Below are 219863 nucleotides of genomic sequence, written 5' to 3' on the forward strand. Positions count from 1 at the left end.
TGGGGATAATACAACACAGCTGGCTAAGATAATCATTGAAGCAGAATGATGGGTACATTTGGGAGTCATTATACTCTTCTGTCTACTTGTGTGTATATTAAAAATATTCCATAATAAAAAAGTTTTTAAAAAATAGCCTAAATTGCCATGTTGCTATTAAAGTGGGTCAAAAAGAGCACTACACACAGCCAGATATGTGGCATTCACACACAGATACATTTTTTCTCTCAGGGCCATCCCTAGGTGAAATTTTGAAGAGGACAACTGTTTTTCTTCCACACGTTTGGACCCATCTGCTGTTTCAGAAACCCCAAGCTTATTGCTCTCTTCCTCCTTCCTAAATCTGCTTTTGGGGAAAAACCTGATCATTTGAAAATGCCCCTTTCAGAGTGTGGTCTTTCCTAGGAACTTACTTTCTGCTTCATCATCAACTGGGCAAGGAGTGACATTGTTTCTGGCTTAGGGATTTCAGGCAAGGGGTGTTTGGCAGGTACAGCAATAGTGCCCAGCACCCCTGACATCACACCTGTAACGTAGTTTTGCTCCAAGCCCCAAAGTAATAGATTCCCTGCATTCTCTAAGGTGATGAGGAACACAGTCTGTGGTCTGCCCCATTCCTTAAAGGGAACTTTCCAACTCTTACCTCTTTAACCAGTAGTTGGGAAAGAATATAGCCTTGGTCACAGGGCCAGAGAGACTGCCATGACCCCATAACTCAGGTTGGTTCCCCACCACTCCCTGAGGTGGGGACAGAAGGTGGAGTCCTAACTCTGAGAAAGCTGAAGCAGCTACTCCCTGAGACTGCTGGAAGTTGCCATCAAGGTGTTCTGCCGCTATGGGCAGGTGGTTCTTATTTCCAGTTTTGTCTTTGTCTTCTCTGGCTCCTTGGCCTCCTTAGACAGTTGTAGATTATAAAAGGCAGAGAGTGGGCAAATACTTATTTCACACGAGTAGGGTGATGCCAAGGCCCAACCTAGCTCCATCCATAATAAGGGGCTGCTGCTGGCCCTTCCTCTCCCCTGGGATAGATCATAACTGGCTCTGCTTCTGTTCTGAGGACAGGAACTCCTAGGACATCTGCTCATACATTAGGTCAAATACATTTCCTGTTGATTCGATTAGTTCCTTCCAAGCAATGCATTTACAAAAGGAAGGGAGATTTTTGCAGGCATGTACTTGCAAAGGCAGCCAACCTCCTCCAGTCACACACACACATCTTCTCCCCATCCACCCACAAAGCGTCAGTCACATTTAGAGTTTGCACAAATGCACACCCTCCCTCATACACCACAATGCACACCCTCTCACCCACCTACACACCTCTTCCACAAAATCACACCTGCTCTCACACCCTTAAAGTATGTTCCTTTACTGTGCCCAGAGAGAGAGAGAAAGATGGGGGAGATGGGTAAGAAGAGTGGGTTGTGAGGGCTCAGGAAGGCAAGCACGCTGTGTAGGAGCTGGAAAGTCACAAGACCAGGACCCCATAGTCCTCTCTACCCTGCAGGTAGAAATACTAAGAATCGAGAGGAGTTCAGAAGCAGGGGTAGAGGAGGCAGGCACTCAGGGTGCCAGGCCCCACATGGACAATATGCTGCCACAGGGTGAGAGTGATGTGCCTCAGCCCTGCAGCTGAGGTAGGAAGTTTGTCAAGGCTGTGAGTGGAGAATGCAGAGGTATTCATGAAGTGTTCCAGAAGCCCATTTTGCCTGGTAGCAAAGGATGGTCCTTGGGCTGGGATTCTCATCAGAGTTCAGGAAATGGGTTTTGGGGGGAGGGTTGGGATAAGGGGTGAAAAGGAAGTGAAAGGCTGGGTTTGGACTCTGGGTTCAACACCTTCTAGGAGGGGTCTTCCCAGTGTCAGCCAGAGTCAACAATTTCCTTTCACTGGAAACTTGAAGTCCCCTCCAGAGAGGAGAGGTGGGGGAGAGGACCTTGAGAAATGACAAGTGCTCAAGTTCAGGGCTGCAGCTACCGCACTGCCGCAGTAGCCATGGCCCCAGTGAATCTGGCTTCAGCCCCAGACTGTTGTCTGCCTGCCCTGATCCGACTCAGCCTGAGCTCAGACGCTGTGGATTCTGAAATGGAGCAAGGCCTTTCCTTTAGGAAAGAGTCCTGAAGCTGACCCACAGCACCCCAGAAAATTGCCTGAGCTCTCAGTGAAACGGAGGCTCAGGCCCCTGCCATACAACTCTGACAGCGCTTCTCCCTGTGATGCCGCCTGGGGGCACTCCCAGCTGGGTCTGAGGCTGCCGTCCCGCACTGCTACTGTTGTTATCATTAGTATAATTAATAAACAAGCACTGATGGGGCCAAGAGGAAGAAGAGGCAGGTCCCTGCTGCTCAGGAGAATCCCTGAAAAGATCCAATGAGGCTGCAGGGAAGTGGAAGGTGGATTAGAGGGGGCACTGAGTGGCTTGTCCCTCCTCCCCAACCAGGACTTCTGGGAAGGGCCCTTTGGAGTAGGCTCCTGGGGACAGTAAAGGCAAGGGAAAGAGGAGGGGAACATTTGGTAGACTGGATTTGGAACTAGCTCTTTTTCTGTCTGACAGGATGTCTGTGGGCCCGGCCGTCCCCTTGATTACTGATTGTGGGGCAGGCCAAGCTCTGAGGCAATCATTCATTCATTTAACAGGCATCTGTCTACTTACTTATGGTGTGCCTACTGTGTGCAAGGTGGTCTACTAATAATAGCTAATGTTTTATTGGATATTGTGAAGACACAGCCAACTTTCACACCACATCCTGGGGCATGGAGGCAAGAAGCAGAGGAAGCAACTAGGGAGAACGACAGCCCCAAAAGATATGGGCCATTGGGCTTTGACCTGTGTAGTGTAGCAGTGGGGATAGCAGATAAAACCTGAGGATTACCAAGATCTCAGAAAACTCAAGACCCAAGGCCCAAGGTCTTGGAGATAAAGGAGTGGGAAATGGATTATGAAGATGGGCAATTTGGGCGAAAGGCTCATGAAAGAGGCAGGAAGGTGTGCTAGTATATCCTGTGGCGGGAGCACTGAGTCACGACAATTTCAGGGCGCCTCATGGTTGGGAGTATCTAGGGGATACTTTCTGTGTTGAGAAGAGGGTGCTGGGTTCTGTGATCAGTCTGGACAAAAGTTGGGGTGTGGTAGAGGCTTCTAGCAAGGTTTGGAGGGAAGGATCTGGAGTGCTGGGTTTGAAAAGATGCTGGAGTCCTTAGGGAAAGGAGGGGCGCGGCTGGGGTGCCCGTGCAGGGGACCGAGCCAGATCCTCGGATCCGGCCTTGGGGTAGCTGGGGCAGGGGGTGCCGGCCGGGGCTGCGGAGTTCTGTCGGGGGAGGTCGGCCGGAGGCCGGGCCGGCAGCGGCCGGGTTGGCGCTCGGAGCGAGCCGCCCGGGGCTCCGCGGGGGGGCGGTACGAGCTCCGGCTGCCGGCGGGCGGGCCGGGGAGGAGGCGGCGGCTCCGAGCAGAACATGAATCAGCGGCGGCGGCGACGGCGGCGACGGCTGTGGAAGGAGCGCGGTGGCCCAAGAGCGGCCCCGGGACCCCGCACGGCTGACGGCCGCCGCGGCGACTCGCAGCGGGGGCAGGTCTCAGAGTGCGGGCCGCAGCACCGCCCCTCGGGCCGGCCCCCGCCCCTCCCTCGGCCCTCCTCCCTCCTCCTCCTCCTCCTCCTCCTCGTCCTTCTCCCTCCACCTCCTCCACTCCCTCCTCCTCCTCCACTCCCTCCTCCCTGGTCGCTCGCGGGCCGGGCCCGGCATGGTGCGGGGTCGCCGCCGATGGCGCTGAGGCGGAGCATGGGGCGGTCAGGGCTCCCGCCGCTGCCGCTGCCGCCGCCACCGCCGTCGCCGCTGCTGCTGCTGCTGGCGGGTCTGACCGCTCTGCTGCTCCCCGAGCCCGCGGCCGCAGGTAGGGGCTGGCCCGGGGGGCGGCGGAAAGCGAGGGGCTGCGGAAGGGCGCGGCCGGGGTCGGAGCCCGGGGACGGCAGCCGAGCGAGCCCCGCGGCTGGGCGGGCCGGAGAATTGGGCGGGGGGCTCCAAGCTGGAAGGCCGAGGCTTGGGCGGGGGGAGGGGGCTCAGCGGTGCGTTCGCCGCGGGATCTTGGGTCGCGGGCCCCACCCCCAACTTTCTCGCGTCCGGGCTCGTCTGGCGGGGTTGTAAGGAAAGGAGCGGGGCTGCGGGCCGAGTGGTCAGCGGGGGGTGTTTGGGATTGGCGTTTCCCGCCTCGACATTCCTAGCTGTTTGCTCTCCCCTCCCAGTCCTGGGGACCACATCTGCCCGCCCCACACAAACGAAGGTCCCACTCTGAAGCCACAGGGGCTGGGACTGAGCACCCACCGGCACCCCTACATCATGTAGATACAGGGGCTTCGAGAGTGCCCAGTCACAGAAAACACCTGGGCTTACTCTAGTCGCGGTGCCTTCTCCGAGCTTCCTGAAACTGGGCGTGTTGGAGAGGATGGTCTGGGGCAGGGTTGCTAGTCTTTGCTCAGCCTTGTGTTTCCACATAGCCATGAGGCATTTGCCAATGGCAGGAGTGCTTCTTCCAGCACCGGAATCCCTAAGTTCACACTACACACCCCTGGGACTGCTGGGCATGTATGGGGTGTAAGGCTACCCCTCCTTGCCCTGTGACTGGTCCTGAAAGGGTGAAGGGAGTAGGAAGAGACACAGGGCAGAGCAGCAGCCACCCAGCAGGCACCTTCTTTTCAGATAGCACTCCCTGCCATATCAGCATCTCAGGGAAGGAAAGGAAAGGGAAGGGAAAGAGTGACAAGTATTTCCAAGCAGAAGGGTGTATGTATCTTAGGATCAGAGCACTTAGGATTTGCCTAGCGTCACACAGCAAAGGGCAGGAAGAAGCAGAACTGGATTTCAGCTATGTTGATAGTTCACCTGCTGCTCTCTGAGGGTGTGTGTGTGTTCAGAGGGTAGTGCCCCTGTTGGTGTGAGAGTAGCTCAGGGGTTTCGGGCTCCCTGTTCAGGGCCCCTCCCCTCCCTTCTACCTCCTACCTTCCTAGCGCCTGCCCCTGCACCCATTCAGGTATTAATAGAGCGGCCGGCTGCCAGGAAGGCTGCCATGTGTTTTCTGACGTGGTTTTGCAGCCATATGTTCTCCACTTCAGGGGAGCACCCCCTCCTTCCCTTCCTCAGCCTCCTTACATTTGCCGGGGTAGGGTGCAGGGGGATGCCAGCAGCAGTGCAGGGCCTGGGCTGACACCTTGGGTGGAGAGCTGGCTGCCTGTTGCACTGACTGGGTGCAGCAGTGATTCCCAGGGCAGTACCTACCCCAGGTGTATGAAAGCGCCCCACTGTTGGAGCCTGGCTTGCTTTCTTTTTGGTGGTTGGGCCTGACTTAACATTGCCCAGCAGGGAGGTATGGGGAAGAAGTCACTTCCTTACAGCTGGGAGGAACTTGGCAGTGGCAGAAATGGTGCCTGGAGAGCTTGTCATGCTCCTTCCCCCAGCCCGGGTCCAGGCTACCTTCCCTCCCACACTGTCCTCCCTCTGCTTCCTTGGCCATTGGCTGAGAATGAGCCCCCTGACACAGAACCTAGTTTCTGGAATAGGATGGGGGATATTTCTAGAGACAGGGTCCCTCTCAAGCAGAATGACACATTCTCCTTCCCACCTCTCAGGCCTGAAGCTGATGGGAGCCCCAGTGAAGCTGACAGTGTCTCAGGGGCAGCCGGTGAAGCTCAACTGCAGCGTGGAGGGGATGGAGGAGCCTGAGATACAGTGGGTGAAGGACGGGGCTGTGGTCCAGAGCGTGGATCAGGTGTACATCCCAGTCAGTGAGCAGCACTGGATTGGCTTCCTCAGGTGCAGGACTGTGGGGGAAGGTGTGGGATGCCAGCCTGGGGACACGTTGTGCTCTTTCCATGGGGTTTAGGAGCTGGGGTCAATGCTGATGCCCAGAGGTCTGTGGGTTTTTTATTCGGCAACCTGTGGAGACTTCCAGAAGTGGGGGCAGGCTGAACCCATTGAATCTGCTTGGCAGAGCTGCCCCCCTTGATCCTGGGAGACCTGGTATCCTGTTTCCACAGCCTGAAGTCAGTGGAGCGCTCTGATGCGGGCCGGTACTGGTGCCAGGTGGAGGATGGGGGCGAAACCGAGACCTCCCAGCCAGTGTGGCTCACGGTAGAAGGTGAGGAGGCAGAGCCACGTGGGCGTGTTGGCCTGGAGCAGATGCTGTCTGCTAGTGACCACCCTATGCCCAAGAAATCTCAGTGGAAGCTGGGCTGCCCCACTGCCCTCTGGGACCTGATTGCGCCAGACTCCAGGCCTGGCGCAGCCATGGAACACCATACCCACTGGAGTCTGGGTATTTGAGAGCCAAAGGGGCAGCTAAGACCCATAATCTGTGGGGTGCAGTCAAGTTTCAGTTGTCTGACAAACAAGCCTCAAGCACCCATCTGGGGCTGGACCCTGTTCTGCCAAGTGGCCAGGCCAGGAGGGGGAGGGATGGGGGAGGGGAGGAAGGATCCGCAGCTGCAGGAGCTCAAAGCTGTTCAACCCCGGAAAACAAAGTGACTAAGAAAGTAACAAAGGGCTCTGAATGGGATCTGAGGCCTGCCAGAACTCTGCTAAAGCTCCTGCCCACTCCCCCTCCCTTAATGCCCCTCCCCCAGCTCCCCACCCTCTGCCTCTTCCCTTGCTTTGAGAAGGGCTGTTAGAGCAGGTCTGAAAAGGGAGAATCTGTCAGGCCCAAGGGTACAGCATAAAGGATATCCCTGAGGGGGCCAAAGAAGAGAAGCTTCCCCACTCAAGCTAGATGTCTGTTCTGCAGTGGACCCAATCATAAGGGCCTGTGGGACCTTCCACATAGAGGGCTTCAGATGGTAGCAGACTTGTGGCTTGGGCAGTCGGAAGCTGAGAGGTGGCAAGGCTCACTCCCCAACCGCCTTTTTCCCCCTAGGTGTGCCATTTTTCACTGTGGAGCCAAAAGATCTGGCAGTGCCACCCAATGCCCCTTTCCAACTGTTTTGTGAGGCCGTGGGTCCCCCAGAACCTGTTACCATTGTCTGGTGGAGAGGAGGCACGAAGGTTGGGGGACCTGCTCCCTCTCCTTCCGTTTTAAATGTAACAGGTGAGCAGCCTCAGGAGGGGCTTTGAGCAGGGGTGGTGAGGCTGACAGAGTTCAAATATGCTTAAATCACCGAGCCCGCGGTCGTGAGTGTCCAGAGTGCCTGGGTATGTGAGCTGCACCCACCATTACTAAGCTCATTAGTCAGGTGTGCTAGGCTGGCCAGGTGGGCTGATTAGTGGTGATCCTGCTGTGTGTGCCTAAGGAGATGCTGGAGCAGTCTAGGCCGTGCACAGCTGGCCCTGGGAGATGAATGTGTGAGACCAGGGGCACCCATCCCCCCCACCCCTCCCAAGGAAAGAAGCCAGGAACCAGCCCATGCAGAGCTAAGAGGAGTGTCTGGCAGACTTGCCTAGAAGTAGAGTCTCAGGATGCAGAGTGGGGAATGGCAGGGGGAAGGAAAAGGGGGAGGGGGAAGCCAGCACAAAGATACAGGGGCCTCCTCTTCTAATGGCTTTTTGCAGAAATCTCCACACCTTTCCCAAACAACTGTATCTGTCCACACCTCCACACAGTTAGACCAGAAGCAGCCACGCCTGCCCACCCACCTGGACCCCAGGATCCTCAGGCACATACCTTACACACTTGTGAGACTTGCTAATCTGTGAAACAAAGTTAATGTTTCTGGTCAAGGCTTGAACTGGCCGAAAAAGATAGGAGTCTGAGCTTAGTCTCATGTACTGTAAGGTGGGAGGGACAGACTCTGATCTGCCAAGTCTCTTAGGAATACGCATCTTCAAAGGAGGTGGACTGCAGGATCTGATCCTGTTCAGGAGGCGCTGGTTTGGAGCAGATGAGAAGGGAGGTTGGATTCAGTTCTCTCCAGATGTGTGTGGTTTTGGGACCGTCAGGCAGCCATCTTGAGAATAAGCACTCACTGAACTCCCACTCCACACGGCACACTGTGCTAGGCACCACTGGAGATCAAGGGAGTACAAAGGAAATAGAAGCCATTGGTCCAGCCCCCCAGGAATTAGTATAACTGGGGAGACAAGATACATGCGTAAGGAGCAGAGAACTATTGAAAGGCAGCGACTCTGCAAATAGAACAATAATATGGCACAGAGCAAATAGAGAAGGACCCTGGAATGTGCAGTAAAGGAGTGACCAGAAAAGGGAGGCAGCTTTGTACTGTCCACAGGAGATGAGATTGTGGTGGGAGGGGAAGTATAACATTTCTCAAGTGCTTTACTGTGTGCTGTGCACTTTACATATGTTGCATCAGTTGGTTCTCACAATTCTCCCATTTGGGAGATGAGAAAACAGAGCCCCAGCCCTGGGATTTATATCCAGGTCCACACTGTGGAACCTTTCCTTTGGTTGGATATTGTAGGATATTCAGACCCAGAGCCTGACTATCCCCAATCCCAGACTGAGTGGGACTTGATGCTGGGGGGCGGTGCTGACTGAGGTTTTCTGGCCCCAGGGGTGACCCAGAGCACTGTGTTCTCCTGTGAAGCTCACAACATAAAAGGCCTGGCCTCTTCTCGCCCAGCCACTGTTCGTCTTCAAGGTAGGAGGACCCTGGGAGGTGAGGGGCGGTAAGGCAGGGGCGTTCTCAGCAGGCTCTGGGTGAAGTTAGAATCGTTTGGTGTTCCAGCTCGCCTGGGTCCTGCTGGGATCTGAGGGATGAGGGGTTAATTGGCATGGCTCCATTCCTAGTGGGAGCACCTGAGACCCTGCCATGGCTGAGATGAGAATAGAAACCTGACGTCACAGTAGATTTCCCATCACGAAGCAGAGTCCTTGGGAGGGAAGGAGGGAGGGAGCCAGCAGGAGATGGTCAAGGCTCAGGCCCAATCTTGCTTCTGCCAGCCCCTGTGGAGGGAATGGGGGTGGGGAAAACAGCCTAGCAGGATGATAGAGGAGACCCAAAGGGCTGCAGTGCACAGCAGGCAGGGTGGAAAGGGGAAGAGAGCTGGTGTGTGCAGGAATGGGCTGTGGCCGCAGGGTCAGCTGCCTCTCACTGGTATCTCCCAAGGCTGAGGTGCCATGTTCCCCGCCCCCCGCCCAGACACACATTATCTTACCCTATTCCTTGGTCAGACAGGGCCCCCGATTCAGGGAGCAGTAACCTCTCTCCACAGCCTAGGCACTCTCTCGGGTATGAGCAGCTGTTCGCTGCCAGTTGCTTGACTTATGTATTACTGTGGTCCTGGGAGTGCTGAGTAGCCATCTTAAGTTTTTTTACAGGGGAACTCTAGGGAGGAACTCGAGGCTCGACTCCCATGCTTTCTCCCTCTTTTTCTATCCTTCCTGGGCACTGACTCTAAGTCCCCATCCACAGCACTGCCTGCAGCCCCCTTCAACATCACAGTGACGAAGCTCTCCAGCAGCAATGCTAGTGTGGCCTGGACGCCAGGTGCCGATGGCCAAGCCCTGCTCCAATCCTGTACGGTCCAGGTAGGCTGAGAGGGCGGACAGGCTCTCCTGGCTGTGCTCCTTCTGGCTGCCTCGGTGGCACTTTGTTGACAATGGTATCACATTTACCTAGTCTTGCCCATGGGGCTTGGTCTGCAGCTCTATTCAGGTGACATTCCCTTACCAGGAAACAGCCCTGTCCACTGCCCCTTATCATAGGGTGCTCTAGCAATCAAGTGACGGCAGATCGGCTCAACCTGTGCATTCTTCAGGCTGGAAAACAGATGACTAGAGCAGATTGGGGATACCTGGAAGAGTTTTTCTTATGTGGGTGAAAACCCAAACCTTTGACTTATCTGATACCTGCATTCTTGTGTCCCAACCTCTGACCCATGCCAGAGAGAACAGGGGGACCAGAAGAGGTCCTAGGCCCCAGAGGGTGGGAAAGCTGGGTAAGATGATACTAAAAATGAGGCAATTCAGGCTTGTTCATTTTGTCTGTTCACTCAAAAGGTATTTAAAGAGCACCCTTGACATGGTTCTAGGCAGTTCTCTTGGGCAACAAAGACCCCTGCTCTCAGCTCCACCCTTTAGAGGACCCCATTCTGGCCCTCCTTTGGTTGCACCCCTTGCCTTGGGCAGGGAATCCATAGGGCCAAGGGAATATGCCTATCCAGCTCACCAGGACACACCCCTCTTCCCTTAACCTGAGTCTGGGCCTATATGGGCCTCTCCCTGGTCCATCCTCCCAAGGACGGATCATACTAAGGTATGTGTACTTCTAAGCTCAAAGGGCAGCCATTTGAGGGGGAGTGGGTATGCAGGCAGCACTGTCCACAGCCATGCACGTGATATCCCTCATGTTGCAGAACTTTGGCTGGAGGCTGGCTCTTCTTGTGCCGCCACATTCTGGCTTGGGACTCCAAGGATTTGGAGAATTATAAATGCAAACCCGATCTTCCAGGTTGTTTTGTAGCTTTGTTTGTCAATACATAAAGATAGAAATATTTTACTTAATAGTCTGTTCACTGATTTTTAACGTTTAAATATTTAGTCATATGGTACACTGGATCTCCGTTTATACTCTTGCCCTGGGTCCCCAAAATTTAAGGAACAGGCCTGGTTCATGGTGCCCATAGGCTCCCAGTTACTTTGCTCTGAGAGTTTGCATTGGCATGTAAACAGTTACAAAGAGTGGTATCCACTCTAACATAATTATGCATCAAACACAAAGTGGCATCGGGCTTCCCTGGTGGCACAGTGGTTGAGAGTCTGCCTGCTGATGCAGGGGACATGGGTTCATGCCTTGATCCGGGAAGATCCCACATGCCGCGGAGCGGCTGGGCCCGTGAGCCATGGCCGCTGAGCCTGCACGTCCGGAGCCTGTGCTCTGCAACGGGAGAGGCCACAACAGTGAGAAGCCCGCGTACCGCAAAAAAACAAAAAACAAAAAAACACAAAGGGACATGGATTTTCTTTAGTATTTGAGAAAGGCTTTCACAGAGAGAGTGGTATTTGCGTTGAATCTTAAAGGATGAGTTGGACTTTGCTAGGAAGGTTATTCTCAGCTAAGGGAACAGCGTTTGCAAAGACATGGAGGCGTGGAACCTGGTGTGGTGGCGGGTGGGAAGGGGTGGGTTGCAAGTGTCTGCTGGTAGACATTTTTTTTTTTTTTTTTTGTGGTACGCGGGCTTCTCACTGTTGTGGCCTCTCCTGTTGCGGAGCACAGGCTCCGGACGCACAGGCTTAGTGGCCATGGCTCATGGGCCCAGCCACTCCGCGGCATGTGGGATCTTCCTGGACCGGGGCACGAACCCGTGTCCCCTGCATCGGCAGGCAGATTCTCAACCACTGCACCACCAGGGAAGCCCTGATAGACATTTTTAATTGAAGTATAGTTGATTTACAATGTTGTGTTAATTTCTGCTGTATAGCAAAGTGACTCAGTTATATATATTTTTTTCATATTCTTTTCCATTATGATTTATCACAGGATGCTGAATATAGTTCTCTGTGCTATACAGTAGGATTTTGTTGTTTATCCATCCTATATAATACAAGTTTGCATCTGCTAATCCCAAACTCCCAATCCTTCCCTCCTCCTCCACCCTCCCCCTTGGCAACCACAAGTCTGTTCTCTGTCTGTGAATCTGTTTGTTTTGTAGGTATGTTCATTTGTGTCATATTTTAGATTCCATATATAAATGATACATATGGTATTTGTCTTTCTTTTCCTGACTTACTTCATTTAGTATGATAATCTCTAGGTCCATCCATGTTGCTGCAAATGGCATTATTTCATTCTTTTTTATGGCTGAGTAATATTCCACTGTATATGTGTGTGTGTGTGTATATATATATATGTATATATATATATATATATATATATATATATATATATATATATATATATACCACATCTTTTTTATTCATTCATCTGTCAGTGGACATTTAGGTTGTTTCCATGTCTTGGCTATTCTGCTGATAGACTTGAAGAGGCATTAACTCAAGTCCCCCAACCATCCCCCTACCTGTCCCATCTCCCATCTCATCTCACATGCCTAAGAAACCTCCCTGCCTTACATCATTAGTTTCCTTTATTTTAAAAAATATTTATTTATTTATTTTTGGCTGCACTGGGTCTTCGTTGCTACACGGGGGTTTTCTCTAGTTGTGTCGAGTGGGGGCTACTCTTTGTTGTGGTGCGTGGGTTTCTCATTGCAGTGGCTTGTCTTGTTGCGGAGCATGGGCTCTAGGTGCATGGGCTTCAGTAGTTGTGGCACGCGGGCTCAGTAGTGTGGCACGTGGGCTCTAGAGCACAGGCTCAGTAGTTGTGGCTCATGGGCTTAGCTGCTCCATGGCATGTGGGATCTTCCTGGAGCAGGGTTTGAACCCGTGTCCCCTGCATTGGCAGGCGGATTCTTAACCACTGTGCCACCAGGGAAGCCCTAATTTTCTTTTTTTAAAAATAAATTTTATTTATTTATTTTTGGCTGCGTTGGGTCTTTGTTGCTGCACGTGGGCTTTCTCCAGTTGTGGTGAGCAGGGGCTACTGTTTGTTGCGGTGCGCAGGCTTCTCATTGTGGTGGCTTCTCTTGTTGTGGAGCATGGGCTCTAGGGCGTGCGGGCTCAGTAGTTGTGGCACGTGGGCTCAGCAGTTGTGGTTCATGGGCTTAGTTGCTCTGCGGCATGTGGGATCTTCTGGGACCAGGGATCGAACCCATGTCCCCTGCATTGGCAGGCAGATTCTTAACCACTGCACCACCAGAGAAGTCCCACATAATTAATTTTCTGTTTTTCTGTAGGTGACTCAGGCCCCAGGAAGCTGGGAGGTCCTGGCTGTTGTGGTCCCTGTGCCACCTTTTACCTGCCTGCTCCGGGATCTGGCACCTGCCACCAACTATAGCCTCAGGGTTCGCTGTGCCAATGCCTTGGGGCCTTCTCCATATGCTGACTGGGTGCCCTTTCGGACAAAGGGTCTAGGTAAGGGACTTACAGAGCAGAGTACCTGGGCATGGATGAATGGGGCCGGGGGCTGGTGTAGTAGGGGTAGTGTTGGCTCCAGTTCTGAATGGCGTTGATTGAGAGAGGGCTACCTGAGAGGGAGGATCATGCATCAGTCTGCAAACACTTTACTGAGGTCCTGCTGCTACCTGGAGATAAATCCAGTCCCCCTCCCATTCAGCTCTAGTTCTAGTGGGTGGGGCAGACAAACAAAGTGGGAAAGATCAGATAATATGGTGGTGAAGAGTGCCCCAGGGTGCTCCAGGAATACCCCCATACAGAGATCTGAGGTCTGAATGATAAGGAAAGAGCCATATTTGGGGGAAATCACTGCAGGAAAAGGGTACAAAGTACAATGACCCTATGGCACAAACTTGCTTGGAGTTCCTAGCTATTGCAAGGAGGCTGGCAGGGTTGTGAGAGGAGAGTGAAGGATATTGCTGAGGCGGTAACCAAGGTAATGAAGAGCAATACCCTGCCTAACTGGGATGGTACGGGTCCTGCCATTACCCATCCGTACTCCCCAGGACGATGGGTGAGAGCAGTCAGATCTGGGAAGCAGACTCTTCCCCCACGTGTTGTTCTCTGAGCTATTTGGTTCTTTGGAGTTGGTTCCAAAGACCTGCATGGGATAGTGGTGGTGGGTAGGGCAGGGCTTTTAGCAACCTTCTTTTTTTGGGAACAGCCCCAGCCATTGCTCCCCAGAACCTCCATGCCATCCACACAGACTCAGGCCTCATCCTGGAGTGGGAAGAAGTGATCCCTGAAGGTCCTTTAGAAGGCCCTCTGGGACCCTATAAACTGTCCTGGGTTCAAGACAACGGAACCCAGGTAAGGAAAGCTTCTGCTTACTACTAGAGTCAGCCCTCAGGGCTCTGAGGCCTTCTGAGCTTCAGAATGGCTGTCCTTGGTGAGCCTGGGGGCCTTGGTGGGCCAGTTACCATCCTAGGGAGTCTACCTGTCCTGCCCTCCCCTGCAGGCTGCACTCTTCATTGGATTATGTCTCCTGTTAAGATTGCCTCCAGTGTCCACTTTGAAAGGAAAGCAGGAAGCACATTCCTGCAAAAACCGGGGGAGGACACAGATAAAGCCTTCTTATCCTCCCCTACCCCCCAGTTCCCGCCCATCCCCCATGTCTGCATTCTCGGACTGAGCCTTGTTTGTGTTCAGGAGAGGCCTCTGCAGCCTGCAGCAGGAATGTGATGACTCCCAGCAGGTTGTGTTCCTGCAGCCCCTGAACCCACAGTGTCCCTAATCTCCCATGTTCCTAGCGAGACCTTTTTCTGACTTCAGGCCCCAGCTGGAGGCCTTTTACTTAGGCTCAGTGTACGATGGGGGTTTTTCCTGGCTGCAGGGTGAGCTGACAGTGGAGGGGACCAGGGCCAACCTGACGGGCTGGGATCCCCAGAAGGACCTGATTGTGCGTGTGTGTGTCTCCAGTGCAGTTGGCTGTGGGCCCTGGAGTCAGCCGCTGGTGGTCTCTTCTCATGACCATGCAGGTAAGACCTGCAAGACCTGTAAGGGGAAGGGGGCAGGGGATGGAGGCTTTCAAGGGCAACCTACACTGATGGGAGGAGGCTGGCAGTGCCTCCTCTCTTTGTTGTTGTTGTTTTTTTTTTTTTTTTTTTTTTTTTTTTGCGGTATGCGGGCCTCTCACAGTGTGGCCTCTCCCGTTGCGGAGCACAGGCTCCGGACGCGCAGGCTCAGCGGCCATGGCTCACGGGCCCAGCCGCTCCGCGGCATGTGGGTGCCTGGTGCCTGGTGCCTCCCCTCTTAATAGGCCCAAAGACTCGGAGTCAAGCACTTGAGGCCAGGGTTGTATCTCATTCTCCTCCCCCTGCCCTACAACTAGCATAGAAATCCCTGGTTGTGCTGTAGGTCCCAACAGTCAGGGCCTGTCACTGACAGAGTGGGAACTCTTGGGTCTTCCTTTGGAGCCTCTTTCCACTCTGGACCCTGACTGAGTGAGAGGAGCCTCTTGACCAGGCCAGATGGCCATCACTGGAAAATTCTAAAGGGCCTCCTTGGTGTCCTGCTAGCTCGAGCTGCTTACTGTCCCCGTCTTCCACAGGCCAGCAGGGTGCTTCCCACAGCCGCACATCCTGGGTGCCTGTGGTCCTGGGTGTGCTGACAGCCCTGGTGACAGCTGCTGCCCTGGCCCTCATCCTGCTTCGAAAGAGACGGAAGGAGACACGGTTTGGGTAAGGGGGGGCACAGAGGCGAGAGGCAGGTGGTAACTGAAGACCTTGGAGCTGACTCCAAGTCCTGGGTTTCCCTTTAGGCAAGGCTTTGACAGTGTCATGGCCCGGGGGGAGCCGGCAGTTCATTTCCGGGCAGCACGATCCTTCAATCGGGAAAGGCCCGAGCGCATCGAGGCCACACGTGAGTGAGTGGTGGGGAGCCATAGGAGGAAAAATGGGTTATCTTGGACCCCTATCTGCATTCCTCTTACTAATTTGACCAATAGGTCTGAACCTTGATGAGTCCTAAGCACACCGTGGAAAAGACACAGACGTATCCTCATGGAAATCACCGGCCCAGCTGTGGGAGAGCTCACCTAAGCTCATCTCTGCTTTGAGGGTGGGAGTCTGGGGTGCAGGAGGCAGGCTGGGTTTTGGATCTGGAACCAGAGAGGTCCCTCCCCTTTCTTACCACCCGCCTCCCCACAGTGGACAGCTTGGGCATCAGTGATGAGCTGAAGGACAAACTGGAGGATGTGCTCATCCCAGAGCAGCAGTTCACCCTGGGCCGGATGTTGGGCAAAGGTGTGTGAGGCGGTGCAGGGATTGGCGTGAGTTACCATGTCCTGGGGTGTTTGGTTGCTCCCGTCACTCTGAGGGTGTGGATTTAGGTCAGCTCCTGTGAACAGCATATGCTTGTAGACTCCTGGGTTTAGGATGTTTGGGGGAGTGGAGGCTAGGGACGAGGAGGGATGAGGTGTCATCACACCCAGCCCAGCATACTTTGCTTTGCTATGAACAAGGGAGCCTCTTTCAATGGCCCCAGAGTCTAATGATTTTGTGTCCCTGTGAAGGGGTCCCCTGGGAGGGCTCTGGGCTGGGGACAGGAGGCCAAGGGGACTTACCATCATTTGGATTGGTTCCCAGGAGAGTTTGGTTCAGTGAGGGAGGCCCAGTTGAAGCAGGAGGATGGCTCCTTTGTGAAAGTGGCTGTAAAGATGCTGAAAGGTGAGTGGAGAACAGTACTAGAGTGGAGTAAGGGTGTCACTTGAGAGGGTGAAAGGGGTGGGTGATCCTGAAGCAGGCTCTGCTAGGCCCCTAGACTTTGCAAGGCAAGTTAGCATTAAGTGGGATGCTGTCTGTACCATGTCAATAATTCACAGGCATAAACCCACACTCATTGGTGCCCCAGCCTTTGTCCCCTGTGTCAGCAGTGACTGTCCTCTGGTTTCACTTGGGGTGATTAAAGCTGTGGTTGGTTGAGCCGTTTGACTCTCCAAACCAAAGAGAAGGCATGAGCGAGTGGAGAAATTGTTGGATAGCACCAGCCCGTGGGAGTTTCTCCTGCTCATGGCCGGACTGTTTCCTGGGCCCACTGGGGGCACATTTTCCTCACTCCCTCCCTCCTTTCCTCCCAGCTGACATAATTGCCTCAAGCGACATTGAAGAGTTCCTCAGGGAAGCGGCTTGCATGAAGGAGTTTGACCACCCACACGTGGCCAAGCTTGTTGGTGAGCCCCTTCTTGGGGGAAGTAAATGTAAAATAGGGCTAAAACTATGCTCCCCCAAGGTGCGAGGGCAGTCTGTGGGAGAGAAGTTCGGACTTCGCCTGGTGAGTAAGCAGACACCAAAAGAGCAAGGAGTGGCCTGGCTGAAATCTGATCAGGCTCTAGGTAAGGAGTTCAGTTTGCAGACCCTGTTCCATGAAGGCTGCTCATATAAACAGAGGAGGAGGACAGAGAAGATGCTCCAGAGATTGGGGGGGCAGCCAGAGTCCCTCCTGGGTAGTCAGCAGGCCAGTGTGGAACTTAATGAGGAAAGAGGTAGCAGAACCAGGGCTAGAGGTAGAACCCAGCAGGTGGAGTCTCATACAGGTGCCTGAACTGTCCCTTGACCTTTATGTGCCCCACTGACTCTCCCTTGTCCCCAGGGGTGAGCCTCCGGAGCAGGGCCAAAGGCCGTCTCCCCATTCCCATGGTCATCCTGCCTTTCATGAAGCACGGGGACCTGCACGCCTTCCTGCTGGCCTCCCGGATTGGGGAGAACCCCTTTGTGAGTGCCTGGGGTGGGAGCAGCTAGGAGTTGGAAAGGGACAAAGACCCTGGGAGAGAGGTTGGCTTGGTGGATAGGGCCAATTGAGTTGGTTGGGAGAAGGTGGGCTCCAAGTTTGACTTTTTTTGCTAACAGGCTTCCTTCTCCTTCACAAATCCCTGCTGGGAATTTAGGCTGGGCAAGGCCCCTTCCTGAGAGAAGAGTCCCGTGGAGCCCCAGACTGGGGGAGTCTTGACTTTTGGGTGCTCTCCTTCAGATTTGCCAAAGCTTCCTTGCACTGGGAAGCCCCTTCATCCCCTTCCTTTCAGTGATTCTGAGGACAGTCTTTAGGCTTTCTGGCCAGGGAATCCCATTCATCCTGCCCTGGCTGGGTCTAGCCTGAGCTCGCCCTGTCTGCCCACCAGAACCTGCCCCTGCAGACCCTGGTTCGGTTCATGGTGGACATTGCCTGTGGCATGGAGTACCTGAGCTCCCGGAACTTTATCCACCGAGACCTGGCTGCTCGGAACTGCATGTATGTGAATTCTGGAGGGCTCGGGGTTGGGAGGCAGGAAGCAGTGCCAGGAAGAGCTAGCTAATGGTCAGCTCCCACCTGGGACAGTATCTGCTACGTGAGGGGACGGCTTGAGAACAAAGATGCCCTGGATTTAGGCTGCCAGCCTGGCGGAAGGCTGACCCCATCCTCCGACACTCCTCACAGGCTGGCAGAAGACATGACGGTGTGCGTGGCCGACTTTGGACTCTCCCGGAAGATCTATAGTGGGGACTACTATCGTCAGGGCTGTGCCTCCAAACTGCCCGTCAAGTGGCTGGCCCTGGAGAGCCTGGCTGACAACTTGTATACTGTGCACAGTGACGTGGTGAGCAGGGCGGCACAGTGAGACTTGACGGTAACACAGTAGTGCGGACTAGTGCGTGGGTGGACCTTTAGCACTGCCCTCTGGGCTTCGGCTGCCCCATTATGAGGCCCCGGAGCCCCAAGATATGCTTGCCTCGGGATCTGCCTGGCTCAGGACGCCTAGTGACATCTCCCCTCCAACCTCGATTCTGTCCCAGTGGGCCTTCGGGGTGACCATGTGGGAGATCATGACTCGTGGGCAGACGCCGTATGCTGGCATTGAGAACGCTGAGATTTACAACTACCTCATCGGCGGGAACCGCCTGAAACAGCCTCCGGAGTGTATGGAGGACGTGTGAGTGCCCCAGGAAGGGGATTCTGGGAGGAAACAGGTATTTGGGGTTTTAGCTCATGGCTGCCACAACAGCTGCTGGCTCATTGGGAGCTCCGATCCGCAACTGAACTTTTATTTTTTTTCTTTTTTTTGTGGAAATGTCCTCATCATTAGAGGGAAGTCTGACCTCTACCCCAAACTTCCTCTTTCGTCTGCTGCTCCTATTTTCTTTCTCTCCCCCTTTATCATCCCATGTTTCTTGCTCCAGCCTTTCCCTATCACTCTGTTTTCTCCAGTTTCCAGGGAGAACCAGGAATCCCACCCAAGGGCAGAAGGTGCAGGGTTGAGCAACGGTGCAGGGTTCCCTGTCACCTCTTCCCCACCCCCACTCCTTCCCTAAGGCTGAGCTCTCCCTCCCCCTTAGGGAGTGCTGCACAGGGGCAGGAACAAAACTGCTGCTCCATCACATTCCTTGCTTGACAGGGAGGGGGTGCTGGGGGCGGGAGATTGGGTTCCTTTCTTGTCTTGGCCTCCTCTCTGAGGGAGTGGAGAGACCTAAGATAACAAACTGAGATCCTGGGAGAAGGGTACTGCCTCCTCTCCTTTCTGGAAGCCCGGATCCCTTTGGAGTGGGGCAGGGTGGTGATACACCCACTGAACAGGGGAGAGTCATGAGCCCCTTATGACTAGAAGACAGTATCATTAACATTAGCTTGGTTCTTTACAGGCATTCTTTCAGGTAATCCTCCTCTAACCCTATGAGGAAAAGACTATTATTATTCCCATTTTGTAGATGAGGAACTAGGATTAAAGAGGTTGAGTAACATGACCCAGGTCACACAGCGATTAAGTGAATGAGTTGGGACTTGAATCTAGATCTGTGTGATTTTAGAATGTGCCTATTAACCATGAACCCGACTATGATTTGTCTATTCTAGTATTATTCTCCCACTCCATGCAAGCCAGAGTTTCCCTGGGCCTCCGGAGGACCTTTTCACTAGTATAAGTCCTAGTGAGGGAGGGAGTCCACAAACCTATTTCCTGCTCTGGGGTTGGACCTCCAGAGGTCCAAGAATGGAGACAGGCAGAGGAAGGCTCAGCCTGAATGGTGGGGTCCTCCTTCTCTAGGGCAGTGGCTTTGAAGTGCCCTGAGGTTGGACTGTGGGAGAGAGGGCAATTTGAGTACATGAACCAGGCCCTACGTCTCAGCAGAGCTCAGGGCATGTCAGGGGCGGGAAGGTCAGGTCTCCCGGTGGCTGTAGCCTGCCTGGGCCTCTGGAGCCACAGAGGTTCTGCTGGGCAGTGGGGACCAGGCCTTGGCTTAGTTGTCATCTGGGGCTAGAGTTAGTGTTGTCAATAGAGGGTGGGCAAGCGCTGGCCTCCCACCAGGCAGCCTGGTGGACAGGCGCCAGTTGGCTCCCGGCACATCCTTGACAGTGTATCCCAGCCTGGTCACATACCCATGGCCTGGACCATTCCCACGACCTGTTCAGTGTCTGGCATGATTCCCCCCATCGTTGGAGGCCCCTATTAGGAGGGCTGGAGTCGGGGGAGTGTTTGGGGCTTTTATCGTGGGCACAGGCAAGAAAGTCAGGCATTTGCTATGACTAGATCTGGTCTCAACCCTTTCCTGTTATTTATTTACTTACTTATTTTTCCTCAGCATGAGGCATTCCCTGGGAACAGGGGATAAGACCTCAAGGAATCTGCAAAGCTCCTGAAATTGTACGTAAAAAGTGTCCCTGCCAGGGGAAAAGGGCTGGAAGCTTTTCTCAGATTCTCGAAGGTGAGAATCCTCATGAACAATGACGATTTAAGAACCCCTGAACGGGTGAGGATTTAGGACAAAGGGTGGATTCCCAAATCACCCCTGTAAAATAACCCTGACTCCAGGCTGTGTTCCACAAGACAAAAACACTCCTACTACCCCTTCCCCAAATAGCATAAGAGGGACTCTGGACCCGACCCACCTAGCTTCATCACTTTCTACCTGTGTGACCTTAGTCAAGGTTCTTAACCTCTCTGTGCCTCAGGTTGAACATTGGTAAAATAGGGATCACTTATTTCACAGTATTGCGAGAATTAATAATAAATGTAAAATGCTTAGAAGAGTGCCAGATACATAGTAAGCCCTATACATTAGAGTGTTCAATTACATTTTCTTTTCTTTAAAAAAAAATTTTTTTTTAAATTTTTGGCTGCACTGCTCAGATTGTGGGATCTCAATTCCCTGACCAGGGATTGAACTGGGGCCACAGCAGTGAAAGCCCGGAATCTTAACCACTAGGCCACCAGAGAACTCCCTCAATCACATTTTTCTAAATCCTGGTTTCATATGATTAAAGGGCCTCTGCTTTTGAGAGAAGGACCCTCCTTCCCCTTTCTCTGGCTCCTCACTACGTCCCCTCACCCTTCTCTCTGCCCCAGGTATGAGCTCATGTACCAGTGCTGGAGCGCCGACCCCAAGCAGCGCCCGAGCTTCACATGTCTACGAATGGAGCTGGAGAATGTCCTGGGCCGCCTGTCTGTGCTATCCGCCAGCCAGGACCCCTTGTATATCAACCTTGAGGGAGCCCAGGAGCCTGCTGAGGGAGGCAACCTGGAGCTGCCTGGCGGGGACCCGGCCAGCAGCGGGGCTGGGGATGGCAGTGGCCTGGGGGCCGTGGGGGGCACCCCCAGTGACTGTCGGTACATCCTCAGCCCCGGGGGGCTGGCTGAGCGGCCTGGGCAGGAGGAACAGCAGCCAGACAGCCCCGTCAATGAGTCCCAGAGGCTGCTACTGCTGCAGCAAGGGCTACTACCCCACAGTAGCTGTTAGCCCACAGGCAGAGGGCATCTGGGGCCATGCGGCTGGCTCTGCTGGCCGCTGTGCTGGCTGACTAAGCCCTGTCTGACCCCAGCCCAGGCAGCAAGTTGTGGAGGCTCCTGTGGTAGTCCTCCCAAGCTGTGCTGAAAGGCTGGACTGACCAAATCACCCAATCCCAGTTCTTCCTGCAACCACTCTGTGGCCGGCCTGGCATCAGTTCAGGCCTTGGCTGGGTGGAGGTGGGCCAGGCCTGGTTGTCTAAACCCAGGCAGCTGACAGAGGGGGTGGTTATGTTTCCATGGTTACCATGGGTGCGGAGAGGAGTTGGGTGAGGGTAGATCCAACCTTGTGGGACCCTACTTTCCCAGCTGAGCTGCCCCTGCTGCTTTAGTGCATGCATTGAGGCGTCTCTGGCCTGGGGGCCCATCTGTGCCTGTGCTTGGGGTTTAAATACCCAGGTTTGTCCCTCCTCCCAAAGAGATGCCCTTGTATTATTCCCCTTTAGGTGAGAATTGGTAAGGGATTGGTACAGTCAGGTCCCAAGCCCTGTAGCGGGAGGCAGTGGGACCCTCAGGGCTGAATCTTCGTCACCTTCCTGGTTACCCACCCTGTCTAGACCAGGAGTAAAGTGCAGCTGACCAGGTCACAGCAAGGCATGCTGAATTACACAGGCTACCATTTGCCCAGCTTCTAAAGGCAATGCACTGAGCCCGGCAAGAGGAAGGGGTGCTGTAAGCCTTGCCCAGGAATCAGTGAGGCCAGAGAGGAGTCCAGGAGCCCCTCTTGGAGCCCTCCCGCAGTCTGTCTGAGCATGCTACCAAATCCCAAAATATCCTAAGACTAACAAAGGCAGCTGTGTCTGAGCCCAATCCTTCCACGCAGTGTCCTTTAGTGCCATCTTTCCCTCTAACTGGAGACCCTCTTCTGTCCCAAGTCTCCAGAGAAGGAGAGAAAGTAGGCTTGATGGCTGGTGTGGCTGAGGGGGAGTTACTGGAGCCTGGACCCCAGCCCCGGGTGGGGGAGCCTCTGGGAGTGCATGGGGCAGGCCCTTGCTGTTAGGCACTTTTCCAAGCCGTTAGATGCTGTTTAAAAACAGAAATAAATTGAAGACTAAAGACCCAAGGCTTTGTCTCTTAAATGTTTACTTTTTTGCCAGATCACAAAAATGAAGCATCTCTGCATAGAGAAAAGTTTGGAAAGACATATGCCAGAACGTTGACAGCTGTTATCTTTACCTGATGTGATTAAGGGAACTTTTTTTCCTTTGTGTTTTCTAAGTTTTCTGCATTGAGCACAAAGTGCTTTTGTAATTACACAAGGTCCCAAAGAATCTTATGGTAAAAATAATACATAGTCATAGATGATTAGGAAAATGCAGAAAGTCATTTTAAAAATGCCAAATGCCTGTAATCCTACCACCATTGACCTTTTGAAAATGCACGTGTTTTGAAAAAGTTCTTTATCTTGGAACAAAGACAAAGAGACTACTTTGGCTGCCTCCTAACCCTCTATCAGACTCTCTAGTGGGTGTGGAGACAGCTCTCACCTTCACAGTGTTACCTGGAGCCAGGAACCTGGGAATAAGTGGGCAAAGAGAATGGTGAGCCTCTTGAGGATTTGAAATAAGAGTATGAAGTTTGCTTTCAAGTGTTTCCATCTGAAAACTTTAGAAGCTTTTAGAGCAAGCTTATGGGAACAAGACGCAGGAGGCATGAGAAACCGCCACTCTCTGTGTCTGAGGAGTGTGGGAAGACTGGGAGGGACACAGGTATTGCCCTGCTGGCTGAGGGCAGTGGAATGGGGCGGGTTCTTCTGAAAGCAAATATCTTGAGAAATCTGTTGCTGGCACTCCAGATTCATGAGACCTGAAGTAACTTCCAGGAAAGTGGCTTTCAGAATCTTTGCTGCTTGTGATTAGCTTTAACTGCAGGTAATCATTATCTGTGAGGTAGTGTTTGGGAATTATTGACTTGGAAGTCCTGTACTCTTAAATAATTGTCTGCTATTTTTTCTTTTAAAAAATATTTATTTATTTATTTGGCTGCACCAGATCTTAGTTGTGGCATGCGGGATCTTCATTGCCACGTGCGGGATCTGCAGGATCTTCAGGATCTTTGTTGAGGCACGCGGGATCTTTCAGTCGCGGCATGTGAGATCTAGTTCCCTGACCAGGGATTGAACCCGTGCCCCCTGCATTGGGAACGCAGAGTCCTCACCAGTGGACCACCAGGGAAGTCCCTAATTGTCTGCTCTTAATGGGTACCTGCTATTATGTGCCAGGCACGGTGCCTAGTGCTTCAAGTATATTATTTCATTTAATACAGGGAATATTCCTATAAAGTGGGAATATAATTATCCTCCCAAAGGACAGAAATGCAGAGTAAGTAACTTGTCTAAGGTTATGTAACTAATGAATTGTTGATCCAGGCTTGAAACCCACTAAGTAAGAGAGCAGAGCCTGTGCAACTCTCCCACTCCAGAGAGCACCTTGAAGTTTCATTGCAAACATGTCATCTTTTGGGTGAATGCTTGTCAATAGTAGGCACTTTTAAAAATGCACAGGAGTTCCAATAAGTGTGTGTGTGACAAAGTAATCTATTTAAGTCAGAGATACCTATCAGTAATTAAATCGGTTTAAGTAATTTTTTCAGCTCAGTCTCTTTTCCCCAAGCACATTGGACCTTGGCACCTCCAACAGTCAAGGGGCTTGAGGTAGGTGATAACAGTGGAATTTTAAAAAATTTTCTTATGAAAGTATAAAACACATACAAAGAAGTATACCAATCAGAAGTGTACAGTTCTTAAGAATTTTCACAAACAGATCCAAATAACCAGTAACCAGGTCAAGAAACAATATTACCAGCACTCCAGAAGCAACTCTTGGGCGGCCCTGCCCCATCTCTGCCCTCTCTCTCCTCTCCAGAGGTAACCTCTATCCTGACTTCAAACACCATGGATTGGTGTAGTTTGTTTTGAAGTTCATATAAATAGAATCATATAGGTTGGATTATTTTGTGTTTGCCTTCTTTCACTCAGCAATATTTTCCAGAATCATCAAGCTGTTGTCAGACCCAAGTTCATGTGCCCGATGCACAGTGAGGCCAAACAAACCAAAATGGTGAAGTTTGGAGCAGAGAAAGGTTTACTGCAAGGACCCACCAAGGAGAACAGGCAGCACATGCTCAAAAAGGCTGAACTCCCCAATAGTTTTGGGGGAAGAATTTTGTTTGTTGTTTGTTTCTGTTTGTTTGGCTGTAGCCGCAAGGCTTGTGGGATCTTAGTTCCCCAACCAGGGATCAAACCCGTGCCCCCTGCAGTGGAAGCATGGAGTCCTAACCACTGGATTGCCAGAGAATTCCCAAGGGAAGAGTTTTTATAGACAAAATTTGTGGGGGAGGGCTGCAGGGTGTGTGACCTTACTTTGATTGGTTGGTGGTGAGGTAACAGGGTGGTGTTTGATTCTAACCAGTCTGGGTCCATGTGCTCTGCCTGAAGTTGCCTGAAGTTACCATCCACCTTAGTTCCTGTAAAGGGGCTTGGAGATTTGTATCAGTTATGTATATACCTTGAGAAGGAACCAGGTACCTGCCCCATTGTTTCTTGACTGACTTTCTTTGTTTCTGCATTCCCTCATTCCCCTAATTAGTAACTGCTTGAATCTGCCTTTTGGAGTTCAGGGAAGGCCTAGGAGGCTGATGCCTTTTTCCTGCAAACCAGAAATGGGGGACACAAAAAGGCTTTTGTACACAGGAGTGCCCCCACAGGGTCCTGCTCGGTTTCAGAACCACAACAATTTTGAGAGGTGGGGGTCAAAGAGAAGAGACAAGTAGAACAGTGTTTTTGTTTTGTTTTGTATTTCTTTGTTTTTTATTATGTTCTCTGGCTTAGTGCTCCTCGTTCCTCAAACAAGATGCCACAGTCAAATTACCGGAGAATCTTGTTGAAAATAAAGATTCTGATTCGGTAGGTGTGGGGTGGGACCTGAGATTCTGCATTTCTAACAAGTTCTAAGGTGATGCTGATGTTGCTGGCAGGAGGACCACACTTTGAGGTGCAAGCACTACTCTGCATCAATAATTTGAAAGTGTGCAGCAGTGTTTGAAAAATCATTCAATGACTGCAATATATAATTTCAGCATAATAACATTAATGGAAACGATTGGAACATAATTTAATTTCTATGTCTTATAAAATTTGATTTCTTTTTCTTTATGTGTTTCTGATTGATACTTTTCTACTTTAGAAAGATTAATTTATCTTTTCAAATAGATGTCAAATATACATGGTTAAAAAATTTAACAGGTATACAAAGGTAGACAGTGAAAATAAGTTGCCTTGCTGCTGGCCCCTCAGTTCCTCCCTCCAGAGTTACTGATTAATTGTGAAATTTTCAAGGGATATTTTACCCATATACTTATTTTTCTTTTACACAAATAGTAGGAAATTGTACATGCCATTATGCCTCTTGTTCTTTTTTTTTTTTTTTTTTTTGCGGTACGCGGGCCTCTCACTGTTGTGGCCTCTCCCGTTGCGGAGCACAGGCTCCGGACGCACAGGCTCAGCGGCCATGGCTCACGGGCTTAGTTGCTCCGCGGCATGTGGGATCTTCCCGGACCAGGGCACGAACCCGTGTCTCCTGCATCGGCAGGCGGATTCTCAACCACTGCGCCACCAGGGAAGCCCTCTTGTTCTTTTTATTAACAGTATGTGTGTAAGTAAACAGCTAATGGTATATATTCTGGATATTTTTCTAAGTTCATTCGATATTTTAATTCATTTAAACGTCACAACAACCCTGTGCAGTAGGTACAATTATTGTTTCAATTTTGTAGATGTAATTCAAATCTAATATGCCCTATAAGCCTCTACATTTGAAGGTTTTTCCCTAGCTGTACATATGCATCTGTTTCCAATACTTTGCTATTACAAAGAGTGCTGCAATGAATTTTGGGGGCATATCGCTTCATACTTATGAGTATAGCTATAGGAAAATTCCTAAATGAGAAATTGCTGAGTCAAAGGAATGCGCGTTTAAAATTTTGGTCAATATTGCCAAATTGACTTCCATAGGTGAGTTTTGCATATCTGATAAGTGAGAAAGGTATTTCATTGTAACTTTAGTTTGTATTTCTCTTATTATGAGTGAGGTATCTTTTCATATCTTTAAGAGCCATTTTGATTTTCTTTACTGTGAACTGTTTGTCATATAATTTTTATTTTTTATTTTTTTTGCAGTACGCGGGCCTCTCACTGCTGTGGCCTCTCCCGTTGTGGAGCACAGGCTCCGGACGCGCAGGCTCAGCGGCCATGGCTCATGCGCCCAGCCGCTCCGACGCATGTGGGATCCTCCCAGACCGGGGCACAAACCCGTGTCCCTTGCATCGGCAGGCTGACTCTCAACCCCTGCGCCACCAGGGAAGCCCATATAATTTTTTTAAATTAAATTTTTTTTACTGGAGTATAGTTGATTTACAATGTTGTGTTAGTTTCTGCTGTACAGCAAAGTGAGTCAGTTATACATATACATATATCCACTCTTTTTTAGATTCTATTCCCATATAATAAGGTCATTACAAAGTATTGAATTGAGTTCCCTGTGCTACACAGTAGGTTCTTATTAGTTATCTATTTTGTATATAGTAGTGTGTATATGTCAATCCCAATCTCCCAATTTATCCCTTCCCCCTGTCATGTACTTTTTTACCAAGTTGTTGGTCTCTTGTTACTAATTCGTAAGTGCTCTTTTTTCTTTTGGCTGCACTGTGCAGCTTGTGGGTTCTTAGTTCCCTGACCAGGGATTGAACCTGGGCCCTCCGCAATGAGAGCATGGAGTCCTAATCACTGGACTGCCAGGGAATTCCCCATAATTGCTCTTTTTAAAAAATTGTACATTTATTTATATTTTATTTATTTATTTTTGGCTGCGTTGGGTCTTTGTTGCTGCACGCGGGCTTTCTCTAGTTGTGGTGAGCAGGCACTAGTCTTCGTTGCAGTGCGCAGGCTTCTCATTGCAGTAGCTTCTCTTGTTGCGGAGCATGGGCTCTAGGTGCGCTGGCTTCAGTAGTTGCGGTACGTGGGCTCAGTAGTTGTGGCGCACGGGCTTAGTTGCTCCACGGCATGTGGGATCTTCCCGGACCAGGGATCGAACCCGTGTCCCCTGCAGGGGGATTCCTGGCAGGAAGATTCTTAACCACTGTGCCACCAGGGAAGTCCCTGCTCATTTTATATTAAGAAAATTATTCTTTTGGGGCTTCCCTGGTGGTGCAGTGGTTAAGAATCCTCCTGCCAATGCAGGGGACACGGGTTCGATCCCTGGTCCGGGAAGATCCCACATGCCGTGGAGCAACTAAGCCCGTGCGCCACAACTACTGAGCCCGCGTGCCGCAACTACTGAAGCCAGCACACCTAGAGCCCATGCTCTGCAATGAGAAGCCCGCGCACTGCAATGAAGAGTAGCTCCGCTCGCCACAACTAGAGAAAGCCCGCACACAGCAACAAAGATCCAATGAAGCCAAAAATAAATAAATTTTAAAAGAAAATTATTCTTTTGTCTGTGATATGTAGTGTATATGGTGTTTTTTATTGTTGTTGTTTGAATGTGTCTGTGTATGCATGTGTATGTGTGTGGCTTCTGGCTTTTGTGTTATACTACTTAGAAAGGACTTTCCTACTCCAAGATTATTTTTAAAAACATATGTTTTCTTCTAGAGCTTCTAATGTTCATTTTTCATTGTTTCATTTTGAGTCATCTAAAATATATTTTGGAATAGGAAGTGAGATATAGATCCAAATTAATTTTCTTCCAGATGGCTATTCATTGTCCCCAAATCACATATTGAACAATCTATGTTTTCTGAACATTCCTTGAATAATCTTCTCTGTGTTTCTATGTATTACTTCCTTGGTCATATACGACATTCACAAATGTATTTGGGTTTATTTCTAGACTTTTTATCCCATTTTCCAGTACCACCACTACAGTATTTGAATTACTGTAAGTGAGGAATGTAGTTTTCCTACACGTTTGTCTTACATTTTTTGCAATGTCCCCCCAGGGTTTAAGGAACACCATCATAGGGCATGGCATGCCTGCAGTCTCAGGAAGGAATGCAGGTCTCCCAAGGCTTTACAGAACAGTGATTTGTCCATGATGTCACCAAGCAAGGAAGAACTCAATCAGGGTCAGAACCCAGGGATCTACCTAGTTTTTCCTTCTCTCCAGTGCCCCACTGTGGGAGGGGAGAGGTGGCAGAGAGGCTGGGTCAACTTTTCAGTCACCGTCCACAACTAATAATTCTTTAAGTCCTGTTGATTTCAATCTCCTAGATTTATTTATTTATTTATTTATTTATTTATTTATTTATTTATTTATTTATTGCCAGGCTGGGAGGCACGTGGGATCTTAGTTCCCCAACCAGGAATCAAAACCGTGCCCCCTGCAGTGGAAACGTGGAGTCCTAACCAGTGGACCGCCAGGGAATTCCCCTCCTAGTTTCTTTATAATGGGGCCTTCCTGCCATCAGCATCCTCAGACCTCCCCTGTCCCCCAGACTAATACAACAGCTCTGAAAGCTCCCTGACCTCTCCCAACCCCGACCAGATTATAAAGCCTCCTCCTCCAGCACCTAGGGAATTCGTCTTCAGGACTCTCATTCCCCTTTTGTATTATAATAATTAGTTGTGATTCCCCCCATCCACCCCCAGTTTTGTTACCACAGGGACTTTGTCTGCTTTATTCATTACAGAACCTCCCCGCCAACACCACACACACATTTGTACACAGTAGGCACTCAATAAATATTCATTAAATGATGTGGGAATAAGGGGAAAGGGAAAAGTATATGTAACTGGAGGAGGATTTGGTGGATGATAAAGTTATTAACCAGTGCCTAGGGCAGACACAGAGGGGAAAATTCTAACCTCAGGTGTTTTTTTTGGGGGGGTGGGGCACGCCACGCTGCTTCTGGGATCTTAGTTCCCCTGCCAGGGACCAAACCTGCGCCCCCTGCATTGGAAGCATGGAAACTTTTTTTCTTTTAAATTTATTTATTTTATTTATTTATTTTTAGCTGCGTTGGGTGTTTGTTGCCGAGCATGGGCTTTCTCTAGTTGCGGCGAGCAGGGATACTCTTTGCTGCCGTGTGCGGGCTTCTCATCGCTGTGGCTTCTCTTGTTGAGGAACACGGCCTCTAGGCGCACAGGCTTCAGTAGTTGTGGCGCTCGGCCTTAGTTGCTCCGCAGCATGTGGGATCTTCCTGGGCCAGGGCTCAAACCTGTGACCCCTGCATTGGCAGGCGGATTCTTAACCACTGCGCCACTAGGGAAGTCCCGGGAAGCGTGGAGCCTTAATCACTGGACCACCAGTGAAGTCCTAACCTCAGTTTTCTAAGAATGTAAAGACAGAATGTGAAAACATTATTTATTTCACAAGCCCTTTTGAGGATTAACTAAAACAGTATCTAAGTGCCTAGAAAAGTACCTGGCAATTGGCTGACGTTCAGGTACTGTTAGGCACGACTTATCTCTTTTCCCCCACAATCCTTCAGTTTTTCCCTGGGATAAAGCGAAGGAGAGAAGCTGTTTGCGCTCTGCCTAAGACACAGAGGTGGAGGAGGCCCCCGGATCATTAAAAGGGAAGTAGGAATTTTACATTTCTACCCTTGAGAACCCAAAAGGCCGCCAGTCGGAGGGCTGTGCCTGAACTTTGAGCAAAGTTCACGCTATTGCCGCAGGCGCCTTTCTGCCCACCGGCTCCGACAGGGGGAGCGTCGGGAGGAGTAGGGGCCGGGACCGAGCGGCTGTGCCCGAAGAGGCTCCAGCACGCGGGGCCAGGGCTAGAGCGGCCTAACCGGCGAGCCCGACTTGCCCACCAGGGAGCCGGGCCACGCGCGGGGTCGCACGCAATTCGCTCCGCCCAAGCTTCGGCAGAGGCCTCTCGGCGGCCGGCAGAGAAAGGCTCCCGCAGGGCGGCGGGACACAAGCCCCTTTGTCCGCGGCGTGGAGGGGCCCCAGCTGCAGGCCCGGGAACCGAGCGCGGCTGCGGTGGCCGGAGTGAGCGCTCCCCCTCCCGGAGGTCAACGGTTGGATACTCCCATCACGCAGAGAACATTCCACCGTCTCTGAAGGCCTGCGTCTGGGAATAACATTTTTTGTTAAAGCTGTCTTAAGTTTGTCCTCTCTGGCGGTAAAATTTAACTCAACAAGGGTTGACTTGGCCGCAAAGAATATAAGAGAACTGTGAGCACAATTTTTTTTCGCTCAAGGAGCTTGTGCTTTGGGAGACAAGGAAAGCGTTACTAAGTCGGTTGAGAAAGAGCTAAGGAGCACGGGGAAGCTAAGGCAGGGCAGAGGAGAGAGCTAGGTGGGCGAAGCCATCCCAGCCGAGTGGAGGCCCAGGGTGTCCTAACCGGGTGGCTGGAGGTGTGGGGATGCCACACGGAAACAAGGTCTGCAAATGCTTACTGGGCAGAATGTAACTAGAGACTCCCAGGAGATTGCTAGAGCCTGTGGACAAGAAATACTGGCTGCCACTTAAGTAAACGACAAAAGTTGCCCACTATCAAGCCATTAGCCACTGGAGCCTCTGCTCCTAACCCCCAGGGTGCACCTGGAGGGGAATTCAGGCGGGAGAAAAACAGGATGCTGGCCCTAGATAGTTAAGGTGCATATCAAAGGAATAATTTCAATGCTCCCAGATTCTTGCATCTTCCTGTACCTAGAAAAGTGCTTAAAATCGTTAACTTTAGAGGTCTGCTTTTTTGTTATTAGCAGTGATTTCTGATGTTTGGCTACTTGTAGTTTTTTAGTAAAGACTTCTATATATCGTGGCTGCTCCCTTACGTCTTTGGTAAGTTCCTCAGAGCTATATGAGAGGAGAGGCCGCCTCCCAGGCTATAGTCCACAGTAAAATCCCCGAATACAACATGACTCGCAACTCTTAGGTTGTGTGTTTTTTTTCTTTCGATAAGCCCCAAACCATAACCCAATTCAACAATTTTTCAATATATTTTTAAAGATTGGTAGCAGTCTTTTATTAAAATGAAATGTTATATCATGTAAAACATAAAAATAACATGTAAAATGGATGAAAATAATAAATGTGGTCCTCAAAACATTTAAATCTTCATTTGTTAGGAAATATTTCTTGTTTGTGACCTAGAGGTACCTTGGTCCAACTACTGAAATTTACAAATGAGAAAAAAAGGAGAGCCAGAATCATTTGTTACTTGCTCAGACTTTTATGGTAAATTACAGTATGTATTTCTACCAGCACTATCTCTCATTACTCTCAGTTGCAAACTTGGGATGAGAAAAGTGTTAAACCTTATGGAAATTGAGGTTTGCAATGCATCAGTAGTGTCTTCTAGAAACACATTGAATATTATTGGAACTGTGCTGCCTTCTAATTCTATTATTTCTTTTAATCAGATCATGGGTCCTTTTTTGATAGCTGGCAACTATTTCAAACTATAATCATTCTTTCTAACACTCTGTTCAGGCATTTACTCCAGACTAGGCATTCTTCTTATACCTTTGTAAACTTTATTATTTTTAATCCTCATACTGTAATATGTCCTAACTTATTTAATAAACACAACAGTTTACTTTGTTTTTTAAAGTGCTTTACATTATTAACGTATTTAATATTCTTAACAATGGTTTGGGCTGGATCTTATCCCCATTTTTCCCAATGAGGCACAGAAAAGTTAAGTAACTTTCACATGCCCTTAACCACAAATCTATGCTGTGAGAATTATGCCCATACTATCTATGAAGAAAACGAGGGCAAAAATAATCCCTCAATATTTTTTATATTAGAAAATATTTCTAACACTCAGAAGGGTATTGAGCCAAATATAAAGCTGGGTGTGTGTCCATCACCCAGCTCTAAAAAAAAAAAAACTCAAACTTTTTGCATAGTTGGCTTTTTTTTTTTTTTTAAAGAAATAAAACATTACAGATACAGTCGAAGCCCTATCCCCACCCCCATGTACTACTTCCTGATCCCATTCCCCTTTCTCCTTCCTCTCCCCAGATATCTGTTATTTGAAATTGGTACTGTATTTATCCTCCCCCCTGTATGTTTTATACTTTCATTACATTTACATATCCATTAACAAAATATAAGTACATACGATTTATTTTTTTAAGACATCCATTTTGATGTGTATGTCTAGTTCATTCATGTAAACTGCTGTACGTTTTTCCATTGTATGAACACAACACAATTTTTCCGTTCTCTATTGATGGACAATTAGTTTCTACTTTTTTGTACCACTAATTTGAACAACGTTGCAATGAACATTCTTTTCAAAAAATTTTTTTTAATTTTTAATTTTTTAAAATTAATTTTTATTGGAGTATGGTTGCTTTACAACGTTGTGTTAGTTTCTACTGTACAGCAAAGTGAGTCAGTTATACATATACATATTTCCCCTCTTTTTTAGACTTCCTTCCCATTTAGGTCACCACAGAGCATTGAGTAGAGTTCCCTGTACTATACAGTAGGTCCTCATCAGTTATCTGTTTTATACATAGTAGTGCATATGTGTCAATCCTAAAGTCCCAATTCATCCCACCCCCTCCTCCCCCTTTGGTATCCATAAGTTTGTTCTCTACATCTGTGTCTGTATTTCTGCTTTGCAAATAAGTTCGTCTGTACCATTTTTCTAGATTCTACATATAAGTGATGTTATATGATATTTGTTTTCCTCTTTCTGAATTACTTCACTCTGTATGACGGTCTCTAGGTCTATCCACGTCTCTTCAAATGGAACTATTTCGTTCCTTTTATGGCTGAGTAATATTCCATTGTATATATGTACCACATCTTCTTTATCCATTCCTCTGTTGATGGACATTTAGGTTGCTTCCATGTCCTCGCTATTGTAAATAGTGCTGTGATGAACATCGGGGTGCATGTATCATTTTTTAAAAATTTATTTTATTTATTTTGGCTGCACCAGGTCTTTGTTGCAGCGCACAGGATCTTTGTTGCAGCATGTGGAATCTTTAGTTGTGGCATGAGGCCCATAGTTGCAGCATGCAGGTTCCTTAGTTGAGGCATGTGGGCTCTAGTTCCCTGACCAGGAATTGAACCTGGGCACCCTGCATTGGGAGTATGGAGTCTTACCCACTGGACTACCAGGGAAGTCCCATATCTTTCTGAATTATGGTTTTCTCTGCAATGAACATTCTTGCTTAGGTCTGTCTCTTACATGCACAGGAAAATTTCAAGCTGGGTCTTAGGAATCTCCAACTCTGCTAGATATTGCCAAGCTCTCTCTCAAAGTGGCTGTAAAACTAACATTTTCCCCAGCAGTGACTGAGAATTCCCATTGCTCCACATTCCCAAAAGTACCTAAAAAATATTTTTTAACAATCTGATGGGTGTAAAATGATATCTCATTTTAAAAAAATAAATTTATTTCATTTATTTATTTTATCTTTGGCTGTGTTGGGTCTTTGTTGCTGTGCATGGGCTTTCTCTAGTTGTGGCGAGCAGGGGCTACTCTTTGTTGCAGTGCACGGGCTTCTCATTGTGGTGGCTTCTCGTTGCAGAGCACAGGCTCTAGGTGCGCGGGCTTCAGTACTTGGGGGACACGGGCTCAGTAGTTGTGGCTCTTGGGCTCTAGAGCGCAGGCTCAGTAGTTGTGGTACACAGGCTTAGTTGCTCCATGGCATCTTCCCATACCAGGGATCTTCCTGGACCAGGGCTCGAACCTGTGTCCCCTGCAATGGCAGGTGTATTCTTAATCACCATGCCACCAGGGAAGCCTGATATCTCATTTTTGTTTTAATTTATATTTCATTAATTACTAGTGAGCATAATTTCAAATATTTATGGGACACTGTGTTTTTCTTTAATTGTCTACAGCAAACTGTCTTTTCCTGGTTGCAACTTGTCTTTTGTACAGAAGTTTGTCTGTTTTTGCACAAAAGTTTAAATTTTTAATCTAGTCAAATGTATTAATATTTTACTTTATAGCTTGTTTTCTAAGAGGATTTAAAAAAATTTTATTTTATTATTTGGCTGCGTCGGGTCTCAGTTGTGGCACGTGGGATCTTCGTTGTGGCATGCGGGCTCTTTTGTTGCAGCGTGTGGGCTCTTCCTTGTGGCATGCGGGCTTCTCTAGTTGTTGCATGTGGGCTTCTCTATAGTTGTGGCTCATGGGCTCCGGAGTGCTTGGGCTCAGTAGTTGTGGTGTGTGGGCTCTCTAGTTGGGGCACACGGGCTCAGTAGTTACGGTGTGCTGGCTTAGTTGCTCCGCAGTATGTAGGATCTTAGTTCCCCAACCAGGGATCGAACCTGCATCCCCTGCTTTGGAAGGAGGATTCTTAACCACTGGACCACCAGGGAAGTCCCAACTTTATATCTTTTTGTGACTTGTTTAAGAAATTATTTCCTACCCCCAAAGTTGTATAGGTGTTCTCCAACATATTCTTTGTAAAGTTTTAAAGATTTTCTTTTTAAATCAAGGTCTTTATCTGGAATTATATATTTTTAAAAATTTATTTATTTTTTGTGGTACGCGGGCATCTCACTGTCGTGGCCTCTCCCGTTGCGGAGCACAGGCTCCGGACGCGCAGGCTCCATGGACATGGATCACGGGCCCAGCCTCTCCGCGGCATGTGGGATCTTCCCAGACCGGGGCACGAACCTGTGTCCCCTGCATCGGCAGGCAGACTCTCAACCACTGCACCACCAGGGAAGCCCTGGAATTATATTTGTATACAATATAAGGTAATTTATTGTTTCCTCCTATGCATATCTAATTATCTAGGCACCATTTATTGACCAGACAAGGACAGTTCAATTAAAAAAACAAAAAGGACAAACCATAACTATAGCCTGGGGATGGGTCAGTAAAGAGAGTTGGAGAGAGCCCAGAAGAGGAGAAGTGGTTCCCAGGGCCCACTCAGGTCCAGTCTGGGCTCAGGTGCTCTGCCTAGATGGTGCTGCTGGCTGTGACCGATCCCAGGCATCAGAGGGGGATTTAGAAGAATCAGACTGGAGTTTCCCGCAACTATGGCATTTCTGGCCCTTTCCAATCCCAGCCACTGGAGGAGGGCACATCACAGCATGGGACTCCCTGGCAGGTGCAGGGCCTGGGGCAGGGAGCTACCTTAGCATGTCTACGAGCAATACTAACATTATGGCTTTTTCCAACCATTTTCCCTAGAGCTGATAGCTCCATAGGACTGTCTTCCAAGTTTTCACAGGGAAGAGTTTTTCCATAAATTCTGGCACGTCACCAGATATCCGGTCCACAAAATCTGTTTCTTTGTCGTAGGCTGCCTTACCAGTAAGCCAAAACCCTGTATTTTAGGTTCTTGTTATGGTAGCAACTCCACTTCCATGTAGCAATTTTTATAGTATTAGAATACAGGGTAAATGGATATAACAAAGAGAATACAAAATACAGTGGCTCAAACAAAATGGTTTCTTTTGCTCTCATCCAACTGTCTAGAGGGGAAAAGTCTAAGGCTAGTAGGTAGCTCTTTTCCAGAAGCTTATTTAGTGATCCTGGTTTCTTCCATCTCGTTGTCCCACATTTTCCTAAGGGGTTGTCCTCTTACGTAGAGTCAAAGCTGGGTTACTCACACACTACATTATAGCTGCCAGTCTTTATGTCTGTGTCTCTCTTTCTTTTTTTGGTTGATTTCTCAGAAATAACTCATAGAACTCAGGATGAACTGTAGTCTCTGAGTGTTTGCAATATTCCTAACAGTTTCTCTACAGCCTTTATACTTGAACATCAGTTTGGCTGGATACAGAATCTGTGTTCACATTTTCTGTCTTTGACTGTCTTAAATGTTACTCCATTGCTTTCTGGATAAAGCAAAACGATATAACAATACAATTTTTTTCTCTTGGTTTTTTTTTTGCCTGATCCCACACAAGTCTTATAGCTGATAGGATTTATTCTTGCCCGCCTGAATTTGTGGGTTCAGAGGAATGCTTTGCCACCTAGGTTTGTGGAGATGTTATCCAGGGGTCTTTGCTTTACTACCTCAGTGGCACTTTGCTGCTTTTGTAGTCTTCCTCCACTCCACTAATTTCGCCATATATTGTTTTCATTATCATCCAACCCTAAATCTTTTATTATTTATATAAAATGTCCTTTATAACCCAAGTAAGCTATCTCTCTGGCAGCTGTCAGGGACTATGTTTGTCAGTCTCATTCCTCTAGTGGAGAAAGTGTCCCAAGCCCTGGCTTCAAGCACTGAGCCTGACTCTAGCCCCTGACCCAGACTGGATCATTTTTGCCCCAAGTGCCTGGCTGCCAGCCCTGATTTCTACTAGGATTCTTGTAGCCTTGAGGCTTCAGTCCTGCTCATGACTGTGTTTCTGTTTAGTTCAGAGTCAGAGATGATAATCTTATTTTTGAGCTCAGCACTATCATTTTGGTGTTTTCTTTTAATGTTTTATCTCTCCCTGCTGTGTATTTTGAGCAGAGGGAGTGCCTAAAGGGTGAACTCACAGAGCCATCTTGACTCAAAGTATCTCAAAAAACAGTTTTGAATGCACAATGCACAATGAATTGACAAGGCACTAGAAGGTTACGAAAATGAGTAAGAAAGTCTCCCACTCTTAGAGAGATTAGAATCTAGTGAAAGAAGGTGATCTGTAACATACCACCATAAGAAAGACTGAAAACCACTCTGTTGGAAGTGGTCAATAGAGCTATGTCACCCACAAGAAGAGGCAAGGACTTGTGAGAGAAGGGGACAAGGAAGGCTTCTCAGAGGAAGTAGCTTTGAAATGGATTCTTTAGGGGTGTTGTAATGGGAGTGTACATGGTGGTTCGGTGACCTCATCCTTAGAACTGGGGCACAGGGTGCCTTGGTGGAGTGTGGCGGATGTGCTGAAAGAAGATCCTGGCGGTTAGTGCACAGGCCATGGAGTCCACACGGACTCAGCTCCAATCACGGTTTTGCTGTTGCCTAGAGGCATAAGCCTGGGCCATTCACTTTATCTCTCTGAGCTACAGAAAGGGAATAGAGTGTCCCCTGCCTCATAGGGCTGTTGTGAGGATAATTGGTGGTCATATATATAAAGTCATAGTAAACTCTCAAAAGGCGGTAGCCATAACTATTAGGTTATGGGGGGCCTTGAATGTCAAGCTTTAACTTTTTTTTTTTTTTTTTTTAATTTAATTTAATTTAATTTTTTTTTTTTGCGGTATGCGGGCCTCTCACTGTTGTGGCCTCTCCCGTTGCGGGGCACAGGCTCCGGACGCACAGGCCTAGCGGCCATGGCTCACGGGCTTAGTTGCTCCGTGGCATGTGGGATCTTCCCGGACCAGGGCACGAACCCGTGTCTCCTGCATCGGCAGGCAGATTCTCAACCACTGCGCCACCAGGGAAGCCCAAGCTTTAACTTTTTAAGAGCTTTGTTGAGGTATGATTTACAATAACAAACTGTGCATTTTGACTGCCACTCACTGGTCCTACTCTGCTCTCTGAAGCAGCTTCTGGAATATTACTCAGACTGCTCTAGCCTCTGTGGTAGGCAGAGTAATGGCTCCTCAAAAATGTCTATTTCTTAATCCCAAGGACCTGTGAATATGCTAGCTTGCATGGCAAAGGGGAATTCAGGTTGCAGATAGGATTAAGGTTGCTAATCCACAGACCTGGAGATGGGGTTATTATCCTGGATTATCTGTCGGGCTCAATGTGATCAAGAGAGTCCTTATAAGTGGAAGAGGGAGGCAGAAGGGGGAAAATCAGAGATGGTGTGGGAAGGACTCCTTGTCCACTGCTGGACATGGCTTTGAAGATGAAAGGGGCCATGAGCCAAGGAATGTGGGCAGCCTCTAGAAACTGGAAAAAACAGAAATTGGATTCCCTCCTGGAGCCTCCAGGAAAAGAGCCCGGCCAACACCTTGATTTTAGCCCAGTGAGACCTACTTTGAACTTCTGACATCCAGAACCATAAGATAACAAATGTATGTTGTTTTAAACCACTAAATTTGCTCTAATTTGTTACAGCAGAAATAGAGAACTAATACAGTCTTGAATAAATACTTGTTGACTAACTGAATTAATAAATCAAGAACAAGTCTACTACCTTTTTCATATAATAATCCTTCTAATTTTGGAGGAGAGAAGATTTAGTTTGGATCATGTTATCTCCCTGTAAGGTTCTTACATCTTAACATGAAACTCCTGGGTTGGCGCTAAAGTGATTTTGAGGTTGATTGAAGAGTGCTATAGACTGAAGGTTCATATCCCCCCAAAATTCATACGTTGAAATCCCCAATGTGAGGTACTGGAAGGTGTGTCCTTTGGGAAGTGATTTGGTCATGAGAGTGGAACCCTTGTGAACGAGATTAGTGCCCTTATAAAAGAGACCCTAGAGAGCTCCCTTGATCCTTCTTCCATGTGAGGATGCAGCAAGAAGACAGCTGTCTGTGAACCAAGAAGTGAGCCCTCACCAGATACCAAATCTGCTGGTGCTTTGATCTTGGTCTCCCAGCCTCCAGAATTGCAAGAAATAAATTTCTGTTGTGTATAAGCCACCCAGTCTATGATACTCTGTTAGAGCAGCCCGAGTGGATTGAGACAAAGAGTTTGAGATCATACCAGATTGGATGCACCATTGATATGGTAATTTTAAAACTATATTCCTTTTGCTACCACTCTAGGTGGACCAGCAGAAGGCACGCTTACCCCCACAAATCTGCAGCCTTTCTTTCTTTTCCCTCCAGGTGACTTCTAGAGCAGTGGTTCTCAGAGAGGCAGAGAGAGGAACATACCAGAGTCAGTTGGGAAACTTTACAAACTATAAATGCCCACAACACCTTCCTTTCTTGCCTACCCAGGGGAATCTGCTGTGCTTTTCCCCCACCCTCCAGCCCCTTGAGAATCAGTCTTAAAGCAAATGCTATGTGAGCAGAAGGAAGAAGTATACACATGGGGGATACACAAAGGGGATGCTTCTGAATTAAAAGAGATCTCATTCCCACTTAGAGCTTGTTCTAACTCTTATCCTTTGACTATGTTCAAGCTGTTGACCGTTTTCCATGGACAGAGCTTTCCCAGAGCATGCAGAAGCCCCAGAAAGACTGAGTTTCTTCCCTTCTGTTTTTTTCTGTGTCACCTCCAGTCCTGGGAAGACCAGGTTCTGCTACTAGGGTTGCCAGGATCAGGACTTTCTTTGCTGGACCCTGTATGTAACTCCTCTGGCTTGAAATATTCTGTCTGCAGCCCCTCCAGTAGATCCTAGTTCTGTTAAAACAAAAACAAAAACAGAAACCAAACAACCTCCAAACCTCTAGATGATCTTTAGGTTTCTTCTTAGCTCTGTGATTTGGGGTTTGTGCCGCCTCCACCATGTTCTCCAGCCAAATTCCTAGAGTAATTTTGTGGATGAAGAAGTCATTTCTCTACTGGATTGTTCTAACCCAGTCTGCAGCTTATTTTCTCCAGAAAGTCCTGCCGTCAGGATGGCTGCCGTTTTGCCCATGCCCTGACTGTGTAATTTGCCTTTAGGGATCCCAGATTCTTCTACTCTCATTATCAGTTGGGTAGGAAAACTCTTCCCCCCCGTTTGTCTTTTAGATTCTCTTTCTCTCAGCTGCTCTGGCACTTCTGCCCCAGCCCTAAAGTTGGATACTCAGGGCTGGCTTATGGCTCCTGCTCCTGCTTGTTCATTGCTGCAACCCCTTTTCTTACCTGCAAATGTCCACTCAGATTGCAGTGAGGAAGGGGAAAATGGGCTCCATAAAGGACACCTTGTTACCTTTTATAATGCTATTTATTTATTTATTTGGCTGCGTCGGGTCTTAGTTGTGGCATGAAGGATCTTTGGTTGCAGCATGTGGGATCTAGTTCCCTGACCAGGGATCAAACCCCAGCCCCCTGCATTGAGAGTGTGGAGTCTTAGCCACTGGACCACCAGGGAAGTCCCTATAATACTATTTAAAAACAAAAGTTAAAAAAAAACAAAAACCAAAAAACAAAAGTTAAAGCAGAATATAATCGGCTCCCAGCACCAGAAGGAGCACCTTTCTCCACAGGAGAGAATGTCTGCATGTGCTCATGTCCCTTGTGCTAGACTCAGGACAGCATTTTGGCACCATGCAGGATTACAAATGTGTGGATGATGTGTTCAGCCCAATGCTATCCCTCCCTGAGGTCCTGGGGTGTAAGTTTCAGCTTCTCCTGAAACTTACGTCTTTCCGGCAGGAAGCTTCTGGTCTGTCCCCTTCCCCACTCCAAGGAGTGGCTTTTGTCTCTCCCAGTCTTCAGGCCCGCCCTGATGTTCCTTCCATCAGCATCATCTGAGGCAGCTCCTGACTATGTCCAGGGTTTCAGGACCCTTGGGTGAGACCACCTGGAACTCTCTGTAGATTTAGGTCACATTCTAGCTATCAGAGGTCCCAGATTCAACCTGATTCCAGAGTCCATAAACAGCAAGTCAACATTTCTAGGGGCTTAAAATCAATTCTGCCATTTTTTCTTTGGGCCAGAGATTTTTCTAGGACCATCTGGACTCCCTGGAGTTGCTGCCAATAGGACAGCGGGGAAACTCCAGACCAGCCCTGGCTGACTGGCCCTAGGACATCAGCTTGGTTTCCTGTGATGTCTTCCACTCACCAGGTCAGTCAACTGCAGCCTGTTCTTTGTGTTTCACAGTCCTTACAGTGGAGCTGTTTGGTTTCTCCAGGAGCACAGGAGAAAAACAGTGAGGAGGAGGAGTGGGGAGGGAAAGACTCATGCGAAATAGGGAGAGGAAGTGAGTGATTCTGAGGAAGGAGAAGAAGGAAAACAGCAACAGCAGCAGCAGAAAAAATTGGGAGTGTGAGGGTGGGAGGGAAAGACAGAAAGGCAGGGCTCTGTTCAAGATAATATTAACCCGAACTCCTGGTTAACAGTTTTTAGTGACTCATTAAATATGCATAAGAAAGTAAAGAAGGAAGCTTGCAGTTTTAATTAAAGATAAAGCCAGTGTTTCCACAACCCCCATCCCTGGGAAGAGCTGTGGGCTAACTTCCCAGGTTTCCTCTGCAGCATTGTCTGGGAGTTCAGTCTGGGGACTAGTAGAGCTGAGTGGCTTTGCTACACTCCCCTGCCCCCAAACTGTCAGAGGGTCCCCTACATCGTAGGGGTTGAGATGACAGAAGATCTTTGAAGGCAGTTCACTTTATCTCTTTCTTTCATTCTTGAGTTTTCCCTCCTCTTATTCTGCTTTGTTTTCTCTTTTGTCCTGCTTGACCCTGGATGAGTCACTAAACCTTTCGGAATCTTCTGCATCTATAAAATGGAGATAAGAACACTTTCTCTGGCCTTTTCACTAGAATGCTGTGGAGATCAGCTCTCATAAAAGGGCTTTGTATATTGCAAATGACAACACAAGTGTTAATTGTGATGGCTGTAACCTAGGATGAAATTGCTTTCCCCAACACACAAGCTTTCCATCCCTCAGTATGACTGTTAGAAAGAGTGCTATTAGTATGATTTCAGAATTTCCCTATACCCTAGGCCAGCAGGAAATGTTAATGAGAACTTGGAAAACAACTGCTGGATCACTGGGATCAACATGAAGTCTGTCTTTTCAGTGGGTCTTGTTTTCTGCTCTATGGACAGTGATCCACCTCCAGTATTCACAACTCACAGTTTTGCTCTCCCTTCATTCGGTTACGCCAGTATTCTAGGACCAAGCTCCCTAAGAGCTATGGATGCAGGCTCTGCAGGTCCATTTAGAATAAGTCTACTTGGGCCCAGAACACCTGGACCCCATGTAAATACTGAGTGTGTGTGTGTGTGTGTGTGTGTGAGTGTGTGTGTGTGTGTGTGTGTGTGTGTGTGTGTACATTGGTAGGGGGATGAACTTGAAAATGCTATAGGAATAAATAATGGATGGGACTTCCCTAGCCATCAGTGGTTAAGACTTCGCCTTCCAGTGTAGCAGGTGCAGGTTCTATCGTGGTCAGGGAACTAAGATCCCATATGCCTCACAGCCAAAAACCCAAAACATAAAACAGAAGCAGTATTGTAATAAATTCAATAAAGACTTAAAAAATGGTCCACATCAAAAAAATCTTTTTTTTAAAAAAAATAATGGAGTAGCAAGGAGGGCCTTCTGTGTGATTATGGTGAGATAACTCTAAACCAATAGGAGAGGGGAACGGGAGAGATGACTAAGAGAAAATAAGAGCCGATCTCTGGTAGAGACATAAGGATCAGAATCTATGTAGCTAAGCAATGACTAAGAGTGTATGAAATATGACATAAAACTCAAGAGGGGGTTTTAGCCTGTCCAAGGAGCAAAAGGAATGGGGGAAAGACAGACTTTTAGAATCTGCGGGTATCTTCTTGTTCTGCTAGGAGAGGCAGGATCTTGGTGGGGCTTCAGGACTATATAAAATCTTCTCGAAAAGACTTGCAGATAGCTTAAGGTCAGGTGGCATGATCACAAGTTATCCTCAATCTGTGACTTACTTGCACATGTGGATGCATAACATCTAGCTCTGATTCGAAAGGGTAATTAGAAGACAATCTTCTGTTATAAGACACTACTTGCTTATGTGTGAGTAGCCCCCAGGGACTGCGGCTGGATAACAATTGTTAGCTATTAATGCGATGGCTTTGACAGCCTAAACTCAAGTCTGCTGTAGTACAGGTGCGGCTGATCTTTCCTGAGCCTTTAAACAGTGCAGTAGAAAACCTGTAGCCTTCTCTTCCAGGAAAGGACTAGATGTTGCCATTCATCACTCCACTTATGTCTGTCCACAAAGAATGAAGAAGCAGGTCAGAGCTTATACCCATCAGTCCTTCTGAACTGACCTCCACTGGAGGTCTCTCAATTGTCACAATTTAGCTCCCTTTACACCTCACTACAAGGAATCAGTCTTCCCTCCACATCCACCAGGAGGAAGCAGAGAGCATACCGGTCTGGGTGATGGCAGGGGCAGCCTTGCTTCACAGGGGATTGTAAAACTCCCCCCACTTCCTTCCTCAGACAGCAAAGGCAGAGGTTAGTGAGTGTCAAGTTTGTTTCCCAGAGTGGGGAGGAGGGAAATGAGGGAAGGGAGACAGCATATCAAAATGCACTTCCAAAACGAAAATCATTTCTGTGGCACATGGTGCTACCGAGGGAGAGGTGATGACAGCCTCCTCCCATTTCAGGAACAGTTCCCAGAGTTGTCTGTAGGCGGATTCACATGACACATTCTTAAACCCAGTTTCATTTTGTGCTGTGTTTGCTCCTTGTTCACATCTCAGGAACAATGGATCTCTCCATCTTTGTATCTGAGTTTGATTCCCAATTGGTTGTCTAGCTAAATATCCAGGCTGCCTTGCTTATATGCATTTGTGCCAGTATTTATCCTTTTGAGTCATGAAACCTCATCAATCCAGCTCTACTTGTGCATGGGAGCTGGAATATTGAATTGTGTGAATGTCAATACTTCAAGAGAATTATAGTTAGGAAGTTGGGTGTTCTTCACAATGTGAAAAAATACTAATACATATTGCTGGAGGAAATAATATCAGTGATGCAAATTTTCCTGGAAACTATTCTAAATCCAATTTGCCTTTCTGTGACATTTTTGACTGATGTCTCTATACCGAGGAGGTTTTTGGCTTTTTAGTGCTGCTGCTTTTCTGTTCTCACTCCTCTAAGAATCTTTGCCAACATACCACTGACATTTGAGGAAGAGAATAGAGACAATTTGGCTTCTTGTGAATTCTTGTTTCCTTGGTGACATAAATAATTATGGAACATATAAAAAGTTTTTATCAAGTTCAAATTTGGTTTTGAAAAAGCAGGTTTGTTACCTGTGGTAAGGGCTACAGGAACAATCTCAGCAAGAAATTTTCTGTTCCTTTTTAACTCACTTTAAGTTAGAAAATCTTCCTTGAATCATAGGGCCTACTGAGATACCAACTTAGTGCCAATATAAAGTATGCACTTTATAGGTTCAATAAAGCTGCCCAGGTGTGTGGGTGGCTTCGGGCCAGGTCTCTGACAGAATGATTCTCTGCCATCTTCGGCTTTACCAGGAGAATCCTGTGCAATGGGCAGATCCAGAGCCCAGGAACTTGAAAAGAGGGGCTGAATCACCTAAAACTGAGTGAAGAATTAAGCATATCTCAGTTGTGGAGTCTTCAAGTGGAGAGGTAGTCTCTGTGGGGGAGAGATGGGACTGCCGCTCTGGAAGAGGTCTTTTTTTTTAGAAGAACATTTTTCTTTTTTTATTTAATTAATTTATATTTGGCTGCTTTGGGTCTTCGTTGCGTGCATGGGCTTTCTCTAGTTGCGGCGAGCGGGGGCTACTCTTTGTTGTGGTGCATGGGCTTCTCACTGCGGTGGTTTCTCTTGTTGCAGAGCACAGGCTCTAGGTGTGCGGGCTTCAGTAGTTGTGGCACATGGGCTCAGTAGTTATGCTTCTCAGGCGCTAGAGCACAGGCTCAGTAGTTGTGGTGCACGGGCTTAGTTGCTCTGTGGCATGTGGGATCTTCCTGGACCAGGGATCAAACCCGTGTCCCCTGCATTGTCAGGCAGATTCTTAACCACTGTGCCACCAGGGAAGTCTCCAAAGAAGACTAACTTGAATCGCATTCTCAGTAGCATACTTTTCACTTTGACTCTTTTAAACTTTCCTAATGTACTTCAAGTCCCCAGTTTCCCTTTTTCCTTTCTTTTCTACCACTTCCTCCTTTAATCTTGGCAAATCACCTCACTCCCTTCCTACGTCACAGGTAGAAATATAAGTTCTATCGTCTGTTACCTGTGGGAACTTAGTGAAGTTATTTCACTCCTCAGTGACTCTGCTTCCTTCACTGCAAAATGGGAATAACCACAGTACCTATCTTATGAAGTGGTTGTGAGGATTAAATGAATTAATATATAAGAGTTCTTTAGGCCACTGCCATGGTGAATGCTTAGTAAATATTAGCTGTTAATATTACTGAGAACACAGAGGCCAATGACATGAACTCCATTATCCAAACTCCTCTTCACCTAAAAAAAAAATCTCTGTCACTATCCATCACTGCCTTCCTCAGAGTAAAAGACTGTCTTATTTTCTTTCTTTTTTTCAATTAATTAATTACTTAATTTTTGGCTGCGTTGGGTCTTCGTTGCTGTGCGCGGGCTTTTCTCTAATTGTGGCGAGCAGGGGCTACTCTTCTTTGCGGTGCGAGGGCTTCTCTTGTTGCAGAGCATGGGCTCTAGGTGCATGGGCTTTAGTGGTTGTGGCTCACGGGCTCTAGAGCGCAGGCTCAGTAGTTGTGGTGCATGGGATTAGCTGCTGCACGGCCTGTGGGATCTTCCCGGACCAGGTTTCGAACCCGTGTCCCCTGCATTGGCAGGCGGATTCTCAAACACTGCACCACCAGGGAAGCCCTGGTCTTATTTTCTAAGTCTGTGCTCTCCACCTATGTCTTGATTCAATCCTCTCCCATCTCCTCAAGGGAACTTGTTGAATGAATTCTTTTCTCCCTCATAGTTTAAATTGATTCCTTTTCCCGAGCTCCCGTTTCTCATTCTCAAACACACTCAGGTCTCTCTTTTTTTTTTTTTTTTTTGGTATGCAGGCCTCTCACTGTTGTGGCCTCGCCGGTTGCGCAGGCTCCGGACGCGCAGGCTCAGCGTCCACGGCTCACAGGCCCAGCTGCTCCGTGGCATGTGGGATCTTCCTGGACCGGGGCACGAACCCGTGTCCCCTGCATTGGCAGGCGGACTCTCAACCACTGCGCCACCAGGGCAGCCCCTCTCCTATTTTGAAAAAGGCCTCCATATGACCCCCGTCTCTTTAAGCTACTGTCCCATTTTCCTCCTCCTTTCACTGCCAAATACTGTGTGCTTCCATGTCTTTGTGACTCACTCTCTCATTATTCCTCTGCCATCTGGCTCTCTCCCCCACCCCCACTCTCACATGGCTGTGTCTGTGGTCATCCAGCTCCAAATTCAAAGGATTTTTCTTGATTTCTCTCCTTTTTAGCCTCTTTGCAATGGTCAGTATTGCTGACTGTCATCTGCTCTGTGGAATCTTCTCTTGTCTTGGCCTGAGTGCAAGTCTGTTGTGCTGCTGCTTCTCCTTCCCTGTGGCTTCTTTGTCCAACACCTGTACAGCTTCCATGTCTTTCTTTCTACTCCTTGGTTGTGGGCATGGAGGGAGGTTCACTGTGCAAGCTCTTGATCTGTCTCTCTACTCTTACTCTTTGATCTCCTTTGAGTCTCGGACCTTACCATTATTTCTCTAAGTATGCCTCCTGAGTCGTTCTTTGTACTCACCTCTTCATCCTCACTCATGCATCATGCTTGCTCTCATCCTGTGTTTTGGCTGGCCTTCTTTTAGTTTCTTTAAAGTGCTATGGCCTGTATGACATAGGCTTTTTGTTACTGGTGTTGTTTAACTTGCATTCATCTTCATCCTTTTTTTCTTTTTTAAAATCCTCATCATTACTGTAATTTTTTCTATTTTAAAAATTGAGAGGGGACTTCCCTGGTGGCACAGTGATTACAAATCCACCTTCCAATGTAGGGGACATGGGTTTGAGCCCTGGTCTGGGAAGATCCCACATGCCGCGGAGCAACTAAGCGCGTGCGCCACAACTACTGAACCCATGTGCTGCAACTACTGAAGCCCGCGCACCTGGAGCCCGTGCTCCACAACAAGAGGAGCCACCGCAATGAGAAGCCCGTGCAGCGCAATGAAGAGTGGCCCCTGCTCACCGCAACTAGAGAAAGCCACATGCAGCAACAAAGAACCAAAGCAGCCAAAAGTAAATAAATAAATTTATTTTTAAAAGAATTGAGAGGGCTTCCCTCGTGGCACAGTGACTAAGAAGCCGCCTACCAGTGAAGGGCTCACGGGTTCAAGCCCTGGTCCGGGAAGATCCCACATGCCTCGGAGCAACAAAGCCCGTGTGCCACAACTACTGAGCCTACACTCTAGAGCCCGCGAGCCACAACTACTGAAGCCCGCATGCCTAGAGCCTGAGCTCTGAAACAAAAGAAGCGACCACAATGAGAAGCCAGAGCACCACAATGAAGAGTAGCCCCTGCTTGCCGCAACTAGAGAAACCCCACGCACAGCAACAAAGACCCAATGCAGCCAAAAATTAAAAAAAAAAATTGAGGTATAACTCAGATACCACAAAATTCGTCCTTTTAAAGTATACAATTCAGTGGGCTTTAGTATATTCACAAAGTTGTGCAACAATTACCACTATCTCATTCCAGAACATTTTCATCACCTCAAAAAGAAACTCTATACCCATTAGCAGGCACTCCCTTTCCCCCCTTAACCCCATTGGCCCCTGGCAACCACTAATCTACTTTCTGTCTCTATGTTGTAGGGTTTTGCACATGCTGGTCCTTTTGCCTAGAACCTTTCCCCCAGCTCATCCCCTAGTCAGCTTCTATTCTTCCTCAGCTATCAGTGCCAATATCCTTGAGCTGGTCAATTCCTCCTACTATATGCTTTCATAAGAATATGTACCTCTTTGGCAGCATTTATGATAAATTGCAATTTTATATTTATTTATGGAATTCTTTGATTTATGTTGTCACCTCAATAAGTCTCATGAGGGCAAAAAATATATATATATTTACATACACATATATTTACATGTATAGTATATATATACTATATATGTAAAAATTATATATATATATTTTTTTTTTGTGGGGAAGCATTAATAAATGCACAAAATTCTACATCTCCATTTATAGCAGTTTCGCTTGAATGTAATAGTATGACACCCAACTAAGACAAAATGTGTATTTTTCTCCCCAAACCAAATCCTCCTTCATACTTCCCCATTTGATGATGCTTCCTCATTCTTTTGGGCACACAAACTCAGTTTCTTGAAGATATTTGATTCCTTTCTGTCTCTTGTCTTCAACTTTCTGTGCTCTTCAGATCCTCAAGTCCAGTGGATTCCTTTGAAAGTCCTTGCAGTCCAGCCTTTAATACAGTGTCCTTAACGCTCAGTAAACATTTCCTGATAACGAAGAACATTTGGAGCTATCTGTAGTGAAGGAAATGGTTGCAGCCATGATGTTGGGTGAGCCTTTAGAGACTGCCAAAGAGGAGAGAGAGAGAGAGGAGAAGGAGGAGAGAGGGAGATGAAAGCAGTTAGTGGAGGAAGCAGTGGATGGAGACTCTCCTATATCACACAGGGCTGGTGAAAAGCAGTAAGGTAATAAGAGAAGCAAAAGGAGACCCTGGATAATGGACCATAATCCATTCACCATTTCTGAGTATCTGTTACCTGCCTGGCACTTAGATTATGGTGATACAAAGATGAATCAGGAGTTGTCTCTTTCTTGAAGGAAGTCAGGTTCTGGTGCAGGAGAGAAGCATTTATGTAAACAAAAATTTACAATATAATGTGATAAGTTTTATAATAAGACTATTCACAAAGTGTTCTGCGAGCAAGAGGAGGTGGTGACTAAGACTGTCTCAGCACAGGGGTGGGTAAAGGTGGGTGGGCGTGACAGGATGACTGGGACTTTAGCAGCCTGAAATCAGAAAGAGTGACATGCCAGGAAAACGGAACGACTTCGAGAGGCCTGGGCTCATGTGGAACTGCGAATCATGTTGTTTAGCTTTAGTGTAAAGGGTGGGAAGGGAATATTCTGGGAATTCAGCCTGGGGCTACTTTGTGAGGAATCTCCCAGCAAGACGAGAATTTTATTTTCTAGTTAATAGAGAGTCTTCAAAGTTTTTTTTTTTCCCTTTTCTTTTTTGGCCGCACTTCGTGAGGCTTATGGGATCTTAGTGCTCTGACCAGGGATTGAACCCGTGCCCTCAGCAGTGAAAGCGCAGACCTCCAGGGAGTTCCCCGAAGTTTTAATTCTTTTTAATAAATTTATTTATTTGTTTTTATTTTTGGCTGCGTTGGGTCTTCATTGTTGCGTGCAGGCTTTCTGTATTTGCAGTGAGAGGGGGCTACTCTTCGTTGCAATGCACAGGCTCCTCATCGTGGTGGCTTCTCTTGTTGCGGAGCACGAGCCCTAGGCTTGCGGGCTTCAGTAGTTGCAGCATGCAGGCTCAGTAGTTGTGGCTCACAGGCTCTAGAGCACAGGCTCAGTAGTTGTGGTGCACAGGCTTAGTTGCTCCATGGCATGTGGGATCTTCCTGCACCAGGATCGAACCTGCATCCCCTGCATTGGCAGGCAGATTCTTAACCATGGTGCCACCAGGGAAGTCCCTTTCTTTCTTTCTTTTTTTTTTTTTAAAGCAACTTCATTTGGTATAGTTTACTTACATTCTTAAAGTCTATGGTTCAAAGAGATTTATTTATTTATTTTTATATCTTGTTTTTGGCTGCATTGGGTCTTTGTTGCTGTGTGCAGGCTTTCTCTAGTTGTGTTGAGCGGGGGCTACTCTTTGTTGAGGTGTGCAGGCTTCTCATTGTGGTGGCTTCTCTTGTTGCGCAGCACGGGCTGTAGGTGTGCAGGCTCAGTAGTTGCGGCGCGTGGGCCCTAAAGCCCACAGGTTTCAGCAGTTGCAGTGCATGGGCTCAGTAGTTGCGGCTTGTGGGCTCTAGGGCACGCGGGCTTCAGTAGTTGTGGCGCATGGGCTTAGGTGCTCCCCAGCATGTGGGATCTTCCCGGACCAGGGATCGAAACCATGCCACATGCACTAGATAGCTGATTCTTTTTTTAAAAAATAAATTTATTTATTTGTTTGTTTATAGCTGCATTAGGTCTTTGTTGCTGTGCACAGGCTTTCTCTAGCTGTAGCAAGCAGGGGCTAATGGGCTTTCTCTAGTTGCAGCAAGCAGGGGCTACTCTTTGTTGAGGTGCATGGGCTTTTCATTGCAGTGGCTTCTCTTTGTTGCAGAGCATGGGCAACTTAGTAGTTGTGGCATGTGGGCTTCAGTAGCTGTGGCACATGGGCTCAGTAGTTGTGGCTCAAGGGCTCTAGAGCACAGACTCAATAGTTGTGGCTTAGTTGCTCCGTGGCATGTGGGATCTTCCCAGGTCAGGGATCAAACCTGTGTCCCCTGCATTGGTAGGTGGATTCTTAACCACTGCACCACCAGGGAAGTCCCTCTTCTGCCCATTTTTGATTGGGTTGTTTGATTTTTTGATATTGAGTTGTATGAGCTGTTTATATATTTTGGATATTGCCACTTGTCGGTCATATCATTTGTAAATATTTTCTCTCATTCCATAGGTTGTCTTTTCATTTTGCTGGTGGTATCCTGTGCTGTGCAAAAGCATTTAAGTTTAATTAGGTCCCATTTTTTAAGATACAGAATATTTCCACCACCCCTGAAATCCCTCTTGTGCCCTTTGCAATTGATCTCTCTTCCCTGAGGCAACTACTGATATGATTTTTATTACCACATGTTTTGGTTATTTCAATAAATAACCACGCCCAAACCTAGTGACTTAAAACAACAAAAATAATTTATTTGCTCATGATATTGCAATTGTTCAGGGTTTAGTGGAATCATTTTGTCTCTGTTCTCTGTGGCATCAGCCAGCTGAGACAGCTTGACTGAAATTGGAGAATCCACTTCCAGGATGACTCACTTGCATGGCTGGAAATTTGGGATTGGCTTTTGGCTGGGATCTCAGCTAGGACTGCCAGTTATGAATCTCATTTTTCTTCCACATGGCTGTTTGGGCTTCCTCACAGCATGGGTTCCAAGAAGGAGGAAGTATAAGCTGCCAGTCCTTTTAAAGACTAAACTCTAAACTGGCACAGCATCACTTCTTCTCTATTCTATATGTCAAAGCAATCACAAGGCAGCCCAAATTCAAAGAAGAAATAAAGCTCACCGTTCAGTGTGGATAGTGACAAAGAATTTGGGCCATCTTTATTCTACCACGTTGTACATTAGTTTTGTTAGTTCTAGAATGTCATATAAATGGACTCATATAGTGTGTATAATTATATGTCTGGCTTCTTTTGCACAACGTGTGTTTTGAGATTCATCTATGTTTTTACATATATCAGTGTTTCATTCCTTTTTATTGTTGAGTAATAGTCCAATGATAATCAATTTTTTAATCCATTTATCTGTTGATAGACATTTGTGTTATTTCCAGTTTTTCATGATTATGAATAAAGCTGTTATAGAAATTCTTATACAACACTCTTTTTGTAGCTATATGTTTGCATTTATCTTGAGTAAATGCCTAGAAATTTGAATTTCTGGGTCATAGATAGATATATGTTACAATTTGTAAGAAATTGTCAAACTACTTCCAAAGGATTGTACCATTTTTCACTTCCAGCAGAAATGTATGAGAGTTCTACTTGCCCCACATCTAGCCAACATTTTTTTATTGTGTTTTTAATTTTACATATTCTGGAAGGCATGACGTGTTATCTCATTGTGGTTTTAATTTGTATTTCTCTAATAATTAAGTATTGTGCATCTTTTCATATGCTTATTAGCCCTTCGTAGCTGTTCTTTGTTAAGTGTCAGTACAAGTCTTTTGCCCATTAAAAAAAATTTGGGTTGCTGTCTCGTTATTATTGAATTATAGGAGTTCTTTATATATTCCAGATAGTTGCCCTTTGTCAGATACACACATTATTACTACATGTTAATAGATTGGAAGACAATATTAAGATATTAATTATTCACAAATTAATTTATAGAGTTAATGTAATTTCAATTAAAATACCAGCAGGTTTTTCATAGAAACTGACAAGCTGATTCTAAAATTTATATGAAAATACAAAGGGCTTAGAATAGTCAAAACAATTTTGAAAAAGATATAGTTGAAGGACTTATACCACCTGACCTCAAGACTTGCTATAGAGCTACAGAAATCCAGGCAACATGGCATTAGTATACGGACAAATAAATAGGTCAGTTGAAGAGAATAGAGCCTAGAAATAGACCCAAACATATACAGCAAATTGATTTTTGAAAAAGGATGTTGTAGTAGGCAGCCTCGAAGATGTCCCACAATGATTCCTCTCTCCTGGTATTCACACACTTATGTATTCTCCTCCTCTCGAATGTGGACTGACAGAAATGATAGTATGTTACTTCTGGGGTGAGGCTTAAAAAATACTATGGCTTATATCTTGGGGGCACTCTTTCTTGGATGGCTTGCTATTGGTAAAGAGCTAGTTGTCATGTTGTAAGGCAGCCCTGTGGAGAGGCCCATGTGTCAAGGGACCAAGGTCAGCCAAGAACCACATGAGCGAGCTTGGAAGCAGACTCCCCTCACTCAAATAAAGCCTTTGGATGAGACTGAAGCCCTGGCCAACAGCATGACTGCAAACTCATGAGAAACCTTATTCCAGGGCATCCATATAAAATGTGGCCAGCTTCCTTAACCACAGAAGCTATGAGGTAATAAATATTGCAGTTTAAAGCTGCAGCATGCTGGAGAGGGTGTGGAGAAAAGGGAACCCTCTTGTACTGTTGGTGAGAATGTAAACTGATACAGCCACTATGGAGAACAGTATGGATGTTCCTTAAAAAACTAAAAATAGAACTACCATACGACCCAGCAGTCCCACTAATGGGCATATACCCTAAGAAAATCATAATTCAAAAATAGTCATGTACCACAATGTTCATTGCAGCTCTATGTACAATATCCAGGACATGGAAGCCACCTAAGTGTCCATCAACACTTAAGTGTGTCCAGATGAATGGATAAAGAAGATGTGGTACATATATACAATGGAATATTACACGGCCATAAAAAGAAATGAAATTGAGTTATTTGTATTGAGGTGGTTGGACCTAGAGACTGTCATACAAAGTGAAGTAAGTCAGAAAGAGAAAAACAAATACCATATGCTAACACATATATATGGAATCTAAAAAAAAAAAGTTTCTGAAGAACCTAGGGGCAGGACAGGAGTAAATATGCAGACATGCAGACGTAGAGAATGGACTTGAGGACATGGGGAAGGGAAAGGAGAAGCTGGGACAAAGTGAGAGAGTGGCGTGTACATATATACACTACCAAACGTAAAATAGATAGCTAGTGGGAAGCAGCCGCATAGCACAGGGAGATCAGCTTGGTGCTTTGTGACCTCCTAGAGGGGTGGGATAGGGAGAATGGGAGGGAGATGCAAGAAGGAGGAGATATGGGGATATATGTATATGTGTAGCTGATTCATTTTGTTATAAAGCAGAAACTAACACACCATTGTAAAGCAATTATACTCCAATAAAGATGTTAAAAAAAATAATAAAGCTGCACAGCCAAAAAAAAAAGCAGCTAAGTTGTGAAGTTTGGGGGTAATTTGTTATACAGTGATAGATAACTAATGTAGGTGCCAAGGTAATTTGAAGGAGAAATAATAGTCTTTAACAAATAGTGTTGGATAAATTTAATATCCTTATGGATAAAAGTGAACCTCAACCCCTACCTCACACCATACACAGGTTTTTTTTTTTTTAACTTTTATTTATTTATTTACTTGGCTGCACCAGGTCTTAGTTGCGGCATGCAGGATCTTCGTTGCTGCGTGCGGGATCTTTGTTGCCACATGTGGGTTCTGTAGTTGTGGCATGCGAACTTTTAGTTGCAGCATGTGGGATCTAGTTCTCTGATAAGCATAAGTCCTTCAACTATATCTTTTTCAAAATTGTTTTGACTATTGTAAGTCCTTAGGACTATTCTAAGTCCTAAGCCTGGACTGAATCCTGGCCCCCTGCATTGGGAGTGTGGTGTCTTAGCCACTGGACCACTAGGGAAGTCTCCATACACTGGTATTAATTTGAAGTAGATATTAGACTAAAATGTAAAGGCTAAAACTGTAAAACTTCTTCCCCAAACACAGAAGACAATCTTAATAAATTGGGGTAGGCAAAGAGCATTTGGACAAGATACAATAGTGCTAACCATAAAAAATGTTTGATAGGGCTTCCCTGGTGGCGCAGTGGTTGAGAGTCCGCCTGCCGATGCAGGGGACACGGGTTCGTGCCCCGGTCCAGGAAGATCCCACATGCCGCAGAGTGGCTAGGCCCGTGAGCTATGGCTGCTGAGCCTGCGCGTCTGGAGCCTGTGCTCCGCAACGGGAGAGGCCGCAACAGTGAGAGGCCCGCGTACCACAAAAAAAAAAAAAAAAAAGTTTGATAAGTTGGACTTTATCAATGGTTTTTAAGTGGAGGCATTGTATGATAAGATCTGTGCTTCAGAAAAGTAAGATAACTGTGAGAGCGGTGTGGAGAACTGTCTCCCTATCTGTTTCTCTCTCTCTCTCACAAAAATACTCAATACTAGTAACTGTTAGAAGTAGCCAAGTCCAATGAAGTTGAAATGGTAAATAAGTATCAGAAATGTTAATCTTAACTTACATATTCATTCATTATTTCATTCAGTCAACAGATATCTGCTGTCTTAAAAAAATTGTAGTAAAAAAATATATAACATAAAATTTACAATCTTAACCTTTTTTAAAAAAATTGTTGGCTGGGGGCTTCCCTGGTGGCGCAGTGGTTGAGAGTCCGCCTGCCGATGCAGGGGACGCGGGTTCGTGCCCCGGTCCAGGAAGATCCCACATGCCGCGGAGCGGCTGGGCCCGTGAGCCATGGCCGCTGAGCCTGCGCGTCTGGAGCCTGTGCTCCGCAACGGGAGAGGCCACGACAGTGAGAGGCCCGCGTACCGCAAAAAAAAAAAAAAAAAAATTGTTGGCTGCATTGGGTCTTCGCTGCTGCTGTAGGCTTTCTCTAGTTGCGGCGAGTGGGCGCTACTCTTCATTGCGGTGCATGGGCTTCTCATTGCAGTGGCTTCTCTTGTTGTGGAGCACGGGCTCTAGGCATGAGGGCTTCACGCGGGATCAGTAGTTGTGGCTTGTGGGCTCTAGAGCACAGGCTCAGTAGTTGTGGCGCATGGGCTTAGTTGCTCCACGGCACGTCGGATCTTCCTGGACCAGGGCTCGAACCCGTGTCCCCTGCATTGCCAGGTTGATTCTTAACCACTGCACCACCAGGGAAGTCCCAATCTTAACCATTTTTAAGTATACAGTTCAGTAGTGTTAAGCACATTCATATTGTTGTGCAAGCTCCAGAACTCTTTTCTTTCTTTCTTTCTTTTTTTTTTTTTTTTGGTGGTACTCGGGCCTCTCACTGCTGTGGCCTCTCCCGTTGTGGAGCACAGGCTCCGGACGCACAGGCTCAGTGGCCATGGCTCACGGGCCCAGCCGCTCCGCGGCACGTGGGATCCTCCTGGACCAGGGCACGAACCCGTGTCTCCTGCATTGGCAGGTGGACTCTCAACCACTGTGCCACCAGGGAAGCCCAGAACTCTTTTCATCTTGCAAAACTGTAACGCTATACCCTTTAAACAATTTCCCATCTCCCCTTCCCTCCAACCCCTGGAAACTGCCATTCTACTTTCTGTCTCTATGAATTTGACTACTCTAGATACTCATATAAGTGGAAACATAAAGTATCTGTCTTTTTGTGACTGGCTCTCTTTCATGTAGCATAATATCCTCAACATTCATCCATGTTGTAGCATGTGTCAGATTTTCCATCATTTTTTAAGGCTGAGTAATATTCCACTGTATGTATATATCACATTTTGCTTATCCTTTCATCTGTCCATGGGCACTTGGATTGTTTCGACCTCTTGGCTATCCCTAATAGTGCTGCTATGAACATGGGTGTACAAATATCTCTTCAAGACCCTACTTTAAATTCTTTTGAATTACTGGATTACATGGTAATAAATTTTTAGTTTTTTTAGGAACTGCCACCAACAACACACGAGTTCCAATTTTTTCACATCCTTGCCGACACTTGTTATTTTCTGTTTTTTTTTAAAGTAGTAGCCGTTGTAAGAGGTGTGAAGTGGTATCTCATTGTGGGTTTTATTTATTTATTTTATTTATTTGGTTGCACTGGGTCTCAGTTGCAGCAGGCAGCCTCCTTCTAGTTACAGCTCGCAGGCTCCTTATTTGTGGCATGTATGTGGGATCTAGTTCCCCGGCCAGGGATTGAACCCAGGCCCCCTGCATTGGGAGTGCAGAGTCTCAACCACTGCACCACCAGGGAAGTCCCTCTCATTGTGGTTTTAACTTGCAGTTCTCTAAAGTTTAGTGATGGTGAGCATGTTTTCATGTGCTAATTGGTCATCTGTAGATCTTTGGAGAAATATCTATTCAAATCCTTTACCTATTTTTATTTTTATTTATTTATTTATTTGTTTATTTATTTATTTTGTACTAGGCGGGCCTCTCACTGTTGTGGCCTCTCTCATTGCGGAGCACAGGCTCCGGACGCGCAGGCTCAGTGGCCATGGTTCACGGGCCCAGCCGCTCCGCGGCTAGTGGGATCTTCCCGGACCTGGGCATGAACCCATGTCCCCTGCATCGGCAGGCGGATTCTCAACCACTGCGCCACCACGGAAGCCCCTTTACCTATTTTTCAATTGAAGTTTTTTTGGTTTTGTTTTGTTGTTGTTGAGTTGTAGTTCTTTCTATATTCTGGATATTAAAAGATATACAGTTTGAAAATACATTCTCCCTGTCTTTTATGTGCCAGATACTGTTCCAGACATTGAGAATAGCGAGGAGGGCTCTACTCTTATGAAGTTTACATTCTCTTGGGTAGAGGCAGGAGGGAAACAATAAATCAAATAAGTAAGGTAATGAGAAGCCCCATAAAGAAAATAAAACAGGGTGATAAAATACATGTGACTGGTAGATGGAGGGAGTCTACTTTAGATAAGGTAGTCAGTTAAAACCTTTCTTTTAGAGAGTGACATTAGAGCTGATGAGAACCATTCAGAAGGATCCATCCACATGGATTTCATCCCAGGCTGAAGGCACAATCATCTTGAAGGACATAAAGTGGGTGTGATAATAATGATCAAGAGTGCGTAAACCACAAAATCATAAGTAGGCAAGGGCCAGATCCATTAGGGTTCATAGGCCAATGTAAAGAATGTGGATTTTACCTTAAGTGCAATATGAAACATTGGTAGTTTCCAAGCAGAGGATCATAATATCTCACTAATATTTTTAAAAGATCGCTTTGGCTGGTCTATGAAGAATGGATCATATAGTAAGGGGAGATGAAAAGCAAGGTTCTAATGAATGTTCTTTCTTCAGGCTCTTCTTTTACATCACCCTCAGGCAGTTGTCCCCACATGCTGCTAGAGTCTTCTACTCTGTTTCTAAATTGTACCACATGGTGGACATTGGCAATCGAAGTCTTCCTTAACAAAATGGAATTTGCTCACCTGTAGTAATTTCCTCCATTTCTGTATAATTCAGTGTGGCTATATTATGTGTGGTAACTGATGATCCCAACTCTCAGTGTCTGAAAACTACATAAGTTATTTTTTGCTCATGCTACATATTCACTGCTAGTTGGTTAGGGGTCTCTGCTCTTGTCATCCCTATTATGGGATCAAGGCTGACAGAGTGACCACCAGTTGGAACACTGCTAGTAGCTGTGGCAGAAGGAAAGAGAAAATGGCTGAATTGCATGCTGGCATTTAAAGCTCCTTCTGAGAAGTGATACATGTTACTTCCACTCACATTTCATTGCCAAAGCAAGTCATGTAGTCATTCCTAACTTTATAGGAGCAAGGAAGAGCAATTATATTGATATCATGTTCCTGGAAGTTGGGAGAACCATAAGTATTTGAGAATAGCGTGTGAACAACTACTTCCAAGATCACTACTAATACTTTTTGGCACTCAGTAAAATATCTCTTCAAAACTTCTAGTAAATTATATTAAAAAATTATTTCACTCATCCTTACTAAGAGCATTCACTGTGTAGGATGTTATGGATTTATTTTATTATTTATTTATTTATTTATTTGGCTGCGTTGGGTCTTCATTGCTGTGCCCGGGTTTTCTCTAGTTGTGGTGAGCGGGGGCTACTCTTCGTTGTGGTGTGCGGGCTTCAGTAGTTGTGGCTGGCAGGCTCTAGAGCGCAGGCTCAGTAGTTGTGGCTGGCGGGCTCTAGAGCACAGGCTTCAGTAGTTGTGGCTCGTGGGCTCTGGAGCACAGGCTCAGTAGTTGTGGTGCACGGGCTTAGTTGCTCTGCAGCATGTGGGATCTTCCCAGACGAGGACTCAAACCCGTGTCCCCTGCACTGGCAGGCGGATTCTTAACCACTGTGCCACCAGGGAAGGCCTGTGTAGGGCATTATAAACCTTTTACTAGTCTATTGTAAAACAATATAGATGACAAGTTTTGTATTCTGAAATCAAATTTAACAGGCTATTATCATTATAATGAAATATTCATATGCTGGAAAGTAGGGGGTGACCTTAAAAAAATGTTAAGGTGTTTGAAGCAATATAACTTTATGACTAAAAAAGTGGAAAACAGATGAGAAGGACCAGGGAGGATAGGGAGGTTTCCTACACTGGGAGGCTTATTGGAATGGTGGTGTCATTGCCTATTTAAGGGAATGCAGTAGTAGCTGGTGTGTGGTGTGAAGAGACAATTAGTTTGACTTTTGAAATACTGAATTTCAGATGTCTATGGGAAGCTCTGCTCTAGGTAAACCTCCCTTTGCTAGGAATGGATAGAGGCAGGAGAGGAGACTGGGAAGGGAGAGTCTAAAACATTGTGTTACATAAGTGAAGGGAGAGTGAGGTTTTTTTTTCAAATCTTTTTTTCCTTCTTTTTCAAATTTATTTATTTATTTATTTTTGGCTGCATCGGGTCTTCGTTGCTGTGCATGGGCTTTCTCTAGTTGTGGCGAGCAGGGGCTACTCTTCGTTGCGGTGCCAGCTTCTCATTGCGTTGGGTTCCCTTGCTACAGAGCAGAGGCTCTAGGTGTGCAGGCTTCAGTAGTTGCAGTGTGTGGGCTCAGAAGTTGTGGCTTGTGGGCTCTAGAGCACAGGCTCAGTAGTTGTGGCGCACGGGCTTAGTTGCTCTGCAACACGTGGGATCTTCCTGGAACAGGGATTGAACCCATGTCCCCTGCATTGGCAGGCGGATTCTTAACCACTGCACCACCAGGGAAGTCCAACTCTGAGGTATTTAAATGTAAACAATTTTTAACTTTCTTCAAGTGCAGGCACACATGCCCCCTCCACCCTCTAAGCATCTCTGTGTTATCATTATTTTACTTCAATAATGTCTACAGTTCAGCATTTTAACATGATATGTTAAGATGAAAAAAACCCTTGAAATGAAAGTGAGAGATAATGTAACAATATGTACCAAGAGATGGGCAACAGAAAGGAAGGAATCTAAAAAAGATCTGCAGTGTAAGAATCTGTTAGTGTGCCTCTAGCACTGTCTAGGGGAGAAACAGACTAGTGGAGAAAAAAGGATTCAAGAATATGTTGTATTGGACAGAATACAGGATGCTGGTTAAAATACAACCTTTACCACTAACTAGTACTCACATCTATATAGTGCCTCCTATTCACCAGGGACTGTGACAGGCGTTCTAAGCATTTTTATCTTGGAATCATTATGAAAATCCAAAAGCTAGGTTTGTTGGCCCCAAACTGAAGTTAATGGAACTGAAGATTAAAATGTTAAAAAACCTGTTCAAGGTCAAAGTACAGAAAGTGGAGAATTGCAAGTTCACCCAGATGGGTCTTATTTCAAGACCAAGGCTCGTTCCACTATAGCCAATAGACCCCAACCTAGTTGTGCATCACAATCAAAACACGTTTTCCAGTTTCCCACTAAAGATTGTCTCAGAAGATAGTAATATTAGTATAGTACTTTTCTCTCAGGGTTGTTGTTAGGATTAAATGTAATAAAGTATATTGGACTGTTTGATAAAGTTTAACATAGTCTTCTAACAATGATTTTATTATACGTGATTGTCTAATTCCCTTTCCTTTGATTTTATGGTCAGAAAATAATTTTCTGATAAGTAATTAGGCTTACCAAGTGCCTTGAAACCAGAAAAGGGTGCCCAGAACGATGTATTTTGGCATGATAACCACATTATAAATTAACACATTTAATTTCTAGCTTATAAATCAGCATTCTTGTGAGTCTGACCAGCGCTAGTCAAATTCCCCCAGTTTAATCATCCCTTTGTTAACAGAAAAAACAAAGTTTTGAAATCAGCAAAGCTGACGAATGGAGTTAGAGCAGAACAGATAGTTTTAATTGGGAGTAGAATATCAGGTTTTTGTCCTGGAGGTTGGATTTGTGAATACGTTACAAAATTAACTCATTCTAAGGCAAGACCACCTTTTCTCAGCGTTAGTAAATGATGTTTTTCTTGGTTCCAACACATCATAGCTAGATTATGTTGAACCACAAATGTAGTAGGGCTACAACTCCTGTCCCTTTAAAACGCCTTCTCCTCTTCTCACCTCCACTTTCCCCAACAATAGCAGTATGTTTATCAAGAAAGGTTTGGTCTTCTATCCCCAAACAAATTCTAAAGCATTATTTCTACTTGCGAGTAGGGTTTGTAGTAAGTTGTATTTAAATTAGCATTCTTCCCCCCCCTCCCCGCCACCACGAACTCCTGATAGTTTGCTTGTAGGCAGACACCCCCCCCCCTTTTTTTTGCAATATTCAAAAAGGCACTCAGCAGGCACTTACTAAATGCTTGCTCCTTGAAGAAAAGTTAAGCGGTTTCCCTAAAACCACACAGATCAAAGGAGTGGGGGAAGGGGGGGACTCAAAAGTGCCTGTTACACCCAGTCACACTCCTATAATTACCGGAACCGCCTCCATCCCAGCCATAGGACAGGGCTTTCAACGGGACGAGAGAGGAACACCAGGGAGGTGAGAGCCAGGAAATCGGGAGAGGTGCCTCTCCCGGCATGCTCTGCAACACACTGAGGGGCGCCAGAAATATCCCGGCGTGCATCGGGGAGCGCCCAAGGGCGATGGTTCCCGGCTCCTAGAGGGGCACGCGAAGTTAAAGCGGTAGGTGTGACCTTACTTAGTTTTGAGACCCTGCTTCCTCGTTTCCCCTTTAGGAACGTAATCCCATAACGGCTGAAAAGGAGGCCCTCTAACTACCCTCCCTTTCCGCGTGCGAACGACTTTCGGCGCCGCTTCGAACACGGTGCCAGGTGATTAGCGGTTAGGGGCGGGCCTGAGCCGATCACATGACCAAACCTGGCCGCCAATGACTAGCCGGGTGGTCCAGCAGCGCGAGGATTCCCGGACCCGTGAGCGGAGCTGCGCGTGGGCTCGCTCCGGTCGGCTCTGGCAGGTACGCGCAGGCGCCCTGGTTGCCACGCGCCCCGTCTGTCCCCACGCGCCCAGCGGCGCGTGGTGTTAAGAGTCTGTCTGGTTGTTTTTGTGGGTGGGGGGGAAGGAGAGGGTGGGGGGGCGATGGCGTCACGTGGACGCCACAGCCAATCGCACTCCGAGGCGCACCCACAGCTTTCCCCGGCGCCCCGGGGTGCGACGTGTTCAGTGAGGTTCGGCTCTGCCCTGCAGGTCCCAGTACTCTTTCGAAGCGCGTGTGCGGCCTGTAAAGTCTGGCCGCGGGTTTTCGTGGCGTCCTGCTCCACTGTGAGCACGGACGACAAGTTCTCGGCAAAATGGCTGCTGGAAAGAGTCGCCTAGCAGGGGGAGCGCTGGGGCCGCGTGAAGGTCACATGACGAGGTTGGCAGCGCGTGCTGCTGGCGCGGGGAAGGGGGGAGGGGGGAAGGGGGAGGGGAGAGGGTGGAGGGTGGGAGGGGAGAGGAGTGGCCAGTCATGTGCTCTCGGCTGCGCGGTTCCTCGGTTTTCCAGCGCCTTTGCTTTGGCCGGACTGGCTGCTTTTACTCCTCCCACCTCGAAGCGTGGCAAGCGTCGGTGATAAGCTGTGTGGTGTGGTGGGATGAGCAGGGTTCTGGGAACGAGACCTCGGGTGTAGGCCTTTGGCTACTTTTGCAATTAGCAAGTCATGTTGCCACTCTTGGCCTCTATTTTCTCGTATTTTAGCTCTGTATAGGAGGTTTTTTTGTTTTTTTTTTAAGGCCCTTAAATGTGTATGACATGTACCTCATCCCAATGTCATGCTGATAGCAAAATAATTAAAAACGAACAGGTCATTAACAATCATTATGAGACAAGGCGGTCTCCCCACAGGAGAAAACCCACAACAATCCCCCTTCCTCCATCATTACAGGAAACTTGATGGAGGTAACTTGTTATAATATTCTGGGCATGTCTGTCCATATTTAGCAGTAGGATTTATACTCTGTACCTGCCCACTATCTCATTTGAAAAGTATTCTATCTTTTTAGACGTCTAGTCCCTATGTGTTTTCCTGGAAAGAAATCAAGAGACAAGTAGTATTGTCATAACTGTGGAGATGGGGAAATAAAAGGAGTTAGAGGACACATGCTCATGCCCCATAACGCTAACTATAAAGAAGTCATCTTCTGAACTTGGCGAGCCAATTTTTTGAGGCTTCCTGCTACCAGCCTTTGGTGTTTTTCATAGTTCTCAGCTTCCAGTTTCAGCTCTTCATTTTACCAAGGGTCAAGGCCTTAGTGAAATGAAGCAGGCATAAATTATGTATTTTTCATATCATTGCTTATGCTTTATAGTACCCTTTGATGTATCTTAAAGAGCCTTTGAATTTTGTGGGAGTACAGTCTGGAAAACATTTATTGAGCAATCATGATAATAGTTATCACTTTTGAACAATTATAATAATAGTTAACATCTTTCTAGCATAGTACTTTTATTTATTTATTTTTTTTTATTTTGCGGTACGCGGGCCTCTCCCGTTGCGGAGCACAGGCTCCGGACGCGCAGGCTCAGCGGCCATGGCTCACAGGCCCAGCCGCTCCGCTGCATGTGGGATCCTCCCGGACCGGGGCACGAATCCGTGTCCCCTGCATCGGCAGGCGGACTCTCAACCACTGCGCCACCAGGGGAGCCCCTAGCATAGTACTTTATATGTCTTAATTCATTTAGTTCTCATAACAAACCTGTGTTAAGTACTATTATCTCCATTTTACCAATGAAGGAAACAGCAACAGAGAGATTAAGTAACTTGTACAAGGTCATGTGACTGATAATTTACATAATTCCAACCAGTATTCCTTTTGAAAACTTGACATGATGCTTCTAAATTTCATTTGGAAGAATGAACTTATAAAGTACAAACATTTTTGAAAGATGAAAGTTAAGGGGGGGGACTTGTACTGGTGAATATACAAATAAAGCTATGATAATACAATAAGTGGTAACTGGAATAGACATAGCAGTGGGACAGAATAATAAATCTAGAAATATATAAGACTATTTAGTATTATACAGGTGGCATTTCATGTTGAGAAAGGATTTTGAAATTGTGTTGGAATAATTGGCTAATCATTTGAAAAAAAATAAAATGGAATCCTACCTTAAAATGTAAATAAAATAAAATCTGGGTGAGTTAAATATAAAATATGAAGTCAAAATTATGCTTTAAAAAATGGGTGAACAGTTTTCTAATCTTGGCATAGGATGAGCTGTTCTAAGCATGATTGTAAAGGCAGATTTATAGAATTATTACGTAAAACAAACCGTAGTTGGCAACAACACCATCAAGTTAAAAGACAGATTTACTCATTTAGTATTCATTTGACATATTTATTGAGTGTGTACGATGTGACATGCAGTTTTTCAGGTGTAGGGGATCCAATGATAAGTAAAGCCAGGCAAAATGTGGGAAAAAAAATTTGCACCATGTTTTGTACCAAGAAGGTTAATGACATTGGTATCTAATAGATTGTCAAAAGACCTGAATAGGTAGATCACACGCATAGAAAAATAAAAATAACTAAAAAAGATAAAAATACATTATTTTCCACTTATAAGCAAATAACACAAGACAACACCCCCCCCAGCAGATTAGCGTACACGTGTTATAATATTAATATCTAGTATTGGCATACGAGTGGGGAAATTGGCACATTCATACACTGCTGTTGGTGGATATTTACATTTGAACATCCTTTCTGGAGAACATTTTGACTATATTTATTGAAAGCATTAATAAACTATATGTCCTTTCATTCAGCTGCTCCTCTTCTTCATTAGGGCACTAATTGGTAAGTTTGCAAAAATGTTTATTAAGAGTTGTCTTAATTCTTTTTTTTTGGTTGTGCCGTGTGGCATACGGGATCTTAGTTTCCTGACCAGGGATGGATCAATGCCTCCTGCATTGGGAGCGTGGAGTCTTAACCACTGGACCACCAGGGAAGTCCCTGTAGTATTTTTTTATAGTAGCAAAAAACTGGAAAAAACTTAAATGTTAAATAATGGGGGATTGGTTAAATAAATAAGATGGCATCATAGAGGGTAATACCTTGTAGCTAGTAGACATGATAGAGATTTCTAGTAATGACTTGGAAAGCACATTATATATATTGTTAAGTGTAAAAAGCAGGTTATAAAATGATATGCAGTGTGATCACATTTTTGTAGTAATATACCTCTATGTGTCCATTTACATAGAAATCTAAAATGGTATATATCAAACATAAACTAACGGTGATTTTACTTGAATGGTAGGATTTTTTGATGAATTTAATGAAAAAAAAACTTGTTATTTTTTGGAACAGTTTCAGATTTATGGAAAAATTGCAAAGACAGTATAGAGAGTTTCCAAATACCCAGCACCTCGTTTTCCCTATTATTAACATGTTATGTTAGTATGGTATATGCGTTGTAATTAATGAAGCAAGATACATGATTATGAACTAAAGTACATAATCAGATTTCTTAAGTTTTTATCTAATACCCTTTTTCTATTCCAGAATCCCATCTAGGATACCACAATACTTTGTTTTAAATGTACTAATGCTTTGTTGGTGGGTGATATTACAGGGAAGAAGGTGTCAGGGGAAAAAGGAAGTGAGGTAGGGAAAAAGTGAAAACAAACATAAGGCATGTGTGACCCAGATGGCCATAGCTTCGCAAACAAAGCTGGCTGCCTCATCTTCCAAGGCATCTCCAGAGAGTTCATATGAACCTCTTGCCTCTCAGAACCTTCCCAGTTACACAACCACAATACTTTTAGTAATCATGCCCTCTTAGGATCCTCTTGACTATGATAGTTTCTTAGACTTTTGTTTTTGATGACCTTGATAATTTTGAGGAGTACTGGTCAGATGTCCCTGAGTTGGGACTTGATGTTATTTTCATTATTAGACTGGGGTTAGAGTACATACCATCAACATGACTTGTCACTCTTGATGTTGACCTTGATCACCTGCCTGTGAATTTGGTTTTTAAATGTTTGCTTTTCTGTAATTTCTATTTTTAAAAATAATCTGTTACTTGTTTTTGGTAAAACAAAAAGTATTTGTTATAATACTCTGGGCATGTCTGTCCATCTTTATCAATAGCATTTATAGTAAACAGTACATTGATAAGCTAATAATATAGAAAGACAATAGTAGAAGTTACACTCAAAGAAAAAATAACTGGCCAAATTGCTGGAAGGGCTAATTATAGAAAGGAATTAAATGCATTAGTACAGTATAGCTTGTTTTAACAATCTTTAAACTGTTGTAGGAAGAACAGCCTGGTAACCATGAACTATGCATAACAGGATGAAAATATAAATAAGATAGATTAGGTCTATTAGGTAAATTCATTCATTCAACAGCAAATAATTAATGAGCCCTACTGTATATTATACCAGGTGTAGGGATTGAGCAGTGAATAAGACAATGTCTTATTTGTAATGGGAATTTATAGTCTAGTAGATAGACAATAAGGTAATAAATAATATGATTTCAGATGTTGTCAAAGTGCTGTGAATAAAATAGTACTAGCAGATAGAGAGTGGTGGTGGTAGGCTTGGTGGTTCTTTTACATAGGTCATGAGGTAAGGATTTTCTGAGGGAGCATTTGAGGATAAAGAGACCTGAATGATAAGGAGCAAGCCATGCTAACATGTGGAGCATTTTAAGCAGCGGGAATACTGATGCAAAGATTCTGGGGCAAGAATCAGTTTGGGATTTTTCAAGGAAGTGCAGGAAGGCTAGTGTGCTAGAGTTTGGAGACTACTGCAGTGTTAATTGGTGGTGGTGGCTATGATAGGGTAGGTAGCAGGAAATGACACTGGGAAGCTGGTGGGTCTTAGATGGTATAGAGCCTTGTAGACCAGAAGTGCTTTGGATTTTATTTTAAGTGTGGTGGGATCCATTGGACAGTTTTATGAAGAAAAATTATACAATCTAATTTATGTTTTAAAAAGATTACTTTGACTACTGTAGAGGAGAGAGGGGCAGCAGGAGACCAGGAAGTCATTGGAATGGTCTGATGAAATATGGTGGCTTTGGGTCAGGGAGGCAGTGATGGAGACAGTGAGAAGGGGTTGGATTCAGGGTATATGTGGAAGGTAGAACCAATAGAATTTGCTGATAGATTAGTTGTGAGAGGTGAAAGAAAAGAGGGATCAAAGATTATTGCAAGTTTTTAGCTAGAGCAACTAGTGCCAGGTAGAGAGATGGAAAACTGGAAGGAGCTAGTTTGGGGTTTAAAATGAACAGTTTAGTTGGATACATTGAATTTGAGATGCTTGTTGGTTATCCAGGAATAGATAGTTGATTGTTCAGTCTAGAGCCTGAAGTCAAAGTCATGGCTGTGAATATACATTTGGGATGTCATCAATACATAGATGGTGTTTAAAAACCTGGGTCTGTTGAGAAGAGGACCAGTGGCTGAGCCCTTAGACTAAGTTGAAAGCATGGACAGAGGAATAAGTCACACTTAGATTTCTTTTGTATCTGCATCAGCACAGTATTTACTGTGTCTGTATGGTGTTATATTAAATAAAGCCTTTGAGATGGTTGTAATGTACCTTAGGCTCTTCCTGCTACATAAACTGATTCTTCAGGTTTTTGTGTCTGTCCTACTTGAAAATTTCTACTTTCTCTACATTACCTGGGGGCATAAACTCCAAATTTCATAATTTTGCATACCAGACCTATCATTGTTGAACTCTACCCTACCTTTCTCTCTTTATCCTCTTTCCTCTTTATGATTCCTGTCATGCCAAACATGTTCTGCATGTGTATAGCCCTCTCTTTGCCTAGAAATCCTCTTTTCTACCCCTCTTCCTGCTTGTTGCCTCAAACTCCTACTCAGTCTTCAATGTCTAGCTTAAGTTTGCTATATAATTTCCCCAGATAGAAGTTGGCTCTTCAGTGCACAGTACTTCCTCAGCTCTGTTGTTGATACTTTAATTTATAGCAGAATATAAAGTTGGTTGATTTTTTTTTAAACTTTGAAAGACATTTATTTATTTTTTAAATTAATTAATTTATTTTTGGCTGCGTTGGGTCTTCATTGCTGTGCACGGGCTTTCTTTAGTTGCGGCCAGCGGGTGTTATTCTTCGTAGCAGTGTGTGGGCTTCTCATTGCGGTGGCTTCTCTTGTTGTGGAGCATGGGCTCTAGGTGCACGGGCTTCAGTATTTGTGGCTCATGGGCTCAGTAATTGTGGCTCGCGGGCTTTAGAGCTCAGTCTCAGTAGTTGTGGCGCACAGGCTTAGTCACTCTGCGGTATGTGGGATCTTCCCGGACCAGGGCTTGAACCCATGTCCCCTGCATTGGCACGCGGATTCTTAACCACTGTGCCACCAGGGAAGCCCCAAGTCGGTTGATTTTGATTCATTTCCCCAGTGCTTGGCATGCCCAATTTAATGCTTTGAAAAAGTTTAGAAGTTTTGTTTTGGCAAAAGAGTAAATAACTAAAACTAGATCTTACAATACTAGATGTTATAATACACAGTCATATGGATCATTAGCTGAGATATTTAGATTTTTTTTAATGGTTTTATGAGTTATTGGTTTTAATGATATTTATTGTGATGGAATTTAGCCAGTACAAAGTTTAATGAAATGGTGTCAGTTAGAAGTCTTAGTTCAGAGACATTTTAGGAATGGTTTAATCTCTAGAGTTGAATAATGCTTATTCTTTGGAGGCAAGCTATTATATAATAAATTTTTCCTCCACTTGCCCACTTTCCCACCCACCTTCTCAGTAGTCAGGAATTCTATTTTAACATTACACATGTTCTTTGAGCTCTTTGCTAGAGGAGAAACCTAATGTAATAAATCCAGTAGAATTAGCAGTACTCACCCCAGAAATGTCCTTTTAATTGTTGCATAGAGAGAGGCTTAATGGTGTGTATTGTAGGTGTGAGGGTTTCAGTCTGTGAGCTCAAGTAGGGTTAATTATTTTGTCATTCAATTGTAAGCATGTATTGAGCACCCACCATATATGGGCACTGTATGAGGTGCTATGGGGGACACACAAAAGAAGTAAAAGTCATGGTTCCCTGCACACGAATCCCTGACAATTTAGTCAAGGAACTGAAACATAACATTAAAAAGGAATTTAATCTTAACAAGCAGTATATCAGTAAGTGCAAAGTACTGTGGTATAAATCAAAGACTTTGCATTGCTTAAGCCCATAATTATATTCTCAGAGCTATATGCAGTCTTATCTTGCATCAGTTTTCAACATTTTGACCTGACTTGCAAGCTCTGCATTTTCTCTTGTCCTTTAATATTTTTAGTTTCAAAAAGATACTATTGATTTGACTCTTAAAAAACATTTTTTTTCAAGTTAGTAAATCTTTTTTTTTTTTTAATTTATTTATTTATTGGGCTGTGCTGTGTCTTAGTTGCGGCACGCGGGATCTTTAGTTGCCGAATGTGGGATCTAGTTTCCTGACCAGGGATGGAACCTGGGCCCCCTGCATTGGGAACATGGAATCTTAGCCACTGTACCACTAGGGAATCCCTGATTTGACTCTTTGATGTGTTGAAAGCCCTATATAGGAAAAGAGTGCCCTGCCAATACATTGCTTTTCAACATTTTATTCCTTCACGTCTGTAAAGCAAATAGGTAATTTGAAAAGGTGGAATGCCATTTAGTCTTTATAAATGTGACAGAGGCATACTTTTATAGTTTTGCTGTCTGTAGGTTTTCTTAGACATATTTTCTCCTACTTGAAGCTGTGGGGGTTGGGCGGTGGGGGGAGGGTAGAAGAGTATAGAACCTAGAGAAGAAATTGTGTGTGTGTGTATGAATATGAGTTTAAAAACACTTATTTTGGGATTTGGATTATGAAAGCAGTTTTCATTTGAGAAAATATGAAAAACGTAGATAAGCACAAAGAAGAAATAAAAATATGCTAACTCCCACTGTTAACCTTATTGGTATGCTTCTAGGCTTTTTTTTCGTTTGTTTGCGGTACTTGGCCCTCTCTGTTGTGGCCTCTCCCGTTGCGGAGGAGCACAGGCTCCGGACGCGCAGGCTCAGTGGTCATGGCTTATGGGCCTAGGCGCTCCGTGGTATGTGGGATCTAACCCGTGTCCCCCTGCATCGGCAGGCGAACTCTGAACCACTGTGCCACCAGGGAAGCCCAAGTTTTGTTTTTTAATAAATAAAATGAATAGTTCAGCTGCCTTTAGAAATGAGTAGATAATTGTTTTTACGTAAGGTGGATCTAATCAGATTACTCTCAATAAAATTCTTTGGTAGCTTCTCATAATAAATGGAATCAAGTTGAGGCAAGTTCAGATTCTTCAGCCTAGTACATACAGCCCTCTACCTTGAAGCTTATCTCATTTACCATGTGTCTCCCTCGTACACATCTTTGTTCTATCCATACTGCATGTACTACTTGCAGGCCTCTAGACCACGGGTTGGTAGACTTTTTCTGTAAAGGGGCAGGTAATATTTTAGCTTTGTGGGCCTTACTGTTTTTGTCAACAGCTACTCACCTGTGCTGTGGTAGCATGAAGGCACCTATTGACAGTATGTAAATGAATGATCATGGCTGTGTGCAGGAAAACTTTATGGACACTAAAATTTGAATTTCATGTAATTTTTACATGTCATAAAATTTTATTAATTTTTTTTCAACCGTTAAAGAATGTAAAAAGCATTCTTAGTTTGTGGGCTATATAAAAAAGATGGCAGGACATGGCTTATGGGGTTGTAATTTGCTGACCCCTGTTCTAGACTGCCACGATTTCTGTACCTCTTCGTTTATTCACTGTCCCTCCCCTCCATTTCTTTCCCTAGTATGACTGTCTTGTTCAGAACTCATTTTAGATGTCTCAGGGAAGTTATAATTGTTTAGATCTTTTGCTGGTGATAGAAGTGCTATTCACACCTCTATCACTGTATTTATTTGACTGTATTTAAAAAAATTATAGTAAAATATGTATAATATAAAATGTACTGTTTTAACCATTTTTAAGTGTACAGTTCTTTGGCACTAAGTGTGTTCACATTGTTGTGCAGTCATCACCACCATCCATCTCCAGAGTTTTCATCTCTCCATGCTGAAACTCTGTACCTATAAAATGCTAATTTATCATTCTCCTCTTGCCCTAGTCCCTGGCACACCATTCTGTTTCTGTGAATTTGACTACTGCAGATACCCCACATAAGTGAAATCATACAAAATATTTGTGTTTGTGGAACTGGCTGATTTCACTTAGCCTAATGTCTTCAAGGTTCACCTCTGTTGTACCATGTGTTAGAATTTCCTTTCTTTTTAAGGCTGAATAATATTCCATTATATGTATATACCACATTTTTTGTGTATCCATTCATCTGTTGATGGACATTTGCGTTGTCTCTACCTTTTGGCTGTTGTGAATAATACTGCTATCAACATGGATGTACAAACATCTCTTCGAGTCTCTGCTTTCAGTTCTTTTGAGTATATATCTAGAAGTAGAATTGCTGGATCATATGGTAATTCTGTATTCAATTTTTTGAGGAACTGCAATGGCTGCATCATTATGACTAAGTTTTTAATTTTTTTCTGTTGTAGTTTTTTTTAAAATTGGAGTATAATTGCTTTACAATGTTGTGTTAATTTCTGCTATACAATGAAGTGAATCAGCTATATGTATACCTGTATCCCCTTCCTCTTGGACCTCCCTCCCCCTCATCCCACCCATCTAGGTCGTCATAGAGCACAAGCTGAGCTTCCTGTACTTTATAGCATGTTCCCACTAGCTATCTATTTTACGTATGGTAGTGTATATATGTCAATCCTAATCTCCCAATTCGCCCCACCCTTGCCTTCCCACGCTGTGTCCATATGTCCGTTCTCTACTTCTTCGTCTCTATTCCTGCCCTGCAAATAGGTTCATGTGTACAATTTTTCTAGATTCCACATATATGCATTAATTTATGATATATGTTTTTTTCTTTCTGGCTTATTACTTTACTCTGTATGACACGCTCTAGGTCCATTTATATCTCTACAAATGACCCAATTTCATTCCTTTTTATGGCTGAGTAATATTCCATTGTATATATGTACCACATCTTATTTATCCATTCATCTGTCGTTGGACATTTAGGTTGTTTCCGTGTTCTGGCTATTGTAAATAGTGCTGCGGTGAACAATGGGGTACATGTGGCCTTTAGAATTATGTTTTTTTTCAGGGTATATAACCAGTAGTGGGATTGCTGGGTCATATGGTAGTTCTGTTTTTAGGTTTTTAAGGAACCTCCATACCATTCTCCACAGTGGCTGTATCAATTTACATTCCAACCAGCAGTGCAAGAGGGTTCCCTTTTCTCTACACCCTCTCCAGCATTTATTGTTTGTATATATATATATATATATTTTTTTTTTTTTTTCCAGTTTATTTATTTATTTATTGGCTGCATTGGATCTTGGTTGCTGCTCATGGGCTTTCCCTAGTTGCGGCGAGTTATGCCCCGATTACTGGGAGCTTTGAGCTTCACGTTACGGAGCTGATATTTTTATCTTGTTGCCCTTTGAAGGTTTTTGAGCAGAAGAGTGATAATGTATAACACAACTTTAAAAAATACTTAATTTTGCTATGGTGATGAGAATGCTTTGGAGTGGGAAGAGGCTAAAATTAGGGACAACGTTTAGAAGATTATTAAAATGACATAGGCCTTACGATGAGATGATAAAGGCTGAAGTTGAGAAGTGATAGTGGAAATAAAGCACAGAGATGAGATACTTAAAGTATAACTTTTAAAATCCAAACTCCTTATGGTGGCCTACAACATGCTGCATGATCTGACCTTTGCCTACCTCTGCAGATTTATCCCCTGCCACCTTTCCTCTCATTCTCTGCTGTAGCAACACTGGCTGTTCTTTGCTTTGATTGGACTGTTTGTCTTGACTCTAATGTCTTTGCACTTACCTTCTCTGTCCCTGGAATGTTTTTCTCCAAGTCTGGTTCATTCATTTCTCAGTTAAAATCACCTCTCAGGTCTTTCCTGACCACCAGTTTTAAAGCACCCTCCCTTATTGCTTCATTCTTTGTTGCTATCATCAGAGTATGTAATCATTATCTGACTTTAAAAATGTATTTGTCACTGCCCCTTAGAATTTCAATTTCATGAGAGAAGGAACTTTGTTGTTTTCAGTGCTATATATTCTTGTACCTGAAAACGTACCTGGCTCTTACTAGATTTGAAATAGGACTTAATAAATCACCTGGGTTGGAGGAGTCATCTAAGTCCAGGGTTTTCAGTTTGAATATCTACCATTGATTGAAACAGAAAAATCTGGAGGGAGTGTACCTGGAAACGTACCTGGCCCTTACTAGATTTGAAATATGACTTAATAAATCACCTGGGTTGGAGGGGTCCTCTAAGTCCAGGGTTTTCAGCTTGAATATCTACCATTGATTGAAACAGAAAAATCTGGAGGGATTTTTTTTTTTTTTTTTCTGCGGTACGCGGGCCTTTCACTGTTGTGGCCTCTCCCCTTGCAGAGCACAGGCTCTGGACGTGCGCAGGCTCAGCGGCCATGGCTCACGGGCCCAGCCGCTCCGGGGCATATGGGATCTTCCCGGACCGGGGCACGAACCAGTGTCCCCTGCATCGGCAGGCGGACTCTCAACCACTGCGCCAACAGGGAAGCCCGGGATTTTGGTTTTTGAAGGCAAGATGGAGTCTGAGGTGGGGACAGGACCTCCAGATGGTGTTGTCCAGTAGGCAACAGATATATAACTGCACCCTACGAAAATGGTTAGGACTGGAGCTATAATCCTTTTTAAAAAAAATAAACTACAGTGTAACATACACATAGAAAAGTGCAGATATCATAAATGTTCAGCTTGCTGAATTTTTACAAAATGAATATACCCTTGATGTAGTGCCTAAATCAAGAAAAAATTATTAGCAGCACTCTTGAGGCTCCCTGGTGATGAGCTATAATGTTTTAATTGTTATTTATTCTGTATCCTCTTTGATTATAAACACTTTGAGACAAGGACCATACCTATTTCACTATCAAAGTAATCTAGTAAGGTGATTTTTGTTGATGATTGCTCAGAGGAGTCTTACTTTCATTAATAGTCAACCCAGGGTGAGGAGCTGTACTCTGCAGGACTTTCTGTTGATTCCAGTCAGTGTTTGTTGTTTTCCTTGTCTCTGAACTCCTATAGCATCAATCTACTACACTTGATTTAATACTTCATCTATGTTATCTGTGGTTCTTTAGTTTTTTCCATGTGTTCAGTTCATATCTCTATTAGAAAGTTAAGTTCCTTGAGGTTGGGAACCTTGTCATATACTCCTTCCTCCCTCCCTCCCTTCGTACCTTGAAATAAAATTTATTGTGGCTCTGATTATGTACACGTGAGATGTGCTTGCCAGGCGGGCCGGGCTCACATGGCTTGTATAATACATACATTTGCGGGGCCTGCTCTCTGTGGCTGGGAAGCGCCCACACTGGCAGTTCAGTCCAGCTTCCAAGTTCTCAGCTTCATGGGGTCCTTGGCCACCTTTTTCTCAGTGCAGTTGGCCTCCATCTCCTGCTGATGCTCCTCTCACTTCTTCTAGCTTAGTTCGGTCTTCGCCTGTTGGCTTTCAGTCTCCAGGACCTCCCAGTTGTCATCAATACCAAGAGTCTGGTCTCGGCTGGGCACTAGCCTCCTCTGACTTGCTGATAGGGCAGCGAAGGGGTCGCCTTTGTCATTAAGCTCCAGTCCATCCCATTTATACTCGCTGGCCAGCTGTGTGTCCTCACGGGGTAGCTCTGGGAGATATGGCTCCTGCCATCCCTGCTCCCATGAGCCCCTCAGCTTCCCAGCTGCTCCAGTCTGATTCCAGGGCTTTGTGGCCGGGGTTGCTGCTCTGCCCAGCCCAGCTGTCTTGGCCCCCAGTACTCCAGAAGTCCTGGTGGGCCGACACACATTTGGCCTCCTGCTCCAAGCTGCCCCAGTCTTCGTCTTCCCATCTGTTTGCAGCACTGCTGTCCTCTTCTGTGTCCTTGCCCTCTTGTGTCTCCCAGCGGCCTTAGGTCATGGGTATGGCAGGGACAGGGGTAAGGGCTGGGGAAGGAAGTCCCTCGGTCATGGGTCTCTGGGGGATGTTGGTCTCGACTGGAGCAGCTGTGGGGTGTGCATGGATCAGCTGAGAGGTGAGGAAGGAGACCCCTGTCATGGCCCAGCCTGCACAGCTGGCTGCATGAGAAGTCCACTTCGGCCAGCTGTGTAGGGCCCTCTGACACAGACTCCAGTTTAGACAGGCAGCTTCAAATGGCCTTGAAGGCCTCGTCCTGCACAGATGTCTCAGAATCCACAGTGAGGCTGTAAGAGCTCAGGCAGGATCTTGTGGGCTTAATCGTTCATCGAGTAGAGGTTGTGGGTGGCAGTGAAACCCAAAACACCTGTGACCTGGGATGGTGCAAAACGGTCCTTGGTGGCCCAGCTAAAGGCAGAGGTGAGGACCCTGTGTCTGGTGCTGGTACTGAAGTAGAAGCTGATTTTGCCCAGGCAAATGGTGGTATTGCACCGAATTGGGCCCTGTTCATCCTTGGCCTGCAGCTGCGTGAAGAGCTTCATCAGCTCCACGGTGAGGTTGGCCTCGTTTAGCTTTGGGGCCTGGAGCAGTATGGACTTGACCGTCTGCTCCTGGGGGTCATGGAGAGCCTACTCTTATGGGGTCACCACATATAAGTATTGTAACTAGGGAGCAGCAAATATGCTAGGTGTCTATTTCAGGACTGTTGTTCTTTTCAGTAAAAGTGATTTGTCAAATGTATAATTAAATGCAATTTAACTTTTATACTTTTATGAGATTTTTCACATTCACTTTTGTTTTGAAAAGTCTTCATCAGGGAGTTCCCTGGTGGCCTAAGGGTTAAGATTCCACGCTTTCACTGCCATGGCCTGGGTTCAATCCCTGGTTAGGGAACTGAGATCCTGCAAGCTGTGTGACATGGCCAAAACCAGAAAAGTCTTCATCAGAAAGGGTTGATTTAGGAAACGTGAACTTTATATTACTTAATTCTACATACTTCCCAGTGCTGTCCTTGTTCTTGTTCAATATTGTGTAGTTATATTTGTATATCTGTTAATATTGTCCTTTTTGGCTTTCTCCAGTGCATTTAAAGTGAAGTAACTTAGATGTGACTTTCAAGGAATATATTCATTATATAAACCTAGTTGTGTTTATATAATAGCATTATTACATATATTTTATTAATAAAGTTACTAGATTTGCCTGCCTCCCAAACACTTAAACTCTAAATGGAGAAAAACAATAAGCATAGAATGCTTTATCAGTGGGATTTTGGGTCTCAATAGAAATTGACTTTCATTATATACTTGATAACCTAAGGCAGCTTTTTACACAGTTAAAAGTCTGAAAACACTTGAATTTTACTAGGTGTGTCAGGAAGAAACTTTACATGGGCTTCTGCTTCTTAGAAATTTTTAGTATTTTAATTTATTGAGTACCTACTTTGTATAGAACCCTGTGTCAGTTGTTCTGAAGGATAGAGACTGAATTTCTGCCCTCCAGGTGTTTACTAGCTATAGGATGGGCCATGACCCAAGGCACTGTATGATATGTCCTGTGAGTGTTGAGGAAACTTCACTGGAGAAAAAAAGAAATTACCAGCAGTTGAATAGTCTGGGTAAACTTGATGGAGAAGCTGTGATCTGAGCTGGACCTTGAAAGATGAATGGGATTTTTCTTTGTGCTAAGCACAGTGCACATAGCACTTTTTGTGATTTTTTTTTTTTCCATTTAGTCTTTCCAGCAACCCTATGAGACAGGTGTAGTTTCCATTCCAGTTACAGAAATGAAGAAACTGGAGATTAGAGTGTATGTTTTCAATGTTTCCATATATATGTATGAAAAATCATTAAAAAAGAAAAGTCTGGAAGGATACACACCCAATTTAAATATTAGTTACCTCTGGGGAAGGGCACTGAGATTTTGGAGGTGGAGGTCAAAAGGAGGCTTTGGAATTTTGGGTTGTCATTTAAAGGAGATGTATTACAAAAGAAACAAGTATTAAAAAGAAAAATAAGAAACATTTTGGAATTAAGGTAACAGGAAAGGAAATCACAGGAACTAAAGCTTTTAGAAAAGAATAGAGATCTACTTGCAAAATAGTGGGAGTCAGATTTTGACTGGCTCACTGAATCAAAAAATACAGGCATTTATTGGGACAAAACATGAGATCACCAAAGTTATTGAGTTTATATTAGTTTGTCATGGTGGAAAACAGCAATTTTGTAACATGATTGTTATATCCACAAAGGTCATAACATTTTTTTGGTGCCTTTAAAAAAATTTTTTTTTTATTGAAGCATAGTTGATTTACAATGCTGTGCCAATCTCTGCTGTACAGCAAAGTGACTCAGTTATACACATAGAGACATGCTTTTTTATATTGTTTTCCATTATGGTTTATCACAGGATATTGAATATAGTTCCCTGTGTTATACATTAGGACCTTGTTGTTTATCCATTCTAAATGTAGTAGTTTGCATCTACCAACCCCAAACGCCCAGTCCACCCCTCCCCGCAGCCTCTGCAACCACAAGTCTGTTCTCTGTGTCTATGAGTCTGTTTCTGTTTTGTAGATAGGTTCATTTGTGCCATATTTTAGATTCCACATAGGTGATATAATATGGTATTTGTCTTTCTCTTTCTGACTTACTTCACTTACTATGATAATCTCTAGTTGCATCCATGTTGCTGCAAATGGCATTATTTTGTTCTTTTTTATGGCTGAGTAGTATTCCAATGTGTGTGTGTGTGTGTGTGTGTGTGTGTGGGGGGGGGTATGTATACACCACATCTTCTCTATGTATTCATCTGTTGATGGACATTTAGGTTGTTTCCATGTCTTGGCTATTGTGAACAGTACTGCTATGAACATCGGGCTACGTGTATCTTTTTTTTAAAAATAAATTTATTTATTTTAATTTTGGCTGCATTGGGTCTTTGTTGCTGTGCGCAGGCTTTCTCTAGTTGCAGCCAGCGGGAGCTACTCTTCATTGCGGTGCATGGACTTCTCATTGTGGTGGCTTCTCTTGTTGCAGAGCACGGACTCTAGGTGCACGAGCTTCAGTAGTTGTGGTTCACAAGCTCTAGAGCGCAGGCTCAGTAGTTGTGGTACACAGGCTTAGTTGTTCCTCGACATGTGGGATCTTCCCAGACCAGGGATCGAACCCATGTCCCCTGCATTGGCAGGCTGATTCTTAACCACTGTGCCACCAGGGAAGTCCCTATCTTTTTGAATTATAGTTTTGTCTGGGTATATTCCCAGGAGTGGGATTGTTGGATCATATGGTAATTCTATTTTTAGTTTTCTGAGGAACCTCCATACTGTTTTCCATAGTGGCTGTACCAACTTACACTCCCACCAGCAGTGTAGGAGGGTTCCCTTTTCTCCACACCCTCTCCAGCATTTGTTATTTGTAGACTTTTTAATGATGGCCACTCTGACCGGTTTGAGGTGGTACCTCATTTTAGTTTTGATTTGCATTTGTCTAATAATTAATGATGTTGAGCAGCTTTTCATGTGCTTACTGGTCATCTGTATGTCTTCTTTGGAGAAATGTGTATTATCTTCTGTCCATTTTTTGATTGGGTTGTTTTTTTGTTGCATAACATTTTTTTGGATACCAGTATTTTAAAAGTTAGGGAAAAAGTTTAGTTAGGGAGTCCAAGCTTACAGAAAATGCTCAAGATTTCATTTATTTTGGGGATCAGAATTACAGAGACTGACAATTTTTTAAAAAATTTTATTTTTATTTGTTTATTTATTTATTTTTGGCTATGTTGAGTATTCATTGCTGTGTGCAGGTTTTCTCTAGTTGTGGCGAGTGGGGGCTACTCTTCCTTGCAGCACGCAGGCTTCTCATTGCGGTGGCTTCTCTTGTTGTGGAGCACGGGCTCTAGGCACGCGGGCTTCAGTAGTTGTGGCACGCGGGCTCAGTAATTGTGGCGCACGGGCTCAGTTGCTCCGTGGCATGTGGGATCTTCCTGGACCAAAGCTCGAACCCATGTCCCCTGTGTTGGCAGGTGGATTCTTAACCACTGTGCCACCAGGGAAGCCCTTATTTTTTAATTTATCTCAAGATACAAAGTATTTTCTTTCTCCCTATCTATGGGATGTGACATTTATTCATAATGGTGGCAAGGCAGTGTCAGTTTTGCTTTCCCAGTGCTTTGTTCAAAGTCACATGGCTCACAAGTGTTGCAGGCAGAATTTGAACCCAGATAATCTGGCTTCAAAGTTCTAGATCTCAGCTGCTACTAAAAATGGGGTGATAGGAATTCCAAAGGGAGAAGCAGAGTTTACAGAGGAAGATCAGTATAAATTATGTTCAGTGTAGTAGTAAACCATTGTGATTGAAGGGCAGGATTTATGGCAGGCAATGATGGGAGCTAAAAGATTAAGAGATTCTTTGGGACCACAATGTGGATTCTCTTGAAAATCAGGGCAATTAATTGGCCCAAGGATGGATGGAAAGGATTCATTCATCTTACAAACATTGTATTAAAACAGAATTTCAGATACAGAAAGGATCATTCTTTGAGATAAGAATGAGTGAACTGGTAGCACTGTGATTTTTCCATCCTTTACAAAGGTTATTTCGCATCAGCTGATCGTTATACCAGATTCTTTTCAAAGGAGGGAATAAAGTTGTATCTTAGCAATTCTACTCAAATTTTACCTGGGGTGCTTCCTTGAAAATGTTACCATCACTTTTTATTGTGGTAAATATGCATAACATAAAATTTACCAATTTAACCATTTTTAATTGTATAGCTTAATGGCATTAAGTACATTGTTGTGCATCACTACAATCTGTTTCCAGAACTTTTTCTTTTTTAAAAAAATATAAATTATTTTATTTATTTATTTTTGGCTGCATTGGGTCTTTGTTGCTGCGCTTGGGCTTTCTCTAGTTGTGGCAAGTGGGGGCTGCTCTGTTGCGGTGTGTGGGCTTCTCTTGTTGCAGAGCACAGGCTCTACGCACGTGGGCTTCAGTAGTTGTGGCTCATGGGCTCTAGACCACAGGCTCGTAGTTGTGACGCATGGGCTTAGTTGCTTTGCGGTATGTGGGATCTTCCTGGACCAGGGATTGAACCCACGTCCCCTGCATTGGCAGGCAGATTCTTAACCACTGCACCACCAGGGAAGCCCCAGAACTTTTTCTCCCCCCCCCCCCAGTTACGCGGGCCTCTCACTGTTGTGGCCTCTCCCTTTGCGGAGCGCAGGCTCCGGATGCACAGGCTCAGCGGCCATGGCTCATGGGCCCAGCCGCTCCGTGGTATGTGGGATCTTCCCAGACCGGGGCATGAACCCGTGTCCCCTGCATCGGCAGGTGATTCTCAACCACTGCGCCACCAGGGAAGCCCTCTTTCTTTCTTTTTTTTTTTTTTTTTTTTTTGCGGTACGCGGGCCTCTCACTGCTGTGGCCGCTCCCGTCGTGGAGCACAGGCCCCGGACGCGCAAGCTCAGCGGCCACGGCTCACGGGCCCAGCCGCTCCGTGGCATATGGGATCTTCCCTGGCCGGGGCACGAACCCGCGTCCCCTGCATCGGCAGGCGGACTCCCAACCGCTGCGCCACCAGGGAAGCCCTTTCTTTCTTTTTAAATTTTATTTATTTATCTTTGGCTGCGTTGGGTCTTTGTTGCTGTGCACGGGCTTTCTCCAATTGTGGCAAGTGGGGGCTACTCTTCGTTGTGGTACACATGCTTCTCATTGCGGTGGCTTCTCTTGTTGCGGAGCACAGGTTCTAGGTGCACGGGCTTAAGTAGTTGTGACACACAGGCTTAGTTGTTGTGGCTCACGGGCTCTAGAGCACAAGCTCAGTAGTCGTGACGCATGGGCTTAGTTGCTCCGTGGAATGTGGGATCTTCCCAGACCGGGGATTGAACCTGTGTCTCCTGCATTGGCAGGAGGATTCTTACCACTGTGACACCAGGGAAGCCCCAGAACTTTTTCTGCCCAAATTGAAACTTGTCCCCATTAAACTCTAAGTACCCATTCTCTCCTCCTCTAGTCCCTGGCAATCACCATTCTGCTTTCTGTATTTATGAATTTGACTTCTCAAGGTACCTCATATAACTGGAATCATACAGAATATTTGTCCTTTTTGTATCTGGCTTGTTTCACTTAGCATGATGTTTTTATGTTTTATTCATATTGTAACATGTGTTTGAATTTCCTTTTTTAGGGCTGAGTAGCATTTCATTGTTTGTATATACCACATTTTGTTTATCTGTTTGTCAATGGACATTTGGGTTGTTTCCACCTTCTGGCTGTTGTGAATAAGGCTGTTATGAAGATTGAAGTAGAAGTTCTATTTGATCCCCTGCTTTTAATTCTTTTAGGTATATACCTAGAATTGGAATTGCTGGATCATTTGATAATTCTGTGTTTAACTTTTTAAGAATTCACCTAACTGTTTTCCTCAGTGCACCAATTTATATTCCTACCAGCAATGCCCAAGGGTTCTAATTTCTCCACTTTCTTCCCAACACGTGTTATTATTTTTTTTAAATTATACCCATCCTAATGGACATGACTTGGTATCTCATTGTGGTTTTAGTTTGCATTATCCTAATGGCTAGTGATGTGGAGAACGTTTTCATGTGCTTGTTGGCTATCTGTATATGTTGTTTGGAGAAATGTCTCTTCAAGTCCTTCCTCTAATTTTTGAATTGGATTGTTTGTACCACCACTTTTTTTTTTTTTGGCATGCGGGCCTCTCACTGTTGTGGTCTCTCCCATTGCGGAGCACATGCCCTGGACACGCAGACCCAGTGGGCATGGCTCATGGGCCCAGCCGCTCCGCAGCATGTGGGATCTTCCTGGACCGGGGCACGAACCCGCATCCCCTGCATCAGCAGGTGGACTCTCAATCACTGCACCACCAGGGAAGCCCCCTGTACCACCACTTTTTAAATCTAGTAAGTCTCTCAGTTGTCTTTTGGCTTGAACCAAAGCCTCTTGATAATCCATAGCTACCACTTACTTAATTTATAACATTTTGATGAAAATTGTGATAGGAAGGGTCTTGTTATTAGGAGACTGATATGAACTATTAAGTTATAATCTGAAAAACCACTTAGTTGAGGATGACTGGCTCAGATTGTTCACGTAGATATATTTTTCCTATGATATGACCACCAATATAAATTATCCACATGTTGCATAATCTCCATTAGGAAGGTGGAAATCATCACTGTACTTCTGTTCCTTGGTTTTTCTGCAGCTAGGAACTATTCCTATTTTGATTTCTAGTTTTGACTAGGGGTATTGTTAATAATGATCACCTTGTATTTAACCTTTGGCCTTTATCCAGTTTCTCTAGCTCATTGATGCAAATGAATTTTAATGTTATGCTGTGAATTTTAATGTTAATGTTATGCTCACTTCAGCAATCCTGTAACCTCATGGTCACGCCAAACAAATATTTTCCAGTGTTGTTCACCTGATAAAAAGATGAGTAGATGGGAATTCCTTGGTGGTCCAGTGGTTAGGACTCGGCTCTTTCACTGCCGGGTCTTGGGTTCAATCCCTGGTCAAGGAACTAAGATCCTGCAAGCTGTGTGTCATGGCCAAAAAAATAAAAAGGTGAGTAGAGTCAGTAATGCTTTTGCATAGATAGAATATTGAAGTTTTAATTTTTCTCTAAAAGAAAGCTACGACAGATATCTTTAGATACGTGAAAACTCAAAGCAGTGACCACTACAAGGAAAGCACTACATACTGTGTTAAGAGGTAATTTTAAAACCTAAGGACAGAGTTTTCTTAAGGGTTGCCAAAGAGGTCTGTTACTCTGAGTAATTATATGCCTCCTGAGGAAGTATGCAGTGACATTTGGTATCACTCTTTGGAATTAGCTAGAAAGAGTTTGTATGTTCAACATATCATTCCTGCTGGCTTCCTGAAAGTATTGGTTTAAGTGACAGGTAGAATCTATGTTAGCCTAGCTTACACACTTCAAAATGGAAATCTAGATGACAAGGAGGTAAGCTCCTTAAAGGACTTTGTCTTTTTTACTTTTGTATGCTCTAGTAGGCACTTAGGAAACATTTGTGGAATGAAAGCATGTGAGTGGACAGTTGCTTTCAAGTATTTACTCAGTAAAGTGAAGTGACTTGTTCATTTTTGTAACCCCTTTGCTAGGCATTGAATTTGTCACTTCCTCTGTTCTCCTAAATCACTTAAACATTTTTCTAAATTCCAAAAATTTGTTTACATCTTTTGTTTTGTGTCCTTTCCTAATCTCTTTGTCCTTTTTAAAAAAATTCCTTTAGTCTTTTTTATTTTTCTCTTCTCTAGGCCACTGTTCTTCCTTTAGTCTTCATTGTCATCTGTCATCTTCTTCTTTTCTTTTCTTTTTTTTTTTTTTTTTGTGGTACACGGGCCTCTCACTGCTGTGGCCTCTCCGGCCGCGGAGCACAGGCTCCAGACATGCAGGCCCAGTGGCCATGGCCCATGGGCCCAGCCGCTCCACGGCATGTGGGACCTTCCTGGACTGGGGCACGAACCCTTGTCCCCTGCATCGGCAGGCGAACTCTCAACCACTGTGCCACCAGGGAAGCCCATCATCTTTTTCTTTTAAAAAATGATTTTACTGTTGTTTTAGAGTTGGTTAGGGAGAGAATCACATATGACTAGTCCACTACCCATCTATTCACATTTATTCAGTTAATCTTATTTTATTTATTTATTTATTTAGGCTGTGTTGGGTCTTCGTTGCTGCGTGCGGGCTTTCTCTAGTTGCGGCAAGCCGGGGCTACTCTTCGTTGCGGTGTGCGGTCTTCTCATTGCGGTGGCTTCTCTTGTTGTGGAGCACGAGCTCTAGGTGCGTGGGCTTCAGTAGTTGCAGCTCATGGGCTCTAGAGCTCAGGCTAAGTAGTTGTGGTTCACAGGCCTAGTTGCTCCACAGCATGTGGGATCTTCCCAGACCAGGGCTCGAACCCATGTCCCCTGCATTGGCAGGCGATACTTAACCACTGCGCCACCAGGGAAGTCCCTATTCAGTTAATCTTATTAAACATTTTTTTAAAAAAATATTTATTTATTAATTTGGCTGAGCCAGGTCTTATTTGAAGCATGCAGGATCTTCACTGCTGCATGCAGGATCTTTAGTTGCGTCATGTGGGATCTAGTTCCCTGACCGGGGATCGAACCCAGGCCCCCTGCATTGGGAGCGCGGAGTTCAACTGCTGGGCCACCAGGGAAGTCCCTATTCAGTTAATTTTAATATAAGCATTTCCCCAGTTAACGAACATCCTTCTAAATGACTGCTTGATATTTCATTGAGAGACCATACCTTAAACTTTTTCTAGCTCCTGTTGTTGGAAACTTGGATGTTGCTATTACTGTTTAAATAAACCATGATAAAAATTTTGGTGCATGAAACTTTTTCTAAATTTCAGGTTATTTCCTTAGAAGCAATATTTAGATATATCTTCTGAGGCATAGGCTATGAACATTTAAAAAGCTATTGATTATAAAAGTTATACATGTTCATTGTAGAACATTTGAAGAATATAGAAATATTATATAGAAATAATTAAAGTTAGCTATAATCTTACAATCTGTGATAACCAGTCCTTTAACATCTTGGTGAATTCCTTTCTAGAGGTATAATATCTATCTATCTATCCATGTATCTTATGCATTTTAAAAACCATTTGGGATGTGTATTAGGTCTCTTTCCAAAGAGATTGTACTGTTTTATATTTCCACGGACAAAGTGTGTGAATTCATTGCACACTTGATAGGATTAGGGATGCATTCATTCATCATTCATTCAATAAATAAATATTAATTTAGAGTGAAACTCTTGTCTCCATACCTACAGTTAACCTCCTTCCATTTTTTCTTGAATTCAGTTACGATATTGAACCCATTAGTCCTCTAGAATTATATCTTGTGACCATCTGTCTCCACATTGCTAAATCTAGTGGTCATTCCTCATTTCACATGATCTGTCAGGAACTCTGCCACAGTTGATTACTTCCTTGTTCTTGAAACCATTTTTCCATTTGCTTCCAGGACATCACATTCTCCTAGTTCTCCTATATCAGGGTCTCCTAATCTCCCTTCCTCTCAATGTTAGAATGTTCCAGGCTCACACCTTGGTCATCACCTTTAAAAAAAAAAATCTTTGTGGGAGCTCTCTGGTGGCCCAGTAGTTAGGATTCTGGGCTTTCAGGGCTTTTACTATCGTGGCCCGGGTTCAGTCCCTGGTTGGGGAACCAAGATCCTGCAAGCTGTGTGGTGTGGCCAAAACAACAAAAAACTTTTATTTCCTTGGCTCATTTAGTCTCTTACACTGTTGACTTCCAAATTTATACCTCTAGCTTTGGCCTTTTCTCTGAAATCTGGACTCATATTCGGTTATCTATACAATATCTCCAGTTGGATATCTGATAGTATTTCAAATTTGACCTGTCCAAAACTGAGCAGTGATCTCCTACAGCCCCTAAACCTCCAACTTCCCACCCACCCCCTGGGAGTGAGCATTGGTATAGTGGTCATGTTGTGGTTGCCTTGCTTTGGCTTACTTAATTGCTTGTGTGAGTAGCTACAGAAGTGGCTCAGAATCAGAGGACAGTTAAGGCCTTGTGTTTTGACATACTCAGTAGAGGTGTGTCGAGATACTTAGGGCCCATGGTGGATATTAAGTGATCTTCTTCCTCCTCCCCCATTACCTTTCTGATTTCATTTTCTATTATTGTTCCTCTCTATCACTTCTCTTTAGTCCTAATATCTTCTTGCTATCCATCTATCCCTCAAACACCCTGGGAAAGCTCCCATCTGAGGGCCTTTTCCTGTAATATTCTTCTCCCAGATATGACTTATTCCCTCAACTCTTCTAAGTCTTATGTAAATGCCACCTTTTCAGTGAGCCCTTAACCACACTATTAAAGCTTGTAACCCTTCCCAATTCTACTAGTCTCTTTCCTGCATTATTTCCATAGCACTTAGTCATCATATAACATGTTATATATTTTACTTATTTAATTTTTCTCTTCTCCCAACCCCCAGACTAGAATCCTATGTAAGCTTCAGGGAGACATTGATTTTTATCTGTTTTGTTCACTGCTGTATCCTCTAGCATCTAGAAGAGAGCCTGAAATGTGGTAGGGGTGACTTTGAATGTTAAGAACATATTATAATGTTATTTAAAAAGCAAACGCAGCAATACCTTGCGTTCTTCCTTTCTAACCTGGACCTGGCAGAATGGCTCCTGCAAAGAAGGGTGGCAAGAAGAAGAAGGACCATTTTGCCATCAGCGAGGTGGTGACCAGAGAATAAAATATGTCATTGCCATTCACAAGCGCATCCATGGAGTGAGCTTCAAAAGGAGTGCCCTGGGAATTCCCTGGAGTGGTTAAGACTCTGCTTCTACTGCAGTGGGCATGGGTTCGATCCCGGCAGGCACTCAGAGAGATCTAGAAATTTTCCATGAAAGAGGTGGGAACTCTAGATGTGTGCATTGACACCAGGCTCACCACACTCTGTGGGCCAAAGGAATAAGGAATGTTGCATACTGTATCCATGTGTGTTTGTCCAGAAAATGTAATGAGGTTGAAGATTCATCATACAAGCTCTAAACATTGGTTACCTATGTACCTGCCTATGTACCTGTCACTACTTTAAAAAATCTACAGTCAATGTGGATGAGAACTAACTGCTGGTTGTCAAATAATGTTACAAAACAACAACAACAAAAAGTTAATGGCAATCTTAGAACATGAATAGGAATATATCTAGAAGGGTAATTCTTAATTTGGGGGGCCCAAGGACAGCTTTAAAAATTTTATGAAGGTTATATGGATTGCCTCATTATAAAAAAAGTTAATAGGTCTCAATTGAACTTCCTAAATTGCTGGTTATGTTGAACATTTTCAGTAGTTTTAAGTAATAGCTCACTTTTTTCTTTAGTAAATTTCCTGATTTTTCCACTTATTTATCAAGTTATATATTTATAGGCATGTGTGTAGTTAATATATGTATGTGTTATTTTATTTTCTATGTTTGTCTTAGTTTACAGAACTTTAAAAATTTTATGCAGTCAAACCTGTGTTTTCATTGTATTTGTTTGTTTCTAAGCTTAGAAAATTATCCCATCTTCTGCTTCTCCTCCTTCCTGCCCAGAAATTTGATAAATATCACTTTTATTTTGTTCTAGCTTCTTCCTAAAATAATGAAAGGGTGTGTAGAGACCATAGAGTTTAGGAAATCATAGGCATATGGTTGGTAACTTAGGGCATGGGAGTGGAAGAGATTGTTCAGGAAGTGTGGTTAGCTGAATAGAGAAAAGGAGAGGGGGAGCTCTGCAGAGGATCAACATGTAGGTAATTTGCAAAAGACAAGAGTTAAGTAAAGGAGACTAAGAAGGAAGTCAGTGGTAGGAGAATGAGAGAGGGACATAGTAGAGCCCAGGGGTGAAGCCAGGTTTTAGGAAGGGTAAAATGGTCAGTGGTGTCAAATACCTTAGGACAAAGGCCAAAAACTTAAGGATAAGAACTGAAGAGTGGTTATTGAGTTTGGCCACTAGGAATTCATTGGTGACCTTTAATAAGGAATGTTTTAGTGGAGAGATGAAAGTGCAGTACAAGTGCCTGCAGTTGTAGACCTTAAGAGTTTATCAGGGAGAGGAGGGAGGGAGAGTGGGTCACAGCTTCTGGGACAGGTAGGGTTGAGGATATTTTTTTTCTTTTTTTTAGGAAGGGAAGACTTGAACATATTTATAGAATGAGGAGAGGTAGCTAGAGGAAAGGCAGATATTGTGGGTGAGAAAAAGGAGTTAATTGAAGGTTCTGTTGGGGGTTCTAGGCTTAAGAGTTTCAGTGTGGATTAGTTTTAGAAAGGAGAGATAGATACCTTTTCCTTTAAGATGGATAGGAAGTAGGTAAGAATGGTTGAGGACAAAGGAATAGGAGAGAGAGGAGAAAATTTGGAAGTGATGGGGTCTGATTGCCACATTTTACTTTGGGATTTATGATCAGTGAACGACCTAGGCTTTAGTTGTCTTGCTGTAGAAGAACATTAATGCTTGCCTTGCCTGTTTTCATAGACTTGGTGTGAGTTATAAATGAAACAAGTATATGTTAAAATGCTTTAGAAACTTAAAATACTATGAAATCTGTAGCCTATTAGTAGTCATGTTGGAGAAAGCCATTTGCTTTGTATAGTTTACTATGTCAAAATGCTCCAGATAGCAAGAAGGTGCAGAGGATTCTGGTGTGTTTGGACCGTAAAGTTTGGTCTCTGAGTCTTCATCTTTTATCTGAAAAGATTTCTTTACAAGTCAGGAATGCATTTTAAGTAAGTACTGCTGCTGACAAGAGCACCTGAAATCATTTAAAATGTTGATGGTGGGAATAATTAAGGGAAAATGTGTGGGAAGAAATCTGCTTAGAAAAAGTAAAGTGAATCTTCTCTGGTTTAAATTTGTCATGAGATGGCAGTAATTCTGCATTCTCATGTGTGTCTTCTGCTAGTTCACTTCTCATAACTTTTGATAAACTAAACTTCAGCTTTATTTGTGAACTCTTAATCATTTGGTCCCGCAGACTGATTTATGCTTAGCTCTTTTCCTTTATATGTGTCCTCATGACACACAGGTATAGTTTTGTTTTTGTTTTTTTTTTTCATAGAAAAGGAATCTCTGTGGCCTTTTATTATCGTCATGAGTAGCAAGTTATTACAACAGTTTAATCATGGAGTTAATAAAAATTTCTCTGTTAACACATTGAAGGCTTTCAATCAAATATATAACTTTGCTGAAACGAAAAATGTTCCCAGTATAAACTGGACGGTACTGATAAATTAGTGCTTTGCCCTCTTCAACATCGGATTCAAAATGGTGATTGTTTTTCCGAGCTTCAGCCACAAAGAACTCTGCTAAATAAAAGCAGCCCTCACAGCATTAGGCGCATGGGAAATGCCTTTTAATTTTCCCCACTCATAAGGAGCTTCCTCTGGATGCCACTGGACACCATATACTGGATACTGGACCAAGGCAGGTCCCCCCCACATGGGAAAATAGTCTCCATTACCAAAACCCTGTATGGCCAACTTGTAAAATATTTTGGCCACGTGGGCGTAACCTGATTTCATGAGGTTAACATTTCCTCCAGGGAAAAGGATCTCAATAGATTTGAAAAGCTTTTCATACTCTTCATCTTTAAGATCAAGCCTTATGGGTACAACTCTCGCACCTGCGGATTCCAGATACTTTACATAGGATGCAGCAATATAGTATTTTCCCAGGATTTTCATGTTGTCTCTATGACACCTTTACATTAATATTACAATGATGGGCTTCTTGGAGGTGGGGACGGGAGGAGCGGACAGCCCAAGGCTCACCGCCCCGCACAGGACCAGGCCCAGCACTCTCAGCAGAAGACCCAAGCTCGCCATCGTGCTCGCTGCCTCCTGCCGCCTTTCAAAGGCACTGCCGGCGCGCAGCCAAGTAAGTCAACCGCGGACTCCTGGCTGATCCGGGGCTTAGCGACAGGTATAGTTTTTATCATATATGGTACTTAGTAAAAAATACAAAAAAGGTTTGTATTGTGCTTTTCTTTGCACTCTAGATTCCTTTAGAATTTTCATTACTGTGCCTTTGCTTATCATTAGTCCTGGTTTTCTGTTTATGATTTTTGGTGCTGAGGATGACTGGAGAAAATCATGTAATTGAACTGATTGTTCCACTACTGATATGTGCTGCTTAGTCTAATTTGGTTCGTGATGTTACAGTTAATTACCATGAATGTTTCATGGGCTGTTGACTCATACTCATTCTCGAGATAGAAAAATGCATGATGTTGTTTCATTTTGTACCCTTATTCATTTATTCAAATATATTTGAGTGTCTGCTTTGTGCTACCCAATGTGTTAATGAGTAGAAAAATTCAAGAGGGAGACAGTAACAGTGTCAAATACAGTAAATTGGTATAAAAAAATAAAGACAGGAAAATGTTAATTTGATTTGGTGATTAAGAAGTCATGATGACCTTAAAAGCAGTTTCAGTAGGGGGTTAAGGGTAGAATCCCCCTCACAGTAGGTGGAAGAGTAAATGGCAGGTGATAAAGGAGGAAGGGAAGAAGAGGATAGAGAGAGGAGAAGGGGAAGGAGCAAGGGGATGAGAGGAGAAATAGAGAGAGGAGAAGTGAGGGGGGGGAAAGGGAGAAGGAAGAGAGGGAGAGTTAGGGGAAAAGAGGAATGGGAGAAGGAAGGGGGAGAGGGAAGGAGAGAGAGAAAAAGAGAATAACTTCTTTTTGAGAAGATGTGCTGAGAAGAGGAAGAGACTGGATGGGAGCCAGGAAGGGCTTTCTTTTTAGGATAAGACCTGACCTTGTATCTGTGGTGAGGGGAATGGTGCCATTGGGGAAGGAGAGGTTGAAGATTTAAAATATAGTATGACTGGTAGGGCAGGGTGTTGAAGGAGGTATGAAGGGCATGGGAGTCACAGTGTGGATCAAGGGTACAGGTAGATGGGCTGGCTTTGAACAGGAGGGACACCTCATTTCCTGTGAGTGAAATAAAGATAGGTGAGGAGAAGTACGAATATAAATAAGATTACAGCTAGGGATATGGGGTGGAGGGAGGGCATGCCTGATAACTTAAGTATCTCTATAAGATCAGATTTCAGTCTCTCTGGTTGAGAGTGAAGGGTCTGGGCAGGGAGTGACTGGCGGGCTTGAGTTGAGAAAATGATTGAAATAGTTGTTGAGGGGCATGAAAAAGGGAATGTATGAAATTTATTTTAAAGGAGTAAATTGGAGACTTTATAGTGGTATCAGTATATCTAGTGTGGTTTTTCTTTAGAGTAGCTCAGTTTTCCAGAAACAGTGTTGACCTGGAGCTGTGGTGTTGTGGTCAGGTTCAGAGAAAGGGGTACAAATCTGAAGTTGCTGCTAAGAGATTTAGATGTCCAACCATAGGATCTGGGTTGGGAGGAATCAGGATTTGAGGGACAAGAGGTTTCTGTAAAGTCATAAGTAAAGTCAGAGTAAGATTTTGGTGAGCTACTGGAGTAATCAAGGGAGAACAGTTTTAAATGATGGCAAGATTCAGAGGAAAGAGCTGAAGAATAGGTGCCTAAAATAGAGTTGAGCTAAGAATCCTTGGAACTAAAGAGGCCTATGAATTCTAATGTACAGTAATTGGATGGGTAATCTTCATGGACATTGATATCTCCCAAGATTGTAATATAAGATTTAGTAGAGAAGAATACTCTGAACTGGGCTCCCCTGGTCTTCAGTGAAGGAGGAAGGTATGACTAAGGGATCAGAAGATGTTGGTGATGAGGGGAAGATATATCTTGAAGGTGGGGCCATAAAGGAGGATGATCATGATCTGGAAGCTACTGTAGAAAGGCAAGTGAATGGCAACCACTTCTGGCTCTGGGGGGGTATGGATTACAGTAAAAAGAGAGAACTGTAGAAAGTCTTTAGGGGAAACCCAAATTTAAGTCGGTAAACAAATAGAAGGATGTGTTAATTTTTCTATTATAAAATGTGCTAGAATTTTTGTAAAAATTAAAAGAGAAATGTGAACTGCAGATTTTTGGGGAGCTTCTATACGAATTAAAAGACTTGGTTGCAAGTGATAGAAAACCCAACCCAAACTGGCTTAAAAAGAGAATAATTTGTCTTATGTTATTGAAAAGTCCAGGGAAAGCACTGGCTTCAGGCATGGCTTTTGTAGTTTATATGATGTCACCGGAACCTATTCTGCTTCCTTCTCTGAATTCAGATTTGCTCTCCACTGTGTGTTGATTTCATAGGGCAGCAGAGTGGCTGAAATAACTCCATTTGCTGCCCTTCCAGTTCAAGTACAGTAGGAAAAACTCTTCATCTAAAGTCCTGAGCTTGACCGTCATTGACCAGAAGAGCCATGTGTCCATCTTTGATTCATTTATAGCCAGGGAAATGTAATGTCTTGATTTACTTGTGTCTAGGTCAGTAGTAGTTATGGGTTAGGATCAGTATCTCTCTCACTGCTTTGGACCTCTTTATGTACAGTGGAATAGTCTTATATCTCTGAATTTTCCTTTGTGTCTAGATTGCTTCTGTCTTAGAACAATCTGGATATCTGAGGCTTTGTTCATTTAGTATTTCTACAATAAATTCCATGAGTACTGAGTTTTGTAAAAGGCACAGTTCCAGGTATTTTTGGCAAGTCTAAGTTGAATAAACCTAGTCTTTGCTTTCAAGGAGGTGACTTCTTATAGAAGGGTTATTAGTGTATGTTAGGCTTCTTTCTATTACAAGTAATGAAGAGATATTTGGGTTTCTTTAAGAACTGGATGTTCATTGCACAGGTCCATGTGGTAAAAGGGAGCCTGGAATCCCACAGTAATCCAGGAAGGGCAGTGTCGATCCAGGTCTCAGGGAGACTGGGATATAGCTAGGGAACTGGAAGGATCCACTGAAGCTGTAGAGTAGGTTTTCTTGTAGCCTTTTCAGCATGAGAATTTGTCTTCATTCTCCCCCTGCATTAGGGTTTCTTTTTTTTTTTTTTCGATTAAAAATACTTTTAAAATTGAGGTATAGTTGATGTGCAATGTTATGTAAGTTTCAGGCGTACAAAATAGTGATTCACCGTATTTAAAGGTTATATTCCATTTATAGTTATTATAAAATATTGGCTATATTCCTTGTGCTGTACAATATATCCTTGTAGCTTAGTTATTTTAGACATAGTATTTTGTACCTCTTATTTCTCTACCCCTATTTTGCCCCTCCCTGCTTCCCTCTCTGCACTGGTAAGCACTAGTTTGTGCACTATATCTATGAGTCTGTTTCTTTTTTGTTATATTCACTAGTTTTATTTTTTAGATTCCACATATAAGTGAGATCATACAGTATTTGGCTTTCTTTGTCTGACTTACTTCACTTAGCATAATCCCCTCCAAGTCCATCAATATTGTTGCAAATGGTAAAGTTTCATTCTTTTTAATGGCTGAGTAGTATTTAAAAAAATTTTATTTATTTGGTTGTGCTGGGTCTTAGTTGCAGCAGGCGGACTCCTTAGTTGCAGCAGGCGGGCTCCTTAGTTGTGGCATACATGTGGGATCTAGTTCCCTGACCAGGGATCGAACCTGGGCCCCCTGCATTGGGAGCATGGAGTTTTATCCACTGTGTCACCAGGGAAGTCCCTGTGGCTGAGTAGTATTTTATATATATATATATATATATATATATATATATATATATATATATATATACACACACATATACACACACATATATGTGTGTGTGTGTGTGTGTGTATATATATATATATATATAGCCTTTTCAGCATGTGTGTGTGTACAAGCACACACCACATCTTCTTTATCCACTCATTCCATATTTTGGCAATTGTAAATAATGCTGCTGTGAACATGGGGGTGCATGTATCTTTTTGAATTAGTATTTTTGGGTTTTTTTGGATATATACCTGGGAGTGGAATTGCTTGTTCATATGGTAGTTCTTTTTTAGTTTTTTGACAAACTGCCATACTGTTTCCCTTTATGGGTCATATCATTTGTGAATATTTCCTCCCATTCAATAGGTTGTCTTTTTGTTTTGTTAATTGTTTCCTTTGCTGTGCAAACACTTTTAAGTTTCATTAGGTCCCATTTGTTTATTTTTTCTCTTGTTTCCTTTGCTTTAGGAGACAGATTCAAAAAAATATTGCAGTGATTTATGTCAAAGAGTGTTCCACCTATGTTTTCTTCTAGGAGTTTTATGGTTTCTGGTCTTATATTTAGGTCTTTAGTCCATTTTGATTTTATTTTTCTATATGGTGTTAGAAAATGTTCTGGGACTTCCCTGGTGGCACAGTGGTTAAGAATCTGCCTCAGGACTTCCCTGGTGGAGCAGTGGTTATGAATCTGCCTGCCAATGCACGGGACACGGATTCAAGCCCTGGTCTGGGAAGATCCAACATGCTGCAGAGCAACTAAGCCCATGCTCTACAACTACTGAGCCTGCACTCTAGAGCCCACAAGCCACAACTACTGAAGCCCGCACGCCTAGAGCCTATGCTCCACAACAAGAGAAGCCACCGCAGTGAGAAGCCTGTGCACTGCAACAAAGAGTAGCCCCTGCTTGCTGCAACTAGAGAAAGCCCACGAGTAGCAACGAAGACCCAATGCAGCCAAAAAAAATAAAGAAAGAAAATGTTCTAATTTTATTCCTTTACATGTAGCTGTCAAGTTTTCTCCCCCTACATTGGGGTTTCTTAATGCCTTTTTTTGGTCTCTGGTCATACCATTCCTATCATAGAATTGCTGATTTCATCCTCCTCTTTGTATATGTTTTTTCTTACCTTACGGTTTCATGTCATGTGTTGTCTCTGCTATCTTACGGCTTCTCCAGCAATGTTTTAGTTTCTGTTCCGGCTTCCCAACTACATAAATATCTCCTACCACTTTCCATTTAGTTGAGAGTGAGAATGCATTTGTACATCTGAGAGAGAGAATCTGTCTTGTTATTTTTGTTGAGCTTAGCTCTATAGCAAGCTCTTCCTTGTAGGCTGATGGCGAGGCAATAGGACTGGTGACCTTTGGGTCAGGTGCATCCACCCTATCTAAGTAGCTAGGCCCAAGGGCCAGGGTCATGTGGTACTTACATGGAGATTAGTGTCATGTGTTACTTACAGGGAGATTAAGGAGCTGTGAGGTGGTTAGAGGCCACCTCACAGCTCCTTAATATGCAAGGGGCTGTTGGTAGAGCTTTTACCTTGAGGGAGAATTCTGTTGAATTTGTCCAGCATGGTGAGAACTAGATTTCTATGCTCCAAAAGAGAATGACAAACCAAATTCTTTGGCATTTAGAAGAAGAGGACCAATGTTTACACAGCAAGGGCATCAAGACAGGCTCCATGAAAGCACTAGATTTTTTAAGAAGGAAGAGGATTTCAGGAGGGAATTAGGGAGAATGATGCTGATGAATTTATGGACTGCAACAGAAGGAAGGAGATGCTAAGGCAGTGGCAGATGTAAATGCAAAAGGTTCAGGTTAAAAAAAAAAAAAAAGCGTGGGGCATATTTATTCCAGCATACAGCAGAAGTGAAAAAGCCAAATTCAGAGTATTGAGGTCTTTTTATTCTAAGTTAAAAAATATAGGTACAACTTGGTGCTCATTGTTTAATTGTCTTGAAGTTCTCACTGATCTTAAAATCACTATGAGAATTTACAGATGAGTGAAGTTTAGTGCAGAGAAGTGAAATAATTTTTTTCTTGTAGTTGAGAAAGGATTACACATCATTTGCATCTTAATTTTGTGACATTAGTACTCTTGTTCAGCATTCATTTGTAAGAGTTTACTCTGTGATTTAAAAAAAAGTTTTGAGATATAATTCACATACCATAAAATTCACCCAGTTACACAGTTCACTGTTTTTTTTGTGTAGTCACAGTTATGCACCCATCATCCACCACAGTCAATCTTAGAACATTTTCATCACCCTAGCAAGAAACCTTGTACCTATTAGCAGCCACTCCCCATTTCCCCCCAGCTTCCTCAGCTGTAGGCAACCAATCTACTCTGTATATCTGTGGATTCATGCAATGTGAGGTTCTTTATGACTGACTTCTTCCTCTTATCATGTTTTCAGGGTTCATCCATGATGTAGCATGTATTGATACTTCATTCCTTTTTGTGGTTGATGGATGTTTGGATTGTTTTCCGCTTTTGGCTACTATGAATAATGCTGGTATGAACATTCATGTACTTTTTTTTTTTTGTGAACATATTTCTTTCATTTTTCTTCGGTATATTTATATAGTAGTGGAATTACTGGGTCATAGGTTAACTCTGTTTAATCTTTTGAGAAACTGCCAAACTGTTTTCCAAAGCACCTGTACCATTTTACATTCCCAACAACAGAGTCTGAGAGTTTGTGTCTTCACATCCTTGCCAACATTTGTTATTATCTGTCTTTTTTTTTTTTTTTTTTTTGCGGTACGCGGGCCTCTCACTGTTGGGGCCTCTCCTGTTGTGGAGCACAGGCTCTGGACATGCAGGCTCAGCGGCCATGGCTCACGGGCCCAGCTGCTCCGCGGCATGTGGGATCTTCCCAGACCGGGGCACGAACCCGTGTCCCCCACATCAGCAGGCGGACTCTCAACCACTGCGCCACAAGGGATTGCCCCTATCTGTCTTTTTTGATTATATTCAACTTAGTGTAAATGAAGTGGCATCTCATTGTGGTTTTGATTTGCATTTTCCTAATCACTAATGACTTTAAGCATCTTTCCATGTCCTTTTATTGGCCATTTATATATCTTCTTTAGTGAAATGTCTAGTCAAGTCCTTTGCCCATTTTTTGAGTTGGCATGTTTGTTTTTTTGTTGTTGAGCTGTAAGAGTTCTTTAAATATTCTGGATCTATCTATCTATCTATCTATCTATCTCTCTATCTATCATGTCTTGTATCAGATATATGACTTGCAGATACCTTCTCCCATTCTGTGGGTTGTCTTTTCACTATCTTATTAATAGGCTCCGTTGATGTACAAAAGTTTCACATTTTTTTTTTTTTTTTTCGGTACGCGGGCCTCTCACTGTTGTGGCCTTTCCCGTTGCGGAGCACAGGCTCCAGACGCGCAGGCTCAGCGGCCATGGCTCACGGGCCCAGCCTCTCCACGGCATGTGGGATCTTCCCGGACCAGGGCTCGAACCCACGTCTCCTGCATTGGCAGGCGGACTCTTGACCACTGCGCCACCAGGGAAGCCCAAGCTTCGCATTTTAATGGAGTCCAGTTTATCTGTTTTTCTTTTGTTGCCTGTGCTTTTGGGTGTCATTGCCAAAATCCAAGGTTGTGAAGATTTTCCCACGTTTTCTTCTAAAAGTTGTATGATTTTAGTGCTTACATTTAGATCATTGAACTATTTTGAGTTACTTTTGCATATGGTGTGAGGTAGTTGGAATGGTCCAACTTCATTCTTTTGCATGTGTAGGTCTAGTTGTACCAGCGCCATTTGTTGGTCTGTAGTATTAATAAAGTGTTTCTTCATTCTTTGTGTAATAGGACATTTCTTCATAATTTATAAATTGGTCAAAGCTCCCATTCAAAATATTATCATATAAAGGGAATATAAAACTTTTCATTTTTGGAATATTAGAGTTGAAAGGTCCCATAGGGATTTTCTTTAATCCCCCTCTTTTTATAAATATGGAAGCAAAGACCTGGGGAAGCTAATTGATGTCCAAGGTTGTATAGCTAATCAGTTAGAGCTAATGCTTTAACACAGAGGTTGGCAAACTTTTTCTGTAAGGACCAGATAGTAAATATTTTAGGCTTTGTGGGCCAAGGGGCAAAATAAGATATTATGTAGGTACTTAAAAAACAGGAAAAAACCAATAATAATTGAGTATCTTTTTTTTGGTAATACCTATCTACTGAGGAGAAGAATGGATTTCATTTTTTGGAAGACAACATTTTGTTTAGTTGAGATTAGTATTCAAAGTTAGTATTCCTTAGCATCAAAATTGATTGCAAATGTTCATCTGTTATTGATAATATGTTTGAGGTTTTGTGTGTTTCATATTTGAAAATACATAGAAAGTTACTGCCAAATACTGATATCATTCCACAAGTGTATGTTTCTAATTGAGCTTGTTCATTACTTGGAAAGCACAGAATTCTGTTAGATTTTTCTCCTGATACTTGCCATTTAATATTAATTACAGATTAATTACTTCTGATTTAAAGCTACGTGGAAGCTCCTCAACTGCACAGGTAAATGGATTTCGTAATAGGGGAATATCCTTTCATTTGTATCAAGGTCTGAAAAACTCTACTGGAACAGTAGTTTGAAGTCAGAAAATATATGTACTACAAATTTGTATAAGAACAGACATCTTTTCTTTTCCACTTTTTTTCTTTCAGTGTTATTGAGGTATAATTGGCATACAGCACTGTATAAGTTTTGAGAGTATAATGACTTGACTTATGTATATGCGAAGTGATTATCACAAGTTTAGTTAACATTCTTCATCTCATATAGATACCAAAAAAATTAGTTCTTTTCCCCTTGTGGTAAGAACTTTTAGGATTTACTCTCTTAGCAACTTTAAATATACCATACACCACAACTAGAGAGAACCCTGCACACCGCAACGAAGAGCCCACACACTGCAATGAAAGATCCCGCATGCCGCAACAAAGATCCCGTGTGCTGCAACTAAGACCCGATGCAGCCAAATACATAAATATTAAAAAAAAAAAAATATATATATATATATATACCATACAACAGTGTTAACTATAGTCATCATGTTGTGCATTACATTCCCAGTATTTATTTATTTTATAACTGGAAGTTTGTACCTTTTGACCATCTTCCTCCAATCCTCCCTCCCACCCTACCCCCTGGCCCCCTGCCTCTGGTAACCACAAATCTGATCTTTTTCTATGAGGGTTTTTTCCCTTCAAGATTCCACATATAAGTGAGATCATACAGAATTTGTCTTTCTGTATGACTTATTTCATGTACCATAATGCCCTCAAGACCCATCCATGGCAGGATTTCCTTCCTTTTTTAAGGCCGAATAGTATTCTAGTGTGTGTGTGTGTGTGTGTGTGTGTGTGTGTATGTGTGTGTATGTATCTCACATTTTCTTTATCCATTCATCTGTTGATGGACAGTTAGGTTGTTTCCATGATGTCTTGCCTATTATAAGTAATGACATGGCGGGTGGTGGTGGTGGTGATGGTGGTGGTGCAGATATCTTTTCAACATAATGATTTCATTTTCTTCAGATATATGCCCAGAAGTGGAATTGCTGGATCATATGGTAGTTCTGTTTTTAATTATTTGAAGAACCTGCATACTGATTACATAGTGGCTGTGCCAGTTTACAATCCCACCTATTGGTGCACAAGTTTTCCTTTTTCTCCACATCTTTGCCAACATTTGTTATCTCTTGTCTTTTTTAAAAATAAATTTATTTATTTACTTATTTATATTTTTTATTTTTGGCCGTGTTGGGTCTTCGTTGCTGCGCACGGGCTTTCTCTAGTTGCGGTGAGGGGGGGCTGCTCTTTATTCTGGTGCGTGAGCTTCTCATTGAGGTGGCTTCTCTTGTTGAGGAGCACGGGCTCTAGGTGCACGGGCTTCAGTAGTTGTGGCTCGCGGGCTTAGTTGCTCCGTGGCATGTGGGAGCTTCCCGGACCAGGGCTCGAACCCGTGTCCCCTGCGTTGGCAGGAGGATTCTTAACCACTGTGCCACCAGGGAAGTCCATCTCTTGTCTTTTTGATGTTAGATGATAGCCATTCTAACAGATGTGAGGTGATATCTCTGGGAGTGGACACGTTGCATATTCTCTTAACTCTTGATGGCATGGAATATGTATGTAGCGTGACATTATTTGTGATTCAAACTGTGTTAGTTTTTATTGAGACGGCCTCGTTGCAGTATAAGTTTTGCATGTAATCACTGTTTGCCTCTTGATTTTAGGTTGAATTCATTGAGAAACATTATCAGGTCTGTAGGAAAACCTAATTTACAAAGCTGTTCGTTTTTCAATAATAGTTGTTTAGGGCAGTTCTTATTCAGAAAAATTTCAGCTCAAAAACTTGCAATAAAACTTTACCACTGTTAAGCCTGGTAACTTCTTAGTGGTAGGGCAAATCAGGATATTCACTTCTATTTCTGACAAAAATTCATGAAATCAAGGATGGTTAAGTACATGAGAGGGAAGTTAGCCACTGACACTACTAGTTGAATAAAATATGATAGATTCAGTTATTTTCTGCAAAGTATCTTCCGATGAATAATGCAGTGAATAACTGTAGGCTTTAAACTTCCTAAATTTTCAAAAACTTTGTAAATTTGTCCAGTTAAGCCTTTTCCTGCCCACATGTATTTTTACCACCGTCACTTTTAATCCATCCTAGCAGATTTCACTTCAGGTTGCACTGAATTAGTGTTTTCCTAGTTTCTTTGAAAATATTCTTGCCTATTGTTTCATGCAGATTATTCATACAGGCTAGTTATTATGATTCATCAAGAGCCAAGGAAAATACTCAAAATCATTTGCTTTGATATTGTATTTGTTTTTAAATTGATGAATAAAATAGCTTTTTATTGATATTATTAGCAATGTCTTCAACTCCTTGCCAAAAGGCTTATATTCTCAAATAAATTTATTTTCTCTAGACACATTTCTTTGGCTGCTATAGTTAAACTTGATTTAATTAACTCAGCATTGGTAAAAGGCTTTCCTTGCTTAGCTAACAAATGAGCGACTCAGCAGCTTACTTTGGTTGCATCCTCATTTTCTTCTTTGTGAAGAAATTCAGCTGTGAAGGGATCTTCTCTTCAAGTTTTCTAATTTTTCTCATTGTGTTTTTCCATGAATTGGAAATACTGTGATGAGTGCTTAGTCTGGTAATGTTGATGTATATCGTATTCTTTCAGCGCAGCTGTAGTGTTATTGCATAATAAACCTAATGCTTTGTCCATCTAATTTGATAACAAGATTATCTACACTCCATTATATCTTAAAAGTATGATATTTGAAGCTCACTTTTATCTTCTTGTTTTGACTTAAAGGGTATGCACTAGTAATATAAAATACAATGTATAGGGATAACTTAGTGCTTGAAAAGGTGTCATTACAATTGCATTACTGTCATTTGTAGTGCTCTGAGCAGCATTGCAAAACCATTAGAGTGCCATATGTGGTCTCTTATAAATACTGAAATCTGTCATTTTAAAAGCAGCCATAGACAATGTGTAAATAAATAAGTTTTAATAAAGTTTTATTTATGGACACTTAAAATTGAATTGTATATAACCTTCACATCATAAAACATTCCTCTTTTGATTTGTTTTTCCAACCATTTAAAAGTATAAAAACCATTCTTAGCTCATGGGCTGTACAAAAACAGGCAGAGGGCCCTAGTTGGCCTGTGGGCTGTAATATTTTGCCAACTTCTCCCTTAACCGGAAAGAGTAAGTCTACTGGGAGGAAAATCGTGCTTGATGGAGGCAGGTCTGTGAGGGAAATCATTCTGGATGGTGTTTTGACAAACCTTAAAGCATACTACTGGTTAATGTCAGGATTAATACCATCGTAGAAAAAGTAAAGAGAGAGATTGGGAGTTTATGTAGTTTGGTTTTTATTTATTTAAGGAAAGATTTGTACAATTTTGTGTGTGTGTGTGTGTGTGTGTGTGTGTGTGTGTGTGTGTGTGTGTATGTACATACTACCCGAAGAGCTCTTAGACTTTGGAGTTTCTAACCTAGATCTTTTATGTGAAAAATATATATGAATATGAACTTTCTTTCCCCTTAAGAAAAGTGTGTTTAAGTGTGTTTATTAAGACTTATGACCTAGGGGACTTCTTGGTGGCTCAGTGGATAAGACTCTGTGCTCCCAGTACAGGGGGTCTGGGTTCAATCCCTGGTCAGGGAATTAGATCCCACATGCATGCAGCAACTAAGAGTTCACGTGCCACAACTAAGGAGCCCACCTGCCACAACTAAGGAGCCCGCCTGCCACAACTAAGACCTGGTGCAACCAACTAACTAAATAAATAAATAATTTTTTTTTTTTAAAAGACTTATGACCTAGAAAGTAGTAAATCTAGAGTAATTTATTAAAAATGGCAGGTACTAGGGCTTCCCTGGTGGCACAGTGGTTGAGAGTCCACCTGCCGATGCAGGGGACGCGGGTTCGTGCCCCGGTCCGGGAAGATCCCACGTGCCGCGGAGCGGCTGGGCCCGTGAGCCATGGCCGCTGGGCCTGTGCGTCCGGAGCCTGTGCCCCGCAACGGGAGAGGCCACAACAGTGAGAGGCCCGTGTACCACAAAAAAAAAAAAAATGGCAGGTACTGCTCTTACTTTAATTTGAAGTTTTAATCTTGGCTGACTTTGTATAGGATAGGAAATAATAACAGAAAGTTTTTTACTTTTGTAATTTTTTGTTTCTACACATCTCAACAAATTATTAGGTTTGAGGAAGCTTTGACAGAGTGCTGTGAAATTGTCAGTAGATGGAGTTTATCCTCAGACGATTCAGGAAAGCTAGGTATACTCTTACTATAAATATGGTATAAAAATCCTTTATTAGAGTTGAGTGAAAACCACATAATCCTTTGTTCCTTCTTTTTGTGCATATATGTGTGGTTGTGATTGTTTATTCTTTATTGTTAATTTTTAAAAATGGATTTTAAAAATAATTTTTTAAATCGAAGTATAGCTCATGTACAATATTATATAAGTTATGGGTGTACAGTATAGGGATTTACAGTTTTTAAAGGTTATACTCCATTTATAGCTATTCTAAAATATTGGCTGTATTCCCCCTGTTGTACAATATGTCCTTGTAGCTTCTTTTATACATAATAGTTTGTACCTCTTAATCCCCTACCCCTATATTGCCCCTACGCCCTTCCTTCTTTCCACTGGTAACCCCTAGTTTGTTCTCTGTATCTGTGAGTCTGCTTCTTTTTTGTTATATTCACTAGTTTGTCTTATTTTTTAGATTCCACATATAAGTGATATCATACAATATTTGTCTTTCTCTGACATTTCACATAGCACAATTTCCTCCAAGTTCATCATGTTGTTGCAAATGGCAAAATTTCATTCTTTTTTTTTATTTTAAAATTTATTTATTTATTTTTGGTTGCATTGGGTCTCCGTTGCTGTGCGCGGGTTTTCTCTAGTTGCGGCAAGTAGGGGCTACTCTTCATTGCGGAGCACAGACTTCTCATTGTGGTGGCTTCTCTTGTTGTGGAGCACAGGCTCTAAGCACACAGGCTTCAGGAATTGTGGCTCACGGGCTCTAGAGCGCAGGCTCAGTAGTTGTGGCACACGGGCTTAGTTGCTTTCTGGCATGTGGGATCTTCCTGGACCAGGGCTTGAACCCGTGTCCCCTGCATTGGCAGGTGGATTCTTAACCACTGCGCCACCAGGGAAGTCCCAAAATTTTATTCTTTTTAATGACTGAGTAGTAGTCCATTGTGTGTGTATTTTCTTTTTTGACAAAGAGGCTATTATAGCTTAACTGTTAGAGGTGGATTAAATTAAACAAATTCTTAAAAAGATAAGAATCAATATAAATGTGAATTTTTATGTTTTTATGAATTTAGCTGTGTCAATTAAAGTGATTTTTGATCACTTTATTGCTTTTTTTGGTAATAAACTTAGCAGATTTTCTATTTTTAGAGCACTTTAAGGTGATTCAAAAAAATTCTTGGTTTTCCTAAAAGACATTTTAAATTAAGTGGGAGAACATAGGCAAATAGAGGAAAACAGCCTTAATATTCAGAATGAATATAAAAGGCTCGGGGCTCAGAGACAATGGTTATAAAGTACTAATTGTCTTGGTTATTGAAGAAAAACATTTAAGTACATGTACATCATTGATAAAAGTAAAAGACACAATTCCTGCTCCATAGATTAACTTAAAGTGATGATTTTTGAAGACTCTAAACTTTAAAAATTATTTATTTATTTATTTACTTTTATTTGGCTGCACTGTGAAGCATGCTGGATCTTAGTTCTCTGACCAGGGATCAAACCTGGGCCCTGGCAGTGGAAGCGCTGAGTCTTAACCACTGGACCGCCAGGGAATTCCCAAAGACTCTTTTAAATCCATTGTTCTAAGTTTTCTAAGAAAGTACAAAGTATGCTTTTTGAGACTGATCTTTTTCAAAATTTTATTTATTTTAAGTAGTTGCTTTAAAAATACTGTAATAAATAACAAATATTTTAATTTTAAATTTGTTTATTTGGCTGTTTCGGGTCTTTGTTGCCACATGTAGGATCTTTGTTGCGGCATGCAGAATCTTTAGTTGTGGATGCGGGATCTTTAGTTGCAGCATGCAGGATCTTTAGTTGTGGCATGCGGGATCTTTAGTTGTGGCATGTGGAATCTTTAGTTGTGGCATGCGGGATCTTTAGTTGTAGCATGCGGAATCTTTAGTTGCGGCATGCAGGATCTTTAGTTGTGGCATGTGAACTCTTAGTTGCAGCATGTGGGATCTAGTTCCCTGCCCAGGGATTGAACATGGGCCCCCTGCATCGGGAGCATGAAGTCTTAGCCACTGGAGCAGCAGGGAAGTCCCATTAATATTTTATTTTTAAAGTTATAAGTAACTTGTTAAGAATTAAACAGTGGCTAATAGTTAATGAATGATTATACATGCACTGTTTTCTGGGACACATGTATCATTCTCTGTGCTTTACATTTATTTATATCCCATTTAATGCTCTTAACAGCTCATTGAAGTAGAAATTGTTATATTATTTCCATCTTAAAGATGAGGAAACTGAGGCACAAAGACATTAAGTAATTTGCCTAAGTCACATGATCAGTAGAGCTGGCATTCACTGTGACTTCAGAATTTTTCTTAACCACTTTATGGAACTGTTTTGGTCTATCTGCTGTTATTTTTCTTACTCAAGCTTTAATCCTTTAAATTGTGCATTTTTAGGACCTGCACTTCAGAAATACTACTCTCAGAGGAACCATTACTCTTTAGGGCTTATCTGTTTTGTCTGTGTATGCTGAATCTTATCTGCCTACCCACACCATCCCTTTCCCCCCCTTTTCTAGTAGTGAGACATGGTCTACAGATCAAGAGTAAATAAAACTAGTGAAATAGGGAAGCCAGGGGACATTTTAATATTGGTTTTTGAAAGAAAAAATTAGTTTAAAAAGTTTTTTGTATATATAATAACTGAAAGAAATTAAGTTAAAGAGAAATATCTAAATAACAGAGTCATTGTAAAACAACTAAAAAGCATAAACAAAAGTCCAAGACCTTAAATAACCTACCTTTTATAAACTCCAGTCTCTTCCCTTCTGTTTTTAGAGCTGAATGTTTTAGGGAATCATATTGTTGTCATTACAGGTTACTGGAAAATTACTTCAGTAACCTGTGTGTATACATTGATTAACAATGTATTTTTCACTGTGACTCATGGTTGAAAAAGTGTGAGAAATACTTATGTAGCATATATGATAACAAACTTATTTTTATATTTTTTATTTTCTGAGTTTGGTGCAGACTGTCATTCTTTCTGTGTACATTAGTTCTTTAGATTTGCTACTTCCATTTGATAAGCTTCAGGTTTCCTTTATAGGTTGATATTCTCTGTATTTACTTTCTAGCTAGACCCTCTTCTTTTTTCATACAGCTCCTATGGTTCTTAACCCTTTTTGGGGGCCATAGACACCTTTGAAAATCTAATAAAACTTATGAACTCTCCCTAGAAAATTGCACATATGTGCATTATGCAAACTTCTGCTTACAATTTTAGGAGTTTCATAGGACATCCTCCCCCAAGATTATTCATGGATTCTAGATTAGAGCCCCACCTCTGTATGTGCTCCCTGAACAATTTCATTCATTTTAATTCTTTCAAATACATTTATGATTTCCCTGTCTATATCTTTAATATGATTCTCGCTCCTGAGCACTAGACCTTGATATCTCCTTACTTCCTGGCCATCTGGATGTCCTATTGCACTTCTCTACTTTGTATTTCAAACTCGTGAAACTACATGTAGTTCCTGGAACACATTTTTCTGTTCTTCAGTCCTTGACTCCTTGGTTATTAGACCCTGCTGACTGATTCCTTATTCTTTGACACATTCTCCTTCCTAAGCCTCTGTGATGCTGCTCTCACCTATTTTTCTCTTACCTCTGTGACTGTGTCTTCTCTTCTCCTTCCTAGATTTCTTTTTACCACTTGTCCTCTAAATGTCCGTTTTCCCAGGATTCTGACCATAACCTTCTGAAGTCTTTTACTCTCTATACAATTTGGGGTAAACTTTCCCAAATCTCTGGCTTCAGTTACTTCCCCAAATTTTGTATTTAGCTAAAGCTCACACATTTATCTCCAAATGACTATTAGACACTTCTGCTTAGATCAATGGTTCCTAAATACTAGGGGGATTACATACCTCTTCAAGAATCTGATTAAAGGTATTTTTCTCTTCCCAGAAAAGTACACAGGCACACTAAGTTTTGCATACTGTTTTAGGGTGTTCCTGGGCCTCCTAAAGCCCCTTCTTGGACTGCTTAGAGATCTGTGGTCTTCTAATTAAGAATTTGAGACCTAAGACATTCCTGAGCTGCGTTTAATTCAGCATGTCCAAAATTGATGCTGTCATCATTGCCTCTATCCTACTTTATTCTTATCCCTCTCATGTATGCCTCTAAATCTAATCATTTGTCTCTTAATTATTTATTAATCCATTCATTCTGCAAATATGTGAATGCCTGCTTTATATTTAGCACCAGGCCTAAGTATACACTGATATACAAAACAGACATAGTTACTCTGTTCTCTCAAAGCTTACTTAGTAGCATAGTGATTAAAAGTGTGAACTTTGGGTTCAAATTTTGACTCCTTACAGTATGACCTAGAGCAAATTTTTTTAACCTCTCTATACCTCAGTTTCATCTTTGAAATGAGGTTGATAAGTAGTTCCTGCTTCATTGGTTATTTGGATTAAATGAGTTAATATATGTAAAATGCTCAGTAAATGTTAGCTTTTATTATTTGTGGAAGAGGTAGATATTATATGATCACAAATAAGTAATTATACATTTTGATAAGTGTCATGAAGTAACAGAACAGGTATTTTGAGAGAATTTAGAGTAGGGAGTAGGGATAGCATTGAGGTAGTGGCAATTACACAGACTTGAAGGAGGAATAGATGTTCACTAAGAGAAGATTTGTGGGGACTGGAAGCATTTCAGGCAAAAAGAAAAGGTAGTACAAAGACCCTGAGGTAGGAAAGGGTTTGGAGCATTTGACAAACAGAAAGTCATTGTGTCTGGAGTATGTTATGGGGAGAATGATATGAATGCAGAGATCTGTAGGCCATAATAAGGAGTTTGGATTTTGTTCTGAATGAAATGAGAAGCTAATGGAAGGTTATAAATGGCAGAGCTGGCATGAACTGATTTATGTTTAGAAAGTGTCTCTTGCTGCTATGTGGAAAATGGACTAGAGAAGAGCTAGAATGAGTGCCTAGAGATAGAGTCTATTGAAAAAAAGAAAAAAAAAAGTCTATTGTAGTAGCTCAGGTAAGAGCTGTTGGTATTTAGGATTAGGGTGGCAGTAGTGGAGATGGAATGAAACATATGGGTTTAAAGTGTTTTAAATTGAATGCTTCTAAGTGCCAGGTACTATAATAGAAGCTGAGGGTACAACGTAGAGGTTAAAAAAGAAACAATTCCTAATTTATAGTCTAGTTTGTGGGGGTGGTGGGATAAGGGGGAGAAATAAGGCAATGAAAGAATTACACAAGTAAGTATAAATATTAGAACTGTGATAATTTCTAGTAAGGACAAATATGTGGTGCTTTGAGATCATATCATGGTCAGGAAGTCAGGGATGTTGAAACAACAGGAAAATTTGGTGATTGGCTAGACATTTGGGCAGGTAAGGAAGCGGAAAGTGTCAAGAATTACTTGGGTTTCTGATGTGAGCAAGTATGTAGGTAGATATGGCTTCTAGTCTTGCATCTTCCACATGGTCTTAACCAGTGCCAGAAGTAATTTTCTTAAAACATGTGAGTTTGAGTATTTTATATATCTTTTTTTTTTTTTTTTTTTTTTTTTGGCCGAGCTGAGCGGCATGTGGGATTTTAGTTCCCTGACCAGGGATCGACCCCGCGCCCCCTGCCATGGAAGCACGGATTCTTAACCCCTGGACTGCCAGGGAAGTCCCTCATGTATCTTCTTATAATCCCTTGAATGGCTTCTCTTCTTCTTATAAGATGAATTTCCACCTCTTGCTTGCTAAGTACTATAAAATATGGCTCCCTTTGTCTTTTCTTTTTCTTTTTTTTGTGGTACACGGGCCTCTCACTGCTGTTGCCTCTTCCGTTGCAGAGCACAGGCTCCGGACGCGCAGGCCAAGTGGCTATGGCTTACAGGCCCAGCCGCTTCGCGGCATGAGGGATTTTCCTGGACCGGGCCACGAACATGGGTCCCCTGCATCGGCAGGCGGACTCCCAACCACTGCGCCACCAGGGAAGCCACCTTTGTCTTTTCTAGTCCTATAGTTATGCTTCTCCACAGATCATGGACATTTTTAATAGTAGCCATATTACAGTACTTGTGCTCCCTGAATGTGTTCCCTCTCTTGTTTCTCTGTCTTCACATAGGCTGCTTTCTGTCTGAAATGCTATTCTTCTGCACCCACTCTGCCCCTGCCCTTTCATACCTTGCTAATTTCTACTCATTCTTCACTTTCTCTGGGAGTTCTTCTCTGACTTCCTCAGTCTGATTTAGCTGCCCTTTGTTTGTGCTTCCATTGCACCCTGGACAGAGAGCCATAAGAATAGCATTCTTTATTTTTTGCTGTCATCATTGATTATTGGTTATGTGATAATTGGTTGTCTGATAATTGATTGCAAGCTCTTGAGAGCAGGAATTGTATCTTATTTTTGTGTTCCATGATCTGTATATGGTAAATGCACAACAAATGTTTGAAGAAATTAATGAATACTCTGTTCTTTTATTTCATGTGCCTTTGCACAGCTGTTTTCTGATTAGAAGACCTTTCCCACCTTTTCTTTGTCAACTTCTAGACATCCTTTATTTAACATTAAGCCTTCCTTGATATTTCAGTGACAGTTCCTCTTTATGCTGTGCTTCTCTAGTTTTTCTTTTGTACACTTCTGATAAATGTTTGACAGTATAGAGGAGGGATCTAAATGTTTGAAAGAGTGAATGTATATATATTATGAGCATCATGGAGTTATAGACTGGGTAAATATCTCCCAAGTGTCCGATCCCATTTCGTAGGGTAGCTTACTTCTACATGGTACTAATTTTACCTATTGCATTGATCTTTACTTCAGTGTTTTATAAAGGCAGCCCTATCTCCAAATTGTGGATAATTTATTGTAGTTTTCTGTTTACTGATTATATAGCTACTGCTTGCAGTGTCCTTCTTTTCTCTCATTAATTTTATTTCTCCTTCAGGACCCAGCTCAATAGTCCCCTCTTCTTTGTAATCTTTTAGATTCCCTAGGCTGTGAGCATTCGTATGATGTTCCTAGAAGGCTTTTTCCAAACTGCCAACAATAGTTTTGCAATGTTATTATCCTGTCTCTTCATCTAGAACTCAAGGGGTTTTATTTTTATTCATTCCTTTATCTGTGGTTCAGTGCCTTACACATAGTTGGTGCTTAACACATACTTACTTAACTGATTGTATCCTTATTTAGAGAATGTTGGGTGGAACTAATCCTGGATGAAAAATATCGGCTCTGTGTAATCTCTACAATTTATAATCTATATATAGATAATTTGGATAATGCACTATATTCAACTTGCTTGAATAATCTTTATATTCTATATCTCAGTACACCTTTTTCCTTTCCTTTAGCAGGTATCCCCTGCCCTCCAGTGGTTAGATCATAGCTAACATTTTTAGTAAAGGTAAAGGTTATAAAATCCTTTTTCAGTGTTTATTTTTGAGTCATTTAAAATCCTCTTAGGTTTACTTCTCAGATAAAACAAGTCTTTTTACACCCCAGTTTTTCCTTTATGTCTGATATGCCTGAAGCCCAGCTTGACCTGCCTCTTCCTTTGCCACTATGAGCCACCATGTGTCCCACAGTTTTTCTTAAGTATGCATTGATCGAATGGGTGGTTCACCCAATCTGACCTTGTTTCTTGGTTTTACTACATTGTTCTCATATAGTTCTATCGAGGGTCTAGGATCTTGCCATAGTGCTAAAGCTATCATCTTGTTTTCAGTGACACTCCTTGCCCCCCACCAACACACACACTCAGAGTAGCTTGCTAATCAATGTGGCTGTCCTTTAGTCTGGATTGGAGTATCTCCTGGCTAACATCCTCTTCTCTTCTACTGTTACTGATGAGGAGAGGCTGACTCTTGACTCCTTGGCAAAGTGATTTATTACCCCATCCCAGGCCTCTTCTATGTTACTTTTTCTCAGAAGACCAAATCTTAGCTATCCAGGGAGCCTACTATGTGGCTAGCAGTCATTTCTAAACACCTGCTGCAAATTTTCAGTGATATATCATGAAATAAGGACAGTGGAGTACATTTTTCATCTATCTAAATGTATTAAAAATAAATGACTGGGCTTCCCTGGTGGCACAGTGGTTGAGAATCTGCCTGCTGATGCAGGGGACATGGGTTCGTGCCCCGGTCCGGGAAGATCCCACATGCCGCGGAGCGGCTGGGCCTGTGAGCCATGGCCACTGAGCCTGCGCGTCCGGAGCCTGTGCTCCGCAAGGGGAGAGGCCACAACAGTGATAGGCCCGCGTACCACACACACACACACACACACAAAATGACTATTATTCATTATGAGATATGTTCTCCTGATTCTTGGTCTTAAAATACCCATTATTTTGGGAATTCCCTGGCAGTGCAGTGGTTAGGTCTCTGTTCTTCCACTGTAGGGGACCTGGGTTCGATCCCTGGTTGGGGAACTAAGATATCCTACAAGCCGTGTGGAGCAGCCCCCCAAAAAATAATTTTTAAAAACCCCATTATTTTGAGAAAGACTGGTAATAGTAGGTGGTATACTTTGTAAGTTAAAAATTTGGTCACCTTGTGATGGTCATTTAAATCTTTTGGGGGGAAATTTTACTGGTTTATGATGTCCCAGTAGTCTAGGAACCACTACGTTGATCACCATAGCTCATTTCCATGAGGCAGTGGTGCCCTTCATGTAAAGTAAGCATGCCTTCTTTCATACGCATTTGCAGACAGTTTTTCTGTGTATTTTTCTGCCATAGGCTTCTTGATTTTTGCCTGATTCCAGCCTTGCAGTTTACTTGCTGTTTCCCAGTCCTCTTCTTTGGTCAGTAGTTCTAGTTTCTGTTTTTATATGTTTTCATGTGTATTTTAAATCCCTGCACATCTCTAGGCTTAGTTAGATAAACTTCTTCCTGTTCTTCCTTTTATGCTTTCCTAGATAAGTTGTTTCTCATACGGGCTCAGTACTACATTGAAAATATATGTTTACTTTTCTTCTAGATCTATTCTTTTTTGTTTTGTAATCCTTCTGAAACTAGCTTTCTGAACTTCATTTTAACTGATTTCTGACATTTTCCCCTGCAGATCTTACTAAAACAAATTCACTGTTACTAAAGTATCTTTTCATCTTGCAGATATTTACTAATTTTTTTTTTTGTAGATGGAATATATGCAGATGGCAATCTCTGTTACAACTTGTTGCTTTTGTTAGCAGATGGTAAATTATGGAATCATAGAATTTCTCCCAGTGCAAAGAATCTGCTTGCCTTTGTTGATTTCCTGGGTAATATTGTCAAAAGTCACTCATGCAAAAGGCAGTCAATAAGTAGTTAGAGTTTCCTAGAAAAATATTCTTATCTCTTGAAGCATCTGCCCTGTCAATAATATTTATCCATTCCTCTAAGGAGAAATAATTTGAGGTAAGAGTCAATGGTACAACTTTTTTCTAACTACAACTGTACACCTTTGGAAAATGTTGGCCACAGCAGGATGCTTGTTTGCTAATATTAATGTGAGTATGGTTAAATGTATTATGACCCTGTTTTCCAAATCCCAAATTGTTGTACATTAAGTCAATATTTGATATTCGGACTTGCCTGGAAAACTGGAATCTATGGTTTCATATTCATTAATTCAACAGATACTATGTGTCTGCTCTGTTCCACACATTGTGCTAGGCACTAGAATAGAGTAGAGCACAGTCTAGTGGGCAAGACATTCATTAATGCATAGTTTTAAAAATAATTACAGTTGTGGTAGGTGCTATAAGAAATACAGGGTACTATGAGAGCATATAACAGGGAAACCTCTGTCATTGGGGCTTAAGGAAAGTTTCTTGAAGAAGTGACATTTAAGCTTAGGCATGAAGAGTAAATAAGTTAGGTTTGAGGCATCTGGGAAGATCTTAGTCAAAGGGAAAAGAATATGATTGTGCAGTTTTAACATATGGGGCAGCAAGAGGGAATGGTGTTTCTTCATGAACATTGATAACATTCCATCACATTTCTATTCTCTTTTCCATCCTTTTGTTAACAGATATTTTCTAAAACATGCTTTTAATCACATTACTATACTGATTAAGAAACTTTTAAAGCTATTCATTGGATAGATTAATAGCTCCTTCAGGACAGGAGTCTTGCCACTTTTAATACCTTAGTCCAAGTTTCAGATACCAGAGCCAGTTATATCTTGTCCCTCTGCATGAGTTGGTTTTAGTTGCAGTAATAAATAGTAGGCAAAGATGGAGTTATATATAAGCTGTTATGATTCCCTCTTTTTCCTCTGCCTAGCACACAAGTTTTTAGTGAAACCTGACTAGTGACAGGTTTTTTTTTTGTTACAAAAAACAAGCCTCTTTTGTAACCCAGCCTGTATGTAGCTCTTATTCTAAGAGTGGTCTTTATTGTATTAAGATATTGTAAACAAGACAACAACCCAGGAGTTATATGAGGGGTGGTGATGGTCTCATCTGAAGAGTGGGATCATTTTCTCTTTTAGTCATTTGAGGAAGGTATGTCTTCAGTAGAAATTGGAATTGGGAAGGTGGGATCTGGATAGATTGGATAAGGAATATCGTCTGTCTTGTTGGTGGATTCTGTTAAGTTGTGCCAACTCTTTGGGGTTCTAGTGTAGACCTCTGAACAGTGCATGAGGTGCCTGTCTTTCCTCAGCATATACAAGGCACTCAGATATTTGTCGAATAGGAAAAATGTGCATGTAAATGGATAGGGCTTACATGTTTATAGAGCAATCTTGATTCAAAACTGTGTTCTTTCTAGCCATATTGTTTATATTCCATGCATTCTCTATCCCCACCCCCATAATATTTAGTAAAATCTCTTTGAAGGTCCAACCAAAGAAATCCAAGGGAGAGATTTTTTAAAATTAATTAATTAATTAATTTTTGGCTGCATTGGGTCTTTGTTGCTGTGCATGGGCTTTCTCTAGTTACAAGCGGGATCTACTCTTTGTTGTGGTGCGTGGGCTTCTCATTGCGGTGGCCTCTCTTGTTGTGGAGCACAGGCTTTAGGCACGCGGGCTTCAGTAGTTGTGGCACATGGGCTCAGTAGTTGTGGCTTGTAGGCTCTAGAGCGCAGGCTCAGTAGTTGTGGCACATGGGCTTAGTTGCTCCGTGACATGTGGGATGTTCCCGGACCAGGGCTCGAACCCATGTCCCCTGCATTGGCAGGCGGATTCTTAACCACTGTGCCACCAGGGAAGTCCTGGGAAAGATATTAAAAAATTATTTTTTAAATTTATTTTGGCTGCGCCTGGTCTTAGTTGCGGCACGCGGGAACTTTTAGTTGCGGCATGCGGACTCTTAAGTTGTGGCATTCATGCGGGATCTAGTTCCCCCACCCGGGATTGAACCCAGGCCCCCTGCATAGGGAGCACGGAGTCTTACCCACTGGACCACTAGGGAAAGTCCCAGGGAAAGATTTTTGTATCAGGCTGGATGAACAAGGTGAGCTTTGATAACTGAAATGAGAGAATTCCAATTGAAAGGAGCAGGATCTCCTGGCACCTGAAGCTTGGCCCACACGATTCAACCACAGGCACCCGAAGTCGCATGGAAACTCCTAGAACATTCCAGGATTGGGTGGTGACGCAGTTACCTAGGGTTCTTCATCTAGACTGCTGAGGTTTACCTGTGAAACTCATGAGCGTCAATTCTTGTAGTTAGTTTGGAATTTTAGAAATTTGGGTTATATACGGATGCCTTTTAAAGGAAGACGTTCTAGGGACTTCCCTGGTGGTCCCGTGGTTAAGACTTCACTTTCCAATGCAGGGGGTGCAGGTTTGATCCCTGGTCAGGGAGCTAAGATCCCACATGCCTTGCGGCCAAAAAATCAAAACATAAATCAGAAGCAATATAGCAACAAATTCAATAAAAGACGTTGGAAATGGTCCACATCAAAAAAATCTTAAAAAAAAAATAAAGGAAGAAGTTCTTATATATCCAAAGAGTACACCCAAGGATCCCAGTCTGAGAAACGCTGCATTAAACCCTGAATGCAAACACAGAGGTTGCTTGAAAAAGCAAACAAAAAAAGTGGTTACTTTGGTACTAGCATGATGTTAAATCAAAAATAGGCCACTGAAATGGTGTGGCAGTGTTATTATTTTTAGATTATATATATAAAAACAACATTTATAAGTTCTTAGGTTCTTGATAGTACATCTCTAGATCTGTATAGGTAAGGTAGATCCCACTTATGAAAAAATACAGGTAGTTTACCTCTCCCACCAGGAGATCCAGTGCTAAATCTTGAAAAAAAAATTTTTTTAAGTGTCTGGCATTTCATAATATGTTTGCCTGGTGTAGGGAGAGAGTAGCAAAAGAAAAGCTCCATTCTCCTTCACCCCCAGTTCTCCAGTTAGGGATATCATTTGTGTTAACGTGTTCTTCTTGGGATGCAACTCTGACTAGCCATGATTGTTAACCAGTCAGTCATCATTCATTTACACCTTAGGATCAGAGGCATTAATAACAAGTCAACACAAATTTTATTTCTGCTTCAGAAAATGGAAATTTTATATGAAGAAACCTTAGACCTTTGACAGGAAGGCATTATTGGATGAGGTGGGAGATTCTGAAAAGGCAGCTTCCAGGAAAGAGGTGCTTTGGATCAGGGAAGAAGAGGAAGGTGTGAAAGAAACTGTTACTTTTCACTTTTGCCTAGTATCTTGGATATTATTCGTTTGTTGCACTGGTAATGCTGTGGTTGACAGTGCCTGAATGGGGGTTTCAGAGCAAGTTCAGAAGTCTGTCAACTTTAGCCTGCATATTTTCCATTACATATTAATTCCAGCACAGTTTCTCCCCGTGGTGTGGCATATCCTCTCAGGAAGAGCAGAAGGCAGAGAAAGAAGACCTTTCCTAATATGCCTGAAGTCCAGATAAGTCTTGTTGGATAAACCTCTTCTTTTTTGGCTTTCTTGTAACCTCCTCATTCTCCTTCGCAGTGTTGTTGTTGTTGTTTTAACATCTTTATTGGAGTATAATTGCTTTACAATGGTGTGTTAGTTTCTGCCGTATAACAAAGTGAATCAGCTATACATATACATATATCCCCATATCTCCTCCCTCTTGCACCTCCCTCTTGCGTCTTCCTCCCACCCTTCTAGGTGGTCACAAAGCACCAAGCTGATCTCCCTGTGCTATGCGGCTGCTTCCCACTAGCTATCTGTTTTACATTTGGTAGTGTATATATGTCCATGCCACTCTCTCACTTCGTCCCAGCTTACCCTTCCCCCTCCCCGTGTCCTCAAGTCCATTCTCTACGTCTGCGTCTTTATTCCTGTCCTGCCCCTAGGTTCTTCAGTACCTTTTTTAAAAAAAATTCCATATATATGTGCTAGCATACGGTATTTGTTTTTCTCTTTCTGACTTCACTCTGTATGACAGTCTCTAGGTCCATCCACCTCACTACAAATAACTCCGTTTCGTTTTATGGCTGAGTAATATTCCATTGTATATATGTGCTACATCTTCTTTATCCATTCATCTGTCGATGGACACTTTGGTTGCTTCCATGTCCTGGCTATTGTAAATAGAGCTGCAATGAACATTGTCCTTCACAGTGTTTTATGTCAAGTCACCTAGCAGGTAGTAGGTTCTCAGTACTTGCCAATTCTTCTAAGAGAGTGAAAGGAAAGTTTGGAAACATGGACCACAATTTCTGCTCTTTTACTACCAATTTCTGTTTTGCCTCTTTTCTACAACTTTAAACAACTCTCCCTTTTTACTGGCGTGTTCACAAGAGACGAAAGAATGGCTGGTAAGGGGTGGGTAAGAAGAAAGATAATTTTTGATGTTTGACAACCGCCTGACACATCATAGATAACTTTTTGTTTGCACCTCATAGCTTAAATATCTTGAACAAACAAAAATTGAAAACGCAGAATCAGGGCATTAACGCTCGGATAACACTCTATCGTGCAAAATTCTAATTTCCACGTTTTACTGTTTTATCAGGACATCTTTCATCTTTGTATCAGGCAAGCTAGTAGGCAACTCTTCTTCCCTTCCCACTCGGCATTGAGGTTTTCGGACTCCTCCCTACTTTACTAGTGTTCTTCGGTTCTGGATGTTGTAAACTCCATCACCCTTCTCTCAGGGTCTTTTCCTCAAGGTTTCCCGACGTTCTGGCGCTCTCTAAGCCCACAGCACATTGGAGAGGAAGATCGTGGATTCATTTGACGGGCCAATGAAGCCTTGCGGGCTGCGGAATCCCACGTGGGTGGGGCTGGGCTCAGCAGGGGCGGGGCCGGCGAGGAGCCCAAGGGAAAAGGTGGCAGGCTCAGTTGAGAAAGCCCGCGGGCAAAGGTTTCACAGTTTTCACGAAGGCTTCGTGTGCGAGGCTGAGGGAATTGGGGTACCTCCCTCCAGCCTCGTCACTCTTGATTCTGGAAGCTTCAGTAGGCTTTTCTCGGTTGCTGGTACCCGGAAAGGCAGCGGCTTCAGCTCCAGGGGCGGGTCCCAAGGGTCTTGTCGCAGCTCCGAGGCCGTTTGGCCTCCTGGTGTTGGGGGAGGGGCGAGGGAGGTACCGCTCGCGCCTCCTTTTGCGCTTGCGCAACGGCCTCCGAGAGGGTAGGAGCGCGTGCGCGATGACGTGGACGTTTGATGCGCGCGCAGGCTCTTCAGCTGGAGCGGACACACGGTGTGCGAACCGAACAGAATAACCCGCCCCCAGCGGGATGTGAAGGACTCCGGGTGAGGCCGGCCACGCCCCGCACGGTAACTCTCGGGCCTGGGTGGAGGACGTATCTTTAGTACTGGCCCGATTGGAGTTTTACGAGAGTTTGAAGCTCTTGTGTATTTTTTGTGGTGTCAGAAGCGTTCCGCTGAGCGATCTTCGCACGCTCCGGCCAGGCCAGGCCTTGCGCGGAGCCGCCTTTGGCGCGCGCCTGTGGTCTTCTGAGCGAGGCTGCGCATGTCACCTCGCGCGCGTCCCCGGCCTCACTTCCGCGTCGCGCCGCGAACTAACTGGGAACATCGACGCCAGCAAGAGGCCACGAGGCGGGCGGGGTGAGAAGCGCCCATGGCGCGGGCCTGCCCTCGCGTGCGTGGGGTGCCGCACCGCATGGTACGATACGCGTGACGCCTTCCAGCTAGGCGTGGAGCTTTAGGTTGAGAGCCGTGCTTGTGCGCTTTGCCTTTTAGAGCTCAGGTCTCGGGGTTCCAAAGCTGTGCTGACCTCGCTTTTCTAAGGAGCTATGTGCAGCGTTTTGACACCTGTATAACGCTCTCGCCCAGCATGTAATTTTCTGGCAGGCTGTTTGAAGCAAGACCGCGAGTTTAATAAAGCAGGGCGAGGAAGTGAGCTGTATAGGAGTGGGAACTTGGTAAACAAAGGACCGGTGGTTCGTAAGTGCAGAAATGAGGGCGGGGAAAACAGGTGGGAAGAGCAGGTGTTATTTTCTTTTTTCCTTCTGTGGGGCAGCCTTTGGCTAGTTCTCTGTTTGTGTGCCTTCCCGCTTCTGTTAATTTGCCAAGTAGGTCTCTGCCCTTAGCGGTAGGTGGGTCTGGGACAGAAATAAACCGCTCCGAGCGCCAGTAACCAAAGTTGACGAATCTGCGTGCGAAGAGTATGGAGAAGTTAGGGATTATTTCACACTGGGTTGAGAGTAGGAAGTGGTAGTGTCATGATGTGAAGATTTTTGCTTTGCCTTCGGAACTCTGGAGATGCCTCCTCTGGCGAGGTTGGAAGCAGGGAGAGTGTAGGAGGTCTGAAAGGAAGGGTTACCAATGGCAGAACAACGTGAGTAACGAAAGTACTCTTCCTTCTGAGGGGAGACCACTCTCCCAGGGTTCGCGTCGCCGGGGCAGACACGTGGATCAAGAGAACTCTCGAGCCCACCCGCGCGCTGCCAGTGTGTGTTGTGAAGCTCTCCGGGCTTCTGCGGCAGAGTCCCTGGCAAATACTGCCTGCTCTGCCTCTTTTTGGGCACGACGCCGCGGCTAGGCTGCAGGGAAAGTGCCTGGAGGTGGCGTGACGGCTGCTGGGAAGGGGGCTGGCCTGGGAGGGCCGGCTGGTTCTGTAGTCTCCACGGTAACAGAATGTGACTGGATCCCGCCGAGCGATCCGTGGGTTCCGGCCGGCGGCACGTGATCAGTCGGACTCCTCTTCCCCGGAAGAGCTTTCCTTGCGGCATTTTTTCACGTGGTTCTTGGCTAGCCGGCCTTTGCAGTTGGAAAGCGGTGATGTGGGCCCCGATAGTCGACGGCGACTGCAGTCCTCCGAGACTGGCAGGCGGCCTTTTCACTTCCAAGGGTATGGAGTGGGCGCTAGTGCTTCTTGCTGCTGTAGGGCTATGTTTCCAGCTGTTGTTGAGTGGGTTGGGTGCACTTTCCAGAAAACACATGCTTAGATTTGAGAAAACTTAGTGCCCCAGGTACCTTGCCATACTTAATCCAAGGCAAGGTGACCATTTGATTGCTGTCCGTTTCTGCCATAAATGTTAGTTCTTCAAATTCTACTTATGCAAATATTAGGGACCTGAGAACTGTCTAACACCGAGTTGTAGTTAAGGGATCATTCCTAGGAACAGAAAATGCTCACAAAGCCAGCATTAACAAATGGTATTTGAGGAGAGAAGAGGAGGGGGGGGCCTACTATCTTAGGTAAATGCAACTTTGTGCCTTAAAACCTAAAGCATTTCAGATAATATTTTGAAATTTACCTTTCAAATTTAGGGTTGTGGTGATGATAAAATGCCCAGGGTATAGTCTGGTCCAAAGTAAGCACTTATTAATAGATCGCAAGTACCATTTATTTAATTATTAAAGTTAACTTAATGACGGTTCAGAACGGATAGTTGGCTCTTTTTGCATCACTTGCTATCATATTTTCTGATTATTTTTGTATGCAAATTATAGTTTTAAAAAGATTTTTCAAATTTCTGGGCTCATTGTATATTGGTGAATACTGAAATTCGAGTGAACCTATTCTCTTACAAATTTGAGTTTCAGAAACGTAACCACACTCTTACAGTGAATGATTATGTTAAGGAACAAACTAACATCTATGTGCCTACCATACAGTAATGCATTTGTTGTATGAAGAGTTATGGTTATTTTTAGCAACTTTGGAAACATTTGGTTTAGGTTCGCCATCATTTTAATATTTTGTGGGTTTTTTTGGTGTGTGTGGTACGCGGGCTTCTCACTGTTGTGGCCTCTCCCGTTGCGGAGCATAGGCTCCGGATGCGCAGGCGCAGCGGCCATGGCTCACGGGCCCAGCCGCTCCGCGGCATGTGGGATCTTCCCGGACCGGGGCACGAACCCGTGTCGCCTGCATCGGCAGGCGGATTCTCAACCACTGCGCCACCAGGGAAGCCCTATTTTTTAAAGTAATGTGTTTTTAAAGTAATGCTATTGATTTGGAATTTTAAATTGGTGTACTTTGGGGCCGGGGCTAGTACCTGAATCATTGAATTAGGTAACTACCTAGTAAACCAGCTAGTGTATTTGGTAAGTTGTATGAGGGTTATGGCTTTAGTAGTTAAGCATTTCCCAGGGAGGTCACTGGTGAAAAGATACTCAGAATAGGGACTCCGAAATTGTAGCAATTTACTTATGGAACTTGCCATGTTACCTGAAAACATTCTCTGTGAAATGACATTTGTGTGTTGGTGTGTGAGTGCCTGTACCTTCAAAACGTTGAGATTTTCAGAATGTTAGAGTATTTCCCATCCACAACGAAACTTACCTCCTCGGGTCATTTTTATAGTTATTTTATATAGATAACTGCTTGATCTTGAAAAGCTAAACTGAGATTTTTTTTTGAATGTTAAGTTATATCTATGTACCAAAACTGGTCTTCCTTAATGCTTTCAGAGAGCCAAACACAGAGTATTTTTAGAATCTTGCTGGAAGGAGATTTACTGCTTCATGAGTAGCCTAGCTCTTCCTAAAGTAATTTGATTTTTGCAATTGGTTGAAGTTATCTTAGACTTTAGAGTGGTATTTGTGTGTCTGAAACAGCTAAATTTGCTGAGTTGACTATCCTTTCTTTAGAAAATCCGATATATATAGTATTCCAAAAGCATAGGCATATTGCTTATAGTGAAGTGAAATCTGTGCTTAAAGATTGTTGTGGAATACAATTTTATTACTTGTTTGTAAACCAGTAGCAATGTATGGCTCAAGATAGAGATTGTTTTGTTCGTAATTTAGGTTTTTGGTTTTATACATTTTGATCAACTCCTGGAATAACTTGACTGGAGGATTAAAAAAGGACCTTATACAAATCAAAAGTCTGAAAGTTCTAACTTTTTTTTCCTCTTAATACACATTTTTACATTTATAAGTTACCTGTGTACAGAGTGCAGATAGGGCAGTCAGACTCTTCTGCACTTTATTTTTCTGTTTAGATGAAAGGAAAATTTTGAAATGTGTATATATAACGTAAGTATGAAGTTTACTTCAGTACAGTCTCTAACACTAAACTGGATTTCTGTCAGTAGAATCTTTGATATTTCATAGATTAATTTTTAAAAGATAGTGATTGGTTAAAACTTCTTTGCCCCAGTTTTACGTGTAAAAATGACCTGAAAATCAAGAATTTAATATTATAGAAGATAATGTTTAAGATATTCTGAACCCTATAATGTCTTCATAGGTTTGGAATAGCTAAAAAATTTTTTCAGATACTTCTTCGCTGTGTGCCATATTTAAATGCACTTCATGAGAGTGTTTTTGCATAATTGCTTACAAAAATACTTGATTTGTAACAAAATTTTGAGCTTTATGGACTAAATACAGGATTAGGAGTTTGTGTTATTTGATATATACAGCATTTTAGAGGAATTGGTTTTTGTGAATTTTCTGAACTTTACTATTTTTATAAAGTCACTTTATTTGTGACTTCTCAGTCTGTTTAAATTGTTTTGTTGGTCTCTGATAGGTGTAGTTTTAGGAAACCAATAAACTTAATTGCCTTAAGCCTGAGGAAGCTTTTTTTTTTTTTTTTTTTTTTTTTTTTTTGCGGTATGCGGGCCTCTCACTGTTGTGGCCTCTCCAGTTGCGGGGCACAGGCTCCGGACGCTCAGGCTCAGCAGCCATGGCTCACGGGCCCAGCCGCTCCGCGGCATGTGGGATCTTCCCGGACCGGGGCATGAACCTATGTCCCCCGCATCGGCAGGCGGACTCTCAACCACTGCGCCACCAGGGAAGCCCCTGAGGAAGCTTTTGAAAAGAATCACTCTAAATTTTATCTATCTCTTAAATTCCAAATCGGAGGAGAGATTTTTTTTTTCACCTTTCCTGCGTATTAGTACAGTGGTGTCAGAAAGTGCGTTTCTGTTTTCACATTTAGCCATAATACAAAACAATAGCCAACCTTTTTTGAAGTCTTGATTTTTAATATACTATCCTCAGGCTAATGAATATTTTAAGTTTTGGAACCCCCCACTTTTTTGGGGGGCGCTCATGTGGCCAGCCCTGTAAGAAGATTTGAAATTCAGATCAGATGCTTTTGCTGCTTATTAGTAGTTCTGATGAAAAGTAAAATTAGACTTTTAATTATAATGAGGAGCACCAATAAGTGGCTCAATTTGATTAGTCAAAATTACTGACCCACTTTAAACAGAAGTAGTGATGTAACATTTTCCTTTTTTGTATAAAAGCTAATTGGTGATAGCTTTATATCTTGAAGAATATTTAGGTAATTTATTTTAGCACATCACTTTAGTTGAATGTAACAATCTGAGATTTCTTTAAAGCATTTTATTGAGATATAATTCACATAATATAAAATTCACCATTTTAAAGGATACATTTAAGTGGTTTTTAGTTCCTGAACATTTTGATCACCCCCAAAAGAAACCCCATACCAATTAGCAATTGTCCCAGTCATTCCTCTCCCTTTTCACTGTCAACTGTGGATCTACTTTCTGTAGATTTGCCTATTCTGGACATTTCATGTAAATGGAATCATACAATATATTTGGTGTTTTTCTTGTAACTTTCATGAATTAACTAATTTAGTTGTTTTTTTTTTTTGAAATTGGTTGTATGTTTACAAGATACAAAATTTAGAAAGTGTCAGAATATGTATTCTTCCAGCCACCCTGTTTTCCCTTGATAAAGCCAATACTACCAGTTTCTTTTTTGTCTTTACAGATAGTCTATGTCAAGCAAATACAAACATACTGGTTTTTTTCTTTGGCTTTTTTTTTGTTTAAACTTTATAGAAGTATGTAGCATAATCTACAATTCTTTTGAACTTTATGTTCTTAATATATCTTGTAGATGATTTTGTAGGAGTCCATTAAGTTTATAATTCTTTTCTAGCTGCAGAATATTCCACTCTGTTGTTGTACCACCATTTATCACTGGTGTGTATGCGTGTATTTGCACACATGTATATAAGATAAAGTCCTAGAAGAACTACTGTTGCATGGGATGTATGCATTTGTACTTTTGATATTTTCATGTTATCCTCTTAGATTCTGTCATCTTACACTTTCAGCAGCTGGTTAGATGAGAATGCTGGTTGACGTACACCCTTTACAACACCTCTGCCAAACTTTAATTTTTGCTGTTCTGATAGGGTAAAAAACAGTATCTTAGGACGACTTTAATTTCCTCTATTCCAAGACTATATACATTTTCATAACCATTTGCTTTTCCTATTCTTTGCCCATTTTTCTGTTAGATTTTTTGTCTCGTTGATGTGTATAAAAAGATCCCTTTTGATATTAGGGAAATGAGTTCTTTATAAGTTGCAAATATGGCTTTCTAGTTAGGCATTTGTTTTTTATTTTGTGTGGATGGTTTTTGTGTGTTAAAAACAAATTTACATGATTTTGAATTTATCAATAATTCTGTCATCTTATTGACTTCTAGGTTTTGTGTCCTACTTATTATCAAAAAGGTTTTCTCAAAGATTTCTTTAAGAATTAAAAAAAAATTACACTGAGACGGGGTGGGGTGGGATTTAAATGTTTGGTCTGTCTGGAATTTTTTTCAGTGTAAGGTCTGAGGTGTGGAGCCAACTGTTTCTTTCCTAGTAAGTTCCAGTGATTTGTCATGGTTTCTTTAAATGTATGTACTAACAAGTTAAATAGCATTTTACTTATGTATGACCTCATGCCAGTACCATAATAAGAATTGATCCTATACAAAGATAACATGTAAATTTGTTAATTTTTATTCATCTCAGGAGAACTTGCTGTGTAATGGAATCCTCTGGCAAATTAATTCATTAAGCATCAGGATCCTTTTAAAATGAAAATAACTTTCCAAATTAATCTCTTTAAGTCTGTATACTTTTCTTTTCTAAAAACTAAGGCATTTATTTTATTTTAAAATTAATTAATTAATTATTTTGGCTGTGTTGGGTCTTTGTTGCTGCACGCAGGCTTTCTCTGGTTGTGGAGAGCAGGGGCTACTCTTCGTTTCGGTGCACAGGCTTCTCATTGCGGTGGCTTCTCTCGTTGCAGAGCACGGACTCTAGGTGTGTGAGCTCATTAGTTGCAGCATGCGGGCTCAGTAGTTGCGGCATGCAGGCCCTGTAGTTACAGCATGTGGGGCCTTACAGCACATGGGCTTCAGTAGTTGTGGTGCTTGGGCTCAGTAGTTGTGGCGTTTGGGCTCAGTAGTTGTGGCACATGGGCTTAGTTACTCCTTGGCAGGTGGGATCTTCCCTGACCAGGGATCTTCCTTTGCATTGGCAGGCAGGTTCTTAACCACTGTGCCACCAGGGAAGTTCCAAGTCTGTATACTTTTATACTTTCATGTAGTTTTTCTAAAATGAATGTACGCTTTTTGTTTTTATGTGAGATTGTAGTATGTATAGTGAATTATTGGAGATTGGGTTATAAGTAATTTAACTAATTAGATTAAAATGAACTTTATAAAGATAATCAAATATTCCAGAATCAGTATCTTCACAGTGATTGAGAGAAAGGTAGAAGCAAAGTCTTAGAAGAATTTAGGAATATATTTGGGGAGTAACGTAATCATTCTTGTATTTTTGTTAACAAAATAAATGTTCACTTGGTTAAAGTGTTTTTTTGCTTGTTTTTTAGGTTGGGAAGGCCATTGTGATTATGTGGTAACTATAGTTATCTTACTACTGATTTTTCCACTGGAATCATGGAGGAGAAACAGCAGATTATATTGGCTAATCAAGATGGTGGGACAGTGGCAGGAGCAGCACCTACCTTCTTTGTCATCCTAAAACAGCCAGGAAATGGCAAAACTGATCAAGGAATTTTGGTTACTAATCGGGATGCCTGCGCTTTGGCTAGCAGTGTTTCATCACCAGGAAAATCTAAGGGAAAGATTTGCCTTCCAGCTGATTGTACTGTAGGAGGAATCACTGTCACCTTGGATAACAATAGTATGTGGAATGAATTCTATCATCGAAGCACAGAGATGATCCTGACCAAGCAAGGAAGACGCATGTTTCCTTACTGTCGTTATTGGATAACAGGTTTAGATTCAAATATGAAATATATCCTCGTCATGGATATATCTCCTGTGGATAACCATCGCTATAAATGGAATGGTCGCTGGTGGGAGCCCAGTGGGAAGGCTGAGCCCCATGTTTTGGGGAGGGTTTTTATTCATCCAGAATCTCCTTCCACAGGTCATTATTGGATGCATCAACCAGTATCTTTCTATAAACTCAAACTTACCAACAATACACTGGACCAAGAAGGGCATATTATCTTGCACTCTATGCATCGCTACCTGCCGAGGCTTCATTTGGTGCCTGCAGAGAAGGCTACCGAAGTGATACAGTTAAATGGCCCTGGTGTCCACACTTTTACCTTCCCACAGACTGAATTCTTTGCAGTAACAGCTTATCAAAACATTCAGATTACCCAGTTGAAAATAGATTACAATCCATTTGCTAAAGGCTTCCGGGATGATGGGCTGAATAGTAAGCCCCAGAGAGATGGAAAGCAAAAGAACAGCTCTGACCAGGAAGGGAATAGTGTTCCTAGTTCTCCTGGTCAACGGGTCCGTCTTACAGAAGGTGAGGGGTCAGAGATACAGCTAACTGATTCGGATCCTTTATTGAGGGGTCATGAAGCATCATGCAAGGGTTTGGAGAAGCCTTCCCTTAATGTAAAACGAGACTTTCTAGGTTTCATGGATATTGATTCAGCACTTGGTGAAGTTCCTCAGTTGAAGCAAGAGGTTTCTGAAAGGTAGGTAACAGATTTTCTGTTCTTAGAGATAAAAGGAAGGTTTGAATTTAAAATACTGATTGTGTGGACTGCTGACTTTAGTCATTGATAAATGCAAGCTGCTATAAAATATACCACAGTTGCTTTTACATTCTGTGAAGTGACAGTTCATTTTTCTGTAATGAATATTGATTGGGTTCACAATCCAGAATTGTAGGCAAATTAGATGACATCAGAATGGGGACCTTAGATTTAGATTTTAGGTTTAGACTTTTGTTAATCATGTGTGGCTGTTCCTTGTTAATATATATAGATGAATTTTTAAAAATATTGAAATATAGTTGATGTACAGTATGTATAGACAACTCTTGATTGATTGGGGAAGGGAAAAGAATGACCCCCTAAATCATAACTGAAACAGAACTTATCCAGTGAGGCACAGAAGAGATTTAAAGTAAAGTTGTTTATATGTAGTACATAAGAATTTTGTGCCCTGTGGACATCCTAATCCATAAATTGCCTGAGTAAGAAATAAGCTGAAGGGTATTACATGTTAAAATAGCATGATATACTCTTGTGCTTTTTAAATTTGAACTTGTGTTATTTATTTATTTTTATCAAAGTCTTTATGTTTTTAGAGCAATTTTAGGTTTGCAGCAAAATTGAGAGGAAAGTACAGAGATTTCCCATACAGCCCCTGCCTCCACACATGCATAGTCATTCCCATTAGCAACATTCCCCACCAGAGTGGTACATTTGTGTCAATTGCTGAACCTATATTGATGCATCATAATCACCCAAGCATCATAATCACCCAAAGTCCATAGATTACATAAGGGTTCATTGTTAGTGATGTACATTCTGTCGGTTTGGACAAATATGTAATGACATGTATCCACCCTCCTAGTATCATACAGAGTATTTTCATTGCCCTAGAAATCATTCCTCTGTTCTCCACCTGTTAATTCCCCTTGCCCTTCACATGTGGCAACCTTTTACCTTTTTATTATCTCACTGCTTTGCCTTGTCCGGAATTTCATATAGTTGGAATTATATAGTATGTAGTCTTCTCAGATTGGCTTCTTTCACTTAGTAATATTTATATAAGTTTCCTTCATGTCTATTCATGGCTTGATAGCACATTTTTTTTCAGTGCTGAATAATATTTCCTTGTTTGGTTGTACCAGTTCATTTATTCATTCACCTCCTGAAGGACATCTTGGGTGCTTTCCAGTTTTGGCAATTATGAATAAAGCTGCCACGAACATCCATGTCCAAGTCTTCGGTTCATTGGGTATATACCAAAGAGCATGGTTGCTAGATCGTATGGTAACAGTAGTGTTAGATTTATAAGAAACTGCCAAACTCTTCCAAAGTGGCTGTACCATTTTGCAGAAATGAGAGTTCTTGTTGCTCTGAATCCTTGTCAGCACTTGGTGCTGTCAGTTTCCTGGATTTTGGCCTTTTTAATAGGTGTGTAATAGTAGTATCTTGTTTAAATTTGCCTTTTCCTGATGACATGATGTGGTGCATCTTTTCATATGCTTATTTGCCATCTGTATGTCATCTTTGGTGTCTTTTAAGGTCTTTGGCCCATTTTCTAATCAGATTGTTTTACTGTTTTCTTAAGAGTTCCTTATATATTTTGGTGGTTTTTTTGGGTGGGGGGCAGCCTTGGGTCTTAGTTGTGGCACACGGGATCGTCGTTGCAGTGCGTGGGCTTCTCTCTACTTGTGGCACACGGGCTGCAGAGTGCATGGGCTCAGTAGTTTGCGGTGTGCAGGCTTAGTTGCCCCATGGCATGTGGGATCTTAGTTCCCCAACCAGGGATTGAACCTGCATCCCCTGCATTGGAAGGTGGATTCTTAAGGACCACCAGGGAAGTCCCAGTTCCTTGTATATTTTGGATAACATGTCTTTTGCAAATATTTTCTCCTAGTCTGTGGTCTGTCTTCTCATTCTCTTGTCATTGTCTTTCACAAAGCAGTTTATTATTTTAATGAAGTTCAGCCTATCAGTGATTTCCTTCATGGGTCATGCCTTTGATTTCATATCTAAAAAGTCATTGCCATATTTAAGGTCATGTAGGTTTTCTCTTAGGTTATCTTTTAGGATCCTTATAGTTCTGTGTTTTACATTTTGGTTTATGATCCATTTTGTATTAATTTATGTGAAAGTTGGAAGGTCTGCATCTAGATTCATTTCTTTGCATATGGATGTCCTGCTGTTCCTGCACCATTTGTTGAGAAGACTCTTTTTGCTCCATTGTACTGTCCTTGCTCCTTTGTCAAAGATCAGTTGACTCTATTTATGTGAGTCTATTTGTGGGCTCTCTAGTCTGTTCCATTGACCTATTTGTTCTTTCATCATTACTACACTAATTTGATTACTGTAGCTTTTAAAGTAAGTCTTGAACCTGGGTAGTGTTAGCCCTCCAACTTTGTTCTCCTTCAATATTGTGTTGGCTATTTTGGGTCTTTTTCTTTTCTGTGTAGACTTGAGAATCAGTTCATCAGTATCCATAAAATGACTTGCTGGGATTTTGCTTTTGGTTGCATTGAATCTATAGATCAAGTTGGGAAGAACTGACATCTTAACTGTATTGAGTCTTCCTATTCATGAACACTGACTATCTCTCCATTTATTTAGTTCTTTAATTTTTTTCATCAGAATATTGTCATTTTCCCCATATTGATCTTGCACATATTAGATTTATACCTCAGTATTTCACTCTTTGGGGGTGATAATGTAAATGGTATTGTTTTTTTAAATTCAAATTCCACTTGTTCTCTGTTGATATATAGGGAAGCAATTGACTTTGGTACTTTATCCTTGTATTCTGCAGCCTTGCTATAATCACTTATTAGTTCCAGAAGTTTTTTGGAGATTCTTTTGGATTTTCTATCTAGACAATCATGTCATTCATGAACAAGACAGCTTTCTTTCTCTCAAATCTGTATTCCTTTATTTCCTTTTCTTGTCCTGTTGCATTCACTAGGACTTCCAGTATGATGCTGAAAAGGAGTGATGAGAGGCGACATCCTTGCCTTGTTTCTGATCTTAGTGGGAAAGTTTCTAGTTTCTTACCATTAAGTATGATGTTTGTTTTAGGTTTTTTGTAGATATTATTTTTTTTGGCTGTGCTAGTTCCCTTTGTAGATATTCTTGATTAAGTTGAGGAAGTTCCCTTCTATTGCTAACTTACTGAGAGTTTTTATCATGGATAGGTGTTGCATATTGTCAAATGCTTTTTCTTAATCTGTTGATATCATGTGACTTTTTTTTTCTTTTCTGGTTCATTGATGTGATGTGATGGATTATGTTAATTGATTTTTGAATGAACGAGCCTCATATACCTGGGGTGAATCCGCATCGTCATGGTGTATAATTCTTTTTATATGTTTTATTTGATTTGCTCTTATTTTGTTGAGGATTTTTGCATTTATGTTCTTGAGGAATAATGGTCTGTAGTTGTCTTGTAATGTCTTTATCTGGTTTTGGGATTGGGGTTATGCTGGCTTCATAGAAGGAGTCAGGAAGTATTGCCACTACTCCATCTTCTGAAAGAGATTGTAGAGAATTGGTATCATTTCTTTCACATATGTTGGAAATTTTACCAGTGAACCCATCTGGACCTGGTGCTTTCTGTTTTGGAAGCTTGTTGATTCAATTTCTTTCTTTCTTTTTTTAAAAATAATTAATTAATTAATTTATGGCTATGTTGGGTCTTCTTTTCTGTGCGAGGGCTTTCTCTAGTTGTGGCACGCGGGGGCCACTCTTCATCGTGGTGCGCGGGCCTCTCACTGTCGTGGCCTCTCTTGTTGCAGAGTACAGGCTCCAGACGTGCAGGCTCAGTAATTGTGGCTCATGGGCCCTGTTGCTCCGTGGCATGTGGGAACTTCACAGACCAGGGCTCGAACCTGTGTCCGCTGCATTGGCAGGCAAACTCTCAACCACTGCGCCACCAGGGAAGCCCTGATTCAATTTCTTACATAAATATAGACCTATTTTGATTGTTTCTTGTGTGAGCTTTGAAAGATTGTGTTTTTCAGGGAATTGGCTCATTTCATCTAGGGTATCATTTGTTAGCATAAAATTGTTCATATATTCCTTTATTATCCTTTTGATGTCCATGGGATCTGTAGTGGTGTCACTCTTTTTCTATTTTTCAAATTTATTATTTATTTTGGTTGCACCAGGTCTTAGTTGCGGCTGGTGGTCTCCTTAGTTGTGGCATGCAAACTCTTAGTTGTGCTATGCATGTGGGATCTAGTTCCCTGACTAGGGATCAAACCCACATCCCCTGCATTGGAAGGTGGATTTTTAACTGCTGTGCCACCAGGGAAGTCCTCCCTCTTTTTATTTCTGATAATAGCAATTTGTGTCTTCTCTCTTTTTTCCTTAGCCTGGCTAGAGGCTTATTGACGTTTTTTATTGATCTTTGAAAAGATCAATTTAAAAAATCAATAAAAAGTTAAAAAAATCAGCTTTTGGTTTTACTGATTTTTATCTACTGATTTTTTTGTTTTCAATTTCATTCATTTCTGCCCTGATTCTTATTTCTTTTCTGCTGCTCACTTTGGATTTAATTTGCTCTTTTTCTAATTTCCTAAGGTAGAAACTTAGATTATTGATTTTAGATCTTCTTTCTTTTCTAATATATGCGTTCAGTGCTGTGTTTCTTTGTAAGCACTGCTTTCTCTGTGTCCCACAAATTTTGATAAGTTGTATTTATATTTTCACTTAGTTCAGAATATTTAAAAATTTCTCTTGAGATTTTTTTCTTTGACCCATGTGTTATTTAGAAATGTGTTGTTTAATCAGTTACTTTGGGATTTTTGTTATTTTTCTGTCAGTGATTTCTAGTTTAATTCCATTATAGTCTTTTAAGTTTTTTAAGAAGTGTTTTATGGTCCAGAATGTGGTTTAGCTTGGTGAATGTTCCATGTTAACGTGAGAAGAATGTGTATTCTGCTGTTGTTGAAGTACTCTATACATGTCAATTATATCTAGTTAATTGATGGCTTAACTGAATTCCATTATGTCCTTACTGACTTTCTGCCTGCTGAATCTGTCCATTTATGATGTGTGTCCATTTCAGTCTCTAATAGTAGATTCATCTGTTTCTCCTTGCATTTCTTTTAGTTTTTGCCTCATGTAGGTTGATACTCTGTTTTGGGGCACATATACATTAAGGATTGTTATGTCTTCTTGGAGGATTGACCCTTTATCATTATGTAACGTCCTTCATTATCCCTGATAACTTTCATTACTTTAAAGTCTATTCTGTCTGAAATTAAAATAGCTACTTTTGGGCTTCCCTGGTGGCGCAGTGGTTGAGAATCCGCCTGCTGATGCAGGGGACACGGGTTCGTGCCCTGGTCCGGGAAGATCCCACATGCCGCGGAGCCGCTGGGCCCGTGAGCCATGGCCGCTGAGCCTGAGCGTCCGGAGCCTGTGCTCCACAACGGGAGAGGCCACAACAGTGAGGCCCGCATACCACAAAAAAAAAAAAAAAAAAAAGCTACTTTTGCTTTCTTTTGATTAGTGTTAGCATGATATATTTTTCTCTATCCATTTACTTTTATTTTTCATTTTCATTTTTTTTTTGCGTTATGCAGGCCTCTCACTGTTGTGGTCTCTCCCGTTGGGGAGCACAGGCTCCGGACGTGCAGGCTCAGCAGCCATGGCTCACGGGCCTAGCCGCTCCGTGGCATGTGGGATCTTCCCGGACCAGGGCACAAACCCATGTCCCCTGCATCGGCAGGTGGATTCTCAACCACTGCGCCGCCAGGGAAGCCCCATTTCCTTTTAATTTTTGTGTGTCTTTATATTTAAAGTGGATTTTACAGATAATATGTAATTGGGTCTTTTTTAAAAAATTATTTTTATTTATTTTTAGCTGTGTTGGGTCTTTGTTGCTGTGCGCGGGCTTTCTCTAGTTACAAGCGGGGGCTACTCTTCGTTGCAGTGCACGGGCTTCTCATTGCAGTGGCTTCTCTTTGCAGAGCATGGGCTCTAGGTGCTTGGGCTTCAGTAGTTGTGGCACACGGGCTCAGTAGTTGTGGCTTGTGGGCTCTAGAGTGCAGGCCCAGTAGTTGTGGCGCACGGGCTTAGTTGCTCCACGGCATGTGGGATCTTCCCAGACCAGGGATCGAACCCATGTCCCCTGCATTGGCAGGTGGATTCTTAACCACTACACCACCAGCGAAGCCCTGGGTCTTGTTTTTTGATCTGTTCTGACTGGTGCATTTAGACTGTTGACATTCAAAGTGATTATTGAAATAGTTGGATTAATATCTACCATATTTGTTACAGCTTTTTTTTTTTTGTCCTTGTTCTTTGTTTCTACTTTTGTTTTCCACTCTTTATTTGCCTTTTGTGGCTTTAGTTGAGTGTTTTATATGATTTGATTTTCTTTCTCTTCTTCGTATATCAGTTATACTTTAACTCTTTTTAGTGGTTACTCTATGGTTTGAATATACATTTACAACTTAGCTCAAGTCCATTTTCAGATAACACTATATTGCTTCACAGGTAGTTTGTAAATCCTCTCTCCTGTTCTTTGTATCACTGCCATCATTCATTTCGCTTATGTATAAGTATATATATGTGATATATAGGTAAGTAATCAAATGCATTGTTGCTGTTTTGAACAAATTGTTACAGTTACATCAACTAAGAACAACAACAAAAGAAAGTTTTTATTTTACATTCACTTATTTCTTCCTTGTTCTTTATGGAGATTTGAGTTTGACCTGTGTTATTTTACATTTGTCTGAAGAACTTCTTTTAATATTTCTTGGAAGTCAGATCAACTGGCAACAAATTCTGTTAATTTTTGTTTGTGAAAGTCTTTATTTCTCCTTTAATTTTGCAGGGTACAAAATTCTAGGTTGGTGTTTTACTCTCTGAATACTTATAATATTTCACTCTTTCTGATTCTGTGGTTTCTGAGGAGAAGTTGGATAGAATTCTTATCTTTGTTCCTCTGTAGGTAAGGTGTCTTTCCTCTGGCTTTTTGTATATTTTCTTTATCTTTGATTTTCTGTAGTTTAAAAATGGCATCACTACATACAGTCTTTTGGTAGTTATCCTTCTTGGTGTTCTGTGAGCTTCTGGTTCTGTGGTTTGATGTCTGACGTTAATTTGGGGAAACCTCAGTCATCATTGTTTTAAATATTTCTTCTGTTCCTCTCTTCTTCTGATACTCACATTATGCGTATGTTGCATCTTTTGTAGTTGTCCCACAGTCCTTGGATATTTTGTTCTTTTCAGCCTTTGTTTTCTTTCCTTTTCAGATTTGGAGGTTTCTGTTGCTATATCTTCAAGCTCAGAGATTGTTTCCTCAGCCGTGTCTAGTCTACTAATAAGCCTATCAAAAGCATTCTTCATTTCTTTTACCATGTTTTTGATCTTTAGCATCTCTTTTTGTTTTTCTTAGGATTTTCATTTCTCTGCTTACATTGCACATCTGTTCTTGCATGTTGTTTCTTTATTTATTAGAATCCTTAGTATGTTAATCATAGTTATAAATTCCCAGTCTGGTAATTTCAGCATCCCAGTATGATAATTTTGATGATTGCTCTGTCTTCACATTGTGTTTTTTTGCCTTTTAATATGCTTTGCAATTGTTTCTTGATAGCTGGACATGATGTGTTAGGTAAAAGGAAGTGCTGTAAATAGGCATTTAATAATGTGGTAAGACATGGATGTGAGGGAAAGGGAAGTGTTCTTTAGTTCTTTGGTTAGGTCTCAGTTTTTTTGTGTGTGTGTGGTACGCGGGCCTCTCAACTGTTGTGGCCTCTCCTGTTGCGGAGCACAGGCTCCGGACGCGCAGGCTCAGTGGGCATGGCTCACGGGACTAGCTGCTCCGCGGCATGTGGGATCTTCCCGCACCGGGGCACAAACCCATGTGCCCTGCATCGGCAGGCGGACTCTCAACCACTGCGCCACCAGGGAAGCCCTAGGTCTCAGTTTTTTAATGAGTCTGTGCCTCTGGACTGTGAACTTCACAAGTACTTCTCATATTCCTTCTTGCCTCCTTAAGTTGGACAGAATTGGCTAGAGTAGGCTGGAGTTGGATATTTCCTTTCCCCAGGTCAGTTAGGCTCTGATAAAAACCACGTTAGTCTCTGGTTAACTAATTTTTCCAGAGGTTAAGCTTTTATGTTAAAAGTAACAGAGACTGACCCCCCGGCCCAGGATTTTTCTCATGAGGGAATATTTACTGTGAGAACCTAGTCTAGCTCCTGATGGAAAACTTACAGAAATGTGGGAGCAGCCCTATAACTGGGTACCCCTGGAGTTTTAAACTCAGGTTTGTCTACATTGAGCCTCCAGCAACTCCAGTTACAGTTCAGGTTTTTCTACGCTGGCACTGGTTCCCAAGGTGGTTTCCATTGTCAGTTACTGCTCCAACCATGATCCCCTGTGTCCACCTGACTGTTTTCAGCAGTTCACACTGTACTCTCACTGTCTCTCTTTCTCTTTCCTTTTTTTTAAAATAGAGAAGCCTGTGTAAAACCTGGCTTGTTTCTTTTCAAAAAATATTTATTTATTTGGCTGCATAGGTTCTTAGTTGCGGCATGTGGGCTCTTTGTTGCGGTGCACAGGCTTAGTTTCCCTGCAGCATGTGGGATCTTAGTTCCCTGACCAGGGATGGAACCCGCGTCCCCTGCGTTGAAGGTGTATTTTTAACCACTGGACCACCAGGGAAGTCCCCTCACCATCTCTTATGGATTCAAAAGAGTTGTTGATTTTTCAGTCCGTATAACTTTTCACTTGTTAGAATATAGTGGCTGTTTCTAAACTCCTTACATGTGCAGCTGGAAACTTGCCTTATTTGAATGTTAAAACCCAAGTTCCGCAGAAGTATTTCCCAGCCCAGTACTTTTCCTTTACCTTCCTTTTCTCACTTAATTCATATACCATTAACAGCTACTATTCTTTGAGTTTGGAATCCCCACATTCATGAGTTCCCTGACTTGTTTATGGGCAAATTAGTGCTTTGCTATTTTCTAAGGGTTGTTGACAGGTGGAGTGTATGTTACCCAAGCAGTGAACAAGTTTTTCTTTTATTCTGTCAAGGGGGAAAGTGGTTTTCAGTTTATGCTTTTCACTGTGGCTTTTTTTTTTTTTTTTTTTTGGCAGTTGCAACTAGAGGATGCCACCCAGTGTGTAATCATCTTGATTACCCAGTACAATTTAAAAAAATTGAAACACTTCAACACCAGTATTGTTTTGAATTGATTTTATTGAAGGATAGTTGATTTAGTGTTTCATTTTTATTGTACAGCAAAGCGATTCAGTTAGACATATATGTACATTCTTTTTCATATTCTTTTCCATTATGGTTTATCACAGGACATTGAATATACAGTGCTATCCATGGGGACCTTGTTGTTTATCTATTCTGTACATAATAGTTTGTATGTACTACTCCCAAACTCCCAATCCATCCCTCCCCTTCTTCTTTCCCCCTTGGCAACCACAAGTCTGTTTTCTATGTCTGTGAATCTGTTTCTGTTTTGTGGGTAAGTTCATTTGTGTTATATTTTAGATTCCACATATGTGCTATCATATGGTGTTTGTCTTTCTCTTTCTGAATTCACTTAGTATGATAATCTCTGGTTGCATCCATGTTGCTACAAATGGCATTATTTCATTCTTTTTTAATGGCTGAGTAGTATTCCATTATATATTATATGTACCACATTTTCTTTATCCAGTCATCTGTCAATGGACATTTAGGTTGTTTCCATGTCTTGGCTGTTGTGAATAGTGCTGCTGTGGACATGGGCTGCATGTATCTTTTTGAATTATAGTTTTGTCCAGATAGATGCCCAGGAGTGGGATTGCTGGAGCCTATGACAATTCTATTTTTAGTTTATTGAGGAACTTCCATATTGTTTTCCATAGTGAATGCACTAATGGGAATTAGTGGGAATTAAACTAATTAGTGGCAATTAACTAATTCCCACTAACAGTGTAGGAGGATTCCCTTTTCTCCACACCCTCTCCAGCATTTGTTATTTGTAGACTTTTTAATGATGGCCTTTCTGACTGGTGTGAGGTGATACCTCATTGTAGTTTTGATTTGCATTTCTCTGATAATTAGTGGCGTTGAGCATCTTTTCATGTCCCTGTTGGCCATCTGTATGTCTTTTTTGGAAAAAGTTCTATTTAGGTCTTTTGTCCGTTTTTCGATTGGATTGTTTGTTTTTGTTATTGAGTTGTGTGAGCTGTTTGTATATTTTGGAAATTAAGTCCTTGTTGGTCACATCATTTGCAAATATTTTCTTCCAGTCCATATGTTGTCTCTTTGTTTTGTTTATGGTTTCCTTTACTGTACAAAAGCTTTTATGTTTGATTACATCCCATTTGTTTATTTTTGCTTTTATTTCTATTGCCTTGGGAGACTGACCTAAGAAAACATTGGTATGATTTATGTCATAATGTTTTGCCTGTGTTCTCTTCTAGGAATTTTTTGGCAACACCAGTATTTTTACCCTCATTATCCAAAAGCAGTTTAATCTATCCTTGGATGATGAAAGATTTTAAAATTACTTTGGAGGGCCAGGGTGAGGAGTTTGTTAGCTGAAAGAGTCATGTGTATTTCCTTGTTATAGACAGTGGGTTTTGGTGTTACATGTGGTGTTATAAGCTTCTGATCTTAATGAGTCAAGAAAATGGTTCAGATTTATGAGTGCATTAGTATCCTTGTTACTGAAGGGAAAAAAACAACTTGATATGCATGTTCCAAGAAACAGCATTATCATCATGTCTGAGAGTGGTGTTTAGCTATATGCAAACTTTGTCTTCTATGTGCAAGCTTGATGGGAGTTGAGATTATTTTGAGGCAGGCATTGTTATGAGAACTCTTAGGATTTACGCTCAGAGTAACTTTAATGTATAACATACAGCAGTGTTAATTATTAATCATGTTGTACATTATAAGTCTAGTGCTTATTTATTTTCTAACTGGAAGTTTATACCTTTTCACCACCATCATCCAGTTTCCCATTCCCCCGCCTCCAGTAACCACAAATCTGATTTCTTTCTGAGTTTGTTTTGAAGTATAATAGACCTACACCAATATGTTTGTTCTGGCATGTAGCATAGGGTGATTTGATATTTCTATACATTACAAAGTGATCATCATTATAAATCTAGTTACCATCTGTCAGTTTGCAAAGATATTACATTATTATTGGCTGTATTTCCTGACTGAACATTTCATCCCTGTGACTCATTTATTTTGTAACTGGAAGTGTGTACCTCTTTTAATTTCCCTTACTTATTTCATTCATTCCCCTCACCCTCCGCTCCTCTGGTAACCATCTGTTTCTTCTCTAGATCTTTGACTCTGTTTTTGTTTTCCTACGTTTGTTCACTTGTTTTTTAGATTCCACATATAAGTGAAATCATGCAGTATTTGTCTTTTTAGTCTGACTTATTTCACTTAGCACAATATCCTCTAGGTCTATCCATGTTGTTGCAAATGGCAAGATTTCATTCTTGTTTTTTGGCTAATATTCATCTATCTGTTATCTTCTTCTTTTTTTTTTTTTTTTTTTAAATTCATATCATTTAAAAATCCCTAATCCTGGGCTTCCCTGGTGGCGCAGTGGTTGAGAGTCTGCCTGCTGATGCAGGGGGCGCGGGTTTGTGACCCAGTCCGGGAAGATCCCACGTGCTGCGGAGCGGCTAGGCTCATGAGCCATGGCCGTTGAGCCTGTGCGTCCGGAGCCTGTGCTCCGCAACGGGAGAGGCCACAACAGTGAGAAGCCGCGTACCGCAAAAAAAAACAAAAACAAAAACCCCCCCCAAAACCCCCTAATCTTTCTTATTTATTTATTTATTTACTTACTTATTTATTTATTTGTGGCTGTGTTGGGTCTTCGTTTCTGTGCGAGGGCTTTCTCTAGTTGCGGCAAGTGGGGGCCACTCTTCATTGTGGTGCACGGGCTTCTCACTATTGCGGCCTCTCTTGTTGCGGAGCACAGGCTCCAGACGCACAGGCTCAGTAATTGTGGCTCACGGGCCTACTTGCTCCGCGGCATGTGGGATCTTCCCAGACCAGGGCTCGAACCCGTGTCCGCTGCATTGGCAGGCAAATTCTCAACCACTGCACCACCAGGGAAGCCCTATCTGTTATCTTCTTTATCTATTTACCTATTCGTAGACACTTAGGTTGCTTCCATATCTTTGTCATTGTGAATAATGCTGCTATGAACATAGGGGTGCATATGTATTTTTAAATTAGTGCTTTTGTTTTCTTTGGAAAAATACCCAGAAGTGGAATTGCTTGGCAATTGTTATGGCAGTTCTATCTTTAAATTCGTGAGGAACCTCCATACTATTTTCCATAGCGGCTGTACCATTTTACATACTCACCAACAGTGCCTGAGGGTTTCCTTTTCTCCACATTCTCTCCAGCAGTTGTTATCTATTGTCTTTTTGATAGTATCCATTTTGACAGGTATGAGGTGATAGCTCATTGTGGATTTGACTTGCATTTCCTTGATGATGAGTGATGTTGAGCATCTTTTCATGTACCTGTTGCCCGTTTGTATGTCTTCTTTGGAGAGATGTCTAGGTCCTCTGTCCATTTTGTGATTGGATTGCTTGTTTTTTTTTTTGATGTTGAGTTAAATGAATTTTTGTATATTTTGGATATTAGCCATTTGTTAAATTGTTTGTGAATATCTTCTCTCATTCAGTAGGCAGCCTTTTCATTTGTTCATGGTGCAAAAGCTGTGCAAAAAGCTTTTTAGTTTGATTAAGTCCGATTTGTCTGTTTTTGCTTTTGTTTGGCTTGCCCCAGGAGACATATCCAAAGAACTATTGCTAAGACTGAGGTAAAAAATATTGCTAACACTGCCTATGTTTTCTTCTAGGAGTTTTATGATTTCAGGTTTTACCTTTAAGTCTTTAATTCACTTTGAGTTTATTTTTGTATATTGTGTGAGAAAATAGTCCAGTTTGATTCTTTTGCATGTAGTTGTCCGGTTTTTTCAACACCATTTATTGAAAAGGCTGTCTTTTCCCCATTGTATATTCTTGCCTCCTGTGTTGTAGATTAAATGTCCATGTAAGTGTGGGTTCATTTCTGGGCTCTCTATTCTGTTCCATTGATCTGTGTCTACTTTTTTTGTTTGTTTGTTTGTTTGTTTGTTTTTTTTTTCGGTATGCGGGCCTCTCACTTTTGTGGCCTCTCCCGTTGCGGAGCACAGGCTCTGGACGCGCAGGCCTAGCGGCCATGGCTCACGGGCTTAGTCGCTCCGCGGCATGTGGGATCTTCCCGGACCAGGGCACGAACCCGTGTCCCCCGCATCGGCAGGCGGACTCTCAACCACTGCGCCACCAGGGAAGCCCGATCTGTGTCTACTTTTGTGCAAGTACCTTACTGTTTTAATGACTGTAGCTTTGTAGTTAGTTTGAAGTCAGTGATCATGGTACCTCCAGTTTGTTCTTGTTTCTCAATGTTGTTTTGGCTCTGTGGGATCTTTTGGGTTTTCATACAAATTTAGAGTAATTTTTTCTGGTTCTATGAAAAATGCCATTGGTATTTTGATAGGGATTGCACTCAATCTGTAGATTGCCTTGGGTAGTACAGTCATTTTAACTTTTCCAGTCTATGAGCATGGTATATCTTTTTATCTGTTGGGGTTGTCTCAATTCTTTTTTTTGTTTGTTTGTTTGGTTTTTTTTTGTGGTACGCGGGCCTCTCACTGTTGTGGCCTCTCCCGTTGCGGAGCACAGGCTCCGGGTGCACAGGCTCAGCGGCCATGGCTAACGGGCCCAGCTGCTCCGCAGTATGTGGGATCTTCCCGGACCGGGGCACGAACCCGTGTCCCCTGCATCAGCAGGCGGATTCTCAACCACTGCGCCACCAGGGAAGCCCCTCAATTCTTTTTATCACTGTCTTATAGTTTTCTGAGTACAAGTCTTTTATCTCCTTAGTTAGATATGTTTCTAGGTATTTTATTTCTTTTCGATGCAGTTGTAAATGAGATTGATTCCTTAGTTTCTCTTCCTGATAGCTTGTTGTTAGTGTATAGAAACACAACAGATTTCTGTGTTTTAATTTTGTATCCTGAAACTTTACAGAGTCATTTATTTGTTCTAATAGTTTTTTGGTGGCGTCTTTAGAATTTTCTATATATGGCAGTAGCATGTCACCTGAAAACAGTGACAGTTTTACTTCTTTCTTTCCAATTTGGATTCTTTTTATTTCTTTTTCTTGTCTGATTGCTTTGGTTAGGATTTCCAATATTATGTTGAATAAAAGGGGTGAGAGTGGTCATCTTATCTTGTTCCTGATGTTAGAGGCAATGCTTTCAGCTTTTCACTATTGAGTATGGTGTTGACTATATGTTTGTTATATGATCTTTATTATGTTGAGGTATGTTTCCTCTCTACCTACTTTGTTGATAGTTTTTATCATAAATGGATTCTGAATTTTGTCAAAAGCTTTTTCTGCAATTATTGAGATGACATGATTTTTATTCTTTAACTTGTTAATTTGGTATTACCATTACCAGATTGATTTGCAGATATTGAACCATCTTTGCATTGCTGGGTTAAATCCCACTTTTTCAAGGTTTGTGATCCTTTTGTGTTTATTTGCTGAGCTGGGTCTTAGTTTTGGCAGGAGGGATCTTTAGTTGCAGCATGCAGGATCTTTTAGTTGCGGCATGCGGGCTCTTAGTTTCAGCATGCAGGATCCAGTTCCCTGACCAGGGATCGAACCTGGACCTCCTGCATTGGGAGCACTGAGTCTTAACCACTGGGCTACCAGGGAAGTCCCTATGATCCTTGTAATGCATTGTTGAATATGTTTTGCATATATATTGTTAAAGATTTTTTACATTTATGTTCATCAGTGACATTGACCTGTAACTGTTTTTGCGAGGGGGTGATGTCTTTGATTTTGGTATTAGGGTGATGCTGGCCTAATAGAAGTTCGGAAGCATTCTTTCCTCTTCGATGTTTTGGAATATTTTGAGAAAAATAGGTATTAATTGTCTAAATGTTTGGTAGAATTCACCTTTGAAGCCATCTGGTCCTGGACTTTTCTTTCTTGGGAGTCTTTTAAATTACTGTTTCAATTTTATTATTTGTACAGTACGTCCCCTACATACGAACGAGTTCTGTTCTCAGAGTGTGTTCGTACATTGAGTTTGTTCGTAAGTCCAACGAAGTTAGTCTACGTATGTGACTAACACAATTGGCTATATACTACTGTACTGTAATAGTTTTATAATACTTTTAATACAAATAATACATAAAGAACAAGCAAACACAAAAAATAAAGATAACATTTTTAGTCTTACTGTCCAGTACCTTGAAAAGTACAGCAGTATAGTACAACAGCTGGCGTACAGGGGCTGGCATCAAGTGAACAGGCAAGAAGAGTTACTGACTAGAGGAGGGAGGGGAGGTGGGATATAGTAGAGCTGAAGGATCTTCAGCAATAGGAGGTGGAGGGCAAGCTACAATTTCACTCATGCCTGATGGTGATGGAATGCACATTCACATCTTTGAAAGTTCATAACTTGAAGGTTCGTATGTAGGGAACTTACTGTAATTGGCCTGTTTATATTTTGTATTTCTTCCTGATTCAGTCTTGGGAGATTGTACTAGGTGATTATTTCTAGGAATTTATCCAGTTCCTCTAGGTTGCCCATTTTATTGGTGTGTAATTCTGTGGTGTAATCTCTATAATCATTTATGTTTCTGTGGTGTCGGTTGTTACTTCTCTTTTTTTTATTTTTGATTTTTTTGGGTCCTCTCTTTTTTTAATTGATGAGTTTGGGTAAAGGGTTGTCAATTTTATCTTTTCAAAGAACCAGTTGTTAGTTTCATCCTTATTTTGTTTGTGAAAAGGAAATTGCTATTTCGTATTGTGTATTGCACAGTGTATGGAATACAGCTGATCCTTTATATTGATTTTGTATTGTGTAGCTTTGCTGAATTTATTAACTGACTCTTTGTGTGTGTGTGTGTGTGTGTGTGTGTGTATTATTTAGAGTTTCCTACATATAAGATCATCTCATCTGTGACAGAGATACCTTTATTTTTTCCTTTCCAATTTGAATTGATACTATTTTTTTCTTACCTAATTGCTTTAGTTACAATTTTCAGTACTGTGTTAAATAGAAGTGGTGAAAGTGGGATCATTCTGGTTTTAATTTGCATTTTTCAACTATATTTTCAGTAATTTCTTCAGAAAGGATGTATGGGACATAGAATTTTAGAATGTTTAAATAAAAATCACTTCTGAGGAAGGTAATAATCCCCTTCTTCATCCCTCTCAACAGTTTTCTTCTTGCATGTTGAAAAATAGATTTATCATACCCTCATACTTTTATAATTTTTTTGGTTGAGTGTAGAGTTCCATGCTGAAAATGTGTTGTCGGGTTCCAGTTTCCTGTTGAGAAGTTTGATTCCTGGTGGTTTGAAGGCTCTTAAGATTTTTTTGTTGATCTCTCTTATGAAATTTCACAATGATGGGCCGTGGTATGGTTGTTCTCATCATTGTGAGAAAACACGTTTTTTCAAAACAAGAAGTTCATATTCTTTGGTCCTAGGAACATTTAAGTATTATTTCTCTGTTAATTTTTTCACTTCCTTTTTGCTATTTTCTCTTTTAAATTTTTTTCTTTCTTTTTTCTTTTTAAGACACGTGGGCTTGAGAGCGCAGGCTCAGTAGTTGTGGTGTACGGGGCTTAGTTGCTCCACAGCATGTGGGATCTTCCTGGACCAGGGCTTGAGCCCGTGTCCCCTGCACTGGCAGGCATATTCTTAACCACTGCACCACCAGGGAAATCCTGTTTTCTCTTTTCTAAAAAAAACTCTTTGATAGTTGGGTGTTCCATCTACTGGGTTGGTTATCTTATATAATCAGTCTATTATTTCTTGTCATTATCTTTTTGCTGTACCTTATGTGAGATTTCCTTAATTTAGCTTCTGACTTACTGATGTATTTATTGCAGGTGTCCAATTTCAGTTTCCAAGAGCTCTTTTGTTTTCCACTTTACATTATCTTTTCCAGTGGATTTCTTTTTTCTGTTACTCTAATTACCAGTTTCATGGAAGGCATTACGTTATGGCTTTTTCTAATGTGCATCGGTACTTATCTCTTTTTTAAATAGTTTATTTATTTTAATTTTATCTATTTTTTTGGCTGCATTGCGTCTTCGTTGTACGTGGGCTTTCTCTAGTTGTGGCAAGCGGGGGCTACTCTTCGTTGCGTTGTGCGGGCTTCTCATTGTGGTGGCTTCTGTTGTGGAGCACAGGCTCTAGGCCCGCGGGCTTTGGCAGTTGTGGGTCGTGGACTCTAGAGTGCAGGCTCGGTAGTTGTGGCACACAGGCTTAGTTACTCTGCAGCATGTGGGATCTTCCCGGACCAGGGATCAAACCCGTGTCCCCTGCATTGTTAGGCAGATCTTAACCCCTGTGCCACCAGGGAAGCCCCCTGGCAGGCGGATTCTTAACCACTGTGCCACCAGGGAACCCCCTGTACGTATCTTTATCTTAGTATCTATTAAATTAAGTAATATTATATTGTCTATTTGTCTGTTTCCTGCATTGATCTGTGAACTCCTTGAATGTAGGGATTGTGCTTTATTTATTTTGGTAAATCCCTGTGCCCCAAAAAATGTGTCTGGCACATTGCCAGAGGTCAGTAAATGTTGCCTGAATGAGTTTGTTTATACATAGCACTTAAAGCTTTTTTAGTGTGTTTCACAGTGACTGTCATGTCATACTTATTTGTTGTATAGGTTGTGTATGCCAACAAAAATGTAATCCTTTAAATTAATTGATGTGTTCAAATCAGTGATTTTGTCCATATTTTTGGTTAGATAATCTTGCACCTAATTTTTTTGTATACCGACTTCTTAGAAGTATAAAATTTCAGGATTGTTTGCAAAATCTTCCTGCCAAGAAAAAAAAAAATTCATGCTTTGTGTATAAAGTTTTTATTGGGCGATAAGGAGAGAGAGATTCTTTGGAAATAACTTTTGTAATTTAGCAAGTTTGATATCTCAGGAAGATGTGAAAGCAGTTATTTTGGTAGCAGCCAGGGTTTAGCTTCACAAGGTTCTCAGCTATATTGCAAGCATAATTCAAGTCATATGACTAAATGAGAAAAAGGTAGAGATTATTTTCTGCGTTTTAGAAGTTCACACCGTGAGATACGAAGATAATGAAAGAACTATCATTAAGTGTGAATCCTAAATTACTTGATGGAGAATGACATTTATACATAAATATACATAAAAAGTGAGATAATAGGGAAAGGGAAATGAGAGGGCTTGGTTTGCCTAACCTTTGGAAACAGGTAAAGGAGGGAATCCCCTGGCGGTCCAGTGGTTAGGACCATGCATGTTCATTGCTGAGGACCTGGGTTCAATCCCTGATCAGGGAATTAAGATTCTGCAAGCCATGTGTTGTAGCCAAACAAAAAAACCAGGTAAAGGAGAACTGGATTGTGGTGATGGCAAAACTATAAATTTAGTAAAAATAATTGAGCTGTCACTTAAAACTGGTGAGATTTATGTTACGTAAGTTACACGATAAAGCCGTTAAAAAGAAAGATAAGGAAATAGCTGTTTTCTCCAATTAAGTGACATTTTTGGAAGGGGGAAGCTGTTTTAGCTTTCACATTGAAATCTAGCCCATCTTGGCTTACTTTTTGTGTGTGGCGTGAAGTTGGGGGTCAAGGTTCATATTTGTACAGGCACATATTTACGTGGTCTAACATCACATTCAAAAGGCTTTACTTTCCCCATTAAAATGCGCCGGTGTCTTGGATAATGAGGTGATTATATATATATGGGTGGGTCTATTTTTGGACTATGTTTGTTACATTTTATTATCTATTCTTTTGCCAATACCATGCAGCCATTTATTTATTTATTTATTTATTTATTTAATTTATTGCTGCCTTGGGTCTTCGTTGCTGTGAGCGGGCTTTCTCTAGTTGTGGTGAGGGGGGGCTACTCTTCCTTGTGGTGCGTGGGCTTTTCATTACAGTGGCTTGTCTTGTTGCAGAGCATGGGCTCTAGGCACGCAGGCTCAGTAGTTGTAGCTTGTGGGCTCTAGAGCGCAGGCTCAGTATTTGTGGCCCATGGGCTTAGTTGCTCCGCCGCATGTGGGATCTTCCTGGACCAGGGCTTGAACCGGTGTCCCCTGCATTGGTAGGTGGATTCTTAACCACTGCGCCACCAGAGAAGCCTACCATACAGTCTTGATGACACTATAATCCTTGGTAGTGTAAGCTTCCAACTTCCCATAGTACATAGAAATACAGTTCATTTTTGTACCTTGATCTTGTATTTGATAACCTTGCTTAATTCACTTATTAGTTTGTAGTGTTTAGGATTTTCTACATACACAATTATGGTGTCTGAACAAAGTTAGTTTTACTTCTTCCTTTACAGTCTTTATTATTATTCTCTCTCTTTCTTGCCTTACTGCACTGTTTGGACTTGGCAGTTCTGTGTTGAAACTAAATTTTGAGAATGGTCATTCATGTCTCCTGACCTTAGAGAAAATCGTTCATTATTTCTTAATGGGTATTATGCTGTTGGCTTTAGGTCACACTGAGACCTTCCAGTCCTAATTTTCTAAGTGTGGTTAAGAATGAGTATTGAATTGTATCAAATGTTGTTCTTGTATCCACTGAGATGTTGTTTTTCTCCCTTTATTTTGTTAATATGGTTAGTTAATTTGATTTTTTTCTTTTTCTTTTTTTTTTACCGTGGGTGGGGGCTATGTGGGAGTGAGAGCTGGAAATGCTGTAACAGTTTTGCATTCCTGGGAACTACTACTTGGTTGTCATAATATTTTTTTTTTTTTTTGCGGTACGCGGGCCTCTCACTGTTGTGGCCTCTCCTGTTGCAGAGCACAGGCTCCGGATGCTCAGACTCAGTGGCCATGGCTCATAGGCCCAGCCGCTCCGCGGCATGTGGGATCTTCCCGGACCGGGGCATGAACCCGTGTCTCCTGTATTGGCAGGCGGACTCTCAACCACTGCGCCACCAGGGAAGCCCTTGTCATAACATTTTAAATATTGGATTCAGTTTACTGATACTTCTTTGAGTTTTTTTACATCTGAATTCATGAAGGATATTTTTATTTCTGATACTTTGGTTCCAGGGTTTTGCTTTCTTCATAAAACAAATTGTAAAGTGTTGGATTATCCTGTATATTCTGAGTTTGTGCAAGATTGGTTTTTTATTCATTATGTCTTTGCTAGACTTGAGGGAAGCGATGTAGTTTTCTTTGCTGGCAGGTTTCAAATCATAAGTTCAGTTTATTTGTTCTCTATTTCATTAAATTTTTTCCTCTTAGCATTGTTTCCTTTTTGCTTGCTTTTTTTCCTTTTATTTCTCATTTTTATTGAGATGTAATTGATATACAGCTCTGTATAAGTTTGTTGCACGACATAATGACTTGACATACATATACTGTGAAATGATGGCCACAGTAAATTTAGTTAACATTCATCTTTTCATATAGATAGTCCCCCAATTTTATTCCTTTTGGTGAGAACTTTTAGGAATTACTCCCTTAGCAACTTTCAGATATACAATGCTGTAGTGTTAGCTAGAGTCATCATCTTGTGTATCCCCAGCATTTATTTATCTTATAACTGAAAGTTTGTACCTTTTGATCCCCTTCATTCACTTCCCCTGCCCTTCGTCCCCTGTCTCCCTGACACTGGTAACCACTGATCTGATCTCCTTTCGTGATTTTCTTTTTTTGAGTTTTATTTTATTTTTTTATACAGCACGTTCTTAATAATTATCTGTTTTATACATTTAGTGTGTATATGTCAATCCCAATTTCCCAATTCATCCCCCCATCCCCGGCTTTCCCCCCTTGGTGTCCATACATTTGTTCTCTGCATCTGTGTCTCTATTTCTGCCTTGCAAACTAGTTCATCTGAACCATTTTTCTAGATTCCACATATATGCATTAATATACAATATTTGTTTTTCTCTTCCTGACTTACTTTACTCTGTATGATAGTCTTTAGGTCCATCCACATCTCTACAAATGACCCAAGTTCATTCCTTTTTATGGCTGAGTAATATTCAATTGTATATATGTACCACATCTTCTTTATCTATTGGTCTGTCAGTGGACATTTAGGTTGCTTCTGTGACCTGGTAAATAGTGCTGCAGTGAACATTGGGGTGCATGTGTCTTTTTAAGTTATGGTTTTCTCTGGGTATATGCCCAGTAGTAGGATTGCTGGGTCATATGGTAATTCTATTTTCAGTTTTTTAAGGAACCTCCATGCTGTTCTCCATAGTGGCTGTATCAATTTACATTCCCACCAACAGTGCAAGACGGTTCCCTTTTCTCCATACCCTCTCCAGCATTTATTGTTTCTAGATTTTCTGATGATGCCCATTCTGACTGGTGTGAGGTGATACCTCATTGTAGTTTTGATTTGCATTTCTCTAATGATTAGTGGTATTGAGCATCCTTTCATGTGTTTGTTGGCAATCTGTATATCTTCTTTGGAGAAATGTCTATTTAGGTCTTCTGCCCATTTTTGGATTGGGTCGTTTTTTTGATATTGAGCTGCATGAGCTGCTTGTATATTTTGGAGATTAATCCTTTGTCAGTTGCTTTGTTTGCAAATATTTTCTCCCATTCTGAGGTTGTCTTTTTGTCTTGTTTATGGTTTCCTTTGCTGTGAAAAAGCTCTTAAGTTTCATTAGGTACTATTTGTTTATTTTTGTTTTTATTTCCCTTTTTCTAGGAGGTGGATCAAAAAGGATCTTGCTGTAATTTATGTCATAGAGTGTTCTGCCTATGTTTTCCTCTAAGAGTTTTATAGTGTCTGGCTTTACATTTACGTCTTTAATTCATTTTGAGTTTATTATTGTGTATGGTGTTAAGGAGTGTTCTAATTTCATTCTTTTACATGTAGCTGTCCAGTTTTCCCAGCACCGGTTGTTGAAGAGACTTTTTTCTCCATTGTATATTCTTGCCTCCTTTGTCATAGATTAGTTGACCATAGGTGCGTGGGTTTATATCTGGGCTTTCTGTTGATCCATTGATCTATATTTCTGTTTTTGTGCCAGTACCGTATTGTCTTGATTACTGTAGCTTTGTAGTATAGTCTGAAGTCAGGAACTTTGATTTCTCCAGCTCTGTTTTTTTCCCTCAGGATTGCTTTGGCACTTGCTTTTGTTTAATTTGCCTGTTTCAGTTCAGAGTTTGGCAGATTAAGACCTGTGGACCATACCTAGCCTGCCTTTTTTGTTGTTGTTGTTATGGCCTGCAAGCTAAGTTTGGTTTTTATATTTTTAAGTGTTTGGAGGGATACAAAAGAAAAGTAATATTTTATCATATGTGAAAATTATATAAGATTCAAATTTCAGTGTCCATTTGTTAGAACACAGCTGTGCTCACTTGTTTATTTATTGTCTTGTGGCTTCTTTTATGCTACAGTGGTAGAGTAAAGACTGTTCAGACTTTAAAGCTTAAAATTTTTGCTACTCGGCCCTTTACAAAAAGTTTATCAATCCCTAAGATAATTTATTTTAGAGCTTTTATTTCAAGCTATAAAATCCCACTTAGCACTGCTTTAGGTGCGTTCTACAAATTGTGATATATTTTGTTGAAATTGTTATTAATTTGTGGTTTGTTTCTATTTTTGTCAGAGAACATGTGATTTAAAACCTTTGAAATAGAGATTTATCATGACTGTGCTGTATTGTCTAGCATATGGTCTGTTTTTATTAATACTTCAAGTATACTTATGCAGTTGTTAGATGTAGTGTTCTATAAGATCTTATCAGGTAAGTTTAATTCATTGTTCAATTCTTCTATCTCCTTACTGATTTTCTTTTTTGGGGGATGTCTCTCCTATCAGTTACTGAGAAAGGTGTTTTAAAATCTCCCTCTATAGTTGTGGATTTTTCTGTCTGTCTTTTTAGTACTATAAATTTTTGCTTCACATATTTTCAAGCTATATGGTAAGATACATATACATTTAGAATTGTTATGTCCTTTTGGTGAATTGAGCTCATAAAATTTTTATAATGACCCTCATTATCTCTGATGGTACTTAAAGTCTACTTTTAGTCATATTATTAAGCCACGTTGGCGTTCATCTGACTTTCTATTTGCATGGTTTTATCTTTCCCCCTCCTTTTATTTTCAGTCTGTATGTGTCTTTAGATTGAAATTGTGGTTCTTTTAAATAGCTTATAGTTGGAACCTTTTTCTTCATCCACCCTAGACTTTTAATTGGACTGTTTTGCTCACGTGCATTTAATATTATTACTGATGTGGCTGAGATTTAAGCATTTCATCTTGGTATTTTCTGTTTCTATCCTTTCATTATCCTTCCCTGTTTTCATTTGGATTACGTTTTATTTTTTTTAAAATTTATTTATTTTATTTTTTTACTTTTGGCTGCGTTGGGTCTTTGTTGCTATGCATGGGCTTTCTCTAGTTGCAGTGAGCGGGGGCTACTCTTTGTTGCAGTGCGCGGGCTTCTCATTGCAGTGGCTTCTCTTGTTGCGGAGCACAGACTCTAGGTGCGTGGGCTTCAGTAGTTGTGGCACTTGGGTTTAGTTGCTCCACGGCGTGTGGGATCTTCCTGGACCAGGGATTGAACACGTGTCCCCTGCATTGGCAGGCGGATTCTTAACAACTGCGTCACCAGGGAAGTCCTGGATTATGTTTTTAAAATTCCATCCTTGTGGCCTATTGGTTTTTGAGCTGTGCTTCTGTAAATTTTTTTTTAAGTGTTTGTATTAGTCTGCTTAGGTCGACATAGCAAAATATCATAAACTGGGTGACTTAATAAAAATTTATTTTCTCACATTTCTGGAGGCTGGAAAGTCCAAGTAATGTTTTTGGTAGGGTTCAGTTTTGTTGGGAGGTCTTACCCTGGGTTGTAGACAGCTGCCTTCTTGCTGTGTCCTCACATAGAGAAGAGAGAGACTGCCTACCTTTATGACCTCATTTTAACCTTAATTACTTTTTCAAGACCCTGTCTCCATGTACAGTCACAAGGGGGTTAGGGCTTCAGTGTATGAATTTGGGAGGGGACACAATTCATTCTGTAGCAGTGGTTGTAGAGATAATTATGTGCATTCTTAATTTATCAAGTAGAATTAAATTTATATTATAGCATTTCATGACCAGCTAATGTCCGTGTTGTTCATGTCCTTAGATATGTTATAAATCCCACCAAATGTTATTATTTTATGTGCTTTAATCAGTTAGTAGTCATTTAAATAAACGTAAGAAAAAGCCTTTTATATTTACTCATGTTTATTTTTCATGAGTCTTCTCATTCATTCCTGGATCCATTTTCTTTTTTTTTTTAACTTAGCTTGCTACTTTAAAATATATATATATTTAATTAATTAAGTAATTAATTATTTTTGGCTGTGTCGGGTCTTAGTTGTGGCATGTGGGATCTTTGTTGAGGCCTGTGGGATCTTTCGTTGTGCTGCACGGGCTCTTCGTTGTGGTGCACAGGTTTCTCTCTAGTTGTGGTGTGGGTTTTCTCTTCTCTAGTTGTGGCATATCGGTTCTCTAGTTGAGGCGTGTGAGCTTAGTAGTTGTGGCATGCGGGTTTAGTTGCCCCAAGGCATGTGGGATATTAGTTCCCCGATCAGGCATCAAACCTGCATCTTCTGCATTAGAAGATAGATTCTTTACCACTGGACTACTAGGGAAGTCTCCTGGATCCATTTTTGTACTAGTTCATTTCCTATTAGTCTGAAGAACTTCCTTTAGTAATTTTTTAGAACTTTAAAACAATGAGATGTAATTCACTGCTATATAATTCACCCTTGAAAAGTGTTCAGTTTAGTGATTTTTAATGTATTCACCGAATTGTATAGCCATGACCACAGTCATTTTAAGGACGTTTCAGCACTCCAAAAAAACCCCCTGTGTCCTCTACTAGTCACTCCCCATTTTCCTCCAGCCAGTATTCAACCCCACCCACCCATATGCAACCACCAGTCTCTTTTTTTGTCTCTGGATTTGCTTTTCTGGACATTAAGTGGGATCATACAGTTTGTGGTCTTTTGTGCTTTACTTAGCATAATGTTTTCAAGGATCATGTTGTAGTATGTATCTGTACTTAATTCCTTTTATTACTAAGTAATATTCTATTGTTTAGATATACTACATTTTATTTATCCATTTATTACTTGGTAAACATTAGGTTGTTTCTGCTTTTTGAGTATTACGAATAATGTTGCTGTGAACATTTGTGTGCAAGTGTTTGTATTGAATAGGTTGTGGGTGTTCATAAGCCCATTCTTTCCCCACTGAATTTATTGTCTTGGCACCCTTGAATTGAATTCAGTTGAAAATCAATTGAGGGACTTCCCTGGTGGTCCATTGGTTAAGACTCCTTGCTCCCAATGCAGGAGGCACAGGTTTGATCCCTGGTCGGGGAACTAGGATCCCGAATGCCACATGGCACTGCCTAAAAAAAAGAAAAAGAAAAGAAAAAAAATCAATTGATATAAAAGTGGGCAGGTATTACTGAACCTTGAATTCTGTTCAGTTGATTGGTATGTTTAGCTTTATGCTGATTACTGTAGCTTTGTAGTAAGTTTTGAAATTGGGAAGTATGAGTCCCCATTTGTTTCTATTTTTTTTTCTATACTTTGAGTTATTTTAGTGTCCCTTGCATTTCTATATGAATTGTACAATCAGCTTGTCAGTTTTTACAAAAATCCCAGGTGGGGTGTTGATAGGGATTGTGTTGACTCTGCAGATCACTTTTGGGGATTATTGCTGTCTCACCTATATTAAGTCTTCTAGTATGAAACTGTGGAATATTTACCCTTTTTTTTGGCTTTAATTTTTTTCCAATAGTTATATAATTTTCTGTGTAAAAGCCTTACAGTTTTTTGGTTCAGTTTGTTAAGTGTTTTATTCTTGTTGATGCTGTTGTAAATAGAGTTGTCTTCTGAATTTCATTTTTGACGTTTGTTCCTAGTGTGCAGAATTACAGTTATTTTGCTGTGTGTTGATCTTGGATCCTGCGATCTTGCCAAGCTCATTTATTCCAATAGTTTTTAAAGTGGATTTCTTACGATTTTCAGTTCTGTATCCACAGAGTTTAGTATCTCTGGGGAGTTCTGGAACCAATATCCCTCAGATACTGGGGGCCAACTGTATACAAGATCATGTCATCTACAAATGGAGATTTTTTTTTTTACTTCTTTTCAATCTGGATGTCTTTTATTTTTTTATTGCCTGATCACCTTGGCAGATTCTCTAGTATAATTACTGTAAGTAAAAGTGGTGAGAACTAATATCCTTGTCTTGTTTCAGTCTAAGGAAGTAGTATTTTTTGTGAAGTATGGATTCTTTCAGATGTCTGAAAATGTCTTTAGCTTTGAAGGCTTCTTTTGGTAGATCTAGAGCATTACATTGACTCTTTAAATGCTTTATGATGGGTGTCATTCTATTGTCTTCTGTTTTACAGTATTTCCAGTGAGTAGTTAGTCTGTTCTCATAGCTTTTCCTGTAGTCTAATGTGTGTTTTTTTCTTCCTTGCTTATAAGGTTTTTCTCTTGATCTTTTTTTTTCAGCTTTCTGATCTTTATGTGCCTAGGTATGATTTTCTCCTTGGTGTTTGCTGAGCTTGGATCTGTGGATTAAAATCTTTCATTTTTGGAATATTTTTGTTCAGTTTCTCTTCAAATGTTTCTCCTTTCTTTCTCCTACCTTTTTGGAGGTGCAACTGCTAGTATGTTAAATCATCTGATGTGTGCCATAGGTCTCTGACATTTCTTTTGCTTTTCCTTTTTCTCTATCCTTCAGTCTAGATGATTTGTAAATTTCAACTCACCTCAGTTTTAAGGGTAGGACTGAACTCCTTTCAGACAGGGCCTTGGGATCTAAGTGCTGTGAGAATGTAAGTTTCTGATTTCAGGCCAAGTTTCTGCATCACTAGAAATTCTGCAAAAGTCCCCTGGAGGATATTGGTGGGAGCAAGGGACTTGTCTTCTCTCTTTTTTTTTTTTTTTTGGTGATATGCGGGCCTCTCACTGCTGTGGCCTCTCCCGCTGCGGGGCACAGGCTCCGGACGCGCAGGCTCAGCGGCCATGGCTCACGGGCCCAGCCGCTTCGCGGCACGCGGGATCCTCCCGGACCGGGGCATGAACCCGTATCCCCTGCATCGGCAGGCGGACTCTCAACCACTGCGCCACCAGGGAAGCCCTTGTCTTCTCTTTGAGGTCCTCCAGATCTAGTCTGCCCATACTCAGGCATTAATAGTTTGGTTTCTCTGTGTTTCGGCAAAGATTCTTTGCCTATAGCAGCTTTTTTCTCTCTTCACTTGTGCTTCAAGCAATGTAAATGCCACTGAGGGTAGAAAGCAGTAGCAATCTGTGGTCACTTGGAGAAGGCTGGTCCCTCTCTGGAATTCAGTTCATTTAAACTTACTTGTACCCAGAGGTCTTCAGTGGCTTTAAAGAAAGAATAGGATTTTAAGTTTATCTAGTGTTTTGTCATTGTTATGGCAGAAGTTATGGTCTTTGTGAACTTCTATATTCTAACTGGAAGTGGAAGTCCTCCACTGAAGAATTTTTGAGTAAGGTCAAGATCTTAAGTCAGTTTTGCAAGGAACAAGTAGCTACAGATTGATTTAATGGTTACTTTTGCATATTTGAGGTAAATGAAAGTTTTACAGATAAAGTGACTTTAATTGGGTTAGTGAGTAGTTCTAACGTGTTCTCAAGATACATTGGTATAGTTTATGTGCTTTCAGTGATGAATTGGGAGAAATGAGAAACTAAAAAGTTTGTTTTGTTTTTTGATGAATTATAAACACTTAAGTCTAGACAGGTTGTATGTCCTTGCCTTTATCCACCCTATTCTTTTATTTTGGAAGAACTAATGCTGGATTCTTTACATTGAAAGTGGGTTTTGCAATTTTAAATTTGAAAAATCACCTGGCACCAACATTGGTACTACAATGAAAAAACTGCAGGCTTGTACATTTTAAAATGGTTAAAATGTTATGTTTTATGTTACATGAATTTTATCTCAAAAAAATCAGTGGGCTGTTTGAAAGGCCCTTCCTGATGTTTATTTTAATTTTTAATTGTAATGGACATTTGTTTGTTTTTATTGGCAGTTGTTGATTAGTGTGTACATTTCTAGAGTACACACTGAATCAGTGCAAGCTGAGTTTCAAAATTGAGTTCATTTGAAGAATACCATTAGGAGAAAACATGTTATAACATATCTTGCTTTTTGATTTAGTGATGAGAGTTACTTGTTAAAACTTTACCCTTTAGTTTATATATTTTTCAAGAGAAGTTGACAGAATATGTAAAAGTGTGATGTTGATAAACTTTTTGAGAATCTTGTTATACAGAGTGTTTTTTTTATGAATGGCTCTTGAAATCTGATGTGATTTTACTTGGTTTCCAACAGTCTTTTTTTTGTTTTCCTTTTCCTCCTGAGTGTTATTTATGGATAGTTCTGTTCTTTTTAACTCTCCCTCCCCTGTCTCTCCAGTCTTGTTGGCAACAATTTTGAAGATGGCTCCCATGTAACATCACCATTAAACCCAAATGAAAACTTCAATGTTGTCATTAAAGAAGAGCCTCTAGATGATTATGAGTATGAACTTGGTGAGTGCCCAGAAGGGGTCACTGTGAAACAGGAAGAGACAGATGAGGAAACAGATGTGTACTCAAACAGTGATGATGATCCCATACTAGAGAAACAGTTAAAGAGGCACAATAAAGCTGATAAACTAGAAGCTGACCATTCTTCTTCTAAATGGCTGCTACCAAATAGCCCATCAGGTGTTGCTAAGGCTAAAATGTTCAAATTAGATGCTGGAAAGATGCCAGTAGTCTATCTGGAGCCCTGTGCTGTCACCAAAAGCACAGTGAAGATTTCTGAGCTCCCTGATAACATGCTTTCCACATCTCGGAAGGATAGAACTTCTGCGTTGACAGAATTAGACTATTTGCCTACGTACATTGAAAATTCTAATGAGACTGGCTTCTGCTTAGGCAAGGAATCAGAAAATGGTCTTAGAAGACATTCACCAGATCTCAGAGTGGTACAAAAATATCCCTCACTTAAAGATCCTCAGTGGAAATATCCTGATATATCTGACAGCATTAACACAGAAAAAATACTTGATGGTTCAAAGAGTTCAGTTGGGGACTCATTTTTAGGAAAAGAAGACTTGGGCAGAAAGAAAACTATGCTTAAGATTTCAACGGCCTCCAAGACTGTGAATGCTAATCAGAACACCCCTCCAAATATCCCTGGAAAAAGAGGAAGGCCACGAAAACTGAAACTCTCTAAGGCAGGGCGGCCACCTAAAAACACAGGAAAATCTTTAACTTCTACAAAGAACACTCCTATGGGCCCTGGGAGTACCTTTCCAGATGTGAAACCTGATCTGGAAGACGTAGATGGTGTTCTCTTTGTTTCCTTTGAATCGAAGGTAAGATTGTCATTTTCAGCATTCTTTCCAAGGTCAAATAATCATCATTGAATTGTATACTGGCTGATAACTAACTTAGAATATAGTTACTGTGAATGCATCCATTATGTGAGGTTGTGTGCACCGGGAGGGGAGTATCTCTAAAATATTGGGTTAACAGGCATCACTTAAGGTATTTTGTTTGAATGGACTTAAAAAACTATGTCTGTTTTATGATTTTTGCATTCTGTTTAGTTGGAATTTTTAAAATCTTTGGCTCTTAGTGGAATTTTCATTATTATATTACGGACTTTGAAAAGGCATAAATACATGAAAAGTTTACTAACTCTTTTGGGATACTCCATCCACTGATTTTCATCAGCAATAGCAGAATACCATTGGAGAACAAAAAATTAATAGTCTTATTAATTCTCCTGTCACAATGATAGTTTTCTTGTTTATTTTACTCCAGATCTTCAACTAGATTATTTTTCTTTTAGATTGTTGTAGAAGCCTAATCTTTCTAAATTGGCTACAGAGGTTGAATTCTCTCTGCCTGTTCTTTTCCTTCCTCCTTGTTAATTGCTGAGTAAGCTGTCTTTACACAGGCTCTAAGATATCAGTATACAAGTTATGATAAATTGGCATAAATACAGTTTTAAGTCAGTTAGCTGAGTATATTAAAATTTTTTGCCCCCCATTATTAAAGTGAAACGTATCAAAATGAAAAAACATTTAGAAAATAGTGAAAAGTATCAAAATGAAAAAAAATCTTCCTAGTTTACTTTTAAACCTTTAAAAGTGATATGAACTACTTTTTTTCTTTCCTTTTCTTTTTTCTTTCTTTTTTTTAATATAGGAAGCTCTAGATATTCATGCAGTTGATGGAACAACAGAAGAATCCTCTAGTCTTCAGGCATCAGCCACAAATGACCCAGGTATTATATAATAGTAAAAAAGAGGAAGATATTGGGAGTTTGGCTGTAGAAGTGAAAGATGCAATGTGTATTCTTCTGTAGTATATAGTAGCTTATTTTATCATTGCTTTCTGAATAGGTTGCAGAGCAAGAATTTCCCAGTTGGAAAAGGAATTGATAGAAGATTTGAAGGCCTTGCGGCACAAGCAGGTCATACATCCTGGTCTTCAGGAAGGTATAATTCTCTAAAAAATACACAAGCCAATTTTAAATTTTGTTCTATTCTCTCCTTCCCCTGTCTTTCTCTTCTCCCCTCTTCTCTTTGCTCCTTCCCCTCTTTTTTTCTGTTTTTCCTCCTTTCCCCTATCCTTGATTTGATTTCTTTCAGCCCCTCTCAGCTTGCATTTTTCTCTTTTCTCTGTCCATGATTCTTTCCCTTAACTTAAAAACACATCTAGGGCTTCCCTGGTGGCGCAGTGGTCGAGAGTCCGCCTGCCGATGCAGGGGACACGGGTTCGTGCCCCAATCTGGGAGGATCCCACGTGCTGCGGAGCGGCTAGGCCCGTGAGCCATGGCCACTGAGCCTGCGCGTCTGGAGCCTGTGCTCCGCAACTGGAGAGGCCACAACAGTGAGAGGCCCACGTACCCCCAAAAAACCCAAAAACCAAAAGACATCTAGGTCTTTTTTATCCTAAGAGAAACCTTTCAAACTCTGAAGTTACTGTCTTATCGTTGTGAAGCTAATATTTTATGCATTAAAAAACGTATCATGATAAGAAAGTGGTGTTTTTTTCTTTCTTATAACCCCGTTTTATTTACTTTATATTTTGGTTGCTTTTTTTTCTGTGGGGTTTTTGAAGGTTTTTTGTTTTGCTTTTGGAGGGGAAGAGCCTGCTTTTTCTGGTATACTTAGTAATATATTTAATTGTGTAAAGAGAAGAGTACTTATCTGTCTCATTGTGTGGCTGTAAAAATTTTATATATTTCATATTTTGCTGGGGATTTAATTTAGAATTTTCATGATTACCTATTTTGTTGCCATAGTTTATCTTGGCCTTGATCATATCATTTAATCCTTTCTTTTTAAATAGCAAAATTTAGTATCCTTATTGCCATCATAGTTAACTAGTGACTTCCTGATTTGCACTGTAAATGAATGACTGTAAGCCATGCCCCAATGTTTATTTTTCTTATACCTTTGATTTTAGGTGTGCTTCTTGGTATTGAGTTATTGACTGTTAGTCAATTTTCATGAGAGTCTAAGCATTGTATGCCAACAAACAAAACATTGATTTATGAAACAGCCATTCAGTTTCTAAATTAAATGGTAATACTTGAACTTTTGCTTTAATGAGGGACTGTGTGACAGTGTGATCTTAAAGTATGCAAATTTCAATCCAAGTGATAAGGACTGGGTACTGTGGATTGTAATGGAAAATCACAGTCACATCATAGTAGTCTTGCTGGTAATAATGTTTGCTGTCATTTATTGTAAGCTTTCACTTCTGCTATTTTATTTAAATAATATTCTCTTTTCTCTATCAGTTAAGTTGTCCTTTCTCCCTCCACTCCTCCATTTTTTTTCTTAGGTACTCTGATAATATATAAATATTATATAACATTTGTATTGTATTCTTTCAGTCTAATCCCCCATTTGTTTTATAGTCTTAGTTCTAGAGTTAAATATATTCAGTGCTCCCTGCTGGTCTTTTTGCTCTGGTTTGTTTGCTTATTTTTTCCTGTTTGGGTAAGATTTGAATTTTTTCCTTCCTTTATAGACATTTTAGGCAAATCTGTAATTTTTTTCTTTTTGTGTATTGGGTGTTCAAAGTCAAATGCTTATGGAAACTAAGCAGGTAACATAAAGTGAAATTAGCCTGAATTTGGGGATGGTGTTGGACTCTGGTGGGCTGGAGCATAGGTTCCTGTTCTAAAGGGGCAGTCACATCAGTGGATTGTCAAATGGGAATGTAGGCTTAATATTTTCAGAAATTTCCATTGTTCTGTAAAAGGTGAAGTCAGTATTTTTATGTAATGTGTTTCAGGTTTTTGTTGTTTTTGTGGTACGCAGGTCTCACTGTTGTGGCCTCTCCCGTTGCGGAGCACAGGCTCCAGACGCGCAGGCTCAGCGGCCATGGCCGCTCTGCGGCATGTGGGATCTTCCTGGACCGTGGCACGAACCTGTGTCCCCTGCATTAGCAGGTGGACTCTCAACCACTGAGCTGCCAGGGAAGCCTGGATATTTTTCTTTATTTTACTTTGGCAGATGTCTCCCCCATCCCCCAACCTTTGCTTCTTAAGACTTAAAATATTAAAAGAATTAAATAAGTTTGGCTAAATATTTGTAGTAACTGATGGTTACTACATCAGTTAATGGTGCCAACTCCAAGTATCTGAAGATAATGAAAATATTCTTCCAGGTCCCTTTCTAAAAACTGATGCTTGAAGTAATTTATTAAATTTCAATTCTGTAATGTCGTATTTCTTTGTTTTTCCATCAACTGTAGAGTTTTCATTATTCTTTATAAAATAAGCACCTACAAATCCAAAACTTTTTTGAGATGAAAAAAGCTTGAAAAACTTGAAAAGCATTTTCAGTTTGCTTTGAAATTGTGGAAGGAATGTTGATTAAGCCTGAGAAAATGTTCTTATTGTTGTTGTTGATAGTTTTGTTGCTAAAATAAAGATTCGGTACGCGGGCCTCTCACTGTTGTGGCCTCTCCCGTTGCGGAGCACAGGCTCCGGACGCGCAGGCTCAGCGGCCATGGCTCACGGGCCCAGCCGCTCCGCGGCACGTGGGATCCTCCCAGACCAGGGCACGAACCCGTGTCCCCTGCATCGGCAGGCGGACTCTCAACCACTGAGCCACCAGGGAAGCCCCGTAAAATAAGATTCTTAATTTTGTTTTCCACAGTATATTTTTTCTCCTATACTTTTCTTTGCTACATCAAAATTCGTTTCTATTCTAAGTCCATCAACCTGAAATTATCATGTTTTTGATCTTTAAAGGTATTTTTGTAAAAGCTTTTCTGTTTCATTGCTACCAAGTCAATTCTGTATTAATTGTTAAGTGAATTTTTTGTTTTAGATAAGTTTTAGATTTGCAGAAAAATTGGGACCATAGTACAGAGAGTTCCCATATACTCAGCATACAGTTTCTCCTGTTATTAGCATCTAACATTAGGGCAGTACATTTGTTACAATTAGTGAACTAATATTGATATATTATTATTAACTAAAGTCCTTTGTTTATTCAAATTTCCTTAGTTAATTGTTTTTGTTCCAGGATCTCATCTAGGAAATCACATTGCATTTAGTAGTTGTGTCTCCTTAGGATCTTGTTGGCTGGGACAGTTTCTTAGACTGTTTTGTTTTTAATTACCTTGACAATTTTGAGGAGTACTGGTCAGGTATTTTGTAGACTGTCCCTCAGTTGGGATTTGTTTGATGTTTTTCTCATGGTTAGACAGGAATTATATGTTTATAGGAGGAAGACCACAGAGGTAAAGTGCCATTCTCAGCTCACCTTATCAAGGGTACATATTATCAACATGATTTCTCACTGGCTTTTTATGTTGCACTCTTTGGAAGTCACTGTGTAGTCCATACTTAGTGGGAAGTTATGCTCCACTTTCTTGAGGATGGAGTATCTGCATAAATTACTTGGCATTCTTCTGCAACCAGAGATTTCTCTTTTCTCCCTCTTTTTTTTTTTTTTTTTTTGTGGTCCGCGGGCCTCTCACTGTTGTGGCCTCTCCCGTTGCGGAACACAGGCTCCAGACGCGCAGGCTCAGCGGCCATGGCTCACGGGCCCAGCCGCTCCGCAGCATGTGGGATCTTCCCGGATCAGGGCACGAACCCGTGTCCCCTGCATCGTCAGGTGGACTCTCAACCACTGTGCCACCAGGGAAGCCCTCTCCCTCATTTTGACTCCTGTCAGTTTTAATATTAAATTCCTTTATGATAATATTCCCAGAGCACTCTGCTTAAAAAATACTTTAAAAATACTCTGTACTGTTAAGTCAGTGGTTAGCTGGAGTTTTTCTTATAAATGTCTACTTTTCTGTTCTTTGTTGGCTAGTTATATGGGTATTTATTCCTCTGAGTGTATTTTTGTGGATACCTCCTATTTAAGTGGGTTTAGCTACAGGCAGGCATTTTTGGCTACAATTTACTGTCTTAGGTGACCCTGCTCTGAACCTAGAGGGTTATCTGTTTTTGTTTCTATTTTTATGGGTCTTTTTTTTAATGGTGCGATAATATGTCTTTAAGAAGTTGCTCTGAATATGGTGAAAAGCCAAAAGCATTCCAGGAGTATGATTTAGTTTAAACTATCATGTGGAAAGGGTTTTATGCTTTTGGGGGGATGTGCTAAGAATTATTTATCTTATTTTTGCAAGATAAAGTTATTATCATTCATATGAAACCGACTGAGTCTGAGTCTCAAATATCTATTACTCAGGGAAGGATTTTCTTGAAGGGCAAACATTTCAAGATGTGCAGGTAAGCTAAATTGGGATTTACTTTGAGCAGTGTCCATGTGCCATTGACCTCTCAACTTTTAGGGCTTTAAAAAAATTGTAAGTATATTTAAAATAAATTTGGTCTTTTTGTTGATGTTTTTAGGATCACTTGGTATCACTTTTGGGGGAAGGTGGCAGTTCAAAGTATAAGTAAATGCAGACAAGAAGATATGTAGGGAAAACAGTCTCTAAATTTGATTGTCTACCTATTTGGCTGTATGGGTACATTTTTAACGACTTAATTCCTTTCTTCTTTTTCTGTAGGCAGCTGTTCTGGCAGTTTTTGTCTATAATAACAATAGAGTACTTTCTCTTTTCAAGGCAATACTCATTTTATCCTTTGTTTAGGATTCTGTTTCACTTGCATTTCTGCAATATTTTGCTTTCTGGTTCCACTCTGCTCTCCCTCTCTGCCTTTCCTAGTTAATTCCTACTTATTCTAATTTAAGAATTACACTCTCTAAAGTTTTACCAGATTGCCTTGGGCTTTTCAAGTATCATTTGTTTTACCTCTTACAGTATTTTATCCTATTGTAACTACTAATAAATCAGTTTGGAAAACAACACACAAAAGCTCCTTGAGGTCTGGGAAATGTCTTTTATCTCTATCATCATCTATATTACAGAGTATTTCAAAGAGAAGGCACATATAGTTCTTAAAACATGACACTCAGTGTGGTAGATTGATATTATTATTTTTTGGATTGGTATTATTTCACTGATGAGGAAGCAGAAGCTAAGAGAAGTTTAGCCCAAAGATAAGATTAGAAACCACTTGTTTTGACTCATATTATTTTCTCCCCAGTTGATTGAAACATGAGGAAATAATATTTTATTGATGTTAATTTTAATCACATGTGATTAAAATAAACATGATAAAATGATATTTATTTTAAATAATTTAAATTTTAATTTAAATAATTTAAACTAATTTATGTGGAGAATACACAAATTAGCCTTAAGAACTTGTGACTTGTAACCTGCCTAGTGTCTTCACCTTTTAGGAAACCAGTACTATGTAAGCTTTTTATTGGAAACCTGTACCTTTGACTTTTAGTAGTTATTACTACAGTAGTTGATGCTTTGAATTCCTTTTGGTTTCAGTTTTGTTAAAATTTAAGTTAAGTTCTTTCTTGCTCAATAATATGAAGCCAGTAATTCACAAACAAGGAAATCCAAATTAGAAGATTGTCACTGGTAACAGAAAAATTGCAAATTTAAGAACAATAGAATATAGATTTATACCAGTAAGATTGGGACAATTTTAAAAGTCCAGTGATATAAAATGTTGGAGAGGATGTGGATCAACAAGAACTCTTACACTATTGAAGGGAGTATAAATGGAGAGTAATTTGGCAATCTAGTGAACAGCTTCCCAACTAGAGCGGTGTTGCATGTGGTTATCCATGATTGTGTGACTGGCATGCTCTTGAGACACTGATCTCCTCAGAGTGGCCAGGCAAGACCAAGGGAAATTAATAACCGTAGAACTGGTTGCCTCCAGCCATAAGCAGCCTCATGTTTATCCCAGTTTGTTACGTAATCATTGTTTTCTTATGTGCCATTACATAAGAAGGATTCAGAATAACTAGGTGTGTCAGTTAGAATTCTTAATTGCAAACATGAGAGTACACTCTATAGGTGAAATAGAATACGAATTTATTAAAGAATATCAGATGACTTACAGAGAGACAGAAAAGGAAAAATGCCCAAATTACATTCTCCAGGAGCTCATACCAGCAATCTCACAACATTGGGCAATTACCACCCTTTTCAATATGGACACTGAACACATTATACTACAGCTAGGATGTTGGTTACTCTTACCTCTAAAAGTTCTTTTTTTTTTTTTTTTTTTTTTTGGCGGTACGTGGGCCTCTCACCATTGTGGCCTCTCCTGTTGCGGAGCACAGGTCCTGGACGCGCAGGCTCAGTGACCGTGGCTCACGGGCCCAGCCGCTCCGTGGCATGTGGGATCTTCCCAGACCGGGGCCCAAAACCGTGTCGCCTGCATTGGCAGGTGGACTCTCAACCACTGCGCCACCAGGGAAGCCCTAAAAGTTCTTAACTTGGCCAAACACTGTCACTCTCATTAACACAATTCTGCACAGTATTCCTTTCCTCATGGTGCTCTCTTCTAAATTGAAGCCTTTTATGGCTGCATCTGTGTTTTAACACCTTCCTTGAAGAGGTGGGGGTTATAATGTGGAAAAGTAATAGCTATAGGAAAGGTTCTTGGAATATTTTGGGCAGCCACATATATGTCAAACACAATATCCAGTAAATTGAAGATGAACATATCCCATTACATAGCAATTCCACTCTTGGGTAAATGCCATAAGGAAAAGCTAAATGCACTAGAGAAGCTGTCATACATGTTCATGTGTGTGATGTATATTCTTGTACAAGATGTACAGTTATACTGCATTGTTTGTAATAGTTTAAAATAGGAAACAATTCTCATTAAGAGGAGAATGGTTAATAAATTGGAGTAATTCATAATCTGGAATAGTGTACACCAGTGAAAATAAACCATGCAGAGATAAATGTGTCAACATAGTTAAATCTTAGATGTAAAATGTTAAGCAAAAAAAAAAAGATATGTAAAATAAATGTTTTCCCAAAAGATTGCCTCTTAACCTACAAATAAGCCATAGTATTTATAGGCTCCATTAACCATAAATATCAGTAATAATAACTAAAGAATTAGTAGCCTTAATTAGGTCAGAAGCACAGACTATGGCAAGTTTGTATTAGAGGTCCTAGGAAATCTCTGGGCTACAAAGCGTTAAAGTATAAAAGATCTGAATTCTGCTATGTTTATGTATTAGTTATCTATTGTTGCTTAACAAATTACCACAAACTTAGTACCTTAAATCAACACATTTACTGTCTCAAAGTTCTGTGGGTCAGGTGTTTGGGCATGGCTTAACTGGGTCCTCTTCTTAGGGTCTCACAAGGCTGCAATCAAGATGTCAGACCTGGGCTTCCCTGGTGGCGCAGTGGTTGAGAGTACGCCTGCCGATGCAGGGGACGCGGGTTCGTGCCCTGGTCCGGGAAGATCCCACATGCCGTGGAGCGGCTGGGCCCGTGAGCCATGGCCGCTGAGCCTGCGCGTCCGGAGCCTGTGCTCCTAAACGGGAGAGGCCACAACAGTGAGAGGCCCGCGTACCGCAAAAAAAAAAAAAAAAAAAAAAAAAAAAGATGTCAGACCTGGTTCCTCATCAAAGGCTTAACTGGGGAGGGATCTGCTTCCAGTTTCCCTCAGATTTTTGGCAGAATTTATATCCTTGTAGCTCTAGCAGGATGGGTGATACTTACTCATATTATCACGTACACATAATCATGTATGTACATCCTGCCCCTTTTGCCACATTCCATCAGTTAGAAGCAAATCACAGGCCTCACCCACACTCAAGAGGGGAAGGGTAGGAATATGCAAATATGTAATACCCAGGAGGTGAGGATCATGAGGCCACCTTAAAGTCTGTCTGTCACTTTCAATTTTTATTTCATCATTTCTGTTCTCCACTTTTTCTTGATCTCTATTATCCCCCTACCTCACCCCACCCCACCCCCCAACCAAAGATTAAAGAAAACCAAAGTGATTTGTGGTCCTTTTTTCTTGTAGTTGGCTTAAAATTGAATTCCGTGGATCCAGCAATGAGTATTGATCTTAAATACTTGGGAGTACAGCTACCTTTGGCTCCGGCCACTAGCTTTCCTTTCTGGAACTTTACAGGAACCAACCCTGCCTCACCTGGTGAGTGTGTAGCATTTGTAAAGTCAAACAAATTTGTGATTAAAATAAAATGCTACCATTGTTACAGACATATAGGGTACCCTAATGTAGATCTTTTATCTAGTGATGAGTCTTAATGATGATTTATATATTTTAGATGAAATTTTAGTAGCTAATTAGATATTAAATATTGGCTTGCTAGAATTTTGATCATCTTTTTTACTTTTTCTTTTATAGATGCTGGATTTCCCTTTGTTTCTAGGACAGGGAAGACTAATGACTTCACCAAGATCAAAGGATGGAGGGGAAAGTTTCATAGTGCTTCTGCATCTAGGAATGAAGGTAATTATAAAGGGCTTTCCTGGTGGCGCAGTGGTTAAGAATCCGCCTGCCAATGCAGGGGACACGGGTTCGTGCTCCGGTCCGGGAAGATCCCACATGCCGCGGAACGGCTGGGCCCGTGAGCCATGGCTGCTGAGCCTGCGCATCCGGAGCCTGTGCTCCGCAATGGAAGAGGCCACAGCAGTGAGAGGCCCGCTACCATAAAAAAAAAAATAAAAAAAAAAAAATTTATAAATATGATCTGAAACATGTGACCAAAGACTTTTGTTAAAAGTAAGCCTTGTTTGTTTTTCTTTATCTCCTTTCCATGCTTTAAAATAAACTGAAAATAATTGTCTTGGCTGTTTTTGTTCAGTTTCTGTGTCCCATAGTCCCCATCCTGGGGTTCAGTTGCTAACCATATCAAGCTTAAATAATCCTTGCAGCCTTTTCAGAGTGCACTTCCTTTTGGTTCCTACAGTTATAAAAAGCGTCATTCTCAAGCATTATTTCAGAACCGTGTACTTCAGAGCTGTATGGTGATTCCCAATAGCATTGTAGTACTTCAAAATAAACTTCTAAATACAATCTAAAATCTAAATTTTGACTGTATGCCTATTGGTCTCCTTTCTTAGTGCTTTTCCTTTCCCATTACACTTGCTTGCAGTTATACTCTAAATTTATCTACAGATAAATTTACCATTTGTCAAATATAGTTTTTCTCATCTTTGAATCTTTGTAGTGTTATAATAGTGTAATGCTTGTCTTTCTACTAAACTTGCTTTTTCTTGTTTCATAAAAACTAAATTTTATACTCCTCTTTTTGTGCCCTTATCCTCTTCCCTTGTGTTTTGTGTCAGAATCCAGGTATTGCAATCCCTTAAGTAATCTCTTGGTATTCTGTTGAGGTCAAATTTAAGTGTATTTTTTGCGTTTATGTTTTTACTTATGTCTCATCTCTATACTAAGTTCATAAGAGGTTGTTGACTCAGTGTTAATTATTACTATTGTTAGCACTTTGCAAAATTAATGTTAAACATACGTAATAAGATAATTTTAGATAATGGAGTTTAATGTAATTAGTATATGACATTCAGTGTCTTTACTTGGCTTTATATTTTACATTTTTCCTTACTTCCGAGGAGGGATAGTTTGGAAGATTTAGTAGCTTATAAATTAATGCTCCTGGCCATTTAAAAAAAAAATTATTTAGTTAATTAATTTATTTTTGACTGCGTTGGATCTTCGTTGCTGCGCGCGGGCTTTCTGTAGTTGCAGGGAACGGGGGCTGCTCTTCGTTCCAGTGCGCCGGCTTCTCATTGTGGTGGCTTCTCTTGTTGCAGAGCATGGGGTCTAGGCGTGCGGGCTTCAGTAGCTGTGGCACGTGGGCTCAGTAGTTGTGGCTCGCGAGCTCTAGAGCACAGGTTCAGTAGTTGTGGCGCACGGGCTTAGTTGCTCCGTGACATGTGGGACCTTCCCGGAACAGGGATCAAGCCCGTGTCCCCTGCATTGGCAGGTGGATTCTTAACCACCGCGCCACCAGGGAAGCCCCTGCTCCTGGCCTTTTAAAGTATATTTTTCTATAGATATAAAGATCTGTCCTAGATATAAGTATCTATGTCTCTTTATTTCTAGGTGGAAATTCAGAAGGTTCATTGAAAAACCGTTCTGCTTTCTGCAGTGATAAGCTGGATGAGTACTTGGAAAATGAAGGCAAGCTGATGGAAACAAGCATGGGTTTCTCTTCTAATGCTCCCACATCTCCTGTGGTATACCAGCTTCCCACCAAGAGTACCAGCTATGTTCGAACGCTTGATAGTGTACTGAAGAAGCAATCTACCATTTCCCCTTCTACCTCTTACTCTTTGAAGCCTCATTCTGTACCCTCTGTCTCTCGAAAGGCAAAGTCTCAAAACAAACAGGCACCTTTCAGTGGCCGAACTAAATCATCTTATAAATCCATTTTACCGTACCCTGTTTCACCAAAGCAGAAACATAGTCATACTATTCCAGGAGATAAGGTTACCAAGAATTCTTCAACCACCATCTCAGAAAATCGGGTGAATAACTTGGTTGTGCCAACTTTAGATGAAAATACATTTCCAAAGCAGATTAGTTTGCGGCAGGCACACCAACAGCAGCAGCAGCAACAACAGGGAACTCGCCCTCCAGGATTGTCTAAATCTCAAGTGAAGCTAATGGATCTGGAAGACTGTGCACTTTGGGAAGGAAAACCAAGGACCTATATCACTGAAGAGCGAGCAGATGTATCCTTAACAACTCTGCTTACGGCTCAAGTAAGTATCTTTTGTTTTCCAGAAGTATATTAGTCTTGGCTAGAGAGCATTAGGTAGTCAGGAGAAATGGGAATGGGGCTTTTTGGCAGGAGGGGGCTTTTAGTTACCTTAGTGACAACTAAGGAAATGTCTTCCACGTTTGTTCTTCTTTATCAACTAGACACCATGTGTAGATTCCTCCTGCCAGCAGAGGGAGACTGTACAATTGTGCTTTTGAATTGTCCCTCTCCTGTGTAAAGGCAGCTGGCCATTCTGAACTTTTCTAATTTCATTCTCCAGCATGTGGTCAAGTATATTTACTGATCTTGTTAAAACAGCTTTAAAAACTTTGCTTAGATGGTATTAAATCCCAGAAAAATCCCCCAAATTATAAACCTACAGAGAAAAAGGTTTTGTCTTTCATAAAATTTTATATTAAGAAATTTTCATTAATTGTTGATTCACCTGTGTTAGCAGCCTCAGTGCATGTGAAATGATACAGCAGCATGTGGGTAATGTTTTTGTCATGAAATTTCTGTACTTTCCATTTTTAAAATTCTGTGACTAAATTCTAGAGCTGAAGATCATCAGATGTTGGGACAAAATACAGATTGTGTCCTTTATAATCAATCATTCCTAAAGATTTTTATGCATGTATTATAATGTTCTCTTTTTATTAATCATAGAGCAGGGGTCAGTAAACTATTTATGTAAAGGAGCAGATAGTAAATATTTTAGGCTTTGCAGGCCATACAGTCTCTGTTGCAGTTACTCAGCTCTGCTACTGTAATGCCATAGATGTTATGTAAATGAGTGACCAGGCTGTGTTCCAATGAAACTTTAGTTAGGAAGTAGGCTGGATTTGGCCCATAGGCCTTAAGTTTGTCAACCCCTGCTATAGAACATTATGCATGATTTCTGTTGAGAATACGTTCATCCTTGTTGATATTTTGGCTCATAATTAATTAAAATATTTATTCTCTTTCTTGTCTGTGCTATGCATTAGAATGGGAGATTGCTTAGAGTTCTGTTTATATTCATGTTTTGTCCTTTGAATCTGCACTAATCTTGTACTGTTAGTACTGAGTGCTCAGAGTTGGAGAAGGCAGACCAGTATATGACTGTAAGTTGTTAGGGGATGATTTAGTAGATTTATAATATTCTACTTTAACTTTAGGCATCTCTCAAAACTAAACCCATCCACACAATCATAAGGAAACGAGCCCCTCCATGCAACAATGACTTCTGTCGATTGGGTTGTGTATGTTCAAGTCTAGCTTTGGAGAAGCGCCAGCCTGCTCACTGCCGCCGACCAGACTGCATGTTTGGCTGCACTTGTTTGAAAAGAAAAGTTGTACTTGTTAAAGGGGGATCCAAAACTAAGCATTTCCAGAGGAAGACTGCTCATCGTGATCCAGTATTTTACGATAATTTGGGAGAGGAGCAAAGAGAAGAAGGAGAAGAGGGAGTCAGGGAGGAGGAAGAACAATTGAAAGAGAAAAAGAAGAGAAAGAAGCTAGAGTACAGTGAGTATTAATTGAGAGTTAAAACAGTGTAGTGTTTTTTTGTTTTTTGTTTTTTAAGAAAAGTATGGTTATTTTGGAACTTCGCTGGTGGTTCAGTGGTTAAGACTCTGTGCTCCCAATCAGGGGGCACAGGTTCAATCCCTGGTTGGGGAACTAAGATCTCTCATGCCACACAGTGTGGCCAAAAAAAAAAAAAAAAAAAAGAGAAAAGAGGAAAAGTATGGTTATTTGAAAATGTATTTCAATTATTACTTACTTTAATCCTAATCAGTGATCTCATAAGAATTTTTTATTATCCTTAAAATGCTCTTTCTATATGGCATGTGTGACATACACACAACTGTACACACATGCCTTTTTTTAATTGAAATTTTCTTTTGAAGATAGCTTTTTTGTGCTAAATTTGAATCATTCTCTTATTTGGATTTTCAGAATGCCTTTGAGGCTTCATCTTTTTTTCTGTGTGTCTTGCCCCCACTCCCTCACTTCACGCCCCCATGTTCTTTGAATATACAGATGATCATGGTAATCCATCATTTTCTTTTTTTCCCCCAAGCTGAATTTAGGTATAATTGACAAATTGCACATACTTAAAGTATACAACATTATGATTTGGCATATGTATATTTTGTGAAATAATTACCACAGTCAAGTCAGCCAGCACACGTCATTTTATTTTCTAAAGGAAGAAGTTTACAGAAAGACTTTCTGGTCATGGTTTGAGCCATTCATCAGTTGGTTGGAGATTTGGGGACAGAATAAGGGCATAACTGAGTTGAGCATTATGTACTCTTTTGAAAAGCTTATTTTTCCTTTTTGGTATAATGTTATGTAGATTCAAGTTACATATTTCATTTTTGACTTTTTTTTCTTATTATTTTATTTTGTTTAAATTGACTATAATTTTACCATGTAATTTAAGAGTTCCTTGCTTCTTAGTTTATTAGAAGATTAATATTCCATTTTTGGCAGTTTATATTTACATTTGTTAATTGCTTGCCATGTACTTACTTCAGTTAGATTGGATGATTAATATTTTTACGTATATTCTTCCAAGATTTTCTATTAATCCACTTGTGTGCATATGTATATATTTTTATAGAAATGGAACTACTGTGTATGTGGTAACTTTTAGAAATTTTATCTCAAAGTCATGTTCTGCTTTCCATATTAACAAGTGCAGTTCTATATTACAATTTTAGCTTTAATACCTTCATATTATTACAGTCCTTTTGGCTGGACATTTAACCTTTATGGGTTTTCAAACAGTATGGTGATGAACATCCATGTTCAGTGTAGGCTATTAAAAATGGAATTGATGGGCTTCCCTGGTGGCGCAGTGGTTGAGAGTCTGCCTGCCGATGCAGGGGATATGGATTCGTGCCCCGGTCCGGGAAGATTCCACATGCCGCAGAGTGGCTGGGCCCGTGAGCCATGGCCGCTGGGCCTGCGCGTCCGGAGCCTGTGCTCTGCAACCGGAGAGGCCACGACAGTGAGAGGCTTGCGTACTGAAAAAAAAAAAAAATGGAATTGCTGTGACAATGAGTGCTTTTTAAGCATTTATAAATGTTGCTAGAATTATACCAATTACACATTTACCAGTAGTTGGATAGTTGGATAGTGCCACTTCTATCTTCTTTTTTTTTTTTTTAAATTTCTGGTTGAATTGGGTCATTGTTGCTACGTGCGGGCTTTCTTCTAGTTGCAGTGAGCGGGGGCTACTCTTTGTTGCAGTGCGCGGGCTTCTCATTGTGGAGGCTTCTCTTGTTGCGGAGCACAGGCTCTAGAGCACGTGGGCTTTAGTGCCTGGGCTCAGTAGTTGTGGCTCGTGGGCTCTAGAGCACAGGCTCAGTAGTTGCGGTGCACGGGCTTAGTTGCTCCATGGCATGTGGGATCTTCCCGGACCAGGGCTCAAACCCATGTCCCCTGCATTGGCAGGCAGATTCTTAACCGCTGTGCCACCAGGGAAGTCCACTTCTATATTCTTAACATTGGATATTCAAACTAACAGACAGAAATTGATGTCTTGTCTTAAATTTGTATTTCTTAAGTGATAGGTTTATTGACCATTTGTCATAAACTTTCTTCTGTAAATTGCTCGTTAAAATTCTTTGCTAACTTTTATTGGAGTGGCTTTATTTTCCCCCATATTTTTCCAAGAGTTTTATTTTTTTCCAGGTTGTAATTTAGTAATTTATATTTTAGTTTTGTTCAAAGGTCTTCCCACCTCCCCTGACAAAGGAAAATCAGAGATGGTTAAGTCTGGCGGTCTCTTCTTTTTAAGGTTTTGGTTCTTTAGAAAGTCTCTATCCTCAAGGTATAAAAGTATTTAGATTAATAAATGGGCTTAAAAAATTAAATTGTTAATATATCTGGAATTTATTTGATATGAGATTTGTCGTAGGGCTTCATTTTTCCCCCAAATGGCTAGCTAGTTGTACCATCACTTGTTGAGAATAAATAATTTCCCTACTGGTTTAAAATGTCACCTGTGATACAGGAAATTAAAATATACCAATGTTTGGTTCTGTTTTTGGTTTCCGCTGTCCATTTTGTGACCAGTGCCAGGCTGTTTTAATTGGTATTTCAGTGTTTAAATAAGGTACTACATTCATATACCTAAATGATCTTTCTGTAACTATAAAAGGTTTAAAATGAAATATACAAAATTATTTAGTTTTATCCGTATTTCCTTATTGAGTTTATTCCCATCCTACACTTACAGCAACACTTTTCCATTTCAAAGCAACAGAAATAAGTTACAAAAGCCACAGCAGTAGGAATACTGTGTATCTGTTAGGTTTATTACTTTGCTTTCTTGGTAGAGTCTTTACCCTGTGTCTTAATCAGAGTTAAACTCCAGAAGGCAGCCAATTGTCATAGTATATTTGGGTTTTCTTGCTGGTATAGTCCCTACTGAAAGACATGGTCTACTATGCTCTAGGAGCCATTAATTTTCATGTACTGTTAGGGGACAGTGAGGAAAGGAGGGAAGATATTTGTGTTATGATTGCTCTGTATAAGGAGTAGAAATAGCAAAGAGTTCTTGGAGACAGAAATGTTGCTGAGACTGAAAACAAACAAAAATAAATACAAAAACTGGAAGAAGTTGAAGAAATCTATCAATATGTTTTGCAAAAAGATAGGAGGAAAATGAGAAAAAAAATTGCTGTGATTTAAAGGAGTTGGAGAGTGAGGAGAGAAATGGAAGAGAGAAATTACTCAGAGAAATGATGGTGGAGGCACTTCCCTGGCGGTCCAGTGGTTAAGACTCCGTGCTTCCACTGCAGGGGGCGAGGGTTTGATCCCTGGTCAGGGAACTAAGATCATGCTGTGCAGCATGCCCCCCCCCAAAAAAAAAAAAAATGATGGTAGAAAATGTCTCGGAGCTGAAGGACATGACATTTCTGATTTAAAGGGTCCACTGAATACCAGGCAGAAATAATTTTAAGGTGACTCTATCTAGACACATTCTTCTGACGTTTCAGAGCATTGAGGGTGAAGAAGATATCCTGAACTCTTTTAAAGAGAAGGCACTTTTCCTAGGAAGGATTTAGAATCAGTTTGATATCAAAGTAACACTGGACGTTTACATCGTTGTTTCTAAAATCAGAGTCTAGGGACTTCCCTGGTGGTCCAGTGGTTGAGAATTCGCCTTCCAATGCAGGGGTTGCAGGTTCAGTCTCTTGTCGGGGAGGATCCTGTATGCCGTGGGGCAACTGGAAGCCCATGCGCCACAACTACAGAGCCCACTCGCTCTGGAGCTCACGCACCACAACTAGAGAGAAGCCCACGTGCCGCAGCGAGGAGGCTGCGCACTGCAGTGAAAGATCCTGTGTGATGCAACTAAGACCTGACTAAGCCCCCCGCCCAAAAAAAAATTAGAGTCAAGTGGGGATTGGATGAGTTTTTAACCTAGCACTCTTGGCCAAATTATAAATCATAATTTATAATTATGCATGAGATAGAGATATATTAAAACATACAATCAGGATGCAGGAAGTTGATCTTTTGCAGACTCCTGGTGAATTTCTTGAGGTTGTGCTCCAGAAAATGAAAAACAAAAAATTCAAGAAGCATGAGATAACATCTAGTGAATTGTCGACCCAACCCAAGAGGGGGAGAAAACAATCTTAGGATGACAACTACAAAGCAAGACTAGAAAGCAAGTAGTCTAATTTAAAGTGGAAAATCAAAAGATGCTGAGAAGACTATCTTTAAGAGAATATTAGGTTTATTTTAAGAAATGATATGGTTAAGAACCTGGATGAGTAATGTTTAGGTGAAGATTCATGCCACCTTCATCAATTAAAAAAAAACCAATTAAGAACACTGGAAGGAAAAAATTTGTACAGGAAAATTGTGGTCCAACTATGAACCAATACAATTTTTGGTAAAATTTTGAGCAATTAAGAGTATAAGAGAAGAGAATCTGTTGGACAGTTTCAACAAATTAGTGGTATAGAATTACATTTTCTTTGTCTTCAGTCACATTAGTTGATTCTACAAGGATTGATCACATAAGCATAATTTTGTAAGCAAAAGTATTGGTATTTTGATTTTTAGAATTGGCATATACAAATTGCTAAAGTTCCAAATAGAATTTTAGAACAGAAATCAGTACTATAAACCATGACAATGTGAAAGTAGCGCTATAGCCGACAGAAAATGAAAGGTGGAGCAAGTTTAGGATGCTAATTTCCTTATCTTTCATCACACTTGAGTCCTTAGCCACTGCTAAATCGTGGAGTTGAGGGGAAAGTGTTTGATTTAGGATTATTGAGGTAACCACCAAAACTAAACACAAATGGTTGAAAGTAGTCAGTCATGGAGACCGTGACACTGGGTATGGTGGAAGACTTGCCTTTCATTTTTGTGTCATTTTGTACAGCTTGAATTTTTTTGTGTCTGTGTATTTATTCTGTAGTTAATGTATAAATTAAAAATTAGTGTGTTGTTTTTTTTTTTTTGCGGTACGCTGGCCTCTCACTGCTGTGGCCTCTCCCATTGCGGAGCACAGGCTCCGGACGCGCAGGCTCAGCGGCCATGGCTCATGGGCCTAGCCGCTCTGCGGCATATGGGATCTTCCCGGATCGGGGCACGAACCCTTGTCCCCTGCATCGGCAGGCGGACTCTCAACCACTACACCACCAGGGAAGCCCCAAAATTAGTGTTTTTGATGCATGAAATCTAGGCATTTGACGATAGCTTTTTTTGTCATTGTAATAGAGTTAAAAATTGTTCTGCCATCAGTGGCCCATTAATCCATTGATGTGAACAGAGGGATATTAACGTTATGAGACAGTCTTTGTGAAGAGCACTGTATAAGGGTATGTCATTTAAATCTTGCAACCTTTTGTAATAAGGAGGTTTCTCCGTTTTACAAATACACTAACCGAGTGCTTAGAGTGTTTAAGTGACGTCTTCCTCAAGGTCACATTGCTGTTAAGTGAGCGGTAGGGATTTGAACCCGTTTTCCAAGTCTTTGTGTTTTTTCTACTGTGTAAGATACAATTTCTGAAATTTGGCCTTCACTCTTATCACCTGTTTACTCTTGCATTTGTCTAAAAATACTGCAGGTGGTATTAATATAAAAGCACTGTGCTTAGCTGCTGCGGGTTGTACCATGACAAAGGATTAAAAATCTGGTGTTCCTCATTTCTCAGCCCACTTAGAATTTTGTTGGAGATGTATACCTACGAGTTAACTTTATGTAAAGAGATCAATAAAATTGATATCTGTAGGAAACTGATTAGGAAAAAAGAACACAAAAATTACCAATATCAGGAATGAGAAGTAACATTACTGTAGACTTTAAAAGGATAATAAGGAATTATTAGGAACAATTTTATGCCAATAAATTGGACAGCTTAGATGAAATGAACAAATTTTTTGAAAGATACAAAGCTACCAGACTCACTTAAGAAGAAATAAGTAATTGCTTAGCCCTGTACCTATGAACTTTTAGTGAAAACTCCCACAATAATGACACCAGTTGCAGATGTCTTCACGGTTAATTCTACAAAGCTGTTTAAGGAAGAAATAATATCCAGTCTACACAAACACTTCCGTAAAATGGTTTTATTGTATGAGACCAGCATTACCCTGATACTCAAACCAGAAAAAGACATTACAACAGAACTGTAGAGTAATATCCCTGAGGAATGAATATATACATATATATATAAATTACAAATGAAAATTTAGCAAATCAAATCCAAGAGTATATTTGAAGGATAAGTACATCATGGCCTAGTGGGATTTATTTGAGGTCTGCAGGGTTAATTTAACACCTGAAAATAATCATTGTAGTTCACCGTTATTGTAACAGACTTTTAAAAAAATGCCATAGGATGATTTCATATGCAGCTCAATAACAAAAAAGCAAACAACCCAATCCAGAAATGGGCAGAAGACCTAAATAGACATTTCTCCAAAGAAGATATAAAGATTGCCAACAAACACATGAAAAAATGCTCAACATCATTAATCATTAGAGGAATGCAAATCAAAACTACAATGAGATATCATCTCACACCAGTCAGATGGCCATGTTAAAAAAAATCTACAAACAATAAATGCTGGAGAGGGTGTGGAGAAAAGGGAACACTCTTGCACTGCTGGTGGGAATGTAAATTGATACAGCCACTATGGAGAACAGTATGGAGGTTCCTTAAAAAACTACAAATAGAACTACCATATGACCTAGCAATCCCACTACTGGGCATATACCCTGAGAAAACCATAATTCAAAAAGAGTCATGTACCAAAATGTTCACTGCAGCTCTGTTTACAATAGCCAGGACATGGAAGCAACCTAAGTGTCCATCAACAGATGAATGGATAAAGAAGATGTGGCACATATATACAATGGAATATTCCTCAGCCATAAAAAGAAATGAAACTGAGTTATTGTAATGAGGTGGATAGACCTAGAGTCTGTCATACAGAGTGAAGTAAGTCAGAAGGAGAAAAACATACCGTATGCTAACACATATATATGGAATCTAAGGAAAAAAATGTCATGAAGAGAATAGGGGTAGGATGGGAATAAAACACACACCTACTAGAGTATGGACTTGAGGATATGGGGAGGGGAAAGGGTAAGCTGTGACAAAGTGAGTGAGCGGCATGGACATATATACACTACCAAATGTAAAATAGATAGCTAGTGGGAAGCAGCTGCATAGCACAGGGAGATCAGCTCAGTGCTTTCTGACCACCTAGAGGGGTGGGATAGGGAGGGTGGGAGAGAGGGAGACGCAAGAGGGAAGAGATATGGGAACATATGTATATTATAACTGATTTACTTTGTTGTAAAGCAAAAACTAACACACCATTGTAAAACAGTTATACTCCAGTAAAGATGTTAACAAAAACAAAATTGGGACCGAAACTTCAACAAAGAGATCAACATTTAAAAAAACCGTAGCATTACCATGGGTACCATGTAATTTGCAGCATTTTCAAAAATAAAATGCCATATGATGATTTCAATAGATATTTTGAAAAATTGACAAAATCCATTTCTGGTAAAAGTTCTTAAGCACACTAGGAATAAAAGGAGACTTCCTCAACCTAATAAGGAGCATCTATAAAAAACCCTACAGGGACATCCCTGGTGGCGCAGTGGATAAGACTTTGCATTCCCAATGTAGGGGGCCTGGTTTCGATCCCTGGTCAGGGAACTAGATCCCACTTGCATGCCCCAAGTAAGAGTTCGCGTGCCACAACTAAGGAACCCAAGTGCTGCAACTAAGGAGCCCATGAGCTGCAACTAAGACCCGGCCCAACCAAATAAATAAATAGATATCATAACACAAACACAAACAAAAAAAACCTCTACAGCCAACATACTAATGGTGCTGAGTGCTTTTCCTCAGAGATTAGGAGTGAGGAATATTGTCCTCTTTCATCATGTTTATTTAACATCATACATTCTAGCCAGTGCAGTAAGGCATGAAAAAGAAAATGCATCCAGGTTGGAAAGGAAGAAATAAAATTGGCTTTTTCATAGATAGGGAAATTCTAGGGAATCTACAAAAAAAGCTACTAGAACTGTAAGTTAGTTTAGTGAGGTTACAGCATACAATATCAGTATACAGTGTATTTGTATATATGCCAATGAACAGCTGGAAATTGGAGTTAAAAATACCATTTAAAGAACATACAAAGAAATGAAATGCTTAAGGATAAATCTGATAAAAGTTGCAAAAAAAACCACTTTATACTAAAAAGTGCTGAGAGCACTTTAAAAGATCTAAGTAAATGGAGAGGTACACGGTTTTCATGCATCAGAGGACTCTTGGTAAGATACAGTTTTCCTCAGATTGATTTATAAATTTGATGCTGTTCCAATCAAAACCTCAACAGGCATCTTCTGGTAGAAATTGGCGAGTTGTTTCTAAAATTTATGTGGAAAACAAAGGACTTAGAATAGTCCTTTAATAAACAACTTTGATAAAGAACACAGTTGATAGACTTACACTACCTGATTTTAAGACTTACTGTAAACTGATGTGATTAGGATAAAGAAAAAGACATTCACATACCTCATTTTATTGCACTTGGCTTTATTGTGCTTTGCAGATACTGCAGTTTTTATAAATTGAAGGTTTGTGGCAATCTGGCGTCCAGCAAGTCTGTTGGCACCATTTTTTCCAGCAACATATGCTCCCTTCATGTCTTGGTGTCGTAGTTTGGTAATTCTCACAATATTTCAAACTTTTTCATTATAATTACACTTGTTTTGCTGATCCTTGATCAGTGATCTCTGATGTTACTAATGTAATTGTTTTGGGGCTCTATGAGTTGCACTGATATAAGATGGCAAATTTAATAAATGTTGTGTGTGTTCTGACTACTCTAGCTACTGGCTATTTCCCATGTTTCTCCCTCTCCTTGACCTCCCTATTTCCTGAGACACACAATATTGAAATTAGGCCGATTAATAACCCTACAATGGCCTCTAAGTTTTCAAGTGAAAGGAAGAGTCTTACATTTCTCATTTTAAATCAAAGTTGGAAATGATTAAGCTTAGTGAGGAGGGCATGTCAAAAGCTGAGATGGGCTGAAAGCTAGGCCTCCTGCACCAAACAGCCAAGTTGTGAATGCAAAGGAAAAGTTCTTGAAGGAAATTAAAAATGCTACTCTAGTGAACACATGAATAATAAGAAAGCGAAACAGTCTTATTGCTGACATTCAGAAAGTTTAAGTGGTTTGAATAGAATATCAAACCAGTCACAACATTCCCTTAAGCCAAAGCCTAATCCAGAGCAAGGCCCTAACTCTCTTCAATTCTATGAAGGCTGCTGAGAGAGGTGAAGAAGCTGCAGAAGAAAAGTTTGAAGCTAGCTGTGGTTGGTTCTTGAGGTTTATGGAAAGAAGCTGTCTCAATAACATAAAAGTGCAAGGAGAAGCAGCAAGGGCTAATACAGAAGCTGCAGCAAGTTATCCAGAAGATCTATCTCACATAATTAATGAAGGTTGCTACACTAAACTATAGATTTTCAGTGTAGGCGAAACAGCATTATGAAGGAAGAAGATGCCATCTAATACAATTCTGTTAGTTTTTGCATCACGTATTTTGATGGTCTGTCATTAGGTGTGTAAACGTTTGTGATAGTTATTTCTTCTGGATGGATTGAACCTTTTATTAATATATAATGTCCTTCTTTGTCTCTTGCAACCTTTTTTTTTTTTTTTTTTTTTTTTTGCGGTACGCGGGCCTCTCACTGTTGGGGTCTCTCCTGTTGCGGAGTACAGGCTCTGAACGCACAGGCTCAGTGGCCATGGCTCACGGGCCCAGCCACTCCGCGGCATGTGGGATCTTCCCAGACCGGGGCACGAACCCATGTCCCCTGCATCGGCAGGCGGATTCTCAACCACTGTGCCACCAGGGAAGCCCTTGCAACCTTTTTTGATTTAATGTTTACTTTGTCTGATCTTGGTATAGCCATCCCTGTTCTCTCTTAGTTATTACTTGCATGGAATATCATTTTCAGTCCTTTCACTTTCAACCTGTTTGTATCTTTGGCTCTCAAGTGAGTCTCTTGTACACAGGGTATAGTTGGATCATGCATTTTTTAATCAATTCTGCCAGTCTTTCTTTTTTTTTTTTTTTTTTTTGCGGTATGCGGGCCTCTCACTGTTGTGGCCTCTCCCGTTGCGGAGCACAGGCTCTGGACTCGCAGGCCTAGCGGCCATGGCTCACGGGCTTAGTTGCTCCGTGGCATGTGGGATCTTCCCGGACCAGGGCACGAACCCTTGTCTCCTGCATCGGCAGGCGGATTCTCAACCACTGCGCCACCAGGGAAGCCCTGCCAATCTTTCTTTTGATGGGAGAATTTAATCTATTTACATTAAAAATAATTGTTGATAAGGAGGGACTTCTGTCATTGTGCTGTTTTCTATATGCCTTAAAACTCTTTAGTTCCTCATTTCCTGCATTACTGTATTATTTTGTTTAGTTGATATTTTCTTGTGAAATGTTTAAATTTTTTCCTCATTTTCTTTACGGGTATTCTATAGCTATTTTTTTGTGGTTACTATAGGGGTTACATTTACCATCCTGAAGTTATAACACTGTAATTTGAATTTATACCAACTTAACTTGAATAACATAGAAAAACTCTTCTCCTTTATAGCTATGTTTCCATACCTTTTGGTTGTTGATGTCACAGTATTACTTATTTATACATTGTGTGTTCAAAAACATAAATAATTTTTGAAAGTGCCTTAATTCTTAAATTATGTAGAAAACAAGATTTGGAGTTATAAACTAAAAATACAGTAATACTAACTTTCATAGTAATGATTTTTTTCCCTTTAAATGTATTACTCTCTCAAATCCTGTAGAAAATGGAAAGTGCAGTTACAAAACCATTGTTATAATAATACTGGCTTTTATAATTGCCCATGTATTTACCTGTAGTGAGATCTTTATTTTTCCATATAAGTTTGAATTATTTTCTAGTGTCCTTTCATTTCACCTTGCAAAACTCCCTTGAGTATTTTTTGTAGGCAGGTTTAATGGTCATGAACTACCTCAGCTTTTGTTTATCTGAGAATTTCTTAATTTCTCCCTCACTATTGAAGGACAGTTTTGCCACATATAGGATTTTAGCACTTTGAATAGATCAGCTCACTGTCTGGTGGCTTCCAAAGTTTCAGATGAGTAATCTGCTCATATTTCTATTGAGGATCCCTTGTGATGACTCGTTTCTCTCTTGCTGCTTGTCTTTCTCTTTTGAAAGTTTGATTATAATGTGTCTTAGTATGGTTCTCTGTGAGTTCATCTTGGAATTTGTTGGGCTTTCTGGATGTTTATATTCATGTCTTTCCTTGAAGTTTGAAAGTTTTCAGCTGTTATTTTTTCAGATGTTCTCTCTGCTCATTTCTTTTTCTCTTCTCTCTCTGGAATGCCTGTGATGCCTATATTGGTCAACTTGATGGTATCACACAGGTCCTTAGGCTCTGTTCACTTGTTTTTAATCTCTTTTATTCCTGTTCCTCAGACTCCATGATTTGCATTGTCCGATCTTCAAGTTCACTGATTCTTTCTTTTGCCTGTTCAAATCTGTCTTTGAATCCCTCTAGCTAATTTTTCATTTTAGTTACTGTGCTTTCCAGCTCCAGGATTGCTTTTTGGTTTCTTTCAGGTTTTATGTCTCTTTATCAGTATTTCCATTTTACTCACACATTGTTTTCTTGACTTTCTCCACATCTTCCTTTATTTTTTTGAGTATCTTTAAGACAGTTGTTTTAAAGTCTTTGGTATATCTGTCATTAGGTCCTTTTCAGGGAAAGGTTGTTGATTTATTTTTTTCCTTTGAATTGGCCATACTTTCTTGTTTCTTTGTATGCCTTGTGATGTTTTGTGGAACACTGGACATTTGAGTCTAATAGTGTGGTAACTCTGGAAATCAGATTCTCTTTCCTGAGGGTTTTCTGTTTGTTTGTTTTGTTATTATTTTTGGTTTTTTTGATTGTTGTAGGCTGTCTTTGTGCCAAGGATCAGCCTGAGGTGTAAACTTAAGGTATTCTCAGGTCTTTTCTGAGCCTTTCTTGGGGCATGCATAGTCACTTTCTGATTTTCCTCATATATGCAGAGTTTTGGGTTTTTTGTTCTGTTTTTTTTTTTTTTTTTTTTTTTTTTTTTTTTTTAGTGTTCTAGTCTTTAGTGTCTGGCTCCCAAAAAGGGGAAAAAGTGAAAAATGAAGAGGAGAAAAGGGTGCTGTCCATTTAAATCCCCTGGAAGTTACTTAAGACAAAGTCGTAACGCCTTGCAATAGTGTGGGGAGCTTCAACAGCAATGGCTTCCTGCCTCTTTGTCTGCACCTCTGTTGCCGGAAGCAGCAGTCAGAGCAGAGATCCCTGATATTTGGAAGACAAGGTCCTTTCTGCTCACCCTGGCTCCCACTGTGTGTAAGCTGCTCCAGGAACACATGCCCAGCTGCCTGCCAGGTGACAGGAGGGATGAAGAATGGGTAGCTGCTATTGTGCCAAGAGCTGAAATTGAACACAAAGTTTACCGTCCAAGTCTTCCTCTGGAAGTTGTAAGCCTTCAGCAGACTCCAGAGTTTCCAAATACATCAGACAGATTCTGTCAGTACAGTTGTTGTTCAGATCTGGAGTTATATATGCGGTGCTGCCTACTCCACCATCTCCCCAGAAACCTCTCAATATCCATTCTTAAAAAACAAAAAACTAAAAAACTGTTAGCAAGCAAAACTGAATATTGTAATGGTGTTCCTTCCCTTTTTCATCTTTAATTTCATTGCAGTCCTAATCAAAATTTTGACAGCTGTCTATGTGAAGCTTGAAAAGCTGATTCCAAAATTTATATGAAAATGCAAGGACCTAGAAATAGCCAGGAGGGATGTTGAACATCTCATTTATAATTGGAAATGCAAACTACATCCACAGGAAGATTCCACTACATGCCTGCCAGAATGGTTATAACAAAACTCCTCTGATAGGGCTTCCCTGGTGGCGCAGTGGTTGAGAGTCCGCCTGCCGATGCAGGGGACACGGGTTCATGCCCCGGTCCGGGAAGATCCCACATGCCACGGAGCGGCTAGGCACGTGAGCCATGGCTGCTGAGCCTGCACGTCCGGAGCCTGTGCTCCGCAACAGGAGAGGCCACAACAGTGAGAGGCCCGCATACTGAAAAAAAAAAAAAAATCCTCTGATAATATCAACTCTTGATAAATGGGGACTCTCATGCACTGCTAATGGGAATGTAAATTAGTATAACGACTTTGGAAAGTAGTTTGACAGTACCTGCTGAAATTGGTGATTCACATGCCCTTGATCTAGCAGTTTGACTCCTAAGTAGCCAGCAGAACTGCAGTCTACAACAATGTTTATGGCACCATGACACAGAGTAACTAAAATCTGAAAACAAACCCAGATACCTAATAGCAGTAGAATGAATAAATAATAGTATGAATAATCAGTGGAGTAGTATACCACAGTAAAAATAAATGAATTATGTGCAACAGCATATAGATGCATTTTACAGATATGTTGTGTGAGAAGAAATAAAGCTACGCAAAGAACACATCTCTGTAATTATGCTTTAAAGATTTCAAAAGTAGGCAAAATTATTATTATTATATTTTTTAACATCTTTATTGGAGTTTAATTGCTTTACAGTGGTGCATTAGTTTCTGCTTTATAACAAAGTGAATCAGCTATACATATATCCCCATATCTCCTCCCTCTTGTGTCTCCCTCCCAACCTCCCTATCCCACCCCTCTAAGTGGTCACAAAGCACCAAGCTGATCTCCCTGTGCTATGCAGCTGCTTCCCACTAGCTATCTGTTTTACATTTGGTAGTGTATTTATGTCCATGCCACTGTCTCACTTCATCCCAGCTTACCCTTCCCCCTCCCCATGTCCGCAATCCATTCTCTATGTCTGTGTCTTTATTCCTGTCCTGCTCCTAGGTTCTTCAGAACCATTTTTTTTTTAGATTCCATATATATGTGTTAGCATACAGTATTTTCTCTTTCTGACTTCACTCTGTATGACAGACTCTAGGTCCATCCACCTCACTACAGATTACTCAGTTTCGTTTCTTTTTATGGCTGAGTAATATTCCATTGTATATATGTGCCACATCTTCTTTATCCATTCACCTGTCAATGGATACTTAGGTTGCTTCCATGTCCTGGCTATTATAGAGCTTCAGTGAACACTGTGGTATATGACTCTTTTTGAATTATGGTTTTCTCTCGGTATATGCCCAGTAGTGGGATTGCAGGGTCGTATGGTAGTTCTACTTTTAGTTTTTTAAGGAGCCTCCATACTGTTCTCCATAGTGGCTGTATCAATTTACATTCCCACCAGCAGTGCAAGAGTGTTCCCTTTTCTCCACACCCTCTCCAGCATTTATTGTTTCTAGATTTTTTGATGGTGGCCGTTCTGACTGGTATGAGGTGATACCTCATTGTAGTTTTGATTTGCATTTCTCTAATTAGTGGTGTTGAGCATCCTTTTCATGTGTTTGTTGGCAATCTGTATGTCTTCTTTGGAGAAATGTCTATTTAGGTCTTCTGCCCATTTCTGGATTGGGTTGTTTGTTTTTTTGATATTGAGCTGCATGAGCTGCTTGTAAATTTTGGAGATTAATCCTTAGTCAGTTGCTTCATTTGCAAACATTTTCTCCCATTCTGAGGGTTGTCTTTTCATCTTGTTTATGTTTTCCTTTGCTGTGCAAAAGCTTTTAAGTTTCATTAGGTCCCATTTGTTTATTTTTGTTTTTATTTCCATTTCTCTAGGAGGCAGGTCAAAAAAGATCTTGCTGTGATTTATGTCATTGAGTGTTCTACCTATGTTTTCCTCTAAGAGTTTTATAGTGTCTGACCTTACATTTTGGTCTTTAATCCATTTTGAATTTATTTTTGTGTATGGTAGGGAGTGTTCTAATTTCATTCTTTTACATGTAGCTGTCCAGTTTTCCCAGCACCACTTATTGAAGAGGCTGTCTTTTCTCCATTGTATATTCTTGCCTCCTTTATCAAAAATAAGGTGACCATGTGTGTGTGGATATATCTCTGGGCTTTCTATCGTGTTCCATTGATCTATATTTCTGTTTTTGTGCCAGTACCATACTGTCTTGATTACTTTAGCTTTGTAGTATAGTCCAAAAGCAGGCAAAATTAAGCTGTGATGTTTAGGTGTGATGTTTGGTGTTAAAAAAGGAAAGCAGGGGGCTTCCCTGGTGGCGCAGTGGTTGGGAGTCTGTCTGCCAATGCAGGGGACGTGGGTTCGGGCCCTGGTCTGGGAGGATCCCACGTGCCGTGGTGTGGCTGGGCCCATGAGCCACAATTACTGAGCCTATGCATCTGGAGCCTGTGCTCTGCGGCAGGAGAGGCTGCGACAGTGAGAGGCCTGTGCACTGCGATGAGGAGTGGCCCCCGCTTCCCATAGCTGGAGAGAGGCTTCACACAGAAATGAAGACCCAACGCAGCCAAAAATAAATAAATAAATAATTTTTTTTTTTTTTTTTTTAAAGGAAAGCAGGGAGGTGGCTGTCATTTAAGTGAGTCCCTTGTGGGAAGGATTATGACTGAGAAAAGCATGCAAAAGCTTCTGGGGTTTATGGCAGTATTTCATTTCTTAATCTGTAGAGTGTTTAGATGGTTGTACAATATATTTGTTAATATGTATTAAGGTGTATATACATTGTTTCTGCACTTTATGGGTATTATATTTCACAATAAAAAGGTTGAAAATGTCTTCAAAATAGGAGGGAGATGAATATAGTATGCTGATTATTAGCACAGCAGTTTTCTGGGACTTGCATGTCTAACACTTCATTTATAGAGCCAGTACTCTGGGCACTGCTAGGAGTGAGAGGAGTTAAGATATAGATAATTAGTTTCTAAGTCTGTCTGTAAAAGGTTACTGTCAGTTTGATGAAATAGTAAACATATAGATATATATTTATGGTAATTTTAAGTGCCACAGTAACAAAAGTGCCATATGTTTTAAGTGTCATGAACAAAAAGACTTATCAAGAACTCAGAAGACAGAGTGATAATGCTAGGGAACCTTGGGAAGATAGTGTATTTTAGAAGGCATTTGAATAGAAATGAGGGGATATGAATTCTTTCTTGAAACAGGTTTCTGTTCTTGGTTTCTGTGAATATATGCTACTCTGGTTCTCCCCTTATCCTGCCTTTGCTATAGCTCCCTTTATCTGGGTTTCAGATGAAGGGGTACAAGTATCTCTAGTGTATTGTGAGGGGAGCAGAGAAGTGCTCTATCTTGTATTCCATGCTGTGTAAAGGAATCAAGTGGACAGCGAGCTAATGTAGTGTGAGGAAGTGGACTGTTGTTTTGGCCCTTGTGTGGAGTCTGTCCATTTTCATGGCTTCAGGTGTAGTCTCTGCCAATGACAGTCCTAATTTTTATTGCTTACCCTACTTGGTTATGTTGCTGTCACTCCAGTCTTACATGTCCTAAACAGAACTCAATTCAGTAGGTTTTGTGAACTCTCCTATTTATTGGAACCACCATTTTCCCTCTTATTCACAATTGAAACTTTAGAGTTGTCTTTGATTCCCTATGAGGAATTAGGATGTTTTCAGACATTTTAACAGGGTTTCTTCTGAAGTATTGTATATTTAGGAGCTATTATTTTCAGAAGAAAGAAAGATGAGAAGGGCTCTTTAATTATTATAATAATTAGTTTATGGAGGCTTAGAAAATCGTTGAAAGATGATTAAGAGAGGTAAGACAATGGTACTTAACCTGCCTGAAGGCTTTTATTTTTGTAGTAGAATTAATATGTGTGTGAAATAATTCGTAAAATTAGACAATAAAGCTTTAACCAAATGAGTGGTAGAGGCTCTGTATACACCACCTTCATTGTAAGGTCATCCCTGGTTACCCTTTTATTATTACTTTTAAGAGGTTTTTTTTTTTTGATGTAGACCTTTTTTTTTAAAAGTCTTTGTTATAGTATTGCTTCTGTTTTATGTTTTGGGGGTTTTTTTGGCCATGAGGCATGTGGGATCATAGTTCCCTGACCAGTATTGCTTCTGTTTTATGTTTTGGGGTTTTTTTGACCATGAGGCATGTGGGATCATAGATCCCTGACCAGGGATTGAACCCTCACCCCCTGCATTGGAAGGCAAAGTCTTAACCACTGGACTTCCAGAGAAGGCCCCCTGGTTACCCTTTTAAAAGTTGTAACACTCCCCCTCAAAATACATACTCCCTAAACATACTATTTACTTCTCTCTGCTTTGTTTTTTCTTGTAAGCACTTATCAAAATCCAACATATTTTCATTATTTGTCTTGTTTATTGCCTGTCTTACCCTCTTCCCTCCAATTTAAATGTAAGCTTCATAAAGGCAGGGGTTTTTGTCAGTTTTGTTCATTACTGTATCTACAAAGTCTGATACATAGTGAACATTTAAATATTTGAATACATGAATGAATACTGGGGTCTTACCAGCCTTTGTGAATTATGTGATAAATAAGCTAAGTGATGAAAGTTGGATAACAGAGACTGCTAAGTAGCTAATTAATTGGCCCAATCACATTCTAGCTCTAAAGGTTTTTTCCTCCCTATTTTAAGCCTTTATAGTAGTTTGTGGTTATGCTCTGAATGATGTTAGCCTTAGGAGACTTTTGGGCAAAATCGTTCTTTACTAGTTGGGTCTTAATGTTCAGAGCAGATGTACTTCTTATGAAATCAGGTAGCAGTTTGGATACTGCTTTGTTATAAAAGATTGTGTCTGATTAAGTGTCAGTTGCTGCATAGTCACATTGTGACTTTAGGCATAGATTTTGGGTCTTTGGTTCAGAGTCAGCTACATCCTCTCAGAGCACTGACCATTGAAATTCAAAAAACAAGGTTTGCTTTTCTGTCTTCTTGATGGGATTGGGCAGTTTGCTTTAAGAATAAAGCCAGCAGCCTATTAACCTAGATCCTCCATTTAATTTGGTTAAATAATCAATGCATGTTTTCCTTTGTGTAGAACTTGTTGATAGTATGATTTCATCTCAGTCAGGTTTCATTGCTTTTGTATTAAATGTATTTTGCTCCTGTGCTGAGTTCAGGCTAACTTTTGAATAGAATTTGTCATCAGAAGGCAGTTTTAACAGCTCTGGAGCCAGATTGACTGGGTTGGATCCTGCTTTTGCCTCTTACTGATGGACTTCCCTGAACCTCAGCTTCTGCAAAATGGGAATAATAATACCTCAAGGACTATTGTTACAATTACATGATTTAAAGCATATTAAGTGCTTAGAGTCTGTACATAGTAAGGTTCAATAAATATTTGTTATTTGTAAAATTAAAAACTGTAGTATAGGGCTTCCCTGGTAGCGCAGTGGTTGGGAATCCGCCTGCCGATGCAGGGGACCACGGGTTCGTGCCCCGGTCCGGGAAGATCCCACATGCCGTGGAACAGCTGGGCCCGTGAGCCATGGCCGCTGAGCCAGCGCGTCCGGAGCCTGTGCTCCGCAACGGGAGAGGCCACAACAGTGAGAGGCCCGCGTACCACAAAAAAAACCAAAACAAAACTGTAGTATAGAATGATTACCTTTCCAAAATACTAGAGAAAGTCTCTTCTGACCATGTTAAATATAATAGCATCTCCTGTTAACTCTTCATCCTTTATTTACCCAGCTATATTGTTCAATGATGCTCTTTTTACTTGATACTATATGTTTATTAGTTTGTTTTCTCCTATGGATTATAAACTCTGTGAAGGCAAGAACTTTGTTTTTTAGTCATAGCTGTTTTCACTCTAGTGTCTAAAACAGTATCTGATTTATAATAGGTATTCAACAGATATTTGGTTAATAGATGAATGAATTAAGATGCATGAGGGCAACTAAAGGTTTTCTTAGGGGGCATCTGTTTGATTATTTTAATGAGTTGGTGCTTTTTATGAGAGAGCATATTTTGTTCTGGCAATGCCTCAGTGAACTTTTGTTGCCAAAGGCATCTAACAATCTTACCCTTCTTTTTGTTAAGCTATATGTGAAACAGAGCCTGAACAGCCTGTTCGACATTACCCATTATGGGTGAAAGTAGAAGGTGAAGTAGATCCAGAGCCAGTTTATATCCCAACGCCTTCTGTCATTGAGCCTATGAAACCATTGTTGTTGCCTCAGCCAGAAGTTTTATCTACTACTGTAAAGGGCAAACTGCTCACTGGAATTAAACCTGCAAGGGCATATACTCCCAAACCCAATCCTGTGGTAAGCTTGGTGTTAACATCTTTTATTGAAAGTTACAAAAATCATTTGTAAAGTTGATGGGTTTCAACCAGATTTTTGGTTTGTATTCTGTGAATCATGGTGTGCTTTCAGGTAATATGTCTGCAAGCCATCTCCCTTTCTGAGTTAGTCAGTTTAATTGATGGCACTTAAAAAAATGTCATTAAAAGTAGAGTGAATAGTAGTATGGTTGACCCTTGAACAACACAGGGGTTAAGAGTGTGGACCCTCTGTGCAGTCAAAGGTCCGCATATAACGTTACAGTTAACCCTCTGTGTCCATAATTCTGCATGTGTGGATTCAGCCAACTGAGCATCATGTAGTACTGTAGTATTTACTGTTGACGAAAAGGTGTGTAAGTGGACCTGTGCAGGATTACTGTAATTCTTAAAGATAGCCAAATCTCTCTTTAGAAGGATCATATAAAGACGGGCCTTTATTTTTTTAAAAAACATGACTTGCAAAAAGTACTCTTATTCCTGTAGTATAGAATATTGAGTGATTAAGATGTACGTAGTACACGTTATTAGAAAAGCATTAGGAAGAAGCTTTAAAAAAAAGCTGTGATCTTTTTAAAGCAAATTTCTTTATATACAATAAAGTTCAAGATTTAAAATAACATTTGCATGACCAGGTGAAGATGATAGGTAAAAGAGCTGATGCTTCTCTTGTGTTAATAGCTTAAGCATTTCTGATTATTAATAAATCCATTTCAGTCTTTACAGTCCATTCAATTGAAGATCTTTTAGTGCAGTGCGATTCAGTGTGGTCTCGTACAGTGCTGATCCATAACTGTTTGTTATTAGTCTGTGATGAAATAAGTATAGAAAATGAGAGTAGATGTTTAGAAACTTTTGCTACAAGTTGATAGAGAAATTTTTATCTCTTAAATCTAATACTGAAAAAACTGGCCTTTGTTTTTCTGGTAATTTTTTTTACAAAAGTATCAGTCTGTGTGTGACAGGTAATTAAGAAATTTATCCTTCACTGTAGATAATTTGAGAAGCACTGCTCTGGTGTGCTGAATTTCCTTGAAAGAGAACCAGATCCTTTCTAACTGCCCCAAGATTCAGCACATACAAACTGTAATTGTACTATTTAACTTTAAAGTTTGCATTAAAATTTTTTAAGTGTTGTTAATAGAAGCAAAGATTAAACATCCTTTTCCTTTGGGAGTCCCAGAGACTTTTTTCCCCAGTGTTTGGAATGTTTTGTTGTATGAAACTTACAGATTCGGGAAGAAGACAAGGATCCAGTCTACTTGTACTTTGAAAGTATGATGACTTGTGCCCGAGTTCGAGTGTATGAACGAAAACAAGAGGAACAGAGACAACCATCACCATCCCCATCCCCATCGTTTCAGCAGCAGGGCTCATGTCATTCTAGTCCTGAGAACTGTAGTGTAAAGGTGAATTACTTATTGCATAGATTTTTCTTTTTAACTTCCGATTCCCTGTTGCTGGTATTAGAATTTGCATTACTATTGGAATAATTTGAAATAATTCTGAACGGGCAGAGAAGGTTTACATAATGTGTCTATCAATTTATGTTTCTCTGCATGCCTATTCTAGAGAATATTCCCTTAAGGTCATTAAAAGTATTATTCTTTCTAATGTTGGAGTAACTTTTAAAAGTTTAAACAGTTTTGGTTTTAATTAATGTGATTATTAGTATTTGCATCTTTCCACATCGGTGAATTTTCTAAATAACTGAAACTTGTTTCATTAAACATCAAATATTTTTCCTTCTTTACTAGAATTATACTATAAAGTGCACTGTTAATTCTTTCTTGGTAACTCAGTCACTGTCAAGGACATTAAACAGCAAGACTACTTGTTTTTACGGTTGTAAAATATGATAGTAATGCAGCTGTGCATGTGGATATGAAGATGTTCTTTGAGCACTTTAATCTTTCTACCATTTTAGGCTTCCTTGAGAAATTTAATTCTCATGTCCTAGTCTCTTGATATTAAATATGTGTTGAATTGAAGTATTTTCTGTGTTACTCTCTTTGTCAGGAGCCGGATTCTGACCAGCAGCCCTTGAAACCAATCACCTGTGACCTGGAGGACGATTCTGATAAATCACAAGGTCAGAATGAAAACTAGGTCTTATCATTTGATAGTATTTATATTATATAGGTGTGGATTATACTAATAATGGGGGGAAATCAAAGCTACCAATCCAGAGCATGTCTAACTACCCTGTTTCTAGTTTTTGCTAAAAATAGAGATGATAGGTAAGTTTTTTTCCAATTATTTGCTGTGTTTATCACTCCTCTTCTATGAAATACAGTTTGTTGGTGTTGATATGGTATGTTGTTGCAAGAAACATTTAGGATGAGGTCAGTGATTTATTTATTTATTTTTTTAAAAACGTCTTTATATAAAAACCTCAGGGGCTTCCCTGGTGGCGCAGTGGTTGAGAGTCCGCCTGCCAGTGCAGGGTACACAAGTTCGTGCCCCGGTCCGGGAAGATCCCACGTGCCACGGAGCGGTTAGGCTCATGAACCATGGCTGCTGAGCCTGTGCTCCACAACGGGAGAGGCCACAACAGTGAGAGGCCCACATACTGCAAAAAAAAAAAAAAAAAAAAAAACACCTCAGCAATATTGACATCATTAGCTACTGAAATTTTCCCTGGGGTTCTCAGTAGTTGCCACAGTTGAAGAAATACAGAGGGAGAAAGGAAGGAGTATCGCTGATTTATCTAGTAAAGGTTACTGCCAGAATTACTATGATGAAGGGTAGTGTCTAGGGAGTTAACTATTTGTTTTTGGTTTTGCTCTTTAAACTTCAGACATTTAAGCAGCAGTGCCTCCTAACTTTTTTTAAATGACATGATAAACACAAAAAATGCTAATGTTGCTAGCACACTGGGGCAAGTGGAGGAAGCTACCTATTAGCATGACCACCCTGAAGGCTGAGGGGATCTGTATCCTGACATATCTGTAACTATAGCACATTGGTTGGGAGATTCTGCAATAGAAATCTAGCTAGTGAATATACTTTTAGTTAATATGTTGCCATGAATATAAACACACTTGAGTGGTTTTGCATAAAATGTAGAAGTGGAGCAATCATATCTAGAGGTACAGAAGTAATTCAGAAGTATTTGCAGTGGAAATTAGAGATAGAGCTCACTTTTTTTTTTTTTTTAAACTAAACACCATCTCTCTTGCTGCTGTTCTTTAGGGTTGACTCTACCCATCACATATTACAAAGCATCTTGCAAGTATCTTTGCTTTGCCTATATGGATAGCAAGTACACTATCCCAAATAAGCCTAACCTTGGTTATATACTTTGTTTGCAAGGTAATACTTTCTTATGTAATAGTTAATGGCCTTTTAGAGCAATCTTAAGAGGGACTGACTCCCTTTTATTGAGAGCCCAGTGAGCAGAATAGTGATTTTATAGTCTGATTCTCTGGAATCTTTTTTTTCATGGAAAATTCCCAAATTATGAGTGTCAAATTACCACTGAAAGTACATGGGAATGGGACACTCTGCAGCTGTTGAATTTCTGTGCCCCTGGCACTTTCTGAGAACTCAGGAAAAATAAAAATTTTTCACAGTTCAGTACAAAATTCTGTGATACAGAAATATCTTTCAATTCTTTATCAGAAAAGAGCTGGAAGTCTTCCTGCAATGAAGGGGAATCCTCTTCTACCTCCTATGTGCATCAGAGGTCACCTGGCGGTCCCACCAAACTGATAGAAATCATCTCAGACTGCAACTGGGAGGAGGATCGGAACAAGATTTTGAGCATCTTATCGCAGCACATCAATAGCAACATGCCACAGTCACTTAAGGTGGGCAGCTTCATCATTGAGTTGGCTTCTCAGCGAAAGAGCCGGGGTGAAAAGAATCCTCCTGTTTATTCTTCTCGTGTGAAAATCTCTATGCCATCATGTCAAGACCAAGATGATATGGCTGAGAAATCTGGATCAGAGACTCCTGACGGTCCATTATCCCCTGGGAAAATGGATGATATCTCTCCTGTGCAGACAGATGCCCTGGATTCAGTGAGGGAGAGATTACATGGAGGCAAAGGTCTGCCCTTTTATGCAGGGCTTTCTCCTGCAGGGAAGCTTGTGGCCTATAAACGTAAACCCAGTTCAAGCACATCTGGGCTTATCCAGGTGAGAATTATCTTTAATCTGGATGTAGCACCTTTTTATACTTAGGTAACACCTTGATTTTTCAGAACCCTTTGTGGGCCTTATATTACTTATTTTCACATTTCCTGGGAACTGGGTGACAAAATCATTATCTCTTTTTGTAATAGGCCTAGGTTAGATGCATACCTAGGGTGAATTTTTGACACATTTACAAACAGAAAGGTAGAGTACTGTATTGGCTTATAGTTTTCTTTCTAGTCTTCCTAGAAAGTTGTTCTTAAACTGTATTACCTGGGCTGCACTGATATTTTGACAGTCAAGCAAGGATAGTAAGGGATTCAGTCTAGTTCTTGGGATTATTATTAGCAGACAGCTTTTAAAATAAAACAAGGTGAAACTGACTTTTAAGATAGGCAGTATATGTTTGGAAACTTGGGAGAAATTTTTAATTTAGAATGGTGTTATTCAAATACATAAATATAAAAAAATTGAGCCACAATTTACTTATTTTTTCTTTATTTGATTCATAGAGTTTTTGCAGTCTAATCATTGTTGTAGGGCAAATATCTATATCCTTGCTGTTAAGTAATTCAGGCAGGTATATTAGTAAAATTATACTGGCATTAGAAAATCCTTTGGAAAGAAAAGTTCTGAAGGAAAATGTAGTCACAGTCAAAAAGCTTTTCTCTTTTTGTTCAGTGACATATTAAATGCACTTTTATATCATAGTACCAAATGTGGGGTAGTGTCTGACTTTATTGCTAAGGTTACTTGACTTTACTAGCTCAACTGCTTCTCTGGGCTAAGGACTGTTCCATTGTTACAACTGATCTACTTAATTAAAAACTTTCTGTTGCAGTTGCTATGTAACTGCTTCTGTTGGTATTTCTTAAACTCTTAATGATGAGAAGAGTGTTTTCTCCTTGTTTCATTTATTGATTGATACTTTGAGAATAGAGACTTACCTGAGATCATTTCTAGTGAGACTAGAAGCCCCTCAGATACAGTCATAGAAATTTTGTGTTCTCCTGTCTAGGACTCAGAAAGCCATCGTAAAATATGAACCTGCATACGCAGTCAGGCCACTGTAATAAGGTATGCTTTGGGGAAGCTGCTGAGTAGTGTTCAGAGCAAGTCCCAAAGGAGCAGGTAGGAGTATCTGATCCAGACTCCACAGAGCCTGGAAAACTATATAGTAAAGTTTACTTTAGGATGGAAAGATCGTATTCTTTGTATCAAACATGGGGCAAAGATATTCCTGATCTTTCTGGAAATAATAACAATTTTACTTAAGTAGCAAAGAGTAATTTTGTGTCTTAGAAGAGAGAGAACCTTGGTGTAGCTATTCTCCTCACCAGTTCCCTATTAATTTAGAGAGTATGATTTTCCCCACCTCACTGCACTCCCTCACCCCTTTAAATGATAGAAAAGAGAGACAGGAAAGGGTATCTCCTCTAGTCACTTAGTAATATGACATAGAGAACTTGGGTAAGAAACTTGGGAGGTTTTTGTTTTCTTTTTTTTAAAGTGATTCTCATGCCCAAGATGGGGTGGTCTGTCAACTCAGGCAGTAGAGAAAAATCTTTACCTCATTCATTGATTCACTTTCTTCTGACAATTTATTGATAATTTTAAAAATTACTATGAGTTTCAACTAGCATTTATCTTGAGTCCAAGTTTTGTCCAAAAGATGAAGACAATTATCTTCAAAGTTGAGTTTTTTTGAAAATTGAAAACTAAGGTGACTTTGTGGCTTAGGTATTTTTAACAGTGGCTTTCTCATAAGTTAAAGTAGACTCACCATATATTTTTCAAATAGGAAGGATGCTTATGAGAAGGGTTCATCATGCCACTGGTCTTGTCAGAGAGATTTCATGGAACACAGTTACTCATTTTTTTTTTGCTGATGATTGTTAATAGCTTAACCAGAGTTGCATGTTGACAAGTAAAACAATTGGATGGTTCCTTAGATTTGACTGTATTTTCCACATATCTAGGTGCAGGTATGGTGAGTTTCTAAGATTCTCTGTTTCCAAACTACCAAAATGAAGGAGATGAGATTAGTTCAGAGTATCAGATGACAACATTTTTTTTCATTTCCTAAATACTCAGATTATTCCAAATGGAAAAAGTCCATTTCTTTTTCCCTTTAAATCTGAAAAACAGACTTTTAAAACCTTGTAAAAATGAAACCCTTGTCAAGGGAGATGAGTTAGCAAGAGAATTTTATCTTTACAGAATTTCTCTTTGCCACTTGTTTCAGGTTAATGGTAAGAGTTACCCGCAGGCTAAGTTGCTATTGGGACAGATGGGGGCATTGCATCCAGCCAATAGGCTAGCTGCTTATATCACAGGCAGGTTGCGACCCTCAGTCCTGGACCTCTCAACCCTCAGTACTGTCATCTCCAAGGTAGCATCCAATGCCAAGGTGGCTGCATCCAGGAAACCACGTACCCTGTTGCCTTCAACATCCAATTCCAAAACGGCATCCTCCTCCAGTGCTACAACAAATCGCCCTGGGAAGAATCTGAAGGCATTTGTCCCGGCGAAAAGACCAATTGGTAAGTTGGACTGTATATATGTTTTCCAAAGGGTTGTAACCTGGTGCTAGGCCAGTGGATACAGATACGGCGGTTGTAAAACTTAGAGAAATATAGAAGTTGGCATTATTTTTTTTTCTTGATGTCGATCTTGCCTGAATTTTTAAATTTTTTAGTAACTCTTCTGATGACCTACAATACTAGATGAACTGAATTCGAGTTAGTTTTACAGTTATTTCCAGACTTTTAGACTGGTTTTATTAATGTAGAAAAGACTTAGGTTTTTAATTTTGTTTTTCAAAAGGGAAGATGTATTCTTAAATACTTTCCCTAATTTACTATTTTTCCTATGAGAACTGGTGTTTTTGGTACCAGTCATATGTATGTTTTTTGAACTTAATGAAACCAAGGAGTTAGCAAAATCAAAGTGGGTTGAGTTAGTATAGGCTTAGAGTAGAAGGCTCTTGTAAAATATAATTTTGGAAACAGTGCTTTATTATATTCATCCCTGTCCTGTGAATAAAAACCTCATTTGTTTAACATTGCAGTGCTAGAGTCTATAAAAAATTACCTTCTTGAAATCATGTGTGTTTTAGCATTGAGAGTATATGCAGTTGGTTTATTGGATTCCTCTTTTTGTAGTTTCAGATCTACTTAGGACTGTTAAGTAAAAATGTCGTTTGCTCTATTTTTATTCCTCTAATAGGAAATTGAAATCTCTGGCTAAATGCTGGAGTTGTGTGAAGATGGAGGATAGGCCTTGCCTTAAAAAGAACCCATGTTACCTCTTTCTTAAAAAGTAGCTTTAATTGGTGATTTTTTAAAAAGATAGTCTTATCCTGCCCTCTTTTAAAAAATGTCTTTATACATTTTAGAAAAATGCAAAACTTTACTGTCTTGTAAAAGGACAACAATAAATCGGTGGAGGTGCTGGGACAGGAGGAAGTAGTGGAAAAATGTTTTAGAATTAGGAATACAATTTCAACTTCTTACTTTCTTCATCTGTTTTTATTCATTCTTTCATTCAGAGAGCACACAGAGAAACAGTTTATTAAGTTGGAAGCTAGGCAGAAATACACACCCAGAGAGAAAGGGTATGGGCATCCTTTCTAATGAGGAGGAGCGCAGTCTCTTCATCTGTTTTAGATGATGAAGTTGTGTGCTGCTATACTGTCTTTTTAGTGTCCTGGCAATTTGATTATATTGCATAACCAAAAGAATTTCAGAAGGAACACCCAATTTTAATCCCTTCGTTAAAGTTAGAATTTTAAAGGTTTGGTTTGGGTGAAGGGGTGTGTTCGATTTCTGTGGGTGGAAATTGGCATGTGTAATGCAGGTAAGAAATTTCTTAATACCTGTAAGAAATTGACCCAGTGGTGCACAATAAATGTTGATAAACACAATCACTACAAGGATAAAATATGAGAACTGAAGATTTTTGACCAGCAAATTTTTATTTGCAGCGGCTCGACCCTCTCCTGGTGGTGTGTTCACACAGTTTGTGATGAGTAAAGTTGGAGCCCTGCAGCAGAAGATACCTGGAGTTAGCACACCCCAACCCCTAACAGGGCCACAGAAGTTCAGTATCAGACCTTCTCCAGTAATGGTCGTCACACCTGTGGTTTCTTCTGAGCCAGTTCAGGTGTGCAGTCCTGTGACTGCTGCTGTCACTACTACCACCCCTCAAGTGTTTTTAGAGAATGTTACTGCTGTGACACCTGTGACTGCTATTTCTGACGTGGGAACTAAGGAAACTACTTATTCTTCTCGTGCCACCACTGCAGGGGTTGTTGAGGTCTCTGAAACTAATACCAGCACCCTTGTAACACCTACCCAGTCTACAGCCACTGTGAACCTTATCAAAACGACTGGGATAACTACCCCTGTGGCTTCAGTTGCTTTTCCTAAGTCTTTGGTAGCATCTCCTCCAACCATAACTCTTCCTGTTGCTTCCACTGCCTCCACCTCCATAGTCGTGGTGACCACAGCTGCATCTTCCTCCATGGTGACCACACCAACTTCATCTCTGAGCTCTGTTCCCATTATACTCTCGGGAATTGATGGGAGTCCACCAGTGAGCCAGAGACCAGGTAAGGCCTAGATGTTACAAGCTGGTTTACTGACAGCTATTTATATAACTTTGTGGTTTTGATAGGATTATAGATATATCAGGTGTTTCTGCTATAACATGATACATATATTCCTAAAAATCATCACATTCTGCAAAACTGAACACTGAAAATAATAGAGCTTGTGGTAAATATAGGGTTAGGACAGTCACTGAAAATTAATGCAATTTTGTAACCAGAGTACTAATAAAACCTGTAACTGGTACTTTAGAGATAAACAGCCTTGACAGATGATTTAATGGGGCTAGAGATTTCCTCAGGAGATTAACAATATTCAAAAACATTAGAATGGAAATGCTGGCTGAAGGATACTGCATATGGGAGTGGAACTCTGAGCCAGTAGAGCAGCGTTAAGGTGGGCACAGGAGGAAGTGCAGCCTGTTGTGTGCTGAGAGCTGGAGACACATACCTCTCAGGAGGGAACTATATGTAGTTGTTCCCTGTTTTGGGGGTGGAAGGGCTGCTGCTTTATATTTAAAAAAGATTGGAGGGCTTCTGCTTCTGCTGCAGCCAAGCTGAGGGCCCTTTCTCTCTCCTCCTTGTTTAAGATTACCTCTTTCTTAGTAAAAATCATTTATGAATCAGCCCAACTCCTATATACTACTGACATTATTCTCCTGCTTAATTACTATATGTAAACTGATTGAAATAAAAGTAAGGAGGCATATTTCTTTGTTCAGGACTCTGATATTTTATATGTTAAGTTTATAGCTAAAATGAAATTTTTTCTCTTGTTGGCTTAGTTTAAGTGAATTTGAAATAGGAATAATTCAACACTTTGGTAATTTTTCTATCTTAATTCAACCAGCTAAAGCAAAGTCTTTCACACTCTTTTCCACAGTAATTCCTCTTAGACTCTAAGAGGAATTACTGTGGAAAAGAGTGTGAAAGACTTTGCAGGATTTAAGGGGGAATAAAATAGCCAACAGCAGTTCTGTGTTGATAACTGATAGATTTCCTACTAAATATTTTTGTCTTTAGGGGCATGGTCCAAATCCCTCTTGATATTTTAGGAAAGAAGTGATTTATAAATTGAAGTGCTGTTGAAAGGAAAAGTGGATGACAGTATCAAATTTGTTGTCTTTTGCTACTTCCTGTAAATAAACATACCAATATGTTTATTGGTATGTTTATATAATTTCAAAAGTAAGATTGTTGTTGATGAAGCTGTTTTGATTTCCTGTTGAATCTCAAGGTTCTTGTCATATTTTAACTGGTCATGTCTTCTAAATCATGGATTCTAATCTTTCTTTATATTTTTAATTCTGTCATGAAACTGTAAAACAGTTTACCTCTTGTAGTTCATTGTCTCTCAGATTTCAATCACTTGGAACATACACTCAGATATTTTGCTCTGATTCTCTTTTGTACTATCATACAATTGACGTAATATTTTTATTTAAATCCAGTCATTTGTTCACTTAAATGTACTTTTAAAAGGAGCAGTATTACTGTTATTGGAAACCAACATTACTTGCCAAAATAGAGGGTAGCCTCATAAATAAATACACTGAAACAATAATAAAAAGTATCAAATACTAGCCAGCTACTGTAAGTTCTTAACATGTGGCTTGCTCTCTCTGTTAATGAAGAAAGTTAGAAAATGGTGGCATACTATTAAAGATATAATATCAAAGACTGGTAATTTCTTCTGTATTTTAATCAAAAGATTAAAATGCTGACAATGTGATATGATGTTATTCTATATCCACCTACCACCTAAAAGTGTCTTCTGTAACACTACTTGAGGAAATACTAATGTTAACAGATTTTCTTACCTGCTCTTTTATAAATGGAGCTGACTCAAATCACTGCCAACTTCTAAGGAAGTGTATAATTTTGTTATAGGTTCATAAAGTAGATCCCAACTTTGGGATTTAGACAACTCTGACTTTTTCATTTGACTTTCCTTCTTTTTGTCTTTCCCTTCTTCCTCTCTCACACATATTAATAAATCACATATTTAGTGTGTGTATTTAAGGCTGCTTTTGGAGTAATTTGGTTTTGAATCACTCTAAAACTTAATGTGAGTAGAAATGTTCAGGAAATTAAGCATGCTTTAACATGTTTCTTAATTCACATAAGATGAATTTTTTTTAAGTTGCATACTTAAACAGTTTGGTCTTTGTGTTTTATTTCATTTTCAAAAGTAGTCATGGATCTTCTGCATATAATTTGTCATGTAAATCTTAGAAGCTTCACTTTGTTTTAGAAATTTGATACGTTTTTTGGGCAGAGTACCTGTCTGATAGAATATCACATATTAAAATCTTTGTTTTGTTTGGCTTGTTGATTTTTATATTTAGTGACAAACTGATGAAAAATTTTATTTAATAATGTTTTAAAACAAGGAGTAATTGGAAATAATAATGTTAAAGAAGTTCAGTAATTTGAATGGTAATGTTAGACCACTTTCATTTATGCTTACTATTATGTTATTCCTACCTCTTTATTCCTGTGACCAAAAACCTATCTGTAGATTACTCATATTATTTTTTTCCATGTCCTTAGTATTTTCTTCCAAACATTAAAGTGAATCTTTAGGTACTATTAATATTTTGAAATCTCTTAATTCACATCTTCTGCATTAAATTTCTGCTTTTTCTGTTTGTTTTAAAACTATCTTTTGCCTCTTCCTAACCAGGCTTTATTTCCCTGCTTCTTTGATGTCTCTTAATTTCATTCCATTTTTTGGGGGTATGTATTTTTTTTTCCTTCTGAAAAATAATTTCCACAAATCTTTATGCTTTGCTTATTTATCAGTGAATTTTACAAGCCAAGAAGTTTTTAGTACTTTGTTATTTTTAGTCCTTGACTTTTTCTTACTTGAGTAAGACCTGTGAAACCAAGTTATAAGTCTATTAAGTGTTAACAGCCTGAATTTTTAAGTTGAACAAGAAAATTTTATCTTGAACTTCAATGAGAACCAGGTTAAGAGGCCATGTTTTTCATTAGGCAGAAGTGTTATCTCCTTAAATGCACCTCTTGACAATTGATACTTTCTTTTTTACCAATCTAAATGTAAGGCCCTGCAATGTCTGGTTAATACTTAGGTTTAAAGTAAATTGTTCTCAGCCGTAAGACTAGTAAGTAGTGTATCATGGACGTACAGGATTTTACCAACTCTGTAGTTTAAAGTAGAAGTTATTTGTAGCATGGTTAGACCCTATGTCATAATTATTTTTCCCAAGTATTAAAGGGAAATTCTGATACTATGTTTCCCATTTCTTGTTTTTCAGAAAATGCTCCTCAGATTCCAGTGGCTACTCCACAGGTTTCTCCTAACACAGTGAAACGTGCTGGACCTCGATTGTTGTTAATTCCAGTGCAGCAGGGTTCTCCTACTCTTAGACCTGTCCCAAACACACAACTTCAGGGACATCGGATGGTCTTGCAGCCTGTTAGGAGCCCAAGTGGAATGAACCTGTTCAGGCACCCTAATGGGCAGATTGTCCAGCTCCTCCCTTTGCATCAGCTTCGAGGCTCTAATACCCAGCCCAACTTACAGCCTGTCATGTTTCGGAACCCAGGTATAAAATTAGAGATATTTCTGATAAGTTTCTCTTTTCTTGAATCATTTGATCATATGGTATGTTAATATACCAGGATTGGTCTTCTTAGTGTCTTGGAATCACCTGTTAGAAAAGAAATGCATACTTTGGAAGTCTTGATTTGGGCAGTGGTGATTTAAAATGTTCTTTTTCTTACCAGGGTCTGTGATGGGAATCCGGTTACCCACTCCTTCCAAACCTTCAGAGACTCCACCATCTTCTGCTTCGTCCTCTTCTTTCTCTGTTGTGAATCCTGTAATTCAGGCTGTTGGGTCTTCTCCAGCAATGAATGTTATCACTCAGGCACCATCATTGCTTTCTTCTGGACCTAGTTTTGTGTCTCAGTCTGGTACATTGACTCTGAGGATTTCCCCTCCTGAACCGCAAAGCTTTGCAAATAAAACAGGCTCTGAAACCAAAATAACCTATAGTTCAGGAGGGCAACCTGTTGGTACAGCCAGTCTTATTCCTCTCCAGTCTGGTAGTTTTGCCTTGTTGCAGCTCCCAGGACAAAAGCCTGTTCCCAGCTCCATTCTTCAGCATGTTGCTTCACTTCAGATGAAAAGAGAATCTCAGAATGCAGACCAGAAAGATGAAACAAGCTTTTTAAAAAGAGAACAGGAAACTAAGAAGGCCCTACAGTCAGGAGGAGAAGCTATAGACCCTGAGGCTAATATAATAAAACAAAACTCAGGAGCTACTGTCTCAGAAGAAACTCTGAATGATTCCTTGGAAGATGGGGGTGATCATTTAGATGAAGAATCCCTTATAGAAGAAGGTCCTGCAACTGTTAAACCTTCTCAGCATGCCTATATCACTGGCTCACACACAGGTGAAGACTATAAAAATGTTGATGAAGAGTATGGGATTAGGAATCATAACAGTTCCAAAGAAAAACTGACTGTTCTGGAAGTTAAGACCATTTCTGGAAGAGCCAGTAATATGACAGTCCAAAGTGTGAGTAATGTGCAGCTTAAAAAACTTGATGTGAAAGTGGAACAGCAGAAAGGCTTAGACAATCCAGGGGAAAAATCAAATGAATTTCCAATTATCTCTAAAGAAGAAAGTAAACTTGAATTTTCAGGGAGCAGAGTTGTGGAGCAGCAATCTAATCCAAAGCCAGAGGCCAAGGAGAAGGGATGTGGAGATTCTCTGGAGAAGGACAGCATTAGGGAGAGGTGGAGAAAACACCTAAAGGGCCCTTTGACCCAGAAATGTGTTAGAACTTCACAAGAATGCAAGAAAGAGACAGATGAGCAGTTAATTAAAGAAACAGAAACTTGTCAGGAAAATTCAGATGTGTTTCAACAAGAACACGGCATCTCTGATTTACTTGGAAAAAGTGGAACTACTGAGAATGCCAGAATTTTAAAAACTGAATGTGATTCTTGGAGTAGGATTTCTAGTCCTGCAGCCTTCTCCATTGTTCCTAGGAGAGCTACCAAAGGGAGCAGAGGGGAAGGACATTTTCAAGGTCACTTACTGCTATCACGAGACCAGATAAAACCAAAGCAAGAGAAGAAGGGTGGGAGAAGCAGTGCTGACTTCACTGTTTTGGATTTGGAAGAGGATGATGAGGAAGATGAGAATGAGAAAACCGATGATTCTATTGATGAGATTGTGGATGTTGTTTCTGACTACCAGAGTGAGGAGGTTGATGATGTAGAAAAGGTGGTGAGCCCATTTTTGTTGTGACTGAAACCTCAAGAATTTAAATGATTCATTAGAGACAGTAGTTTTTCCAAAAGATCACTAAGATCTGATACATTGATTTGGATGCCTAGGTTTAGATAATGATTAAATGACTTTGTAGTTTTGGGGCTGTGTCAGTCAGGTAACATTTATTGAGCTTATATTGAGCTTTGAGACTTGTCTGATATTATAGGAAGGCAGACTTAAGCCTTAGGGGGATAGATGCTTGAGAGTCCCTATCAAATTAGGTTTTTTTTTTTAAGAAAAAGTCTGAAACTGCTACTCCCATTCAGTCTCCGTTTCTTTGACATTTTGTATGTGAAGTGATTGTAGCTTATCTGGTGAATATATATAAGAAACAGGGAATAGGCAGCCTTAGAACTGGAAGATAATTTATCTGCATTTATAGAGATGTTTTTCTTTTTGGAGAGAAATGAAAAACCCTATTTAATATTTTAATATAACCCTGCCTAAAGTTGTTGTTAATCATCTCCTAAAATTAAATAGTGTCTAGGATATGTATTCTCAACTTTGGTCATCTTCCTTTGTAATCTGACCTTTCTAATTTATATTTTTATTTTTCTGAAGCCATTTTTTTAGACTTTTATTTAGGGTTGTATTTGCTGAACTAAATAACTGAGAGTCAGATATGATATAGGGCAGGAGTTGGGCAAACTTTTTTTGTAAAGGACCAGATTGTAAATATTTTAGCCTTTGCAGGCTAGATGACTTGCTCTTGCAACTACTCAATTGCTATTGTAGAGTGAAAGCAGCCATAAGCAATAGTAAGTGAATGAGTGTGGCTGTGTTCCAATACAACTTTATTTACAAAAACAGATGGCAGGCTGTGGTTTGCTGACCCCTGACCTGGGGTCTGATGTAGAACATGAGGTGATAGCCAGCTGCCTGTGAGGTGCCTTGAAATCTAAATTGTGTCCCTCTCTTCAGGAGCAGATAATACAATGATTGTCAGGCATGGCAGTTTTAGAATCTCACTTCCTTGAGATTCATTCATTCTCTGTGTTACCTGGTCCTTCTCTGTTAATGCCTAATTAACTGCCTTACGGAGATAAAATATAGCAAAAAGATTCATATTTTAAACTTCTAAAATGTTTAAATATTCTAACGTTCCTATGTTGGTTATTTCTGTACCTCACCTGTCTCATTTATAAAATGAGGATCTAGCTCTACAGTTGGATGATTCTATACGCATTTGCCTCACATTCTATCTATAACCTAATCCTTTTTGAGGACTTATATCTGTAGGTAGTTTAGGAGTTAGATTGCAGATCTTCTTGCACTTTTTGCAGGGTCTTTCATTGTAAGTCAGCCTAGGTAAGCATCAGACCAAAAACAGTCCAACTTTATTTTAATTTTAATTTAAAAAATTTTTCCATTATGGTTTATTATAGGATATTGAATATAGTTCCCTGTGCTATACAGTAGGACCTTGTTGTTTATCCATTCTATATATAGTTTGCATCTGCTAATCCCAAACTCCCAATCCATCCCTTCCCTACCCCCCTCCTCCCTCTTGGCAACCACAGGTCACAAACAGTCCAGCTCTAAAATCAGTGAAAACTATTGCTATCAGTAGAACTGACTTAATGGAACCTTTAGTGTGTCTTAGTCATACAGCGTGGCATTGCTTGAATTTCCTAATAGGGAATCTGACAGGTACACTGGCCTTTTAAAAGTAAGGGCATTCAAATCTAAATTCTACGTTGTATTTATGTGTATGTCTGACACCTATGATAGCTTTATACCTGTGATTAGCATTATATTGGAATAGTATAAGGAAAGTTGTGAGTAGCCTTTTTAAGTCTTCCCTGATGAAGTTTATTGGATATTATTTATAAAGCCTGCAATTAAAGCCACACAGTACACATTCTTCAGTTTAATATGGTAAAGCATCTACCTACATTACTATTCAAACCCTTGGGGTTCTGTTGATTTAGCTTCCTAAAGTTAATTTTAATATCCATTGTTTACATTTAATATACATTATTTAGATGATGCTTAAATTGAGGATCATAAATGATGGCTTGCATCATTTATGTCCTTTAGCCTTAGGGAGCCTATAATTTGGGGGTAAGCAGTTTTTCCAGCAAGTTTAAACATAGAATTAATAAGGTGATTGGGATGCTTCATTTTGAGTTGTGCCTCTCTGGTACAGTACAATTGTAGATAACATATTCTCTGTTTGGTTTCTGGCATAGTTAACACTACTTTTAAAGGTGGACTTAAAAGTATCTGCATATCCCATAATCCATATAGTCTACTGTTATAAATATACAGTGATTTTCTGTGGTGGGTGCTCAATAAATGCTTACTGATTGACTTATATTTTGATATAATAAGTACAGAAAGCCTGGGCTTCTTTTGGTATCTGAAATTCTTCAAAAGCTCTCATTTTATAGGGTTGAGAGACTTAGAAGACTGTCTGGGCTATAATCTGTTTCCATATCTGGCTTGAATATGTTTCTGTGGGTGTTTAATATGGGATTAACCATGAAGCACTCTTAAACTAGAATCTGAATTTTTCTTCTTTCTACCTTCTTCCTCACCAAATTCTGTTTTACTGCTATTTAATATTAAGATTTATGCAGCTTTAATATATCTGTACCTGAATTTTGTCCACTAGAAATAACACTGAAGCATCAATACAGCCCTTTGGGGACTCTGTTCAGTCTAATGATGTCTTTTTAATATATATCTGTGATTTATAATGTAGTTCTTGGTAGTTAGCTCTAACCATATGTTGTCTTTATGACCTAATTCCATTTTATGATTAACAAGTTTAGGATTATCAGTACTCATGGTTTAAGATCAGTGTTTGGCACTGGTTGGCTTTATAAGGGGAGCTTTCAGTTGAAAAGTTTAGGTGTGCTTGCTTCCAAATACTTTATTTACTGTTGAAATGCTGTATTTCAGAATAACTGTGTAGAATACATTGAGGATGATGAAGAGCAGGTGGACATTGAGACTGTAGAAGAGCTCCCGGAGGAAGTTAATGTTGTCCACATGAAGACCACAGCTGCCCATACACAGACTTTCAAACAGCTGTAAGTCTTCTCTTTGGATTGTTGTTTTTTGTTGTTGTAGTTTTATGACCATAAGCAAAACTAAATGTTCTTTTCAGGAGTTCTGGGTAACTGACATGGTTCCTTTATTTCTCTAGCTTTTTTCTTAGTAGTAGATGAGGAGAGGAGCTGGAATTCAGAGGTAATTAACTTGCCTTGTTATTGCTACGAGGCAGTATATAAATGTGAATAGCATATGCTTTTGGAGCTTGATACATTGGTATTAAAATACTGGTTTTGCTTGTTTGTGGCTGTTTAATCTTGGGCAAGTCTGTAATCTCTCTGAATCTTAGATTCTTTACCTATGAAATGAAGAAAATGCCCCCATTTAAAGTATTAAATGAGATAATGTATGAGATAACTAACATAACTGATACAGGTGGACTATTCAACAAAGGTTAGTTCTTTTGCTTTTCAGAATATGGCATTAAATTCTAAATTTGGTTACTTTGCTAGTTGAATAGGTCAATACAGTTAGAAAAATTTTCATACCTGTTCAGCTGATGTAATGAAAATGCAGAGAGCATGATGCCTTAGAAAAAAATGTTCTAAGTAAGGCTTGTATTGATTAGGAACTGGGGTGTGAGAGAAAGAAGGGAAAGAAGGTATGAGTTGTTATTTTGTGCCAGACATTGTGCTTTTCAACCTGTTACGTCATCAGCTACCTAAAGTAGCAATGAGTTAAGAGAGAATAATTCATTCCTAGTGAGAAAGTCTAAGGAGGGCTGTAGGGTAGTATTTTTCTTCACTCCAGAGCTATTTGGAAGGTACTTCAGTTGTCTACTGGTTAAGACTGAAAGAATTTAAATCTCTTAAAAACTTAATTAGACTTAAGTTCAACAGTATTGCAGGATGTAAGTTCAGTATACTAAAATCGAGTTCCTAAACAATAGCAACAAACAAAGAAATGTAATTAAAAATACGAAAAAGGTGTTTGGGATTATTAACACAAGTTGTGCAAGACTTCTATAAAATGTTATTGAAAGACATTGAAGAAGAATTCAATAGGGACTTCCCTGGTGGTGCAGTGGTTAAGAATCCACCTGCCAATGTAGGGGACACAGGTTTAATCCCTCGTCCGGGAAGATCGATCCCACATGCTGCGGGGCAACTAAGCCCCTGCGCTGCAACTAGTGAAGCCCGTGCGCCTAGAGCCCATGCTCCATAACAAGAGAAGCCACCTCAACGAAGACTAGCCCCCACTCACTGCAACTAGAGAAAGCCTGCACGTAGCAACGAAGACCCAACACAGCAATCAATCAATCAATCAACTAATAAAGAAATAAAATTTATTTTTAAAAAAAGAATGCAGTAAACAGAGAGATAACCATCTTAATGGACTGGAATAATAAAGGGCCAAGAATAACCAACATATAGCTGTAAAGGAGCAGATTGTTAAAATTTTAAAAATTTCTGTCAGTGAAAAGGCAATTTCAGACTGTAAGGAAAATATTTGCAATATGTGTTTGACAGAGGATTAGTATCAAGCATATAAAATAATTCTTAAAAGTCAGTAAGAAAAAGATGATCCAGTAGAAAAGTAAGTAAAGGATATCATGGGCAATTCACAAAAGATTGCCAGTAAACATGCAAATTTGTTCTACCTCACAAGTAATTATTTATTTATTTTGCAGTACGCGGGCCTCTCACTCTTGGGGTCTCTCCCGTCGCGGAGCACAGGCTCTGGACACGGAGGCTCAGCGGCCATGGCTCACGGGCCTAGCTGCTCCGCGGCATGTGGGATCTTCCCGGACTGGGGCACGAACCTGTGTCCCCTGCATCAGCAGGCGGACTCTCAACCACTGTGTCACCAGGGAAGCCCGTGGACCATTTTTAAAGTCTTCATTGAGTTTGTTACAATATTGCTTTTGTTCTGTGTTTTGGTTTTTTGGCCCCGAGGCATGTGGGATCTTAGCTCCCCAACCAGGGATTGAACCTCCACCCCTGGCATTGGAAGGCGAAGTGGGAAATGCAGATTAAACCACAGTGACTTTACCAATTTATACCCATAAGATTGGTATAAATCGAGATTTCTGATAGTACTGTTGTCTAGGTGTGGAGCAATGGGAGCATACTGCAGGTGGGAGTATAAGTTATAACCACTTTGGAGAGCAGTATGACATGACTACAGTTGAAGATGTGCATACATTTCTTCCATCCAGCAGTTCCACTCCTAGGTATACATCCTAGAAAGGCTCACACACATGTACAAGGGGTCATGTGTGGGATTGTCCATTGCAGCCATTGTGAAAATTTGCCATTGTGAAAATTTGGATATAACCTAAATAACTACTAACATTCTAAAATAAATTTTGGAAAATTCAACAGTTTGGAATACTATATAGCAGTTAAAATGATTGAACTAGATGTATCAACATATCTCACATGCAGTGCTGAATGAGACAAATCACTTGAAGAAAGATACACTACATATAAGTTTAAAATGCTACATAATACCTCCTGTTTAGGGATGAATCAGTACATTCCTAGGAGAGTAAAACTGTAAAGATGTGCATGGTAAACTCAGTTTGCGAGCATTTACTTATGAGAAGGAAGGAAGGTGATGAATGTACCCATATTTTGGTGATGTTTTATTTCTCAAGCTTAGTGACAGATACCTGGATTTTGATTATGTATTTTGTTTGTATAATTTTATATGTTTGAAATAGTTCATAATTGAAAAAAAGTAATTTGCAGTTTTAGGGTCTATTTGGACACTTTTATTTGAGAAAAAAGCATATTTTTGAATAAATCATATTGCCACATATCAGACCATGGGGAAAAGAAGCTGCTTACAATTTAGACAATTTGGAATGGTTTGGTTTAATATAGCTATGAAACAGGTATTAGATTACTGAATTTCAATAAGAATTGGAAAATACTGTCTTCATCTAGGTGCCGTACGCATATCACTGCAGATGAGAAAGCTGCTGAAAAGAGTCGAAAGGTATTTACAGTATGTTTAATGATAATTACTCATTTAATAAAATTGATAACATTTGTCCTTAGGGTTAAAACAACATTAGCTGTATTAGCTATGACTTTTTTCAGGGCCATTTTTACCAGTGAGTTAATATAATCAGTTTTTTTCCCCTTAATGAAATTATACTATTAATGCTTTTTTTTTTCCTTCTCAGTTGTCTACTGTCCCCCACCCCCAGTTGATAGAATAATTTAGAGGAATTAAAATGGGTATGAAGTTTATGAAAACTGATGTGCTTATTTGAAAACTAATCCTATAATGTAATGATATGATGTGAAACAGGCTAGCATTCTTTCTTATTTAGGCTCCTGATTTTTCTGGTGTTCTAAAAAATTAGTTATTATCTGAAGTAATGGCTAGCAATTCAGGGAGCCATGAAATTATAAACCTTCTTTGATTTTCTTAATGTACTCAGTGGTAGGATATCATAGTACCATAATTAAGGAAGGTTTTCTCTTTATCCTAACGAACACTAAGAATGGAAGAGAGTGCAGTTGTTTAACCATTTTCCACTTGTTATTCTATCTTCTTAATTTAAGAGATAAAAATGATGAGATTGAGTTGAGATGGAGGGTGGTATTCAGGTCCTTTGAAAGACTACTGCGTGATTAGTTTGAGTTTGGTTTGATTTTGGGGAGCATATGATACATATTTGCAGGGCCATAATTATTTTGCATATATCACAATTTTTATTTTTTCATTGGACATCCTAAAACATTTTTGAGATGTAAGAATTTTCACAGTAGCTATTTACACAGTCCATTGTTTTGTACCATTATTATTACATGCAAATTATTTTTAGTGTATTAGTGTATTTAAACTTAGTATTAATTTTATTTCTATCTGGTTGTATCTTTGATTCTCCCACACTGTACTAATAATGTACAATGAGTTTTTAACTTTAGAAAGACAATGATTTTGTAGAAGACTTTGGGGGTACTTTCATACCCCATGATATGGTACCACTGTTACTATGATAAAGGTAAACAGTGTCAACAAAATAAAGGCAATTAGAAACATCAAGGTTGGGGGGGACACACATGCACAAAACCCAGAAACTGTAAAAGGCAGGAAATGTAATTATTATTCACTTGGTATGATTAATATTCGTATTGTCATAATAGGTTGGTCACTGTTAATGATTTTTTAAAACTTCTATAATCCATGAATAAAGTATGTAAGACTTAATTTTCAATCTTGAAAAATGAGTAAGTACAAATGACAAGTTGGGAGGTAAAAGAGGGAAGAAGAAATGAAAGATATGAGTACTGATATCCTCATTTTACAAAGAGACACTATTGTTGATGAAATGAGAAACGGAGATAGAATTATATTCACGTTGCAAAGGGATCAATAGAAGAACTAAATGATATATATGTATTAGGAAGATGGCTGGTGAGATGCAAGAGTGTGGTGAGCTAAACCCTTTTCTGCATAGCAGGAAGTAAATAGGTTGTATTGGAAAATGAAAAGAATAAGCGTATATTACTATTTTTAACTTAGGATATATAGACTTAAGAACCAGGAAAAGCCACTAAAAGAATCAAAAATTGTTTGTTTCTGAGGATCCAGTTGGAGGTGCAAGATACAGTTGCTTTTCATTATAAGATCTTTACATATTTATATTTTAAATCCTTTATGCATCTTTTACTTCTTTATAGTAAATAACTTTAAAAATGGAAGTAGAATAAATAAGAGAGAAAGGAAGCCTAAGGCATCCTGAGGTCAAGAAAGACTTTCCTAAAAAATGCGAAGTCTGAGTTTTAAATGTTAAGTTAGGAAGTGGGGGTGGGAGGGGTTAGGTGCAGGCAACAGCCTGTGTAATGGCATGGAGGTGTGGGATTGTAGTGTGTTTAGGAAACTTCTAGCACTTTGGAATGGTTGGAGAGAACAGTGATTTAGGAAGAGAGGCAGTTGACCCTTTTCCAAATTGTAAAGCGTCTTACGGTATTTACGAAAAAAAATTTTCAACTCGTTTTCCACTAATCAAGATTTTGGTAAAGTTTTCCATATAATTTGTGTCATGAAAACAAGTTTTAATAATAAATTATACAGATGAGCTTTTTTATAGATCCCCTCTCTCAAATTCTCCCTCATTTGAGAACTACTTATAATTTCAGCTGAGAAGTGATATCACATTCTCATGTATTAGAATTTACACTGTTGATTTAGAGGAAGGATAGACTGGTAGTAAGTTGACCAATTGAGAGGCTGTTAAGATACTCCGTGCAGAAGATGGTGGGTGTCTGGTATAGAGCAGTGCCATTTGGGGTGGAGGAAGAGGGCGGGTACATGTGAAAGATACTTAGGTGGTGATCTTTTGTTTGGACAGGCTACACCAGTTCCTCTAAAACTAAAACCTGATTACTGGAGCGAAAAACTACAGAAAGAAGCAGAGGCTTTTGCTTATTATCGCCGGACACACACTGCCAATGAGCGGCGCCGCCGTGGTGAAATGAGGGATCTGTTTGAGAAATTGAAGATCACGTTGGGGTTACTTCATTCTTCCAAGGTTTCCAAAAGTCTCATTCTTACTAGGGTAAGTGTTATGTGTAAATGACAGACAAGTAAGAGCTTGACTGAAAGAATCTTCTAGAGATATTTATGAGAAAGAGAATGAAGAAGATTGAAATAGAGCTTGTGTTTAACATATGAAGGTGGACTAATGAATGCCCAATAAATCCCTTAGGAAGAAAAGTCCTTATGTTGAGTTAAAGTAGCTTTTTATTGAAAGTCAGATTCTTAACCAGCAGAGTTATTATCCTTCCTTCAAAAAAAAGAAACTCTGGTAAACTCTGTTTACTATGACTTCTTTACACTGGTGTTTTCCGTAGCACTTAGAAAAGTTCATCACGGTGAAAGGCACAACACAACTGCTATTTTGACATACTTCTTAACAGTTGACAGTCACTTTACAGGAAACTGTAGTATTCAAGCTAGCAGGAGTTTTAGTTTTGCATGTAGAATTTCTAAGGTAATTTTGTTTAAATTGCTTATAAGTAGAAGTTGGAAGAGTAAAAGGCAAGCAGTTATATCCCTCTAGAACAAGGTTATTTCAACCAGATTTTGCTTAGATTAGGAGTTGATTTTAAAGTTGATTATTAAGATCTAAGCAGAGTAAAATGTTTTGTTTCTCCTTGCAGTAGTGGAAATACCTGTTAACCACTCAGTGGTGCTCTTTGTAAATAATCACTTTCCCTAGAAGTATAAGCCAGAAAAATCTCCTGAAGTTTAACAAAAAAATAACTTCTGAAATTAAAAATTGTTTTTTTTTTTTACTTCTATACCTTATCTATTTATTTATTATTTTTAAAGTTTTTATTGGAGTTTAGTTGATTTACAATGTTGTGTTAGTTTCAGGTGTACAGCAAAGTGAATCTGTTATACAGATACATATATCCACTCTTTTTTAGATTCTTTTCCCATAGAGGCCATTACAGAGTATTGAGTAGAGTTCCCTGTGCTATACAGTAGGTCCTTATTAGTGATCTATTTTATATATAGTAGTATGTTTATATCAATCCCAGTCTCACAGTTCATCCCTACTCCTGTTTCCCCCCGGTAATCATAAGTTTGTAAAACATTAACAATTGTTTTAAATAGCATTATAAAGTTCTCTAAAATATTACATAAAAATTTTTTTATTTAAGAAATTGTTGTAGGCCCCACCTGTTTTTCGGGGAAAAAGCAGACTGATGGACGTGATATTACTATTTCTTGTCGTAGGCATTCAGCGAAATTCAAGGACTAACAGATCAGGCAGACAAGTTGATAGGACAGAAAAATCTCCTGACTCGCAAACGGAATATTTTGATACGGAAAGTATCATCTCTTTCAGGTGAGATAAGTGAATGATCTCTGATAAAGTATATAAATATAGCTTTAGTGAGGAAAATCCTTAGTAGATCTTTCAGATACTACTTAGTTTGAGGCTTGGTTCCCAGAGTTAACATCAGAATTATTGTTTGACTGGGTGGGACATTTCTTCTGGATTATAATTACTCTTGCCTTCCATAGTTTAGGGGAATACAGTTAAATCAACTGGATTTCAGTTGACTCTATTTCTCATTATTACGTGGGGTCTTATAGAGAGTAACAGTTTATTCCCTATCAACCTATAGGTAAGACAGAAGAAGTGGTCCTGAAGAAGCTAGAGTATATTTATGCAAAACAACAAGCATTAGAGGCACAAAAAAGAAAAAAGAAGATGGGATCAGATGAGTTTGATGTGTCTCCCAGAACTAGCAAACAGCAGGAAGGATCTTCTGCATCATCTGTAGATCTCGGACAGATGTTTATAAATAACAGGAAGGGGAAACCTTTGATTCTTTCCAGAAAAAAAGACCAGGCCACAGGTAGGAGAGACATTCTTTGCTTTCTTTAATGTAGATGAACATTAGTTTAGTTTAGTTTAGAGAACTGAATGTCTTCTCTTGGCCATAATTTTAGTTTTAATTAAATGAAAGATGGGTTGTATTAAAAGTAGAATATTAACTACATTAGATTTCAGTTTCTAGCTTTACACACTCAAGCAAATCCTAGTAAGTTATCAGTCATGGTAACATATAAGACCTACTTCAGATAGCAGTCTCCAGACAAGTATTTTTCTTCTAGTGTTTCAATATTTTTTTTAAGCTGCCATCTTTTCAGACTTTATAAATGAACTCTTGATTTCCCTGCAGTTCTGCTCATGATTTGAGGAAGTTTGGATCTAGCTGAGACAAATAAATTGGAAATTTTTTTTAAGTTTAATTTTGTTAATCAGGCTCTACTTTTCAGCAGATTGCAATCTGTCAATGAATTGCTATTAAGGAACAAAGTAGATTGGTTTTGATTTTTCTATTCTCTCCTATCTTGATTTTGGAAGTGAGACTATATTGATTTTACATTACTTGTTTATATCCTTTGAGAACGGTATATCCTTTTTTACTCTTTGTATAGCGCAGTGTATGAACCAAGGAAATCTGGTTTATTATATCAACTAAGAAGTAGTGATACTAAAATATGAGTTAGCTTTAACATTGCACACTTAAATGATGTTATTGCTAGGAAAGGATTTTAATGATCATTTAGTCCAGTCACCTCATTTTACAGGTAGAAAAACTGAGGTCTAAAAACTTGAAGTAATTTCTTAGTGGTATATAGGAAAGCAAACCTAGGTATAAAATTGTGTGTGCCTTCATCCCAATTCACCATCAAGACCATCAGAAGCATTCCATTGAAAAAGTGGTTCCATGGCTCTGTTCCTCAACAATAAGAAATTCTGTCCCTTAAGAGAATCACTGGACAGGTAACCATTATTCAGTGAAAAATGGTTCAAAAAATAAATTGCAAGTTGAGGTTCCCTGACAATTTGAATTTTATTTCTTGCTTTTTAAGACAAGGTGTGGTTTTTTTTAGGGATGTCTCCTATACTCTTAGGCTATTCAGTAGCATTAATTGAAGATCTTTTATCCTTAACTAATTTCTGCTCTTCCTTACAGAAAATACCTCACCCTCTAACACTCCACACACCTCTGCCAACATTGTGATGACTCCACAAGGGCAGTTGCTCACTTTAAAAGGTCCCTTATTCTCAGGACCAGTGGTTACTGTTTCTCCTGCTCTCCTAGAAGCAGATCTGAAACCTCAAGTTGCCAGCAGTGCTGTGGCTCAGTCAGGTATGTCATAAGTGTTGTCTTTCATGGGTGGTGAAAAAGAGTTATCCCTGGTATCTCAAAGTGACAGAGAAAGCCTTTGAATGTGTTCTGTAATGATAAAGAACTATTGTATTCAAGTTTGCCTTTCTTAAGAGAAGATTCTCTTTTTAGAACATGTTTCACCCTATCTGTGGTATTGAATTGTATGTTTTATCTGGGAATGGGAATTATTTTGTGATCTCTTCTAATTTCTGAGTAGGAAAAGAATTGAAAAGATGTGAAAGTAAAAGGAGGTTGAGGAGTCATTGTTTTAGTTTTTGGTGTTAATAAATACTTATCAGTTTTGTGTTGTACTCAGAGGTGGTATACTCCTACATTACCAGCCTGATAGTTTCAGCACCCTCCCTTTTGGGGATAAGGAGTTGAGGTGAAAAGGAAATTTCACTTGGACAAAATTTTAGGTTTTAGGCACCTGAATTTCTATTAAGGTAAAAGGGTATCCTTACCAGTACTAATACTGCTAAACCCAGTCTGGAGGAGTCATCCTTTCTTACAGTGCTGCCTTTAGGGCTTCATCTTTCCCTCAGAGTAGCAGTTAATTGGACGAACAGAATTAAGGTGCATGTCTGCCTCAGGATAAAAAAATAAACTTGGGGAGCATTTCTATAAAATAATTAAACAGAACTTTTATTAATGATGGAATATCAAAGTATCTTTTGGTTAGATTTTACCTATTTTCTTGTTAGGCTAAGTCCATAATTTGAAAAACTGGTATTTCCTTTCATCTTCTTGATAAAAGTAGACTGGTGAAATTTTAACTACAACTCCCATGAGATGGTCATTGGGTATGAATGAGAGAACGTACTTACCACTGTAGATATAAATGAGTTTTTTTTTTTCCCCCCAGAAAACGACGACTTATTTATGATGCCAAGAATTGTTAATGTGACATCATTGGCCACGGAGGGAGGTTTGGTAGATATGGGTGGCAGCAAATACCCTCATGAAGTTCCTGATGGCAAGCCGCCTGACCACCTGAAAAACACTGTCAGGAATGAAGATAACTCCTGTGAAGATTTGGGTAGAATCTCTTCCAGAGGCAATCACAGAGATGTCAGAATGGCACTGGGTACAACACAGGTTTATCTGTCAAATAAAGATTCTGGTTTTCCACAAATAGTTGATGTTTCCAGTATGCAAGAAGCACAGGAGTTCTTACCCAAAAAGATTTCCAGTGATATGAGAGGAATTCAGCATAAATGGAAAGAGAGTGAATCAAGACGGGAGAGACTGAAGACAAAGGAGTCTCCATTTCATAAATTAAAGATGAAAGATCTCAAAGACTCAAGCATAGAGATGGAATTGAGAAAGGTAGCATCAGCTATAGAGGAAGCAGCATTGGATCCCAGCGAACTGCTAACTAATATGGAAGATGAGGATGATACTGATGAGACACTGACATCTCTGCTCAATGAGATTGCCTTTCTTAATCAGCAGTTAAATGACGACTCTGTTAGCCTGGCTGAACTGCCCAGCTCTATGGATACAGAGTTCCCAGGGGATACTCGACAGGCTTTTATCAGTAAGCTTCCTCCTGGGAACAGAGCAACTTTCCAGGTTGGCCACTTGGGAACTGGTTTGAAAGAATTGCCTGATGTTCAAGGGGAGAGTGACTCTGTCAGCCCGCTCCTTTTGCACTTGGAAGATGATGACTTTTCTGAGAATGAAAAACAACTTGCAGAACCAGCCTCTGAGCCAGATGTCCTTAAGATTGTTATCGACTCTGAGATAAAGGATTCCCTCGTTTCCCGCAGGAAAGCTGGTGATGAAGGGAAGAGTACTTCTGGCATCCCTGCAGAGCCTGAAAGTGTGTCTTCACCCCCCATCCTACACATGAAGGCTGGCCTAGAAAACAGCAGCACAGATACTTTGTGGAGGCCAATGCCAAAATTGGCACCTCTAGGTTTAAAAGTAGCTAATCCTTCCAGTGATGCAGATGGTCAGAGTCTCAAGGTGATGCCTTGTTTGGCACCTGTAGCTGCCAAAGCTGGGTCAGTTGGACACAAAATGAACTTAACAGGGAATGACCAGGAATGCCGAGACAGCAAGATGATGCCTACATTGGCACCTGTTGTGGCCAAACTGGGCAACTCTGGGGCCTCACCAAGTTCTGCAGGGAAATGAACTTATTTGTCCTCAGGCAGAAGCCAGGCTGTGAGGGGAAACCTCCTTTCTCTGCAGGCACCTGTTTGTGTCATGGAACTGTGATCCTTGACTTTGATGCAGTGGATAATGGTAGAGAAGGGGGGTAGGGTGCTGACCTCGGTATAAGAAATTACTACTATGAAATTCTGATCATGTTAAAATGTGTTACCTCACTTGTGGTGCTGGGTCTCCTCATCCTCTCTAAGAAGATGCGATCCATTGCTGAACACGAGGTGCCCCTCTTACCCAAGGAATTCATAACAAGACTGTAGGTCCATAGTGGTTCCTAGTTCTTCACTCCCAGAGTAAAAGCTGCTTGAGACTTTGGAGTTGCTATGAACTGAACCTTAGTTGATAGCTGTTGTTTAAGTTGTTTAAATCTGAAGTCCAAGGAATGTGATGCACTTGTGCAGAGGGATCCAGAAGAGATAGTTTTTAGTTGGTGTTTCAAGAGTAGGGGGAGAGAGGATGTGTACCATGGAATACCAAAGTGAAGGACTTAGTGTCATTCAACAAAATTTTCTCTTCTTTTATATCCCAAGTAGCTTCCATTCCCTCACCTTTTCAATCAGAATTATAAATCCAAGCCTTCTGGTAAAGTAGGAATGCTTTAAAACAAAAACAAAAACTTTTTATTACTAAGGTAATCATTTTGAGGTGTTAAAATTACTAGTTCTCCCTTATTGTCTTTGGGTGTTGAGAAGACCATTTCATAGTACCAAGATTTCTACCTGGATTGCATATTTTGGAGGTAGGCATAGAGGGAGTCCTCTCCCTTTCACAAATCACATCACTCAAGAGACAGCTAAAATGAAAAGCATTCCCTCTCCATACCAGAGACAGTGGCCAAAATAAAAATCTGTGAGGCTGGATGTTCCCCAAATCAAGCCAGCCTCCTGGTGCTTGAAGGTTTCATTCACTATTACCTGCACAGGATGTAAAGAAAAGAAAAGTCACAGTAGGCATTCTTTACCAGGGAAATAAGGCAGTATTTGAATCACAAGATATATTTTTTATTATCTTCTACCATGGATTCAGTGATCTGTAGAGCTTTTTCACTCATTAGCTGTCAGGGTATGAAGGACTGACAGCCTGTAAAGATAAAGATATTTATATTTTTGTATAGTTGTTTTCATAGATTTCTCAAAGGCTGAAGTTTTCAACCTAGGAGATGAGATTTGTATTGAGTATAGAAATGATGTTTCCTATCTAGTTTGTAAATAATAATGGTGCACTTGAGGGGTCTCTTGGAAACTCCTGGGGGCAAGAATCACTATTCTGAAAATGTATAGACTGGGATTTAGCTGCTGCATTTTGCCTTTCTTAAATAATTATATTTTGGAATGTAACCCCTGTTCTGTCTTCATTGACAGGATTTGCTTGTGTTGTGAAACACTAACACAAGAGCTTCCAGTGCCTGGGCTGTGCCTAGGTAATGCTGTTTCTTCTACATCCCCTGCCTTCTTTATCCCAAATCCCACTCAGCATATCTTCAAAACTAGGTTGTGAAACCAACTTTGGAATGGTCCTAGCCAGTGAATTATTACCTCCGTGGTTGGTTCCCTTTCTAGTAACTCTGGTAATAAACAGATTGAAAAGCGTGGGAAATTTTCTTCTGCAAATTGCAGTGGGAACAAATTCTTTGTTGGTTTTGTGTTACTTGCCTTTCTAGACCTCCTCATCAGCATTCAACCTTCCCACCTCTAAAGGTTACTGAAGAAGCTTGAAGTAGGTAATGAGCACCCCTCAGCTTCTCATTATCCCTCCCACTTCTCTTTACCCAGGAGATTTCATTCAATGCCTTAGCCAAGGAGTCCAGCACCTGTCTTCCCTGCTAATAATTGTCCTTGGAGATGCTCGTAGTTTAATCCAGGTATAGCAGTTTCCCATTATTTCTTTGCTTGTCTTGTCCTTGCATTTCCTCCTGACTTCCCAAGGCTCTTGTAGCTTCTGAGGGTCAGCCAAGGAGCAGGCAAGTGAGCGAGTAATCCTCAGGAAAAGAAGGACCATTCTGCTTCTGAACACTGTTCTTTTTTTTTTTTTAGAAGAAAATAGACAAGTAATATTCATTACTTGATGGGAAGATATTTAACTCTGTTTATGAGAGATGTACAAAGATAGAAATGAGAGATGATCCCAGGTGTTCAAGGAAGGCTGCAGATATCATTACAAAACCCCCAAGATAATGGTGTTTTCAAGACCTTCTTAGAACTAGAATGTTGTTAGGGCTAATTTTAGGAGTGCTCAATCTTCAGAACAATCCTGCAGTCTTGATAGAAATCTAAAATCTCCAAACACTCCTACCTTTTAACCTTACCCCAGGAGAAACTGATCTATGAAAATTACATGTGTGATTATGAAAGATGTAGTTGAGTGAGGAGTTGAGGAATTGGGAGGATAGTGAGCTCTCACCCTAACTATAAGAAGCATGATCTCAGTAGGCCAATAATTTGCCTTTTTATACATCTGTAAATAAATGGAATGTTTTTAAGAATATAATTATGTCAGATTTAGCTTTTTCTTTTATATATTAAATATATATATCTTTCTTTTTCTGCTTTTGAAAAATGACTATTTTTTTAGAAACCTAAGAACAGAAGAAATTTGGCAAGTGGAAGGAAGAATGTATAAACTTTAAATAAATCAGTTACAATAATTAAAGCAGGACTTGGTGTTGGGAGGTTTGTGCTGAGTTGGAGTAGAGAATTCTAATGCCCTGAGAAATATTTGGGAGAAGTGCCACTGAAGGAGATAATAATAGGTGTTCCTTACTGTTTTCAAAGTTTCGGACATGCCATTTGGAGGAGGTTTTTGGTGTTCTAATCTTTGCAGCATGTTTTACATGGAGACTTCGAAATTCTGTACAACTTGATGGCAAGTATTTGGCTTAAGGAGTCATTCTACAGTGAAGAATGGCAAGCCTCATAGTACCAGTGTGTTCAGGGTGTAACATAACTGTTCCCCTGGTGAATAACAGGACATAAACATAGTCTTAGTGGCTAAGGACAATAGATACTCTTAAAGCAAGCTATATGTTAACTAGTATCACAGTTTACAAAAATTTTTTATTAAAGGAGTCCTTTTAGACATTGAACTAACTACTCGAGTCACTAACAGATCAATCCAGTTATATTAACTTCATGTGTGTAATTTTCCCAGAATTATGATGAAATACTTAACAGGCCTTTCTATAACGAGTTGAAAAATGTTTTGAACATGGAAGTAAGGCAGACAATCCATATATTATTTGGAGCAGGGTTTAGTAGTATAGTTTTTTTCCCCTAATTATACTAGTTGAGATATTGAAATGGAATGATATCAGGTGAATTGAGAGGTAAATGCACTTTGAAGATGGGTCTGAAAAATGATGACCCTTATTCCTCACTCCCAGGAGATTAAAAAAAATGCACAGAGGCACAGAGTAGGAACATTTTCGGATACTTTTTTTTTTTTTTTTTTTGCGGTACGCGGGCCTCTCACTGTTGTGGCCTCTCCCGTTGCGGAGCACAGGCTTCGGACGCGCAGGCTCAACAGCCATGGCTCACGGGCCTAGCCGCTCCATGGCATGTGGGATCTTCCCGGACTGGGGCACAAACCCGCGCCCCTGCATTGGCAGGCGGACTCTCAACCACTGCACCACCAGGGAAGTCCTCGGATACTTTTATAACCAAGAATCAGAATAGATTCCTTGCACAGAATTGTTGATTTTTAAGAAAATGTTTGTAAGGGCATCAGTACTTCATGTTATTGTATTATCTCTAATGAAATTTTACATGAACATGAATTGCTGGATGCAGAGAAAATAGACTTAACTGCCATTTGGAGAAAAAAAACAGCCAAAAAAGTGTTTTTGAAATTAAGTTAGAGGGAAATAATTTGATATATACAACTTTTGAACTGAGGCATAATTGTATATTAAATATGACTGAACTGCTCTACAAAGATGTGTTGAGTGATAGTGATGGAGGTATGTATGGAGGGTGAGAAGGCTAAACCATGGGATGAGTTGGAAATTTTGAGACAAATCTAAACTCTGCTAAATTCTATCATTGTAAACTCTGCTGTTAGATTTTGTTAAATAGGAAAGCAGTATTGGAAGCATTGTTTTGAGATCCATCCTGTTTCCAACTGCGAACACTGGTCTCAGCTGTCCCACAGTGCCTTGCATGTAAAGGTGCTCAATAAATATTTGAATTGATGAGAAAATGTTTAGCCTGTTAGTTTTCCAGGATCTTAAAATTGCACTTATTTGTATGTTAAGTCTAGGGTAAATTTAAAAATCTTATCTAATGAGCATCATGAAAACAGACAATGGTATATATACACTTTTCCTAGACATCTAGAATTTTAGAATCTGACAACCATGTTATACATATTGAGGACATAGACAAGCAGAATAAAAAGTGAAGTAGCATATGAACTGTGAAATATGTATGTAAGGGTCAGCTGCATTTTGGAGGGTGGGATAGCAATTATTTAATTTGGATAAAAGGGAATAATCCTGTTCACATTGGACCTGGGATTATTATTTTCTCATCTTACAGCGTATTCCCATATTGGCACTTAAAAGGCTACATGCTATGTATACTAGATGGTGAAGGTTGGACTAAATTGTGAAGAATTAAAAATACGTGATTTTGATCCTATACTGGAAGTATTCAGATTCTAGACTTAAGAAATCTCTTAATTACACTGTTCTCAGTTGTTTTTCGCCTAGATCATCTTCGACAATGAAAGCAGGAGCTTGTATTGTCTCTGCAATTTCAGCTTCAGATGGGAGTAATTTGGGGAACATTTTCTCTAAGAGGATAAACCAAGGTAGCTTTGTACAGGAAATGACCAATGACATTCTGTAGACCCATTTCCTGGCCATGAGTGCTTATGTAAGTGAGAAAGCCACTAGTGGACACAAAAATTATCTGGAGGAGAATTAGGGACATCTCTAGTGGGTGGAGATGGCAGTTGCTAGGGAATGCAGCACACAAGTAAGGACACCAGGTGGCACCCTTTATTAACAGTGTTATATTGGTTCCTTCTCCCCCCCTCCCTCCAATGGAGGTAAAATCACAGACTAGCAAGGAGTTGAAGGAACCACCCCCCTGTTTCTTACTGTTGTGGCTAATGACCCTTGGCTCCTTCTCCAGATTAGAAAATGTGAAAATCCCATTTTATATTTCATTATGTCTGCCACACATGGTTGAAGGGAAGGAAGCTTCATGCTTCTGGTAGCTATTACCAGTTGGTCTTCCCAGGAGGTGACTTCCCTGATCTTTGTGTCAACTTGTTAGCTTTACAGTTCTCATTTTTAATACCTGCTACAATACACACAAGAATATACCTGTTTTGCCACTTGGCTGTACAAGACCCACTCACAGCAATGGGTTTAGGAGTCCTTCCCTCTTGCTAACAGGTCATCTCCCCCAGGGGTTCCAAGGATCTGTCTGGGTCAGATGAGAGATGTATCAGTGTCCTATTTCTCTGGAG

General features: G+C 41.0%; 2 protein-coding genes and 1 pseudogene across 35 annotated transcripts; 2 read left to right on the forward strand and 1 right to left on the reverse strand.

Moving 5' to 3' along the window:
• The first annotated feature begins 3445 nt into the window (after positions 1-3445).
• On the forward strand, positions 3446-22261 carry TYRO3 (TYRO3 protein tyrosine kinase). Of its 2 annotated transcripts, XM_059058015.2 has the most exons (19): positions 3446-3887; positions 5617-5800; positions 6025-6125; positions 6897-7067; positions 8491-8577; positions 9352-9467; positions 12731-12908; positions 13615-13760; positions 14284-14428; positions 15001-15130; positions 15211-15311; positions 15599-15694; positions 16037-16117; positions 16528-16620; positions 17040-17161; positions 17566-17675; positions 17862-18021; positions 18218-18354; positions 20761-22261. In XM_059058015.2, the coding sequence occupies exons 1-19, from the start codon at positions 3452-3454 to the stop codon at positions 21149-21151; spliced, it is 2985 nt and encodes a 994-aa protein (XP_058913998.2). In that variant the 5' UTR covers positions 3446-3451; the 3' UTR covers positions 21152-22261. The 2 variants fall into 2 exon arrangements, with proteins under 2 accessions (XP_058913998.2, XP_066885126.1); XM_067029025.1 differs by lacking the exon at positions 6897-7067.
• Positions 22262-60832: 38571 nt separating this feature from the next.
• On the forward strand, positions 60833-216927 carry MGA (MAX dimerization protein MGA). Of its 33 annotated transcripts, none has more exons than XM_067029026.1 (24): positions 60833-60921; positions 123297-124427; positions 152955-153903; positions 154742-154820; positions 154939-155034; positions 162954-163085; positions 163302-163406; positions 165021-165682; positions 166839-167187; positions 186193-186419; positions 187669-187845; positions 188456-188528; positions 190061-190578; positions 192821-193118; positions 194561-195187; positions 198466-198756; positions 198938-200451; positions 203404-203534; positions 206448-206499; positions 208868-209074; positions 210262-210373; positions 210657-210890; positions 212019-212195; positions 213082-216927. In XM_067029026.1, exons 2-24 carry the CDS (start codon positions 123364-123366, stop codon positions 214356-214358), a joined length of 9351 nt encoding a protein of 3116 aa, XP_066885127.1. In that variant the 5' UTR covers positions 60833-60921; positions 123297-123363; the 3' UTR covers positions 214359-216927. The 33 variants fall into 33 exon arrangements, 30 of the variants coding, with proteins under 30 accessions (XP_066885127.1, XP_058913952.1, XP_066885129.1 ...); XM_059057969.2 differs by having other exon boundaries at positions 60875-61213; XM_067029028.1 differs by having other exon boundaries at positions 60875-61213; positions 198938-200448.
• LOC131752852 (N-terminal kinase-like protein) lies at positions 73705-88677 on the reverse strand (annotated as a pseudogene).
• Positions 216928-219863: the final 2936 nt, after the last annotated feature.

This window comes from Kogia breviceps, chromosome 3, assembly GCF_026419965.1.
Source record: "Kogia breviceps isolate mKogBre1 chromosome 3, mKogBre1 haplotype 1, whole genome shotgun sequence".
NCBI classification, from domain to species: Eukaryota; Metazoa; Chordata; class Mammalia; order Artiodactyla; family Physeteridae; genus Kogia; species Kogia breviceps.

Coding starts and splice junctions, on each gene's coding strand:
- MGA (XM_067029026.1), top strand. CDS start 123,364: ATGGAGGAGAAACAGCAGATTATATTGGCTAATCAAGATGGTGGGACA. Junction 153,904..154,741: donor TTGTTTCCTTTGAATCGAAG/GTAAGATTGTCA, acceptor TTTTTAATATAG/GAAGCTCTAGATATTCATGC. Junction 187,846..188,455: donor CTGAGAACTGTAGTGTAAAG/GTGAATTACTTA, acceptor TCTCTTTGTCAG/GAGCCGGATTCTGACCAGCA.
- TYRO3 (XM_059058015.2), top strand. CDS start 3,452: ATGAATCAGCGGCGGCGGCGACGGCGGCGACGGCTGTGGAAGGAGCGC. Junction 15,312..15,598: donor CGAGCGCATCGAGGCCACAC/GTGAGTGAGTGG, acceptor GCCTCCCCACAG/TGGACAGCTTGGGCATCAGT. Junction 16,621..17,039: donor ACACGTGGCCAAGCTTGTTG/GTGAGCCCCTTC, acceptor CCTTGTCCCCAG/GGGTGAGCCTCCGGAGCAGG.